Source organism: Diceros bicornis, chromosome 8 (assembly GCF_020826845.1).
Source record: "Diceros bicornis minor isolate mBicDic1 chromosome 8, mDicBic1.mat.cur, whole genome shotgun sequence".
Lineage (NCBI taxonomy): Eukaryota > Metazoa > Chordata > Mammalia > Perissodactyla > Rhinocerotidae > Diceros > Diceros bicornis.
Genome location: NC_080747.1, coordinates 59,043,511 through 59,331,868, shown reverse-complemented (window position 1 = coordinate 59,331,868; position 288,358 = coordinate 59,043,511). Strand labels below are relative to the sequence as shown.

Sequence of the window (288,358 nt, the reverse complement as noted above, 5' to 3'; positions counted from 1 at the left end):
CGCACTGCTTGTCAAGCCATGCTGTGGCGACATCCCATGTACAGTAGAGGAATATGGGCACGGATGTTAGCCCCGGGCCAATCTTCCTCAGCAAAAAAGAGGCAGATTGGTAACAGATGTTAGCTCAGGGCTAATCTTCCTCACAAAAGAAAAACAAATACTGTAATTGACAATCATGAGCTCCAATTGTTCAGGCTTATGTTTAATCAAAACAGTCTTATTGTTCTCATTGATTGATTTCATATTATTAAATATTTTAATTTGAATCTATAAAATACGTTTATACTAATAGTCAACTGCTTTTATCTGTGTATATAATGGGGTTTCCAATATGCAAAATGCTTTATAGTCACATATTAGCATTAAAAACATTTGAAAAATCCTGGCCTAGGTCAATAAACATGACAAAGAACAGGTTCAAAATAAATTTAAAATTCCCTTATTAAGTAAGACTACTTTCGCCTTAACAAAACTTGTAGAGTCATGTAGAAGTGTCAAAAAGCAAAATTTGAGAAATTTATGGGGCAAAGAGTAGTATTCCAAATATTAAATTACTTCTTCCTTGAAGTAAGGAGATAACCTAAAGAATTAAGAGAGTCCTGGTGAAATAGTTTGATTTTAAGAACTTGATTATAATAACCATGGATGGACAGAAAGAACTTGTCTTATTCATGAAGGGGTTAGCTGTGATAATCAAGTCACAAATAATAATTCTATTTATTTTTAATAGCCCTTAATGTTCCTCCAAATTTGGTAGAACATATTTAACCACCACTCAAATATATGGCATTTATCTACAAATGAGCAAGTGTTCTTAAGATGTGATCTTAATAAATGAGCTCTATAAATACAAATTCTCAACACTACGCAAAGGAAATAATTTTCTGAGGTTGTTTCACAATTTTAACACATTTATTCATTCATTAAACAAATATTATTGACTGCCTATTAATAAAAAAAAACACTACAAACATCATGGAGTTTACATTCTAGCACAGGTAGACAGACAATATTAGCATAATAGACAACCAAATTATATAATATTTTAGAGGGTTCATACTACTATGGATGAAATTAAAATTAGAGCAGGTTAAGGGAGATTGGGACTGCAGGCAATGTAGATTGGTTGCAATTTTAAATAAGACAGTCAGAGTGGACCTCACTGAGAATGTGATACTTGAGCAAAGACTTGAAAGAGATACGGCAGGTGCTGCATACACATATGGAGAAAGAGTGTTCAAGGCAAAGGGAACAACCAGTGCAAAGGCCCTGAGACAGGAGCGTATCTGATGTGTTGGAGGAACATTAAGAAAGTCAGTATGTCTGAAACACAGTAACCAAGAGGGAGAGAGTTTTGGAGTCAAAGAGGTAAGGACACCAGACCATAGAGCATCCTATAAGCCATTGAAAGGATTTTGACTTTTACTGTGTGTGAAATGGAAAGCCAATTTAGGGTTTTGAGCAGAAAATGTAGCAAACTTAGTATTACTCCTGCACCATAAATACTATATAATAGCAAATTATGGAGTTCTATGTGAATAGGATGTACAACAAAATTGTTCCTCCAAAATCTTACATTCTAGGAAGCTTATATTGTAAGACACTCATATGAAAACCATTTATTGAGTAATCACTATGTGCCAGGTGCTATTCATTAATTAATTCAACAAATATTTGTTAAGTGCCTACTGTGTGCCAGGTGCTAATCAGGGTACAGAGATAGGCACCACGGACACAAGATGAAAGAGTATATGCATTCAAAGGTGGGGAGGAGGGAAGGGTGCTCTAGAAAAGCGTCAAGGTTCAAATTTTAGTTTCATCGTTTATGAGCTACGTGAACTTGGACAAGTACCTGAACCATTTTCAGCTCATTTTCTCATCTGTATGAGAGAGTAATAAAAATATTACTTACACTCTAGGGTTCTGTGAACATTATTCTGGTTGTTACATGAAGAATAGATAGTAGGGAGACAACATAGGAGGAAGGGAGAGTAGTTAGGGGGCTATTGCAATTCTTGAGGGGAGAGTCCAGAGCCATGGTGGAAGGGCTGAGAAATCATCAAATTCAGGATATATCTTGGAATTAGAACCAATATGATTTAATGATTGATGAATCATTGAATCAATGATTGATGTGGCATGTTAGGGAAAGAGAAGAATTAAGAAAAATTGCCAGAATTTAGGCCAAAGCAACTGAGTGGGTGATGAGACCATTTTATTGGGTTGGTGAGATTGGAGATTTGGGAGAAGGAATTGAGTTCTATTTTGAATATGCTATATCTGAGTTACCTGTTAGGCATCCAAGTAGATTTCAGGTAGGAATTTGGATATATAAATTTAAGCTCAGGGAGGAAGCCAAGCCTGAAGATCTAAAGATGGAATACAATAGTGTATTGATGATAATTGTACCAGGAGATGAAATTAATTGCTTAGATAAAGAAAGTAGAGAAAAAGAAGAAGAAGACCAAAGACTGAGCTCTGGGTTACACCAATAGTCCAAGCTCAGACATAAGGGAGGAGTCAGCAAAGGAAAGTGAAGTGGTCAGGGAAGGAGGAGGAAAACTAGAAGAGTGTGATGTCCTGTAAAAGACATTAAGGACAAAGAAATGATCAACTATCTCAAATCCTCCTGAAAGTTGAGGAAAATTAGGCCTGAGATTTGACCACTGGTTTTGATAAGATGGGAGTCATTATTGACTTTGACAATAGTAGTTTCAGTGGGCCTTGTGGGTATCAGCCTGATTGAAGCACAGAAGAGAAAAGGGGGGAGTGGGGTGAGGGGCTAGAAGTGGAATAGTATGTAGAGACAATGCTTTTTTGTGAATTTTTCATAAAGGGAGCAGAGACAGGAGGCTGTAGCTGGAAGAGGTCTTAGGCCAAGTGAGTACCTTTCAAAGATGGTGGTGATATTTATGTTCTGATAAGAATGATCCAAAAGAAAAGCAAAAACTGATGATGCAAGAGAAAGGAGCAAAATGAAGGAGAAAATTCTTGAATATGTCAAATGATATGGGATCCAGCATACAAGTTGAAAAACGGGTTTTAGACGGGAGCCAGGATAATTCAGTCACTGAACAAGAGAAAGAAAAGTTTAAAAATACAGGAAGGCAGGCTGGTAGTTTTGGGGTTGGAAAGATGAGGTAGTTCTCTTCTGATTGCTTCTATATCCTGAGTGAAGTAAGAATTACAGTCATAGCTTACAACGATGGGGAGAGGAGAGGTGTTTGTCTGATTTCCTGAGATTTTTTTTCTTCCCAGGAGCCTGGGCTACTTCATAGGCATGTGACCTGTGCAATTGCACAGGACCCCACACCCAGAAGGGGTCCACACTTGGTTTAACGCTCTGCTGTCGCAGTCTTGAAATTCTCCTTTAACAAGGAGCCTCATATTTTGATTTCACACTGGGCTGCACAAATTATGTAGCTATCACTGTCGAACACTTTTGAATCTTTGTCACCATTGTTCTAGAATTTCATAAAGTTTCTTGGTATGGATCTTTTTCAACCATTGTACTGGATTACAATTGGGTCTTTCAAAACAGAAATTAATGTCCTTCAGGTCTGTGAAACTTCCTTGATTTGTTTCATTGATAATTAGCTCTTTTCCTTCTCTCTTTCTGCAAATTCTATATTTTGAATACTGAAGCTCTTGTACTAACTCTAATTTTCTTATTGTTTCCTTCCCGTTTTCTGTGTCATTGTAATTTTGTTCTCCTTTCTGGGCAATTTCCTCGACTTAATCTTCCAATCCAAATTATGTTGAGTCTTTTTTTTCTTTTATCATATTTTTGGCTTGTTTTTACTTCTCAAGGTCATGTATCTATAGCCTCCTGTTCTTGTTTCATAGATTCTGTGATATCTTCTCTTTTTTTAATTGAGGTATAATTGACAAATAAAACTGTAAGATATTTAAAGTGTACAACATGGTGATTTCTTATACATACAAATCGGGAAAGGATTCCACCCATAGAGTTAATTAACTCTTGCAGGTGATATATTCTCTTATCTTTCTAAGATTAACTACATATTTTGTTGTGTTTTGTTTTCTTCTGCTGCTAGTGTTTTCTGTATCCTCTGAATCGTGTTTGTTTGTTTGTTTGTTTTGTTCTCCATCTTCCAAATAAGAGACTCCTCTCAAATGTCTAGTGGTTCTTGGTTTTCCATACATATTTAAAAATAAGACAGTAAATACTATTTGAAAATTCTGTAGGCTTTGTGGAACTTACTGACTGTGGAACACTCGTTGCTGCTGGGTGATCATAGGATCCAGACATTTTGTTGTTCTTTACTCTTGGATCTAAATTTCCTAATTTCCTGCTTAGATATGTCTGCTTGGCAGCCAGTGTTTTGGAGATCAGTGGAGAAAAGGGGGTTAGAGTCTCACTCTTTAAAATAGGGACTTTCATTTATTTTCCCCATTTTCGGTATAATATCTCATCCTTGCTTCTCCTTGAGTCCAGAGATTTTCTGGTTCAACAACTTAATTGACTAAATCTTCAGTCTCCTGCTATATTAAGAAAAGGATGTTCATCTGGGTGCATGAAGAGGAAGGGAGATCTAAGGAGATAAGTGCTCTTTTAATTTCATTTAATCCTTCAATTATCCCTACCATCTTTCACATTCACCTTTAAAGTTACCAGTCTCTCCTTTTATAATGATAGCCCAAATTCTGTGGCATATATCAGCTTGATTTTTATTGGCCTCTGTATTATTTTGCTAGGGCTCCCATAACAAAGTACCAAAAGTTGGGTGGCTTAACTGAAATTTATAGTCTCACAGTTCTGGAGGCCAGAAGTCCAAAATCAATGTGTCGACAGGACTGTGCTTTCTCTGAAGGTGCTAGGAAGGATCTGTTCCAGGCTCCTGTCCTAGTTTCCAGTAGCCTCAGGCATTCCTTGGCTTGCAGATGCATCACTCCAATCCTCCATCTTCACATGACATTCTCCCTGTATGGCTGTACACCATCTTCCCTCTGTGTGTATCTTTCTCTGCGTCCAATTTTCTCTTTTTATAAAGACACATCAGTCATATTGGATTAGAGCCCATCCTAATGATCTCATCTTAATTTAGTTAAATTTACAAAGACCCTTATTCCAAATAGGATCATATTTGGAGGTCCTAGGAGTGAGAATTTCAATATATCTTCTTTTGGGGGACATAATTCAACCCATAACAGCCTCTTTCTCCATTTCCCTTAGGTTTTGACTTTCTCCAATCTGTTAAACGTTACATCTTTTCTATCCACTTTCCAGATCTCAAAATTTTGTTGCATATTTCTTATGTGTTGTTACTTACTTTCCAATTCTGTTTGTCCTTGTGAGTTTGTGGTTTTGTTATTGCTTTACTGTTTTGATAGGGAGTAGAGATAAAAGTGTGTGCTCAATGCTACACGTAACCAGAACCTCCAGATTAATCTTTTTAAAACTTAAATCATACTTCATCATTACCCATCTCAAACCATCCAAAGCCTTCCCATGACACTTAGAATAAAATCCTAAATCCTTATCATAGTCCACAAGGATCAGCCACAGCTTAACCCTCCAAAGGCATCTCCTACCACTCTGCCCTCATATGCCCCACTCCAGCCAGATGGTCTCTTTGCTGTTCTTCAAAATGGCTCAGCATGTTCCCACCTCAAGTGCTTTAGATTTGCTCTTTTCTCTTCCTTCAGATATTCGCAAGGCTTGCTCCCGAACAGCGTTTATGCTTCTATTCAAATTTTCCTCCAGCCAAATGAACCTTCCTGGACCACCGTCTTAGTTTGGTTTCTCCCAAAATAGACTCTGAGACCAGGACTGAATGCAGAGAGTTCCTTTGGATGGTGATCCCTAAAGGCACAGTTAGAGAATCAGAAAGTAAGATAAGGAAGAGAGGAAAGCTGGGAAGGAAGTGTTGACGGGTGGGTTCCTACTGTGGGCACCTGGGGCTCAGTCTTGCTGGAGACTCCCTGAGGGACTATATGGAACACACTTCAGAACTGTCACCAGCTCCACCCTTCATTGATTCTTTTGTTTTTTTGTTTGTTTGTTTGTTTGTTTTTGTGAGGAAGACTGGCTCTGAGCTAACATCCATTGCCAATCCTCCTCTTATTGCTAAGGAAGATTAGCCCTGAGCTAACATCTGTGCCCATCTTCCTCTACTTTGTATATGGGATGCCGCCACAGCATGGCTTGATGAGCGGTGCATAGGTCTGAGCCCGGGATCTGAACCTGTGAACCCCGGGGCCACCAAAGCAGAGCGACTGAACTTAACCACTACGCCACCAGGCTGGCCCTCCACCCTTCATTGATTGAAGATTGTTTCTGGGAACATTAATCCCCAGTTTGCCCCCATGTGCTATCAGAGCAGGTACTTGGGGTTGCAGCACATATCAGGCTTCCAATAAACATTCATTGAATGAATAAATGGAATGTGTAGAATTTTCCAGAGACACTGGATAGAATAAGAATAAGAAAGAAATCAGAAAAGAATTTTAAAGCATATTAATGATTAAAAAAAAAGCAAGATACAAAATACTAGTGTTAGTGGGTGCTTCTGTTTTTCTTTTTTTTTAAAAAAGATATATATGTACAGTATTACTTAGGGTACTCATCTTCTGTAACAAAAAGACCTCAAAATACAGTGGCTTAGATAAGATACAGATTTTATTTCTCTCTAAAATAACATCCATGTATAAGCAGTCTGGAACTGATAGGGCAGCCATCCTTGACATGATGCCACCCATCTCTGGACTCAAGGTAGTTGTGCCACTCTCTCCATGCCCCAGCTAGCAAGGAGAGGGCAAAAATCTAGGGGGAAATAGACTCATTCCTTTTAAAGACATACCCAGAAAAGGCACACATCATCTTTTACTCACATTCCATTGGCTAGAGCATAGTCACACAGCACAGCCAAACCTAATCCCACGGTAGGCTGGAAGTGCAGTCTATAGCTGGGTGTGCCCAGCTAAATTTGGGAGTCTATTATTAAAGGAAGGAGGGAGAATGTTTTGGTGAACAACTGGAAGTCTCTCCCACAGATAAATGTACTTTTACACATGAACAGAATGTTTCGGGAAGAATAATAAGAGGTTCTTTTGAGAGCTCTCTTTCTGGCTTGCAGATGGTCACCTTCTCACTGTGTTCTCTCACGGCAGAGACAGAGAACAAGCTCGTGTGTCTCTTCTTATAAGGACATTAATCCCATTATGAGGGTCTCATCTTCATGACCTCATTTAAATCCAATTACCTCCCAAGGTGCCATCTGCAAATACCATCACATTAAGGGTGAGGGCTTCACCACATGAATTTTGTTGGGGACACAGCTCAGTCCATAGCAGTATCCTTATCTCTCCTACCTTAGAGTCTGCTACATAACTCTGTTAGTTTCATTTTGTTCTATTTTGTTTAAAAGTCTACTCTTTCATGTTTTCCCCACCCCTGGCATTCTTCCCTAAGTGGCATCCAGCAGTATGAATGGAGAGGGTGCATGTGCTCTCGGGGCATTGGGGAGAATGGGAGGTCTGCACTTGTATTGCAGGTGTGCACTGCCCCTGTAGTGTGGTTGGTAAGGACACATCTCTGCACACTTTGCTGTGTGTGCCTGAGTCTACGGTTTGTGGAGAGGGGGGACACAGAGAGCAGAGTGAGAGGAATGATCGGGAGTGTGAAGCATGCTCTGTCTCTGTCCATCTACGCTGCTCCATCCCTTTACTCTGTTAGGGCTGCCCCACAGTGGAGCAGGGCCTCCCTGCAGAGTGGCGGACACCCAGCAGACCAAAGGAATGGGGAAAAAAACCCTCTGCGCTCAATGCCCACTCACCAGAATAAATGCACCCATGCCCTCAACTGATCTAACACTTCTCCGCTCCAGGATTTCAGCCTAGAGAGAGGAGGTTAGGACATGTGTATCTCACAGCTCTCTTACTCTCTCCTTCTCACAATCTCCTGGGGACGGGATAGGCAGATCCAGGCTTTCCTCTTTCTTCAAATCCCTCTTCTGCCCTAGAATAGCAAGGCTCATAGTCTAGCCATCATCGTTAGAGGTAGTACAATTTCAAAGCTAGGGAGAAACTCTGTGATCTAAGTCCCTCAGATCTGGCTCTTGATATTAACGGAAATTAAGCAAATCGGAAAACTCTTTTTTCTTTCTCTATGAAACCTAGATTTCAAAGCTATTCTAAGAATTTTTCTTGACAGATAAAAGTTGTGCCACTCTATTTTGTTATCACTTTTTATTTAAAATTTGCAAAATTACACAATAGTAGAGAGAATAATAAAATGCATGGATGACCCAGGTTCAGAAATTATCAACATTTTGTGGTGTTATTTTATCTAAAACTCAGCTTTGTCTTCTGGACTATTTTAAAACAAATTCCAGCTATATCATTTTTATTTCCCTTTACATTCCTTCCATAAGTCTAAATTCCACCAATTCCCCCAAAATAGCAATTAGGTGCCATAGGCTAACCAGGAAGAAAATTTTGAGCATAGAAATGCACAGGAAAAAACTTTCCTGGAAAAGTGGAGAATTACCAGACTACAAGACCCATGGTTTTCATTGTTAAGTGCTTTACATAAAAAATAGTTTTTGTTTCATTTTTAATAGTAGGCACCATTTTATAATTATCACTTTGGTTTAACAACTTTCATTTAAAAGTCTTTCATATTTAAAACTTTACCATCCTTTCAGTGACCAATTTATAATTGATTCGGAGTTAAACAAATGTTTCTGAAAATTACCTTTTCCTTTTGAATTTTCTCATTTGAAAGTATAATGATCATTATGTTATGATATTAAATAAAGGAAAGTCAGAATGGAAATCATTGTGTACTGTGAGTATAATTATGTTTTTTTTAAAAAAAAGATATATGGGGGAGAGAGTATAAACTAGAAAGCAAAATGGTGATGTGATTATATTTCCAGAATTTTTCTCCCATGGAAGTTTCCAGATATTCTATAATGTAGCTATTGCACTTCCATAAAGAAATATTATTTTTAAAATAGAAAAAAATATAGATTCTAAGGACTTTCATAAGGTAATTTCCTAATCTCTTTGTTTCTAATTTCGTCTCGTGTCTTGTCAAATTACAAATTGTTTCCAATGTTTACCCAGTTACACGATGTATACCAAGAGCTCCAGATGGCTTCTTATAACAAAGTTAAAGCAATCTTGTCTCTCTATTAAACACACTCCGTGAAAAATTTCAAAAGATAAATGATGCAAATATATTTTGACAAGGAGAGCAAACACTTTAGAACACTCAAATCTCTTATTTGTTCTCTGGGGTATGTGGGAAAGCTATGTAACACTATTCTAATGGTGAGAAAATTCTGTTGAGTATACAAAGGGGATTGAACAGGGAGTTAGGGAACCCAAGTTCTAATCTCTGCTCTGCTCCACATTGCTCTGCAATTTGATGAGTTTTCTAACCTATCTGAGCCTCTGTCGTCATCTGTAAAGCCTGAAGATTGTTAGCATCTCTCACCTCACAGTGCTGGTAGGCAGACAAAGTTAGGGTGTATAGTGTTATTTTAACATTAATGGTTGTGAATCACAATCCAAAGGCAATTGAAATGATAATTGTGGAAAATGTCTGATTAGCAGCAATATTAAAAAAGCCAAATTCAATTCTACAAGCTTAATGGAAATCAGAGTTTGAGAGAAAAACAGCAAGTTTATCGATGAAATGATAAGAAGAAGAAAATAAGTGGAAAATACCGCAGAGTACTCAAACAAGGGCATGGAATTTTTCAGAAACATTAGCTTTAATTAACCAAACACATGTACAGTAAAAATCTATTAATAAATTATGCTTGCCCAGAGAATGTCTCCCCCTTCTTAAGGATATGCAAATTAATTTTATAAAATCCATATATTCAAATAACTAATCTTTTGTAAAAATGATAATAATAATGCCTCAAAGTTTTTCTTGAGTTGCTTAGAGTATTATAAAAAATCAAAAGTTGTTGCTATTGTAACCAGATTGAGAATCAGTGTTTTAGAGCATAGACAGACATCTAGTACACTGTTGACATTCTTTAACTAAAATGATACCCCTAATGGTGGTTTAAATTGGTGTGCTCTGCTCTTTTTCCAGCAATACGTGTGCATGTAACCTTTTGGTTCAAGGATGCCAGTTCTGTTTGCAAAGCTCTTGGGCCTGTTGTAGGTGCTCAGATCACATTTGTGGAATGGAATTAAATTAATTATACAGGTCTTTGACTACCATTTAGTATACAGGCTTGTGCAAGGAAAGCTACCCAGTTCCAATGGGGGCCAAAGGGCCAGGAGAATTGCTGCTGCTTCTTGCAGACAATTATTTAAATGTCTAATACATTTCAAGTGGTACATAAATTAAAAGGCAAGAAATTTACAAGTAATGCAATTCACATAAAAGAAAAAGAAAACACCATAAAAAACTTTTTCTTTGACTTTTAGGAATCGAAAATTCCTCAAGGTAAGTATAACCCATACACTTATGTTATAAATATATCCTATGTCCCTAATTCTTAGGAACCTTAGAAATAACTTAAAAGTGAAGATACTGAACATCTAAAGCGAGTATTTTGCATTGCCTTTGTGCACCATTAAGCAACTCAAATTATTTTGTCAGCCAGCCAATATTTCAGCTGCCTCTGGCTTTCTTGGTATTTATCCAAATATTTTTTTCTCATGAAATTTTCACTCCATGGCCATGGTAGTTTTTAAACATTAAGTTCTTCTACCTTTGGACTTCGGGGCATTAAGGTATTTCTACAATGTTTTATATGAGAGGAAAAATATCCCATAGTGACTGGATATGTGTAATTATAATTAAAAGCTAGCATTTACTAATCACTTATTGTGTGCCAACGCTGACTTTTGCAGGTTTTATTTCATTTAACCCTCTCAGTAGATAAGGAAATTGAGGCTTGGAGAAGTCAGATAACTTACCCAAGGCCATAGTAGTAAATCAGCCAAGATTCAAATCCAGATCTGACTTAAGCATCTGGTCTTTAGCACTCACAGTGCCATGAGTGCAATGCCATTAGCGCAGTTCATTAAATCTTGCAGCAAATGCAGTGTGTCAGGAATGCAGTGTATACTGAGAAAGACTTGGATTGCAAAACCTTTCCAATTCTATATATAACCATTATTTTACCTATGCCTAGAGTTATAACAAAAGGAAGAGGAGGAGGAAGACGAGGAGAATAGGAGGAGAGAAAAGGGGGAAGAAAAATAAATTTTGTATTTTTCCCCCCTAGAAAATAAAAGTTAAATTCCAAAAATATATCATTTGGATCATATTAATTGGTTCTTAAATGATTGTCTCTCAGGTCCAAACCCATTTTTCTTTTCTGTATTTTGTAAAGCTGGGACTGGGACTCTAAAAATTGCATTTCTTCTTTGTTAGCTAATTCCTGCTAAAATCTGCCAAAGAGGGCTTCAGAAGGAAATCAGAAGGCAGGAGGAGGACTAATATGTATAAGAAAGAAACAGTGTGGATAAGAGCAGAATTTGATGGAATAGGAAAGATGCAGCAGAGAAATTCATTAAACACAAAACACGGTTCTTTAAAAGTATTAATAAAATTTTCAAACGTCAGGCACAATTGATCAAAAAAAAAAGAGATAGCACAAAAAATTTGAATTCAGAAAGGGGACATAACCAAAGTTACAAGAGAGATTGAAAAAAAAAGGGAGGGAGAGTTTCTGCCTCCAGGCATGACAGACCAGGTGACTTAGCTCTTACCAATCAACAAAAACTCTAACCACCAATGGAAGATGGACTAGAAACAAGGGGAAACTGTGAGTTTATGCAACATATGATAGGAAACTTCAAACATACACAAAATAGAAGAATAGTATAATAAATCTTGGAGAAGCTGGGACCCAGACATCTGAACAGGGGACAGCACTACAGGTGCTCATATTTCTGAGGTGGCACAATAAGGCTGGTTCTGGGAATATATTAAAAAGGTGGAAACTGGAACCAATTGCTGTTGCCAGTGTAAAAGGCCATTGCTAGAGTGAAGCAGACATGAACAGCCAGCTAACAGGAAGGAGTGAACAAAAATTAGGAAATATCAAAAATGTATCATTCACAATGATAGTGAAAGAATGTGACATTTGTGTATAATAGTGTGCAATCTTCTGAAGGCAATGTGGCAATATGTATCAAGAACCACAAAAGTGTTCATACAATTTGACAAGGTAATCCACACTTTGTAACTTATCTCAAGACAGGATTCAGAGATGTGCCCAAAAATTTATGTTCATAGTAGTTCATGACACTATTAAAATTTAAACACATGCACAAACATGTCCTATGCAGACAGGGTCCTCCTTTTTACCCTAGTCCCTTGAGTACTTACCTAAGTAAATTATACCTACATAGAATGTCTTTAGCTCCTAATTAAGCAATTCCAAAAACACAAAATTTTCCCCCAAAAATCAGTCAAATAAAATTAGATCACCATGGTCATTCCAAATACAGAATGATAAAAATATTTCCAGAGATTGATCCAGCAAATTTGTGATATACAAATTGCCCATACCCATTTTAAGCAACCTAATAAAGCATAATTAATAACTAAGAAGATGAACAAATTCAGTAAATTTGTAGGATACAAAATCAATAAACAATAATCTGTTGCATTTCTATACACTAATAACAAACTATCAGAAAGAGAAATTAAGAAAACAATCCCGTCTACAACTGTATCAAAAATAATAAAATACCTAGGAATAAATTTAACAGAGATGAAAGAACTGTACACTGAAAACTATAAGACATTGATGAAAGAAATTAAATATGACACAAATGAATGGAAAAATATTCTGTGCTCATGGATTGGAAGAACAAATATTGTTAAAATATTCATACAAAGCAATCTACAAATTGAATGCCTATCAAAATTCTAATGGCATTTTTCATAGAAATAGAACAAACAATCTGAAAATTTGTATGGAACCACAAAAGACTCTAAATAGCCAAAACAGTGTTGAGAAAAAAGAACAAAGCTAGAGGCATCATGCTCCCTGATTTCAAACTATACCATGAAGCTACAGTAATCAAACAGCATGTTATCGGCATAAAAATATAACACATAATCAATGGAACAGAATAGAGAGCCCAGAAATAAACCCACACATGGTTACATGGTTAATTAATTTACAATAAAGGAGCCAAGAATATACAATGGGGAAAGGACAGTCTCTTCAAAAAATGGTTTTGGGAAAACTGGACAGCCACATGCAAAAGAACAAAGTTGGACCACTATCTTACACCATACACAAAAATTAAATCAAAACGGATAAAGATTTGAATGTAAGTTCTGAAACCATAAAACTCCTAGAAGAAAACGTAGGTGATAAGCTCCTTGATATTGATCTTGGTGATAATTTTTTGGGTTTGACACCAAAAGCAAAACAACTAAAGCAAAAATAAACAAGTAGGATGACATCAAACTAAAAAGCTTCTGCACAGTAAAGAAAATCATCAACAAAATAAAAAGGCAACCTACCAAATGGAAAAAAATATTTTCAGATCACATATCTGATAAGCGATTAACATTCACAATATATAAAGAACGCATACAACTCAATAGCAAACACAAACAATCTGATTAAAAAATGGGCAGAGGATCTGAAGAGACATTTTTCCAAAGAAGACATACAGACAGCCAACAGGCACATGAAAAGAAGCTCAGCATCACTAATCATCAGGGAAGTGGAAATGAAAACCACAATGAGATATCACCTCACATACGTTAGAATGATTACTGGCAAAAAGATAAGAAATAAGTGCTGGCACAAATGTGGAGAAAAGGGAACCCTTGTGTACTGCTGGCGGGAACGTAAATTGGTGCAGCCACTATGGAAAACAGTGTGTAGGTTCCATAAAAAATTAAAAAGAGAACTACCATATGATCCAGCAATTCCCCTTCTGAGCATTTATCCAAAGAAAACAAAAACACTATTTTGAAAAGATATACACACTACCATGATCAATGCAGCATTATTTTCTTTTCTTTCTTTCTTTCTTTTTTTTTTTTTTTGGTGAGGAAGATTAGCCCTGAGCTAACATCCATGCCCATCTTCCTCTACTTTATATGGGATGTCGCCACAGCATGGCTTGATAAGCGGTGTATAAGTCCGTGCCCGGGATCCAAACCTGCGAACCCTGGGCCGCCAAGCAGAGCGTGCGAGCTTAACCACTATGCCACCGGGCTGGCCCCATTGCTGCGTTATTTATAACAGCCAAGATACGGAAACAACGTAAGTGTCTATCAATGGATGAATAGATAAAGAAGATGTCATATATATATACAATGGAATACTACTAGCCATAAAAAAGAGTGAAATCTTGCCATTTGTGACAACATGGATGGACCTTGAGGGCATTATGCTAAGTGAAATAAATCAGAGAAAGACAAATACTATATGATTTCACTTATATTAGAATCTACAAAACAAAACAGTAACAACAAAAAACCAAGTTCATAGATACAGAGAACAAATTGGTGGTTGCCAAAGGCGGGGGTGAGGGGTCACAAGTGAGGCAGGTCAAAATGTACAAACTCCCAGTTATAAAACAAATAAGCCATGGAGCTGTAATGTACAGCATGGTGACTATAGTTAATAATACTCTATGGCATATTTGAAAGTTGCTAAGAGAGTAAATTTTAAAAGGTCTCATCACAAGAAAAAAAATGTTTGTAACTATGTATGGTGATGGATGGTAACTAGATTTATTGTGGTGATCATTTCACAATATATACATGTATTGAATCATTATGTTATGACACCTGAAACTAATATAATGTTATATGTCAATTATATCACAATTTTAAAAATCCAACTTTAAAAAAAAAGAATAAATAAATATATGTCCAATTAAAAAAAAAATTAAGAAGGTCAAATTGGAAAAGAAGCAAGGAAAAGAAAACTCATAGCCACATAATTTACTATGGATATCTGAAGGATTAAATAAGAGGTAAATAAACATGAGAAAAAAGAGAGACTAAATAATTAAACTTGACCAAGAAGTCTGCCCAAATCACCTCCTCCAGGAAGCCTTCCCAGACAACCTGTAATCTGGGGTAGCCACCCTGTCTGTGAGCTCTCAGTGCCCTTGTACTTTCCCCTAATTCATCATGCTCACAGTACTCCATAATGTGATGCTTTGTTTATTTCTCCTATTCCCCACCTGATGGTGTAATCCTTGAGATTGTACACTGTTTCTTTATTTCTGTGCCCTCAGAAATTGCCCAAAGAAGATTTCAAGAAATGTTGATTGAATGAATTGGAGATGGAAAAAGTAACGAGCGAAGATATTCTTTTCTAAAGAGGAGACTGACTTGTAGACATGACCAAAAATTGTAGGGATAAATTCACATTCCTTTTAACAACAACAAAAAAATGAATCGCTATGTCTCTCAGGTTATAGACAGGTTAAGGCCTGTGCTGAGTTTCTTCCACTCACTTCTCCAGATCCATGCTACACCCTTCTCCACTCTGATCTGTATCACAGGAGGCTGACCTGCATGAACAATATCAACTGAATCCCTTGCCTTCTAGATTCCAGGGGGTTCTGTTAATGGGACACCCTGGTTGCAGGTAGGGGTTGGTAGGGGAATGAGGTGAGGACATTAATTTCCCAGGCTCCCTGTCTGCTGGTCGCCATGGATTGGCTGCATCTCTCTGTGGAAAGCGTCAGCTCTGGTCAGGCAGTCCTCTCCCTGTAGCCACCCTCTTTGGGTTCCGGAATCTTCTCCCTCTCCTTGCTTCCTGAGGCCTGGGAGGAGTACTCCCTTCCCATTTTGCTAGCCCTGGGATAGTTTGCTTTTCTAAACTCTGCCTACACTTTTGTAAGCAGTCCTCTTTTCAAATTGCCTACTTTGAGGTGCTTCTGATTCTTGCCAGGACCCTGACTATTCGAAGGCATTTATTCACAATTCTGTATAAGATCTTGAAAAAGGGACAAATTTTATGTTTGATGTTAGGGTCCTCTAGTGGTTTTTCAGTTTTTTTTTTTTTTTTACCCAAAGATATAATAATGAATATCAAGAGAATCTTTTGAGGCAGTGTTAATTAGCAGAGGAGTGCTAAAAGATTTCCTGTGGGCAAGGGTAAATGCACTTGGCAATTACTAACATAAACTATAGCTAGAAAACAACCTTTCAGTTATAACCCAGGAGAAATATTATTACCCATAACAATGATACAATTTAATCTTGAAATTTTAAAGAACAATAAAATATTAAGAATCACTATACAATAAGTTTCTCCATTATGCTATCCATATTTATGTCCTATACTCCCAGTGCTTAGAACAGCACCTTGCATAGAGGAACTGAGAAAGCATTTACTGAATGAATTAATCAGGAAGAACACTGAAAATAAAACAGAAAATGTCATCTCATGCTTGCATAAAGGGGAAGGTTCCACAATGGAAATATTAAGTAGCATTCTGGTCATTATCTAACCATAAAAACGTTAAGAGACCTGAAGATAGACCCAGAAAATAAAAAATGCTCATGAGTAAATAAATAAAAATGATGGGTATTTAATAGACTGATTGGACTTGTATAATAACAATAGATACCATTTGCTACCACTCTATTAGGTAGTTGACATGTCCTAGCTTCAATCCCCACATTCCTGCCTAGAGGAGGTGATCAAGGAAGGTTTCTAGAAGGAGGTAATATCTATGTTGAACTGGAGAGGAGGAGTGGGAATTATCCACGAAGATGAAAGGACAAAGAAAGCTCTAGGTAGAATGCTATCATACACAAAATTACAGATGCAAGAAGACAGTGAAGACTGGCTGGGGACGAGGCAGGATTTTGTCCTAAAGACTGCACAGGGAGCCATTATTTCTGCAGAGAAATATCGTTATCCAATATTTGTTTTAGGCGTGTGTAGGGAGCAGCAGTGTAAAGATGATTGTTACAAAGATTAAAATAAATAATAAAGGTAACTAATAAGTGTACTCCAAAGCACTGGTCAGATACTAGTTCTTATTTTTCTTAGGTTGTCGCAATACTACTTTTTGCCCCCCACCCAATTGTACCCATCTGCTTTCTCAAGCCCACCTACGGCTGTGTGCCCTGCTAACGGTTCTTGCTGTCAGGCAGACTCCCAATGGCGTTCAGACCAATCACATCTTTTGAAGTTGTGCATCCTTTGTCTAACGAGCTGCTTTACAGCGCTCACTGGGACAAGGGTGCCACCTCGTGTTGCATCGCTGACTGTTCACAATCCCCAACATGCTTTCTTTTCACTTGGCTGCTTGTGCATGTGGCCGTTGAAGCTTCTTCCAGGGAGTAATTTGGAAAAGAAAATTGTTAAAAAATGTTTTCCCAAATACGACAGAAAGGGAGCCCAGGACCTTTTCAATACAGTAGTAGTGCTAATGCCTGAGTTAGTAGATTGGTCACTACATGCTGAAAAATGCTTAGCCTATGTCCTCTGAATTCTTGCTATTATTGTTTTTAACGGGTTTATGGGTTTTTTTTAATTTATGTTTAAAAATACAACTGAAATTGTGATCTAGGAGCTGAAATAGGTTAAGTAGAAACCTACCCCACTCTCTCTCATAGAGGCCCATACTCAATAATAAGTTCTAAGAAGGGATTCCAAGAGGTTGTTTGAAAGTACATTCCTTGATGTCTGCAAAAGAGGCTGCAAGCCTTTGCAGGCAGACCAACTATTTAAACTATTTTAAAAGAATTATTGGAGAAAGACGTTTCCTCAAATTCCTGGAGAAGGACTATGGATTCTTTCTGCCTCCTCCTCCCCACACTTCGCCACAGGCAGTTTTGCTTTACTTTTCTCTTCTTCTGGCTTCTTTTTTTTTTTTCGTATTTGTTGAAAAATGAACTTCCAATACTTGGGAGTTTATTTCTATTTTCTTAATCAAAGTATAAGTCAATATACTATCACTGTACATACATAATGAACATGCAATGCAAATTGACATTCTTTCCAAGAAAATAAAACCTATCTTCACTGAGCACTTTCCATATATTAACTCACTTGATCTTCACAAAAATCCACTAATATAAATATCATAGTTCCCATTTTAAGATGGGAAACTGAAGCTTGGAGAGGATTATACGAGTTCACACATCTAGTAAGTCGTATAGTCACCTCAAATCCACCTGTGCCCATAACCATTACGCTTTATTGCTTCTAACCATAAAACTCCAAATCATAACGATGTGCTATTACTAACTACCTCTCAAGTACAACCCAAAGATAAACAAATTGTGTGTAAATGTCAAAATTGATATAAATTTGGAAATAAGATGATCATTCAAAACTTACTGCAAACCTTCCGTAATCAAGACAATGTGGTACTGGCATGAGGCTAGACATATAAATCACTGTAATAGAATGGAGGGTCCAGACACGAATCCATACATGTATGGTCAACAGATTTGAGGCAAGGGTGCCAAGACCACTCAGTGGGGAAAGAATAGTCTTGCCAACAGATGGTGCTGGGACAACTGAATAGCCACATGCAAAATAATGATGCTGGACCCTTACTGGGCTGGGGAAGATGAGGAGATTGAGGGGTGATGGCTCGGGAATGCAGGGCCCTTTTTCAGGATAATGAAAATGTTCTAAAATTGACTGTGGTGATGGATGCATTACTCTCTGAATATACTAAGAGCCCTTGAATTGTACACTTTAAATGGGTGAACTGTATAGCATGTGAATTATATCTCAATAAAACCATAAAAAACAAGTTAGTTGTATGTGATGGTCATTCAGGAATATTTTGCCTTGAACACAGAAGCAGAGAACCACGTGCTGATTCTGAGAGAATGTCGTAAGTCAGATGTGAATGTGAAAAACTGCAAGTCCCTAAGCCTCCTGTAGCTGCCCTTCAGAAATGTACTAAAGACATTATTGGTTTCAAAAAACAAGAGAGGTAATGAGCACACAAAGGAAAGTTACATAAAGTAGTGAAACTGCTGCAAAAGTTACCTTGATGGTATTGAAGATACAAGCCCATGTGGATAAGTCATTGCCATGGACATTTAGAGCATACTTTCAGATTCCTTTTACTATGGGGGCAAAGAGGAAACGAGTCAATATGCTTGTGCCACAAATGAAGTATTGGTAAGCTTAGAGACTTCTCAGCTTCTTTAATCAACTTTAAAATGACAGCAACAAATAGAGTCAAGAAATCATATTACCTCAGGAGAAGTCCTGCTCTTGAATTAAGATTTGGAAATCATGAAGTGCTAAGGAATATTGCCATTTAGGGCAGACATGTAATATCTTAATAATGAAGAATTGCTTTTGAAAAATATTCACTTTTACTTAGAGTTATTCAGGGATTCAAGGCAGAAATTGCAAGGAATATTCTGAGTAGATATATAGGTCAATGGCTTTAATATATATCTATGTGCGTATATAATCTATATATATATAATCTGGGTATCTATCTATCTATATATATACATGCCCTCCCTGGGGGAGATGAGGAAATTGAGGGGTGATGGCTAGCAGGTGCATATATATATTAAGATATATATATGCATATATATTACCTTTATGAGTTTTATATTAAATTTTAATTGGAGGTTATTGTTTTTTAAATTTTAAGTATGAACTGATATTCAATTATTGATGACTTTATATACTGATCATCTTTTGCTAGATTATGCTGCAATAACAAAGATCCCAGTCTCTCAGGGGCTTACAACAACAAAGATGTTGTTATTTCACCTGTCAGTTGGGGGTTAGCTGTGTGCTCCACCTTCTCTTCCCTTCGTGATCCAGGTGAAAAAGCAGCCTTTATGGAGCTTTGTTATTGTTGTGGCAGAGGGGAAAAAAGAGAGAGCAGAACCTAGGATGGCTCTTAGAACTCCTGATCAGAAATGGCACACATATCTTCTGCTTACATTCCATTGGCCAATGCACGTTGCCTGGTGATGCCTGATATCACTGAGCTGGGAAGCTCAGCTCCCCTATGGGAAGACTGTACTGCTGGTATAATGGCTAAGTCACTGCTGGTCATGTGGCTAAGCCTGACATCACAGCATGCGGAATTATCAAACTTTCACAAGAAGAGGTAGTAAATATGTAAGAACAATAATCTACCACCACCACGAATCATAGAATCTGAAGGAAACCTTAGAGATCATCTCTTTCGTCTCATTCAATCTCATCAGTGAATGAGATGTCAGTGGCCTAGAAAGAGAAAATAATTTACTTAGAGTTATATAATGAACTTAGGGTCAAATCTCTGATAAAGAGGTCCCCCCACCATAGTAGAATTTTCCTTTTTGTTTACATGAACAATCCATAAACGAAAAAGGAATAGTTGGGTAGGCCAACCTAACTATGAATCTGAACAAAAGAAAAACAGATGGCAACAGTAACTATTTTCAACCAGCAAATTCAAATTTATGCTACTGCTGATGAATATCATTTATATCCAACAGGGTACTTAAAATAGAAGAAGAGAAATTATTTCTATTTATTTTTGGAAACACTACAAATCAGGTCTTGATTTGTTGTTTTAATGATAGATTTAAGAAAATTATGGAGACAATGTTAATAACGCAGATTAAACTTAAAAGTGTATCGTGTCATACCACTTTGTGAGTAGCACAAAAAAATTGGAGAAATATTCTTTCAGTGTTTGAAAACTGTTAGCTGATTCAGTAAAAAAGTCACACACATAATTGACAAAGAAGTGAAGTTCCAACATAAGTCTTCAATATTCTTCCATCTTATTTGTTAAGGTAAACAAACATATCAGGCAACATCACGTTGGAACCACACATGTTCACCAATTGCAACCATAAGGTAGCTATGGATGTAATAGTTTGGTAAAAATCAGTGAAGGAATTCTTCGAGAATCAATTGGCCATAAGAAATTCACAATAAACAGTATTATATATTTTATTATTACTTGTTAATTGTGAGCTATACATCCTTTATGTCAATAAACTTTATAATAAAATTTTGTATATATATATATAAATGCACACATTTTTTCAAGAGCTGGTTGTTAAACATTTACCAGGAAGTACTAGGAATACAGAAAACTTCTGATATTCATCAAATGCTTTTATGTTCATACGTTTAAGTGCCTACAAATTGTAAGGATCTATTTCTAATTGTTATGTCAAATACAAAGATATAGTTTCCTTAAGGAGTTAAAAATCCAACAGAGGAAATAATTGGCATAAATATACTATAATGCAAAGCAATATGAGTGCCAAAAAGAATAGGAAAGGTAGTGATGAAGCAATATTCCAGTGCAATTTTGTCAGAAACTTCAAATCTAGAATTAGAAATGTTTACACACATTTCTAGACATTAGAAAAGTTGCACTACAAACTAAGAATTAGAATTAGTGCTTATCACTGTGTTTTGTGCATAGTAAACGATCAACATGTGTCTCTTGAATTGTACCAAAGATAAATTGCCACATAAAATAAAAATAAATATCTGTAGAGGAAGAGAGACTGGCAAGGATTGGGTTTAAGAAGAGGCCCACTGACGATTAGGCAGAAAAGCAGCAAGGGGCATGGAAGGGAGATGATATTCTAATAGGCATACCTGGAGTAAGACAGATGGTGGGGCCAACCAGTCCAGAAGGACATAGGTATTTGGCATCTTCAGAAGCTCTAGGAACTGGGCTCTAGCTTGAACAGTCTCCTCAAAGGAACAGGGTTTGTAACCATAAGACCCGGAACAGAATTTGCCACCCCAAAATATGCCTCTTTGGCATAAGGGCTATTTTGAGCTGATGATTATTAAAACAACAGCAGACATAGGGAAAGCTCTGAAAATGTATGTAAGGGAAATTAACAAACATAAGAGAAATGCGAGCCCTTGCTCGGCAACAGGTTGAGGGGGGATAAAGAGAGATAAATCAACTTCTCTGTCCCCCCATTTCGAGTTACCCTAGAAGAGAACTTCAGGCTTCTTTTCAGGGCTTTCAGTTTTACATGATTCATGAGATTTCAGGGGTCTCACTGACTCTCCCCTTAGTAGTGTCTCACCTCTTACAGATACTTTTAAAACCTACAAATAGAGAACAAGATTTAAATGCAGATGGCTGGTTGAAATTCAAATTAGCTTCAGATTAAACATAATCAGACAGCAAATAAGTGTCAATGATGGATTCTCATATTTTTCCTGGTTTTGATAGGATGACTAGATAAAGAGAAGAAAGCTTGAAGGATTTGAAGAGGGGAAAAGATTGCAAAAAGAGAAATCTAGGAATAAGACAACTCTAAGCCTTCACATCTTTGACCTCAAAAAAAAAAATGTGGACTAAGACATTTTGTAATATAACTGCAATGATAGCTTAGATTTCATACAGGTTTTCTGTTTTTTTATCATTTTTAAGCTGAGAAGGCTCCTGGGAATTTAACTGAGGTATCAAAATAAGTAGATTGATTTCATTTCCTTGTTTTCTACATCAGAATGGCATATGCTTTGTTTTATTTTATAATGTGGCATACATAAATGAGATGCCATAATATCTAGAGTACTGTATTTAAAATATTAACTTACATAAACAACAGAATTTTTTAACTCATGAAAATAAATTAGAAAAATGGTCTTGACAGTTTAAAAAACAAAAAAGTAAAGTACTATATTTTAAAACATGTAGGAGGCACACAGAGTGTATCTAGAAAGAAATTTAAAGATTTAACTGCACTTATTGGAGGTGTGGAAGGGGAAGAGGGGGAATTAAATTTGTTAAGTAAATATTTAAATTAGAGAGAGAGAAAAGAAAACCCAACAAAGTACCTCCAGGAAAGAAATAATAAAGGTACACCCAGAAACTGAAGAAATGTCAAAGAAACAATAAAAAAGAATAGAAAATCTGAAAGCTAGTTATTTGAAAAGGGTAATAAACAAGTTTTTAGCAATCAAGGGAGAAAAGATAAAAGAAAGAAGTCACAAAAACATATTAGAAATGAATAAAGAAGAATCCTTAACATCCTAAAGTCATAGTATGAGTTTTTGTCAATACTTTCTATATATTTTATATTTCAATAGATAGTACATTCACATGGTTCTAAATTCAAATACTCCAAGTGTATATGGTAAAAATTCTGCCTCCCACCATATCCTTCAACTACCTAGTATCTCTCCAAAGGCATCCTAACATTCATCATTTACTTGTGAATGCTTTACAGACATTTTACTCATTTACAAATTAATACTAATATGACTTCTCTTACCCCTTTTCTCATACATAAAATAAATTTAACTGGTAGATTTAAAAGATTCTCTCTGAGAAAATTTACAGATATATTTCATAAAACCTTCAAGAAACAGATCATTCTTATCTTACACAAGTTGTATCAGATTATAGAAAACTAGGGAGAGTTACGCATGAACACCAGCGTGGATTAGCTCATTCAATACCTATTCCACCTCCTTAGAGCAGGCAGAAACCATATAAAACATTGCATTTCCCAGAATCCTTCTTGCTCAGATTCCAGGTGTGATTTAGGCTCTGCTATGCAACTGAACTCGTGAAATTTCCCTTTGGAAGTGAATCATATGGGGAGGGAGGCAGGGTGCAGGGCATCTACTATGCTGCCGTGGATCGTAATAAACTCAGTGTGGTTCCTCAGCCCATAGCCAGCAGCACAGTCCTGACTACAGATGGCTTCCTGATTAGCAGAGGTGATGTGATTTGGAGCTGGCGATAGAGAAGCTTCTGTGCCCTGACGGGCAGGTAACTTCCTGATTCAGTGGTTTCCCAATCATGGCAGAGGTGGCAGCTTCTTAATTTTTAAATTCTTGATTGCAGCACTGGCAGTATTACCTTGATGACCCAATTCTGCAATATGGATTTGGGTGTAGTTCCTGGAAATTCAGATAAAAGTCTCTTTTTCAGTCCTGGCAATGTATCTCGAAGTTAGACATTTGACATCTTATACGATAAATCCCTTTTTATGTAGCTGGGAACCTGTTGTCTTAAACTGAACCTTGACCAATATACGACCCAATTTACCTTAAAACCAAAACTGAACAAGGAAGAAGTAAGAAGGGAAAAATTGCATGTGAATGTCATTTATAAATATAGGTGCAAAATCCTAAATAAGAAATTAACAAATTATATCCAGCACTGAGGAGATAGAGGTAGAGGTGACCAAGAAGGCTTTATTCCAGGAGCTCCAAAATGGCTCAACCCGAGCAAGCCAATTGATATGATTCACCGCATTAATAGATTAAAGGAATAACTTATTTCAATTGATGAAAAAATGCATTAGAAAAATCAATATACATTCAAGATTATAAAAAATTAGCAAACCAAGAATAGAAGAAAATGTGTTTAACTAAAGGTCATTTTTAAAAAAGCTTTCACGAACATCAGACTTAATGACAAAAAACTAGAAACAATATCTTTAGAGTCATAATACACAGATGCTAACTAAAGCCCCTGCTTTTCAACAATGTACTGGAGCTCTCAGACAATAAAATCAGAAAATAAAAATAAATAAGAATTATAAAAATTGTAAAGAAAGAAAGATTTTATCCATGTTCTTCTTTGCCCTCAGTGTGCAGAAACAAGCCTATTTACCCTTCATAAATAGAATCAATCACCCCTGCCAGCACCAGAATCTCCTTTTTTTCTTGTTTCTCCAGTGGCATGAATTGCCCAAATGGCCTGTTGGCTGTGTCCACTTTCAATTCAGTTAAACTTTACTCTTGTCCCCTGCTGGAACAATTTATTTTAGATATTCAAGAACTCTAAACCAGTAAAAACTAGTGTTCTGAAGACAGGATGCAAAAAATTAAAAGTAGGGCATTAGGTGTAATTTTGTCCACTACTTGTAGTCATTGCTTCCCAAACCCATGCATTCTGGCTGTGAGAAAAACCGCACCACGTGCTGGTTACTGGTTCCAAGCACATAATGCATTATACAAGACAACATCCTGATCTCTCAAGATATTGCATTCCTCTATCCAGCACTATAAGTTGGTCTTCAGTAGTACATTCTGACAACCTATTAGGCAGGAGGTAAGGGATAAATTGTAAACCATAAAATCCATTCCTTGGAGACAATGCCGTGTGGGATATAGTGACTGTAAATAATACAGTCAGAAACTCCATGCAATCATGATGTTAACAAAAGTAGGGCAAGCAGAGAAATCCAATCTGTATCCTTTCTAGCTAGCTTCTCTTTACCTACTCTACTCCAGTTTATGGCACTGTGGCAGAAAGACTCTAGGAGTGGACCCCATGATCTCCACCTCCTGGTATTCATGCCTTTTATAATCCCCTCTCCTTGAGTGTGGGCGGGACCTGTTACTTGATTCTAACCAATAGACTATGGCAAAGGTAATGGGATGGCACTTCTGTGATTACATTATATGGCAAAAGGTGATGGAGGTCAGTCTCGTGATAACATCATGTTATAAAAGGTTCTGTCTTAACGCACAGGAGCTAAATATTCTTCTTTCAGGTAGGATTGGTATATAATTTGTGGAGCCCAGTGCAAAAGCAAAATGTGGGACCCCATATTCAAAAATTATTAAGAATTTAAAAACAGCTACAGAAGAGCATTAAACCAAGTGTGGGAGGCCTTCTAAGCACAAGGCTCTGTGTGATAGCACAGAACATGTGCTCATAAAGCCAGCTCTGTTTGTGGTTTGGTGAAGTAAGTGGCCATGTTCAAGAAGACTACATGTCAAGGAAATGTGGACAATTTCCAGACAACAGCCAGCAAAAAGCCAGGGCCCTCAGTCATACAGCCAACAACCTGAATGACCTTAGAATTGTTGGAATTAGATTCCCCAATCGAGCCTCCAAATGAGAATGCAGTCTAGCCAACACCCTGATTGCAGCCTTGTGAGCACCTGAGCAAAGGACTCAAACTGAGCCACGTGCAGACTTATGACCACTGAAACTATGAAATAATAAATATGTATTGTTATAAGCTGCTAATTTTGTAATAATTTTTATGCAGCAATAGAAAACTAATGGATTTATCGCATAAAAGTTTGTCGTTAAGTTGGTGCTGTTGACAAGTTAGGCATTCAGCAATGGTAACCAAATCAGCCCTCAAGAGGACACACTGATGTTGCTAAATCCATACATAGTCTCTATTCTTGCAGGATGGCCATTTTATTCGTGAGCCTATTGAAAAAGCAATGACGTGGGCATGGAAAGAGGCTGACTGACAAAGGAACTGTCATTTTGTCCATCTGATTATTAAGAGCCTCTTCTATGGTAAAGCCCTTTTAATAAGCATTCATTTGGGACAATTTCTCATGTTTGGGGTCCATTAAAAGAGGTCTAGCCATGTGTTTTATTTCTCAAACCCCTTGTCTTTAAGATTATGTTCTTCTTCCTTCCAGTTCCATTAGCTAATGACCAAAAATGAATGTAGCTTCATGACTCAGGCCACACTTTCCATGAAAACTGGAAAATTACCTGAAATACTCAAAATTCCATCCATTAGGATGAATTTCTTCTTATGGTCCTTAAGGGCCAGCCCTTATTCCAGTCGTAAGGCAGTAGCAGTTCACTTCCACTTGGTACCAGCAAATCATGTAGACTAATCTGTTAACCAGAGTCAAATATTTAGGTAATAAAGAATTCCTCATGAGGCCCTAAGTGAGACTGAGGAAGAAAATGACAGTGTGGCAGAAGTAGCATACTCAGAATGTAAGTCATCTACAGGTGCAACTTACTTGTGCCTCCAGATATTCTCAGGCCTGGTTCCATATATATTACTCCCATTTGATGATGCAATAATACTGCTGGACATGACCAACTTTTTGGTTATTTTTGTTTGATAGCACGTTTTCCATCACGGGCAGCTCTAATCAAGTAGTTACTTGGTCTCATGGTCAAGAATTTACTATCTACCATTATGGTAATCATGCCAATTTGCCTCTATTGATTAAGTACTTCTAATTAGCTTCTGCCAGCCTAGAATCTTCTCATCCTCACTGAAATGAATGGAGTCCATACGATGCTGGCATTCTCCTCTCTGATGTATTTCTGAAGGACTTGGTGAAGGGGTTGTCTTCTGGACCAAACTGAGGAATATAGTTAGAAGTGAAGAGAGCAGAATGTACATAAATTAATCTAACATTTCTACCTCCCAAATCTTTTCATTCTTTTCTCTTTTCTTCTTGTTGGTATGTCCTTTTTTTTTTTTTTCAGTATGAGCTATTGTCTAGATTTAAGTCAACCAAAGAAGAAAACAATTAAAACCACTCCCAGATGTTTAAGCTAGTACATTAGAATTCAAATTTCTGATAAAAGTACCCATTTAGGTAAATTAAGTTAAATCTTAAATTATATTCTTTCTTTTTATTGGTCTAGTATGCTCAGATTCCATTATCATATATATGGGTCAGATTTCTTTTAGCTAATTTTCAATCTACACCCTAAGTTAAAAATATGAGAATGTCATATTTTTTTTTAACTTTTTTTTTTAACTGTTCAACATATTTAGAAAAAACACACCTAGCCTACTTCTGAAGTTTATCTACAATAGTCAACATTTTTAGTTGGAAACAAAAAATAATCGAATTCAACTGATTTAAGCAAAATAGGAAATTATTAAAAGGATTTTGAGCAGCTCATAGACTCATTAGGAAGCTTAGATAATTAGAGCTTTGCACCAAAAACAATGTCAAAAATCTCAATATAGAAGTGGTATAATGAGGACCCCATTGTAGTTTCCACTAAACATCAGTTGTTGCAGTGTGCACTGCAAACAGAGTTGGGTCTCTATACTAAACGCCATCAATAGTATGGGTGCCACTATTGCTACAAAATTTAATCTTGTTGCACTGACCTACACAGCAGTCCAGAGTTCCTCTCATTTGATGCATTGACTCCCAATTCCAAGTACAGAGCCAAGATAACATGTCTACATCCTAGGTGCAAGAGAAGCTGAGAAAGCAAGTATTTGACATTTTCAATGTTTGTACTGGAAAGTAGGCTCTGTCTCCCACCACATTCATAAAATGGGAAGTTCCCAAAGCACAGGAAGGCATATTAGTTGATAAGCAGCCAAAGTGAATGACAAATGTCAACTCTGATTGAAATTATATGTACTATGTGTACTCTATGATCCAAAAATTCTGCAACCATAATTTCTAAAGAAATTCTCATGTACATACAAGACAGGAATAAGGATGTTTTTTGGAAGCATTGCATGTAATAACAAAAATGTGAAAAGAATTCATATGCCATTGGTAGAGGATTAGATAAATAAGTTGTGATATATTAATATTATATCACATTTTTATATTCAAGTATTGAGAAACTACTTTGTCAGACACAATGCTGAGCACTGTGAACAGAGACTGAGATGGGATGGGGAGAGGGTTACAAATATGAATTTAAAAAAGACTTCCTTCGAGGGGCCGGTCTCGTGGCATAGCGGTTAAAGTTCCGCATGCTCTGCTTTGATGGCCCAGGTTCGCAGATTCAGATCCCAGGTGTGGACCTACGCCACGCATCAGCCAAGCTGTGGTGGCATCCCACATACAAAAATAGAGGAAGATTGGCACAGATGTTATCTCAGGGCTAATCTTCCTCAAGTAAGAAAAAGAGGAAGATTGGCAACAGATGTTAGCTCAAAGCAAATCTTTGTCAGCAAAAAAGAAAAAATAGACTGCCTTTGAGATGGTCCCAATGGAGTGGAAGTATGGACTCATAAGTGCATCACTAGGACATATGTAATGTATTAAAGGCTCAAATGGACCATGTGTATGGTGCCATGATGGTGCAGCTAGAAGAACCTAACTGCCTGCATTAGTGGAAGAGGCATCACAGAGGAAAAAGATACATATGTCAATTAGATCATAAAATATGTACAAGAGTATATGATGTAAAGGAGGAGAGGTGCATTCTAGGCAGTACAAATTTTACTTGTAAAGTCACTAAAGCTTGTTATAGCCCAGTGTTTTTCTGAAAGTTCTTTTAAAGTGTTTGCTATGCTTGATATTAAACAAACAAACAAACAAACAAACAGTACTTGGCGGCAGTATTGGGGCATGAGGAAAAACCTCCAGAAAGAAATTTTGCTTCACAAGAACTCATCTTCAACCTCAAACTAAAGTAAAAGGTAAACAAATAGAAACAGCTCATAATGCTCCAATTTTTGTCCACTTAAATCTCTACCATAGTTATATTACATCATTGAAAGACTTTCCCACCAATAAAGCAATTATAATTTTGCCAACCAAAGATAAATAATTCATTCATAGGAAACCAATAAATAATAAAATTGACACCAACAAAGTGGACAATCTAGAAGAAATGGATAAATTCCTAGAAACATACAAATTATCAAAACCGAATCATGAAGAAATTGATAATTTGAACAGACAAATTAACAGTAAGGAGATTGAATCAGGAGATTTAATCAAAAACCTCCCGAAAAAGAAAAGTCCAGGACCAGACGGCTTCACTGGTGAATTCTACCAAACATTTAAAGACCTAATACCAATTCTTTGCAAACTCTTCCAAAAAATAGAAGAGGAAGGAAAACTTCCAAACTGATTTTATGAGGTCAGCATTAGTCTTATACTAAAACTACTCAAGGACACTACAAGAAAAGAAAATTACAGGCTGGTATCCATGATGAACATGGATGCAAAAATCCTCAACAAAACATTAGAAAATTGAGTTCAACAGAACGTTAAAACAATCATACACCATGATGAAGTGGGAATTTTTTCCTGGAATGCAAAGATGGTTCAACATACACAAATCAATCAATATGATACACCACATTGAAAAAAAATGAAGGATAAAAACCATATGATCATCTCTTCAGATGCAGAAAAAGCACTTGACAAAATTCAATATATATTCATGATTTTAAAAACTCTAAACAAAGTAAATATAGAGGGAACATCCTCAACATAATAAAGGTCACACATGACAAGCCACAGCTAACATCATATTCAACATTGAAAAGCTGAAAGTTTTTCCTTTAAGACCAGGAACAAGGCAAGAATGCCCACTCTCACCACTGCTTTTCAACATAGTACTGGAAGTCCTAGACAGAACAGTTAGGCGCAAAAAAGAAATAAAATTCATCGTTTCAAACGGAAGAAGTAAATCTGTTTCTATTTGCAGATAACATGATATTATATATAGAAAACCCTAAAGACTCTACCAAAAAACTATTAGAACTAATAAATAAAATCAGTAGAGTTGCAGAATACATAATTAATATACAAAAATCAATTGCTTTTCTATACACTAACAATGAACTATCAGAAAGAGAAATTAAGAAAATAATCCCACCTACAATTGCATCCAGAAGAATAAAATACCTAGGAGTAAATTTAAACAAGGAGGTGAAACATCTGTACAATGAAAACTATAAGACATTGATCAGAGAAACTGAAGAAGACACAAATAAATGAAAAGATATTCTGTGCTCATAGATTGAAAGAATTAATATTGTTAAAATGTTCATACTACCCAAAGCAATCTGCAGATTCAATGCAATCCCTATCAAAATTCCAATGGCATTTTTCACAGAAATAGAAAAACACAATCTTGAAATTTGTATAGAACCACAAAAGACTTCAAATAACCAAAGCAATCTTGAGAAAGAAGACCAAAGCTGAAGCCATCACACTTCCTGATTTCAAACTATATTACAAGGCTATCGTAATTGAAATAGTACGGTATTGGCCTAAAAACAGACACATAGATTAATGGAACAGAATAGAGAGCCAGAAATAAACCCATATAGACCCAGAAATAGACTTACATTGATATATTTGGTCACTTAATTTATGGCAAAGGATCCAAGAACATACAATGAGGAAAGGATAGTCTCTTCAATAAACGGTGTTGAAAAAACTAAAAAGCCACATGCAAAAGAATGAAACTGTACCTACATAAATGAAACTGTACAAAAATTAACTCAAAATGGATTAAAGACTTGAACGTAAGACCTGAAACCATAAAACTCCTAGGTGAAAACATAGAGAGAAAGCTCCTTGACATTAGTCTTGGCAATGATTTTTTGGATTTGACACCAAAAGTAGGGGCAACAAGAGCAAAAATAGACAAGTAGGAATATATCAAACTAAAAAGCTTCTGTAAAGCAAATTAAATCACCAATAAGATGAAAGGACAACTTACAGAATGGGAGAAAATATTTGCAAATGATATGTCTGTTACAAGGTTAATCTCCACAATATATAAAGAACTCATACAACTCAATAGCAAAAAACAAACAATCCGATTAAAAACGCACAGAAGATCTGAATAGATGGTTTTCCAAAGAAGACATATAGATGGCCAACACATACATGAAAAGTTGCTCAACATCACTAATCATCAGGGAAATGCAGATCAAAACCACAAGCTATCACCTCACACCTGTTAGAAAGGCTATTATCAAAAAGATAAGAAATAATAAGTGTTGGCAAAGATGTATAGAAGAGGGGACCCTTGTGTACTGTTGGTAGGAATGTAAATGGATGCAGTTACTACAGAAAACAGTATGGAGATTCCTCAAAACACTAAAAATAGAACTACCACATGATCCACTAATTCCACTTCTGGGTATTTACCTGAAGAAAATGAAAACACTAACTCAAAAAGATATCTGCACCCCCATGTTCACTGCAGCATTATTTACAATAGCAAGATATGGAAACAACCTAAATGTCCATCAATGAATGAATGGATAAAGAGAATGTGGTATATATATGCAATGGAATATTATTCAGCCATAAAAAAGAGAGGAACCTTGCCATTTGTGACAACAAGGATGGGCCTTGAGGGCATTAGGCTAAGTGAAATAAACCAGACAGGGAAAGACAAATACTGCATGGAATCAAAAAAAAATCAAACTCTTAGAATCAGAGAGTAGAAAAGTGGTTGCCTGGGGCTAGGGGGTGGGGCAAATGGAGAGAGGTTGATAAAAGGATACACACTTTCAGCTATAAGATGAATAAGGTCTGAGAACTAACATAAAACATGGTGACTATAGTTGATAACGCTGTATTGTAGAATTGAAATTTGCTAAGAGAGTAGAACTGAAATGTTCTCTCAAAAAAATAAATAAATAAATAAATACGTGAGGTGATGGATGTGTTAATTAACTAGATGGGTGGAATTCTTTCACAGTGTATTCATATATCGAATTGCCATGATATACGCTTTATTTTATTTTTTTTTACTGTGTTTTTTTTTCCCCAGCATCAGAATTTTATTAAAACCTCAATATTTTGAATGGATTTTCAATTTAGCAAAATCAATTTAGTTCTTCCTAATTCAATTTTATTTTTTTTAATTTTTTGTTTATTGCAGTAACATTGGTTTATAACATTGTATAAATTTCAGGTGTACATCATTGTACTTCTATTTCTGCATAGACTACATAATGTTCGCCACTCAAATATTAATTACAACCCATCACCACACACATGTGCCAAATTATCCCTTTTGCCCTCCTCCCTCCCCCCTTCCCCTCTGGTAACCACGAATCCAATCTCTGTCTCTATGTGTTTGTTTATTGTTGTTGTTATCTACTACTTAATGAAGGAAATCATACGGTATTTGACTTTCTCTCTCTGACATTTCACTTTGCATAATACCCTCAACGTCCATCCATGTTGTCACAAATGGCTGGATTTCATCGTTTCTTATGGCTGAGTAGTATTCCATTGTGTATATATACCACATCTTCTTTATCCATTCATCCCTTGATGGGCACTTACGTTGCTTCCAAGTCTTGGCTATTGTGAATAACGCTGCAATGAACACAGGGGTGCATGTATCTTTATGCATTGGTGTTTTCAAGTTCTTTGGATAAATACCCAGCAGTGGAATAGCTGGATCATATGGTAGTTCTGTCCTTGATTTTTTGAGGAATCTCCATACTGTTTTCCATAGTGGCTGCACCAGTTTGCACTCCCACCAGCAGTGTATGAGAGTTCCCTTCTCTCCACATCCTCTCCAACACATGTTGTTTCCTGTCTTGCTAATTATAGCCATTCTGATGGGCATGAGGTGATATCTCATTGTAGTTTTGATTTGCATTTCCCTGATACTTAATGATTTTGAACATCTTTTCATGTGTCTGTTGGCCATCTGTATATCTTCTTTGGAGAAATGTCTGTTCAGGTCTTTTGACCATTTTTTAACTGGGTTGGTAGTTTTTTTTGTTGTTGAGATGCATGAGTTCTTTATTCTTTTGTTCTTTTTTGGAGATTTTGCCCTTTATATATTTTGGAGATTAAGCCCTTATCAGATGTATGGTTTGCAAATATCTTCTCCCAATTGTTAGGTTGTCTTTTCATTTTGTTGATGGTTTCCTTTGCTGTGCAGAAGCTTTTTAGTTTGATGTAGTCCCATTGGTTTATTTTTTCTATTGTTTCTCTTGCCCGGTCAGACATGGTGCTTGAAACTATGTTGCTAAGACTGATGTCGAAGAGCGTGCTGCCTATGTTTTCTTCTAGAAGTTTCACAGTTTCAGGTCTTACATTCAAGTCTTTAATCCATTTGGAGTTAATTTTTGTGTATGGTGTAAGGTAAGGGTCTACTTTCATTTTTTGCACGTGGCTATCCAGTTTTCCCAACACCATTTGTTGAAGAGACTTTCTGTTCTCCATTGTATGTTCTTGGCTCCTTTGTCAAAGATTAGCTGTCCATAGATGTGTGGGTTTATTTCTGGGCTTTTGATTCTATTCCATTGATCTGTGTGTCTGTTTTTGTGCCACTACCATGCTGTTTTGGTTACTATAGCTTTGTAGTATATTTTGAAATCAGGGAGTGTGATACCTCCAGCTTTGTTCTTTTTTCTCAGGATTCCTTTAGCTATTCGGGGTCTTTTGTTGTTCCATATAAATTTTAGGTTTCTTTGTTCTATTTCTGTGAAAAATGTTGTTGGAACTTTGATAGGGATTGCATTGAATCTGTAGATTGCTTTAGGAAGTATGGACATCTTAACTATGTTAATTCTTCCAATCCAAGAGCACAGAATATCTTTCCATTTCTTTGTGTCTTCTTCAATTTGTTTCAGCAGTGTTTTATAGTTTTCCGTGTACAGCTCTTTCACCTCTTTGGTTAAGTTTATTCCTAGGTATTTTATTCTTTTTGTTGCAATTGTAAATGGGATTATATTCTTAATTTCTCTTTCTGCTACTTCGTTGTTAGTATATAGAAAAGCAACTGATTTTTGTATGTTGATTTTGTATGCTGCAAATATACCGTATTCGTTCATTACTTCTAAAAGTTTTCTGGTGGATTCTTTAGGGATTTCTATATATAAAATCATGTCATCTGCAAATAGTGACAGTTTCACTTCTTCCTTTCCAATTTGGATCCCTTTTATTTCTTTCCCTTGCCTGATTGCTCTGGCTAGGACTTCCAGAACTATGTTAAATAGGAGTGGTGACAGTGGGCATCCTTGTCTGGTTCCTGTTCTTAGAGGGATAGCTTTCAGTTTTTCACCACTGAAGATGATATTAGCTGTGGGTTTCTCATATATAGTCTTTATTATGTTGAGGTACTTTCCTTCTATACCCATTTTATTCAGAGTTTTTATCATAAATGGATGCTGTATCTTGTCAAATGCTTTCTCTGCATCTATTGAGATGATCATGTGATTTTTATTCTTCATTTTATTAATGTGGTGTATCGTGTTGATTGATTTGCGAATGTTAAACCATCCCTGCATACCTGGAATAAATCCCACTTGATCATGGTGTATAATCTTTTTAATGTATTGTTGTATGCGATTTGCTAGTATTTTGTTGAGGGTTTTTGCATCGATGTTCATCAGTGATATTGGCCTGTAATTTTCTTTTTTTGCATTGTCCTTGTCTGGTTTTGGTATCAGGGTAATGTCGGCTTCGTAGAATGAGTTAGGGAGCTTCCTCCCCTCCTCAATTTTTTGGAAGAGTTTGAGAAGGATAGGTATTAAGTCTTCTTTGAATGTTTGGTAGAATTCACCAGGGAAGCCGTCTGGTCCTGGACTTTTATTTTGGGGGAGGTTTTTGATTACTGTTTTGATCTCCTTACTGGTGATTGGTCTATTCAAATTCTCTAATTCTTCTTGATCCAGTTTTCGAAGGTTGTATGATTCTAAGAATTTATCCGTTTCTTCCAGATTGTCGAATTGGTTGGCATAGAGCTTTTCATAGTATTCTCTTATAGTCTTTTGTATTTCTGAGGTGTCTGTTGTAATTTCTCCGCTTTCATTTCTGATTTTACTTATTTGTGCCTTCTCTCTTTTTTTCATGGTGAGTCTAGCTAAAGGTTTGTCAATTATGTTTACCTTTTCAAAGAACCAGCTCTTGGTTTTATTAATTTTTTCTATTGTTTTTTTGGCCTCTTTTTAATTTATTTCTGCTCTGATTTTTATGATTTCCCTTTTTCTACTGATTTTGGGCCTTGTTTGTTCTTCTTTTTTCCAGTTCCTTTAGGTGCATTGTTAGATTGTTTATTTGAGATTTTTCTTGTTCATTGAGATAGGCCTGTATTGCTATAAACTTCCCTCTTAGAACCGCTTTTGCTGTATCCCATAAATTCTGGCATGTCGTATTTTCATTTTCATTTGTCTCCAGGTATTTTTTTATTTCTTCTTTGATTTCTTCATTGACCCAGTCGTTGTTCAGTAGCATTTTGTTTAATCTCCACGTATTTGTGGATTTTCTGATTTTTTTCCTATAGTTGATTTCTAGTTTCATACTGTTGTGGTCAGAAAAGATGCTTGGTATTATTTCAATCTTCTTAAATTTATGGAGACTTGTTTTGTGGCCTAATATGTGATCAATCCTGGAGAATGTTCCATGTGCATTTGAAAAGAACGTGTATTCTTCGGTTTTTGGATGGAATGTTCTGTAGATATCTACTAGGTCCATCTGTTCTAGTGTATCATTTAAGGCCAAGGTTTCCTTATTGATCTTCTGTTTGGATGATCTATCCATTGGTGTAAGTGGAGTGTTAAAGTCCCCTACTATTATTTTGTTACTCTCTATTTCTGGTTTTATGTCTGTTAATAATTGCTTTATATATTTAGGTGCACCTACATTGGGTGCATAGATATTTACAAGTGTTATCTCGTCTTGTTGGCTTGTTCCCTTGATTATTATGTAATGCCCTTCTTTGTCTCTTTTTACAGTTTTTGTTTTAAAGTCTATTTTTTCTGATATGAGTACTGCTACCCCAGCTTTCTTTTCATTGCCATTTGCATGGAGTATCTTTTTCTATCCCTTCACTTTCAGTTTGTGAGTGTCTTTAGGTCTGAAATGTGTCTCTTGTATGCAGCATATATATGGGTCTTGTTTTTTTATCCAATCAGCCAACCTATGCCTTTTAATTGGAGCATTTAGTCCATTGACGTTTAAAGTAGCTATTGATAAGTATGTACTTACTGCCATTTTTTAACTTTTTTTTCTCAGTGTTTTAGTAGTCCTTCTCTGTTCCTTTCTCCTTCTATACAGAATTGATGGTCTCTTTAGTGTGACCTGTGTCTGAAAGCTCTCCTCTTTAACTCCCCTCCTCCCTCCTTTTATGTTTTTGATATCATATCTAACCTCTTTGTTGTGCATTTGTATCCATTACCCTCTTATCATGGAAATAGATAATTTTTCCTATTTCTGGTCTTCTCTTTTCCCCTTAAATCAGTCCCTTTAACATTTCTTGTAGCACTGGTTTCTTGGTGACAAACTCCTTTAATTTTTGCTTGTCTGGGAAATTTTTGATCTCTCCTTCCACGTTGAATGATAACCTTGCTAGGTAGAGTATTCTTGGCTGTAAGTTTTTTCCTTTTAGCACTTTAAATATATCATGCCACTCTCTTCTAGCCTGTAAGGTTTCTGCTGAGAAGTCAGCTGATAGCCTTATGGGGTTTCCTTTGTATTGAACTTGACTTTCTCTTGTGGCTTTTAGGATTCTCTTTTTATCTTTATTTCTGGGCATTTTGATTATGATGTGTCCTGGTGTGGGCCTCTTTGGGTTTATCTTATTTGGGGCTCTCTGTGTTTCCTGTACCTGGATGTCTGTTTCCTTCCTTAGGTTAGGGAAGTTTTCATCTATTATTTCTTGAAATAGATTCTCTGCCACTTTGTCTCGCTCTTCTCCTTCCGGGATACCTATAACACGGATGTTAGTGCGCTTGATGTTGTCCCAGAGGTCCCTTAGTCTATCCTCACTCTTTTTAATTCTTTTCTCTTTTACCTGTTCAGCTTAGGTAATTTCTTCTAGTCTTTCGTCTAGCTCACAGATCCATTCTTCTGTATCCTCTACTCTGCTTTTGAGTCCCTCTAATGAATTTTTCATTTCCAGTATTGTATTCTTCATTTCTGATTGGTTCTTTTTTATATCTTCCATTTCTTTGTTGACATTCTCATTGAGTTCATCTATTCTTCTCCCCAGATCAGTGAGCATACTTAACACTCTTTGTTTGAACTCTCTGTCAGGTAGGTTGCTCATTTCTGTTTCACTTAGTTCCTTTTCTGGGGTTTTGTCCTGTTCCCTTACTTGGAATGTATTCCTTTGCCTCCTCATTTTGCCTCTTTTCCTGTGCTTGTATCTACATATTAGGTAGGTCAGCTACGTCTCCTGCTCTTGGATAGGTGACATTATGTAAGTGATGGCTTAGGAGGCCTGCAGCGTGCTTCCCTCAGTTCTCAATGTTCCAGGGGTGACCCCTATGTGGGCTACGTGTGTCCTTTTGTTGTGGCCTGTTTGCTCTCCCTGTAGGCGCCCAGGGAGGCCAAGTTATGCTCCTGGCCAACTGTTGTAATGCTCAGCTGCTTGTAGTAGTTGTGGGCCCTTCGGTCTCTTTATCAGGTGTGGGGAGCCCCAGCACAGTTGGCTGCAAGTTCTAATACCACATTTGTGTTGCAGTATTTCTTTTAAGTGAGTGGGCCCCCAGCGTGGCAGGTTGTTAGGCTCAGGGCCTTACAATTGCTATAAGCCTCCAGCCTTTAGGTCTCTTGTTAGCTCTCTGAGGATTACAGCTGTGTGGGGCTGGCCTCAGGCACGGGAGCACCCAATTGTTTCAGGCTTTGGAAGGTGGGGCAAACCCCTATGTGGGTCTTTGAGAAGCACAAGACTTCTGCAGCTGACAAGCCCTGCCGCCCACAGGTCCACACACACAGTCAACACAGTCCTGCCCCGTGTGCACGCCCTGATCTCCTGAAGCGGACCCAGTCTCTCCATGGCGGGAGCCCCACACACTCCACCACCACCCCCACACTCTCCACCTGCTCCTTGTGCATGCCCTGCCCCACTGAAGTCAGCTCAGTTGCCAGGCTGCAGAGAATCCAGTAACCAATCTATGCAGGCCCACAAGTTGCCTGAGGGCTAGTTGCTGGGTGGGGCCAGTCTCTAGGGTGGGCTGCCTGCCCTGGCTGAGCTGGATTAAATCAGTGCTCTAGCGGGTGGGGGAGACCCTGGGCTAGCAGGCCTCAGGGAGAACTCCAATGGCGTCTGTGTCAGCACGCCCTCACCAGGCCACAACAATGGCCGCCGCCAATGTCCCAGTCCCTGAAGAGGTCTCACCTCTCACTGAGATGCACACAGGGCCTATTAGGTGAGTCTTTTCACCAAAGCACTGTGCACCTTTCTTTCTCGTGATTTTAGGTTGCTTTCTGAAACGGGTGAGTTTGTGCGTGGGCCCTTTAAGAGCTGGTTTTAATTTCTTTGTGAACCAGCCTTTCTGGGGGTACTCCCCAATGTTTTAGTAGCAGCAAAGTCAGATATTATGCCACTCGTCTCGATTGTGCTGGGTCCACAAAATGCCCACAGCGAGGGCGCTCCCCGGCTCAGGGCCCCGCTCCTCCAGGGAAGCTGCGTACCTGTGGGCTGCTCCTGGGCAGCTGTGAAGCTGGCGGCTTGTGAAGGTGGCATTTTTCCTCTCCAGAAGAGAGTTTCTGCCTCTTCTACCTCAGTTAGGATTGTCCGTTGTTGCAGGAGTTCCTCTTATCCAGTTTTGAGTTCTGTCTCAGGGGTAATTTTCCCAGGGGTAGTTGTAAATTGGCTGTGTCCGTGGGGGGAGGTGAGTTCGGAGTCTGCCTACGCCGCCATCTTGACTTCCTGATGTACAGTTTAAATATCATACAATTTTATTTATCAATTATACTTCAATAAAGCTGAAAAATTTTTAATAAAATAATAATAATAAAGTTGAGTTCCTTTTCAACCTTAAGCAATAAAAACTTTTGAAAATGTTGCCATCTAGTGGTGTCAAATTTTTAAAAAATTAATTAATAACTTGAGTAAATCATTTAACCATGTTTCCTAGGAAAACTTTCCTTAGCAGTTTTCAAATAAATGTCATATTTTTGCCTCTGCTTTAAGGGAAAGCACTCTGGATTTAGGCTATTGGGTTTTAAAATTTGGCTTCATCATTTACTAGCTGAATGATCACAGGCAAGTTGCTTAATCTCTCTATAAAATTCACATAATAATAGTACCTACCTCCCAGAGTTATTAAGAAGAATTAATGAGAAAATCCATATAAAGTTGTTTAGCACAGCAGTTGGCTCATAGTATACACCCAAGTAGTAATTATTATATTACTTGATGGGGAAAGAGTTGCAATCTTTGGGCTGTCAGCAGGATTGAAGTTTGAGTGATATAGCTCTTAAAACTATGGCACTTTATATTGTCAATTCTGGTTAGAGTATGAACACACAGCTATGTGCTGCATAACCACATTTCAGTCAATGAGAGACCCATATACGATGGTGGTCTCATAAGTACTATAGTACTATATAGTCCAGATAATTAGTAGGCTATATACCATCTTGGTTTGAGTAAGTACTGTAGGGGAGGAAGAAATTTTCCTCTACCCTTCTAGGTTCTTCTGGCTGGTCTAAGAATTAAATTGACATGAGATGGATTAACAGAAGAAAAGCAAACAAAAATTTAATAACAAGTATACATGGGAGAAATCCAGGAAAAACTAAGAAACTCACCAAAATGGCCAAAGCCTTCACCTTAAATACCAACCTCAGCTAAAAACAAAAGAAGATGGGGGTGGGGAGAGCCAGGGACTTCAGAAGGAAGGTAATTCATAGGTAGGTGAAGAGGAGCAAACATTTGAAAAATAAGTGTTTGGCTACACAGAAACAGAAGAACACAGAGGGGAGCCCAACAAACAGACTTTTCTAAGTTCCTCCCTGTCTACCATCTAATTCATGTTATGCTAAGGTGATAGCTCACTTCCTGAGACAGGGTTTTTTTGTGTGTGAGGAAGATTAGCCCTAAGCTAACATCCAATGCCAATCCTCCTCTTTTTGCTGAGGAAGATTCGCCCTGGGCTAACATCCATGCCCATCTTCCCTCTACTTTATAAGAGATGCCACCACAGCATGGTTTGACAAGCGGTGCATTTGTGCGTGCCCGGGATCCAAACCTGCAAATGCTGTGTGCACTTAACTGCTATGCCACTGGGCCAGCCCCCTGAGATAGGTGTTTTTTAATCTGTATTCTTTTAGGCAGTTAAGAGTGAGGTAAGAAGAAAAACTTTCTGAGTCTTTTGTTTCTTAAAAATAATCAGCCTTGGGGCCAGCCACATGGCCTAGTGGTTAAGTTTGGCGCACTCCGCTTTGGCAGCTCGGGTTCATGGGTTCAGATCCCGGGCACAGACCTACACCACTCATCAGCCATGCCGTGGTGGCAACCCACATACAAAAACAGAGGAAGATTGGCACAGATGTTAACTCAGAGTGAATGTTTCTCAAGCAACAAGAGGAAGATTGGCAACAGATGTTAGCTCAGGGTGAATTGTTCTCAGCAAAAAAATAATAAAATAAAATAATCAGCCTAAAATAATCCTCATGTTAAAGAAACATATTTTGCGTTTTTGCAAAAAACACATTTGCAAATTTTGTTCCCCTTCAGTACACTCTATGATGTTCACACAATGACAGTACATTTCTCAGAGCATATCCCCATCGTTAAGCAATGCATGACTGTAACACTAATGAATATAATACAGTAAAAGTGATGGGAGTCACTTCTGTAATTAGGTTACAAAGAGATTATAGCTTCCATTTTGCATGTTCTTTCTTTTTCTGTCTTGCTAACTCACTGTGATGGGATCCAGCTGCCCCTATGGAGGTCCATGTGGCAAGCAACAAAGGGAGACCTCTGGCCAACAGCCAGTGAGGAACTGAAGCCTTCAGTCCAACAGCCCATGAGGAACTAAATTCTGCCAGCAACCACATCAGTGAGCTTAGAAGCAGATCCTTTCTCAATTGAGGCTTCACGTGAGACTGTAGCCCCAGATACCACCTTCATTACAACCTGGCGAGGGACTTGGAGGCAGAGGCACCCATGGCCAGATAAACCATGCCTTGGATTCCTGATCCACAGAAACTGTGTGATAACAATGTTCGGTATTTTAAGCCACTAAATTGTGGGATAATTTGTTATACAGCAATAGATAACCAATACAGTTGCTCAGGGGTCTGTAAACTACAGCTCCTGGGCCAAATCTGGTCTGAGGCCTGCCACTGTATGGCCCTTGAGCTAAGAATGGTCTTTATATTTAAAAGAGTTTTCTTTTCAATGAAAGAAAAAGAGTAACATGTAACAAAGACCCATGGCCCACAAAGCCTAAAATATTCACTATCTAGCTTTTTGCAGAAAAAATTTGCCAACCCCTGCAGTAAATAATATGACCAATAATAGAATCAAGATTCAAAATGATTACCTTAACTGACTAGAATAAAGAAGTGAAATAAATGAGATAAAATTTGGCAGTCATTAACAAAAAGTTCTGCCCTTAAGTTCAAAAATTCAATCTAAGAAATATTGGATAATGATCATGAGAAAAGGATTAGAGGATTTTAGTGGTCTCAAGTTCACAAAGAGCTAAAATATAATGTGGGAGCTTAAAAAAAAGCTAACATAATCCAAGATTGCATTAACGTAAGTATAAATCCAGTTCATAGAGAAATATAACCTCAAGACTACTCTCAATTAGTCAGACCACATGTTGAGTATTTTAACATGGATTATTTAAAATCTGTTTAGAGACAATGGAAAAGGTCTTTGTATTTATTTCAATGAAAAAGGCTTTTAAGTTTATTTCCTTAACTAATTGCAAGATACATTTTTTAAAAAATGAACATGGTAGATGGAACCACTAGTATCCAAAGTTATACATTTTATCTGTATTAATCGCTCTCCACATTTTTTTACTTGATTCTTCCTCTGATGTCTATTTGTATTTTATAACATGTTTATATGTTTCTTTTTCTTTTTTTTTTTTTTCCACGTATGCCCAAAGAAGTAGAGGGGAAAGAAAAGACACCAAAGGACGTATGCGTGTTTGACTATGGAGATGGGAGATGGTTGGTGTATTTAAGAGCATTGTGTCCTACATATTTTCTATAACTTCCTGAAATTGGGTCTATCTCTGTCTATGTTTGCATATGCTGTACACGTCTGTGCCTACAAATGTATCTTGGAGCTTTGAGGTAAAAGTCACTGCCGAATAAAATGCATCTAGAAACAAACAAAAAGCAGATCATTTTAAACTCTAATTTCACCTTTACGCCTGTCGTGAATGAGAAGCACAGAGGCTAACCAAATATGTTTCAACTTATTTGAGTTCAAAGTATTTGGAAGACTTGATTGGAGGTACAATGTACCCAAAGAAGCACTTAGCTCCATTCGTTTCTTACTTATAAGAAAACCTACCCTCTGCTTGCTTTTCTAGAAAGCTACTACAGTTTAGCTGTATAGTCCATGATTCCTTGTTGTTTACAACAATCCCCGAGAAATTGTTCTGAATGTGATAAGCGGTGACTGTCTCAGATCCAATGGCTTCTTCAGCTTCCACACCAGCAGGAGGAGGACAATCGAGGAGGACTTGTGATAAAGATAGCCTGTGATGCCGAACCCTGAAAAGCAGGACTGTGCAGGCACTAACAAAGTTCCTCTTGGGAAGAGTATTTCTCCCTCAAAATGACTTGAAAAGTGACTGCTATTTTCATACTCTAGAAGGAGGTGAAGACTTTCACTAAACTGACTCAGTGCTCAAAAGACAGAAGAGAGATTAAAAGAAAAGAGGAAACACACAAAGGGAAGGAGACAATTGGAGTGATAACACTTCTGCTTATATTAAATCACTATTTGGGGTCGGCCCCGGGGCGTAGTGGTTAAGTGCGCGCGGCTCCGCTGCTGTCGGCCTGGGTTCGGATCCCGTGTAAACATACAAATAGAAAGGCTGGCCACATATACTTGTAATTTCCTTTTTTAACAAGCAGGTTAATTTACTGCACCGCTTGTCAGGCCATGCTGTGGCGGCGTCCCATATTAAGTAGAGGAAGATGGGCATGATATTAGCCCAGGGCCAGTCTTCCTCAGCAAAAAGAGGAGGATTGGCATGGATGTTAGCTCAGGGCTGATCTTCCTCACAAAATAAATAAATAAATAAATAAATAAATAAATAAATAAATAAATAAATAAATCACTATTTGCATGAAATTACTTAAATACTTAAGGTTAAAATTTAAATCTCAAACCTATATTTGGGTAATGCTCACATTTGACTTTATTTTGTTCTACAAGTCCAATGCCCTCAACAATAACCTTCACTTAATATTTAAGTCATAGGGTCCAGCCCCATGGCGTAGCAGTTAAGTGCACACACTCCGCTGCTGGCGGCCTGGGTCCGGATCCTGGGCGAGCACCGATGCACCGCTTGTCAGGCCATGCCATGGCAGTGTCCCATATAAAGTGGAGGAAGATGGGCACAGATGTTAGCCCAGGGCCAGTCTTCCTCAGCAAAAAGAGGAGGATTGGCATGGATGTTAGCTCAGGACCGATCTTCCTCACAAAAAAAAAATATGTATATACATTTAAGTCATAGATCATGATACTCTGTAAAAACCTTTAACTGCTAAAGGTGTAAATGGAAATCACCATTATGTCAAGCTTCTTAATTATGAGTGTCTCCATAGAAAAATTATTTCTTATAAATTTTAATTTGACTATGAGAAACTAGGAGATGCAAAAACAAAATTCTTTTAAGTTATTTTAATAACTTAGGAAAAAGAAAGAGAAAACCAGGAATGAAGTAAACCAGTAAATTAACCTGCTTGTTAAAAAAGGAAATTACAAGTATATGTGGCCAGCCTTTCTATTTGTATATTTATTACAAAGTAATTTATCAGAAATTATTCAAAGTCTTCAATATGTTTAGAAGATGACTCTTAATGCTCAATATGCTTTCACTTGACTGAAAATTGAAGAGCAACATGTCCAGAAAATATTCTTTTAGGCATGAGGTATATACTTATGTGGCTATTGCACCTTCATTTTGAATTTGAGTTTTCTCTGTTATCATGTATTGGCCATACCAGATTCGTAGGTCAATTAGAAATGAAAATGCCTCTAAAATTAGTATTGCTTAATATTTATTTTATCATTTTTTATTATTAAATATGCTATTATTTATATTATTAAGTATCATTATTATATTAAAATTTGGTATCCATGTAACGCAGAATGTTCTTTTATTTTTCTCATGATTTTAATGAAGTAAACAAAATGCTGGTAAAGAAAAAGAAATATTATTGACATGCCCCTCTAACATAGTCACTGCTTTTTTCCCTTGTTCCCTTATTATTGTGCCCATATTCATGTAAATTTTAAACTGTCACTTTCTTGACAGACAAAATGTTATGCTTTAACTTTTTCACTTAAAATATATCAAAACTGTTTTTCTACTCGCTGCATGGATTCATAATTATCATCTTAATGTGTAGATACTCACAAATTTTGTAAAATGAGATAGAGTATCACCCGTGGAAGGCTAGGTGACTAGTCATGTCCACAAGGTGCCACTTACCTTGGTAAATTCTTCACTGTCCCTTCATTTTACAGACTGGGACACCAAATTTGTTCCCTGTCCCAGAACTGAGTGACTAAGGGAATATCAATTCATTCTACCAAACCTCCAAAAGATTGACATATGATGAAACTAAAACAGCAATTTATTAATTTACAATGAGAAGTAAAGAAGTAAATGTACAAGCCTACCTCCCTGTGTTTGCTTTAACCTGACTATCACATTCTCTCCCTCTAGGCAAGCTACACAAAATGTCTAACGATAGGGAGGTTGCCTGATTAGAACGGACTACAAACAAAGAGAGTCCCTAATGTAATTTGACTGCCTGTCCCTGTAATAGCTTCAAGCACCCCTAAGCAAGATAATAAGGTCCTAATCAGTGTGCGACGGGCACACCTGTTTTGTCTTCAAGACTGCTCCTTTTTTTCTTGTTTCCATTGCTGAGCAACCCTGTCTTCAATTGACACATCCTTTCATTAAATGTGCCAATAAGTTCATTCTAGTTACAGACATACACTTTGGGCCTGGGAGCCATTCTCCTTCTTCTGCACTGATCCACTATGCTTTGATTTTACTGCCTCCCTTTTGGAAAAAAATTATTTTTCTTAAATCTTAGTTATTGAGAAACACCTCACTATTGTCCCCATGTACCCCAAATATTCCTTACAAATTGAAGCATAATATTCTATTGAGTTCTTGCATCATAATTTATTTAAACAATTCTCTATCGTTGGCCATTTGTATTTTTTTCTTCCCCACCCTATGAAACCATATTGCATGTCACTTTTTCTTCTTTGGGATTTTTCACAAGATTAATTGCTATGAGAATTACAGAATCAAAGGGAGAAGACGTTGTATAACTTTTTATATTTACTGCCTAATAACTTCACAAGATGGTTTGAGGAATTTATGCTGATACCAGCAAAATATAACAATTTGAAGATAATCTCACTATTGCATATTTTAATTTCTCTGAAATTTTTAGTATGTTAACAGGAATAAAATTATAATACTTTGCTATTTCAAATTGCATTTACTATTGAAACTTGTCATTTTTTCCATGTCTCATTATTAATTTTTTGTTGTTAAATGAATAAAATTATATTCTTTGTTTTTTTGAGAACTTGGTTTTTAGCTTATCATTTTCTATGAACTCATAGATATTGTTTCTGTCAGTATAGAGCCTAATATTTTCCCAATTAGTTGTTTTTATTTAAAATATCCAGATATGCTCTTCTATGTTTTATAAACTGTATTCAGGACATTTAATATATTTTAATCTTTACTTTTTTGATAAAATCTTCCTCCTTCACTTCTCCATTGCTTCAAAATACCTGATTTGTCACACATTAAAATAAATGACTACATATAGATAGTTTTCCTCTCCAGTATTGCTTAGGAGATTCATCAACCATCCTTAATAATGAATAAATCCTTGCTGCTCACAATCCACCATATACTACACAGAGTTGCCCCTGTGAGAAGAAGCTCAATTGCAAATCAATGCCAAAAATCAAAACGTGTTCCTTTGTGAATTTTGATTGACACTCATATTCAAACCTCCTGTCTGTTTTCTTTGTTCATTTTTTGTTTTGTTTAGTTTTGGGTTTTTTTGGTGAGAAAAATTAGCCCTGAGCTAACATCTGTTGCCGATTCCCCTCTTTTTGCTGAGGAAGATTGGCCCTGGGTTAACATCCATGCCCATCGTCCTCTACTTTATATTTGGGACACCGCCACAGCATGGGTTGATAAGCGGTGAGTAGGTCTGCGCCTGGGATCCAAACCTGCAAACCCCAGGCCGCCAATGCAGAGCACACGAACTTAACCACTACACCACCTGGCTGGCCCCTGTTCACTGTTTTTTAATATGTATCACCTGTCTCTCATAATTGAAGTAGCACAGACCGCAATTTCAGTTGTTGTAGAGATTTACTGTCTATCTTTTTGAAGTGCTTTCTACAAGACCCCCAAAAGTGATTTACTGAGACTGGGTCTTCCTGGGCTTCTTTTTTTGAATACATATCATATCATATCATAATATGTTTATTATATCATATTATATTATATAATACCTTATATTTTAAGTCACTTAAATTCTTTAGCATTTTGATTTGCATCTTAGTAGTCTAAGAGTATCCTAAAACTAATAATTACACTTATTGAAATATGCTAAAGATAATATTCTTAAAAGTATGGTGAATTCTCTCTATTACTTACATCAGCTATCAAACTCTACAGATAGGAAAACGGAGGGAGAGAGAGAAGAAGAGAGGAAGCAAGAGAGAATGAGAATAGAACTTACAGTTACAGTCATATAACTTTTTGTAGTTTATAAATAAAAACATAAACTGTATTACTTACATTATTTGTAAATGACTGCTGTTTTACTTCCCAATCCTTGTATTCCCAAATTCTAAAAACAGGAGTGTATAGATTTAGATAGATACTGCCCAGGGCAATGAAAAGAGACTTTCAACTATGCAAAGACAAGTTTTTTCCTGTTATTTTGGTCTCTTCTGTTTCACTAAAACTCTTATGTGCATCTCTACATTGTCACAATGTTCCTCGATGACATAGTACATGTATGGGGAAATGCAAAGTGAAAAAAATTTAGAAGAACAGAAGACCCTGGATTAATGGCTCTAAGATAATTAAGGCACTTTGGGGTGAGAACAACTAGAATTGTAAGAGGAAGATATTGTTACAATTTCTTAGTGTAATATGAGTAAAAACGGGGGGGTGGGGATGGGGTGGAGAAAGAAGTGGAATGTTATAACGCTTACACTACTCCTGGGTAAGCCCCATGACCATGTTTAAATGATCACTGGTATCCACCCAATGTAGTCAGATCACTTTGGAGGACAATGATTTTTAAGTCTTTACCACCCTCAACAAACATACTTGAAGGTGGAATTTCACACTTAGAGATTAACAACAAAGTTTTCCAGTTAAGACACTTGGGCCAATAGAGGCTTTGTTTGCAACTAAAAGTATTATTTGCCTTGTGAACATGGAACCAATAGAAAGTATTAAAGTAATAGATTACCACAGTTGGTTTTAATATTTTGGGTTTAACATGAACCCTAAAACCCTACTTGAAAAGAAAAGTTTTTAAAAGAGTAATCTGTCAATATATATATGAAGACGTGTCACTTAAATTCTTAAAAAGGTATAACTTGCCCCTAAATATTCTGTAGGAAGTGATTTCTCTAAAAAAATCTATTTGTGTTTTAAAAATATAAAGTCTTAATGGATATACCATGAAATTATCTGAAAAAGATACTCTCTACTTCTTTATATGTATATGACCTTCAGTTAGGGAAAACAAAATTCCAGCCTTTAGAATTTATGCACTATTGAATTCTCCCATTAATGTTTCATCATGCTTCTTTCTATATGTTCTAACTTGAAGTTGAAGGTTGAGATAGAAGGCACAGAGCAGAAGTTGCACAAACTGTTGCCAATCTAATCTCCTTAAAAAGTGTTTTCAACAAAGAGTCCCTCCTCCCAACCACCTCCGGTCTAAACTACTTCTCAGTGTCCTAGAGTTTCTGTAATCTGGACCTAACTTTTCTACTTTATTCCCAATAATCCTGAGTGTTCTTCTTCTCTTCTGGTTGAGCCTGTTAAAGTATTCATTCAATAAATATTTGTTGAGTGCTTACAAGGGGGCAGGCATCAAACAACAAAGTAATGGTGGTACAGGCTCCAGAATCAGACAGACCAAGTTAAAATACAGGTTCCATCACTTTCTGTGAGGTCCCTTAACCTCCATTTGCCTGTTTCCTTATCTTTCAAAAGGGGATAATATAGTATCACAAGTTTATTGCAAAGATTAAAGGAAATAATACATATCAATTGTGTAAAACAGTTCCTGGCACATAGTAAGTGCTCAACAAACATTAGGTGTTGTTATTAGGGAGCTTACAGTGTCTAAGAAAAACAAAATTGGGTAAGTGGTATTCCAGGAGAAGTACAGGGTGTTAGGGCAGGGCCAAACAAGGCAACTACATTGTCAGGAAAGGTTTCTCAGAGGAAGTGACATTGAAGTTGAGTCCTGAAATATAAGTTGAAGTCTGCTTGGTGATAAGAGAAAAGAGTGGTCTAGGCAAGGAAAGCTATATGTGAAAAGGCCCAGGAACGCACTAACATGGTACTTTGGAGAAACTAAATGAAATTCAGTAGACTTGAGGAATGAGAGATGAGGCCAGAGAAGTGGAACAGGATCCAGGTCAAAAGATTCTTTAAGACAGTTTCAACTTTATACCAAGAGTCATGAGCAGCAATTTGGAGATTTTAAGAAGAAAGGCAATCTGACCATATTTGGGTTTGAAAATGTGTGGCTACAGAGTGGAGAATAGATCGGAGGAGAAAAGTGAGAACAGGATCATCTCTTGTGTCCTACAGTCATGACATGCTCTACCATCTTTCAAAGACCAGATAAGTACTATAGTCTTTGGAAAGCTTTTCTTTATTGCTTGAGTTCTCATTGATCATGTTCTTCTTTCTAAACGTCAGTAGCAGTTTTTAAAAATCTGACAATGCATCTTTAATCCATAATCTCAATACAAAGCTAGTATCTGAGGGGAAGAAGGCTGAGGGGAGGATTAGTCATCTGTCTTTCCAAGCACAACTCCAAGAAAGATTCTCACAAGCTATACGGGTGTTGCAGGTTGGATTTCCAGACAGTAAACTCTAAAATTGAGTTTAGTGTACAGGGAGTACTCATGGGACTAAGGAGTACTCATGGGGTTGACATCTGTGGAAGGGAGGGAAAGGAAGCAGGAGTGGGGAAAGGGAGAAATCAAGCAATAGCCACAGCCAAACCCATTGGAAACTTTGGAGCTAGAATGGCCTTTGGAGCTAGATGGCAAGGCTTTTACAGCCCACATCAATCAGCTCTTGAGTATAGGATTTCCCCTGTGGCTCTTTGCAACTGAGGCAATCTCTGAAGGTGCTGAAAGCCTAAGGTTGTCTACAGACAGCTCCTTCAGCAGCTGAGGCCTCAGTCCGTCATTGAAAGGGATCCAGATGGTGTATCACAGTGTCACCACACTGTGTGTAAGATAGCTTGGACTCCTCATCCAAGAAACTCGACCAAGCTCATCAAAATCTTCATCAGACTTTATGCATAGTCATTTAATCATACCTCCTAGTAGCTATGACCTCCTTCTCAGAAGCATGAAGAATTTCCAGTGTAGATAGACAAGTGGAGAGGAGGACTGCAGAAGAGAAGAGAAAGAAGCAGCAGCAGCTGAGTTTGTACTAAGCTGGAACATTTTGAGGGAACATGTCCAGGCATACGTGTTATATAGGCACCTGCTATTAGAGGGCTAATATCATCAACTGACTAGAGACACACAATGCTGTGAACTCCTGGAGTTCTTAGGCAGTGAACTTCACCTGAGCCTAGAATTCCCATAAGCCATGGAACAACTACTTAACCTGATGCTCTCATTCTTAAGGATGTATATATAAAATCTGGCCTATTAAATCATGTATTGAAACAAGAAGCAGATAATAACTGTAAGTCAATAGTTAACTACATGATCTATTTTGCATCTGTAACTCAAATTCAACAAAAGGAATGTACTCCACTTTTAGAAGATTCCGATGCCCTTTGGAATTCCATAGATGAAATACCTGTGGCATTCTCTCAGCCTTCTTTGCCTCTTTGCAGGAGCCCTGCTACTCTTTAAGAGAAGAATGAGAAACCCCAGTTCTGCCAGGAACTATTGCAACTGCAAAGCTGTGCTGTTATGAGACTGTCCACACCTTAGGCCTTAGACCAACTCAGAGAGAGCATGAAATCTAATCCACATTCAAGAGAACTTTGTCAGGGAAATGATCTTCCAGACACACTGGAGCAATTTAAGTATTTGGTAATGCTCTTCAGGCACTGCAACACGCAGGTGGTCTTTTGATTCTCCATGATCTAGATATCTCAAAAAATTTAGCTTCATATGATTTCCTGGGTTTTGTGGCCCTAGGACTACTATGCCGTCTTCACCTTTGAGGAAACGTCAATAAATGTATTTTTGAGAGCTTTGGGTTCGAATGTCTGTGCTGGATTGTGTTATGTGAATTTAGCTAATGCTGAAAACTACATTTCCAAAAATTCCCTTCCCTCCGTGGTACGAGGTTAGAGTTGACCAAAAGAGGAACTGCACAAGATTTGGAAGGCAAAAGTGAAGCAAAAAGCATTATTCTCAGAAGGTCATTGTGGTCAGACATGGTGCAAACAGACACAGAATGTAAGCAGGTCCCAGCTTGTCCTCCCCTGCATTTGGTCATCTTCCCAGCGGCTGGTCCTGCTGGCCAACAGTGACCCCAGGCGCTCCACCAGGTGCTTGACTGTGGACCCACAGAGGCGGTAGCAACGTGAAGGCAATAACTTCCCAGAGGCGTCAGTTTCCATAGCCTTCACCACAAGTTCCCCCTTTGCTGTTGCTCTTTGGCAGCCTGAAGTACTTGGCTTCCTGCTTCTCCCCGCAAGCTTCGACTTGTCCACTAGGCAGGTATTTAGAAAGTACTGATTAGTGATGATTTCTCTGAATCTCTGATTCCCCTCTCCCAGACTTTCATTTCCACAGCTCCTTGCACATTTAATAAATTCCTTATTCCTATAAATTTTATAGTGACTCTATTATCCTGACAGAATCCTGAATGATACCCCTTCCAGCCAAGTAAGTTGGAGGAACCAGATAAGATATCGTTGGTCTACAAATGGTAACTACCTTTCAAGAGTGAAAGAGCTTTCTCACCTTAATCTCAATCATACCCTGCCATCCATCTCCTCCTCTCACCATAAAGAGAGCTCTCCATCATCTTCATGGAGGAACCCTTGCCGTAAGTGTACCTCAGGTCGAGGTGAACTCTGCCCGTGCACATATTTCTAGAGAAAGCTGTCTATGGCAATAATTAACTACACAATATATGAGACTGGACATGTTCATTGTAAATACAGTATTTAAGGCCTGGATACACCTACTTGAGAGGCCTTAAAATTCCCCTATGACCTGATGTTCTTAACAAGGAACAGCACAAATGACAAGAGAACTAAGAATATGTCAGGTGCAGTGTGTCATATCTTTCTGGGGAGTTGAATTCCACATTATGTATATACCACATACATATAGGGCAAGAGGAATCTATGAATTTATGATGGGAAAGGTTACTCATGTCTGAGAGTCCTTGCTCAAAGGCTGACATGGCCCTACAACCACAGCTAGAAGTGACAGACTTCATCAGGGGGTGACAAGAGGCAAACATTTGGGCCAAGCAGCAACTGAGGGAGCTCCAGAATTACTGGAAGCAGCCCTGAAGAATCAAGGTGTTCCTTTACCAAAGTGAAGCCCAGACAAATGGTGACCTGGCTGGATACTGAGGTTCATTCAAGATCCTAAACCTGACCCATGAGGATGTCTGGTAATCCTTTTTCTGACAAAACTTTCTGATGCATGCTGCTGCTTACAAGATTTGCATCTAGAACTAAAACAGGCTCAGAATGCCCTAGGGAAAATTATACCTTGATCCCACAGAGCTCATTAAGAAACATATGATGGTTTGTCATAGCCCTTCCACTTCACATAGGTTTACATAATTCTTGATGCTTCCACTAAGGTGAGGCACAAAGTATCCTTTACATTGATGCATATTCTGCTTCAGATCCTGGTGTCTTGCTGATTAAGGAGGTGTTCCAACTCCACGAACTACTGAGAATTTAGAGTGAGACCATGTATTGCAATTAGTCTTGTGTTTCTAGAGTGCATCCCTCAGATCCTTACATGACTGAATTCACCCCCTCCTATTCACTATCCACAAATAAGAGTTAAAAAGAATGATCAACCAGATACAAAAACTTCCATGGCTACATATCAAATAAAAAATATGACTAGGTCACCCATCTTACAACTGAGAAGTTGGTCTATAATAATTTTTGCATACCCCTTCTTCAGCAAATACGGATTTCATGTCTGCTTCTTTCCTTTATGCCTAGCATCACCATAACCTTCGTTACAAGTCAATTCCTGGAAAAAATCTGAAATAATCCAAAGGAACTATAGACATCTCCTGACACAAGGCTTCTGTGGTTTTCATATCTACCATCACTTAGGCCCTGCAGCAAGTGAGTCTTCAGTTTCTACAGCCAGCATTGTCCAGACCTTCCAATATGTGTGTTGCCAATTTCTATGTCTATGACCACCCTGGTCAAATTCTCTAGCCACCTCCCACTGTCTGTCTCCCTCAAAGAAATTCACCATACCTTTCACCCATGCTTCCATTATATGACAAATTGTACAATCATTCATCCATTACTTCACCATTATGATCATAACACTTTCCATTTCCTTTTTTCAGATCAGCCTTCACTCTTTCCTTGACTTCCAAACTTTAGTAAAGAGCCCAATAAGACAACCAGGGCTTATCCAGAAAACTCTCCTATGTCTTTAGAAATTTCTCTGAGTTGTCACTTTACTCTCTTGCTTTAATTGAAATCTGGCTGTCCCCTGAAGACGCCACTTCCCCTAAGCCGCTGTCTAGTACATGTTTGATGGCAGGTAAATGAGGGAGTTCTTGTCTAATGGCTTCTATTTTATTAGTAAATAGGAGATCAGATCATCTTCTAAAACTGATCAAGGAGGTGGGGGAAGGTCAGAGATCTGAGGAAAATGTCATCCTTCATTTCTAATTCATCAGTAACTCCTCTTAACTCTGATTTCAAAATATATCTTGGGGGCCGGCCCCGTGGCTTAGCGGTTAAGTGTGCGCGCTCCGCTGCTGGCGGCCCGGGTTCGGATCCCGAGTGCACACTGACACATCGCTTCTCCAGCCATGCTGAGGCCGTGTTCCACATACAGCAACTAGAAGGAAGTGCAGCTATGACATACAACTATCTACTGGGGCTTTGGGGGAAAAAAATAAATAAATAAAATTAAAAAAAAAATGTATCTTGAATCCAACCATTTCCAGCCACCTCTACCACTAACACAGTAATCTAAGCTAGCATTATGTCTTGCCTGAACCTACCAAATCAGTCTTTTTTTGTGTGTGTGAGGAAGACTGGCCCTGAGCTAATATCTGCCACCAATCCTCCTCCTTTTGCTGAGGAAGATTGGCCTTGAGCTAACATCCGTAACCATCTTCCTCTATTTTGTATGTGGGATGCTGCCACAGAATGGCCTGATGAGTGGTGCCTCAGTCCATGCCCAGGATTCGAACTTGAGAGCCCCGGGCTGCCAAAGCAGAGCGCGCAGACTTAACCACTATGCCACCAGGCCGACCCACAAATCAGTCTTCTGACAGGTCTCCCTACATCCTTTTGGCCTCCTCCACATAAATAACTAGGATGATCTTTTCAAAACACAAACCATAGCAATCTCTGGCTTAATATACTTCAATGGCATCCCATCTTCCTTTGCATAAAGACAGAAATCCTCACAATGACCTTCTATGGTTGGCCTTTACCTGCTTCTTAGACTTATCTGGCAGCATGTTTTTCATAACTTTCTGACTCAATGGCAACAATAGCCTTCTTTCAACTACTGGAATCCACCACGGTTCCTTTTACCACAAGGACTTAGGATGGATGTATTTCATCCCTTCTTTACCTAGTTAACTCCTATTTTCCCTTAAGATCTCAGATCAACCATAATTTCCCAGGAAAGCACTATTATACTTTTATAGCACCATGTACTTCTTCCTTATAGCACTTAACACAGTTATAGTTTTCCATTAATTATAGTTATTTTATTATATTTATATTTGTTTATATTGGATAGTTATATTACTATATTATATTTAGCAAAAATTTCCATTAAATAATTTTTGGATTAATATATAATATCTTTCCCCCCCTTAGCTCAGTAACAGTGGGGACCATGCCTGTTTTTGCTCCCCATTGTGTCCCCAAGTTCTAGTCCAGTGCTAAATACATACAGGGTGGCACTCAATAAGTATCTGTTAAATAAATGAAAGCTTAAGTTGACAGTCTTGAACACTAAAGGAAACAATACAGAGAGAGGACTCTGTGGCTCTTCTCATAGTAAATATGTACCACTCATCACTACTTTCTAGCCTATATAAGACAAGATTCCTGACCCATAAAGTGGGGGCCTTCCACTTCCAGGTTTACCATTCCCACATCCCAAATTCATTTTCACTAATCCCTGTGCACATAGTCCTAGAACTCCACTCTGAACCCAGTGCCTTTGCAACTTATCCCAACTGCCAGAGACAAGGAGCCAAAATACATAGTAGAGAATGATCTAGACTTCACTGTTATTATAGCTAGCCCTGGTACTTCATCTGGTAGAGACAGTACTTAGTAGAGGAAATTCATACGAATAACCACTGATGTGAATCTCTTGTGTAAGGTCCAGAGGTTTGGGTTGAGGCGCTGCTCCATGACTAGAAATGCGGGTAATAGTCCCTACAGAAATGGGGGTTGGAGCCCTACAGAATAATGAAAATGAGGTAATTTGAAGTGGGGATGATCATTAGAACACTCTTTTTAGAGCAAGCCAAGAATCAGAAAGAGGAAACCAAATACCCAACTCTAGATCAAAGGACAGGAGCAGAACCATAAATTGGGAATGGAGCCACAGTCAGAGGCCAGATGGACTATGAAATGAATGAGGGCAGATCAGGAACCATGGAGGTGTGTACACAATAATCATAGTGAACAGATCAGGACAGGCAAATGCTGGGGGACATGGCCATATATGACTCATTTAAGGCACAGAGGTGGAATAGAACCTCTTACCAAAGAGAACTGATACCTGCCAGGGCAAACCCTGGGAAAGTCTTCCCTTCCTTGTGAGGGCAAGCCTGGGTGTTTCTGTAAGGGTCAGAGGGAAAACCCTCCCTAACCAGTTTCCTTAAATCATCTCCCCTTATATACTCAACATGTAACTCACACTCAATAACAGTTAAGTTTCAGTAACAGGTAAGCTTCTCTGGTAAGTTACAGAAAGCTTCAGGTAGTTTAGCCCTCCTCACATCTAGAGTGCTAAATCTTCTAGCCTCATTGCCATCCTGCTCCTTTCTCCCACTGTATTCCTGTGTTGACACAATTCATGACCCCTGATTTGCCTTCTGGCTTTTGGCCCAACATTCATTCCTTGTATCTGATAACAGATTCAGTTTCATCAACTTGCTTTCCAGCTTTTTTCCTTGGGCAATGCTCTGATTTATCTTTCGCCTCCTTTTGCTCCTAGCTACTCCAGATAATTAACTAACCTACCTGATATTGCCTCTGGGGTCCCTTCTCTAGCTTAAACTTGAGCAGCTGATGTCTCTATCCAATTTGTCTTAATCCTTCTCACTCTCAGAGTAGCAACGGCAGGACTTATAGAATATACAACTTCATATGCGTTTAGTTATCATCTTGTAAATAATTGGTCAATTCAGCGCTGTTTCCTATATATAGGCCTTATCTCATTAAATCAATATCAGTTTTCTTGAGGAATGAAATTGATTTTATATTACCTCTCTAGTGCTTATAATACTGAGTATCTAGTCAATACATAGAGTTTGCAAATAATAAAAAATTATAGGTGAGGTACAGTGTGTATGGCATTGTTTAACTCCAAAGAAGCCTTCCTGAGAAGTTAAATGCTATCAGATCCCTTTTAACACTTCTACAATCAAATTTAATAAAATACTATAGTCTTAATAAGTAATATAGTTTTCAAAATAATATACTCATTTGTTTTTAAAGAATGTGCATTATATCAAATCATAGAAATTTATAATTGGAAAGACCCTCAGAAATTATTTAACATAACACCTTGATATATTACAGAGTCTCTCCTTAATCTAAATGTTGATCTCTAAGCCTATGGGGACAAACATAAAAACATAACTTATTGAGGGAGTCCAAGCACCGTTTCCCCCGAAAAATGACATCCAAGGCAAATTCTGAATTATAGGTTTGAGTTAGCTAGGTGAAAGGTGGGTGCACAAAGTATAGGGTAAAGGCTGGAGAAGAAGAGGCAGAAGTGTCTGCTGAGTCTAAGCAATTGAAAGAAGGCTTGTGTGGCTAAAACAGAAAGAGTAAGGGGAGAGTGGCATAAGGTTAGCTAGAAGCAGCCAGATTTTGAAGACCTTGCTAAGGATTATAGACTTTATCCTAAGAACAGTGAGAAGCGATTGATAGGTTTTATGAGGAGCATAATATGAAAAGATTTGTGCTCTTTTTAAAAATCACTCTGGGGGCCGGCCCCGTGGCATGGTGGCTAAGTTCAATGTGCTCTGCTTCGGCGCCAGGGTTTGCAGGTTTGGATCCCAGGCTCAGACCCACACTATTTGTCAGCTGTGCTGTGGTGGTAACCCACATACAAAATAGAGGAAGATTGGCACAGATGTTAGCTCAGGGTGAATCTTCCTCAAGCGAAAAAAAAAGAGAAAGATTGGTAATGGATGTTAGCTCAGGGCAAATCTTCCTCAGCTAAAAAAAAAAAAATCAAAATCACTCTGGACTTTTTCTTCTGGTGAAGATGAGTAACAGGGAATAGATCTACCCTTCCTGAAATAACTAGAAAAATAGATAAAATTTATAAAACGATGGTTTTGAAGACATTGGATATCAGGCAATGAAGGACATTTGTTCCCTGTCAGAGGGGAAAAATGAGGTAAGTTATGCCATAACCCCAGCTTACTGCCTGGAGAAAGTTTCCAGTCTGCAATGCAGGGAGGAATAACCTTGAGTTGAGGAGAAGGAGCTCAGAAGTCAGAGAGGCTAGAGAGTACTAGACTCTAGTTGGAAGGGCACAATACTAGAGAGGAGAGAACTGCACAGAGAAAGAACTCCAGAGATCTTCAGATAGTGTCTCTTGAATATTCAGTTGAGTACTGACCAGTGCATGCATGTGAGGAAACTACTCAAAGCTGGAAGAAGAACCACCCAAAAGGATTAGAGGAAAGAGTATTCATAGCTCACACATAGACTAGGACAGTGCCTATTCCCAACAGCCAGAGTGGAAAACTTCACATTTTAGAAACATCAGACAGGATACTAGGAAGGGTCTTGCCTTAGTGGTGAATAAGATTCAGTCCTAGACTAAATATTGTTCTGGCCCTGTCTAATACAGCATATCAGCAAAATTTCTTAGAACCAGTAATAATGAGCAAATCTTAAAAACAGCCAGAGGAAAAAGATATATGATGTAAAGGGGACCAAAGATAAAAATGAGGGTAAATTTCTCATCAGAAGCAATTCAAGCTAGAATATAGTGAAGCAACATCTAAAAAGTATTAAAAAGAAAAAAAATCAACCTAGAATTCTTTACCCCTTGTAAATATCCTTCAAAAACAAAGATTAAATAAGGACTTTTTCAGACATAAAAGAAAGCTGAAAGAATTAATCACCAACACTGCATTACAGGAAATGGTAAAGGAATTCCTTCAAGAAAAAGGAAAATAATACCAAATGAAAACCTAAATCTATATAAAGGAATGAAGAGCACCAGAAATGGTAACTACATGAGTAAATATAAAGACTCTTTCTTGGAGAGTGATGTTAGAAAGATGGTGGAGTAGGAGATACCAGCCTTCATCCCTCCACATAAAATAACAATTAGATAGCCGTCCAGGAACAAAAATAGCCCTGGGAGAGTTAAGAGTCAAATTAAAAACCTACAGCAAAATAGTGGAGCAAAAAATTGAAGAATAACTGCACAGAAAGGATCACTGGGGAGATTGGCATAGCTGAGACATCTGGGGACAGCTAGGAACAAAGAAGAAGGATGAAGGCTATCAGTATCAACCTCACAGCAGGTGACACTGCAGTCCTGAGTGGTCAGCTCTGTGGAGGACCCTGGGAGCCTTTGTTACTGCTAACCTCAACAGTTCCCACAATAGCTGTGGATTCTCTGCAGCATTCACAGCAAAAGACCCCTTGGCATTCATCAGCACAGATCCCAGTAGCCTGGTCCACATGGGACACCAACATTTTTTCCACTGAGGTAACCAATAGCCACAGCAGCCAGGGACTCCCAGAGAGGGAGATGCTGCTGCACCCCGCCTCCCAAAGGAACTACTATTGTACTGCCCCAGAACCAGGGCTGCCATCCTCCCCGCAACCCCACACATGCCCTGCACCCAACAGTGGAGCACCTAAATATATAAAGCAAATTTTAACAGATATGAAGAGAGAAATAGACAGCAATACAAAATAGTAGTAGACTTCAATCCCCCATTTTCAACAATGGATAGATTATCCTGACAGAAAATTAATACAGAAACATTAGACTTGACCTATACTTTAGAACAAATAGACCTAACAGATATATACAGAACATTCCATCTGACAGCAGCAGAATACACATTCTTCTCAAGCACACATGAAATATTCTCCAGAATAGATCATATGTTAGGCCACAAAACAAGTCTTAACAAATTTAAGAAGACTGAAATCATATCAAGCATCTTTTCTAACCACAATGGTATGAAACAAAATCAATAACAGGAGGAAAATTGGAAAATACACAAATGTGGAAATTAAACAACACACTCCTGAACAACTAATGGATCAAAAAAGAAATGAAAAGAGAAATCAAAAAATATTTTAAAACAAATTATAATGGAAACACAACATACCAAAACTTATGTGAAGCAGCCAAAGCAGTTCTAAGCGGGAAGTTTATAGTATAAATGTCTACATTAAGGAAAAAAAATAACTTCAGAAATAACCTAACTTAACTCAAGGGACTAGAAAAATAAGAACTAAGCCCGAAGTTAGCAGAAGAAAGTAAATAACAAAGATCAGAGGAGAAATAAATAAAATAGAGACCAGAAAAACAATAAAAAAGATCAACAAAACTAAGAGGAAGTGTTTGAAACATAAACAAAATTGACAAACCTCTAGCTAGACTAAGGAAAAAGAGAGATGACTCAAATAAATAAAATCACATATGAAAGAGGAGACATTACAACGGATAACACAGAAATGCTAAGAATTATAAGAAACTACTGTTTATAATTATGCATCAGTGAACTGAATAACTTGGAAAAAATGGATAAATTCCTAGAAACAAACAACCTACCAAAACAGAATCATGATGAAATGGAAAATCTGAAAAGACTGATAAAGAGTAAAAAGATTGAATCAGTAATCAAAAACCTCCCAGAAAAGAAAAGCCCAGGACCAGATGGTTTCGGTGGTTAATTTTACCAAACATTTAAAGAAGAATTACTTCTCAAACTCATCCAAAAACTTGAAGAGGAGGGAACACTTCCAAACTCATTTTACAAGGCCAGCATTACCCAATATCATAGCCAGATAAGGACACTACAAAAAAAGAAAACTAAAGGTCAATATCTTTGATGAATATAGATACAAAAATTCTCAACAAAATGCTAGCAAACAAATTTAACAAAATATTAAAAGGATCGTACACTATGATCAAGTGGGATCTATCCCTAGGATATAAGGATGGTTCAAGATTCACGTATCAATAAATATGATGGACCACACTAACAAAATGAAGGAGAAAAATCCTATGATCATCTTAATAGATGCAGAAAAAGCATTTGACAAAGTTCAACATCCTTTCATGGTAAAAAAAAAAAACTGTCAACAAATTAGGTATAGAATGAATATTCATCAACATAATAGTGGTCATATATGACAAGCCCACAGCTAACATCATACTCAAAGGTAAAAAGCTGAAATATTTTCCTCTAAGACCAGGAACCCAGAAATAAATCCATACATATATGGTCAACTAATCTACAAAGGCACCAAGAATATGCAACAGGAAAAGGATAGTCTCTTCAATACATGGTGCTGGGAAAACTGGATATCCACATGCAAAGAATGAAATTTGACCCTTATCTTACTCCATACAAAAAAAATCAAATCAAAGTGGATTAAAGACTTCAATGTAAGATCTAAAACTATAAAACTTTTAGGAAAAAAGAGGGGAAAAGCTCTTTGACATTGGCGTTCGCTATGATCTTTTGGATTTGACACCAAAAGTAAGGGCAACAAAGGCAAAAATAAACAAGTAGGACTACGTCAAACTAAAAAGTTTCTGCATAGCAAAGAAAACAATCAACAAAATGAAAAGACAACCTATGGATTGGAAAAAATATTTGCAAACCATATATCCGATAAAGGGTTAATATTCAAAATATGTAAGGAACTCATACAATTCAACAGCAGGATAACAAATGACCCAATTAAAAAATGGGCAAAGGACCCAAAAAGACATTTTCTCCAAAGAAAACATACAAATGGCCAACAGCTATATGAAAAGATGCTCACTATCACTAATCACCAAGGAAATGCAAATCAAAACCACAGTGGGGTATCACCTCACACCTGTTAGGATGGCTATTATCAAAAAAGTCAAAAGACATCTAATATTGGAGAGGATGAGGAGAAAAGGGAACCCTTGTACACTGTTGGTGAGAATGTAAATTGGTACGGCTATTATCAAAAACAGTGTGGAAGTTCCTCAAGAAATTAAAAATAGAACTACCATATAATCCTGCAATCCCACTTCTAAGTATATATTCAAAGGAAATAAAATCACTATCTTAGAGAGATATTTGTACTCCCATATTCTTTCCACCATTATTCACCGTAGCCAAGATGTGGAAATAAACTAAGTGACCGTCGACATATGAATGGATAAAGAAAACGTGGTTTATATATACAGTGGAATATTATTCAGCCTTAAAAGAGAGGGAAATCCTGCATTGCAACAACATGGGTGAACCTGGAGAACATTATGCTAAGTGAAATAAGCCAGACAGAAAGAAAAATGATCTCACTTATATATGGAATCTAAAAGAAAGTCAAACTCATAGGAACAGAGACTAGAATGTTGGTTATCAGGGCCTGGAGGGTTGGAGGTAAAGGGGAGATATTGGTCAAAGGGTACAAACTTTCAATTATAAGATGAATAAGTTCTGGAGAGCTAATGTTCAGCATGGTGACTAGAACTAATAACAATGTATTGTCTACTTGAAATTTGTTAATAGAGCAGTTCTTAAATGTTCTCACCACACACAAAAAAGATAACTATGTGAAGTCATGGATATGTTAATTAGCTTCATTGTGGTACTCATCTTCCAATGTAGATGTATAACAAAACATGTTGTACACCTTAAATATATAAAATTTTTGTCAATCATACCTCAATAAAGCTGTAAAAAGAAGAAAAAAAGACTTTTTCTTATTATTTAAATGTCTTTATAACTGACTCCTTAAAGGAACAAAAAATAATAAGGTATTATGTGATTTATAAAATATGTAGAAGAAAAAAATGTAAGGCAAAAATAGTAAAAAGGCCAAGAAGGGAAAATAGAAGTATACTATTATAAGGTTTTTACATTATACATTAAGTAATATAATATCACTTGAAGGTAGAATGTGTTAAAGATGTATAATACGAACCCTAAATCAGCAACTAAAACTCTATATCTCTTTATTCTAAATAATAAAGAGTATTAGTTAATAAGCCAATAAAAGAGACAAAATGGAATAAAAACTTCACAATTGCTCCAAAAGAAAGCAGAAAAACAGAAAAATGAGAACAAAGAACAGATGGCACAAACAGAAAACAAGTAGCAAGGCAATATGTTTAAACCCAAACATATCAATAATCACATTAAATGCAAATAGTCTAAACATTCTCATTTAAAAACCAGAGATTGTAAGATTGAATAAAAAGCAAGACTCAATTATGTCAAAAGTAAAAAGATGGGAAAAAACACATGATGCTAATACTAATAAAAAGAAAGCTGGGGTGATTATATAAATATTGGGCAAAATAGATTTCAGAGCAACTAACATTTACCAAGAACATAAAATGGACAAATTCCTTGAAATACACAAACTACCAAGCTTATTCAAGAAGAAATAGATAGCCGAAATAACTCAATAGCTATTAAAGAAACTGAATTTGTAGTTAAAAACCTTCCCACAAAAAAAATTAGACCCATATAGCTTCAGTGGCAAGTTCTACCAAATATTTAAACAAGACATAATACCAATTCTACACAAACTCTTCCAGAAAAATGACGAGGAAGGAATATTTTCCAAATCATTCTGTGAGAACCACATTATTTGATACCAAAACGGAAAATGACATTATAAGAAAACTACAGACCAATACATCTCATGAATATACACGCAAAACTTAACATAATGTTATCAAATCAAATACAATAATATACAAAACGGATAATACATCATGACAAGTGGGGTTTATCCCAGGAATGTAAAGTTGTTTTACTATTCAAAAACCAATCAACATAATTCATTATAATAACAGACTAAGAAAGAAAAACCACATGATCATCTCAATAAATACAGAAAAAGCATTTGAGAAATACAAAATCCACGCCTGATCAAAACTCATAAAACTAGGAACAAAAAAGGAACTTCCTCAACCTGATAAACAGCATATATGAAAAACCTACGGTTAATATTATACTTATAGTGAAAGACTAAATGCTTTCTTCCTAAAATCAGGAACAAAGAAAGGATGTCTATCTTACCACTTCTAATCAACATTGTACTGCTGGTTCTAACCAGTGAAATCAGACAACAAAAAGAAATAAAAAACATCCAGACTGGAAAAGAAGATTTATACCTCTCTTTATTCACGGACAACATGATTTCTGAGAAGAAAATCCTATGAAGTTTACAAATAAATTACTAGAACTAATAAAGGAGTTTGGCAAGTTGCAGGATATCAGATTCATACACAAAAATCAATTATATTTCTATATAGAGTAGAGCATCATTTCACGCACTTATTTGCCACTCATGTATCTTAGTAAATTGTCTATTCAAATATTTGGCCCATTTTTAGAAGGTAAACATATGCCTACCATATGACCCAGTCAACTTCTGGGTCATGTGAAAACATTACTGGTCATGTCTTAATCTCAGGAATTTGTGAATATGTAACCTTATATGATAAAGGAGACCTGGCAGATGTGATTAAGTTAAGCCTCTTGAGATGTGGACTAGCCTGCATTATCCAGGTGAGCCCAGTGTAATCCAAGGGTCCTTAAAAAATGGAAGAGGAAGACAGAAAAGTCAGAGACAATGTAATGATGAAAACAGAGATTGCCAGGATGCCCTTTAAGATGGCGGCAGAGGTCACAAGCCAAGGAATGCAAGCAACCTCTAGAAGATGGAAAAGCCAAGTAACAGAATCTCCCCTAGAGCATCTAGAAGGAATGCAATCCTGCCAAAACATTGGCATTTTAGCCCAGAGAAACCCATTTCAGATTTCTGATCTCCAAAGTTGTAAGATGATAAATTTGTGTTGGTTTAAGCCACCATGATTGTGGTAATTTATTAGAAAAGCAATAGGAAACAAATACCCTTGACTTCTGAGAAAATTCTTTTGTGGAGCTTCTATTTTCATTTGGATAAATTTATATTCTATACAAGAATGGAATGAAATTGAGAATTTACCTATTATTGTGCAACATCTATATTTGATATAACATTCAAAGAACCATAAAATACAGATAATTTGATGAGCTTTGTCTTATAAAAATATTGGTCAAAGAAAGATACCATGAGTGGAGGCAAAAAAGACGGTAACTGAAAACATTTGGGCTGAAATATTTACGTATTTAATAAAACAAAATCCAACTTAAGAATATACTCTGGCACAATTTGGTCTGAGTTTACCAGGTATATATATTAGCCTATAGAGAGAGTGTGTTCCTAAATAAAAATGCTGAGGTCAACACAGAAGAGTCAATCAAGAGCATCAAAAATTTTAAATTTATTGACTATAAAATGCAATGTTGAAAAAATTTAGAGATATTTTTCTCTTTTTTTCCTTTTTTTGGTGAGGAAGATTGGCCTGACCTGACATCTGTTGCGAATTTTCCTCTTTTCTGCTTGAGGAAGATGGTCCCCAAGCTAACGTCTGTGCCAATCCTCCTCTCCCTTGTATATGGGCCACCATCACAGCATGGCTTGATGTGTGGTGTGTAGGTCCGCACCTGGGATCCGAACCCACAAACCCCGGGCTGCTGAAGTGGAGTGCACAAACTTAACCACTATGCCACTGGGCCGGGCCCTACAGATATTTTTATTAAAAATTATAAACATAATGCCATGTTAAAAATACATTCTTCCCAGGGGCTAGTGGGTGGGGGAAATGGGGAGATATTGGTCAAAGAGTACCAACTTCCAGCTATAAGATGAATAAATTCTAGGGATCTAATGTACAGCATGGTGACTATAACTAACAATAATGTATTACATACTTGAAAGTTGCTAAGAGAGTAGGTCTTAAATGCTATCACCACACACACACACACAAAAGGTCATTATATGAGGTGATGGAGGTGTTAACTAACCCTACTGTGGTAATCATTTCACCTTATGTATATGTATCAAGTCATCACTTTGTAAACCTTAAACTTACACAGTGTTATATGTTGATTATATCTCAATGAAGCTGGAAAAAAATACATTCTTCCGAAGTAAAAAGATACATGGTATAAAAGACAGATACAGTTAAGAAACAGATTCAAGGGGCTAGCCCAGTGGCACAGGCAGTTAAGTGCATGTGCTCCGCTGAGGCGGCCTGGGGTTCGCTGGTTCGGATCCCAGGTGCACACTGATGCACCGCTTGGCAAGCCATGCTGTGGCGGCGTCCCATATAAAGTAGAGGAAGATGGGCATGGATGTTAGCCCAGGGCCAGTCTTCCTCAGCAAAAAAGAGGAGGATTGGCATCAGATGTTAGCTCAGGGCTGGTCTTCCTCACCAAAAAAAAAAAGAGAAACTGATTCAAGTGTATGAATATGTATAGAATAATTATTGATTGTTATTTTTAATGTACTGATAATCAGTATTAAATAGTGCGCTTTTAATTTTCTCTAGTTTATCCAGATTTATTTTTGAAAATAATTTTCAAATAGACTGTTTTATAGAACTACCAATATGATAAAACTAATTTGCCGGTTAATATGTTTTAAAATATTATGTAAGTTTAATTGTTTAATGCTCCATTTCATTCTTAAAAGTGTCTCAGTCTGGACAATAAATTATATAGTCCCTGTAGTCGTTAGGTCTAATAGGGACTAGTGTCATTCCACTGCCACTCCTTTGTTCTCAGTCCTATGTAACAGTTATTAGGAGAAACAATATCTGAATCCTGTAAGACGGTACATCCCAACTTGCTTCTTGCATCATAACTGAGTTCTTCAACAGAACATTCCACCATTCCATAAAGTCATTGCTCTATAGTTCAATAATCACATGGGTTTATAAACCATGTAAACCAGTGATCACATGGTGGTTATCCTTTTGCCTTAATTCATTTACAGTACAATAATTTCTTTGGTCAGATGCAATGTTGTGTGAGGTTCCCTAATGCTGAATAAGGGATTCCCTCATTTTATAAATAGCATTGTAGAGGAAGGATGACAGGCAAGAATGACAAATATAGCTGCACAATACTGATTCATTCTATGAGCACAAATTGATGCCACTTCCATGGATGGAAGAAGTCTACTATATCAACCTGCCACCAGATAACTGACTGGTCCCGCTGGTGTATGATGTTTTATCAAGTGTTCAGCATTGGCTTTCTACTGCTGGAATATTGGGCTCTCAACTATAGTAGTAGACAGATCAGCCTTGCAGAAGAGAAGTCCATGTTGTTCTGAGATTGTAAATAACTTTCATCTCTGCCATCATGATACTTTGTTCAGGGATCCATTGACCAAGCACTGGCTAGCTAGAGAAAGAGGCTAACTGGTAGCCACAGAAGAGGTCATACTGGCTACCTGATTAAGGTTAAGCCTCCTCTGCAGGGGAGGTGGCCTCTTTTGTTGTTAGCATTTACATGAGATGTAAATATTCTCACAATCTGTTATCATTTCAGGAGTTCCATCTACATATCACTTCCCCAAATTTACTTATCCCCCAATCCTTCAGTCTTGTTTTTCCCACGTCCCTGTTTGTCCAGCCAAACCATGAATCGTTGCCCACAAACACGCGTAGGACACCGCTTTTCCAAGCAAATTGGAAAATGAGATGAACTGATCAAAGTTCTTCCCCTTGGAAGGTCTTTCCCTTCTGCACGTATTTAAGAGTTACCTTTGAGTGAGATTGTAATGCTATATAGCAATCTGCTTCTGGCAGGAGCCAGCTCATTTTCCAGAAGCGTCTGCAAACCAGGTTGAATTTTTTTCTTCCTGAATCAACTGATCATAGAGATTTCCCCATGCAATCACAAGTTTAGCTTGATAGAATGGTGGCAATATAGAAAGAGTAAGCACCTGGTAATGTGAGTCACCTCCTTGGTTGTGTCATTAACTAGTGGCTTTAGGACCAACTTTACTCCAACCTTCTATGTATCACTTCCAGTTGATATTGGAGTGATTCTGGGTATATACAGCTTTATAGCTTGTTGGATTAGATAAAACTAATGATGTTTGTGATGTCATCCAAGAACCTCAAGGCCTTACATTCTCATGGTAAGGTGCTCAGTCTCTACCGGGGCTCCCAAGGCAAGCCAGGAACAGTTTCTCAAAAGGAGAGTAGTTAATTATATAGCATTGATCCAAAGTCTCAGGGGCCTACCTTTGATTCTCTTACTGGGACTTGCCACAAGCTCCAAACAGCATCTTGATCTGTCATAGACTCTTTTTTTAAAATTGATGTACAATATCCTATTAGTTTCAGGTATATATCAGTGATTTGATATTTATATACATTAAGAAGTGATCACCACAATAAGTCTAGTTACCATCTGTCACCATACAAAGTTATTACAATTATATTGACTATATTCCCTGTGCTGTACATTACATCCCCATGACTTACTTATTTTATAACTGGAAGCTTATACATTTTAATACCCTTCACCTATTTCACCCAACCCCCAACCCCTCCCCACTCTGGTAACCACCAGTTTGTTTCCTGAATCTATGAGTCTGCTTCTGTTTTATTTTTTCAGATTCCACATATAAGTGAAATCATAGAGTATTTTTCTTTCTCTGTCTGACTTATTTCACTTACCATAATATCCTCTAGGTCCAGCCATGTTGTCACAAATGGGAAGATTTCATTCCTTTTTATGGCTGAGTAATATTCCATATATATATCTCCCATATCTTCTTTATACATTCATCTATCAGTGGACACTTAGGTTGCTTCCATATCTTGGCTATTGTAAATAATGTTGCAATGAACATAGGGGTGCAAATATCTCTTTGAATTGGTGTTTTCATTTTCTTCGAATAAATACCCAGAAGTACAATTGCTGGATTGTATGGTAGTTCTATTTTTAATTTTTTGAGGATCTTCCATACTGTTTTCCATAGTGGCTGCACGAATTTACATTCCCACCAACAGTATACGAAGATTCCCTTTTCTCCACATCCTCGACAACACTTACTTCTTGATAATAGCCATTCTGACTGGTGTGAGGTAGTATCTCATTGTGGTTTTGATTGGTATTTCTCTGATGATTAATGATGTTGAGCATCTTTTCATGTGCCTGTTGGCCATCTGTATGTCTTCTTTGGAAAAATGTTGATTCAAATCCTCTGCCAATTTTTTAATTGTTGTTCGTTTTTTGATATTAAGTTGTGTAAGTTCTTTACATATTTTGGATATTAACCTTTTATCAGATGTATGATTTGCAAATATCTTCTCCCATTCAGTAGGTTGTCTTTTCGTTTTGTTGATGGTTTCCTTCACTGTGCAAAAGCTTTCCACTTTAATGCAATCCCATTTGCTTATTTTTGTTTTTATTGCCCTTGCCTGAGGAGACTGATGCAAAAAAAGTGTTGCTAAAACTGATATCAAAGAGCTGACTGTCTACGTTTTCTTCTAGGAGTTTTATGGTTTCAGGTCTTAAATTCAAGTCTTTAACCCATTTCGAATTTATTGTTGTATATGGTGTAAGATATGGGTCCAGTTTCATTTTTTTGCATGTAGCTGTCCAGTTTTCCAACGTGATTTATTGAAGGGACTGTCTTTTCCCCATTGTATATTCTCACCTCTTTTGTTGTAGATTAATTGAACATATATGTGTGGGTTTATTTATGGGCTGTCTATTCTATTCCATTGATCTATGTGTCTGTTTTTGTGCCAGTACCATACTGTTAGTTACTATAGCTTTGTAGTATAGTTTGAAATCAGGGCGCATAATACCTCCAGCTTTGTTCTTTCTCAAGATTCCTTTGGCCATGCATGGTCTTTTGTGGTTTCATACAAATTTCAGGATTCTTTGGTCTAGTTCTATGAAGAATGTCATTGGTATTTTGATGGGGATTGCATTGAGTCTGCAGATTGCTTTGGGTATTATGGACATTTTAAAAATATTAATTACTCCAATCTATGAGCATAGTCTATCTTTTCATTTAGTTGTGTCATCTTCAATTTCTTTCATCAGTGTCTTACAGTTTTCAGAGTATACGTCTTTCACCTCCTTTGTTAAATTTATTCCTAGGTATTTTATTCTTTTTGATGCAATTATAAATGGGATTGTTTTCTTAATTTCTCTTTCTGATAGCTTGTTATTAGTGTGTAGAAATGCAACCAATTTCTACATATTAATTTTGTATCCCGCAACTTCACTGAACTAATTTATTAGTTCTAATTTTTTTGTGTGTGTGAGAGGAAGACTAGTCCTGAGCTAACATCCAATGCCAATCCTCCTCTTTTTTGTCGAGGAAGATTGGCCCTGGGCTAACATCTGTGCCTATCTTCCTCTACTTTATATGGGATGCCGCCACAGCATGACTTGACAAGCAGTGCGTCAGTGTGCGCCCAGGATCCAAACCTGTGAACCCGGGACCACCGCAGTGGAGTGTGCGCACTTAACCACTCCACCACCGGGCCTGTCCCAGTTCTAATTTTTTTTTGGTGGAATCTTTAGGATTTTCTATATATAGTATCATGTCATCTGCAAATAGTGGCAGTTCTACTTCTTCCTTTCTAATTTGGATGCCTTTTAAAGGCATATCTCAGAGATATTGCAGTTTGGCTCCAGACCACTGCAATAAAGCAAATATTGCAATAAAATGAATTACACAAATATTGCAATATCTGCGAAGTACAAGAAAGTGAAGTGCAATAAAACGAGGTATGCCTGTATTTTTCTTGCCTAATTGCTGTGGATAGAACTTACGATACTATGTTGAATAAAAGTGGTGAGAGTGGGCATCCCTGTCTTGTTCTTCTCCTAGAGGAAAGGCTTTCAGTTTCTTACCATTGAGTATGATGTTAGCTGCAGGTTTGTCATATATTGCCTTTATTATGTTGAGGTATGTTCCTTCTATACCCACTTTGTTGAGAGCTTTTATCATAAATGGATGATGAATTTTGTCAAATGCTTTTTCTGCATCTATTTGAGATAATCGTATGATTTTTACCCTTCATTTTGGATGTGCTGTATCATGTTGATTGATTTGTGATGTTGAAACGTCCTTGCATCCCTGGCATAAATCTCATTTGAGCATAGTGTATGATACTTTTAATGTATTGTTAAATTTGGTTTGCTATTATTTTGCTGAGGATTTTTGCATCTATATTTATCAGGGATTGTTGTAGACTCTTAATCACTGGTCATGCAGGCTAAATGACAATCACTTATGCTACAGTGTAGACCAGCTAGAAAGTTCTCTTGCTTTGAGGACCTTTCAAACTTGGTAACTTTCATTAAATAGATTGGAGTAGCACATCCAAACGTAGTATATGCTACTTACAAAATCCAAAGAGGCTCATCGAGTGCTTTATCTCTTTCTTACTGATATGGGAAAAAGGTGTGGCACTTTTCCTATTGCATTGGAGGGAATATCCTGAGATGCTCAAGATCACCTGATCCCCAGAAATTTCAGTAAGGTCACAGTTACCTGGATTTTCATTGGAGTTTATTTTCCACTCTCTGAAATCTGTTCACCTAGTTCTATGAGTATATCATCAAAGCAGTTGGTGAGCGTGATGTTATATAGAATTATGAGATGGTGAGATGGTAAAGGTCTCTGCAGACTAGACTGTGACCCAGAGCTGGAGAGCTGAAATAGATCAATGGAAATATATTTGTGTTCCTATAAGGTAAAAGCAAACACCTTCTGGAGTTCTCACTGAGATAGAGAAAAAAAGCCATTATCAGATTAATAGCCATATTCTAACTGCTAGAGCCTGTATTGATTTCCTTTATTGAAAAGACCATATCTAGAGCAGCAGCTGTAACTAGGGTCACTACCTGATTATATTTACTGTAATCCACTGTTATTATCGAAGACTCATCTGTTTCTACCTGGGCAAAAGAGGATAGATAAACGTGAATAGAAAGGAATCGTTGCCATTGTATCTTTCAAGTGTTTTATGGTAGCACTAATTCTGCAATTTCCTGAGGAATGCAGCTTTACTAATTTTGTAGGGAAGAGTAGTTTCAGAGGCTTCCATCTGGCCCTTCCTGCCATAAATGCCCTCATTTCAAAGATCAGGAAGGCAACATAGGTATTCCTACAATGTCAAATATGTCCATAAAAGCACTGGACAAATAACAAGAGAATGGGTTTATGAGCCATCATGAGGCAGACTCAGGTCCAGACTCCATTTATCACCTGACTTCTATAAGCAACCATTCTGACTGGTGGATCATGGTGGCATTCCAAGTCCTGGAGATTCAAGTATGCTAAGAGTCAGTGTCCAGTAATTTCTGGGTATTTCCCTTTTCCCAGTGCACAGGTACCATAGTGATCAGCTATTGCTACATAACAAATTACCCCCAAATTCAGTGGTTTATGCAATTTTTTAATCCTTGTTCACATCCGTGGGTCAGCTGCTCTAGGCTGGATTAAAGAGGTTGGAGCAGCATATACAAATGCCATATGTTATTTTCAAAAATCTAAGGAGGTCCACTGGGTGTTGCCCTTATTTTTTAGTGGTAGAGGGTGAAAGAGCTTTCCTGGGTGGCTCCACTGATCTCAGCTGACCTTATACATATATCTGTAGTGTAGCTGAGGGTACCTCTGCTCCATGCTGCAAGTTTGCTGGTGTGGGTCTGCTGCATTCTCTTTTTCCTTAGATCAGTGTAATAGCTGGGATGTGTTCTCATGACAGTGATAGAGAGGCAAGAAGTCAAGCAGACATGTGCAAATACTTGCCTAGGCTCAGAACTGGCACAATGTTACTTTCATCTATATGATATTGGCCAAAGAAAGTCATATCACTGAACCCAAAGTGAGGGGGAAGGAAAATACACTCTGGCTATGGTAAGGACATGGCAAGGGTGTGGATGGAGATAGGGTGAAGAAGTGGGACCAAGCATTAGTAAATGTCCTTGGGTCCCTTATAGAAAGTAAGGAGAAAGATTTACAACATGTACCTGTGATGCACGTTATCTTCGTCATGTGACTCCTTCTTGGGGTTCTTAGGGACTGTGAAATAATTCAGGTCTAGAGATTAGGTAAGAAGCTGCGATTTTCAGTATGTTTTAAGTTATATCAAGGCCACCATTTTGAACAATTCAAAATGGCAGAATTCTCATCGTAGTGGGTCTAATGCTCCAGGAGACACCATCTATGTAGACTATAAAGTAAATGTTGCTAAGAGCTATGTGCAATGTGGCAACCCCGATTATTCTTGTGAGCTGCCTATCTATTTAAGTCCTATGGAAATTCATGGTCAATTTGCTATTACAAAATATCCTTTCATTCTGAATACCATTATAGTCTTACAGTTATGGCAATCACAGCTACCTAGCCTCTGTTGCTTAAATGCTATAACTCGGTCTGTGCTACTGTAAGATGAAATCATTTCTATTAAAACCAGAGAACCTCTTTCAATAGCATATTTTTGCATTTTATCCTTAGCGTTTAGATGATGGAAACTAGAGTACTGAGCTTTTTAAGACTGCTGATACTTCTGTCACTACTTTCTCAATATCTTGGTGAAGTGAGTATCCTCTTGGCCCTTCTGGGAGACAATGGAGAGTAGGAAAAAGAGTGAACATGATAAATCCACTGAAGTTTTCCTTTTTCCTTAAATATTTCTATTCCTTCTTCTACATTTTGCTAAGGAACTTCTGATATCTCAAATCCACTTAGCATTGCCCACCATTGAAAACACACTTCAGTCACTCAAGCAAACAAATGATTATAATCACTCCAAAATAATTTTAAACACAAACAATTGAATTGAGAATCCCATACCAATAAATTTGACTCTGTCTAAAATCGTGTTCCTTTCTTCTCCATCTTTACACACATTCCCAGTTTTCTGGAGGTGCAAATTAGCAAAATCTTGCCATACTTTTGTGCATAGACCTTCTCTTCATGGACTGACTCTAGTTTTGGATCTGGACTGGATACAAGAAGTGGTAGAGGGGTGGCATTTGGTAGCTTCCTCAAGTGAGGTCGCTACAGGGATTTCAGGCAGGGAAAGGACAGTCTCAACACAAAGGGAAGAGGGGCTGCTGGCAAGAGAGATTCAGTGAGGTTTAATGTTTTGTGGATCTCAAAGTTATCTGAATTTACCCAAATGCTTTCAGGGTCTCACTATATCCCAAATAGTCCCTGATTTTTATATATAAGCCCCAGAAATCCTGTCAATTCAACCTCCATTTTAATTCTGCAATTTGGAAGATCAGACTCTACATCTTATTTTCAGATATGATTGCTCTGGACCTAAAGATGCAAGAGTTCATTTTAGGGCAATTATAGAAGCTCCCTGAATCTCTAATCATGCCTGGAGCCTGGAATTTTAAATTCTGATTTGTCAGTCTTTATTTAAGATTTTTTTGTACAGTTAAAAGCAGACAGCCCACCCCACAAACCTTGTTTTACTCATGCTCCCTGTAGTAATATGGTTTTCAAGTTTTGCTTTCAGTAGACACTTCATTCCAGGCAATTATAAGTGATCACTTAAGTTACAGATGTCCTGGGTCCCCACTCACTGATGCTAGAAGGATTCTCGCTTCCTTAAAACCCACCTAGGTCAGATAACCCATCACAGGTTCCCATTTTCTTGAGAGAATGTTGTCTATAGCCATTTCTGGTACTACTCTATCGGTCAGGGTTAAGCTGAAGAGAGTAGAATATGCTATAGTCTAAGCAGTAAGGAGTATATTACTGGACATTAAATGACTTACAGAATTATTTTGGTGGACAGATGAAGTGAATTTTAGGTGAACTTCCAGAATTAATACCTAAAGCCGGACTTTAGAACAGGGCTATCGCTACTCCTCCTGCCAAGATCAGGAAGATGCCTGCCAAGTCTAAGTCATAACTAAAGCATCTGGTTCCAACACCATTCTACCTCTGTTACTAAAACTTTTGGGTGAAAAATCACACCATCTTGGTTACTATCAGAAAACTTTCTGCCAAATCTTGAAGTTTATGTTTCAGAAGTTTCTGCCAAAATTTGTACCAGCAAAATGTTATGTCCACACTCTGTCTTTCTCTCCACTTTCCCCAGTTTTGACTTCAAGTCTTTCATGATTTGTACATACGTGATTGAAGGAACCTATATCAGATCTGAACCCCTATTTGCAAGGCAGGCTGGGTAAAGTAGTTTTTAGTTTTCCAATATCCGCTGTACAGGAAGACACACTGGAAGGAAGTTAGGCCTTTCTATTCCTCTGCTTGGAATGCTTGTCCCCCAAGTACTTGCATGCTTCTCTCTTGTTCCTCCATTGGTTCTTTGTTCAGCTGTCACTTTTAGAGTGCAACTTCTCCTAACTTTATTTTGTGGTAGATTACAAATCTCTCTCACATTTAGCACTCTCTATCTCCCTTTTCTTTTTTATTTTTCTTTATGTTTTACACTCCCACTAGAATAGCTAAATGTGGGCAGGAGTTTGGTTTATTTTGTTAATAACTGGGTCCCCACTGACTAAGTAAATGTTCATTAAATGAATAAATGAGTGGTGAGCCAGCAAATTCACTAGATCCATTGCAGGTATCTTTGGTCATGTGGAACGTTTCCCTGTTTGGTGTAGTGAAATTTATCACATTTTTCCTTTATGGATTATGCTTTTAATATCTTGCTTAAGAAGTCCTATCCTCTGTAATTTTCTTTCTAAGAGTTTTAAACTTATACTTTTTAGAGTTAGGTTTTATGTATGGCTCTAATTTCATTATTTTCCCATATTTTTCCTATTGTCTTATGATTTATTAACTAGTCCATTTTTCCCCTGCTGAATTATAATTTCCTCTCTATCATGTACCAAGTTGTCATATATGTATGTTTCTGATTCTGGGCTGGCTATTGCATTGGTCTATTTCTCTATTCCTGTTCTATTATTTCACTGCCTGCTTTCTTTGCTCCACTCTGACAATCTCTGTGTTTTAATTAGTGTATTTAGACCATTAATACTTAAAGTTATTATTAATACAGTTGGATTAATATCTACCATATTTGTTACTGTTTTCTATTGGTTGCCCTTGTTCTTTGTTCCTATTTTTGTCTTCTACACTTTTTCTGTCTTTTGTGCTGTTAATTGAGCATTTCATTTGACTCCAATTTCTATCCTGTCTTAGCATATCAATTATGCTTTTTTTGTTTTTACTTTTTTTAGCAGTTTTCCTAAAGTTTGCAATATACATTTACAACTAATCCAAGCCCACTTTCAATTAACACTATACTGCTTCATGGGTAGTGTGAGTACCTTATAACAAAATATTCCTAATTCCTCCCTCCCATCCCTTGTATCGTTGCTGTCATTTATTTCACTTAAACATATGCTTATATACACACACTCACACACACACACACACACACACACACACACAAGTATACATAATCAAATACATTGTTGGTATTATTATTTTGAGCAAATTGTTATCTGTTAGATCAATTAAGAATAAGAAAAGATAAAAGTTTTTATTTTACTTTCACTTTTTCATTCTCCAATGAATTTCTTTATGTAGATCCAAATTTCTGACCTATATTATTTTCCTTTTCTCTAAAGAACTTCTTTTAACAATTCTTACAGGGCAGGTCTACTGGAAACAAATTCCCTTAATTATTGCTTATCTAATAAAGTATTTCTCCTTCACTTTTGAAGAATAATTTTGCAGGGTACAGAATTCTAGGTTGGTGTTTTTTTCTCTCAACGATTTAAATATTTCACTCCACTCTCTTTTTGCTTGCATGGTTTCTGAGGAGAAATGTATGTACAAAGGAATTTAATTCTTATCTTCACTCCTCTATAGATAAGGTACTTTTTTCCTCTGGTTTCTTTTAAGATTTTTTCTTTATCTTTGATTTTCTTAAGTTTGAATATGATATACCTAGGTATAGGTTTTTTTTGCATTGATCCTGCTTAGTGTTCTCTGAACTTCCTGGGATCTGTAGTTTGGCGTGTGACGTTAATTTGGGAGAAGTTCTCAGCCATTATTGCTTCAAATATTGCTTCTGTTGCTTTCTCTCTTCTTCTGGTATTCCCATTACATGCATGTTACACCTTTTGTAGTTGTCCCACAGTTCTTGAATATTCTGTTCTGTTTTTTTCAGTGCTTTTTCTCTTTGCTTTTAAGTTTTGGAAGTTTCTATTGTTATATCCTTAGGCTCAGAGATTCTTTCCTCAGCTGTGTCCAGTCTACAAATGAGTCCAACAAAGGCATTCTTCATTTCTGTTACAGTGTTTCTGATCTCTAGAATTTCTTTTTGATTCTTTTTTAGAATTTTAATCTCTCTGCTTACATTCTCCATCTGTTGTTGCACACTGTCTAGTTTTTCCATTAAAGCCTTACCATATTAATCATAGATTTTGTAAGTTCCTGGTCTGATAATTCCAACATTCCTGCCATATTTAACTCTAGTTCTGATGACTATTTAGTCTCTTCAGACTATGATTTTTGCCTTTCAGGATGCCTTGTAATTTTTCATTAAAAGATAGACATAATGTACTGGGTAAAAGGAACTGTAGTAAATAGGCCTCTAGTAATGTAGTGGTAAGGTACGGAGGGAGGGGAAGCATTCTATACTCCTACGATTAGGTCTCAATCTTTGGTGAGCCTATGCCCCTCAGTAGTGAAGAGTGCTTCTCAATTTCTCCCTTTCGCACCCTTCCTAAGGAGGGACAGGATTGCTAGAGGGAGTTAGAGTTGGGTACTTTCCTTCCCCCAGGTAGGTTAGGCTCTGATAAAACTCCAGCAGGTTAGGCTTTGGTAAAATAGTTTCTTCTGAGGGCAGGCCTTATTAAGAACATAATGCTCTGGTATACTTCAAAATTGTTACTTTTCCCCTTCCCCTGCCAGAAACAGGAACAGCAAATCTTCCTCCAATACTCACTGTGAGGACCTGGTAGGGCTCCAGAAGGAAAACTCACCAAAGCTTGGGGATCCCTTACGATTTTATCCCCGTGGAGTTTTTAACTCTCAAACTTGCCCACACTAAGCCTCCAGCAATTTGTCAATTACAGTTCACGTTTCCCTACCCCAGCACTGGTTCTCCTGGAGGTTTCTGCTCCAGTAGGTTTTGTTTCTCTGTGTCCATCTGTCTGTCTCTCCAATTTTAGGAGAAGTTGTTTGCCCTGTGAACGCACTCCTCTGACAGATCTAAGAAGAGTTGCTGATTTTTCAGTTTGTTCAGGTTTTTACTTGTTATTAGGACGGAGTGCCAACTTCTAAAGCTCCTTACATGCCAGACCAGAAACTTGCCTTTTTTTTTTTAATTTTATTTATTTATTTATTTTTCCCCCCAAAGCCCCAGTAGATAGTTGTATGTCATAGCTGCACAGCCTTCTAGTTGCTGTATATGGGACGCGGCCTTAGCATGGCCGGAGAAGCAGTGCATTGGTGTGCGCCTGGGATCCGAACCCCGGGCCGCCAGCAGCGGAGCTGCACACTTAACCACTAAGCCACAGGGCCGGCCCCGCCTTTTTTAAAAAACTCATTGTTATGTGTGAAAATATCAAAGGTTAATTATAATTTACTCTATTTTCTGGGTTAAGTTATATGATATAAAATATTTGCATATTTGAGGATTCAAGAAGGTGACTAGGAGAATCCCTTGTGTGTATATCAAGGGTCTATTATATGATTTCCTGCACAAAATGTATTCATAAACAGTGCACTTTTGTATGAGCTATACCCAGTGCCCAAAATAGCATATATCACACAGTAGGTATTTAATAAATATTTGTGGAATAATCAATAAATGAATGAAGGAAAGATTTCCTTGGTTATCCCTAGATTCTTTCTGGTATTATCAGACTACTCCCCAACTTTCTAATGGACTCAATTTGTCCTGAGAAAGATACAAGTCAGGAATTGTTCTAAGTTTTAATATTATTGTTAGTTGTTAATATACTTGCTTGCTCTGAATCTGAACTCTGGAAATGTTTTACTTGATGTTAAATTTGAAAGTAAAAAGTTCAGGAATTCACAAATCTTTATGTAGGAGTTGTTCTACGCAATAACCACTTTAAGTCTTCCAAACCAACAAGGACAAAAATTGTCAAACTAACAAACATACAATGGAACACAAAACTTAAACGTGGGTAGTTTCTTTGTTTAATAACCAAGAATTAATGAACATCATTTAGTTGTAGATTATCCTTGTTATATTTTTAATCTCAGAATGGCTTTTTCTTGCTATCTAGGAATCTCTGTTTTTCCATTCCTTTAGTCCCCTCTTTACCCAACCTAGGAGTACACACAGAAAAGCAACACTGATTTTAATTTTAATCTAAACTTTAAGAGATGAGACACATTTTTAAACAAAAGAAAATTTAACATAAAATATATATTCATTACCCAATAACATTTAATTGATTCTGAATTATGTAGCAACTGTGTTCTACTAAACTGGCCAGTAGTTAATTACTATTTGTGCTAGATCGTCATCCCCTAGGCCCTTAGCTTAACTGTTTCTTACTTAGCTCTGCTTCCAGAGCAGTAGACTAAGAAAATTATAAGTTCTAAAAAAGAATGATTAGAGGATGAAGGAGATCTCAAAATCATGTCATATGAGGAGTGACTGAAAAAAGAAAGAGAAGACTAGGGTCATTGGATGGATAGCAATTAGAGGGAGGCAGATTTCTTTTCAATATCTGTCTCAGAATCCTTAGCATGGTCCACACGGCCCTGAGTGATCTGGCTTCTGCTAACTTCTCCAGCCTCATCTTGCAAACATTGTTCCACTCACTTTCTGTGTTTCAGCTCTTTTGACACAATTTGATACTTCCTTTTCCAAGACTTTTGCATATATAATCCTTTGGCCAGGAATAGTCTCTATTTTTTCTTTTTTTCTTTTTTGCCTAAGTAGTTCCTACTATAGATCTCAGCTCAAATATTGAAAACCCCATCCCCCAAACAAAACAAAAGTCCCCAGGTCAGGTTTCCCTTATAGTAGTTACTTCATCTGCATGTCTCTCACACTAGACTACAGGTTCCAAGGTATAAGGGACCATGTTTGGGTTGCCACCATTTTCTTGCCTAACACAGTGCCTGGTGCATAGCATGTAGGCAACAAATTCTATGTGAATGAATGAAAATACATTCTTATGTGGATAAATTGTCCATTTCCAACTCAAATGCCAAAGTAAAAAAAAAACCCCACACACAAAACAGCAACAACAAAATAACAACAGGTAGGTGACAAAAATGAGGGAATAACACTGAGCATAATAGGAATTTGTGGAAACTGTGGGGAATTGAAGAGCGCATATCTTGTGTAAAGGCATTCAAAATTCAGACAACTTTGAAATGCTGTGATGACAAAATATAGCATGTCCACATACCAGTTTTAGTTATAGGCTGCTAGTTTGCAATGCTTGTCTTAAATAGATATACCCATTATATATTCAATACAAGTGACATTATCAAGGACATTTAATGCCATGAAAATATGCTCACATATCTTAATTTTTTCAAAAAAGTATACTATCAAGCAGCAGCAGCAGCCCTCTCATTTTATTTAAAAATACACACAGAAAACACTGAAATGGTTTGTACTAAAATGCCATCAGTGGCTATCTATAGCTGATAGAATTATATGTTCCTCTGTGTGTGCTTTTCTATATTTTCTTAATGTTCTATAATGAACATGTATTGTTTTTATATTCAGAAATAAACTGTTTTTATAAGACAGAGAAGTAACTCAGGTGGCAATGTGGAGGATAAAATGGAGTGGAGTAGGATCAGAGGCAGGTAGTAGACTATTGCAATGGTATGGGTGAAAGACAGTAGAAGCCAAATTAAGGCAGTGGCTGTGAGGACAAAGAAAGTAATTAGATATGAGGACATAGAACAAACAGGATTTGGTAATCTTGGATCTGTTTAGGTTGAACATCAAGGTTAAGGAAACATTAGCTTAAACATAGTAATTTCATTGGTAACCCTGGATCCATATGGGTTGGAGATAAGGGTTATGAATTCATTAGCCTTAAACATGGTAATTGAATTTGTGAACCTAAATGAGATTCCTTAGGGAGAGTATATAAAATAGAAATAGGGCAATGGTCTGAATCATGGGGAACTCAACATTTAAAAGCTAGATAGAGGAAGAAAGGCCTATAAAGAATATTGAGTAGGATTGATTAGATAGATAAAGCAACTAGGAGGTTATTATGGAAACTAAAAGCAGTGGGTTTCAGGCAGGAATTGATCCATGATGCTAGTTGAGAAAGCATCTTGCTTGATTCTGATGTTTGCTTTCTGTGAAGGACCTCAACTAGTTCCAGGTCTTTCTGTTTGGAGAGATTGCATGATTTATGTGATTAGTAAATTTGTGAGGAATGTCTGATTTAGCTTTGTCTGCCAACCTCCAAGAGAAGGTTGTACACAGAGGCCAAATTCTCATTTGAACCTCTATGCTGTCCTTGTCAAACATTGCTAGGAATTGGAGGTATAAATCCACCTAATTCTGGGGATCGATTGGTAGGCCTATTTGGTTTTCACACAAAGTAACATCAATCAACTTAGTTTTATCAGTAATAAAGTGATATTTTGGCTCCTATTTCTATCCTTTATTTAATGAATTGTTCAGAACCTAGGCAAGAAGAGAGGAATTGTTTTATTGGGACCCCCTTAGAAACTGCAAGAATTGATGTCAAATTCTATGAGGGTCAGGTAAGGTAGCGGCTGAAAAGAGGCTAACGACTTTGGTAATTAGGAAGTAATCTTAAATCACTATCTTCCTTAATAAAGTCAAACACAGGGGACTGGACAAGCGGCTTAGTGGTTAAGTTCACGTGCCGCTTCAGCAGCCTGGCGTTCGCATGTTTGGATCCTGGGTGTGGACCTACACACCGCTTATCAAGCCATGCTGTAGCAGGCGTCCCACATATAAAGCCGAGGAAGATAGGCACAGATGTTAGCTCAGGGCCAATCTTCCTCAGCAAAAAGAGGAGGATTGGCAACAGATGTTAGCTCAGGGCTAATCTTCCTCACACACATACAAAAAAAGTCAAAGTTTCTCCAAGGAAGGCAATGGAAGGAATATCTCCATGGTGGTGTTGGTGTGGCAACTATAACTACTGCCTCAGTACTTGTTCTGTAAGATTCTCTAAAAATGGGACTATGCGGCTCAGGGGCCTATATTTGTCAGGACTACTTTAATTGCAAATGAATAAAACCTCCCTTAAAATAGCTTAAATGAGGGTGGCAGGGGTGGGTGGCAGAAAAGGCAGAACTTAGTGGCCACTTAATTATGAAAGACAATGGGTGAGTCTATGATCCTGGATTTCAAATGATATCATCTGGACTCTGCTTTCTTTCTATTGCTCATATCTGTCCTCTGTTTTTGTTATATGGTAAGATAGGCTTGCTTCACACTGTGCCCAAGATGGTCAGCAGCAGCTCTAGTCTCAGTAAAATTTTCATAGATGACTCTGGAAAGATTGGCTTGGCTCATGTCTTTACGGCAGGGGAAAAAAGAGTCACATAATTGAGAGCATTATCAGGTAGAAGAAAGGCATCTCCTGAAAAGATGGACATACACTCCAACCCTTTGCTACCCAGCATCTATACTTGGTGCTTCTTTCACTACATACAATTTCAAAAACGCCCTAGGTTAAGACAACGTAATTAAGTTGCCCATGGACAACTGAAATACTCTCTTCCCCAATGGTAGACATTCCAAAATCTCACCCAATTATTGATTCTTGCAGGAAAACCAAGAGTTCTGGATGATGTGCATTTCTTTTGGTCAGGTCTGAATGTAGCTCTTCACGGTATAGCATGATAAAGATAATTTTATTAGATAATGGTATATACTTAACTAGGAGAGTAAGTAATTAAGGACACTCTAATTAGCTAGTAGATGAGCTTCTTGGTCAGTTAAGATAGTGGTTTTGAGTTTGCTCTCTGGAAGACACTCCCTTATGCCTTGCCACACATGAGAGCCTTGGAATTAAGCAATTGTAGGCCTTTGTTTGCAGGGTTTAGTGTTACCCTCAATACAATTCTCTTGCAGTCTTAGTTGGTTGCTGGTCACTGCGCTTTTTGGCAACTCTGTGGCTTAGGAACCAAAAACAGAGTTGGGATGTGAATCTGTTTTCTGCCCCTTACCAATGGGTTGCAAGGCTGGAATGCAATGTCTATCCTACAGTCAACTAAACTTAATTATGTATTTCTATAATACCTATCCTCCAGCCAACTAAACTAAGTACTTTGGCCTTTGCATCCAAAATTATAAGCTGAGGAATGAATTTAGGAATAATGCAGCTAGGTTTTATCTCTGTCCCCTTGACCCCATGTTGCAGTTCAGTGAACAGCTCCTTGCAATAGGACTAGTTTGTCAACCTTTGTCAAACAGGTTGTATACAGCAAAGGATGCATGAAGTGATTAAGGATAAGGCTTTTTGCAGGGTTCCAATGATATCTTACTGTGCTTTCAATTCCCTGCCTTTGTTTGCACTAACTTAAGCTCAGAACAGAAAATATGGGTTTTTAAACCTGCAAGATGCAGGTTTATTTGATTCTCAGCTACACGGATTACCGACTACATGCAGAAAGGGGGTATCTTAGAAATACATTCTTGGGCCAGCCCCACGGCTTAGCGGTTAAGTGTGCGCGCTCCGCTACTGGCGGCCCGGGTTTCAATCTCGGGCGCACACTGACGAACCGCTTCTCCAGCCATGCTGAGGCCGCGTCCCACACACAGCAACTAGAAGGTTGTGCAACTATGACATGCAACTATCTACTGAGGCTTTGGGGGAAAAAAAATAGGAGGATTGGCAATAGATGTTAGCTCAGAGCCACTCTTCCTCAGCAAAAAGAGGAGGATTAGCATGGATGTTAGCTCAGGGCTGATCTTCCTCACAAAAAATAAATAAATAAATAAATACATTCTGTCTTTTGCATTCAGAGTGCTAGCTTGAACTGAAGTGCACTCCTTACTGGTAGGACCTCAATAATGGACACACTCCAAAATCATGACATTTTTCTACCAATTTCTCTAAAACTTCAATCATGATATACACATTATCTAAGACCAAAAATTCAAAAGGTTACTTGCGGGGCCGGCCTGGTGGCGCAAGTGGTTAAGTGTGCGCGCTCCACTGCGGCGGCCCGGGATTCGTCGGTTCGGATCCCAGGCACGCACCAACGCACGTTTGTCAGGCCATGCTGTGGTGGCGTCCCATATAAAGTGGAGGAAGATGGGCACGGATGTTAGCCCAGGGCCAGTCTTCCTCAGCAAAAAAAAAAAAAAAAAAGAGGAGGATCGGCAGATGTTAGCACAGGGCTGATCTCCTCACAAAAAAAAAACAAAAAAAACCAAAAGGTTACTTGCTTGCTACAACATAGTATGTACTGCCAAACCTCCTAGCTAGAGCCAAGGAAGCCCTATTACTGTTCATCCCACCTAGATCCACCAGTTTTACATTTTGGGGTGTGTCATTTGTTGATACTAGTACTATTTTATGTATTAGTCAGGAATAAAAACCCAAATCGTGCCATATCAAGATTTCTCACTCTCTTCCAGTTTAACAGTCCATTTTCAATTTCACATCAATTTTTGATTCAAATTCAAGGAATTCAAAAGTTGAAGATATTAGGCTGTTATCTTCTAAGATTTTATCTGGTTGCAGGAGATAAGTTCTTCACCATCATAGCATCGGCAGAGGGGCATCTGGTCTGCCTGCTGTCTAAATCTGTTGCTGAAAGGTCCACTGTTGATACAACTTGCAATCCACTCTCTCAAAGTGTGATTGTTTTCCCTCTGCCTTTATCTCAGAACTCATGGATTTTAGTGTCTTCTCAATAGGATCCTCCACGGATTCACACCATAGCCTCTGTCATGAGTTCCCATCACCCTGTATTGTGGCAAGCCTGTGGAAAGCAATTGGGTTCTTACTGTGAACCAAATTTACATTCTGTATCTCCTTTTCAGTCCACTGTAGGCAAGGAAGATGCAGGAGTGGGAGTGGTTATCAACGCTGCCCGGTCCCTCTTTGCTTAAACATATTAGGCTGCCATTTCTACATTGTAATTGCCTGTGTTGGGCAAACTTCCAGATGTGAAGCAGGGCACAAGCCACAAGCTCCCGTTTTTGAATTCCCAAATCTTCCTTGCAGTCTCCCCTCACCCCTTCGGGTTTCAACCCTGAGGAGAGAGCCAGGAAATAGTGTCTCAACTCATGGGCTCTTTCCTAACTTGCAATACAATTGAGATTGCCTCTATTTTCTTGTAATGATTTAATTCTCAGGTAGGTTCATTCTACTTGGTGACCAAAGGCCATAGGTGGTTTAAGTCTTTGCTTAATTTCAGAGGTAGAGGCCTCTTTCTCAATAGTGCTAGCCAAAATGGTGAGACTGTCTCTGATTGGCCTCATATTGTTAACCTGCCCATTCCTGAATCAATTATTTTGACTGTGGAATAAGGGAACTTTGGCTGGCCTGACTCATGGGCCCACCCCTGTGGTATGAGAATTAGGACTAGGTAATGGATGGTTGTACCCGGGGAAAGAAGGCTAGGTCTATACTAGATAGGATAAACTCTCAAATCTCAGTGGCTTAACACAAAAGAATGCGTATGAACTCTAACACAAGTATTCCTTATAGGCAGGCAGCTATCCTCCAAGTGAAGATTCAGGAAAACAGAGTCCTTCCATCTTGTGGCTTTGCCATCATCAACACATGGCTCCCAATGCAAATGTGTCCATCTGTCTCAAATTGGCAGGTAATGGAGAGATCTTGGAGGACCATTCATATGATGTTTTTACAGAGCAGAGCTGCAATAAGAGCAAATCACTTCTACTTTATTCCACTGGTTAGAACCTAATTGGCACATCTAACTGGTAAACTTAATTGCAAGTGGCCGGGAAATATAATCTTACTGCATGCCCAGAAAAAGAATCTAGTGTCTGCAAGATCTTATCTGCAGACTTTATCCACTCCAAGATTTTATCCACTATTCTGATCACTAAATATCTATTTTACCTCTCCTTCCATACATAGAACACGTCCTATCCCAATGAAAAAAACCTAAAGTTCTATCCAGTCACTAGGTCAGGCTCAAAGTCTAGGTTTTTAGGAAATGTGCAGTCCTCTTCACTAGGTCCAGATGCAACCTATGAACTAAAAGGCAAGTTATTTCTAACATCACCCCATGTCCCAGCAACCCAATTTACAGTGGTAGATCAGGGACAGGTAACTACAATATACTCTCATTAGGAAAAGAAAAAAATATGAGACACTAGGCAATAAGGATGTCTAATGATGACATACTGCACAGGCATTTTTGATTCATCTCCCCTGTGAGTGGAGGAAGTTTTGATGAGACTCCAATTCTAGTCTTTGAGAGGAATCCCTTTGTCCTCTGTCTTCTGCATGGCCTAATACTAGCTTCTGAAATGTTCTTTGTCCATTATTCTCCATGGCCACATCCTATGTGGGTATCAGAGAGCTGTAAAGCGTTTATACCCTATTTCCTACTTATGCAAGTTGGGGTCGAACACTTGCCTGTTTTCACATTTGAACAATATTTTAACCAGATTCATGATTTGATTAGTAATAAAATTCCTTCAAAAATTTAGTCTTATGACCTATCTGCTTCCAGTAACTACACCCAAAGTTCTTTCTTACATAATTCTCAAACTTGATTTACTTCTTTGCTTCCTTGCGTCCATGTCAGTTTCTCTAGAACTTCATCCCAGCCACCTTGAGGCCATCTAAAATAACAGCTTTGGATGGGAGGGCCAAAGCCTTGATCTGATCTTTGCTCCAGGACTAAATCTTAAGGGAACTGTACTTAAGGCCTCTTCCAGTTTCATATTTTACCATTGGAGGGCTAGGAAGTCACCTTTCCCAATCCTTCCAAATATTCCCATGTACTTCCATTTCTGCAATTACTTCCTGAGCTTATCTCTTTGATAAAATCTTGCTAAAAGTAAAATGTAAAATTCAGCATACACTATTACTTTTATTCTTTTGAACTATTTCCTCTGGAGCTACCGTCTCAATAGGTAGCTTTTCAGTTTTCATGGGTGACAGTTTTACCAATTATTTTGCCACTGCAAAACATGGGTCTCCTTCCAGCCTCTGGTATCAGCTCCTCCAACATCTGCTGCATCATCGCTAAGCCAAAAACCTCCATATTTGAGGGTACTGTCTTAGCAGCACTCCACTTCCAGTACCAATTTCTGGATTAGTTATGGTCATTTTAGCTCCTATAACATATAAATTCTCAAATCTCAATTTTATCTCTTACAAAGAAGTCCAAAAAGGAGTTTTTCTAATCTGGAGGTGGTTGTCTTCCAACTAGTGATTTAGTCACTCATGTTCCTTCTCTCTTCCGGCTCTGGCATCACCAACATAGTTTTCAAGGTTACCATACTCACTAGCTTCAAGCTGATAGAGAAAGAGTAAGGGAAGATGGGAGGATTTCATTATGCTTGGAAATGAGCATATCACTTCCATTCACATTTCACTGGCTATAAGTCAATCACATGGCCACAACTAACTACAAGGGAAATTGGAAGATTTAGTTTACCTGTAGGTCCAGGAAGAAGAAATAAGTTTTATGAATGGCTAGTCAAGTCTCTGCCACAAAGTTTGGAAAGGAAAAAAATCCTAGATAAAAATAACAGAAAGTCACTCCAGGTGCTCTGTCCATTCTAATAGGTTTGACTTGATCCTACTAGTCCCAACAAGATAATCATTTCACTACTATATAAAAGAGCAAGAATTCGTTTTCTTCCAAATAATGGGATTACTTTAAAGAGAATATTTTTGATAGCATGATAAGTACAGAAGTTAGATTGCAGGGGGTTAATGAGTGAATTTCAGATAACAAAAAGACATTGAATGTAGAATACTCCTTAAAGCTTGATTGTGAAGGAAACAGAGAGCTACAGAAGGATAAGCTAAGGAACCAGAAATGTGGGGGATTGAAGGCAGAAAAGATAATAAATGGAAGGGAAAGAGGGGATTGGAACGAGAGTACAGATGAATTATTAACCTTATAAGAGCAGGGAGTGTCTTATTCTTCTGATACTGGAGAAAAGGAAAGATCCAGAAGTATCTAAGTTTCTAGCATTTGGAAAATTGAAGGAGTTCATGCCTAATAGCATCAATCTTCTTCTGAAGTTTGAAGTAAACTCATATAATGAAATGTGGCTGGGATTTAAAGATTGCAAAAAGTATTCTGGTGGGAAGGGAGAAAAAGGTGCTGAAGGATACACAAAGTAGGAGGGAGGAATCCAGCTAAGGTTATAGAATCTAAATCTATAGTGGTAAGATACACAATGTAGTGTACTATTCTGCATAGGAACCGAGCAACCGATGTAGGAGAGGAGCAGGTAGATGGTTGGCACTTTGTGTATATATTTACTATAGCACTTATTACACAGAATAGCCCCCGCAAACAGAGACTTTGATTTCATAAACAATGCACACAGTAGGCGCACATGAATTTTTGCTTGAGTGAATTGATTCAGTCATTGCCAATTCTGCCATAGTACTCTGTAGAGTACTGGCAACTGCCCACATTTCATATGGTATGCCAATACTAAAAAGAAGAAAATGCCTAAAAAAATCAGGCACACACAGCTAAACTTAGCAGTCTTAAAATGGCAACTATGTCAGCTGAGACATACTTTTTATCCTGTGCCAGTACATCTGCCTTTGATGTTTGCTTCATTTTTCTTATGCCACTGTGCTCTTATTGGACCAGAAAGAGATAATTCTGAGTCCAATAAGCTACGCTCTTATTTCAAAAGTCCTGGAAGTTCTTCAGACACCTTAACCACCCCCACCCATCACAATATTCCTTCCAAGAGAGACAAGGATGATTATTTATGATGCTCACTTCACAGACAAAAGCTGAGTCGGCGAGGGGTGGGAGAACTAAATCAGGGTCATTCAGTGAATCGTCTGCAAAGTCTGACACAGATCCTGCTTCCTTCTCCTGTCTTCTCCCCTTTGGAAACTTCAGAGGTACAGTGATCTCAGACATCACCTAATCGAACTTGTTCATATTACACAAGTATAAACTCAGGTTCAGGAAGTCTATGACCCAAGACTTACTTAGGCAAAGAGGGCTCTTTCCCCTCTGCGACGCCACCTCTCAAGATCCAAAGCCCTAACTCACGATTTGGCGGGGGAAAAATGGCCAGGAATAGAGCTACGTACAACAGTCCAGAGCGAGGCCCCACCTCCGGGCTCTGGCCGTCCGGGTCTCCCGCTAACAAAGCACGCGCATCGCGCTTCCGCACCGCTCCCCCACCCGGCCCGGGGCCGCTACTCTACGGCCTGCCCGCCCGCCCCACGCACCGCAGCACCGCCCGTCCGCGCGGGCCCGGGCCCGGCCCTCAAAATCTCACTTTCGTCTTTCGGCCACCCGCGCGCCACCGCTCAGGCGACGGCTGATGGCGTCACCTGCACTTCCGCCCGCGGCTGCGTTCTAGTCACAAGCAAGGAAGGAAGAAGGGAGGGCTGAAGGGCTGTGTGTGGGGGAAATAGCGAGGAAAGAGAAGAAACCCGGGCGCTCGCGGGCGCTCCGGCAGTAACCGCGGCCCTCCTCTGTCCCCGCCGTCCCCCGATCGGAAGTCGCGCTAGACACACTTCCCCCGCTTCTTCCTAGTCTCCGCTCCTCTGGGTATCCCCACACGCGGGTCTCCCTCTACGCCTCGCCACCCCCACCCCCTTGCTCCCTCACACTCCCTCCCTCTCCCTCCCTCCCATCGTCAGGCTCCCCGCCCTTAGTATCGCGAGACGAGGTGAGAGCTGGCGGAGCGGCGGCGGCGGCGGCGGCAGTAGAGGTGACCGAGGCGGTGGCGGTGGAGGCGGCACCGAGCGCTGTGTCGGCCCCGGTGCGGCCGAAGTCGCGGTAGAGCGTAGCCCCCACGCCCCTCCCCCGTCCGCACCCTCCCTCTTTCCCTGGGGATGGAGAAGGCGACGGTTCCGGTGGCGGCGGCGGCGGCGGCTGAGGGAGAAGGGAGCCCCCCGGCGGTGGCGGCTGTGGTGGGCCCCCCCGTGGCGGCGGCGGCGGCGGAGGTCGGCGGCGGCGGCGGCGGCGGCAGCGGGGCTCGCTCGGCCTCGTCTCCTCGTGGGATGGTGCGAGTCTGCGACCTGCTCCTGAAGAAGAAGCCGCCGCCGCAGCAGCAGCATAAGGCCAAGCGTAACCGGACTTGCCGACCCCCCAGCAGCAGCGAAAGCAGTAGCGACAGCGACAACAGCGGCGGCGGCGGAGGCGGCGGAGGTGGCGGCGGCGGCACCAGCAGCAACAACAGCGAGGAAGAAGAGGACGACGACGACGAGGAAGAGGAGGTTTCTGAGGCAAGGGCCTGGTTTCAAAGGAAGGAGGGAGGAAGGGATTGTAAAGGGTAGGGGCCGAAGGTGGGAGGGGACTTGTGGTGGGACAGATTCCTGTGGGTTGATCTATCTTAGGGGCCAGGCTTTCCACTGCCCTTTCTTTCCCCGGCTTGAATCGTGAGGTGTGGGCATGTGGGGGAGGGTAGCTGACACGTGGGGGTGGGAGGACCACAGAGTTGGTGAACAGCACGTTACCCGGGGATGGTTCACATGGTTAAGGATGGAGGGAATTGGTTAGATTTCCTATTTGCACAGCCGGCGGGGTCTGCCTGGGGCCAGTAGGGCCATCTTATTTCTGGGGCGGGGGCGGGACCAAAGCGGGAGGGGTAAGATAATAGGTAGATAAGTCTCTTGGGGAAAAACTAGGAGGTTGGTAAATGTCTCCCAATGGTGAGGTGGAGAGCAGTTTTGCGGGGAGGTAAGTTGTAATGGACTCAGAGCTAAGTATCTGTATGTGAGAGACACGTGAGAAGCTGTACTTTTCCATACTGTTGTGCTGCAGGTTTTTTTCTTAACTATTGTGGCTGCTGAAGTAACCTTCGCTTCCTCGATCTCTCAAGAATTTTGAATGAACTGATCTTATGTCCATGTATATTTATATGTAACTCAGTGGGTGAAAAAGTATGTTTGATCCTTTCGTGTACATTCATGTACATCTTCAAATGCTTCCTTAGCTAGGAAGAATTAAGCTAGGCCCTGTTGTTTTCCAGATAATATGGGGCAGCTAAAGAGCCTGCTTTGGAGCCAGGCTTGGTTGTGGTGAGTTGGAATAGGAAGGCCTCTTGGTTTGTCCTAGTGATCTGGTTTCATAACTGTTTATAATTTTTCCTGGGTCCACAGATAGGCGGCGATGCAGGACCTTATTCTTCAAAGAAGGCCATATAATGCCAAAGCTCAGTAAAACATACCATACTGACAGCAAAGTAGGAGTTAGCCTTCCTAGTTCTATCATCTCTTTTGTAACTCTCTTGTCCACTCCCTGAAACAGAAGCTAGGAAATCTTGATCTAGAGAAAGAAGTTGTAACTTAAGGCAGCAGAAGGAAAACAGCTTTCAAGTCTGATTATAAATTTAGTTATAAGAGAGAACAACTGAATTATCTGGAAGTTCCTCTTGCCATTTATTCTCTTCCACAAACACAGAGCTTATCTTGGTGCAAGGCTGATTTTTTGAAAATTGCATTATTGGATCTTGGGTTCTGTTCAACTAGAGAAATACCTTTTAAAGAATTTGAGACTTATCTATTAGTAAAAGACCAGATTCTCTTTTGCCTCAGATGGGATGAAGGGGATGAAGTTATTTAGGTAGAGAAGTAACAGCGCAAGTCTGTATACCAAAAAGACAGACATTCCTTGCTCTTGCATTTAGCCTATTGAATTCTATGCATAGGTTTGTATTGATAGATTTTGTATTGACCTAGTTGGACGTTTAAGGACAGTGTGTTGCTCAGGCTGCTTTTGAAGCAATGAAGAGAAAGATGTGACCGGATCCTTATTTCCAATAAAATCTATTGTGGTAGTTAGAATCATTCAATTGTATTATTCTTTTCAGAGAAGAGAAACATTTTAGAGATAATCTAGTCCAATCCTTTTATTTTAAAAATGAGAAAAACAAGGCTTACAGGAAACTGGTTGCAGTGGATAGTAGCAAAAGTAGAAGCAAAGACCAGGACACTTTTTATGACTGTTTCCTTGTATCCCCCTCCTGACTTCTTTCACAAAATAGGCAGTGAATTGCAAGGTAACACAGTCGTGCAACCATGGGCATCATACCAGTTCTCTGACAAAATATCAAGCTCTGGTTTGGAATTCAATAACAAGTTGAGTGCATACTTACTGGAATATTATGCTGTAAACTTCACATACCTAGGTAGTTTTGTCCATTGGAATTTGGCCTAATAAGCAAAACTTTTAGTAATTCCTTAAATCGTGTAGAATAGCCTTAAGTTTGTAGGTGTGTTAATTTTGTAAGTCAGATTTGTTTTCCTTGGAAAATAGGAATGGTATATGTTGATTTCGATCAACTAGGGAAGTGTTTCTTTGTTTTTAATATGCTTTATTCTGTCTTCTGCACAGTGGTGTAAACAATGGGTTTGTCATTTGTTATGAAGATGAGTCAGGAGAAATAAATATAAGAAAGTACAACCATTAAAAATAAATCTATACAAATACATGGTGAGGGATGAGCAGACAGAAAAGAAGTACAGTATATCTCTGCAACTGCCTCCATCTTTGACCAAAATAAAGAAGTAAATAAACCTCATGGTTACTGTACACTATAAGCTAAATAGATGAGTTGTGCAGTTTTTCATTTCGTTACCATTTTATTGATATGTCAGCAGAAGGTTAACTTTCTAGAGCTAGGAAATCTTGTGGCCAATACTCATTGTACATAAGTCCTTTTTCTCATTCATTCCGTTATTGGTTACACAATGAAAAATGTGGATAACGTGATCCTTGAGGTTATCCTTCCATTAAAAATCATCAAAAGGTTAAAAAAGAATATGAAAGTTTACAGTTTTGGAGTATTTAATCTGAAAAAGTTGAGGATAATTTAACAAAAATATATACATTTACTATGAAGAAATGCTGGCTGGATATTTTCTATATCTGCTAAAAGAGGAAAAGTTGAAAGGAAAGGAGATTCAGTTTATGTAAGAGCTTTATTTGAATGTTGAAGAACAAGAATCTAATTCTTACTAAACATTAGAGCAGGTTATTGAGAATTGGATTTTCTCTTCAGTATTTCAGAATGGAATAATCATGTTTTAGCTAATTTGTGTAACTTCAGATATACCTGGAAACAAAGGTATAAGACCAAGAGCTCTCCCCTTCCCTCTTCCACTCCTCCCCAATTTGACACAAAACCTTAGATCAAAAATTGAAAACTGCATAATTTTCTTGGCTTTCAGTGGGCGATTAACCAACATGGAAAACAGACAGAAATGTATTTCCAACATAAAAGCTGTGATGCACTTCTTTTCAGATTAGCAGACTAAATTAAATAAATTGTTTACTTGAATATTACAAGAAAAAAATGTTGAAATTGCAAGAGTTGATACTCCATTTCATAAATAACATTGTGTTCTGTTGAATGCATTTTTAAATGTAATTGAATGGCATCAGTGTTTGCTAAAGCAGAATTCAAAGGGGCAAAAACTTGCTATTAAACGTAGGACTCGTGTTCAAAAGTAACATTTTTGTTGAAGATGCATAAAATGCAAATGCAGTAGGAGTTGATAAGAATTCCATCTATTTTTATAGTTAGCTTGAGGCTTTAAATTTAAGAGAAAAACCTAGTGAAGAAATTTTAAACAAGGGAAGCCAGTAAATAGATTAGTACTGACTTATTCATTCACTTTTGAAAGGATTTGCAAGGTCAAGGAGAATCTGTTTACATGCAAGAGGTTGGGTTGAGAATGAGGACAAAGAAAAATTATTTCAGAAGTAGATTGTGTTTCGTCAAGTTCACTTCCAAATATTTGTTTGTTTGTTTGTTTTGAGGAAGATTAGCCCGGAGCTAACATCTGTTGCCAGTCCTCCTCTGTTTTGCTGAGGAGGATTGGCCCTGGGCTAACATCCGTGCCCATCTTCCTCTAATCTATATGGGAAGCCGCCACAGCATGGCTTGACAAGTGGTGCGTAGGTCTGCCCCCGGGATCTGAACCTTTGAATCCTGGGCTACCAAAGTGGAGCACCCGCAAACTTAACCACTATGCCTCCAGGCCAGGCCCTTCTTTGTTTTTTAATGGAAAATGCCATCTAAGTTCCTTTGTTATAATAGTAGAATCCCAGATTAGCCCAGAGAAGCTTACTTGTTCCCCAGTTTCATCTCTTAATTGATGAAGCAGTATTTATAAACTAGATAAGATCTTCGAAGCAATAGTCCTGTCATAATTATCTTGTCTCCTATTCTGCTTAGGCACAATACTTGATAAAAAACATTTTCAGTGAATAACTAGTACCTAGGGAGAGTCCAGAATTCATTTAGGAAACCAACCAAGAGAAGCAATAGTTTTTTCCTCCATTCTTGGACACAGGGCTGCTGAATAGCTGAAGTTTGGATTTCAACATCTTTCAGTTACTGAATTACTTCTCTTAGTGGTGGTGATCTTCCATAGGTATTAGGGGAAAAGCCAGTTAAACCAATAGACGTTGATTGTTGAGTGCCAGATAACACCTTAAGCCTCCTGGATATATTTACATTTTAAGAACATAGTAAAAACTATTACTTGTTCAGTGCCTACTGTGTGTCAAGTCTAACATAACGGTTAAGAGCATTGATTGGAGCTTGGATTTAAATCCTTGATCCATCGCTGACTAGCTTTGTGGTCTTGGGCAGGTTACTTAACCTCTCTCCACCTCAGTTTCCTCATATGTAAAGGATGATAATAGTAGATCCTACCTTATAGCATTGTTACGAGAATTAAATGAGTTAATACAGTTTTCATGTATTCTCATTTTATTTTCACCACAACCCTATGAAGTCATCATATTTGTTTCCTTATTTAGTAAATGTTTGGAGTTCCTATATATGCTAGGCATTTTGCTGTACTGGATAAGTAATGATGAGCAAAACTATTTTAAGATACATTGATTTAAAAATGCACCGATGATTAAATAAAGGTTTGGGGCAGTATGAGAGTAAGATTAAATGGTAAATGTATATCCTGAATAAAGTGTGTGAGTGTCAGAAGTTTACAAATGTGTGTGGTGGGGATATTCGTATTCATTTTAGAGGCAAAGATAATGGCTTAGAAGGGTTTTAGGTAACTTCATCGGAGTCACATAGCTAATAAGTGGCCGAGCGAGACTTAACCTGTGTCTGCTTGATTCAGAGCCTGCTCATTCATTCACTTACTCATTCACATGGTCTGTTATGCTGTATGATATTGAGTGTAACAACTCTGGTTTTGGCATTTCAGATAATGTTAAAACCAATTCAGATGGTATAGGGGAAGATACTTTTTGGCAGTAGGGCAACCATTGAAGACAAGTTGGCTATTGCAAGCTTTTCTTTCCTTTTCTTGTTCTGAAAAAGTCACTGGAAAAAAAAATACAGAAAAGTACAGATGAATATATGCATAGTCCCACCATCCAGAATTAACAATTGTTAACAAAATGAAACTTTATAGTGAAAACTATAAACTAGAGGCAATCTATTGCTTCTCCCTGCCTCTCAAGATTTTTACTTTTCAAGGTTATCTTCCTTTATTAAGCTAAAAAAATATTTTCCTTTTAAATAGGAGTTGTTAACTTGGGGTCTGGATAGGCTGTGAAAACCCTGAAATTAAACACAAGATTTTGTTGAAGGTGTTTATAGGTTTTTTTTTTCTTTCTCTCCTACCCCCACAGTATGTGTGTAGACTTTCCTTAAGATACTCAGAGAGGTCTGTGACTGCCTCCTTCCTCCCACCTTGTTATTTTGAAACATTGTCACTGCAGTGGCAGTGGGGAATCTGGAAGGCATTTATGTGGATTGTTTAAAAACTGCTTCTGACCAAGGTAATTTGGTAACAACTGTGGTGTTTGTTGTGAAGTAGAGGGTCCAAGATTTATCTGTTGCCTCTGGTAAACTAGAATTGTGCCTACTCTCTCTTCTCTTAAATCCTCATATTTTGCCTTTTAATTGATGAAGCAGTTTTCATCTAGTCTGCTATGGACTGTCAGATCTGAAGACAGAAACATTGTCTTATACATCTTTGTATCTCCTGCCCTGTATCATGTGTGTCTATAAGTCAGTGTCTTACCTTTACTAGGTTTCATGAAGTCAGATCTCTGAAATAAAAATAGTTCATAAATATTTCTTCTTTAACCAGTTAACTCTGAAAATATTAGGGACCTCAAGTCTTAAGGTAACAGAACTTGGTTGCAGCTATTTATAGTGGACCCCTGTCAGATGTTTTAATTGCACTCTAATTACTCAATCTAGTCTAGCCATCATTAACCTCACCAACCTAATTGGAGTTAGTATTGTGAACATTTTGCGTGTTGAATAATCATTAAAGCAGGACATTTTGACTCCTAGAAATTCACAAGGCAATTCACTACGCTGCTGCTGCTGGCATTCTATTATAGCATCCAGTTGACTAGGAGGTAGATTTTCAGGCAGTGTATTTGCATTTATGACAGTAGTTTATTCTGCATTTTTATAAAGATAATTTAGTGGGTTAGGAAATGTGGATGTAATGAGCTTCCTTATAATTTTTCCATACTTGACCATAGATGAAAACGAATTTTCACTTCATAATGGTATGTGAAGTAGTGCCTGCTGATGCCCCTTATGTTTTTGTTAGGACCAATAGGGGGCACCAACATCCATGGTAACCTATGCCAAATCTGACTAACTTCTTTCAACTTGCACCTTTTGCAGAAAACAAATTAAATTATTAGAGAATTGAAGGTGATGGGTAAATATGAATACCCTTCTAGTACCTGGAACCTTACCTGTCTGGTGGAGTTATGCATATCCACTTGCTACCCCGATCAAAATACCCTTGCTTACTTAATGGTGCTTGATCTCTTAACTTTTTTTTTTTTTTTGTCTTTAGAAACTATTCTTATCCAGTCATGAGGGGAAGTGGAATTGTGGAGCAATATAGGTATTATTTTATCATGATTTATAATATGGGGTTTTAATTATTAAAAAGGGACATGTTAGATTTTATTTTCCCCAAGAATGCTATGAAACTCAAAATTAATATAGACCTAATTATTGAAAGTGTTAACTTAGGTTACCTTATGTCATCCTACAAAACTCATAAACATTACCTGATCTTTAAAAAGAATTGACTTTTTAAGTTTACTTTTGTGTGAGACTGGAAATAAAAGACAGTGAGATAGAAAAAAAATGTAAAGATCACAATACTTTAGGAATTCCTTTTGGAGTCAATATTATTTAGTCTTTATAAACAATTTTGATATATGATAAAATCTCTCTCAAAGCGTGCAGATAGATCATAGTGAATTGTGCTGATGGGAATGGACAACAAGATTGTTGAGAATAGACTGAAAATATTAAAACAGGTTTTTAGGAGTCATGGGTAGAAAATGTGCTTTTTTGGGTAAATGGTCTTAAACAAAGCGTGCTTTTTCAGTAAAAGTTCAGCATAATGTTGAACAAGATTAAATAAGATATTGGAGATAACCAAAATCATAATTCTTATTTTAAATAATGCTAAAATACATCTGCACAAATAGATCATATATATGTCTGCCTGCTGTACCATGAAAATGATGACTAAAACTAGGGAAGTTCTAGAGAGGGATAGTTTAAAAATGATTGGAGGGTTAGAGATGGAATCCATGATGAAGGAGAACTGCAGATTATACTTAATTATATTCTTATTGCTTGTTACTTAATGTTCAAATTAACCAGTTACTCAAACTGAGTCATAACATGGAGAAAAATGAGGTGTATTAAATAGTGTTATTTCAATTTTGAAAATAAGTAAACTCCTCATTTCCTGAGATTATTTGAAAGTATGGACCAGACGTGACAAATACATGAAACTAGTCTACAGCTATGCATCTTTAGTAAGGTATATCCCGCTTCTGAGCTATCATTTGGTCTCATTTAATCTTTCATTTTTTTATCCCCCTTCCCCTCCAAAAAAGAAAGGAAAGAAAAGAAAAAAAAAGTGAAGAAATAAAAACCTATCGTAACGTTAATTCTTGGTCTGGGTTTTTCCTCATGGATTATCTTTTAGTTAAAGAACTTTTGATTGAAAAATATTTCAGAGGGATCTGTGGAAAAATTGGTTTTGTCAGTTTTGAATTTGGAATAAACATTAACCTGAGTTTTATTTTCCTTTCCCTCTTTCCCATCACCTTAAATCTGAAACCTGAGAAGAAAAGAAAGTCTTCCTGTTTGTGTTACACCAGGTCTATGTTGAGTTCAGTCTTTGACTCCGTTATTGTCTCTTTCCTTCTCTATGCCATATTTCCCTCTTTTTTTATCTGAAGTTAATAACAAAAATAGTCGTGTCGCAAAGCCTCTATTGTAACTCTTACTAGTGTGAGATGCAGTATAGGAGTTAATTCTTTTATTTGACAAACATTTATTGAGTATTTCTTATGTGTGGCTATTTTTGGTATATAAAAATCTCAACTATTTCTCTCAGTGAATATGAAAAAGTTAGCTATATTTAAAATCATAGCTGTATGTTTTGAGTTAAATGATTTTATATATGTTGTAGTTAGTAAAACTTTTAGACTTACGTGCATGAAAACTTAGCACAGTGATGGAATTCTGTTACGATTTTTAGAAGTATCACTATTAGTATGCTTTTCTAACTAAATTTATTTAAGAAGCTTATTGAGACCTAGCAGAATCACTTAAAGATTAAGAGAGATTGGAAGAAACAGAAACATTATCCTAGCTTCATAAAATTTAAATCTTGTTGAGATAAAATTAATAATTTAAGGCTATGAAGATTTTAATTCTGTAAAATTACTTTATTTGGGAGTCTATGTTTTCATTGTAACTGTGTGCCTTTGGTCTCATAGGGATCATTTTATTTCTGTTTTTGAATATGAGTATGGTAGACTTTACATCTTTTATGAGTGTCTCTTGGAATACTCACTGATTTTTGATAGTATTTTTTTTTTTTTTTAAGATGAGATCTGTCTGTGATATTTTTCTGGAGTGTCCTTGACAACTAAATTACACCAAAGAATCATCTATTCTAATTTTACCCTGAATATTTTGTAGTAAGAAAGATGTAGCCATATATGTATACTCTTGGTTGCTACAGGTAGAGATATGTTAAAATATGAGAAATTGAATTGCAGGACATTGTAGGGTGCAGTGTTAAAACATCTTTTAAATTAGATTTTAAATATAGTATTTCTATAACTAAACGTTATGTGTATTTGTGGAAACAGATATGTATTTGTAGAAAATTGGACAAAATCAAAAATCTAAAGAAGAATACAAGAATCACTATAATCTTACTCTCCAGAATTAATCATTACTATTTGAAATGGTCTTTTCATTCTTTTTACTTGGTGCATATTAAATTGTCTATCACGGAGAGCAGAGCTGTCACTTAGAAATTTTGTCTGCTAAAAGTTTCATTGATGAACATTCTTAAAATATATCAATTGAAGATATATGTCTTCAGATAATTATATATTTAACTATAAAAACTGATGAATGCATTCCTACTTGTAAAAACAGGAGTCTTCTAATACATAAACATTTTTATTCCACTTTTTCTCAGAGTAGATGCTGCTCACAGCTTGGTGTAGATCAAATGTTCTAGTTTCTTGGTGAGAATGAATGAGAGTGAGTGAGTGAGAAAGAGAGAGAGAAAGTGTGTGTGTGGGGGGGTGCGTGGTGCCTGAGAGAGTACATTAGGATTTGCCTCATTGTTCTCATTTACTTGTGCCTGTTCCATAGTATGAATGTATGTAATTTGTGATTTTTATGTGGGTAGACGTTTAGATTGTTTTCAGTACATTGCCATTACACATATAATGCTGAAGTGAACATCCTTTTACAGTTATTTTTGAGTACAAAATTATTTCTTTGGGATGACATCCTGGAAATGGAATTGCTGGACCAGAGGTTAAGCACATGTTAAATTTGGTAGATATTCCCAAGTTTTACTTCATCAAAAATGTATAAGAATGCTACTGGATATGATCAATCTTCTTAGTTTTAAAAATCTGTTAAACAAAAAATAGTTTTGTTTTCGTTTTCATTTTGTTGGTTACTGTTGACATGGAGTAAATTTTCCTGTTTATTTTTCATTTGGATTTCTTTTGAAAATTTCCCGTTTTATTCTTTACTTATTATTCTATTAGAGTTGTTTTTTTCTTAGTGCTTTGTCAGTGCTATTTATATTTATGGGTATACATCTTTCACTGTGTTATTTGTTACACTTACTCTGTTGACAATATTTTCACAATGTAGAAAAACTTTTATTTTTGTGCAGTAAAATGAATTATTCTTTTATGACTTCTGGAGACCTTCACCCCAGTACTTAAAAAAAGTTTCTTAGAAATTTTCTTTTGATGGTTCTATGCATTGTTTTCCAAAGATACGTGGATATCTTTTTGGAAATAGTACTTAATTGTCGTGTCCATTTCTTGTTTACTCTTTTCAGTAGTATTTGACCTTGTTGACAAATCCTTGCCTCTTAAAGAGTGCTACTCTCTTTGCTTATGTAATACTACCCTCTCCTATTTCTGCATTACTAGCTGCTTTTTCTTGGTCTTCTTGCTTCCTCTTACCCCCTTTACTGTACATCCTTTGATTATTTAGTACCTCATTGCTCAGTCCTGGGCCCTTTTGGATCTTGTATCTGGTCTCACTTCTTAGGTGATTTAGGTAGTCATATATGCATGTGCTAGTGACTCTCAACTTTATATCTCCAATTTAAACCTTTCTTCTTGATTACTAGGCTGAACCTTCTGGCCACCCAACATTTGTACGGTCTAGGAGGTAGACTAGGAGAGGTCATTCCCACCTGAGCCTCATGGAATGGTTTCCCAAAGAAAGTGTTTCTATTGCTAAAAGTATGAGGTGGGAGAGTGGGAAGGGAAAGGATATTGGACATAAGACATCCAAAGTATACCTTGAAACTTCCCACCTCTCTCCATCTTTGCTACCATCACCCTAGCCCATGCTGTTATCTTACTTGAACTTCATAGTAGTCTCCTGATTTGATCTCCTAGCTCTCTCCTCTTATCTCCCCATACTTCATTCATTCTTCACGCAGTAGCAAGCCTAATCTCTCCGAAATGTGAATCATTATTTGACTTCTCATTGCTTATATGGCTGTTTGTTCTTAATGTTATAACCTCATTTTATATCCCTTTCAGTTCATTCACTATTTTCTAGTCACACTGACCTTTCTGTTCTTAGAACATGCAGACTTTCTCACTTGGAGTCTTTTTATTTTCTTTCTTGGATGTTCTTCCCCTGGTTCTTTGTTTGTTCTCATCTTTTAGGTTTCGACTTAGATATCATTCCCTGTCCAGGATCGTTGGAAGAAATATTTACCCCCTACACCTCTCCTCTTCTCCACCCTCTCTTTTAGTTTTCTGCCTGTAACTGGGTAAGTTTAGCTAGGGTGAGAAATAGGAGGCCCTGTTGGTCTTTGACCAAACTTTATTGGTATTAAATAATTTAGTGGATTCTTATCTGTTTGTTACCACTCAGAAAGGGATTTGTGGGGGGTGGGAGTGGGGGAATTTGAATGTTTAACATTTCCAGATTCCTAACAGCTATTTGTTTATTCCTCTTCCACATCAATTCTAGTTATTTGGTTGAACCTTTTGAACTTGTTCTCTTTGTACATCAAAAGTCATCCAATATCTGTGATTTCTTATGGTTCAACGTAATACGTTAGCATGCTTTGATATTTTAGAAGACCAGTTCTTCCTTACTGGTCTTCTTCATTATGAATTTTGGATATTGTGTGTTTAACTTGTCCGATGGCTTTTGTAAACTGCCATAAAATATGCCCATTCAAATTTTGATTGGAATTACATTGAAATTTGGATTAGTTTGGGGAGAAATAGATGTATATTACTGAGAATTCCCATTCAGAAACACAGCATGCCTCTATGTTTTCAGGCCTTTCATCTGTCTTTAATAAAATTTTATAGTTTTCATATAGGTTTTCATATTTCTTGTGGAGTTTATTCCTAATTATTTTATAATTCTTATTGTTATTGGGAATGGTGTTTTTTCTTCCATTACACTTTCTAATTAGTTATTGTTGGAGTATAGGAACCTATTGATTTTGACATTTTGATCTTGTGCATATGGCCACTAAGCTGAATTCTCATATTGTCAGTTTATTCTCTTTAGTTTTTTTTCTCTCTCTCTTTTTTGTGTGAGGAGGATCAGCCCTGAGCTAACATCCGTGCTAATCCTCCTCTTGTTGCTGAGGAAGATCAGCTCTGAGCTAACATCTATTGCCAATCCTCCTCCTTTTCTTTTTTTCCCCCAAAGCCCCAGTAGATAGTTGTATGTCATAGTTGCACATCCCTCTAGTTGCTCTATGTGGGACTCGGCCTCAGCATGGCCGGAGAAGCAGTGCATGGGTGCGCGCCCGGGATCCGAACCCAGGCCGCCAGTAGGGGAGTGCACGCACTTAACCGCTAAGCCACGGGGCCGTCCCCCTCTTTAGTTTTTTGACTAAGCTGTTATATTGACTCCAATAAATGTGTCTTTTGTCTCTTCTCTTTTATTATTTATACCTCTTGTTTTTCTTCTCTTATTGCATCAGTTTTGAACACTCTCAAAATGTTGAATAAAAGTAGTAATAGAAGCTATCTTTGTCTTTCCCTTGTTTTAATTGGAATGCTGTTGTGTCACTATTAAGTATAATGTCAATATCCTTTATCAATTTAGTGTATCTCTTTCTCTTAGCTAAGTAAGTTTTATCAAAAATATATACCGAATTTTATCAAATGCATTTTTGGCATCTATTGAAATGATCATTTTCTCCTCCTTCCCCCTCATCCGTTCATATAATGAATTGCAGTAGTACGTTTCCTACTATTAAACTGTGTTTGGAATACAGAATATGATGTAGTATTCTTTTAATACACTGTTGGATTTAATTATTATTAACATTTTAATTTATATTTTCTGTGAAGATTATCCATTTCATATTAGATTTTCAAATTTGTTGGGAGAAACTAAATAATTTCCTTCCTTACATCAATCTTGTAAAGATTTGTGCTTTACAGATTCAATTTATATGCATCCTTTTTCCTTTTAATCTTATATGTTGTATTTTTAACCATATTTGCCACTAAGATGTTAGAAAAGAGTTTCATCAAGTGCTTTATTTGATCTCTTTATAGTTTAGTAATTTTTCTAAGTGGCTTAAGTAATTTAGTGTGTACCTCTTATATGTTAAAAAAAATTTAATTGTGGTAAACAACAGAACAAAAAATTTACCATTTTAAGCTTTTAAGTGTACAATTCAGTAGTGATAAGTATGTTCGCATTGTTTTGCCACAGATCTCCAGAACTTTCTCACCTTGAAAAACTGAAACTCTATACCCATTAAACAACAAAAATTGCCTTTTCCCCTTCCCCCAACTCCTGGCAACCATCATTCTACTTTCTGTTTCTATGAATTTGACTACTTTAGATACCACATACTATTTCCGTACAGTATTTCCCTTTTTGTGACTGGCTCATTTCACTTAGCATTATGTCCTTAAGATTCATCTATGTTGTAGCATGTGACAGAATTTTCTTCCTTTTTAAGACTAAATAATCCACTTTATGTATATATCATATTTGGTTTATGCATTCATCCATCAATGGTCATTTGGGTTGTCTCTACCTCTTGGCTATTTTGCCTCTTATTTTTTATACTTAATTCATGTATTTCAAATTTCTATTGGTTTATGGAAGGAGATAGGAACTTAATCTTATATTTCCAAATAGGTAATAAGTTGATTTAGCTATTTCATAATCCATCCTTTCCCACTATTTGAAATGCTACCTTTATTTCATATATTTAGGTAATAGAACAGTAGATTGGATTATATCTGCTCAGTATGTGTAATGAATTTGTATAACCTGACAGCCCTCATACTAAAATTAGTTGTTTGTAGTAAGCAGTTTCCTGTGCTGTTTGGTAAGTAGCTAACATCTGCAGGGTTTTATGGTTGACAAAGAATTTTTCCATATTTTTCATTTAATGTAGTAAGTGGTCTTTTGAAACAATTTTTTTTTCCTCCTATCTCTAAGCATCTAAGCAGGCTTGAATTCTTGTTTCCTTTCTTCCCTCCTCCCCTTACAAATTTCTACTAGAGAAGTAAAGGTGCTTTTGTGAAGAAGACAAGAGGAGCAGCAGCAGCTTTATAATGTTCTTTGTGATTTGTGTGATGTCATTAGTCTTAACTAGACTGTCTTTGAACTTGATCATCTCCATAGACTATTAGGGCAGGACCTACAAACTCTATGAATGTGCTCTAATTCTCTTGCATTATCATTCCAGTTTTCTTTAGTTTTGTTTTGGTGTTTTAAAAATATATTTCAAATGAACTAGGAAACGCAGTTGATTTTCAGGAAACGCCAAAATAGAAAAGCTGCTATAAGACCTAAGGTAGATAAGTTTTAATTCTATTGGGGGGATGACACATCTTTTAAATCAAACCTATGCTAACGGGTTCAGCAATGATATTAAACTGTGACCTGTGTTTTATTTTTATTTATTTATTTATTTGATTTTTTTATGTTGGAAGAATTTTAAAGGGAGATTGCATTGTCTTTTTTCTGTTAGTAAATGTAAACTGTAAAAATTTAAATAGTAGAGGAAGATAAGAAATAAGAGTTGAAAATTTCCCTTCTTTTATATCCCAAGGTGTACATTTTAAATGTATATAATTTCCTTCCTTTTTCTGTGTGTTTTCACACGTGTCCACATTTATGTAAACAAATTTTTGTTTTGCATAAATGAGGTCATTATAAAAATATTTGGAAACTTTCTTTTTTAATTAATAGTCCATCATAGACTCTTGCATATAAATACACATATGGTTTATCTTATTCCTTTTAACAGCTGTGGAGTATTCCCTTGTTAGATATCATGACTTCCCTGGTTTTATCCAGTGTTTGTAGCCAGTGTTTTAGTTGTTCCCAGTGTTCCGCCGTTGCAAACAATACTGCAGTGGACTGTTTTTGATGTATATCTTTGTGTATGTGTTTCTGTTTTTTAGTGGGCTATATTCCAGTGGTAAAAGGGCTAGACCAAAGGTACATGGGTCTGTTTCTGTAATTCCCATTTTATTATGTGTGTCAATGCCATAGTTTTTAAACTGCAGTGGTTTTGTAGTGGTTTAGTATGTTTTAGCATGTGCTAGGTGAAATGTCAACTTTTAAGCCCTATTAATATCTCTTCTCTCTGGATGTCACTCTCTGTTAACTGCTTTAGCCGTAAAGAACCGGATAAAATATCACCTCTTCACTGAAGGTGTTCATAACACTTAGCACATTGGGTAATTATAACCGCTGTAACTAGTATTTTAATGAGTGCTTACAATCTGCCAGGCGCAATTCTAATTGGTTTATGTATAGTATCTCATTTAATACTCAAAACAACTCTAAGATAATATTATCCACATTTTACAGTTGAAAGATATCAAGGCAAAGAATAACTTGCTCAAGGTCACAGTCAATGATGGAAATGAAATATAAATATGGTCAGTCTCACATCAAAGTCTGCTTTCTTAACTCCTATGGTTCACTGCCTCCTTACTCTTTTATGGCTTCCCTAGTAATTGCTCAAGAAATATATTTTGTATAAATGATAGAGCTCACTAGCTCATTTCATCTTACTTCTAGGTCCTCTTTACAGATCACTGTGTATGACATCTTATTCTAATTTATGACCTACCCCTACGTCATTATACGTAAGTAGTAATAGTACTAGAAAATTTAAGAGTCGCTTAGAACATCAGATTATAAGACACCCCGTCCCCCAAAAAAAGACTGTCGGAGTGTAGCTAGTTAATATTGCTGCGTTCTATCTTGTTTTTCTAACCTTTCTTGGGAAAAATTCATGTGATTGATCTTGAGATAGATTTCATAGATTGTGAGTGAATAGTATACTATTCTTCACCATTTCTGGAACATCAAATCAAAATACATACCTTGTAGATGACCTCTTTTATAGTAGGTTCTTAAAATGTGAAGTGAGAAGAATGCTGTTTTAGACCCTACCACATCTTAATTCATCCTGTCAAGTAAGTATGTTATGTAAGCTGAATCTCCCAGAGCCTCACATAAAAGGGACATAGTAATAACCTTGTTTTGGTGGAGATCAGGTGAGATAATGTGTGTAGAAACATTTGTGAACTATAAGGGTTTTAACTGAAGTATGAGAAAGAATGGAGAGTTTTGTGAAAATGGGGTTACTGACGAGTAAGACTGGCTATTTTTTTAAAAGTACAATTTAAAATCTGTAATTTAGAAAAATCTTTGTTTAATTTTCCTTCCTAATTCCATTTAATTTGATTATTTTATTGAATTCATAGATTGCCAATAAAACTCTTCAACTGTAAGTGTGCATGTGGGTTAATTTATTTTAGGTGGAGCCACTGTTAGCATAGAGAGACTCGGTAATGTAGGTTCCATAAATGATAATTGTATGGCTTAGATGCCCTTTTAGGGGTATGTTCTGGATTCATTAGACGTTTGGTATTTAAATAGAACATGTTCTTAAATTCCCCAGAATTTAAAAATTTATAGTACTTTATCATACTGTTAATAAAGAGGGAAAGATAAGAGTAATGGGAAATGTGACATTCTTTTCTTACTCTTTTATCTCCTTTTCTGGGAATGGTGAAGCAAACCGTATGTCTATGACTTCTCTGCTGTAGCCTTAGCAGATGATTCTGTGATTCTAGATAAAATGGCAAAGTATCAAAACAAAGATTTGACCATGCTGTTTTCTAAATCTCAGAACCTTTAAAACATATCCCTAACTTGCTTTGTGGATTGTTCTTTCACTTGTACGTTTTCTTTCTTTTTTTTCTTACTTTCTTTTCATATCACCAGATTCTCTTGTTTTTTATGCTAAAACATAAAAAACACGGGCTTGATATTGCAATTTTTTGTCTTCCATCCGTGAGCAACTTCGTTTTGTACCCCTCAGAGCCCAGAAGAACAGCTTTGCTTGGCAAGAGGACCCATTCATTGGCTTAGGCAGCCTTGAACGTTACAGTTCATTCATCTTAATCAAATACTAAGGTCCTCCTGACCACTACCAGAAGCAGAAGTTTCCCTGAGAATCTTAATCAAAGGGCAGTTAGGGAGAAGAGTCAGATTCCAGTTTCATTAAACCTCAGGCATGTGAGTACTTGGCACTTTCTATGCCTGAATTACATTCCATTATGAAATAACCCATTGCCTTTATATTTCCTCTGGAAAAAGCATTATATGGAAAGAGTTCGAAATCGCGTTGGGATACTTGCTTTTGAATCCTGCTTTAATACTATGTGACTTTGGGAAGTTACTACTTAACCTCATTTTCTTCATTCATGTTGGGGCTAATGATTATTTTCTAACAGTTTTTCTAAAGAATGGAGATATCTATATATCTAGTGCACTGTCTTATATGTTGGAGGTATTTGCTACCTAGATATTTTTCTGGATTTAATTGTTTCGTCTAATTCTTGAATGAAGTTGTCATTGTTCTTTTTCAGTCAGGAACAGTTTTCTTCACCTTTTTGAGGTTATAGATTTTAGTTAGATTCTGATGGAAACTGTGGACCTGTTCTCCCCCAAAATGTACTTAAATACATACATTTAACGTTTTGCAAACTGTTTTAGGAGAGTTATAGAGTTCTTGAGACAGAGGTCCATGAACCATGGATTATAAATCTTAGGTGAAGAGTACTGGGTTTCGTCTTCTATCCATTGAGGAGTTTAGTGACTTGTGCTTTTTATCATCTCTAAAATTAAAAAGTAAACAACCTTTTCCCTACCTCTGTCCCAGTAATCACATGGATAGCTACAGAATTTTTCTTCCAGGGGTTGCCACTATATAACCATTCAGAGTTTTCTTTGGATAATAATAGATTAGAAAATTTTAAATCACTACCAACCTTCCCTCATTCGTTCTTTTTCTTTTTGAAACCATTGGAATCTTGACTCAGAGAAAAAACTAGTTAAGAAATAATTAGTTTTTATATCTGCTTTTTTTCCTCTAGAGGTATGAAGGATGTTTTGTGGAACAATAAGATGTACTTAATAAACTTCACAGCTATTTTCTCATTATGTGGTTAACAGCAAACTATAAAGCTTTAATTTCATTTGTTCAGGCTTATTTTACAGTTATTGTCCTAACTTTTCTTTTAAATATGGTGGATTGAGCACATTCCTGTAACTTCCTTTCTTACCAGCATCCCACTGATATTGTTTAAAGACTGCTTTAAACCACAGTTCTGAAAAGCAGGAACAGATGTTATTATATTAGTCAAACTACCTTAATGAGGAGCCAGAGGACCTCATTAGTTCTGTAACTTTAATGTGTGCTTGCATGTGTGTGGGGAAGGAGGGGAGAAGATCCAACTCAGGCATGGATAAATCCAGATTTGAATAATGTCATCAAGTACTGTTTCTCTCTAAACAATTTTAGTCTCTCTTTTCTTCAGTATTAGCTTTATTTTAAGCCAGGCAAAGATGACTGCCAAAGGAGAGTGGGATGGGGTATTCTAGCCAGACCTGGGTCATGTGGCCACTCCTGTGGTGGCTGGGAAGAATCACCCCCACCCAGATCACATGGAATATTTTCCCCACAGACAAGAGGGGTTATGTTACTAGAAAAAGGGGGTGGGGAGAAAGCATGTTGAGCAGTAAAATTACAGTTCACAGTCCACTACAGGTACCATCAGAGGACCAGAAATTTTGAAGAAGATAGAAAGTTCACGGGATCGGATTGACAGCAAAATCTCAGAGGAAACTGGAACCCAAGATACCAGAGGTAAGCTCAGGTTTTCCTAGGGGAACCTTGGAAAGGCTCCAAGCTTGGAGTTAACAAATACAAAGAACAGTAGTGGGCAATTGGGTAATAATCAAGAATTTTTTAAAGAATTATTTTCCAAAGTGCTGGGTTAGTTGGGCCTCCTTTTTGTGGTTTCTCCAGGCTAAACAGCTCTGGTGGCGATGGTGCCTGCCCTCAGGCCTGAAGTCTAAGAACTGTTCTCTTAAGAAAGTAAACCAACAGTTCAGTAGGACATCTACTGAGATGTTGAAACCTGAGAGAGAAGCAAGAGGCACTAAAGCATGCTACTCCGGAGAAAAGCAGTTTTGGTGGTTCCCAGTGACCTTGACTTCCTATCTAGGTACCTTTCTGGGATGCCCGCTTATACATATGCCCTGCCTGCTTAAATAGTACAACTCTCCCATTTAAGAGAGAAACCACTTGGGAAAACAAACCCGAGCAACCTCAGAGCCCATATTGGCTTCCTGTACTTTCTAAAGTAATCTTTTATTCGCCAGTATAAACAGACAGGGATAATCAGACGATTGAGGAGAATCAAGATGGAAGAGGATTAAGACGAATAAAAGAACAGCTAACCTCAGATATGATTCAGAAGAAAACTTCAAAGAAAAAAAATGTAATTGGTATTTCATTTAAGGTTTAAGAACATGTTGTGATGATTAATCATAGTTTCACTGAAAAGGAGGCAGGGAACCAAAAAAGATTTTGAAAATTATAAAGAAAGATTTTAATGGATGGGCTAAATAACTGAGTAGTGTCAATCAAGACTGAGTTGTTGATTTGGAGCTAAAGAGGAGGAACTCTCTTTATATGAAGCAAAAAAAAAAAAGATCTGGAAAAATTGAGAGAAAATTAAAGAGGTATGTGGAAAATACATCACCAAATTTTCATGTCTGTAAATATGAGTTCTAGAAGCAGAGAACAGGAACAGTGGGAAGGAGAAAAATATTGAAAGAAATAATTGAAGAAAATTTCATGAGCTGGAGAAAGATAATGAATTTCAGATTGAAAGAGCCCATCTAGTACCAAGCAGGATGAATGGACAAAGATCGACATCTAGACACATCTGGTAAAATTTCAGAACTCTAAAGATAATAAGTTCTTAGCATCCTTGCTGAGTGCTTGAAGACAGTGGAGTAATGTCTTCACAATTTGGGGCAGAATAGATTTGGACCTAAATTTTCTATACTCAGCCACACTGTTTATATATGAGAACAAGTAAATTTTTTACTCTTGGAAAAACTATGTACCTTAATATGAAAATATTTGAGATACTATAGTACAATGCAAAATATAATCCAAGATAGAGGATACAGTGGTAAGCTAGTGTTGGGAGGGGGAAACCGTGGTAGCTACAGTGGCAATCTTGGGCCTTCAAAAAGAACTGAAGAAAGCTAGAAGAAAATTCAAGAGTGTTTTCAGTCTAGAAGGCATGGACAATTCTCTTTCAACCAGTAATGTCTATATGACATAAAATTACATTGCTTCAGTGATTAGTATTTACCTAGTCATATTATAAATGCACTTAATTGATTTTAAGTTTTTAAAATCAACCTAGAAAATATGTAAAATAGGCTTAATTATAGTTATGGAGTAGAATGTGTTATAAACATTTATAATAAAAAATGATATGACCTATAAAATTAGGAGATAGAAGGCAGCAAAGGGAGGGTAAGTGCTCATTTCTTCACTGGCCAGTCAATAGATAGTATTTAAAATTGGTGAATCAAGAAACAGAAGTAAAATGGTATTCAAGTTAAGCTGGTAACTACAGAAGTCTGTTAACAGTGTAACAATGTATTGCCATTTTGATGCAGGCAGGTAACAAAAAAGACTTACTGTTCATCTTGTGCCTTTGTAGCCTTTGAATTTTTTTAAAAATCCCCCTGGCATGCATCACATTTATAATATTAAAAAGATTGCAGATGTGTTGCATCTGCCTAGTTAGATAATAATACTTTTATTTATAGTGACATTCCAGGGCCACATGGTTTTTAGAAACTATCTGAGATAGAAAGAGAGGACACATAGGGATTAATTCCAGGAAATTGGAAAGTTGCATAGAATACAAATATGACTGTTTTTATGTAGGATGCATAATTATTTCTTGACTGGTTTACACTTTTCAATTTTTATGTCAATTCTTGAATCCTTTCCATGACTCTTTTTTAAAAAAATGTTGATTGTTGAAAATTTGGATAATACTCCATTATAAATTTTTTCCATTCATAAATACCTAAGTGAACCAAAAAAAAAATTGGATATACTGAAAAATTCTGAGTCGTTTTTCTCACCAGTGCCTCTAAATAAGATGACATTCTCTCTGATTTACTGAAGACTGGGATTAGAAGCCTTGTTGGTCCATAAGGAGGAAGTCATGTGATCAAGGAGAGCTACAGCTACTGGAGACAGGGTGTGTCTTCTGGAAGAACTGCAAGAAGGAAGTTGGATATAGAAAAGGCCTTTTTTATCCTTCTAAAGATGGGGCCGATATTATGTCCGTAGCCAGATAATATTTGTTGAATGAAAGAATTAATTTTATTTTGATGCCATTTCAACTTAAAGACAGGTTGGCATCCTGTTTGTGCTCTACATAGGTATAATGTTTTTTGAAAGCCTAGTGTTAGGAGTGTCGCATCAGATCTTTTGGGAAGGAGAGTTCTAATTTTATGTTTTTCAGATTTGATTTTTAAAAATATAAAATCTTATGGTATTATACGCCTTTAAGTATTGAAAGTATAAACTGCAGAAGACCCTAAGACCTAGGTACACAATCCGTAATGATTCTACTTAAATGGTACGTAGTTCTCTAAATAAGCTGGAGTGCTAAAAAATCAAGTTATGCAAATGTATACCTTAAAATAACTTAATTATAAGAAATACTTTGAAAACTAAGCATTTTACTGGAAATTGTGGAATTTGTGTAAGAGGGAGATGGTTTCCTCAAGCATACAAAAACAAATATTAAGTATAACATTATGTTTGGCAATTCAGTTATGCTTTTAAGCATTTTGTAAGCTATTAATTATTCACTGTCTATCCTTTAAACAATATTGTCTTTGTTCACTGAGAGGCATTAGCATATATGTTCTTGAAGAGGTTGGGAGTTGATAGGCTTTCTAAAAATACTTGACTCTGATAAGAAATTGGTGATGGAGAAGTTGAAAGATACGAATGTGGATTAAATTTGATTTCATAAAGCGTACTAGTGAGATATCTATTACACACACAAAAGTTTGTAATTATTGCCTTCTGTTTTCTTATATTGTATTAGTTTTTGTTGGAGACTTGGTAGTAAAACTGGATATCCAAAATTTGTGGGGGATGTTGCAAGTTAATGGTAACATTGCTTCTAACACAGCTGTGTTGTGAGATATCCTCATGATGACCAAAGAGATAGTTCACAGTTATATTGAATGAAATCAGTATTTCTTTATATATGTATGAGTGTTGTGTTAGAATCCTGTCTATATATCTACCTTGGGAGCTTCAGAATATCACTGTTACACTCTGAGATTCTCTTTATGTGAAGACCCCTAAAGATCTTCTATGGTCAGGACCAGGTTAGTGGAAAAGGGAATGGTGCCCCATTTTGTGACTTTTGGACTAGCTCTTGGTAGATAGAGACAATTCAGTATAATACATTTCTTAGAAGATGGAATTATGAGTCTGAAAGAGTAGTCTTGTGATTCTTGCAATAATTGCTTGCATGCAAACCATTCAAAATTTGTTATGAATAGATTATGCTAGAAATAGCAGAGTGTTAACAGGCATCATGAGAGACTAGACTGACTGGTGCTTGTTGCTAGCGACCCCAGGCCATCAAGGAACCAGAGGAGGAGAGCCAGTGACAGCGTTGGGATTCTGAGGTTACTTTGATAGTTTTTACACCCCGATTATTTTCCATGCGTTTGATACTATCTTTTGTTTTTTTTTTTTTGTGAGGAAGATCAGCCCTGAGCTAACATCCATGCTAATCCTGCTCTTTTTGCTAAGGAAGACTGGCTCTGAGCTAACATCTATTGCCAATCCTCCTCCTTTTTTTCCCCAAAGCCCCACTAGATAGTTGTATGTCATCCTTCTAGTTGCTGTATGTGGGACGCGGCCTCAGCATGGCCGGAGAAGTGGTGCATCGGTGCGCGCCCGGGATCCCAACCCGGGCCGCCGGTAGCGGAGCGACGTGCTTAACCACTAAGCCACGGGGCTGGCCTGTTTGATACTATCTTAAGTGAGTTATACTGGAGCTATTTCTTCAGTCCCCTAGAATAGGACAGTTGTCCTTCAGGAGGGTAGTAGAAATTGTTGACTCTAAAGAATTGGCTTCGGACTTAAATCTTTTCTTGTAATTTGTATTTTTATCCCCAGCCCCTCTACTCTCCCTACCACTTTGTGTGTGTGGGGTGTTTGTTTGCAGCAGGGTATATGTGTGGTGTATTTCTTTTTGTTTGTAGATACTTGTTGCTTTGGAGCAGAAGACAGTTAATCTGTTGCTAATGAAATTGAGAGTGCTGTACTATCAGTAGATTTAGCCTATTTAAAGCAAGGACAAAAAACCAAAACATTGAAATAAGTAATTTCTATTATATATGTACTTGTTTTTATTTTTATTTGACAATGTTGTACAGTATAAATAAATTTGGAGGGTGAATGTGATCTAAAAACAAGAAATATTTTATTAATTTTGTATACATAGAACCTATTGTGAAGTACTGGAAAAAGAATGAATTCATGGTGTGACCCATCATGGTCAGAGACAACAAATGAGTGTCCACCAGGCGCAACTATTATTGGAGATGTGAGAAGAGGGACAAGCTGCTTTGTTTCTTTGCTTAGTATGTTACTTATATTTGGACACAATTGTGCTTGTATTCCATTCTAATAGGACACATCGGGATGAAATATTTTGTTTAAATATGGTAATATTTTGTTCACTGTTCTAAGTGGCATTTTGGATTTTATTTATTTGGATTAAAGAAAAATGGATTAAACAAAAACTGAAAGGGACTGTAAATCAGAGAAGAGGAAAAAAAATCATTGAAGATTTTGATGTTAAACTTTATTGAGAATCAGGATCAAGTTTTATTATAGACTCTTGAAGGTGGACTAACTTTATTTGCCATTCTATATCCCTTGTGTAGTATAAAGCCTGTCACGTAGTAAGCCACTCAGTGAATATTTGTATAAACGAATGATGAAAATGTTAATGATGATCTTTCACAAAAAAGTTTACTAGGGTTTTTTATAGTATTAGCCTTGAAAATTTTCATTTAAGCAATAAAATAAATTATTATAAAATAGTTCATACGCATCCTCACATTTAGAATGTACTATTAGTTGGCCTTTGCATTATTTTATTTACAAAGTTACAGTTTTATATATCCTTACTTCATCCTTTGTTACCTTAGCCTTTTAGGTGTTCCTACACATATCTAGAAGCGTGTCCAACTGTTAACATTTATTTTAGAGGTTCTGGTGAAGGTTTAATCATTCATATTTTTAAATATCATCATCAAAATTGGACCTGGGATGTTATGTCAGTAAACTGAGTTAGAAACTGTTTTGTGCTCTTTGTGTTAATAAAAACTGCTTATGTGTGGCCCTATCTTCTTCTTAGTATACATTAGATTTTTTTTATAATGATGAAAAGATTATTTTAGAATTTTATGCTTTAAAAATGAGTAGTTTGAAATAATGTGGAAGGTAAACAAATAAATATATCCCAGTAGTATTTTAGCGATTTACTTTAATGAGAACATACTCAAAGAATTCTGGATCTTTAGAAAAGTAAATTCTGGCAGAAACTTCACAATTGACTCCTAAATTAAAGAACCCAGTAGATCTGGATGGAATTTGTATTTTAGCAGAAATAGGTTTTTTAAAAGGGTATATCATTTGACGCTCATTCTCTTTTCTCCAACTATATACACATAGATAGAATCTGCATTGTGGCTTTTTTGTTGCTGCAAATAATCAATTGAAGTTCTTCATCTGTCAGGGAATGAAATTACGTGATTTTTTTGGTAAGGGGCAGACATTAGATGAGAGGAGGTGTAATTTTCACTTGAGATTTCTTGAAAAGTGGAAATGGTGGGAAACTAAGGATAAATCTAGAAAGATGTTTCAAAACTGATGCTGATTTCTGACCTGGATTTTTTAATATTGTATCATTAATGCTTAATATTTGTAGGGAAGCAGGTAATCTCATTCACTGTCAGAGTATAAATTAGTTCAACTTGTTTAGGTGGCAATTTGGTAACATAAAATTTTAAGTACATATACCTATCAAGAAATTTACTGTACAGTTATATTCAGATTTGCGCAGAGTTTCCATTGGGCATATTCATTGCAGCATTATGAAACGGATGAAACAACACAAATGCCCATCACTAGGGAACTGATTAAATAAATTGTCATACAGTTCTCCAGTGAAACTTTGAGCAGTTATCAAAATCAAAGAGATCTACATGGCTAAACTGAAACAATTTTCATAGAGTATTAAATTTTAAAAATAGAGATGTAGAAAAGTATGCCTAAAATGCTTCCATTTGTATAAAAATAATCTTACACTCAGATATGCTTCATATATGTAGGTTGTTTTTGGAAGAATACACTCACTAGTTGTGTCTTTTAGGAGTTGGTGAGGGGTAGGTTTACTTTTCTGTGTATTCTCTTTCATATGTGAATGTTTTCTAGGTACATGTATTACTTTAAAGATAAAAACCATAGTTAATAAAAAAGAAGGTCAATGATGGAGGAAATGAAAATAATATTACTGCGCTACAGTAGACATACATCTAGAACCCTCAGTCATATTATGGCATGATTGGTTTAGGGGAAATATAAGGTAAAATCATGAGGATAGTGTTGTTTTAACATGTATGGGCTTTCATAAATTTGACTAGATTTTATTAGCTTTTTAGTTTAAATTCTATTTAATGCTTTAATATATGTATCTGTTTATGCTTGGTCCATGCTGTGTCACACTTGGGTTTCATAGTTCTGCTAAAATGAAACTTACAGAGTAGAAAAGAGAAAAATCAAGGTTATTATAAAGTAATGACTTCATTTCATATATTTTGCGGGGTGAAGTTCCTTGACGTTTCGTTTTTCTAGTAGTTTGTTTTTATGTAGGTAGGTGAAATCATTAACATTTGTCCTGCCACTGATTATCTGTCTTTTTTTGTTTGAAAATGTGGATTTTGAAAAGTCTTGCCCTTCTCTAAATAGAAAAAAATATTTGAATGGGAATAAAACTCTCTTTATTTTCTTTTTTTCTGTTTTTTTTGTGAGGAAGATCAGCCCAGAGCTAACATCTGCCAATCCTCCTCTGTTTGCTGAGGAATACCAGCCCTGGGCTAACATCCATGCCCATATTCCTCGACTTTATATGGGGTGCCTGCCACAGCATGGCCTGACAAGTGGTGTGTCGGTGCGCGCCTGGGATCCGAACCAGCGAACCCCGGGCCACTGCAGTGGAGCACGTGCACCTAACCGCTTGCGCCACCGGGCCACCCCCGCAAAACTCCTTTACAAGGAATTTTTCATTAAAAAATGTTTTATGGTGGCTGGCCCCATGACGTAGTGGTTAAGTTCGGTGCACTCTTCTTCGGCAACCCGGGTTCACTTCCCTGGCTCAGACCTACACCACTCATCAGTGGCCATGCTGTGGTGGCGGCCCACGTACAAAGTAGAGGAAGGTTGGCACAGATGTTAGGTCAGGGCGAATCTTCCTCAAGCAGAAAAAAAGGAAGATTGGCAACAGATGTTAGCTCAGGGCAAATCTTCCTGGGGAGAAAAAAGAAGTTTTGTGTAGGGGAACAAGCATGTTAAATCATGCAAAATAGGGTTGCTTGCTTGTCAGTACATTTCATTTCTGTGTGTGTGTGTGTGTGTGTGTGTGTGTGTATTTAGTGTTCTTATTTCTTATTCAAAGAAACCAGTGCTGGTCCTAAAAAAAATTGTAAATTTAAAAAAATTCCTTCATCCAATGTTGTTATTGAGCTTCTTCTGTCTTTTTCCCCCCTTTTTATAAGAGACTTTTCTCTTCACTTTGGACATTTGAATCTTCTTATTTTAGTAAATATTTTCTTTTTTGATTTAAATTATTTATATGTATTGGTTTACATTTGTTTGCATAACTGTTAGTATGTTAACTACTGCTTATACTTTAATGCTTTTGCCACTGGCAAAAATGAAAGAACTTATGTCATTGAAATCCATTTTAGGGGCCAGCCTGGTGGTGCAAGCGGTTAAGCGTGCACGCGCTCTGCTGCAGCAGCCCGGGATTCGCAGGTTCGGCTCCTGGGTGCGCACCGTCGCACTGCTTGTCAAACCATGCTGTGGCAGCGTCCCATATAAAGTAGAGGAAGATGGGCGCAGATGTTAGCCCAGGGCCAGTCTTCCTCATCAAAAAAGAGGAGGATTGGCAGATGTTAGCTCAGGGCTGGTCCTCCTCACAAAAAAAAAAAAAAAAAATACATTTTAGGCAAATAGGAAAATTTTTTTTGCTTACAAAATAAGGTGAACTAGAAGAAAAGTGGTTCATTTTTAGGACATAGGGTCTTAAGGCACATGCATATGAATCTCCTTTCACGTCCTTTTGCCCAGAGTATCCTATGCTGTGGTGTAGGTCGTCATATTAATAAAAAGGAACAGAAGATAAAACTGAGAGGAAATACTTATTTTGCTGTATAACAAAGAATTACAGAAATTCTGAAATACAGATTTTGTTTATATTGACTATTTCTAGTATCTTATTTCAGTGACCTAAAGATTATTGTCACAGAACAAATGTTTTTGTCATCAGAAATTATTCCTAGTGGTAGCAGTAATTTAAAAGGGGTTAGGATGCATTACTGCATATCAAATGATTCCTTTATTCATGCATTTGTTATTTAATCAGCAAATACTTAAGTGCCTGCTCTATGGCAAAGACTGTACTGGCCCTGGGTATACATTGGCTAACAAAGTGTTGCCTGCTTTCATGAAGCTTCTGATCTGTAAAGGAGAGAGATAATAAATGGTACGCAAACATCCATAATTCTGTAGGAAAGCCATAATCACATATTTATTAGTAAAAACTTAACAGTAAATATCAAAAAACCTAAGAGAAGCAAATAATCCTAGAAGAGAAGAGGAGAGAGTGAGTGGTTTGATTGACTTGAGCCTTAGGGGGCCTGATTTTTTGTCAGATAAAGTTGGAAGGTTATTGTTGGCTTATGGGAAATGAGTGTTCCAACATTTTGAGTTCTTTGAACACAAACCTGTCTTCACTTGTTTATGTTGAAGGAAGATTTGAGAAAGAGAAACCTTGTTGATGACTTCTCTTAGTCTACGGATGAAGCATTTATTTGAAGCATGGAAAGAATTGACCTGGAAGGCAGGAAATAGTAAAAGCCAGTTTTCTAGTTCCTCTTAAGCTAGGTCTTAACAATGGAAATTATTTTGTTTGAGAAGCCTCCAAATGCCAGGCATATCCATGCTTAAATGTAAGCACTATATATATGGTCTGAGGTAAAACATTATTTTTAATATCATTTGTTTTCCTTTAATTTCACACAGCCATTGGAGCCAGACTGTTCTGGTTTTGAATCCTAACTCTGCTATATAACTGTGTGCACTGTCTGAGACTTGATTTCTTCATCTGTAAAATGAGGATAATATCACCTGGAGAAAGTCTAGTAGATGGTTCGGGGGATGGACTCAAGCCAACTACCTGGGTTCAAATCTTAGCTTCTCAACTTAATTAGCTTAGTTGGGAGTAAGTTGGGCAAGTTGCTTGGCCTCTCTGTGCCTCAGTTTCCACCTATGTATAATGGAAATAAAAATAGTACCTACCTTTCTTTTATAATTATTGTGAGAATTAAATGAGTTAATATATAAAAAGCACTTAAAATGGCATATTGCATATAGTAAGCGCAATGTAATTATTAATGTTACTATTTTAAATTATTATCACTTAGCAGGGTTATTGTCAGGGTTGTGTAACGTGTTTATTTAAAGAAAATAACTCATATATTGCCTGACTTAGTAAGGGTGCCTCCTAAATATCAGAAATTGGTAAATACTTTATTTCATTTAATCTTCCCACAGACTTAAGAAGGAGTTTTATGTCTTGTTGACTGTGCCTAGAACAGTTTCTGATACAGAGTAGATATTTCATGTTGAATGAATGTTATCCCGTTTAACAGATTAATAAACTGAGGCCCAAGGGACTACAAAGTCTCTTCCCACTATAACATAGCATCACTTTGAGGAGATATTACTGGCAATGTCATTCATATCATCACTTTTCTCAGCTTAGATTTGGCCATATGTGTTAATAACTCCCTCTAATTTTTTTTCTTTTTCCTTTTCTCTTAAAAGTTCATTTTCTTTAGCTAGGTTAGGAAAATTTAGACTGGAAGATCTGTTCGTCTTAGAATTATAATTAGATTGGTTAATCTGCACGTTGAAGGATCACTTCAAGTTTAGTTTGTATGGTACCCTTGCAAGTGCATGATTATTTTCTTGATGCCACAGAGCATAAAACATTGTTCCTTCTTATTGTATTTGTCATATTCCATATTACATAAGGAAGAAATTTGACAAAGTAACAAATTTTACTAAACTGAGGATCAATTACAGTATTGAATATAAAATAAATTGCCTCTACTGTCAGTCATCCACTTTATTTGCTGTTTAATGATCCAGATATAGTGTTTCTGAATTTCATTTATCTGAAAAATTTAGTTTCTTGTAGTATTTATAATAAGGGCAGGGGGAGGGCCATTTCTTTGGTTAGTAAATGAAGTTAAAGGCATTCCTAGAAAATGAATATAACCATGATGTGTTATGTCTTGCTTCAGTAATTGTAAATCGGTTGAATGTTAATCTCATTCTCTTAGATATTTCCCAACAGATTAGTGTATAGAAAACCAGTTTACTATTTTAAAAAAATCTAGATTAAGATCATTATTTTTGACACCAAGTCAACACCTGTAATATGTATGTTATAAAATGCATTTGCCTGAGGTAGCAGCTTCTTAGTTTGATGTTACCTTGCCTCCTCCTCTGCGTATTTAATACAGCCATTAATCTCACTACGAGGCTTTACTAAGGATAAATTGCTACGTAACCCACTTCAGCTTCTTTTGTTCAACCAGGAAGCCAGACGTGTTAAATAGCTTTAAAAAATATATAATTATTATCTTTTTAAGTTTTAGGATTTTAAAATCTGAAATGGTAAAATAAGAGACTTTGTCTATTTTGTCTGTTGAAATTACTTGACAGAAGTTTGCTTGGGAATAGAGCTTCTGTATCTTTAAAAAATACACAGTGAGTCACCCCTGCTCTTTTGGTAGATGCCTGGCTAGTGAACAGCTAAGCTGCTTTAGGCATGTAATAGAACATTCCATTTCCTGTTCCCTTGCTGACACAGAGGAGTGTTCCTGCTGGCAATGATCTAATCATAGTGCAGTAAGAAACATGGCAGTTTGATAAAACATGGTGGAGACAGCGGCTGAAATGGAAGCATATGTTCTAGAAGACATTCTTGAGGTAGGGCTAGGTTTGTAAATGAAATGAAAGTTGAAATCTGAACAAAGAAATCTTATCTGACGGAATTATTTTACAGATGAATAGATTAGAGGAGAGAGCAAAGAGAGGCAGAGCATAAAAGCAAGATACGATCAGACCTTATTCCGTGTGAGAATGTGCCAGTCTGGTTCAATGATTACTAAACAAATCTAGAATTATTTTGTTTAAAGTTCATGTTTCGTAGATTGTAGATATATGTTTGATAGGAAATAAAAAAAAAAGAAAGGGCCTCGGACTTAATAAAAAGCCTTGTGCTGATGGTGACCTTTAGATTAACTCATTAGAAGGTGGGGTCTGCAAAGCAGCTTTGAGTAGGTTTAGTATCATATGTCTTAGAATTCATTTACATATCTAAGCCTAAAGCTCTGCTTGCAGTTAACTATTAAAAACAGCTGGTTATTTTAGTTTCTAGGGTAAAATTAAGCATATATATCAATCTAATTGCTTAATTTAGCTGGTACATTCTGGTTGTAGAATTTTAATATGACTTTGATTATTATAAAATAAATTATTAAATTAAAAATAAGACTAAAATTTAAGGCACTAATGCTTGAGAGCTCACAATAAAAATCTGCATTTTGAGTCATGAGAATTTTGAATTTTCTTTTTTTTCCTGGTTGTATTAATTTTATAAGAACCTATTTGAGTATAAATCACTTCAAGGAAATACATGTCAAAGTGAAACTATAATTGGTTTTGGCCTTGGATGTAGTATACTATCAAACATTTGTATTTATGGGCATAGATATTTGAATCTCATTTTCTTATCTATGGGGTTGTAGGGTTTTTTCCCCCTCATTAAGGAAAACTGGCTAATTCAGATAAATAGGCTTCATGATGGTGAGAGGTATTCCTAATACTTAGACTGTTAAGATAATTTATTAAATAGTTCACTATCTTCAGGAAGAGGTTTTATTAGAGGGAGAGGGCTTGGGAGAATGAGCTGCAAAGGGAAGCTAGGCTGGGTTAGCAGGAGAAAAAAGCCTGTGCGCATTATAAAGTGCTGCATGATCAATGAGCATTTTCTGGAGTCCCTCAGTGTGTGCTTGGAACTGACATTGCAGCAAGTCTCATGGTGGTTCTGCAGAATGAAAACTGATTCCATTGTATTATCTAGGTCCTTGTAGACACCTGCCAACATACTCTTTTCCCCTTCTCCCTAAGAGCTTGTTGTTTGAGTCGAATATCTGGTTAATATCTGTTCTTTTTCTCGTTTTTGTTTGCTTTTTACTTTGATACTGTTGGTGAGTTTCCTTAGAAATGGTATAGTGAATTATCTACTTAAAAATAGTAGTATACACTTTGGTCAAGGAACTTCAGTAATTAGGAGTGGTCACATGACTTTTTAGTGGTTCAGTTTAAGCAAGTCAAATTAGATTATAAAGTTCTGATTAGATTATAAAGCTAATTTGCTTTTTTAACATTTTGATTTGGATTTTAAAGAAATGTACTTTATAGGTTTAAAAAAATCTATGTGACATTATCTTTGGCCATTTAAAATTTCAGCATATAACACATTTTAGAAGTCTTATTTATTTTCTGGGGAAAACCCACTTGAGCATAGTTTTGTGCCTTATGTATAGATTTTTCTAATGCTTTCTTAAAAATTGGCTTTTCATTATTTCTGCTAAAATTGCTTAATGTCATGTTAAGATTTAACATTACCTAATTTGTTCATTGTTACTAGTTATTAAAATAAGCTCTGCAGTTTTAATTGTTTATCCTAATTTTCAGTCTCTCATATTTGTTTCCTGTATACCTGTTGCATTAAAACATACTGAGTAGTTTTCTCTTTATTTAATATTCTTTGATTTAAGTGAGTATTTGTCAATAATTGACAACTAGATACCTGAATTTTCCAAGTAGTGTAACAAAATATGCTTCTTTTCCAAAATTATAAGTTCTCATAATGACCAGAATAAACTTGCTAACTCTCTGAAGCTAAATACACCATTTTGCAAAGTACCTCATATTGCAAGTGAATAGATACAGTTTATACAGCAAGTATTATAGAAAATTATTTTTGTTTTTTTTAAAAGGGTTAACTCCTTGTATAATTGTCCAATAAAGAATGATGGTTTGTCTATATACTACAGTGACAATTTTATTATTGTACCTAACATTGACTTATTTGAAATTTGTCACCCTAAGTTTCATCTTTGTGACTTTAGTTATTGAGCGTCTGGAATTTTACATAGATTTTTGCTTGTTTATGTTAAACATTGGACCCCTTCTATTTTTTTCTGTCTTTGAGTGTAACTTGGTCCTTTGCATCATAAATTTTTTAAAGGCACTCTTACTCTTATTAAATCTCAGTAAAAAGAAAACTTAAAATCAGTATCATCAGTGAATATAGTACAGATTAATTCTCGTAATGCTGTGGTTTACCTTTTAAGTTGTGATTGTTTATTTTATATAACCATGTGTATTTAACTTGAATTTTTAGATGATTTTCAAAATCTTAAGTAAAATATTGTAAATTTCTAGAACTTATAATAAAACTAGAAAAGGTTGATTTCAACTTATATCATTGCTTCTCAGTTATCCAAGATAATTATCCGAATAATCCAGTCAGTAGTTTTCTTCTCCAAACTAAAGTAGTCAAAGTGTTTCTGTTGCATTTGCCCACTTTAACTAATATCCAGGAAATAGCTAAAAACAGATGATAGAAAAGGACTGGGAGCCTATGTAAATAACTCTTGTCTTGTATTGCTTATGTTATTTTTGCTGAGACGTGATTATAATTTTAGAATTTTAATGCTTTTCCTGTAAGTCATATGTAATAATGGATCTTAGAAAGATCAGTAAGTCCTCCAAACTTTTTTTTTTTGTGTATTCCAAATTTGTGTGACCAAGTAGTGTGTATATAAACCTAATGTTTATATATAACCTTTTTTATATGAAAATATGAAACATGAGAGATCATTTCAGAAACTTGATTACTATATATATCTAGTTATATTATTTATAATTGAACCAGTTTTAGTATTCTATAAGAATTGTTTTAGCAATGAGAAATTTTCACAAATAATTTCATCTTCTAATTAAAGTCAAAATACTTCCTTCAGGATATAGCATTTGATATATTTTTCCTTTAAAAAAGTAGCAATTTTTATAAAAATAAAAATATTTACAGTGTTAAATATAATAACTCTCATGCCCTATCTTGTTCCTTTGTCAGCTAAAGCTAGGGTTTTTAGCTTCATCTGTACTTGGTTTTACAGGTTGTATTATATAAGCTAAAAGCCTCAAATCTCTATGTTTGTTTGTTGGAGATAACAGTGGGTTGAGGATTTGGTTGAACCCTTTACGGTGTAACTAAATTGTCACATTTAAACATAGTAAGTAGGTTTATTATGGAACCATTTCTTGCTTTGTATTTATCTTGACATCAGAGGGTTTTTTTTTTTTTTTTTTAAATAATATTGAAAGAGTTGCAGAGAAGTTAGTGTTTCGTTTTGATCTCTCAACATTATGGGCTAGTGGTAAATAGTGCATTCTGGTTGAAACAGGGGAAATCACTTGCTATTTGCCATAAAAATTATTTTTAGTAACGATATAAAATCTCCATGAAGTAGTAGACTCTTTCGACAGGTACTTGCTATATTTCTTTTTATTCTACAAAATATATTGGCTTATGTAATACACGTATTTATATATTATTAGTAAGTCTTCTGTGGATTTCTGAAGTTCTATATTTAGTATAACCATGGTGACATTTTTCAGTAGGAAGAGTTGGAGTAACTCTTAGGACATAAGTATAAGTTGATCTAGAGACAGAAAAGTTTAGCTGAATATATAAATTAGTTGAGTTGATAGAAGTAACATTTTTCATTCATTAAGAGATTTTGGAAAGATTTAGACATGTTGGGCAAATTGAATCTTATAATTTCACTCCAGTATTTATCAAGCACCTTCAGTGTGCTAGGCACTTGAAATTAAATGAGACTAGTCCAACTAATTTTGCTTTACAAAGGTAAAAAGTTCAGAAGACAAAATGCCTGCCATTGGTATTTTAACATTCTTGAATTCAGGATGCGTACAGATGTGTATTTGAAAACTCATATTTTACTTCATTTGTTCATTCGAATAGTTTGAAACCCGTATTTTAAGCATTCTGAGTTTTTCAGTAAGCAGTATTTTCCTTTATCTAAGCATCTTTAGGTTATCTTTCTGTATGCTTACCTATTTAATTGTTATGCTTATTTATGAGTGTTGGGCTTTCTAGAAAGTCCCCTGGATCCCATTTTCATCTTTTATCCTTAAAGATTTTTCTATTACTATTTAAGTCAGTATACTGTGTATATGTGTGTGTATACATAAATACAACACACTCACATATATGCTTACATATATACTCTACATACACACATTCATGTTCCTGCTATATTATGCATTCTGAATACTCCTAATTGAAATTTGAGTTTATCTTGGAGGGAGGGGCAGAAAGAAGTTGCAGGAATACTTTCACACACCAACTTTGGAAGAATGCATGGGGGAGTAGTAGAAGATGGCTAAAAGACATACTTAGGTTAGTTAATAATCTCTATAATGGAGATTAATATTTTATTGGAGTATGAAGGCTCCAGACAGCTTGCGAAAAGGTAGTATAACTAGAAGTATGTGAATTAATCTGTTACCCTTAAGTGAGAGTAACAGCAGGCTTGTCCAAAGGCCACTAGTCCCACGTTAATGCATCATAGTCCAGTGGTTAATGCATGCGGTGGAATGAATCAGGAAAGGTCTACATCATGTATTATCTGCATATACATGCAACAACATTGACAATTTCCTGGTTCTGAATTGTTAGGGGCCCGTGTTCTAACACTTTGAATGAAGAACTTGTTCTGATATGAAGTGACTTGATCACTACAAAGTTGGTGAGCATCAAAGTCCTACTTAACCACTGTTTTGGTTAGTATATAGCTTCCAGATTTGCCAAGACAAAGGCCTTTCAGGGGGTGTTCATAAATGTTAAATGTCTATGAGGTAACTTGTGGTTTAATGGTTGGTTAGATTAATATTGGCCATTAATAATGTGGTCTTGGATGGAATCAAGCTTCTAACCTGCTGGCTATCTGTATAGATATGTGTTGTACATAAGATGTCCACATAGTTTTATGGTGGCAATAGTAATCGAACACATTATAAATTGCACAAATACATTGGATACAAATAAATTGAGCACCAATGAACCGAAAATTTATTATACAGAGGGACTGTGCCAAGTGCTTCACAAGCATTATTTTATTTAATCCTCTAAATGACTCTGAAGAGGTAGATATCAATTTCCTAGAATGATTGTAAGGAATAAATGAGATAATCTGGGTAAATGTTTAGCACAGCACTTAGCACAGAGTTAACACTTAACTGTTAGCTACTTTTTAAAGTGGTGATAACCCTCATATACTATTTTATGCTAATAGATATCATCCCCCATTTGACAGGCCAAGAAAATTTTATCCTCAGAGATTATTAGAGCAGTAGTTCTCAAATTTTTTGGCCTCAGGACTCTTACACTCTTAAAAATTATTGAGGACTCAAAAGAGTTTTTGTTTATGAGAGTTATATCTATCAATTATATTGAAATTAAAATTCAGAAAATTTAAAAATTTACATATTTATTCATTGAAAATAATTAATATTCAACCTATTACTTGTTAACATACTTTTATAAAAAAATAACTTATTTTCCAAAAGAAAAAAAAACACTGGGAATACTGGCATTATTTTACATTTTTAGAAATATCTTTGAAGTCTGGCTTAATAGAAGATAACTAGACTCACATATCTGCTTTTATATTCAGTCTGTTGCAATATATTATTTTGGAGGAAGTCTAAGAAGAAATCTTGTCTCACACTTATATGAGGATAAAAAAGGGAAGAATATTTTAATAACCTTTTCAGATAATTTCTTTGATACCACTCCTAAAACTACACAAATGGTGGTTTCTTAGAGGTTAATTGTAGTGTAGGATCTGAAATATTAGTGAATTTTCTGAACTTTGTTACAGATTAAAATCCACTGGTTTATTGTGCATTTTGAATGGATCTTTTACTCATATATGATGTCTAACATCATACATTGGTCATTTGGAAAATACTGGTTTACTGACTTCTGAATATTGCTACATTTTATTCTGCAATATCAAAAAATTCACATTTGCTAATATCACCACTGATCTCCTTAGAAAAGTCAAAAACTAGGAAGCTGTCACATTGACAGTGTCAGATATGTTTTCCAAAATTCTGATTTTTTCTTTTTTTAAAGATTTTATTTATTTATTTTTCCCCCCAAAGCCCCAGTAGATAGTTGCATGTCATAGCTGCACATCCTTCTAGTTGCTGTATGTGGGACGTGGTCTCAGCATGGCCAGAGAAGCGATGCGTTGGTGCGTGCCCGGGATCCGAACCCGGGCCGCCAGCAGCGGAGCGTGCGCACTCAACTGCCAAGCCACGGGGCCAGCCCTGATTTTTTCTTGAAAGCTGGGCTTTTATCACTGATGACAAAGAAAGTGAGTCGTTTTCCTTGAAATAACAGGCTCACTTCATTCATTTTTAAGAAAACTGTCTGCCAAATAAGTCTGAATAACCATAGTCTGTCTTAAGTAAAAATGGCGATCTGTGAAAAAAAGCTAGTGGTTTAGCTCACATTTACACAAGGATTTTTCTTCAGACAACTGCTGTACTTAGGTATGCAGCAGAAATGTTTTCCATTTTGTCACACACAATATTAAAAAGTCATATACTCAAGGTTGCAAATTTAAAAATTAATAGTTTTTACTGCTTCATAATGGAAACTGGCTTTTTTCCTCTCCTTTTTTTGTTTTAATTGTGAGTGTATAGCAGAGAAAAATATGGTGATTGGTACCGTGGCCTGATTTCGTGTTAAGAGACCATCAATTTTACCCACCATTACTTTTGTATCTTCAGTGTTAATGTCAACACAGTGAAACAGGCAAATAACATCTTAGTACTATAAAAATGGTTTTGACCTCACAGACCATCTGAAAGAGTCTTGGTGATCCTCATGGATCCTGTGGACAACACTTGAATAACCGCTCGTTTATAGTATGTTACCCAAGTGTACAGGTCGGTAAGGGCGTAAAACTAAAATTTAGACTTAAGTCTATTAATTCAAATGTTTTCTTTTACCATTCTCTTTAAACACTCCCTCTAGGTTTCCCTGTCCTTCAGCTACAATATAACAGGTTTAAGAAATGGGAAAAACTGTGTGTGGGAATTTGAATGTTGCTTTAAAATTATAAGTCCTAGATTAGTCATTCAGAATTGATGAAAAAGGAGTTTGAAGACTCCTGAGTAAAGTAGTGAGTGAAAGGAGAAGCTAGAAAGAAGTAGAAAATGGTTTTGCTTGTAGAATAACATTAAGTAGTAACACTGTTTTGATTTTATAAAGAGAATAATTAAAAACTGAATTGGGTTTATAAATTCTATCAAATATCTTATGTTACAATTCTACTGAATGATGAGGAAAGGAATTTGTAAATTATAACTGTTTGATACTCATATTTTAGCAAGTGTAACAAATAGGTGAAGTATTTGTCAAATTTGAATAATTTTCATTTTAAAGGCTATAGGTTTCTTTTCTATATCCTATCACAGGTGCCAGCTCGTTTTCATCCAGTCAAGAGAAATTCTCTCTCTGAGACTAGTTCTATTTTATATGATCTATGAAAATGAAAAATAAGATTTAGATAATATATATCTTAGTTAACCAAAGACGAACCTGTTTCTTTGAAATTCCTTTGCATACTAGCAAAATTAAGTCATTTAAAATCTACTTTATACTTTCCTCTTGTATTTATATTTGTATAAACATGTATATTTATATGTACTATATTGTTGCCACAATTTAATTTTGAAATTGGCATTGAAATCATGTGTTCCTGTAGGAAAAGAGAAATATCAGTAACATCTGCACATCTGTCTTTCCCCTTCTCACATGCTAATTAACTCTTCCCTGCACCTCCAAATTCCAAGGAACTGTTGAGAAGAGTCATGGGGTTGAGCCAGTGTTAAACTGCTTGTTGGTGTTCTCTGCTGGCTGAATTCCTTGTTTGGTCTCTGACCTTTCATCATTTAGCCTCTTTCTCTGAGTTTTGACACCTCCTGCCACTTCTTGATTTTTTTCCTGTTACAAATTGTCTCGATTCTGATTTTCTACTGGATGTTTGGATATTGTGGCCAGCGTAACTCCTTGATTTCACAGAGACCTTCTCATTTGTTGACCTTCTCATTCATCTAACTAGTGTTTATCCTTAGCTGATTCTAACCTTGAATTTGTCCTGTTGCCACTTCCTCAGTCCTTGTCAAATGTTCTGCATTTATAATTTATGCACTGTCATCATAACAAAGACCAGTATATATTTGTGTGAACTATTTAACCAAGTTTGAGAAATGCAGTTTCTAAATTCTTGTATTTCATACGAAAACACTAGTTAAGATTTTCAGAAACCTTGTGCTGGTATTTGTGTTCACACACACTAGAAAGTTTTACTTTTTAATACTTTGTCTCATCTTTACAATATTTTGTTATCTTCTCAAAATATCTTTCTCAGTTTCTCTTTCCTATTCTTAGTTTTCTCCATGAAATAAAGTAAATGGAGATAACAGTGGATAGAAAGGTGCTCTCTTCTATAAACTGTATCCATTTAAAGAACCAAAATATTAAGATTAAGCCCTATGTACATCATTTTAAAAAATCTTGGCAGGTGGATCATCATAAATATTTTATGAATTACAAAGAGTATATCTTATAAAGTGATAGGTAAGTGAGAATGCTACATTATGTTGACATTGATTTTTTTAAGTATTTCTAGATTATATTTGATAGGCTTCCTTTTTCATTGTTTTGAGCTTATAGTGTTATATAACGATATTCATATGATAGGAAATATGAAAACTATCTGTGAATAGTTTTATTCTTCTTGGTGTCTTCAGTGACTTAGCATTGCGTCTTGAACACAGTAAATGCTTGTTTTTCATTTTAATTTGAGGTATTCTAGTGCAGTGAAGGAGTCACCTTCCTATCTCTTTTCCTTGGGAAGTTCTTTGAACTCTTAGCTTTGGTTAGGTGTATACATGGAATGAGGAAGAAGAACTGAAATCGTTCCTATTACTCAGATCAACCCAGGTAATCAATAGGTTGGAGTTTTAAGGCTTATAATCTTTATATATTATTTGAAATAAGAATTTTTTGTTCTTGCTTTTCAGTCTCTAAAGTTTAGTTGTATCATAGTTTCTCTAAGATCCCTTCTAGATGTAAAAGTCTATAACTAGATCTCTTAAGATAGTGGCTTCAATAACTTCTAAACAAAAGTTCAAGATGATGGTGTTTCTCATATATTTCAAAAGCTTTGTAACCCATTTTACTATATTATTTCACATTTAAGAATCAAATCCAAGCTCAGTTTTGCACCTGAACTATTATTTGACTTCCTTTTACCTACGCAGCTTTATCTTTACCATATTTAATCTGAACTGTTTGCTTTTATATTGTATTCTAATATTGTTACTGCTCACGTTGTCTACCTGCTACCCTCCTCACTTTCTATTCATTATTCAAAGTCCTACCCCTTCCCTAGGGTTTTTTCTCCCTGGTCTTCTTTTCAGTTCGTTATCTCTCACCCTTTTCTGCTCTTAGAAAGTAATGCGAGACTGCATAGATTTAAAATATTTGATGATCTCTATTATGTCCTTAATGGTAAATTCTTTAATATGGGTACCTTGGCTGTCTTTAAATTTTAAAAAATTATGTATGTATTTATATAAAAGATATTTCATCCTGCAAAAGAATTTGAAGTAGCTTATAAGAATATGTACTCTGAAAAATAAAAATAAAAATACAAAAGGCCAAATTAGTAAATTAAGACCAGAGGTAAAAGTAGTGTACAGAAATGCTTTTACAGTATGTAGTTGCTAAACTTAGATCAAATCAAGTAGCAACCATAGCCAAATGGGAAACTTGATGAGTTTTGAGATTTGTGTTGTCTGTAACCTCCATAGCATATTAGATGATGTGGAGAGCTGATATATTTTGTGCAATTTAGCTCTCAGAAAAAATTTCTCTTTGGTCCTCTATTATGGAGGTACTGCATGTTGTAGTAAATAACTTCTTTAGCATTGCAAAAATAAGCAAGCTTTGTATTGTTTCTACAGAATGTAAGCCAAGGATTTACTGATAAAGTACAGTTGGGTTAAAAAAATAATCTAGTCTGAGTACTCAGTTTTCTGATGGTCTGGTTTGTTCTAAGGATAAAATTTAGAATACCCAGAGCAGAGGTTGCAAACTGGTAGCTTCTTGGTGGTATCCGACTTAGAAATGTGTTTTGTGTAGCCAACATAATGTTGGCCCACATGATGATCATTTATTTATATTTTCTTTAATTTCTATCAACAATGTTGTGTAGTTTTCACTGTTCGGGTCTTACAATATTTTGTTAAATTTGTCCCTGTAGGGGAGAAAAAACTTCTCCTCTGCCATTTTAGTTTCAGTGGCTGGGGCCTGTGAATTAAACTAAGAGGCAGAGTAGTAGGAGAGAAGATTTATTACGCGTGCACATGAGGATCTCACAGAAAAGAAGTGAAAATCCAAAGAAGCATTTAGGCTTGGGAGCTTATATACCATTTTAACAAACGGCGATAAATTGTGAAGTGACTAGTCAAAGAAAAGGGATTTGGGCTTCTGGGGTAGGAAGGTAAAGGTATGGTAGATATATTTGGTAAATATATGGTAGAAAACTAATGGTAGATAAGGGTTGTTTATTAAGGTTTCTTATGCAGACTTAAGTTGAGGCCGTCACCAATGATAAGAGTCATCTCCAGTGATTAAGAGTCTTGCTCCTCTTCCTGGGATGGGAGAGGGCAGGAGGGAAGACTTCACAAAGGCAAATTTATGCCCTGCTTTTAGGCAGAAAGGGGGAGGGAATAGAGTTCTTTCTATATCTGCTGTTTCTCAATTGACTTCAGTCAAAATAATCTTTATGCTAATGTGGCATGTTTTGGGGTGGGCCATATTCTGATCCTCTTCATCCACTAAGTGTTTTATGGATTTTTATATTATTGTAAGTGATAATTCTTTTTATTTAATTTTGCAGTTGTTTGTTGCTTATGTGTAGGAATGCAATGGATATTTGTGTATTGACCTTGTATCCTACAGGCTTGCTAAATTCACTTAGTTCTACCAGGGTTTTGGTTTTTTGTTTTTTGGGGGTTTTTTGGGTAGATTTTAGGATTTTCTACATACATAGTCATCTATGCAAATAAAATTAGGTTTTCTCCCCTTTTCCCCCTATCTTTATGCCTTTTATTCTTTATTTCTTGCCTTATTGCCCTAGGTAGGACCTCCAGTAAAATGTTGAATAGAAGTGGTGACCTGTGGACAACTTTGCCTTGTTTCTGATCTTAGGGGGAAAAGGGTTCAGTATTTCACCATTAAGTGTGATGTTATCTGTAGTTTTTTTCTTGATTCCTTTATCTGGTGGAGATGTTCCCTTCCATTCATAGTTTGCTAAGAATTTTTATCATCAAAGGGTATTGAGGGCCGGCCCCATGGCTTAGTGGTTAAGTGTGCATGCTCCGCTACTGGCGGCCCGGGTTCGGATCCCAGGCGTGCACCGATGCACCACTTCTCCGGCCATGCTGTGGCGGCGTCCCACATACAGCAACTAGAAGGATGTGCAACTATGACATACAACTATCTACTGGGGCTTTGGGGGGAAAAAAAAAAAGGAGGAGGACTGGCAATAGATGTTAGCTCAGAGCCGGTCTTCCTCAGCAAAAAGAGGAGGATTGGCATGGATGTTAGCTCAGGGCTGATCTTCCTCGAGGAAAAAAATAAAAAAATAAAAAATAAAAGGGTATTGAATTGTCAGGTGCTTTTATCTGTATCTTTCGAGATGATCTTATAATTTTCCTCCATTCTTCTGTTATTATGTGAATTATATTAATTGACTTTTTGATTTTTAACCAACTCTGTATTCTTGGGATAAACTCCATTTGGTCATGATGTATGACCCCTTTTGGATATGGCAGGATTTGGTTTACTGATATCTTTTAAGGATTATTGTTCTTCACAAGGCGTATTGACCTTTAGTTTTCTTTACTTGTAAAACTTACGTGACCATTTTTTGTATCAGAGAAATGTTAACCTCATAAAAGTGATTGGGAGTGTATTTCTTTTCTATTTTCAGAAAGGTTATGTATAATTGAATGTTTGATTGAATTGGCCAGTAAAGCCATCTGTATCTAGTGTTTTGTTGGTGGGAAAGTTTTTCATTAAAATTCAATTTCTTTTATAGATGTAGAGCTATTTAGCTTTTCTCTGTCAGTTTTGATCATTTGTAAGTGTTGGAAGGAATTTATTTCAATCCAAGTTTTTGAATTAATTGACAGTGAGGTATTCATAATAGACCTGTACTCTTTAAATGGTGGTAGGATCTGTAATAATGTTCCGTCTTTCAATCCTGATACTGGTAATTTGAATATTCTCTTTTTTTTTGGACAGTCTAATGTGAAATTTATTTTTGATAAACTTTATCAATTTTATTTTTGATAAACTTTGATTTTCATTTTATGTCATCAGTTTTTCTGTTTCATTGTGTTTCTTTTCTCTTCTTCTTTTTTTTTTTTTTTCTGAGGGAGATCAGCCCTGAGCTAACATGCGTGCTAATCCTCCTCTTTTTGCTGAGGAAGACCGGCTCTGAGCTAACATCTATTGCCAGTCCATCTCCTTTTTTTCTTCCCCGAAGCCCCAGTAGATAGTTGTATGTCGTAGTTGCACATCCTTCTAGTTGCTGTATGTGGGATGTGGCCTCAGCATGGCCGGAGAAGCGGTGGGTCAGTGCGCGCCCGGGATCTGAACCCTGGGCCGCCAGTAGCGGAGCGCACGCACTTAACCACTAAGCCACCGGGCCGGCGCTCATTGTGTTTATTATCTATTTCATTGATTTCTGCTCTTATATTTCTTCTCTTCCACTTACTTTGGATTTAATTTATTCTTATTCTAGTCCCTTTAAGTAGAAACTTGGGTTATTGTTTTTAACATTTCTTCTTTTCTACTATGAATATTAAAAGCTATAAATTTCCTTCTATACACCACAAATTTTGATGTATTTTCATTATCATTTAGTTCTGAGTGTTTTATAGTTTCTCTTGTGATTTCCTCTTTGACTCATTCTGCACTTCTCAACTGGATTTTCATGGGAGAATTAAGCTCATTGCTTAAGACATCTCTTTTCTCCTGTGCATATAGAATGGTACTGTTTGTATATCATCCTTGGTGTATAAGAATTGAGAAAATAATCACTCAAATCATTTTTGGTCATCTGTGGTTCAGATGAGGAACTCTTTTTGAGAAAGGTTCTGTGGGTTATTTAAAAGTGGCTTATTTCATTTCTCACATGAGACATGCTACAGGTTTCTAATTTAATTATGTGTGTTCAGAGAATATAGTATACTCTGATTTGTAGTCTTTTAAATGTATTAAAACTTGTTTTGTGGTCCAAAATAAAGTCCATTTTAGTAAATGTTCCATGCACACTTAAAAGAAATACGTTGTCCACAGTTGTTGGTATGAGTATTCCATAAATGTCAATTAGATTACTTTAGTTAATAATGTTCAGTTCTTTTATGTCCTTACTGATTTTCTGTCTATTTATTCTATCAATTACTGAGAGATGAGTTTGGAAATCTTCTACCATAATTAAAGAGAGGCTCCTTTTTTTTTTTCCTGGTCTGCCAGTTTTTACGTCATGTATTTTGAAGTTCTATCATGAACTTCAAATAGTATGTAAATACTTAGGATTATTATACCTTCTTGCTAAATTGATCCTTTTATGTATTTAAATGTCCTTTTTCAAATCTTTGTTAGTATTCTTTGTGTTGTCTGGATTCTAATTTGTCTTAATATTAAGAATAGCTCTACCAGCTTTGCTACAAGTAATGTTTTCATGGTATAGCTTTCTCTGTTCTTTTCACCTATCTCTTTCTTTATATTTAAAGTATGTTTCTTATAGACAGTATATATTTAGCTCTTGCCTTTTTATCCAGACTGTCAGTCGCTGCCTTTTAATCAACATATTTAGTCTATTTTCACTTAATGTAATTATCAGTATTTTGTGTTTGAGTCTACCGTCTTGCTAATTGTTTTCTGGTTGTCTTATTTGTTATTGCTCCTTTTTTGTTGTTGTTCATGCCTTTTATTTGATTATTTTTACTCAAATTTTTTGATTATTTCATTTTATTACCTCTATTGCCTTATTACCTCTTTTTATTATTTTTTGGGTAGTTATTTTGGGGCTTGCAGTATACATGTTTTAATTTGTAGCTATCTTTACATAATAATACACCACATATAATGTTAGGAACCTTACACTGGTATGTTGTATTTCTTCCCTTATGTCTCTTGTGGGATTATTGTCGTATATTTTATTTCCGTGTGTATTGTGAATCTCCAGAATAGATTGTTATTAGTTAAAGGTATTTTCTTAAATGTGGAACAAGAAGATGCCCATTTTTATATCATTTCTGGTGTTCTTCATTATTTTGCATGAATCCAGTTTCATCAAGTATCTACTTGAATAATTTTCATCCACTTGAATGATTTCCCTTAATATTTTTTATAGTGCAGGTCTGCTTGCAACAAATTCTCTCAGATTTTGTCTGCAAATGTCTGTTTCCTCTTCTGTTTGAAGTATGTTTTCAATGCATATAGTATTCTTGGTTGAAAGACTTTTTTTTTTGCCCCGCACTTTAAAAATGTCTTTCTTTTGTCTTCTGACATCTATTCTTTCTGATAAGTCAGCAATCATTCTTATCTTTCTTCCTTTGTACATAATGTATTTTTTGCTCTGGCTTTTTTAAGCTTTTTTTCTTTATTATTGATTTTCTCTACTTTTATTGTGATATGCCTTGGTGCAGTTTTCTTTGTGTTTATCCTGCTTGAAGTTTGTTGAGCTTATTGGATTTGCAAGTTTATATTTTTCTGTCTTTTGAAAATTTCTAGGTATTATTTCTTCAAATATTTTTTCTATCCTCCTCCTCCTATCTTCCCAGGATTCCAATTACACACTGAGTTATATCCTCCTAAAGGTAATGTTGCCTCTGTACATTTTTTTCAGCCTTTTTATTCTTTGTGCTTTAGTTTGTATAATTTTTATTGCTCTTTCTCAGGTTCACTGGTCTTTTCTTCTGCAGTGTTATCCAGTGACTTTTTTATAACAAACAATGTATTTTTCAGCTATGGAAATTCCATTTGATCCTTTATTCTTGTAGATTTTATTTCTCTCTTCATTATATTCACATTTTTCTTTGAATCCTTGAGTACATTTAAAAGAGCTTAAAAGTCCTTATCTGCTAATTACACACCTGTCATTTCAACGTCTGTTTCTATTTACCTATTTTTCCCCCTAGTTAATAGAACATATTTTCTTGCTTCTTTGCAAGTCTAGTAATTTTTATTTTATGTTAGACGTTGTGGCATTACATTGTTGGAAGTCTGAATGTTATTGTTCTTATTTAAAAAGTGTTGAGTTTGTGTTTGCCTAGCACTTGGGTTACTTGCAAATCAGCTCCAATCTTTTGAGGCTTGTTTTGAAGCATTGTTACAGCATCATTCTAGTAGCCTGTGCTCTCAAGTTAGAGTAACTCTACTCTTATGTGTGGCCTTTCTGGTTTCTGTACCAGTTACGTCAGGTGTTTGGTGAAATCTCTCCCCTCTGGCTAGTTGGATCTTGATGTATCCCAACCCTATGGGAGCTCCTATAGTTGTTTAGCTTACAGTTCCGTAGTAATTTCTTTTCCCAGTTATTCTCTCCAGTTTTCTGTCCCACAAATTTTACCTTTCTCAGCCTTCTCCAATCTCTAATCTTTGGCTCCTGAACTAAGTAAGACTTCAGTTCTCTGCTTTATTTTCCTCAAATACTGCTGGATATGACAGAAAGATGGGGAGGTAGTAGGGTTCACTTCTTTGTTTCTTTTGAGTTATCATACCTCTGTTTTGCCCGTTGTCCATTGTCTGAAAAGAGATGGGAAGCCAAGTCAAGTACAAATTACTTTGTCGTGACTGTAAACCATATAATCATTGTATTTAAACTTCTGGGTTGTGGGGAGAATTATACTAAAATAAACTGAGGAAGCTATGGCAAATTTGCAATGAGATATTTTTCATGGCTAATTGAATGTCACATCTTACAGTGTTTCCAGCCCTCATCTATTTAGTTGTAAAACCATTTCCTATGATCTATGTACGGTGTGTGCTCAACAGATATAGTGTCAGTGGAGTTTCATTGCAGCTGCTTCTGCCACAGATGACTGCCAGTGTTAACTGTTGATAGCGTAGTGTGTTTGTATAGCAGCATCTATATGCTTATGTTTCAAAGTACATTTTAAGGAGGCCTAAACATGTTTAGTGAAAAATTCCCAAAATTGCTCTCAGCTGCCTATGTTTAGAAAAGTGAATATATTTTGAAGCAATTTAAAATAAACTGTTGCAGGTTATTACTAATGGCGAACACACTATTGTCAGCTCTTTAGGAATGGGGTGGGAAGCTTTATTAATTTTAAAATCTCATAGAAAACTTGAAAAATATAGAATGGTTCAAAGGAAGTTATAATAAATAATGAAAGTCAAAATGAACAATATTATATTTTGATGTATTTCCTTTCAGTCCATTCTCTATGCAAATACAGATACATGCACATTTTTTAAAAATTGGGACCATATTATATAAAAATATTATGTATCTTGATTTTTTTCCCTCATACATTATTTATATTTTCCTGTGTCCTTAAATATTTGCTGGAAGTATCAATTTACATAAATTTGTCAAATTTATTTTTATTTTTTCCTTTTGCTATTGTAAATAATACTGCATTGAATATTTTTCTATTTTTTCCTTTGGATTGCACAAAATTTCTTGTAGAAATCCATAGGGTTTCCAAGAATCCTTAGGATTCTTGTAGAAATCCATTTCAAAGGTTATGGATTTTGAAACTTTTTCTGTTAATTACATTAATACATATTCATTGTAAAGATTTTGAAGCATAAAAGCAAAACAAATATTTTAATATTTGTGTCTCAGTCTTTATGCTGACATCTGAATTATTATTATTATTTTTTGTGTGTGTGAAGAAGATCGGCCCTGAGCTAACATCTGCCAGTCCTCCTCTTTGAATTATTTTCACTAGACTTGAGTGTTTTATGTCTTAACTTTTCTTGAGCTTTTTCCTATTTTATTAATTTTTTTTGAAAATAATTCTTTTAGTGATGGCATCATATTCTAATTTGAGAGTATAATTTACTATACTTTTATATTGTTGGATATCTGGGTCATTTCCAGTTTTTCTATTGGAAAAAAGTTTTTTTAAGTGTTCTTTGGCCATTTTGCTCATGGAAGTATGGCTTTATTTTTTTATTTATTTTTTTGTGCGGAAGATCAGCCCTGAGCTAACATCCAATGCCAATCTTCCTCTTTCTCTTGCTGAGGAAGATTGGCCCTGGGATAACATCCATGCCCGTCTTCCTCCCCTTTGCATGGGACGCCGCCACAGCATGGCTTGACAAGCGGTGTGTCGGCGAGCGCCTGAGATCCAAACCGGCGAACCTCGGGCCGCCGCAGCGGAGCTCGCACACCTAACCGCTGCACCACCAGCCTGACCCCTGGCTTTATTTTTTAAGAGAATCTTTATGTGTGGGTGTGAATCTTTGTCAAATGTGATAAGAAAATTTTTTTCTGAGTTTGTTATTTACATTTCTTTGTTAAGGGCATTTTGCAAAACTTTTATATAAGCATGTCTTTTCTTTTTCTTTGTGATTAATTTCTCTTATTTTATACTTAGTAGAATCTATCCCCTTCTGGCGATCAGATAATATTCACCTATATGTTTTTTAATCCAGTCTTGCTAGAATTTATTTTGTATTGTAATACATGATGTGATGAGGCAAGAATCTTAACTTTTTTTCCCCATCACTGTTTAAGCAGATTAATTAGGTTATACCTTTTGTATTCTGGGTTATCTGTTCTTTACAGAATGAATTTCTTTTTTTACTAAGATTGACTAAATTCTATGAATAATCCTGAAGTAAAAAGAGAGCTTGACATCTAACAAATCTGTAGTTAAACCTGAACACTAGTCCCCAAAAGGTATACATTTGGCATAACAATTGTACACTTGATACAGTCCAACCCCTGATGGAAAGGAGAGAGTGATTGTAGTGGTGGTTGAGGTGGGGACATCTGAAAGGCAGAAGTGGATGCCTAATTACAAGAGTACAGGGATCCAGTTTTATTTGTCAGTGCCCAGCATAGTGCTGAGTACATTTGTAGGTAGTTTGTTTGAGAAAGCATGAGAAAGAAACATTCTGGTGTCTTTTATGTGACCTAAAAAATGTTTGGCTATTTCTGAATATAGGCAAAAGCTAATGGCAGTTAGAATGACTAAATGCCTTTCAATTAAGAGAAGTTATTTTTATCTTCAAATAATAACTTTCATGATGGAACTATTAATTTTTATCTTTTAAGTGGTGGTTTAGCCTTGGTCTTGCATTAGTATTACCTAGGGAGCTTTTAAAAATCCAATGCCCAAGCCATACCCCAGAATGAGTGCATCAGAATATCTCAGGATATGATTCAGGTATCAGTACTTTGTCTGTTAATTCTAGTGTACACCCAAAGTTGAGAACCACTGCTCTAAGACTATGTATAAGGAGAATTTAAAGCCATTTGCTCCCAAACTTTCCAAGTGTCCTAGTCAATTTGGGCTGCTATAACAAGTTACCATAGACTGGGTGGCTTATAAACAACATAAATTTATATCTAATTGTTATGGAGGCTGGAAGTCTGAGATTTCAGGATACCAGCATTGTGTTGGGTTCTGGTGAAGTCCTTCTTCCAAGCTGCAGAATGCGGCTTCTTCTTGTACCCTCATGTGATGGAGAGCAAAGAGAAGAAGCAAGCCCTCTCATGACTCTTTTATAAGGGCACTAATCCAATTCATGAGAGCTCTACCTTCTGTGACATCTAATCCTAATTACTTCTCAAAGTCCCCACCTCCTAATACCATCACATTGTGGGGTAGAATTTCAACATATGAATTTTAGGGGAATGTAAACATTTAGTCCGTTAACACTAAAGGAGTAAAGTTTCTTCTTTATTCAGTGCTGAATGGAAGCACACCTTTGAATTGGCTGGTGCTTTCTGAAAAATTTCAGATGGAGAAATTCCGTAGTCTGTCATGGTAGACTTTTTTAATATTTAAATAATCTGGACAAAAATGTTCCTCCTGTCTTTATTTTCTCTTGTAATCTAAACCTTTTGTATTGTATATTTTGTTTCAGAATCAGTGCAGAGACAAAAACTCTTCTGTGTTTCTGTTTTTGGATTGTAAAATTCATGATGGATTCAAAATATAAGTACATCTCTGTTAGCACAAGAACAGTTTTGGTGTTTAGTGTCTTTCTAGCTTCAAAAAGGATATATTAAACTGATATAAATTTTAATTGCAATAGTACTCCTCTAGATTAAAAAAATACACTTCTTGGATATACTCTGTTGTCAGAAACTTTTAAGAAGATGAAAAAATATGGGAGGCATAGAGATGTATTTCAGGGTCTCCAAATAAAGGACTTGTCAAAGTTAAATATCTTTAGCGATATAACAGTCATTCAACAAATATTTATTGACTGCCTCCTAGGTGTCCTGTGCTGCTCTTGGCTTAAGATTACAACAGTGAAAAAGACAGATGAAGTTCCTACTTTCATGGAACTTACATTTTAGTTGGAAAGACTGACAGTATACAATTGGACTAGAAAATAAATAATACAATTTAATATAGTCATTAATATTATTAAAAAATAAAGCTAAGGTGATGGGATAGAGACTGTGACAGAGGGGAGGAGCTATTGTTCATAGGGTCAGAAAATACCACTCTGAGGAATGACAAATTAAAGTAGAAACCTGAATGTCGAGGAGAAACTAGCCAGTTGAAAATCTTAGTGAATTCCAGGCAGAGGGAACTGTAATTGTAAATTCCTGGGGTATACCTCTACAGTTAATGTTTTGAAGGGAATTAGAAGAGGTAGAATTAATGAGGATATTTTATATAAGATAATGGGAAATTGAGATGATGTTTTCCTCAGTTAAATAGAGGACTTCTTGTTCGAAGGTGCCTGGTAGCCTTATTTTCTCTTTGTCCTTCTGGGTTTGTTTTTTTTTCCTATTTTCTTCTTTTACTTTCCTTGCATCCCCCCACCCCCAGAAAAAAAAACACAAGCACGCACATAGAGCCAGACGACATTTTTTAGCAGCTTACAGAGATGGGCCCAGGGCAAGCATGGGGATAACTTCTGTAGCTGTGGCATGATTGCTGATGTCATGTTGTCATAATCTTGAGGCGTAACTTGAGGCAAATGGAGCAGTGACTAGAATGAGATCTGTTGGGAAGAGAATGGGGAATATTTAGAATGTATCACAGCCACTTTCTCTTGAATTTGCTCTCAGGGAGCAGGAGTTTGTTAAGTTTTTTGATACTGAACTCTTCAAATTCCTGTATATCTTTTTTTTTTTTTTCCTGAGGAAGATTCACCCTAAGCCAACATCTGCTGCCAATCTTCCTTTTTTTTGGCTTGTGGAAGATTAACCCTGAGCTAACATCTGTGCCAGTCTTCCTCTATTTTTTTATGTATGGGTCATTGCCACAGCATGGCTGACGAGTGGTGTAGGTCCATGCCGGGAACCAAACCTATGAACCCAAGCTGCCAAAGCGGAGTGCACTGAACTTAAGCACTACACCACAGGGCTGGCCCTTTATGATTTTGTTTGTTGTGTTTTTTTGGCGAGGGAGCTTGGGCCTGAGCTAACATCTGTTGCCAGTCTTCCTCTTTTTGTTTGAGGAAGATTGTCCCTGTACTAACATCTATGGCAGTTTTCCTCTATTTTGTATGTGGGATGCTGCCAGAGCACAGCTTGATGAGTGGTGTATGTCCACGCCTGGGATCCAAACCTGCCAACCCTGGGCTGCCGAAGCAGAGTGCGCGAGCTTAACCACCACACCACTGGGCTGGCCCCTTCTATATCGTTTTTATGTTGCAAGTGTTAGGTCACCTTCCTTAACCAGAATGTTTAACCTTCACATTCCTAAAATTTGCGATTTGTTTTGTTCATGACACATCTAATTTATTATGTAATTCATGGGGAACATATTTGGGTATCATTTTGCAGGAAAAGGATGGCTTTGGTTTTGTTGGGGGATGTGTGGTGGGGGCCAGATGTTCAGTGAAACGAGTTTTATAATTTTGGTTTAATCTCCTTTGTGATTTGGGGCAAAGCTATAGTATGGTAAAGTAAATTATCTTTTAATTTTTTCTTCCTTTGTCTGTTATTAGACAGCTTATACTAGAGAATTACTTCTTGAGGTATTAATGTTGTATCATGTGACTGTGAATGTTTAAGTTGTCTTTTTTCTTTTGTAAAAATAATGATTTTCAATGAAATTTTGCATATGGATGTATTCCAGAGCCATTTTGCCAGCATGCTATATAGACAGCTTAGCCACATTTCTTAGGAATTCTTGAGCTTTTCAGTGTCAGGTAGACCTATCCTTAAATCATCTCTTTTCTGGGGCCGGCCTGGTGGCGCAAGCAGTTAAGTGTGTGTGCTCTGCTGCGGCGGCCCGGGGTTCACTGGTTCGGATCCCGGGCGCATACTGACGCACTGCTTGAAGAGCCATGCTGTGGTGGCGTCCCATATAAAGTAGAGGAAGATGGGCATGGATGTTAGCTCAGGGGCAATCTTCCTCAGCAAAAAGAGGGGGATTGGCATCAGATGTTAGCTCAGTGCTGATCTTCCTCTCACACACACACACAAAAATCATCTCTTTATCAAATGGAACATATTGCTGATGGCTGTTCAGTTCATTTGTTTGGTGAACATTTGCAGTGTACCAAAGGTGATTTTTATTTGCCATGAGAAACTAAAGTAAATGATATGTTTAGATAATTTAAGGGTTTCAGTGTATAGACTTAAATATTTTTATTGCTAATTAAATGATAATTCATATTATTTTATCATGACTCTAGGTAATGGATCGAAGTCAATGATATTTTAGTAAAATTGTTCTGCTCCATTGAAAGTTTCTATAAAACAAATGCTCGTATACAATTAGGTAGATGGAGTGACCATATGTTTCAATTTGCTTGGGATAATTCTAGTTTATACTTGTTTTTCTGGAGTAATTTCAAAAATGTTTCAATTTAGATTACATATATAGATACCCTAAAGTTAGAATAATGATGGCATTATACATTGCCGTTATTTGAGGTTCCATTGGTTCATAGACAGTTTTTCCAATATTTTTAGGTTTTGTACCACCAGATAATAGGAGCTGAATGCAAAGTATACTAACACAGTAGAATATATACCAAGTCAAAGAGTAAATAATATGTTTAATGTAATGCTCACTTACCTGAATTTCTTTGCCTTGACTTAGTTTGGCTAAGTGTTCTCTCTTGAAATTGCTTGTTACGGGGTTCCCTTTTCTTTTAAAAGTTGACATTTACTGTAATATTTCTTCATTTGTAGGAATTTAATATGTCTTTTCAAGTATGCTAGTATTTTTATTACAATTGCTGTTTTTCTTAGTATTCTGATTAGAGTTGTGTAAGTTTTGTGTGGAATGTCCCCTGTGCTATTTTTTCCCTAAGCCATGTTATTTTTAATGTGCTATTTTACAGAATGTGAGGTTTGTCAAGATGCATTTATTGCATTATAGCACAATTTTCTATATTGTTATAAACATTGCATAAATCTTGATTTCCATAATGTAAACAGTATTCACTGTATGACTATAGGAATGCAAGACTTCAGTGTTGTTTGCATAGTAACTGCTTTTCCACCTTCTACCACAGGAACCCTTCTTATTGTAAACGGGATTTATTAACAACACAAGGTCTAACAGCTATTTCAGAGCTGCTCAGTTTAGAGTGACTGGTGGGGAGTTGGTGGCTCAAAGGGTGCTAATCAGAATACATCCTAAGTAACCAGCAGACAAATAGGACATTTGAGTTAGAGAAATATTTATAGATCTTCTGAAATTGAATTGAATTAATTTCTTTCAAACATTTTAAATGCAGGAAATAAAATATGCTATTTATGTTAAATTTAACCAGCGTTTCTCTATGACCTTTGATGTGTGAAGTGCTGTGGCAGAAGCAGAGAAAAGTAAAGACATAGACCCTACCAACAAGGAGTTACTGGTCTCGTCGAGACTCATGTCCAAATTAATTAGCTAAACAATATCTATTGAATCGAATCAGCCATGAAGATTCTTTTAATAATGCAAATGGTAATTAATTTTTAATCTTGGTAATTTAAGATATTTTAATTTCATATTTGCTTAAAGTAGCTGCAAGACAGTCCTATTCCTAGGATGAAGACAAGAAGAGTTTTATGAAAACACTATGTGACTCAAACTGCATGCCTTCTGCTTCTTGTCTGCCAGCAGACAACAGAGTCAGTGAATTAAAAAGTAAGATTTCATTGGGGAAATCAAGACAGGGCAAGTTATGATTAATTCTATAGTTTGAGTTTTTTTTCCTGGGCATGTATTTTCATGATTGTGATTTCATATATGTCTAGTAAAATTTTTCCAAAATAAGAGTTACTAAATGATAGTTTGCAAAGAGCAATATGATTTCCAGGGGCCATCTGAGTAATTTTGTCAACGTTTTATCAGGCCGTGTCAAAAAAATCTCTGTGAACTTAGTTATGGAAAGCTCTTAATATGTTTCAGTCCTTTGGAATGGTTCTTGAGGTCAATACTAAGCAAGCAATCCAATAAGCTACTTAAATATAAACTTTAGGAGGTAGAGGAACTCCTTAAATGTCTACTTATTTTATAAAGTAATTTTGAGAAATACTGATTCTTGTCCACTCTAACATTTTATTAAATAATTTTATTCTGATTCTTCACACTTATCTTTGACATTAATGTCTTGAACACTAAATCCACATTTTAGGTCATTAACACGGTTTTCCAGAGCACATCTTCCCTTCAATTTAAGATTCATGAGATAAAGTACCTTCACAGCTGTGTATAATGATTGTATCTCAAACCAAAAGCACCTCTTCTTAAAACTTTAAGACACTTGGGGTTTTCATTTTTCCTCTATGTAGCTGTCTATTCTTGATCTTCACAATGAAAACATTTATTGGATAGTTTTTAAAAGTGATCTTTAAAAGACTTGTTTATAATGACATCCAACGTTTAGAATTGAAGACCAGGAAAAATTTTAATCTTGTTACACTTCTTTGCCTTAAAAAAATTGTCATATGGATTTTATGTATACTTATATCCATCCTAGACTTGCATTGTTTTGGGCTAATGTGTCAAGGTAACTTTCCCCTTTCTGAAGCATTTTTTGAGGAGGAAGTAAGCATTGCTTTACATTTGGTTGTGTATTATATTTGACATCTATATGCAAATTCAGATTTTTAGGAGTAATTTCTGTGCAAAATGCAATTAATTTTAAAATTAAAAGTCATCCTTCTCTGATTTCATCTAGATTGATAATACAAATGTCCTAAAGCATCACGTAAGAAAAGGTTACCATATTTTCCAGTTTTTGGATTTTGAAATGTAGTGAAAATCAAAAACAAGTGTAAGTGGATTCTTGATTCTTGTTGCGTGGCATAAAAATGTACCTTTTTTTAGACACTACCTTTAGACTCAGATAAAGGAAATTAATGGGTAGAGAAAAGTATTAGTTATAATACACAGCAATAATCTGGGTAATTACTGAAATTTATCAAATATGGTACATATATATTTATATCAATTCAAGTGAGCAAGTATTTGGTGTTCTACTGTTACTTGAGCTCACCATTGTTTGATATGCCAAGAATATTTTCTGTTTGATCTTACCCAAATATTGGAAAATCTTCATTCAGCAACTATTTTATTTAGCACCCTTTGTGTTCTTGGAGCTTGGGTTACATAAGTGACTGAAACATAATAATCCTTAACCATCTTGGGATGTTGTAAAAACTTTGGCATTGATCTAAGTGAAATGGGAGCCATTGGACAGTTTTAAACAAAAGAGTGATAAGATCTGATTTACCATTTTAAAGGAAATTGGAATACTTAGAAATCTGACTCAATTATTATTTGAGCTTAAGTTTTAGGTATTTTATGTATCTATGTATATAAAATTAACATAGGGTTCCATCACTTATTTGGGTAATGATAGTCTATTAGAAATACCCTGCTGTTGCTGCCACCTTTAGAGTATTAGATCACTGGAGCCAATGAGAAGATGAATGTAGTAAAGGCAAGGCTCTATACTTTCCTCTGAGAAAAAATACGGGAGAAAGAAGAGCTTTCTTTTCTTGAGATGGGGAAGAGAATACAGAAAGATATCAGTTTAAGGCATGTTTAATTGAGATGTCTATAGCACATCTAGTGATAATGAGCAATGAAAAAAGGGACATCACTACAAATCCCACCCGTATACATTAAAAGGTTAATAAGGGACTATAATGAATAACTTTGCCAACAAATTTAACTTAGATGAAATGATGGGCAAATTTCTTGAAAAACACAAACTGTCAAATCTCACTCAAGAATAAATAAATAACCTGAGTAATATAATAGAGAAATAGTATTTCTAATTAAAAACCCTCCAGCAAAGAAAACTCCATGTCTGAATGGCTTCATCTGTGAATTATATGAAACATTAAAGGAGGAAATAATTCTAATTATACACAAATTTTTCCAGAAAATAGATGATGAGAGATTACTTCCCAACTTATATTATGAGACCACCATTACCCTGATATCAAAACCAAGCAAAGACATTATAAGAAAATTAAAGACCAATATACATTATGAGCCTAGATACAAAAAGTCTAACAAAATATTAGCAGACAGAATCTAGCAGTGTATAAATAAGATTATACATCATGAACAAATGGTATGTATACTAGGAATGCAAAGTTGATTTAACATTTGCTAATCAATGTAAGTCACTATATTAATACACAAGAAGAAAAATCATTTTATGATCGCAATAGATAGAGAAAAAAAGATATGACAAAATTCACTATGCACTCAAGAAAATTCTTGGCAAACTAGTAATGTAACAGAACTTTCTTGACGATAAAGGGCATTTATGAAAAACCTAAAGCTCACGTTGTGCTTAATGGTAAGAATGAACACTTTTTCCCTAAGATTGAGAACAAGGCAGAGTTGTCCATTCTTGCCATTCCTACTCAGCATAGTACTGGAGATCTAGTCAGGTAAGTTAAAAAAGAAAAAAAGCACAAAGATTGGAAAGAAACAAATAAAGCATCTTTATTCACAGGTGACAATATTGTTTATGTACAAAATCTAATAGAACCTACAAAAAAGATACTAGAACTAATCAGTTCTCATATTTCTATATTTTACAAATGAATATTTGGAAAATGAAAATTTTAGAAAATATTAATTACAGTAACACCAAAAACCATGGAACACTTAAGGGTAAAGTTTATGTATAATTCATATGCTGAAAACTACAAAACATTTATGAGAGAAACCAAAGATGATCTAAATAAATAAAAATATGTATACTATAGTCATGGTTTGGAAGACTCAGTACTGTTAAGATGTCAGTCCCCTCCCTCTCATCCTCCCAAAATGGCCTATAGAAGTCAACATGATTGCAATCAAAATCCTATCAGACCTTTTTATTTTTTTTGGTAGAAATCGGCAAATGGTTTCTAATACCTATATGGAAAGGAAAAGACCCTAGAATAGCCAAAACAATTTTGAAAAACAAGAACAAAGTTGAAGGACTTCAAGACTTACTATAAAGCTATATTAAGCAAGACGGTGTGGTATTGATGAAAGGATAGATGTGTGGATTAATAGAACAGAATAAAGTCTAGAGAAGATCCATGTCTGATCAATTGATTTTTGACAAAGGTGCCAAGGCACCTTTTCTCAAGAAAAGAGAAAATAGAGTCTTCTTAACAAATTGTGCTGGAACATTTGAATAATCTTTTACAAAGGGAACTTCAGCTCATGCCTTGCACTTTTTACAAAAATTAACTTGAGTTGGATCATAAACCTAGATATAAAAACTAAAACACTAAAGCTTTTAGAAGAGAACATAGAAAATCTTTGTGACCTGGGGTTAGGCAAAGATATTTTTGATAGGGTACAAAAAATGCAAACATAGAGAAAAAAATGATAATTTGGACTTCACCAAATTTAAAAATTTGTTCTTCAGAAGATACTGAAAAGAAAATGAAAAGACAAGCCATCAGCTTGGAGAAAATATTTGAAAACCGCATGTCTGATAAAGGACTTGTATCCAGGATATATTAAGAATTCTCACAACTCAATAATGAAGAAACAACTGAACAAAAAATGGGGGAAAGGTTTTTCCTTTATTGGAGAAATACTTTATTGGAGAAAATACGCTGATGGCAAATAAGCAGAGACAAGGATGCTCAGTATCATTCACTAGCCATTAAGGAATTGCAGAGTAAAATCACAATGTGATTATATCCTAGTAGAGTAGAGAGGAGGAATAAAAAAAAGGAAAAAACTGAATACCAAATGCTAGTGAGACTCCAAAGCCACCAGAACTCTCATTCATTGCAAGTAGGAAGGCAAAAAGGTGCTATCATTTGGAAAAGTCTGGCAGTTTCTTATAAATTTAAATATACGCTTGTGTGGCCTATCTTTCTCATCTATTTACCCAAGGGAAATGCAAACATGCCCATGTAAAGCCTTGTACTCAAATGTTCATTAACTGGGGAATAGCTAAACAAATTGTGGTATGTCCATATGATGGAATACTATTCAGTAGTAAAAAGGAGTGAACTACTGATGCATGTTGTAGCATGGATGAATCTCAAAGACACTATGCATTTGTGAAAGAAGCTGCACTCAAAAGTCTGGATGATTCCGTTTCATTCTGGAAAAGAAAAAATGAAAGTAACAGAAAACATCATGGTTTCTAGGGGCAGAGCGTATGGTAGAAGGTTGCCTACAAAGGAACAAGAGCAATTTTTGAGTGTCAGAAATATTGTTTATCTTGATTGCGGTGGTGATTACATAACTATATATTTATCAAAATTCATAGATTTGTATAACTAAAAAAGGGTGAATTTTATTCTAAATTATACTTCAACAAATCTGACTTGCAAAAAGTTTATTGGATACAGAGGGAAGAAGAATGAAGAAGAGAATATATTTTCCTTCTCTTAAAAAAAAAAAAGCAGTTGCTTTAACTGAATCTTATAATGACTTGATTTTGTTGCCAAGACATTTTTCATTCATTTAAAAATAATTAGGCTGCATATGCATACTTCAAACTGAATTGCATATACCAGCAAGTTAATCCTAGATATCTCAATACAAATTGTTGTGATAACTCTTTTGGAATTTTTGTTAGAAATATGGAAATGAATAGGTTATCCATGATAGTTTTCTTTGAAAGTCTTAAGTAGTTTTTTTTTCTTCTTAATTATTTGCTAAAATCACACAATAGGAAACTACAGTGGTCTTTTTTTTTTTGAAGGTAAGTAATATAGAAGGGTACAGACAAGTAAAAAAGTAAAATTCTCTCACTGATTTCATTCTGTGATTACCACTTGGGTTTATACATCTTGAAGTTTTTGTATTCTTGCACATGCATATGTTTTGTTTTTAAAATCAACTTAAATAGATACATACCACATTTGCGTTTCTGCAGCTTGCGTTTTCACCTAATGTAAAGTGGATGTCTCTGCATCAATATTCGTGTATTTGTTCAGTAAATATTTTTCAGTACTTAATATTTAAGGCTGTATTCTAGATGCAAAGGACAGAACAAGGAACAAAATAGGGTCCCTGCCCAAGTGAACATATGTTTAAGTAAGAGGAAGATAATAAAAAAATTGGGGGAAAATGTCACTATTTCTAAGTTTCATAAAGGTAAATAATAAAGGCTCAAGAGATGAAAAGTGATGGGACAGAATGAGCAAAACAGGTACATTAGATAGTCGTGTGGTATAGGCCTTTGGTTATAGATCTATTTACTTTATTCTTCAGATAGCTATTTATTATTTCATACTATAATGTACTTAACCATTATTCTGTTGATGGGGATATGGCTTATTTATAGTTTTTTTCTGTTCAGTGTTGTAATGAACATCACTGTATGTATTTTTTTTGCTTAGATATACAAGTATTTCTGTAGAATAAATTCCTAGAAGGAAAATTGCATTTTTAAGTGTTGATTTTAGATTCTGCCAAATTATCTTCCAAAACGTGACACATTATCTGTCAATGAATGAAAAATAATACCTCATTTTAAGTTGTATTTACCTGATTCCCAATGAAGTTCCGCATATTTATTGGTCATTTGTTATTTCTCATATAAGTTGCCTACTCATATCATTTTGCCCATTGTGGGGTTTGTCTTTTTCTTACTGAGATTTTAGGATTTCTTTATAATTCTGTTTGTAATATATACATCATATTTTGTAATATTTTCTCCTGGCTTGTCAGTTGTCTTACTTTATGGAATCTTTGGATTTTTCATTTTCATACTGTCAAAATTGATCAGTCTTTTCCTTCCTACCTTCTAGCATTTATGTCTTTCCAGAAAAGCCTTTTGATATTAATCTCTTATATTTTCTTCTACTACTTCTTTAGTATTATTTATGTTTCTAGTAGATTTTAATTCATCTGGAATTTTTTTTTATATATTCTGTGGTAGGAACCTAACCATTTTTTCCATTTTTTAACCATTCTCCCAAAATAATTTATTGAACAATGCCCTTTTTTCCCACTGACTTGAAATACCACCTTTATCATATTTTAGAAGTCTAAAATATGTGTGTTCTGGATTTAATACTCCATTGTTTTGATTATTGTCATTTTATATTTGACATCTGATAGGGCACCCCACCCCCCCATTGTCTTTTTCAAAAAAATTTTGGCAATTTCTGTGTATTTTCTCTTCCAGATGAACTTTAGAATCAACATGTCAAGTTCCATTAAAAATCCCTTTGGGATTTTGATTGGAAGTGCATTGAATTTACAGATTAATTTGGGGAGAATTGACATCTTTACACTGTTGAATCTTCCCATCCAAGAACATGGTATGCCTCTCCATTTCTTCAGGTGTTTTTTTATGTCCTTTAGTAAAGTTTTATAGTTTTTTTCATGTAGGTCTTACACTTTTCTTGTTAGGTTTATTCCTGGATATTTTCTAGTTTTTGTTGTTATTGTGAATTACATCTTTTCTTCCATTTTCCATTTTATTTTTTAATTGGTTGTTGCTGGTATATAGGAAATCTATTGATTTTTGTATGTTGATCTTATCATTTACTTAGTTTTCAATTGATTTTCTGAAAATTTCTAGAAGGATGTTATGTTTTCTACAAATGATGGCATTTTGTTGTTTCCTTTTCTCAGTATTTATATTTCTCTAGGGTTTTTTTGTTTGTTTTGCTTTGTTTTTTCTGGTCGTATTGCATTGGTTAAGTTTCCAGATCTGTTCACTACTGGTTCTGATTTGGGCATCTTTCCTGATTTTAGTGAAATACTTCTAATTTTTAAACTTTTACATTTGTATATGGCGTAGATTTCTGGTAGAATACATTGTCAGGACAAAAAGTTTCCCTCTTGGCTTAACAAATATTTTTGGTAATGAATATTGTGTTTTATCATGTGTTTTTGATGAGATAATACATATTCTTCTCACCTCTAATATTTTAATGGAGTGAATTACGTTAGTACATTTACCTAATACTGGTCATGATGTTTTTCATTTTTAATATTTATTCAGCAAGTATTTATTTGGATATTGCATTGTGCCAGGAGTGTTGCTACACACTGGTGATAGTGCTAAGTCTGAATGATTCCTCCCTTTTTTTATATGGAGAAGAGAGAGAATAAGCAGGTACTCAAGAACAAGATAATTTTAGGCTGTGTTTTTAGTACTGTGGAGGAAATAAAGAGAGTGGTGTGTAGAGAGATGAGAAGAATACCTCTTTTGATAGTATTATTTGAGAAGGTAAAATATAAACTAAGACTTGAGGAATGAAAGTATTGGGAAAAGCATTCCAGGCAGGGGAAGATCGCTATTTCTGTATGTATAGTTAATTATATTTCTTAGTTTTTTCTTTGTCCCCTTTCTTGTATGTATTGTATGATATTCTTTTACACAGCTGCTGAATTTAATTTTCTAATAGTGTGTTTTATTTAAGTTTTTGTTTCGTTTAGTGTTTTTGCTACTCCTGTTCAGGTGTGCTAATAGGGTTATTTGTGCTTATGAGCTAGAGAGTTTTCCTATCTGTTTTCTGGGCTTTGTAAATAATATAATAATGTTCTGTTTCTTCTGAAGGGTAGATCTATGACTACCCTTAAGATTTTTTCTATGGATATATTCTATTTTGTTTCTACTTTTTCTTGAGTTAATTTTGATACTTCCTTTTCCTGGAGAAACATCCATTTGTTTAGACTTTCACATTTATTGATATAGTTGTGCTCAGTTTTCTAATGTTAATGACTCCTTATGTTTTTTTCTTTCTCTCATTTTCCATAATCAGACTTGCCAAAGGCTTGTCTCTTTCTTGCTAGACTTACCCAAGAAGCAGTTTTTGGTTTTAATTGTTACTTCTGTATCTCTTCTCAATTTCTTCACTTCTGTTTTTATTATAAATTATATTGATATATTTTGATTTGTATTTTATTTTTGAAGCTTTTTATTGTGTGCATTTTAAATCTTTCTTGTGTTCTAATGAATACATTTAAGCCTCTTAAATTTTTCTTTAAGGACAGCTATAGCCAAATCCCATGGGAAATAATATGCTCACAATTTTAGTTTTCATTTCCTCTGTGTTCTGAGTTAATTAGTAGGCTTTTTTTTTTCTTTTTAAATTTTCAAGTAGAGTGTCATCTTTTATTGTTAATTTTTGGTTTCTTTTAGGTTTATGGACCGAGAATGTAACCTGTTTTCTTTTTTTTTTTTGAAATCTGTTGAGATTCTTCTTTGCTTAAGATTCTTCTTTGCTGAAAACAAACAGGTGTTTGTTTTCAGACTGTGTTCTCTGTTCATGATATACTAAGTCCTATTTCACTAAGAAATGTAAGTATAGTTCATTAATTCTTTTTCTGAATCCTTCATATCCTTGTATAAGCTACTTGCTCTTTTCATTTTCTGAGACAGGTATGTGGAAAGTTTCCCACTAAGTTGTGTGAATTTTCCAGTTGCTTATATTTCTAGCATTTTTACTTTATATATTTCTGTATTATATTGTTAGGTGCATGAAAGTTGAGCTGTTACACCTTTTTGATGTATATTATCATCATTATAAAATATCCTTCTTTCTATTTAATATTTTTGCCTTGAATTTTTTTGACTGATATTAGTAATATCCTTGACTGAGATTGCTTTCTCACATGTCTATTTTCAACCTTTATGATGAAAAATTTTAGATATCTCCCTTATAATAGCATATAGTTGAGTTTTTCCTTCTTTTTTTAATTTTTCATCCTAATCTGCGTGTCATTTTTTAGAATAAGAGAAATATTCCCAGTCACTTTTATATTAACTAGGTCTTTTGGGCTTTGGTATTTTTCCTAACATTGAAGTTTATGGCAAAGATGTATTTTCTTATTACCCCTTACTCCTTGTCTTTTATTGACTTTTCTCTATTCTGTTTCCTTCCCGGTTTGAAAACTATGTATTTTATTCCTGTTCTTCTGCAGGCATTGAACTGAATTAAACAGTATTTGTAACTAGTTGCTCCCTTTCCCTGAACATAGGCTTTTGGCATTATTTCATTCAGTCTTGGCTTTCCTATTTTTTAAATAATCTGAAATCTTAGTCCTATGTTTATGTTATAATATGCTTTTACTTTTCTAACCTTAAGGAATCATTAATTAACAGCTGCCTGAGGTGCTGAAGATAGGTTAGGTTGTATTATGCTAGTTTCTTTTCTAACTGCTTAGTATTGTGATTCCAAGGCTGTCTTTCTTGGATTCATTTTTGTTGTTGAAAGCGTACATTCTCTAAATTCAGAAATGTTTGCAGTTTTTAAATTTTCAAAGTGCTTACATATCTATAAAACTATTATTTTATTCTGCAGTTTGGAATTTTACTTTCAAAAGAATTGTACTTCAGAACTTTTAATTGCACAGTTGTCTTCTAGCATCTAGTGTTGTATTTATTTGGGAAGTCTGATATCAGTCTGATTTTTAATTCTCTTAACAGTCATTCCTCCCACCCATAATCTTTCTAGACTTTATATCCTTGGAATTCTCAAATTTCTCCAAGTTATAACTGTGTGTGTGCATATCTGTATATATGTGCGTATCTGTGTGTGCATTTTAAAGCCGTCTCATAAGAATCATTTTATTCTGAGGCTAATTTTTATGATAATTGATGAATAATGATAAATACCAGAAACAGGCTAAATTGATATTTAAATTGCATTGTACTATTGATACAGAGTTTGGGGGAAATTTTTGAAATAATCTGTAACTTTAATTCTGTTACGGAAAAACCCACTTAGATAAACTCTAGATTTGCGAATTCCATACCACATTCGTAATTTGCTACTTTATAAAGTTTACAATTAATGTTAAAAATTTAATATTGAATTGTAATTTCATGTTACAGGTAGATCAGTACTTTGAAATATAAGAAAAGAAGTCATGTATTAGCTGTATGAGACTAATGCTGTCTTAACTATTATATTACTGATTCTTAGCACATTCCTAGATCTTAACTAAAATTTATTAGGTGGATAGATGAGTATGAATAAAAGAATGTAGGAATAAATCAGTGTTTTCTTGGTGAATAGACTTTCTGAAAGCTAAATTTATTTTTACTCAGGTTGACTCTAGTTTTACTTCAATCTCAGGATACTGATACTGTAATGAGTTATACTATAATTGACACTCTTTTTTACAAGAAGGACTTTAAGTGGGTTTTTATTTTATTTTATTAAAATGTATCCATAGATCAGTATTCAGTGACTCTACTGAAGATTTTATCTTAATAGTACAGAAAAAATATATCCAAATATATTAATTTTGGAATAATTTACTCTGTTAGGAATTGTAGTATTTTAGCTGAAGTTTACCCTATTTAAAACTACAAAAAATACAGAGCAAAGAAATTTTTATTACGTTTCAGGGCCACATGTGAAAGAGAATAAATTGTGATGACTATAATTGTGACTATTTCTTATTTTACGTATAATACATCTGTGTTTGTATTCAAAGAACTAGGAGGAGCAAATACCATATTTTTCTGGGGATGTTTGAGAGACATATGTAAACTATTAAGAATTTATTCAATCAGTGTTATGAAATTATCATAGATTCAAATTAGTTTCTTAACTTTTTATATCCTTTTTAGATGCAGCTTTTTAATATCTTTTTATATGCAACAGATATTTTCATAATGATAAATCATACCAATATTCAGAAACTATTGTTGCTTTGAATTATGTTTACGTAGCCTGTTCTCTGAATATCACTACGTGACGACACTTGAGTTATTATGTAATTCAGTCCATGATGATGGCCTCAAGTCAAGTTGTTCTAATGAACGTTTATTTTTTTGTAGGTGAAATGGTATCAGTTATGATCTGTGTCTGTAAACCCACTTTATGTCACTGAAATGACAAAATTGGTCGTAAAAGTCAAACACTGACATTTACTAAAAGTAAAAATCATTAAAAATATAAAAACTTCATCATAAACATTCTTTTGGAGAGATTTTTCTGCATTGACTGATTAAGAGATCTTAAAATTTTAAGCGTGGTGAACTTTGGATTGAAGGTACCTTGTTTTCCTGGAGCAAGTGTGGGAATTCTTTGTTATTTTAAAAACCTTTGTAATATAGTCAAGATCTAGATTACCTTCTTGAAATATAGATTATCATCTTGAAATTCGGATTACTAGCTTGAAATTCAATGATAAATGGACAGAGTGGTTTCCTGAATAACAAAAGCAGTAATAAATTGGTAGATAGGGGTGGGATGGGAGGATAGGGAGTATTAAAGGTCAAGAAGTCCAAATTCTGGAGTTGCTAGCATTTGCATTTTTTAAAGTATGTTTATCCTTAGGGACTAACCCTTTTCCCCATCCCCACTTTTTTCATTTGATGTATTAAAGTAAGTTCCTAATTGGTTTTTTGTCTCTGTTGTCACATCTATTCAAAACTATCTTTCACATGGGCTCTAATTATCTCTTTAAAACACTGATTATTTATTTTAATACTTAAATTCTTCAGTAACCTACCATATAAATTCTGAACTTCTCAACACAGTATTGAAAGGCCCCGTCTTTCTTACTTCCTTAAGCATTAATCTTTTTACCATTCTCATTGAAAATTGTTTTTTCCTTCTTCTATACAGTCACTGTATTAGTATACATTTACTACTATTTTCAATCTTGTTTGATATAGTTAGTTGTTTGCACAGTTGCCTTTCCATATTGTATATTTGTGGAAAGCATTGATTATAACAAAATTATTTTTATATTTCCATTCTTCTTTGGCTATCCTACCGCTTTGCACATAGTGTGTAATTGGCAGTTAATATTTGTTAAATGGAGTGGAGTTTGCGTATGTGATGTCCAGTTAATCAGAATTATCCTATATCATTATACTTTGAAACAAATACCAGTTTATTACGCTACAAAATGGACTACTATTCTCTGATATGGCAGTGATAATATATCTATTTTGAAGAGAAATTAGTTTGAAATGTAATGCTAATGTTCACAGTTGGTGCAGATAGCCCTACATTTCCTAATTTTCATGTGACTTTGTGTTTTGAGAATGGAAGGATTGGGAGTACCATTAATGGCATAAGCAACTCCATTTAGCCCTGACCATTGTTAAAAGACTTTGGTTTTCATTGTTAAGCGTTGTGTTGAGTTTATTTGGGGAAGAAAGTAAAAAAGAATTTTAATTACTTTGTTAATCTAAATGGTGTTACTGTTAAATAATATTTTTTTAAACAAAAGCAACTTCTGCAGTGAAACATGACCTTTAATCTTTCAAAACCAAAACGATTTAGCACCCACAAAAACATAGAGACTAATATAATAAAGCCTCTATAAATCTCTTTCTCAGATTCAACATTATCAAGAATTTGCCGCACAAGTTTGTTTTCCTAAAGTATTTTATGGCATATTACTGACACTACTCCTATATATTGCAGTATGCATCTCTAAAAGATAAGGGGGGCATTTTCATATCCAACCCAAGTAACTCATTTATGCTATTTAATATCCATTTAATATTCGGATTTCTTCACTTATCTTGAAAATTTCAAATAAAGTATATATTTAGTTGGTTATGTGTCTGGAGTCTCTTTAATTTAGAACAGTTTTTTACTTTCTTTGTCTCTTTTTTTCTTTTTTTTTTTTTTAAACAGGTTCCACACTTTAGATTTTTCTGTTTCCTTCTATTTAACTCAGTGGTTCTCAACTTCCTACTCCCCAAGATTTTTTTGTTCATTTGTTTGTTTTTCCTCAAGGGGACTTTTGGCAGTGAGTGGAGATATTTTTGGTGTCACAACCTGTAGTAGGATAGCTACTGGCATCTAGTGGGTAGAGGCCGGGGATGCTGCTAAACGTCCTGAAGTGTATAGGATAGCCCTTAACAGCAAAGAATTAGGCAGCCCAAAATGTTAAAGCCCAAAATGTCAATAGTGCCAAGATTTAAGAAACATTGTTCCTAATATTTACCTTATTAATTTTTGTAAACTGAAAGTTATTTCTGAGGACACTATTACATTATTGTTTATTTTGAGAAGAGGCAAGAATACTCCATAGGAGGTGCTTTGTATTTTATGTTGCATAAATCAGGGGCATATAATGCGTAGTTGTTACACTTTTAGTAATTAAACAATGGGTTCAAGTGGTGACAGTTTTATCCCTAAATATAGAATTTAAAGTCACCTTGTCTAGAGCAGAGTGAAACAACCTCTTTTTACTCCAGCAGGGAATTTGCTAGTGGAAAGAATATTGAAATAGTTAATTGGATAACTGGTCTCTTGGTGCTAGATATTTAGAAACCTGCTGTTTAAATAAGGGTCCTGTGCTTCTGTTTTCTCATCTGTAACGATAAATTGAACCAGGCCTTTGCATTTTGATGGTTCTTTATATTAGACAAGAATTTGATGCGCAAGCACCATTTCATAGAATATCCAGCTGGTCAAGACAACACATCCAAAAATAGTTTAAATGTAACTTAAATTGTCATGCTTTGAATATTGATAACTTTGATAGGTTCTTTCCCTTAGGGAATAAATTTACTAAGGACATCCCTTTCCTTCTGTCTCTCCTCTGTTTGTGGAAATTATTTATACATTTCATTTAAAGATAACATTTCAAATATTTTTGTGGATTTTTTATTCAGACCATTTTTAATGTTCCAGAACTTGACTGTGATTCAAAATGAATATTTTTTCTGTAGAAAGAATATAATAAAAAGGGAAAATGCATTTTAGTTTTTAATCTGAATTACCTCAACTGAGGATATGGTAGAGAGGTATATGCCCATAACTTAGTTAGTTATAGTTTACATTTGAATAAAGGATTACTATTTTTGTATTTTTATAAGACTGCATCTTTGGGGTTTTTTTTTTTTTTTTTTTTTTGGTGAGGAAGATTGGCCTGGAGCTAACATCTGTGCCAGTCTTCCTCTATTTTTTGTATGTGGAATGCTGCCACAGCATGGCTTAATGAGCGGTGTGTAGGTCCGCGCCCAGGATCCAAACCCGTGAACCCTGGGCCGCTGAAGCAGAGCACGTGCCCTTAAGCACTACACCACTGGGCTAGCCCCTGCATCTCCTTATGTCAGTCTCTCTCCACTTACTCTGTACTGTAGCACAAGAATCTTTCCAGTTGGAGAAAGAGGAATTGGTGTTAAAGGAGGAGGTTCTCTTCTGCTTCCTCTTCTGAACTCCCATTGCCCTTTTTTTTTCTCTTATTACCCTATGCACTTTCTACCCTGTATTATTGTTCATTTGTGCACATACTTTGGTTCTCTCATTAAAGAAATAAGTTCATTGATAGTAGAGTTGATTTTACACATATCTGTATCCCCCATAGTAGTAAACAGTAGTATCTCTTGCACAAAGACTATTTGCAATAAAAATGTATTTAATAAACCAATGAAGATAACATTTTGCCCTGCTTGCTACCTAATGTACAGTTTTTCTATATCTATAAAATATACCTCTAAGTTTATTTTGTGTAACTAACTCTCTCTTCTCCAAATACACTACAGCCTTTTAGAATCTGAAAAGGAAGGATCCTCAAACCATCTTTTATTATTCAAGAATTGAGTCCTGACAATGTGATGGACGTAATTCTAGTTGCCAGATATATGTCAGTGTGCCAAACAGCATCCCTGTTTCCATGGAGTTTAGAAAGGCAATAAGTATATATAAAAAGTCATGTGTGGGGGCCGGCCCAGTGGCGCAAGTGGTTAAGTGCGTGTGCTCCGCTGCAGCGGCCCAGGGTTCACCGGTTCGGATCCTGGGCATGCACTGACGCACCACTTGTTAAGCCACGCTGTGGCGGCGTCCCATATAGCGTGGAGGAAGATGGGCACAGATGTTAGCCCAGGGCCAGTCTTCCTTAGCAAAAAAAAAGAGGAGGATTGGCATCAGATGTTAGCTCAGGGCTGGTCTTCCTCACCAAAAAAATAAAAATAAAAAAGTCATGTGTGATAAATTTATGAAAAAATTATGCAGAATAAGGGTCTAGAGATGCCTGAGACACTTGCTTAGGTCTCACAGGTAGCACCTGAAGCAGTAATGGTACCTAGGTCTTTAGATTCTAACAGTGTCCTTGAAATTAGTTTCTTCATTAATCTTACACTGGGGGTGGGGGAGGATATAATAGATATCCATTTGTATTCTTTTCTTACATCCTTATACATTTTTTTTTTTAAATCTACGTGTAGAATTTCGAAAGTCATTTGAATTTACGGTTTTTTGAAAAAGTTTTCAAGTTTTTCACATAGTAAGAATAGTGGACTTAAAAATCAACATAAGAACTTATGTGGAGAAGTTTGAAGTCAATAGGAAAACATATTTCTCCACTTTGTATCCCTCATGAAGAGATTGAGATCCATTTTTCTTCGTAAATTTTCACCAAGTTAAGATACAACATGGCATAGGGGACTTTGTGTCAGAAAATCACTTTTTATTGAAATTTAATACCTTCTGTGTCTAACTTCTAACTTTCTGACTTTCCCTATAGTAAAACCTTTGTTCTCGCATATAGAAATTTTATACTTTTCTACCAGTGCCACATTCCTTTTCTTCTTTTATACAAATTAGTTATTTTGGTCAAAATCCTTTCATATTCTTTCTGCATGCAGTGTCTCCTTCAAACAGTTTTAGTACTTCTGATCTGTACTTTTGATTTGGCACTTAAGTATGCACTGTTCTTTGAGATCTTTTGTTTTCTAAAACTTTAATCTAAAATATTATTTAATTATTAGTATGTTCATTTTTTCATGTTTATTTTCTTTGTTTTCCTTCTTACATCTTCTCCCATTGGGTTGAAAAATTGTAGATATTTTAAGAGAAAATTTCATTGGGAAGCACCTTTTTCTTTAGAAAGACTCATTTTCTGTATGGTTGAAGATAGGAAGACATAGTTTTTACCATGCTGTAATTTTGAATCACAGCTTGCTGTGGCAAAACCATGCCCAAAAGTCTACTTCCTAAAGTATAGTACTTATGCTTTCGCTACTGCCTTTAAAAATAAAATTTAAAAAAATATTCTTGTTTTTTTTCCTTAACTCCCTGCCATCTTCACAGTTGTTATTGATGGGTTATAGTTAACATACTGCCAAATTTTCTGAAATTTTTCAACAATTTACATAGATTATCTTCAAAGTATTCCGTGTCTATTTGCATTTGAAGTATTAGAAATCTGAAATGTTATTTCACGTTAAACTGTGTTAGTTTATTGGAAATTTGGAGAGAAACATATTATTTCCCCCCCAAAATTTGACATTGGGTATTAAATATGTGTTGATTAAGTATAGCACTTTTGCCTAGTTACTAGATAGGTGACTTTCGAAAATGTAAAAATACAGAGTTTCTGGTGTTATAATGGTTAAGAATTTATTCCTTAAGGTTGTTTTCGTATTTCTGACATCCAGATACTATGCATGAGTGTAGTTGTGTTCTAGGTTATAATTACTTTTATATCTATTTTAGTTATTACAGTGTTAGAAATACTTTAGATTTGTGAAATAAATTTCTCCTGATCAAGTTAAATAGTGATATTTTATATAATAATTATCAACTTTTTATCAGCAAACAGAAAAGACTATATCTTAGTACCTATTTGTAAGTAGCACTATGATAAGGGATGTTAAAACAAAACTTTTCCCTATGTCTTAGGAGTTTTCTATTTTCTAATTCTTTAAATAACTTTTAATTGAATCTGATATATGTTACTATATTAGTTGTTATTAGTGTATGGTCTTCAGACACCTCAGGGTTCCAGAGACCATTTCAGGACGTCCACGAGGTCAAAACTGTTTTCATCACAATATTAAGATGTCATTTTCCTCGTTTATTGTGTTGACATCTGGTAATGCAAAAGCAATGGTAGGTTAAACTGCTGTCCCCTTAATCAAAGCCATGGTATCAAATTGTACTAGTATTGTATTCTTCACTGCCATGTACTGAGAGTTAAAAAAAATAAAAAGCGGTTTCACCTTAAGAATAATCTTAATGAAACAGTAAATATTAATTTCTTGAAATCTCCACTTTTGAATACATCCTTTTAATGTACTGTGTGTGACAGAACAGGGAGTCCACATAAAGCATTGCTGCATACGAAAGTATGGCGTTTGAAGGAAAAGCACTTTTTTTTTGAGATGCGAGGTGAATTAGCCATTTCTTTTTCCGTGAAATGCCATTTTTGCTGGAAAATATAACTGATGGACACACTATACTTATCAAACTTGGGTCTTTGGCAAACGTTCTCAGAAAAGATCGAAGTGAGCCTATCACATTTTAAGGAAAACAATTGGCAGTATTTGTTGCCAGTGATAAAATTAAGCTTTCAAGCACAAAGTAGAATTTTGGAAATTGTAATTGCCTGGGCTTGACAGCTTTCCAATACTTAAAAGCTTTTTTGATGAAACCGGTGGTGATATTAATGAATGTGATTTTTTTGATACTGTAGTTTAATTTCTAATATGGTAAATATTAATAAATATAACCCTTACATGAAGTCCTTGGGAACACAGTACTTTATAAGTGTATAAAGGAGTCCTGAGAGCAAAATGTTTAAGAACAGCTGATTTAGGTCCTCTACCAAAGTTAAAGTTTTCACAGTCTACGCATTAACCTCATAACTTGCCCTTACCCCCCCACCAAATTAAAATGGAAAAGAATACATATGATTTCAGAAAAAAATATTAGGCTGCATATGAATAATACATTCTTAAATTCTTCTACAAATGTTATTTTCTCCTTTAGTTAAACAATGGCCTTATATATCACAATGAATTTATTTAAAATTGCATTGTATTTATCATTGATATTTATGTTAAAATATTTTTTTCTCTCCTCTTCCTTTTTCTTCTGTTTCTCTTCCCACTTTCCCTTTCTCCTTTCATTCCTCCCTTCCTTCCTATTTTGTATTTGTTTTCTAGGTGGAGTCCTTCATTTTGGATCAGGATGATTTGGAAAATCCAATGCTGGAAACGGCTTCCAAGTTGCTCTTGTCAGGTACTGCTGATGGTGCAGACCTCAGGACAGTAGATCCAGAAACACAAGCTAGACTGGAAGCTTTACTAGAAGCTGCAGGTAAGTCTGCAAGCTCTACATATGTAATACGTCTACCTAATTTTTCAAAGTTACACATAAATCTAATAAAAACTCCTGTTTTTATAAATGTACAATTTTGGATATTTAGTATAATACTATGCGTAAAGGTTAATGGATTACTTTCTAGAGAATTATGTGGAACATTTCATTAAAGTATATTTTCATTACCAGAGTAATAAAATGTACATGTTGCTGTCAACCTTATAAAGAGGGACTTCTTATATAGTCAATTTTCATTAGTCCCAAATTCCATATTTGTGAATTTGCCTAATTGATAAAATGTATTTGTACCCCCAAATGAGTACTCCCAGCACTTTTACAGTCTTTCATAGAAATTCACAGAATCGTAAAAAATTTGAGTTGTCCCACACGCATGTTCCCTGCTAAGATGAAATAAGGTGATACTCTGCCTTCTTGTTTCAGCTTTCATACTGTAAACAAGTGTTCTTTTCACAATCTACTTAGTGCCACATTTTTCACATTTTTGTGCCTTTTGTTGGCGATTTCACTGTCTAAAATGGCCCCAAAGTGTTATGCTGAAGTACTATCTAGTGTTCTTAAATGTGAGAACACTGCGATGTGCCTCATGCAGAAAATACGTGTTAGATAAGCTTTCTTTCAGGCTTGAGTTATAGTGCTATTGGCCATGAGTTCAACGTTAGTGAATCAACTATGTGTTAAATAAGGTTGTCTTGAAACAAAAACACACATAAAACAAGCTTGTGTATTGATTAGTTAATGCAGATGCTGTGACCAGAGTCTTGTGGGAACCTAACCCTATATTTCCTGTAGAAGCAATGACTCAGTATTCATTAATTCAGTGTTTACAGTGACTTTACAGAACATAACTACCATGAATAATGAGAATCAACTGTATGTAGTTACCCCACTTTTTTGTCGTAGAATGTCTCTTGAAACCTTACAAAGTGAATCATCATTATATTTTTATAAAGTGGATCATCATTATATTATCCCCCTAAGAACAGTATTTTAATTAGAGATTATCTCCATAATCAAAGATTTAGCACCATCTATATATAATGTGCCCTAAATGTAAGGAAATAGTAACTAAATTTCTATGATCATTTTTAATAACCATATATTTTAACTTTTCTAAAGTAGAAATAAATATGCTGTGAACATTAATTGTTCATGGTTTGAGCACGCCAATGTACTATATATTGTACATGCAATGCATGTAAACTGCTACTTTGTTATAGCATAAAACTGACCTGCTGTTTGGTAATCCTTTCAATAAATATCATTTAACACAGCATCTAAATATTTGAAGGACTCGTGGTTAAGTTTGATTTCTATCCTGGTTAAAATTCTAGAATGGATCATTAAAGAGATTTTGACGAAATACAGATGAAAACATGGTAGAGGCACATACAAGGTCCTAACTTGAGGGGACAAAACTATTTGTACAGAATAGTTGAGATATAATTTAGCATTTCCCAGAAATTTGATGTTTCTCTAGAAGTTTATGTGAGTGAAATGAAGATTGTGAAATGATATGAAAACGGGTCGTAAGAGGAACAGGGAATGTTTCTCCTGAAGATGAGAAGACTCAGATTGAATACAAGAGGGGTATTTGTTTTCTCTGGCCCCAAGAGGCAGAACCAGGTTCAAAGATGCTACATGAAAGTAGATTTCAGCTAAAAGGAGCTACTTTTGGAGGTAGAGTTCCTTTTCATAGATTACTAATAGTTGCTTCATTTTTCTTATTTCTGGATTTATTCCCATTTTTTCTATTTTCTTTACAGTAGCTAACAAGCTACCCTCCCCTCTCCCTCCCTTCCTTCTTCTTTCTCTTTCTCACTTCTCCTCTCCCTCTCTCCTTTATTTCCTTCCTTTTTTCAGTTGAAAAATTGCACATTCAAACCCCAAGAGAATAGCATAATGAACCCTCGGCATATCCATTATTCAGTTTCAACAGCCATCAATGTATGGACATTCTTGTTTCATCTTTACTCATTACCACCCTGCTGACTCCCCACTCCCATGTTAATTTAAAGCAAATCTAAGCCTCATATCATTTCATATTTAAATACTTCAGTATGTATCTCTAATTAAGAACTTTTATAAAAGAAATATAACGGAAATACCATTGTGTATCTAAAGAAAAAAAAAATAGTAATTCTTTAATATCGCCAAACCCAATTGTTTTATAATGGTCTTTTTTACAGTTTATTTGTTTGGATTAGGATTCAAACAAGTTTTACATATTTTTGATGTTAATTACTTTTCTTAAGTGTCCTTTAATCATAATAGTTCCTCCCTTTTTTTTCCTACTTATTTATTGAAGAAATTGAGTTATTTGTCCCACTTTATGGATTTTGCCAGTTGTACCTCTGTGTGTTGTATTTCCTGTAAATCAGAAATCAGATCTAGATATTTGACTGGATTCAGGTTCATTTTGTTTTTGGCAAGAATAGTCATTCATAGTGTATATATTTCCTTATGTATCACATAGGTACTCTGGTTGTTTCTCTTTTTGCGATACTGAGATTGATTATGGTTTAGGCGTCTTAAGAAAGGATGCTTGAGGGGTAAAAGTTTTTGAGACCTTAGCTGAAAATGCCTTTCATACTGTCCTCATACTTGATAGTTTGACTAGGTATAGAATTCTAGTTTATTTATTTGTTTTTTTTATAATTTTATTTATTTATTTATTTTCCCCCCAAAGCCCCAGTAGATAGTTGTATGTCATAGCTGCACATCCTTCTAGTTGCTGTATATGGGACACAGCCTCAGCATGTGTCAGTGCGTGCCCGGGATCCGAACCCGGGCCACCAGCAGCGGAGCGTGCACACTTAACCGCTAAGCCACTGGGCCGGCCCATAGAATTCTAGTTTAAAAATCACTTTCAAAAAAAAATAAAACAAAATAAAAATCACTTTCTTTCAAACTTTTGAAGTTAGTGCTCCATTGTCTCCTAATTTGCAGTTCAAAAATTTAACACCACACTTATTTATGATGGTCTTCTATCTCTGCTACTTTTCCCTACTCCTACTTCTCCAAAGCATTAGAATTTTTGGCATTTTAAAATTTTTGCTGTCATTTTGAATATTTTTGGCTGTCTTTCACATTTAAGATTTTCTTCAAATGTCTGGTCAACCCTGGGTTTTGTTTGTAGTCAATAGCAAAGGCTTAAAAAGCTAAATTGGAAGGTATGCATGCATGTTTTGTCAACTGGTGGGTTTTCCTATCAAGTATTATATATATATTACATATATAATATAATTAGTTTCCTATTGCAACATAACAGTTCACCATAAACATAGCAGGGTAACACAACACCCATTTACTCTCTCTTAATTGCTATAGACAAGACGTCTGGGCACACAGTGTGGCTAGATTCTTTTGCTCAGAGTCTCATGGGCTGAAATCAAGGTGTCAGCTGACCTGAGTTCTCATCTGTAAGCTATAGAAGAAAATCCACTTCCAAGTTTATTGTTGTTGGTAGAATTCAATTCCTAGGAGTTGTAGGACTGAGATACTGATTTCCTTATGGACTGTCAGCTGGGGCTGCTCTCACCTCTTTGAGGTTGCCCACATTCTTTGACATATGGCTCCCTCCATCTTCACACCAGCACAGCACATGGAACCCTACTCGTGCTTTGAATCTCTGCCTTCCTTTTCTCCAGTCAGCCAAAGAAATCTCTTTGCTCTTCCTGGGCTCATGTGATATGGTTAGGCCCACTCGATAATCTCCCTATCGTTTGGTCAACTGTGTCATATAATATAACCTAATCATGAGTATAAAATATCAAATTTGGAGTTGCAAGGATTGTGTAAGAGTGTGTACACCAGAGGTGGGTAATTAATCTTGGGAACATTTTAGAATTCCTAATACGTAGTGATCGTTCTTTGAGAACCCCCCCAAATGTCAATATCTTTAAGTCTTTTTTCTGTATCTGTTCAATTTCTTGAGAGATTCATCTGCCAGTTTTTGACTGATGAATAATAAACCTGGCTCCCCGCATTTTGGGAGCTGAGAATGGGAAGGGGGCTGAGGATCTCATTGTTTATCATGCATATGTTCATTTAATCCTCATTTTTGATTTAGTATCTCATCTCCTCCTGTATATCTGATGTCTCCTACTCCAGGACCTTTCTGGTTTGGTTTCTTTAGAGAATAAACACCTGGCTGTACAGTTTGGGGATAGAGTCTTAAGTGTCCGACTGCTCTTCACAGGAGTTCAGTCCGTCTCTCTGTTTTCCGACCCAAGCCTCACCCTGTAGCTGGTACCTATAATATCTCTGTCCTTTTGGGCCGATCACCTTGTTTCTTTTTTTTTTTTTTGTAAGGAGGACTAGCCCTGAGCTAACATCCGATGCCAATCCTCCCCTTTTTTCTTGAGGAAGATTGGCCCTGGGCTAACATCTGTGCCCATCTTCCTCTACTTTATATGAGACACCGCCACAGCATGGCTTGACAAGTGGTGCGTTGCTGCATGCCTGGGGTCCAAACCTGGGAACCCTGGGCCGCCGCAGCGGAGTGCGCACACTTAACCACTGCGCCACCAGGCCGGCCCCACCTTCTTTCTTTTTGATATCTGCATTTCTATTTATTCTGTTTTCCCAGGTCAGTTACATCTCCTATTTACTTTGTCTTCATAAATATTAGTTTAGATTTAGAAATTTCTCCTAGTTTTATCAAAGATAAATTTCCTGTTGTATTTTAGTTCTCCCTTGAGTAAGCTCTTAGAGGAAAAAGGAGAAAAATTATCTTAAAAACATCTATCTCGTTAATCTTTTAATGCATCTTCTTTCTGAAGTTATGGGGTTCTGTTGTTCAGTTGATTAAATGTTGGAATTTCGAGAGAATAATCTGATCATCACATATCTTTTCTGTTTTTTGATCTTCACTGATTAATATCTAGCAACTGGATAAGACCAGTAAAAAAGGATCACCATTGGGGCCAGCCCTGTGGCACAAGTGGTTAAGTGTGTGCACTCCGCTGCTGCGGCCCTGGGGTTCGCTGGCCCGGATCCCGGGCGCGCACCGACGCACCTCTTGGCAAGCCATGCTGTGGTGGCGTCCCATATAAAGTGGAGGAAGATGGGCATGAATGTTAGCACAGGGCCAGTCTTCCTCAGCAAAAAGAGGAGAAATGGCAGATGTTAGCTCAGGGCCGATATTCCTCACCAAAAAAAAAAAAAAAAAAAAAGGATCATCATAATCCAGAGTAGCTAGAATAAATTAATTTTCAGTCACTATTTATTCATTTGGAAGGTTACCATTGTATCTTAGGTTACTTCCTAGTTATCTTTACTTAAATAGTTATCTTTAGTATGAAGATATGAGTTCATAAAAATTTTATATAGAATATTTTGTTTTTGGTGTTCTTTCTTTTCAAAGCAGTGATTACTTTCTAATGATCCAGATGTATCCTCTTGTCTAGTACTGTTGCTGTCACTGACAAATAGTTGTTATATAGCCAATCTGGGTTGGCTAAAAACTTGGAGTTAATTCTCTCATGTGAAAATATATCTGTGATCTTGGTCTCCATAGAGCCTTAGGATACTTAACTAACCATGAATATCTTATTGAATAAGTACTACTATAGCAGATTCAGACTACGGTTTGCTGTTATTAGTGACACAATTTATATAATAGGTATCAGTCTTATTAGACCAAGACTGATATTCTTTTATCCTTTGCACATCTTGATTATAGCAGGTACTAGATTTGACTGCTCTGAACATTTGTTAATAGCTAAAATCATAAAGGCTTCTTGCAGATTTATTTTTGGTTCCATAGGATATAATATTTGATATCTTGGATTTTTGAGAAAGAAAAGCAAACAGGTATAAACTTTTCTTTTATAAACTTTAAACACAAACTTACATGATATTGTTGAGTCCTTCCACCATTATAAGAAATCTGCCCAGATATGTTTATTATTACCATTTAAGTGGTCTTTTTGGTCTATGTCTTAGTTAAATAGTTTGTTTTAAAACCTATAGTAGTATTTCTTAAACTTTAACGTGCATCTGAATCACTTGGGGATCTTTTTTTTTTGGTGAGGAAGATTGGCCCTGAGCTAGCATTTGTTGCCAATCTTTGTCTTTTTGCTTGAGGAGGATTGTCATTGAGCTAACATCTGTGCCAGTCTTCCTCTATTTTGTATGTGGGACGCCGCCACAGCATGGCTTGACAAGCAGTGTGTAGGTCCACGCCTGGAATCCAAACCCGCAAACCGTGGGCCGCTGAAGCAGAGTACACAAACTTACCCACTGCGCCACCGGGCCAGCCCCTTGGGGATCTTTTTTAAAAATTCAGGTTTTGGATCAGTATATCTTGGAGCCTGAGATTCTGCATTTCTCCCAAATGATAGCAATGCTTCTAGTCCATGGACCGCATTTTGAGTAGAAGAGTTCTGTAATATCCATCATAACGTTAGATGTTTATCTTCAAGTTGGAGCAAAGGTTCTTAATCCTGGCTGTGCATTAGAATCTCCTTAGACCTATTAAAATATGTAGTAGATGCCTAGGCCCCACTTTCTACTTACTGGAATTACATCTTTAGATATAGGAGAGCTCAGCAGTTATAGATATATATTTGAAAAGCTACACTGATGAGCAGCCTGGATTAAGCACCACTAGGTTAGAATAATAAAGGTTAGAGATAAGCTTGCTTATAGTGATATCTGGAAAAGCAACAGTTAACGTTTGTTGTGGATGGTTACTAACCATTTCTGCTGTTGAAAATTTTTTTTCTCTTGCTGTTCTGAATGTTTTTTAGATATGGTGCTTTTAGGTATGATTTTTGAGTATGTGTAATAAGTTTAGTTATAATTTGAAATAAATAGATAGTCATATATAGATTATCTTTTATATAGCATATAATGTTTTATTACGTCATTTTTGGTCACAAGTGACAGTAGCCCAATTTAACGTTCTTAGACAAAAGTCGTTTACCACAAGTGTAGGAATGGTGCTGGCTTCTGGCACTACTGGTGTCAATGAGTCAAAAATAACTTTATCAGAACTGTGTCTCCTTTGTGTTTCTCTGTTCTGCTCTCCTCTATGTTGACTTATTTTGGAAAGTTTTTTTCTCTTGGTGGTGATAAAAGTGGCCGAATAGCTCATGACTCACATCTTAGCAATTTAGCAACCTTTGAACATAGATTCTTCTTCCAAACCAATGGCAAAAGTCTGAGTAAGGACTCCTAATTGTCCCAGCATAGGCCAAAGACCCATTTCTGGCACCAGAGAGGCACAGGGTCAGGTACTTATGGACCACATGGAAGGAATAAGATTATTAGAGAATTGGAGAAGAGTGATTTCCCAAAAGATTTGGGGCAGACAATCTATATGTCCATTGTACCATTTGGAGGTTGTTTGTTAACATATGTAGAATTAAGTAACTTGAATTTTGCTTTTGTTTCTCCTTTTGGGTGTATCCATATTGGTGTGAAAATAATTTAATAGGAATAGGCAAATTATCCACGGCTGATGGTAAAGCCTTTGCAGATCCTGAAGTGCTCCGGAGGTTGACATCGTCTGTTAGTTGTGCGTTGGATGAAGCTGCTGCTGCACTTACCCGTATGAGAGCTGAAAGCACAGCAAATGCAGGGCAGTCGGACAAGTAAGTACATTTTCACTGTGATCAATATAAAAACATTTTCTTAAAAATAATAAAGCTAGCTGACATTTACTGAGCGTTTATTTTGTGCTTGGCACTATACTGACCACTTTACATGTGCTAACTCCTTTATACTCACAAAAAGCCTTAGGCGTGGGTTTTGTTTTTACTCCCATTTTACTCATGAAAAGCTCAAGAGAAGGGAGTAACTTAAAGTCAAATAGGTGACAAGTGGCAAAGCTGGGACACCAGTGTCTGACTGCAAGGCTGACTTCTTACCCAATAGGTTATACAAGACCTTTTGCTTACTTAGATTTTGTTTTCTTTTAATGTTTTAGTGTCAAAGAAGTAAATGCTTTCTAATTAGTTATGCCATTTTCCAGTTCATGTGCAAAGTTCTGACCATTTTAAAGGGCAAGGTTTTTGTTTATTAGTTTAATGAATATTCAAAAAATGTCATAGATCTAGTTCCCATAACTTGAATGTGAGTCCCAGGGACTTTATTTTTTATGTCCTACAATTCCTTTTGTGTAATACTTTACAGTTAGTGAGGGCTCAGTAAATATTTTGTGACTTTTGCCTTTTAAGTTTTTCTGATGATGCTATGCAATAAAAATCACACTACCTAATATATAAAAACAATCATGGATAGTATAGTGAAAAATTGATCTAAACTCCAAGGAAGCAGCTGGGAAAGAATCATTAATACGTGTTACTTTTTTCACTCTTCAGAGGCTTCTTTCTTTCCTCTAAAAAGAAGTCATTTGATTTATTTTAGCAGTTGCCTTTAAACAGTTAAGAAAATAGGAATATTCTTTTATATATGGATGGGTTTAGAGAATAAAATAATAGCATTTAAGAATGGTCTTTATTTATTTTTTTTTTTTTGTGAGGGAGATCGGCCCTGAGCTAACATCTGCCAATCCTCCTCTTTTTTCTTGCTGAGGAAGACTGGCCCTGGGCTAACATCCATGTCCCATTTTCCTCCACTTTCTATGGGACGCCACCACAGCATGGCTTGACAAGTGGTGCGTCGGTGCGTGCCCGGGATCTGAACCTGCAAACGCCCGGCTGCCACAGCGGAGCATGCACACTTAACCGCTTGCGCCACCAGGCCAGCCCCAAGAATGGTCTTTAAATAATAGTGTTTTAATGCAACATCTTTTAAAAGTGTGAAAGAGAGGTTATATTATATAGTATTAATAAGAGTATCAGTTTGCTGTTTCCCTTGGCTCTGTATTGTATCTTCATTTGTCTAGGTTTTTGTGTTTTTATTAATTTATTTTACCATTCTTCTCATAGATTGACTCTCCTTCTTTAGTTACTCTCAGGTTCTATTCCTTAGTTAACATTCAGTTTTACTAGCCTACAATATTATTGATATTCTCCAGATATTTCTTTTTTTTGCTGAAGAAGATTCGCCATGAGCTAACATCCGTTGCCACTCTTCCTCTTTTTGCTTGAGGTACATTTGCTCTGAGCTGATATCTGTACCAGTCTTCCTCTGTTTTGTATGTGTGTTGCCACCACAGCATGGCTGCTAAAGAGTGGTGTAGGTCCACGCCTGAGAATCGTACCCAGGCCGCCAAAGCAGAGCACGCTGACCGTAACTAACAGACCATGGGGCTGGCCCCCAGATAGTTCTTAATGTGATGCCTGCAGAGGTTGGCAAGAGAGAAAATTAAAAACACCTTGAAGAGTGTATTAAAGCTAGTTTAAGCAGGAAATAGAATAGAAAAATAAAATGTCATAGATTCTTTGGCATTGAAAATTATAGGCAAAACAGTAGAGCATGTTTGTGACAGTCATATTTATTCAGCAAAGCTTGAGATATATAGTGGAGTGCAGTGAGTGCTGTGTGCCAGATTTTACATTAGTTCAGTGTGGTGCCGTGTGCCAGATTTAACATACTCTTTGCTCACAAGTTCTCAAGTTCAGCTGTTGCTAGAGCAGTTCTTGTAAGATTATTTTAAAGCTAGCATATACATATGGTAATTCAATGAAAGTCCAAATGGGAAAGTAAAGTGGGGTGTGTGCCTGAGGGGGAAAGAGAGAATGAGAGACCACTTGAAAGAGAGAAAAGGTATGTTGTTAAATAGGAAATGCCTTGTGGGAAGGATTTGTCCTAAACTTTCTTAAAGGTGATAGAGAACCCTGGGTCTAGGGACTGTCAGTGTCCTATAAAATGGGAAATTAAGAGACAAGCTTATTAAGTGCTGCTCAAGACTTTGACTTCCGTAAGGGGACAGTGCAGTTAATAAGTAGGTAAAATACATAGTAAGGCACACAATGATAAGAACTATGGGGAAAAAACTGAATGGGGAAGTGCTAGGGCACTGTTTGGGGTTGGAGGTCACGTTGCATTTTTAGTAGAGTGGTCAGGGAAATCCTCACTTAAAAGGTGGCTTTTTAATAATAAGACCTGAAATAGGTAAGGGAGTAAGCCGTGTATGAGAGAGGAGCTGTCTTGGCAGAGGGACAGCAAATGCATATGTCTTGGAGTTGGAGCTTAATTAGCATTTTTGATGAAAAGCATGAAAGCCAATGGGAAGAGTAAGTGTGAGAAGAGTAGGTGATGAAACCAGAGGTAAAAAGGAGAAGTGTGAGATCCTACCACTAGACAGATAAGGATTTTAGCTTTTACTGTGAGTGAGATTAGAGGTCAGCAGAGGATTCTTAGCAAAGGAGTGACATGATCTACTTTCCTTTAAACAAGATCTCTCTGGCTGCCTCATTGAAAAAAGCCTGAAGTGGAGAGCAAGGGTAAAAGCAGAGAGACTGCTCAGGAGACTTTGCCATAATCTGGGCTTGAGATGATGTTCTTGAGTTTGGGTAGTAGTAGTAATAGACGTATAGGAAAGAGGTTATCCATGGTACCGTTAGTACCTAAAGTGACAGGGCCATGTTTCGAGAGGATAATAAAAGAATTGAGTTATTTTTGAAATATGGAGACTACTAATTAATAGCCCTGAGTTTAGTGGGTTTTTTTAGAATGAATTGTCTCCAGAAGTGAGAGAATCTTGAGAAATGTCCATAGTTGGAATTTTTGGGGAGGTTTATAGGGAAAACACTTTACTCTCAGTCTAATTTACTGTTGCTCCACTTTTTCCATTCCTTTTGCTAGAATCCAGCCTTTGCCTTGCTTGGATATTTTTCAGACTTCCAAAACATGATGGCATAAATAAATACTTCGAAAAAACACTCTTTCTTATCAGTTATTCATGTAGTCAAAATTACATGCTCACAACTTTCCTTTGTGATTTCCCTTTACTTGATGGAAGGACTCAGGCCTTTATAATTAGTACAGGTTTTACCTGTTTTATTAAATACTTTTTTATTAAATTTTGTAAAAATTTTCTAGTGACCGAAGAAAAAGAAGCACAATTATAACCTGTATTTTGTTCATGTGATTTTCTGTAAAATTTTATTTTAAAATGTTCTTTTTTTCCACTTACAGTAAATTGGACTGTATCTTTCAATTGCATAACTGAAAACATTTTGTGATGTTAATAATTTTGTTAGTGACTTTTATATGTAGGTTAAAAAGCACAGTGAACTGAGTCATTTTCAGTTTTCTTTTTGTTATGGATCATGTTGAAATAATCATTCTTATTTAGCACGACTTTCAGATTGAACTCAAAAACCAATACTTATGCTGTACAATTTTTTGTATTCTTGTATTCTGATATTATAATATTCTTCACCTGATAGCCGCAGTTTGGCAGAAGCCTGTTCAGAAGGAGATGTAAATGCTGTGCGAAAGTTACTCATTGAAGGGCGAAGTGTAAATGAACACACCGAGGAAGGGGAGAGCCTCCTTTGTTTAGCTTGTTCTGCTGGATACTATGAGCTTGCACAGGTTTGTATTATAAGAATAAAGCTTATGGATTTTTTATTTTGTTTCTTTAATCAGGCCTTCTTAGTCAGGAAATAAACTCAACCATTAAGCTCATTTCAACAAATAGTTTTGTTAGATACATTTTGTGTTTATTGGCTCTTTTACTATAGTATGAATAGGTAGATGTTAACATAAATGTATGTTCAAAATTTTTTGATGAAAATGTCATTTTCTAATATCCTTTAAACATTTTTTTCATAAGGTTTTGTTGGCAATGCATGCAAATGTGGAAGATAGGGGAATCAAAGGTGACATTACACCTTTAATGGCTGCTGCTAATGGAGGACATGTCAAAATTGTGAAGTTGCTGCTAGCTCATAAAGCCGATGTCAATGCACAGTCTTCAACAGGTTATGCATATTTCTTTTTCAGTTTTGTTAAATATTAACACCCTTTGGTAATAATTATTTCCCATGAAAGGGATCATTAGTCACGCTTTTGCAATTCTCTTATTTTAAGTGCTGCACGTTTGCATGAGTCTGTACATTAGGTTTAAAATATATAGTAGATATTTTGAATGAAATTTCTCCTGTTTGTGTGTATGAGGGCCTTTGATTACTTGGCCTTTTATGGTTCTTTTAGATTAAACACTGGCCCAGGTAGAAGGACCACCCTCTTGGAAATGAAGAGATGTGGGCTACAGTTCTCAAACCCAGGTTTCATGTTTTAGGGGGCAGAAAGGAAGGGAAGATAGGGAGAACAAGAAGGATATGGAACAAAAGGCAAGTCTATCATTGCCTACTGTTGCTGAATTTTGGTGTGACACAAAAAGAAAGTATATGAACTACTTAGAAAAAGAAAGTATTATATGAAAACACTCTGTCCACAAGAGACATAACTTTAGTGTAAACTGATTTTTTTTTCTTTCAAACTTGGGCATAGATGGATTTGTATAAAAGCTCTACAGTTATATGAAAATATATTTTATGCATTTCCTTCATCTAATATTTTAAAATTTATTAAATATTTTAAATGATCTTTAAGGTCTACAGGTTCTGGTTTGAAGGGATTTTAGAAATCCTTGTTTCACCCAGAATATTTTTTTTTTTTTCCTGTAACATGAGAGATTTTTATCATTAAGAAGGAATGTTTTTGAAATTACTTGAACTTGGATCAGTTAACTGATGTTTGAAGTTGTAGTGGAAACAAAATATGTATGATTAAAAGGAATGGTATGAGATGTATCTATATATGATGAATAATTACAATCCAAAAAAAATAAGCTTGTGTGACACATTTCTCTGATTAAAGTTAGCATGAACATAACTTTTTTCTCATCTGAAAAGTTAGTTTCAGAATTGCTCAGTTCTTGAGTAAGTCTACAGTTGTGGTACGTGTATCTGAGTTTTCCTGTGTATTTGACCCTGATTTTAAATGGAAAGAATACAGAGTTGATTTCAGTAAGATGAAATCCAATGAGGAAAGGAATTATATAGATATATGTGTGTGTATAAATAGATTATCTAAATTGATTAAAATTATAGTCTCCCATTTCAGTTTTCTTCTTAATGTTAAATTAGACTTTTATTTTGGTATTTTATGTTAATGTCTTTTTTTGTTTTTTTATTAAAATAGGCAATACAGCACTTACATATGCTTGTGCTGGAGGCTATGTAGATGTTGTAAAGGTGCTCTTGGAATCCGGTGCTAGTATTGAGGACCATAATGAGAATGGTCATACCCCTCTTATGGAAGCTGGAAGTGCTGGACATGTGGAAGTAGCCAGATTGCTGCTAGAAAATGGGGCTGGCATTAATACGCATTCCAATGAATTTAAAGAGAGTGCCCTTACATTAGCTTGTTACAAAGGTACAGTATAAAATGTTTTTTTAAAACAAAGCTTTTAAACACATGAAATGACAATTACTTTATATAATATGTTTTTTAATTAAAATAAAATGTAAAATTAAAACGTAGTAATAGTATATAGTATGTAATTAACTGTTAAATAAAAGTGTTTAAAGTATCAAAAGTTTAAAATTTTAATACTAAACTTTAAAAATATAGACTTAATGTTATAAATATTGTCAGTGAAAAACGACTCTTAATTGATCCATTTGTTTTATCAGAAACAGTAATTTTTATATGCACGATACTTTCAAATGGTTTTGCATGTCAGAATTTTTGCCTGGTTCACACTAAAGAATACTATTGAATCCAGAAGAATTCAGGCTCTAAGTTTAAAAATAAGCACAATAAAAGTAGCCAGAATGATACTATTAACAAGAAGGTACTTAATGCTATTTCTTGTGATGCCATGAAGAAAAGAGAAAAATTGAAGACAAAGCAGGAGATGTGAGAAGGAAAATAAAAAGTGGTGTGGAGGGAGTTTGAATTCAAAAGAACAATTTTAGAGTGTCATCAACACTTTTAATAAAGTTAGAAGGAAGAGCTGATTGAAGTTGAGAACACCTACCCGTATTTGTACAAAAGGGGCATATGATATTTTAAATGATGTCAACTAACCTGAAAATATTGATAATACAGAAAAATACCCCTTTTTGGAAGGGCAAGACAGTTGTCTGGAGAGACGCTTGGTCTTCAACTAGTTAATGGTCTAGATTCTAGATTCTAAAAAGACAGCCACAGGGTCAGACATTTTTCAAACTCCTCCTTTATGACAGACAAATGGCTATAAATAAACTGAGGAAGCTTTTTAAAAAGGAAATTTCATATAATTTTATGTCTGCATAGCCATTCAGTTCAATGTTTATACCATCTGCAGCTGTGCCATGTTTGTGTATCATAAAATAAGTGATAAATTCTTGACCCTGAGGCATCAAGAAAAAGCTCTTGCAAGGCTGGGTACAAAATTTAAGGAGGCACTCTTATCTCAATGGCTGAATCTTCACTTACACAACTTCGTGAGTGAATACTTCCTTAAATTTTGCACCCAGGGCTTTGATTGCCTTACCCTAGTCTTGGCCCTGGTGTTGTTTCCTTTGCTTCTCTTTCAGAGTGGCCAAGGTTATGTGAGATCTTTTGGAATAATTTCCTTTAAAAACATGGTTAAAATAATGCTTAGATACATAAGTAACTAAAAATTAAGTTAAATGTGAAAATACACTCCATGATTATCTGGTGTTAACAGATTTTCAGAGTAAGGGTGGTTAGGAAGCACAGCTGAGGCCCCTTACTTCTCTAGTTGTTTGGTAATTAGGCAGAGGCTGATCTGCATTGGGAGGAGAGGAATTAATAAGCCTTGGGGCAGCCGCTTTAGGGCCAGCTGATTGGGTGGCTCTCTCCTCTTCTCACAAATACTTTTGAACCTGGAACTGGCTGTGTTTTACTACTGAGTCCCAGCTGGCCAGAGGAGCTTTGAGATGGGGCTACATTTAACTACTCTTCCCTCTCTTCTTTGCTTGTAGCCCCACCTGCTTTCCAAATGGGGCATCTGAGGTTGGGGCTTGCAGGCTTTAATTAGAAGCTGGATATAGAACTGAGCTGGTGGATAACATCTCTACTACTTCCAAGGATCCATGGACCCTCTCTCTTTCCTCTATTTCTGGTGAGGTCTCCTAGGACATAAGATTGACAAGGAGGAGATAGGGAAGGGATACAACTCAGTCTGAGACTGAGCGTTGTTGTGGATCTTTGGGAAAGGAGAATGACAGAGAGGAGAGGGAGGGAGGTAGCAAAAACAAAATATGGCAGGTGCTACACTTACTCACCAAGGTTAGTTTTGTTTTACCTGTTTATGGTTCCACCATCCACTTCTTCCCCTCAGTCCCAGTTGACTGAGAATTGTCTGCAGCTCATTCCAAATAAAGTTGGAAAAAAAATTAGTCATTTTTCTGTTGTTTCTTGCATAGTATCTGAAGTTCTTTTTAAAATATAGTTTTTCTCTGTAACTGCTTGTAAGATGTCTTTATCTGAACTGAAGCATATGGTTTATTTGAAACTACTTAAATATAAGAGTATGTGTGTGTGTATGTATGTTTATATCTAATAAATGAATGAATATAAACTAAATGGTGTTGTTTCCAGGATATTTTTATATATGCAGTTCCCAACTTACAAACTGGTTGTTCCTAAAAAGTTTATGAGTTAGTTGTTGAAACTTAAAACACATTTCCTCATAGAAATAACTTTAATTATTATCACTCCAGGCTACTAGTTCATGAAAGCTAATTTATTCCGTAGAATAAATAAAATAACTGTAGCATTCCTGGGCTCTTAAAATGTTGTAGAGGGGATATACTAGGTGTTGGCTTTTAATGGCATCTTTGCTCACTTGCAGCAAGGATTCTAGTAGCAGCAGTTTCTAGGGCAACAGGGTAAGGAGTAAAACAGCAGAGATCACTTGTATCCTTGGTGTTGGACAGTTGAGGGTGGCTTGTAGCTGACTTTAGTATTATGCTTATAAATTTATTGCTATAAGTTAAATATAACTTTTCAAAATATTGTAATTTCTTCTTATATTTGTTGGAATAATAAAATATGTTTAAGTAACCTGAAACACTTTTGTTTTAGGACACCTAGAGATGGTGCGATTTCTTTTGGAAGCAGGCGCAGATCAAGAGCATAAAACAGATGAAATGCACACTGCTCTAATGGAGGCTTGCATGGTAAGACTGGTGAAATACATACATGAAATATATTTATATATTAGGTAGAGTGAGCAGAGTTAGTGTACAGTGAGTGCCTTTTCCTTGAGTTCAAAGATTCTGTTTATTATAGACTTACTGTGGAGCAGAACCTCAGCTAACTGAATTATCAATAGTTTTCAGAGCCAGTTGTACAAGATTAACTTCTATTAGAGGTGCTTTCTGAAACTTTACAGCACTACCTTCATTTTATTAGTCTCATATAATTATACTGGTTTTATGTAGTTGGCACAGAAAATGACTTTTTAAAAGGTTGATCAGGGGCTGGCCTGGGTGGTGCAGCCGTTAAGTTCGCATGCTCCACTTAGGTGGCCCAGGGTTCGCTGGTTCGGATCCTGGGTGTGGAGATACGCACCGCTCATCAAGCCGTGCTGAGGCTGTGTCCCACATAGCAACAAGAAGGATGTACAACTATGACATACAACTACCTACTGGGGCTTTGGGGAAAAACAAAGGGGGAAAAAGGAGGAAGAGTGGCAACAGATGTTAGATCAGGGCCAATCTTCAAAAAAAAAGAAGAATGAGAGGGCACTTCACCCTCAGCTGGATGGCTGGGATCAAAAAAAAAGCCAGAGAAGAGCAAGTGCTGACGAGGGCATGGGGAAATCCACCATTGGCACACGGGGCTGGGGCTGCACACCACGCTGCAGAGGACACCCAGGTCTAAGGAAAAAAAAAAAAAAAAATGTTGATCAAGGATATTAAAGAGGAGAATATAATCCACAGAGTATGCACGTAATACGAAGGATAACATATTCATCAAACCAATAATTTAATTTATGAAAACTTTGAAATTAGAGTATTATTTGTGTTACATAATTCCCCCTCTTTTATGGTCTTTTCTGAGCCCTGAATTCCTTTTTTAAAAACTCTTTTGAGGGCCAGCCCGGTGGCGCAAGCAGTTAAGTGCGCACGTTCCGCTGCTGCGGCCCGGGGTTCGCCGGTTCGGATCCCGGGTGCGCACCGACGCACCGCTTGTTAAGCCATGCTGTGGCAGCGTCCCATATAAAGTGGAGGAAGATGGGCATGGATGTTAGCCCAGGGCCAGTCTTCCTCAGCAAAAAAGAGGAGGATTGGCATTGGATGTTAGCTCAGGGCTGGTCCTCCTCACAAAAAAAAAAAAAAAAAAAAACTCTTTTGAGAGTTTATACTTGGGAATGGGTCTGTATCTCAGTCTGTGATTTGTGGCACAGAAATGGATCAGAGTAACATTATAGACAGATTTATAAGAAAAACATGCCAAAGATAGAAAAAGCCCCAAATGATTTTGAAGTTCCTTGTCTCAACTTCCTTTCAGAGAATGACAATTGAAAGGATGTTAAACTGTAATTACTAATTTAAAAAAATATTAGGTAGCTATTTAAGACTTGAGTTATCTTTGTTTTCCGTATTACCATGCCAGTGTTTGCTTTACTAAGTTCTTGTTTTGAACAAACAAGTTTTCTTCAAAGATTTTGAGTTCCTCATCTGTTAAAATAAGGATAATATCCTTCTCTGGGGTTGTTGTGAGAATTAAATGAGGTAATGTGTGTAAAACACATCAGTAATATCCCTGTGATAAGGAAATTAAAACATCCTTGCCACCCCCATTGGGGAAACAACCTATATGTAGATTAAGAAATTAAAATGAAATATTGTGTAGACCTAACCAGCATGCACTGGAAGTGTTATAAGTAGATGAAAGATATTAGTAGGGGCCATACATTTGGAGGCTTGCTAAGAGATTGAAGTTTTAAACTGGTCTTTAAAGGAGATGTAGGAGTTGACTATGGAGGAAGAAAATTCTGAGTTGAAGGAACAGCAAAGTAACCATGATAATAAGACATTATAATATGGCACGCATGGAGGCAAACATGGGCATGGCATGTTCAAAAGAAGATGAAATGTCTGTGAGGTAATATATAGAAGGAAGAAGTATATCAAAGGAAAAATAGAGGGGAAAAGAGAGCCTTGGAGTTGCCAATAGTTAGGAAAGCTGTGGGAAAGGGAGACCGGTAAAGGAGACAGAAAATAATGAGAGAACTTCTTTTTCTTTTCTTAATTTTCACTGGCATTTAAATGTTGAACAGCAAAAGAAGTACCATGTACATATTGTGTTCCCCTTCCCCTAACACATCACGCACAATTCCCCTACTGCTCCAAAAGTATTTTGTTTTTGTTTTTCCACCTAATCCAAAGTTTGCTTGTCCTTAAGGTTTCTGCAGAAATCCTACTTTCACTTTCTAAACTTTATCGTTTTAGCATTTAAGTTTATACCACGTAGTGTTGATGTTATCTCACAGTAGTCTCTTGGTTCATGTGCTTACGGGTTTTTTTTCCTGATGGTTAATAAGGTTCTTGATTGAAGGTATCATTTTATTACATGTTTTATGTCCTCAATCTCTATTTCCTATTCTATACTAAACAAGTATAGATATGTCGTAATAAATATTTGCTTTCTCAACTGTTAAATGTAGATTTATTAATTCTTCTTTGAATGGAGATCAGTAAACTTCATTGTATAATAATTGAGACGTCTTCATATTTGTAAAGATTTTTTTAATGGTGCTGATTTAATTTTTTTAATTGCATTGTAATTAGGATGGCCATGTTGAAGTAGCTAGGTTACTTCTTGACAGTGGTGCCCAAGTGAACATGCCTGCTGATTCATTTGAGTCACCATTGACTTTGGCTGCATGTGGTGGGCATGTGGAACTTGCGGCTTTACTTATTGAAAGAGGAGCTAGCCTGGAAGAGGTCAATGATGAAGGTTATACACCATTGATGGAAGCAGCTCGTGAAGGACATGAAGAAATGGTGGCATTACTTCTAGGCCAAGGTAACCATACCGATCAAGACACTAGCACATAAATGTGTGAAATGTAAGATTATAATTTTGTAAAATTGAATTTCAGTGTTTCATCTTTCTAGTAGATTTGTAATGAGATGTTGTCACAAAAACTAATGATTAAGTGTTTGCTTTGAAAATGGCTCCCATACTGTGCTAAACAAAATCAAATAGACTTCTTTAATAGAGAGCTTTCAGAGCCATCATGTACTATGTACTGTGTGAATTAAAAAAGAGAACTGAAGTTGGGGTAGGTTGTAGGTTATGTAGGGGTATATATGAGATTCAACATGTCTCAAGCTAATATATTGAGAGAATTCTTTTGGGGCAGAATACCAGAATAAATATTTGATATGTCTGTTTTTCCTGAAACACAGTATGGAAAGTTCTACCATAAGGACTAACTTGATATGAATGCAAGAAGCTGTCAAGGAGCTCAGTATCCAGTGGAGTTCTCTTTTGGGAAAAGTGAAACAGTTATTTTACTATATTAAGATACCTTAAGTTTAGAAGTAATCTCCCATCTCTATTCATATTTGTAGCCTAATTTTGTATCTCTTTTAGAGTAAAGTTTTTGTTTGGACAAATTTAAGAGGAATGGCACATTTTGAAAACCTTTTTATTGAGAGGTAATATTAACTAGAATTTTAAAAGCATAGGTTTTGGAGCAGACTTCTTAGGTTTGAATCATAACTCCACTGCTTGCCAATTTTGTAACTTTAGGCAAGTTTCTAATCTTCTGTGCCTCAATTTTTTCATTTGTAGGGTTGTTGTGAGAGCTAATATATATGTATAAGGCTTTTAGAACACTGTTTGTCATATAGTGCCTGTTAAGTGTTTGCTATGGTGATGGTGGTAGTAGTGATGATGATAATGTGACCTTGGACAAGTTAGTTAATCTCAATTTCCTTAGCTGTAAAATGAGCTAATAACAACATGTAAAATGCTTTCAATGTTGCCTGTCAAATAGTAATAGTGTATTAAATATTACCTATTATCATCATCATCAACATCTTTATCATCATTATTTTTGAATCTTTATAATGAGGTAATATAGTTTATTTTTCTAAGTCCTTTATCACTTGACTTGTACCTTCTGGCTGAGGAAATCTTACTCCAGCTCTATACATCAAATGTGGACTGGTGGATGTGGTTTTGATAGTTTTCTTTATTTTTAGCTGCCTACCAGAGTGGGGGAGAGGCACTTCATTGTTAAAGTAATATAAATGTTCATTTTTGAAGTGTAGTTTATTAGGAAACAAACAATCATGTTTTGCTTATCTCTGGAATAAGTTAATGACTTTCTTTAAATAATTAGAATCTTTATTTTAGGAGCAAATATCAATGCACAGACAGAAGAAACTCAAGAAACTGCCTTGACTCTGGCTTGCTGTGGAGGCTTTCTGGAAGTGGCAGACTTTCTAATTAAGGCAGGAGCTGATATAGAACTAGGGTGTTCTACCCCTTTAATGGAAGCTGCTCAAGAGGGTCATTTGGAGTTAGTTAAATACTTATTAGCTGCAGGTAGGCATTTTTGCATTTGGGAGAAGTTTTTTACATGATTTATTTAAGTAAAAATGTTATAATAGAAACAATTTTTTTCTGATGTGATACACTGAATGTGTGTAAAAAGAGTAATAACATGATAAAATTTCATGTGTATTCTGAATAAATAATTGACCTTATTGCTGTTTGAAGTATCGACAGCTTTAATTTCAAGGAGTAATCTGTTTGTAATTTTTTTTTTTTTTTGCTTTTAACAATGCTGACAATATTCCCTATTTCTAGAAATGGATAAGGCTATTTTGTCTAATTTGAGGAAATATGGCTTATCTAGAAGAAATTTCTATGTCCATCAGTTATGTCGTATAATTCTTTTATTAAGTCTGTGTACTGTTTAATACTACTACAGGAGCTAATGTTCATGCAACAACAGCAACAGGGGATACAGCACTAACATATGCCTGTGAAAATGGTCATACTGATGTAGCAGATGTCTTACTTCAGGCAGGAGCAGATCTGGTAAGCTATATCACTTTTTAAATCCTGGTATTTAAAACTAAGACAAGAAATTATTTTAAAATTCTATGGATATTATAGACTGAAGGTATTTCTTTACTTCTAATTTTATGTTGGCCTTTTTGCCATTCTTTATCTCATTTAGTCACATTTTTTTCCTACATTGTTTGATGTCCATATTATTGTCCTTGTTAGCAGGACTATCCAGTCTAGTACCCCTTGTCCCCACAAAAAATGGAAAACTTTATATTAGACATGTTAGTACAAATTAATTTTCTCTTAGGTACTTAGCTATTTTTAGAAGCTTTTCTGATTTTGTATAAAAAGGCAAACATGGCTCAGAGGCATTTCGCTGTAGCTTAGGAAATAAACTACACTGTAAAGAACATTATTAAATAATAAAGGAGTTAAAAAGATAAATATTTAATACAAAATCTTTTCCCTTAAATAACTTTTATTTTAGTATAAAGAATGCAATACAGAGGTCGTTTTAAGGTAGATTATAAAGAGATGTCATAGGGAAAGTACAGAATATAAAGAAGCTCAAAAGAGGTAAAGACGTCATCTGAGATATTATATTTTGGGCTGGGTAAGGTTTAGGAAGGTAGATATGGCGATGTTGTGACAAAAGAGATATTCCAGTGGGAAGAACTAGTATGAGTACAGCCTGAGAGGTAGGGAAGCATGAAAGCAAGTGTCTGTCGGGAAAATAGTCTTCCAGTTTAGCCTGTAAGGGAGTAGAAGTGAGACATGAAAAGGTAGGTTTTAGTTAAAGTGTAAGTACCTATATGTTCATGGGGCCGAGATTAACAAGTAAATGTATTTCCTGTAGAAGTTCATGGTTTATGATGGAAATTCACATGCAGGCAGAAACAGGCTCCTCCATTAATTAGTTTTGTAAACTTAATAATTTATTTAACTTCTCTTTTCTCATTTATGAAAGGAGATAGTTGAATTAGATTACTATTGTGGTTTCCTTCAGCTCTGCATGTGTTGGTACAACTCCTGAAGCACTTTTTACACACATTATATTGTAGTTAGTTTTGTGCGTATTTTTCCCCTAATTAGGTTTTGAGTTTGATGCTTTGGAACTATATTTCCACTGTTTATCACAGTGGCTTTGAACCATACGGAAATGTAATCTTGCTTAGTTAATTGCAGTTAGAACAACCTAGTGCATAACTTAAGAGAAAAATCAAAAGTTATTCATCAGATGTGAATATTAAAATGTATATATATAATGCTTTATAAAAGGTATTTTTTCCTCAAACCTTTATATTCTTAAGATCTGAAAATTTCTCCAATAGTGTTCTCAATTACCCAGCAATCACAAGAATGCAATAGATTCTCCATCATTTTGAGACCCAGAAATTTCTAGTAATATCTTATAACTGATGGTTTTAGCGATATTTAAATTATCACTAGCCTTGTTGTTTTTATATAAGGTAAAATAGAGATAATGAGAAATCTATAAAGAAAGAGAGTGATGTATTTACAGAAATTCTTACAGATAGGATACAAAATTACAAAAGGAAAATCACTTGGAGTAGATAAGGATAATGCTATCAGTGTTGATTATTTGGAGAGGACTGTGCTAGAGTGCCATTCACTGTTCAAGTTCCACAATCCTTTTAGTAGAGAGAGAAGGAAAAATTACCCAGATGGATTTAGATGAGGGCGTCACAATCATGTGAATGTAACTTCAGTTCTTAAGTTATTTCTGTAGAACATGTTTCTAATTTGAGATTGTTTTAATTTAAAAATGTATGAATTTATTTCAAAGCATGATATTTAATATATTTAGTTTCAGAAATTAGTCCAATTCTTTTCCTTTTGATTTTCATGAAAAAAGTAATTGTTCGCTAGCAGTTAAATATCAAGTCTGTTTTTTAAACAGGAGCATGAATCTGAAGGTGGAAGAACTCCTTTAATGAAAGCTGCAAGAGCTGGTCATGTTTGTACTGTTCAGTTCTTAATCAGTAAAGGTAGGTTTGTGCAAAGCAGTAGTTTTTCCCCAAAGGTGTCTATCCCCTGCCCTTGGATATTTAGAGGTTGAGGGGTAAAGGACAGTTTTTGGATATCCACATGGTAGAGGGATGCTGCTGAGATTTTGTGAGTGGGTAATTGATAAACATCCTGCATTGCATAGAACAGTTCCAGACTTTGAAGAATTGTCATACTGAGTACCACCGTTGTTGAGAAACACGTCTATAAAGAAAAATTTCCCTATGTAAGACTTTCGAGGGTTAATTTAAATAACTTAAAGTCTGTTCTGTTCATGTAATAATATATCTTAAAACTTGGATTTTTATGATGTTGATGCCACTGAGTAACTTGAGGGCAAGTCAGTTTTCTACTTCATATTTCCTTGGGCCTAAATTTCCTTCTTTGTAAAATATAGAGAGGTGGTCATAAATATAGCACAAAAAGTGTTCAAAATTGAAATGTGACAAATATGCCAAAATGCATGGAGGATTTGCATTCATGATCAGTAATTCTGCTTTGAATACCAAAAACCTTAATGACGAAAGGAGCATATTATTACTTTAAATTATTCCTTTAAGTTATTTCGTAAGTGTTTACTATATAAGTTCAAGTTGAAACAATTTTTCATGCAGATTTCATCATATTCTTAAGTATAGGAGATTAAAGATTTTACTTTTGATTCAACATTGATCAAAGAAAGACTATATAGGGCCGGCCCCGTGGCTTAGTGGTTAAGTGCCTGCGCTCTGCTGCTGGCAGCCCGGGTTCGGATCCCGGGTGCGCCCCGACGCACCGCTTCTCCGGCCATGCTGAGGCCGTGTCCCACGTGCAGCAACTAGAAGGATGTGCAGCTATGACATACAACTATCTGCTGGGGCTTTGGGGGAAAAAATAAATAAATAAAATTATTTAAAAAAAAAAAAAAAGACTGTATAAGCCAAATACAATTAAAAAGGCAATATATGCCATTTCTCTCTTACCAAAAATACTAAAGATTTCTCAAGTTTGTAATTTTATAGGTAATGAAAATAAATCAGAAATAACTTACTGGTCAAATTATTTTAGGCAATTTGAATACATGCTTACTTGTGATGTATGTTTATACCATAGTATTCTCGAGAATGGGATTATTTACATAATTTTAATGAATCTGAGCCAGTTTCTTCCTGCTATTTTATTTCTATTTCCCACATTGTCTAGCGCAATGCTCCAAATGGGGGATGAATTCATATTGAGGGGGAAATATACCTGTTTTTCATTCTCAGATATTTCCCAATGAAAAAAGCTGACACTACTATTACTTTCTATTCCTTGTTAATTCTCTACATACTTAGCCCACAGAGGGCAGTGTGGTTTATTTTTTTTTAGTTTTTAGTTATCTTTTCTACTGAAGAACTTAAAATATAGATAAAATTTCATATTCTACTTTTTATAACAATGATTGCATTAGGAGTAAGATATACTTTTAGCCTTTTCTTTTAACGGTACATACTGAAATATTTATGGACAAAATTACATCATGTTTGTCCGGGATTTGCTTTAGAATAATTCAAGTGGGACAGGAGAGTTGATGTGGGTATATATGAAAGGAAATTGACCATGTGTTTATAATCTTTGAAGCTGGGTAGTGGGTGTGTGGGGCTTCATTATCTATTCTTTCTAGTCTTTATGATTTTAAAATTTACCATAATTTAAGAAACAAAAATCTCTTAACATGATTTTCCATGCCTTGTCTGTTTTAGGAGCGAATGTGAATAGAACCACAGCTAATAATGACCATACTGTACTGTCCCTGGCTTGTGCAGGGGGTCATCTGGCAGTGGTGGAACTACTTTTGGCTCATGGAGCAGATCCTACTCATCGTTTAAAAGTATGTAACTGAAACTCAAATGTTTCGGGTAGCATTGTGAATTAATTCTTCACGCTTGAACGTTAGAAAATATCATCTACAAGTTCTGTTTATAATGGCATTCCAAATGTGTTCATTTTCATCTCTTTTATTAGACAAAAGGATTCTTTATTAAAACTAAGATTTTAATGTGTCTGGGGCCTGTGGCTTAATTTCCTTAATTGTTCTGTTAATTAACTTATTTAAAATTTTTTCCCCTTCCATATCCACTCTTTTAGGATGGCTCAACTATGTTGATAGAAGCAGCAAAAGGTGGCCATACAAGTGTTGTTTGCTATCTTTTGGACTATCCTAATAACTTGCTTTCAGCCCCTCCACCAGATGTCACTCAGTTAACCCCCCCATCCCACGATTTAAATAGGGTAAGATTCAAAACTAAAGCATTTTTATATCACATCTTCTTTATCCCCCTTTTGCTCATAGTTTCAATTTAAATTAGATTATTTTTTTGTTGTAATATGTAGTTCTTATAGATGTGTACTTGATACGGTTAATGAACATAGGGTATAGTATTCAAATTCTGGATTGATATTATTTTGCTTTGCTTTCTTCTTATGGCCAGAATAACAATTTGAATTCAAAGTCCATTAAAAAAAAAGTTATGGAAAATAATTAGGTACCAACATATCTTAAGTAAATATATCATTGTCTGAGATTAATGCCGGATTAACAATATTTTCAATAAGTCTTTGTAACTTATTCTTCATTTAAAGCATATTATTTAATGGAGTGTGTAGGAAAAGCAGAAATATAATCAGTTTCCTTTGTCTTAGGCTCCTCGTGTACCAGTTCAAGCACTGCCCATGGTTGTTCCACCTCAGGAGCCTGACAAACCACCTGCTAATGTTGCCACTACTCTTCCCATCAGGAATAAAGGTCAGTTGAACTTCTAAAGACTGTTTCTTACATGTTGTCCAGTAAAAATGATAAGATTATGAAAAAACTAGCCATTTAAAATTTCTTTACAAAAAGTGGATTTTACTAAGTTGGCATAATTAAAGACTTTTTTACAAATGAAAAAAGCATGTTATTGGGATAGAAGATAGTTAATAGCACTAATTTGTGCTAGAATTAGAAGTATTAGCAGGAGAAATTCAGATGCTCATCTTTGATGCAATTCTGATTATCCGTGATTTCCTCTAATAACTAGTCATTTCTATTCATGTTAAAATGTTAGGCTGGGTATAGTTGGGTGACATTTTTGTAAATTACTTAAAGTTAAAATTTATTTTAGAATAAGAGGTTTTATATAGATTTTATATCTGGAATACCTTTTCTCAAGCAGTAATTCAAAGTTACTTTAGATATGCTTGTTTGTTTCTCTAGAATTCTGAGGTCCATAGTTGACTTGTGGATGTTACACCATGCATGTTCATAAGTTATATCCCAAAATATTACAGCTACCAGTTTGAATCAGTTTTTCTTTTTAAAAAGTTTTACCTGAAGAACCAATGCAGTTTTAATTTTTTGGTTTTTGGCTACCTATATTATTTTACCAACAAGAATACTAAGTATTTCCACCAGCTCTTTTCAATCACTACTACCAATCTAGAACCGCTCTTTTCAATCACTACTACCAATCTAGAGCCTTGGCGCCTTTTTCAGTTGGTATAGCAAACAACTGATTGCTGTACCTGTAGCCAGAACTGTTTATTCACCTGGCTGTCAGAAGATACAGTGGATGGCGTAGTCCAGCATCTTTTCTTCCAGGGAAACTGCATCCCAGTTCTCTACTGGCCAGGTAGCTGTGTGAATATGTGAATTTATATCTTGCCTTTATCAGTCTTGAAGATGCCAGGCCCTGACAAAGACGTATATTTTAGTTGGATTTTAATTTCCTGGTATTTCTCAGTGGTTTGGGCACTCTTTGTGTGTATGTGTGTGTGTTTAAAAGGCACAGACTATTAAATGTGGAAAAACCTTGACTTAGAGGTCTAAGTTTTCCCTACATCTTAATAATTGAGCATTATTTTTCTGTTCTTATAAGTTTTTACATCTTTATGACCCGATGAAGTATCTACACATAGTCTTAGATTTTACTTTAATTGCACCTCTTAGGTATCACAAACCTGCATCCATCTATTGTCTAATTTTAGCCATGTGATATTTAAAAATTTTGAAATTAATTTCCCAGAGATTACTCTATGCACATAAAATACATACATTTTATATTTATGATAACGAAGGTGAATTTGTTTTTAACTGCTTAACAATACATTTTCACCTTCTATGGATATGATAACTTGGTGCATAACTGTTGGCACTAAACCTCCCAACAGTAACTCTGTAATGAGGATGCCATTCATGTGCACTTCTGAGGGGGTTTCTTTTTCACACAGCTGCTTCTAAACAAAAGTCCAGCAGCCATTTGCCAGCAAACAGCCAGGATGTACAGGGTTACATCACCAATCAGTCTCCAGAGAGCATTGTAGAAGAGGCTCAGGGAAAGTTAACAGAACTGGAACAGAGGATAAAAGAAGCCATAGAAAAGAATGCACAGCTGCAGTCCTTGGAACTGGCTCACGCTGACCAACTTACCAAGGAGAAGATCGAGGAGCTGAACAAAACAAGGGAGGAACAAATTCAGAAGAAACAAAAGATTTTGGAGGAACTACAGAAAGTAGAACGAGAGTTACAACTGAAAACTCAGCAGCAGCTAAAAAAGCAGTATCTAGAGGTTAAAGCTCAAAGAATTCAACTTCAGCAGCAGCAGCAACAGTCTTGCCAGCATCTGGGACTACTAACTCCTGTTGGGGTTGGAGAACAGCTTTCCGAGGGAGACTATGCACGGTTACAGCAAGTGGATCCCGTTTTGCTTAAAGATGAACCCCAGCAGACTGCTGCTCAGATGGGTTTTGCACCAATCCAGCCTCTGGCCATGCCTCAAGCTTTGCCTCTGGCGGCAGGTCCCTTGCCTCCAGGGTCCATCGCAAATCTTACAGAACTGCAAGGAGTGATAGTTGGACAGCCAGTACTGGGCCAAGCACAGTTGGCAGGGCTGGGGCAAGGAATTCTGACAGAAACACAACAAGGGTTAATGGTAGCCAGCCCTGCTCAGACCCTCAATGACACGCTGGATGACATCATGGCAGGTGGGTTTATATTGTTATGAGCAGGTATCAAATATGATTTGCTTAAGGCGAGTAAGAGTGTGCCAGAATTTTTTTGCCGTTACCCAACTTGAGAACTATTTTTGGACTCTTGACCCATGTATATCTTTAGAAATATTAGTTCAATCTCAGAAGTTCTCAGATGGATACAGGTCGAATTAAAGATTAGCTCATTCAATACAAGTGACTGAAACTTTCTGGCTTAGGTGGGTAAGCTGGGAATCTAGGTTTTTCAGTAGTGGGGTTGATGTTTGATTTTTTTGTTTTGGTTTTGATTTTTCTCTTTAAGTTCAGAATGCTAAGATTGAATTTTGGCTTTTTTGCTTCTGTATTCACACCAATAAACTGGGAAACTGATAGAAGTTGAAGTGCAAAACTAGTAGGACACTTCAGGAAGCTTATTTGTGAACAGAAATACTTTATGTCCTAATGGATCAGACTTCAAACCTGATGGATATTTTTAAAAAAACCCAAAAAACGTAAACACTTTTACAACAATAATAAAGTACCAAGCCAAATAGGATTTGATTATACTGTATGTCAGTAATTTTATCCCCTGTGAATGTTAATGTGTAGTCTCTTTCTAATTGTATCATGGGAAAGTGTGGTCCCCTGAGTGTCATAAGTGATATATCTTTCAATGTGTAGCCAGAGAAATTTTATTCCATTATGATTAGTTTCATTGGCGAGAAGAAATATTTTAGAAGGTTATTTAATGGTTCTAGTTTGGGGTACTTATTTTTCTTGAGTTCTGTAACAAAGTAATAGAATGAGATTTTACAGGATTATAAGCCATTAAGAATGTTATACTGAGAAAGATAATTTTCTTCATTAAAAACAAAGTTAAAGAAAAAAATTTGAAAAGGAAGGAAAAGGGAAAAACAAAGGGAGTAAATAGTTGAATTTTGATCATTTTCATCTGATCTTTTCCCATTTTTTTACTCTTTGGTCTGTACTTAAAACATGTTGACTTTTCCTAATTTGGAAACTATGTTTTACATACATATTATGATGAGATTATACATAACTTAACTTTCATCTTTTAAAAGAATAAAAGAAAACTAAATTTTATAGTGTTGAGATGTTTAGCTAACATTCAGAAACTAAGAAACCAGCTAATGAGACAGATTTTATACTTAAATTGCTCTCTCAAGTTTCCCAGTCCTCTTTTAGTATCGCCTCAACAGTAATATGTGGAATGAAGTCTTTGCTAATCCTAGAGAGTGCAATAACTACCTTGGAAGAAATGCTATTAATCATTAGTAAGAACTGTAAAGATTCTTATATTGATTAGTATAAAATTTTTCTAGACATTTGAAAATTACTACTAATCACCATTAGCTGGTTATTATAATTGGGAATACAATTTAAAAAATATTAGACATCTTATCAAAATTGGAATACAGTAGCCAAAAATTCCAACTTTTATATTACTTCCATGGCCATTAATCTGGATCATAATGGTGTTCTTTCTATGTCAGTTGAACTACCAAAGAATGTATAGAGTTAAGTGTTTTTTATCCAACTCAATGGAGAATGGGCATTCCATACCAATGAATATTTAAAAATCTTTTGACATGCTATCGGAATTTACCTGATGTTCTTGGGCGTAGGTATCAATGATTTGCCAGTGGTACAGTTTTTATGCTGATCAGAATGATCAGAGGTTTGTAAAGTAGTTTTTCTGTTGATTCGTTTACTAAACAAAGACAATTAAATTATACCTGTGTATTCCAGGTGTTTTCATATAAAAAAATTTTTAAAAGCATATAACTTTTCAGGAAGTATGACAAATACTGGTCATTATAAAAATACTTTACCTCTTTATTATGCTCACTTATGTGGGGAGATGAGAGATGACCAGAAGGAAGAAAAGGAGTAAAACCATCCAACTACCTACCTGCAACTCATCCCTGTCATCATGCATGTGCACATGCATAAACATACACGTGTACTCATGTATTCACTTCTGCAGCCTTTTTTTAAACTTCTTTTATGGTAGTACTTGTCTTTCAATTGACTAATGACCATTTCCATTTCTTTCTTTGGGTTTTTTAATATCTTATAACCTCATTAGGCTCAGTCTTCCTTCCTTCCTTTAACATAACCTCTGCTCTTTAATTCTTAGTTCCCGTATTAGACTGCTTTTATAAGGTTCAGGCTCTTTTTCTCTGGTACTTGGCTGGCCAAAATCTTCTGTCTTCCCTCTTCTCCATACTTGCTGAAGAAAATCAGTTCCCTGTTTAACCAGTCTTGATACCTTGCCTCTGCTGTATTTTCAAGTTCCCTCTTTCCTTACCTGATGTTAAAACTTTTCTGAGCATCTGGTACTCCCTCTCTAAAATCTAACCCTAAAATGAAGTCCCATATGTAATCTGTACCAGAGTTCCTTCAGGTACCTACATATTTACAATTGTTACTCTTAACTGTAGAGAATGAATGAGTGACAGGCAGTTGTTTGGTTTTAGTAAACCAATTTCATAGGTATCCCAAAGGAAATGAAATGAGGGAATTGATTTTTCCTATCACCTTTTAAATGAGGTGATAAGAACAACTAATTTGAACAAAAGTAAGAAAAACAATTTTAATATGTTCTTGAAAAGAACTTATTCCAGTTGAAATGTAAGTTAAAATTTAGTCATTTAACAATAAAACTTTGTTTTGTTTAGTATATCATGAAATAAAAATCAGTACTTTGGACAGATGGGTGTTCATTCTGTTTAAGCTAATTTTTATATTTAGCATTTTCATTTGTGAAAATCAATCCAATCAAAGGAGAATATGGCCTCTATTTTAAGAGCCATAGATTTTATATGGTTTTGAAATTTATGTTTAGAACATGTACATTTAAATTATCTTGATTTTTTTTTTTTTTTTTCTTAACATACAAAACTATCAATATGGAGTAACAATAATACAAAACTATCAATATGGAGTAACAATATCAAGGTCATTTAGATGATCAATTTAATATATTAGTACATACCCTTTTCTATCAATCTGGATCCGTAAGGATTCAAACAGTGTTTTGTTTTGTTTTTTGTTTTGTTTCCTCCTTTGTTTTTCCTTTGGCTTTTAAGTGGACTTAAAAATGTGTAATTACAGAATGTGTGTTGCTATAACGTATAGTGTATGTTTGTGCCTGAACTAAGGATTTTATGTAACATAGATTTCTTAATTGACAATCATGTTTATAATTGTTATAATAAGATCAGTTTCAGTTTTGTTCTTGGCAGGATCATAATCTCTTTTGCCTGGTTTCAGATCCAGTTGTGAATCATGACTGTTTTCTGTCTGATGTAGTTGATAACTACGTTGGTAACACATATCCACACTACTGTTGAACATTCAAAGATTAATGCCCCGACCTTAGAGCTATAGTGTTTTTAATAGGGGGGAAAAAAAGCATTGATGTTCACATATCAGCTCCAGGAGTGAGTTAATGAGGGAATTAGTAATAAAGTACCCTCAATTGCCACCACCTTTGGAGTTCTCCCCACCTCGAGTACTGACCTAATTATAGCCCTTTCTTAGATTTGCATATTTTGGTGAAAATAATATCATGGCAAAATTATACTTAGAAGAACTAACAATAATCTATATTTGAAGGATGATTGTGTGCATACATTTATTTCTACCCTAATCTTTTACTTTGTCCTTATAAGTCAGTGTGATTGCTCTATTGATTGGTGGGCATTTTACCCTCCTCAGAATAATTCTACAAATGAGAAATTATATTTCCGTGTGAGGATCAAATCTTTATATTTGACTATGCTATTGTACTGAGGACTACAATTCAGAATATTATTGCCCGCCTGTCTGCAGTTAGTAAAACAGTAAGAGATGTTTTACACAATTGGATAGCGAGGTTCTCCCCAAACAGCGATATTACTTTTATTAGTTCTAGACTATAAAGTTTGAAATTGGCAAGTAAAAAATCACATTTTTCTCCTTCTGAACTAGACTATTTTGCCTTTTATTCCTTTTCTGATTAAGAAGATATAATGGACAAGTCTCCATTTAATTTGTAAAAATATTTTTGTTTTCAGGGTTATTTTGAATTAAGGTTTTATGATTACATACCATAAGAAGGGAATTTGTTTTCCAGATGGATTATTTTTCAGAAAATGGATTACTCTCAATATACCTTATAATTTTGGACTGTTGTCCAAAGTCAGAAATAACCAGGAAAATGGGTTGTTAGTGCTATGGCTGCCTACCTGTAGACATTTTGCTTTAAACAGTCTTTAAATATTTTTTAATAATTATTTCTCACTGTTACCTAACAACGTTTCATCCTTATTAAGTGCAGTTATTTTGTTCAACAGCAGTCAGTGGAAGAGCATCTGCAATGTCCAACACTCCTACCCACAGTATCGCTGCTTCCACTTCCCAACCTCAGACTCCAGCTCCAAGCCCTATCATCTCTCCTTCAGCCATGCTTCCTATCTACCCTGCCATTGATATTGATGCACAGGTAAGCTCCAAATTCAGGAGTGATGGTTCTAACTGGAATTATATTATCGATAAAAACGTTAATCAGTGATTTAAATTATCTCAGACTGCTTTGTCTCCAGGCAAAGTCGTGAGCCAGTTATAAACAAATTAGAATCCACATTTTTGCCTTGCCTTACCTGCTGCTGGAGGAGAGCCTTGCAACAGAATCCACATTTTTAAAACTGAAATACCAAATACAGATTATTACTGATAATTATGTGATGGTCTGGTTTCCAAGGTCATCAAATAATCTTTTTTAAAAACTTTAGTTTAGAAGAGAATGTAAAAAGAAATAACTTATTTAAGATTAGTGTGTATTTTCTTCTAATCTTAGATTAGAAAATATGCTTTAAAATTCATAATGGATTGCATGTAAAAGATTCTTCCATTTATATATCATATATACTCAATTGCATTTATAGCAAAAATTCTGATCTTGCTGACTGAAATATGTAGTTAGTCTATGTCTGTGTCTGTAATGCTGTTAAGCCAAAAAAAAAAACCCAAAACAAAAAAACACAACAGGTTTTTTGAAAAATTAGTTTACCATGAAATCTCAGGGCAAAGTGAGGTTGGAGAGAAGAAGATAGCTTGTGTTTTGCCCTGAAGAAATGCCAAGAGGCCTAGCTTAGAAGACTGCTGAATGAGGTTAAGCGTATATGGCCTTCTTCAGGACTGAGAAATGTTTGTAGTTTGGTTTTGTATTTTGATTAATACTGGGGGGTGGTGGGGACAAGGGTGAGGGTGGTGGTGTATATTATAAAACTTTTAGTTTTGCAAATGATCGGTTCTTTATAAACCTGAATTTCAGGAAGTGTGTGTATGTGTATTGTTGGACCATTAAGGGCATGAACTCTTAACCTATTGGAATGTAAAGCCTCTTTTTCATTAAAATGTTTCTTGGCAATACTGTGAAAAGGGAATTTCATTTCTATTCTTACTTGCTTCCCACATGTTTATTGTTTTATATGTGCTAACTTTTTTTTGAGCACTTAAAATTGTCAGGGACTATTTTGAAAGAATTATCTAATCTACAGACCACATGTGAAGTAGCTTCCCTTAAATACTCATTTCCCTGATGAAGAAACCAAGGCTAAGACAGAGATTAAGCATTTTGCTTAGGATCACTTCGTTAACTAAGAAGTGGTGGGGCTGGGAGTTAAACTTAGGTCAGTTTGACTTCAAAAGCACCCTTTTTAACTACCGTACAGTCTTTTTGAAAAAGGTGAGGCATCCATTTGATGAATCACAATGGTTTACCATTAATATTGATAGCATTGTAGAATTGGATTGAACTTGATATTGAATTTGCATTAATTTCCTCCAACCTTTTTTGCTCTGAGGCTATGTTTTAACCAGAAGCATATTTTCTAGTTTTTCTGGGATCAAGAATTGATCCATAAAGCAAAAGGAAAAACTTCACCAAAATGTAAAAGGACTGCTTTTTAAAACTGCTTTTTAATAAAAAAGCCACAGAAAAACTTTCTCTAAGTAGGATCATGATTTTATTGAATATGAAATTATTTTAGTGGTGGTGAAATTTTACCCGACTATACCACTCAATCAACCATCACTCTATTATAAATTAATTTCTGAGAAGTTATGTATAAATGCTTTTAAAAAGTTTTTTTAATTAAAAAACTTACATTTTAAATATAATAGACATGCTTGTGTAGAAAGATTTGACTGTGGCTCCTTAAAAATCTGCTCCTTCTTTTTCTGGTCTCTACATCGAGGTTTTTCAGTTGGGTTAGCCTAACATGTGTTACATTACTTTTCATGGAGTTTACCGTAATTGCTTAGACATTAGAAAATTTCTGCTTTGGAAAACAATACAAAATAAATATTTAGAAATAATTGTTCACCATTTTTTTCTTTAATTTTTGATATTTTTTAAATGTACTGGTTTTTATGATACCAAGCAGGTACTTTAAAAGGTAAAAATAAAGATCCTTTTTTACTCAATCCATCTGAAGTTTTTCCTAGATTCTAAAATAAAAATTCCATGAGGTTTTACATAGTGGATATTTTTGTTTATGTGCGACACAGCTGTGCCATAACAGACAAGTGATATGATAAAAAATTAATACCAGGATTCTTCCTCTGTTTTAAAAGATTAAACATTCTCTAATAATTGGATCTTTCATTTGTTTATTTAACAAATTTTAACGTATACATTCTTAACACTTTACAGATACTAAGTTCTTTAACTTAATTTTTATAACAACCCCATGAAGTAGGTACTATTATTATTCCCATTTTACAGGTGAGGAAAGTAGAACTTAGAAATATTAACTACCTTGCCCAACCACTAATTTATGGTGGAGCCAGCTTTCAAGCAACCCTGGCACTCTGGCTCTAGAATCTGTGCTCTTAACTACTGCACTATGCTACCTGTTTTTCAAATTTTATCGTAGGTGTGAACATTTGAATTATAGTCATGTGCCGAGTAATGTTTTGGTCAGCTGTGGGCTGCATATACAACAGTAGTCCCATAAGATTAGTACCATATGGCCTAGGTGTGTAGTAGGTTATACCAGGTAGGTTTTGTATAAGTACACTCTGTGATGTTCACACAATGACGAAATCCACTAACAATGCATTCTTCACAACATATCACCGTCATTTTAAGTGACACATGACTGTATATTAACCTGGTAAATTAGATTATAGAAAATGGGTCCACCACCTAGGTCGTAAAGGATCATGTGTTTTTCTTTTTTTTTTTTTTATTAAATTTTTTTATTTATTTATTTTTCCCCCAAAGCCCCAGTAGATAGTTGTATGTCATAGTTGCACATCCTTCTAGTTGCTATATGTGGGACACAGCCTCAGCATGGCCAGAGAAGCGGTTGCGTCGGTGCATGCCCGGGATCCAAACCTGGGCCGCCAGCAGCGGAGCACGTGCACTTAACCGCTAAGCCACGTGGCCGGCCCTGATCATGTGTTTTTCATCTTTGCATCTTTTCAGCATGTTTCCTTGGCCATGTCGGATGTTTACATCAAATCTTAATTTAAGGAAGAACAAAAGAAATGTTAGTATTTTTATAGCTTCAGTGTATAAGTCTCCTTTTAAAAATGCTAATGATTCTTAAAATGGTGATACTTTAAACTCCTTTAATTGATCATTATAGTCAGGAACTAATATTTTTAACAAGGAGTAGCAAAAATCATGTTTAATTTCTGGACCTTGAAGAATGCTGAAGATAAAAGTTTGCATTGTTTATAAGGTTCCTCAAATCTAATGTTATATAACTAGAAGTCACTTTTGGTTTGCAAGTGTGTGCCACGGGCTCTCCATCTCTCTTGTGACAATTTTATTGAATCAAGTTTGGTTTGTCTGGATATTTTCAAAAAAAATTTTCTTTAAACTTTTCAGAGATGTCTGTTTTTTTTGAGGAATATTGGCCCTGAGCTAACATCTGTTGCCAATCTTCCTCCTTTTTTCCCTTTTTTTTTAAAATCCCCAAAGCCCGAATAGGTAGTTGTATGTCATAGTTGTACGTCTTTGCAGTTGCTATATGTGGGACACCACCTCAGCATGGCTTGATGAGCGGTGCGTAGGTCCTCGCCCAGGATCTGCACCTGCGAACGTCGGCCACTGAAGTGGAGCACGTGAACTCAACCACTACACCACCGGGCCGGCCCCTAATCTTTATTTTTATTTTGCTTGAACGGTATAACAAAACTTATAGCTGCATACTCTAGATACAGAAATTAGGAATCATGTCGAGATTTTTAAGAACCACTGGTTTTATATGAAACAGTAAATCTGGTTGAATGTTAGAGTTGAATACTACTGAATTAATTAAATATTTTCTGTATTTTATTATGTGAAATTTTGATTAACTCTAATAGCCCCTAAAAGTGAGAAAGAACCACTTGTGTTCTGTTCATGAGTTGTAAAAACTTGTGTTCCAGCCCCCCATCTTTTTTCTTATCGCATGTTTTTCATGTATTTCTGAACTGCTTGTCGTTTTTATTCTCAAACTTCTAAAGGCTTTCCTTGAACTTGGAGTAACTTATTCTAGTACACCTCAAAAATGAGAAAAGTAAATACTTCCTTCTGAAATTTTGCTTTTGTTTTCAGTTTTTAGTGCTTAACATATATCCATTAGTATCTTTTAAAGAGGGTAAACATTAAATTTAACTTATATATCAAGACTGAAATTGTAAAGTTTGTAAAATTATGTTTTACCGTTAATGGTATAAACATCATTTGCATATTTTTCTCTTTTCTTGTTGGTTTTGCTATTGCAAAAAAGAGAGAACAGTTTCATCGCAGTGTTTTAACAAGAGAAATTAAGGATACCAGGAAAAATTAGTTAATAGTGATACATAATATGCTGCCATTAAAGCATTCTACTTTAAAATTCATGTGTTCTGCTTGTTTATATGAACTGTTTTAAGCAGGTTATTTACTATTTTACTGACTATTCTCATTTATTGAGTACCCTAAAGTATTATCCTTTTTAATCTTACATATGACCCCTGACATGGTTAGAGAATGAGATGTTTGGTATTATTGAAGATTATGGAAGTCTTAAAAAGTTTAGCCCTTTAAGTCCTAATAGTTTTCAAAGTAATTTAATTACTTTAGATAACAACATCTGTTATAGTATGGAATGGTGTATTTTATGGTATCTTGAGCTAAGTGGAAATTTTCTTTAGAAGTTAAACCTGGATGAGCTCTTAACAAGAGCTCGGAGCATCTTTCTCCTTTTCTGATTTCTCTTAGATATATGACAAAGAATGTGACATGTTAACCAGTATAATATAACATGATTTTAGTGGTACTTTGCCTTCCAGTAAGTCATCACCTATATTGTTATCATTATTTCCTTGATTAACAATATTCAAAACACGTAGTTTTTTTATGTACCTTGTCAATCATTGTTAATTTTAACCCAAACTTCCACTTCAGTTAATTTGTTTTTTGATGTAAAAATGCAAATGAAGTTAGTATTTCTTACCATTTGGGGATTGTATAGATGAGTATTTGAAGGGGTAGAAGCCTCACTTCAGAATCTTTAAATTCTTTTATTATTGTTTGAAAAAGATTGTCATAAAATTTTAGTTGCTTTAATTTCTCCTTAATGCAGAAATACAATGAAATTACCCACTGTTAAATTCCCCAAGGAATTTGACCAGTACGCCTTTCTCAGTTTTAAATATTTTTTCCTTCAACTCGGATAATACATTGTTTGTATTTCTCTCATAGTTTGAACCTAAATTTGCCCTGTATAGTAATCAGTAAGCTTCTAGTGAGCAGGGACTGTATTTACTTATCTTTGTCAACCCTAGAGTACCTAGCAGAATACTTTGAATATAAAAGGTGCTTAATAAATGTCAGTTGAATTCATGTTTTATAATGTTGAAAAAACCCAGTATTTTACTGATCCACTAAAATTTTCCATGCTTATCTTTTTCAAATTTTGTTGTCTCTTTATTCTCTAAGATTGGCACCACTTTCCTAAATTACTCTTTATCCCCCAGAAGACTTTTAGAAACCTCATAAACTGCATCGTAAAGTTGACTCTTCTACTGATTGTCTATACGATAACGTATAAAGCACATAAGACACTTAACATTATATTCCTCTCGGTTGTCTGTGCCCTAGGGCCACTCCATGAGGTAAATGAAAAGCAGGATTTTGTTATCCAAGATCTTCTTGGTTTTTAAGCCAGTCCTTACTACTTATTAGCTTGTGTTACCATCAGAAGGTTATTTCTCTGAGCCTTTTCTCTGGAATTAAACATAAATCCTTCCTTATAAACCTGAAATGAAGATCAAATACTATAACACAATCAGAGCTGTCACTCATTTAAGTATTCATGTCCTTCTCCGTTGTTGTAGTTGGTGCGTCTCTCCCTTGTGGCCATCCCTGATCTCTGCAGTCAGTAGCTCTGCTCTCTGCCAGCTTCTTTTTGCGGTCTCCCTCTTCATCACTGACTAGTAGGCTTTTTCTTATTTCTTGACTCTTTATCGATTTTGCCTTTTGTCTCTTGTTATTCATTTTTTTATAACAGAGTTTGGTTTTTAGAGTTATTGACCTTCTGGGAGAATATGCCTTTCCTTTTGTATTTATTACATAAATATAAGTATTATATAAATGTATAAACACAATAACATATATTTCACATATATATAGTCCTTTGGTTTATTAGTAATAATCTTTGAATCTGTGACCCTTTACAGCTATTGTTGTTCATTCAACTTAACTATCATTTATTGTTTCCTAGGCAAAGCATCACTTATGGGTGGAGAATGCAAACATGAATAGGACATGTTCATTACCTTCCAGAAATGTATAGTCCTCTGAGAGTGATAGACATATAACTAATATTAGCATAAGGAAGATTGGTGATAAATGCTGTAATAGAGGTACATGTGTAGAAATGAGGGAGGAGGACTTAGAACAGCGATGTGCAATTAGAAAAATAATGCAAGACGCATATGTAATCTTAAATTTTCTAGTTGCCGCGTTGAAAAAGACGATTAGGTGGAATGAATTCTAAGAATATATTTTATTTAACTTAATATATTCATATTATTGCTTAAACATGTAATCAATAAAAAAATTACTGAGATATTTTACATTTTTATTTCATACTAAAAGTAATCAAAATTCAGTGTATATGTTGCACTTACAGCTTAGAGTGACCAAATCATCCTGGTTTTCCCGGGACTTTCCTGATTTTAATGCCCAAAGTCCCTCATCCCAGAAACCTCCTCAGTCCTGTGCAAATCGGGATGGTTTGTCACCCTTTTTATTTTTATTTTTATTTATTTATTTATTTATTTTGTGAGGGAGATCAGCCCTGAGCTAACATCCATGCTAATCCTCCTCTTTTTGCTGAGGAAGACTGGCTCTGAGCTAACATCTATTGCCAATCCTCCTCCTTTTTTTCCTCCCCCAAAGCCCCAGTAGATAGTTGTATGTCATAGTTGCACATCCTTCTAGTTTCTGTATGTGGGATGCAGCCTCAGCATGGCCGGAGAAGTGGTGCGTCGGTGCGCACCCAGGGTAGGATCTGAACCCCGGGCCGCCAGTAGCAGAGCTCACGCACTTAACCGCTAAGCCACCAGGCTGGCCCTGTCACCCTTTTTAGAATGTATCTCAAGTTGGACTTCATTGGAAATACTTGATTTGCATTTAGATTTGACTAAATGTACAGTTGAAAAAGTAGATTCCTTTTCTCAAGTTGCGCCAGACGTATTAAAAAGTTTCCTAATAACCAAATTGAGTATCAATTTTTAAATATAAATTAAAATTTAAAATTCAGTCCCTCAGTCACACTAGCCATATTTCAAGTACTGGTAGCCACATGTTGCTTGTAGTTACCTTTTTTGGACAGCACAAGTTTAGAGTACTAAAGATATGAGGGCTTAGTTCACTAGACAAGCTCTTAAACTATGACAGAGTATGAACACTGGTAAATCTAATATTGGTCACTATCATTAGAAGTCAGAAGTAAATTGTATATAAACCGTGTCATGTCTCAATTACAATAGTCTTTGTCTTTCAAAATACTCGGTGTTTTACTGTATTTTTTTTGTTCCTTTAAGTATTTTGGGGCTTTGTTTCCGAATGCAGTTAAGTCACTTGGAAACAATTTTTTCATTTCAAGACTTGCTTTTCGGCTTTGTTAAATGGGTCCAGACCAGCTAATTTGGCCCCACTGCTGAGGATTTTACTTGTTACCTTTGTGTGTTTTAAGATCTTTCTACTCTAGCTGGTGGGAACCAAACTAAGCTATTCCTGGCCCTGTGTAAGCTCTGGGTGTTGTTCAGCCTGATCCGTTCTGGTGGTCCTTCCCTGGCCTCCAATAATTTTCCTCATGCACATTTGCTGATCAGAACTCAGCTTGAGGAGTCTGCAGATCTCTGGAGTACTCTCTGGAATACTCTCTCTCTGTAGCACTTTCCTCTCCAGCAGTCTGCCCCTTGAATTCTAGCAACCTTGACCTCTCCAAAGTCAGTCTTCTCAACTGAGGGAGACTGCCAGGCTGTTTGGGTACCCTCCCTGCACTGCAGCCTGGAAATTCTCCTAGCAGTAAGTTGAGTTAAGCATTTCTGTCCTCAGAGATCACTGTCATGCACAGCCTGTCTAAAATACCATCATTTCAAATAGTTTGTCCTTTTTTTTAATTGTTTGAGATAAGAAGATAAATCTTGTTTGTGCTACTTCCTTAATGGCTGAAGATGCAAGTGAGTCGACAGTATTTCTTTTAATCATGTAGTTGAAAACAGCATATGGTTGAAAATCATACTTTTTCTCTTCATGCTTCCTTTAAGAATTGCCCATAAAGTTCAAATATTACTTGTAGCCTTTAAAATCACAAGTTGGCCACTAATGTGGAAAAAAACAAATTACTATCCAAATGTTTGATACAGTAGAGTGGTACATATGTATCTTTGTGTATTTGGTATGTGTACATATTGCAATTGATGTTAACATTTTTAGATTATCTAATAAGCTAATCAAAAAATTAATTTTTTGCAGACCGAGAGTAATCATGACACAGCGCTAACGCTTGCCTGTGCTGGTGGTCATGAGGAACTGGTACAAACACTGCTAGAGAGAGGAGCTAGTATTGAGCACCGAGACAAGAAAGGTAGGGCCTACTTTTGTTAATTTTTTTTTTTTCCCCGGAATATTTGTGTTCTATGAAGAAATACTACTTCTAGCCCTATTTTGATGGTTAGGTATAATGGAAAATAGTATTGTTCCTTTGCATAGCATGTAGTGGTAAGATCATTATTTTTCTCCAGGTTTTACTCCACTCATCTTGGCTGCTACAGCTGGTCATGTTGGTGTTGTAGAAATATTGCTGGACAATGGTGCAGACATTGAAGCCCAGTCGGAAAGAACCAAGGACACACCGCTATCTTTGGCTTGTTCTGGGGGAAGACAAGAGGTAACATTTTCCCCATGTAATTTTTTTCCTCCATCTGTTTAGCAAATGTATACTTTAACTTATATGAGTTTATGGAAACAGTGGATTGACATTTAGATTTCTCACAGTAACTGAAACTTATTTATTAGTAAAAGGACAAATATTAGTGTTAGCATAAGCTGTCTTGCCAGAAAAATCATACGTTGTTTATTATCCTGCTTATCTAAAAGTAATACCTGCCGTAGGAATCTCTGTGTGTTGCATTCAGGTCAAGAGAATGATTAGGACATCCCAAATCAAATCAGTAAGCTCCTGATAAGCAGGGCCTAAATTCACTCAGCTTTTCCTGTCCTACTGTCCTAGAGTACCTAGCACGAAAGGTACTTAAAAGATTAGTGGAGAATAGCGTATTCAATTTTTAGTTATTCTGAGGACCTTTTCTTCATTTATCCCCATCCTTTCTCAACTCTGGAGGAAAGGTTTTCAGATAAGATTATATAACCTTTTAGTTTTTTAAGGAAGGTAGAACAGCTGTTGCGATGAGTTGTAGGCTCAAGAAATTATAATTTACATTCTCTTGTGTGTCTTCTTCTGGCATTTAGTAATCAACTAGATGACCTAATTTTTTAAGTCCATTTTGTAAATCCAATACTGTATACAAAGGATATAGGGCTTTTGATTAGCCAGTCATGCTTTCTCTATAGATTGACAGCTTCTCAATCTGGGAGTTGTTGAGTCTTAGATTTAGGAAGCACCCGAGGTCATCCATGTCAGTTTCCTACTCAGCTTAAAAATTGCTTTCTTTCTTTTTTCTCAACATCCTAATTATTATAAAGTTCGCCATCTCTACCAAGCCTAAAGTATGCCTTCCCTAAGTTTCCCCACTATTCCTAATTCTGTTCTTTGGACTAATGGAAAGAACTTTATACCCTCTTAAATCTTCAGATATTTGAGTCTTGATTCACCAGTCACCTATTCTCCATGTGAAACATGTCCTATTCTTTTGATTGTTAGCTTGAGAATACCTTTTCCAAACCCTTCACCTGGCTATTCCATCTGTTGTGTCAGTATCCCTCCTGAAATATTATATGTAAAAGTACTCTGATCAATGAACTGGTGTTACCATTTGTGCATCTTAAAACTCTCCCCCCTCCACCCTGCCCTGTTGCCTGTCATAGCACATCAGGTTACATTGAACTCTAATCAGTTAAACCCACTAAGATTTTTAATAAACTTGTAAGTAAAAAATTTTAAGAGATGGAATAATTCCTACACAGAAAGAAGGGGAAATCTAATAAAATCTAATAAAACATATATAGAAAGATAGGAGTAGGTGATCCTTTAACTTGTGAATTACAAAGAATTGGAGCCTAATGATAATACAAGGATATTTTATTTTTCATACAGTTTTTACTTTGGCTATTTCAATAATTTTTGCTCTTTTATATTTGGAATAGATATTATGTGAGAGGACAGTTAGATTGCACTTGCTATTAGAGATGTTCTGCACAAGAGACAACAAAGGACCTATTTCTACTGTGCTGTTCCTTCTGGTTGATAATGTGAATAAAATTGTGTCATTTTTTTTTTCCTGTATCCCACCATGGAGGTGATTTGATGTGTTAAAAGGATTTTAAACCAAATAATATTAAGATAGTAAAAAATAAGCCAACTTAATCTGATAAATTATTTCTACTACATCAGAAAAAATAGAGATCCCCATCAATCTCAAATTGAAATTTGATGGCAGAAAGTTTTGCAATTAAATAACAACATTAAATGGAAAAACTTGCATTGATCAGAATGTAAATGCTTCTGTTTTGAAACATAATGAAAGTTAAACTTTGACTTAACTGAAATTTTCAATCATTATGTAGCTTGAAATAATACTTGCTTCATATGTAATAACAAATTTTTCAATATTGAATCAAAAAGAAATCAGTTTGCGGGGACCAGCCCAGTGGTATAGTGGTTAAGTTTGCACATTCTGTTTCGGCAGCCTGGGGTTCACAGTTTCGGATCCCGGGCACAGACCTGTGCACCACTTATCAAACCATACTGTGGCAGGCGTCCCACATATAAAATAGAGGAAGATCGGCACAGATGTTAGCCCAGGGCCAATCTTCCTCAACGAAAAGGAGGATTGGCAAGGGGTGTTAGCTTACGGCTAATCTTCCTCACCAGAAAGAAAAAGGAAAAAAAGAAATCAGTTAATTTTCTTCTTTCAAAGCAATATTAAAGCCTATAGCATGCTATAATCTTTATGTATTCTTGTTAAAATGTAACAGATGAAGTTATAACAGTTATAGAAGTCTTCTAAAGGTATAGAAGTCTTCTAAGGTAGTAATTTTTCTTTTAACACTCTGTTGCTTTGATTTGGTATCAGAACATTGAAAAGTCATTTTACTATAAAATCACAAACTAATTTCTTTTATATTGAATGTCTATTATATTTTGGGAGTAGATCATTTCCTCTAAGAGATGACTAAAGTCAGTTATCTTTACATAATGGAATTTTAAAAACTTTAGAAATTTGATTAGGGATTTTTATTTTATTGCTTAGGGGACTCTTTGTAGAATAAAATAGCCTAATGCCATTTTTTGGTCTTGTTTTTATAACCTTGTACATAAGCCAGCTAGTCTTAGTGGCTCTAAAAGCAAAAAAGTGATGGACAGAAAGTCATATCTAAAATTGGTCATAGCTTTTTCAAACAAGTAAAGTTTTAACTGGAGTATAAGACAAAGCACTGTTCATTAACATTTATTTATTTCCCAGTTAGAATTTTAGGATATATTAGTAGTAAGAGCAAGGGTAAGAGCTATGATCTTGAACAATCTTTAACTGCCCTATGTCTCATTTGGAAAATGAAGATGAAAATACTAGTTGCTGTGTCAAAATCAAAATTAAAGATTTAATTTTGATTTCAGTAGAATAAACTATAGCATACTCATATAGTGGAATCCTACACAATACACACAAATGGCTCTCAAACAGTATGTAATTTCATTTATATGAAGATCTAAGTTAGATGAAACTAATCTGTGGGTGGGATTGACTCAGAAGGGTTATGAGTAAATAATGGATTTAAGTTACATTAAGTTTATGTATTTGTCAGTACTCACTGAGTGTATACTTAAGTTTTGAGCATTTATTGTAAGTTACAAATTTTACCTAAAAAAACTGAAAATAAATTTTTTCAACTTTTCTGTATGTTTGAAAATTTTCATAATAAAATGTTGGGAAAAAATAAGTATTAGCTTTATTCCAGGGTTGTTTTTTTAACAGTTATTGATTTCAAAATATTATTTTAAAGACATTTACATGTATAAATGAAAAAATCTTATTGTATTACCACTGTCTGGTGGAATAACACAGAAATACTAATTTCCAAAATAGCATTGCACGGCAACACGTGAGGTCCAGATCTTTCGTGATCATACTGTGCCATTTCAGCAGATTCCAAAATGGATTTTACCTGAGAGGCTATCTCTTTCTTGGCCTCTAAGACCTCTTGCTATCATTTGAGACTGATTTCGTGCAAAGGATGAAAGAAGGACTTTTCCCTTCTTTTGTTATATAATATACCAGAATAAAAGAGAAATCAGAAATATGTATCTTGCAAATTGTCTCACCTTAAGAACAAAACACATTTTTTTCCTTTTTTCTTTCCAGGTGGTGGAGCTATTGTTAGCTCGAGGGGCAAATAAAGAGCACAGGAATGTTTCTGATTACACACCTCTAAGCCTGGCTGCTTCTGGTGGCTATGTGAACATTATCAAAATATTACTAAATGCAGGAGCCGAGATTAATTCTAGGCAAGTTTTATTCTCTCTCTACATACCCCTTAAGAATATTATGTTAAAGATATTTTAGAATATGGGCCGGCCCCCTGGCTTAGCGGTTAAGTGCTCGCGCTCCGCTGCTGGCGGCCTGGGTTCGGAACCCCGGGCGTGCACCAATGCACCGCTTCTCCGGCCATGGTGAGACGGCGTCCCACATACAGCAACTAGAAGGATGTGCAGCTACAGCAACTAGAAGGATGTGCAGCTATGACATACAACAATCTACTGGGGCTTTGGGGGGGAAATAAATAAATAAATAAAATCTTAAAAAAAAAAGATATTTTAGAACACTTATTTTTTTTAATGCCATATTTAGGAAATGCCTTCATTACAAATTTAAAATTCAAATTGTTGATTTTTAAGATTAATTTTATTTAAGTATTTAAAACTGTTTACAGAGACCTTGAAAAAATATCAATTACTCTATTTCTTGTGGTACTAAAAGTAAACACATCTTTTTTATAAGTTTTGTTAAGTAAGCGTGTGCTTTAGGATGGAAAATGCATCTTAATAATAACTTAATAATTCAGTAATCACTTTTCAGCCCAAGTCATTATGTTGAATGAGAGAAAGAAAGTATTCTAGTTCTGGGTGGTAAAAGATTTCTATTGGAGTCTTGGTAGTATCTTAAAGACTTACGCGGGCTGAGAAAAATGATATTTTAAATAATCCTGCAAAATAAGGAATCTTAAATAAATCTGAAATAGGATGAAATAGAATCATCCAATTTTTATGGGACATTTAAAATGTATATTTTTCCTTTTGTTCTCTCCATATCTCCACCCCCAGAACTGGTAGCAAATTGGGCATTTCTCCTTTGATGTTAGCAGCTATGAATGGGCACACAGCTGCCGTTAAGCTCCTGTTAGACATGGGCTCTGACATAAATGCTCAAATAGAAACCAATCGGAACACTGCCCTTACCTTAGCCTGCTTCCAAGGAAGAACTGAAGTGGTTAGTCTTCTGCTTGATAGAAAAGCAAATGTGGAACACAGAGCTAAGGTAAGAAGAAGTCTGATATTTACACATGAAATTTAGTGCTTTGATATTTAAGGTGTAGAGTAGCAATATGCTAATTATAATTTTAGTAGTTTCTAGTAACATTTATTTCTTACATATATATTTAATCAAAAATCATTATCTATGACTCACTCAAGTATTAACTCTTGAAAATACCTCAACAATAAATTTTCATAGGTAATGATGACATTAGGGATATGAGCTGAAAAATATGTACTATTATGAGAGAAGAGAGGGAACATTTATTTAAAGTGTCAGTTACATGCCAAGTGCTTGCATCTTGCACAGATTTTTTTAACAACGAATTGGCATTAGGTAGAATTATCTTCTTTCAGAAGATACCACTGTAACTCAGAGGCTGATAGTGTCAGTGCTGAAATTTAGTTGTGCGTCTTTATAACTATACCATATTGCTCCCCCAGGTTGTTGTTCTTTAACATTTTAGCTCTTTCCAGTCTCTTATATGTTGTTTTTTATTTTTCACTAAACCTAGACTGGCCTCACACCACTAATGGAGGCTGCCTCTGGTGGATATGCAGAGGTGGGCCGAGTTCTTTTGGATAAAGGTGCTGATGTTAATGCCCCTCCAGTGCCCTCCTCGAGAGATACAGCTTTGACCATAGCAGCAGATAAAGGGCATTATAAATTCTGTGAGCTTCTCATTGGCAGGTATGATTTTACCACACCCTTCACAGATGAACAACGGTGTGACTAGTGATTACTATTCTCTCTGGGAAAATTGTACTATTAAAAAATCAAATGTGATTACTTCTTCCATAAAATACATGTTTTGTTTTATTTTTAAACCTACCTCTTTTATTTTTACCCACCCAGAGCTATGCTACATTGTCTGATTTATTTCAATGCAACCTAGAAAGATTTCTTTTCTTCCTTTCTGGTGTGTATGTACACTTTAAAAGTACTATAATAAGCTATTTGAACATCCAGCTGTTGTCATCCATATTGACATCTCCCACATATTTTGAGTTTTGCAAAAAGTATCACTAATGCATCTTAAAAGTCTGGCAATAATCTAAGACTTCAGTGTTGATTTTCTTGTTCTTTATAGTGTTTAGGGCTTTTAAGTGACAGTTATGGAAGGTATCAGACGGGATCCAGGATAGTTTCTACTTTCAGTCACTTAAAAGTTGCCTGCCAGCCTTCCAAAGATGCTTGTCTGCTTAACTGGATTTCATACTTTAACAGTCTGAAAGACCTTTGCATGGTGTCCTGAGCAGTAGTATTTAATAGTAGCTACTATTAACTACTGTTATTCACCCTGAGTCTTATCTACCTTGATGCCCTGAGTGCTAAGCCTGCAGGTTATTTTTATTCATTTCTTTTTTGAAGCCACATAATATAAATACATGAATACAAATAATCTGAAACAGATACAGTTGCTTTTTAGAATACTGTTCATGTCTCTAGGATACTCTTTATTTAGTATATTGATTATGATATTAACAGGATGTACTTTTATTTTTCACTAGATAAAATTTCACATTTTCTCAAGGTTTGAAACTCAGAATAATGCAGTCATTATTTTAAAAAAGCAGTTATTGATATATGATTAATTTAGTGGCTTTTAATTGGATGACTGGAAATTCTCTGTAATGTAATTTTGAGAGGAATGTATTTTAGTTATTGAATATTATAAACAATTTTCATCTTTACAAAATATTTTCACAAGTTAATAGTTGGTTTTTATTGTTATCTGTGTTGTTGCATTTCATTTTAAACAGTGATATCTGTCATTTATTTAGGGGAGCTCACATTGATGTACGTAACAAGAAGGGGAACACTCCACTGTGGCTAGCAGCAAATGGTGGACACCTCGATGTGGTTCAGTTACTGGTGCAGGCAGGTGCAGATGTGGATGCAGCAGATAACCGCAAGATAACTCCTCTTATGGCAGCGTTTAGAAAGGTATTAGTCTTTCCTCCTCATTCACTTTGGTGTTTTTCACTTAGGCTGGGAAGTACATAGTTTAGTGATCACCAAAGACTGTCATTTTAGGATTTAATAGCAGTGACGAAAGCAGTAAAATAATCACTGCTGTAAAGCAGTAAAAAAAATCACTCCCATAGCAACATTGAAAGATAGATACAGGTATCCCAGAAAAGCCATTAATATTACCCACGTTGGACGTCAAAGCTAAGTAAACTTTTAAAAAGTTGTTGTAAGTAGTATTTTCAAAATCTTGTTGCAATCTTACTCTTTTACAAAATGTAAATCCACTTAAGAGTAATTACTTATTTATGAATGAGTGTTTTCTTATATTAGCACAGCAGAGAAAAATTTAACTTAAATTGATTTTATTTTTAGTCATTGACTTTAATTACAGGGAAAAAAGGAATTAAATAATGAAAACCCAGCTGCCAATATTTGAAACTACTGAAAATAGTTTACTACATTCTGAAGTAGAAATACATTTTGTGAAAGCGAGAGAAACTTTCTCTTTCTATAGTGCATAGCACAAATCTGTGTATAAGTAATTTGATTTAAGGATTTGGTTGATCTCTTAGATACAGTTTTGTTATTGGTAAAAGCAGATTACTATTTCATGGATTATAATTTTGAGTTTTATTCTGAGATATGTAGGTAAAATCCTTTGTAGATTCCAAATTGTTGTGTTGTATTAAAAATTTTTAACATATAAATTATAAGAAATCATCTGTTCCTTTTTTCTCTTACTATTCTTTCTGACTCCTTTATTCTACCTCTTCCCTGGACATTCTAGATTACCTAGCCACTGACTCTGTATTTTTTCTTCTCACCAATCAAACTTATTCTTTCTCACTGGCTACCTACTCTTTCTCCAAGCAAGCTAGCATATCATTATCAAGTTAATCTTCCTAGCCACTCCACTATGTTAGTATCCTCTTCAAGAACCTTTTTCTGTCTCTCCAGTCTCTGTAATCCTTTGAAATGCAATCTTAATTTGTTATTCAAAACCACCACAATCTAGTGCCCTTAGAGCTTGTCTCCCATTGAATCCCTAATGTGCCGAGTCTTCTCCTTGCTTGTTCTTTTCTGTGTCACTGTCTCACATCACCTTTGTTCTCATCTCAGGAATGCCCATGTCCTTCCTCATTTTTCCAAAATTACTCATTCTTTGGGCAAAGTTTAAATCTCCCCTTCTACAGAAACTCTTCCCATCCTATTTGAGCTCTCATTGAGATATTTAATTTCCTAAATGTTGTAGAAGTTCTAGAATCCATTATTATCTTTATCATTCATTTTTGACAGATATATATCTTGTTACTACTCTGTCTGACTTGCATATATATCTTACCTTTCCAAATAGACTTAGCTCCTTAAGAACGGTGCTTATCCTCTATACTCTTTGTATTCATTCCGTTATTTTTTAGTACCTACCATGTGCAACTCTAATGGTTGGGATGTTACATTGTACAGAGTGCAGGAGTTGCACTTTTTTTTAAATGTAATTTAATCGGGGGTAAGATCCCACACACAAAATCAGGTAACTGTGTGAGTTGTCCCATATAAATAGATACTATAGAGATGTTGGTGAGATATCAAGGAACGATGCAAATGCCGTTTGAGCTATTCATTAAAAGATAGAGATAGTTTAAAAAGATGCAGATGAAAGGAAGAGACAGAGGCAAATGGAGGAAATATACTAAATATAAACAGCTGTTTATTCAAACTGGGTAACTTATATATATGTGTTGTGTAACAGAGCAATGGTGTGTGTTGGAGAAAGTGGAGAGCTTCTTGAATATTGGTCTAAAGATTTTGAACTTAGTGAACTGTGTTATAGTGAATAATGTAATCATAGCTCATGCTTTAGGGACAGTGTATTTTATTTCTTTCATACTACCCAATACAGAGCTGTGCATTCAATTTTTATCTGAAAGAAAGAAACAAAATTATTTCTCCTCTCTTAATGCTTAGAACTGAAACAGGATGCTCATTTCTAATGAATTAGCTAGGAAAAAAAATACTCAGACATATCCCCTGTTTCTTCATACTTATTTTTTTATTTATAGTGGTTTAGAATTTTAGGTCAAATTATTCTGTACTTTTTTGGAGAGTGGGATGAGAATGAACAATGTAGATTTAACTTAGAACCAAAGCCTGTCTCTTTTTCATTTACAGTGCAAATAATACCCAGTTAAGTCTTCATTTTGTGGCATTAATGTCAAAGGAATCTTAGTTAAGACAGACTGTAGATGTACTGAATCCTGTGAGAGTCTGTTTTTAATCTGACACTGATATCTGCTTTTTAGGGTCATGTGAAGGTGGTGCGCTACTTAGTCAAAGAAGTCAATCAGTTTCCATCAGATTCTGAATGTATGAGATACATAGCAACCATCACTGATAAGGTAAAACACTGATCATATTCATCCCACTATATGAGCTGGGGATCCCATTTGGTTTTGCACATATATATGCCACACCAAGAAAAAAGTCTTAATTTGATCAATAATATGTAGTATATAGCAATTTTCATTTCTCTAGTATTTGGGAATGAAGTATGCTATTTAAGAGACTACTTATAGATTATTTACTTACCAGATGAAGTAATAAAATATTCTGTGTGATAGAATTACTGTATCTTTTTAAATAGTACTTGAGCTAATGTAATTTTTATGTAAACACTAAACAATATAAAGCGAAAATTGTTATTGTTCATTAGTACTATAATCTGTATATATGTTTATCCAGACTGATATCTATTCTGAGAGGAATAAGTCCAGTGGATTTTTTTTTTTTTTATAGTTAAACAAAAATGAACATAGTACTTTTAATCATGGGCAAGAAAACTTTAACTATGCTACTGTCAGCTGAAGAATGAATTGGCTAGGATTTTTGCAAGAAAAGTAGAGAAGATAAAAAGGATCCTATTAGAGATCTAATTGAGATCTTTCCTTGGTGATATTTTGATTTGAGTTTTATACTAGTATTTGAATAAAATCCTAAGACATGCCTCTGAAAATCCAGAGGTCAACAAATCTAAAAATGTCTGTTATATTTTCTCAGCAGTTATTACATGATAGTGAGCAGCTTTTCCCCATAGGTTTTATTTAACATGGCTAATTTACTGTCTTGCCTGCCTATAGATTCCTCTATGACAATTAACATTCCTGGATACCACTGGGTTTTTTTGGAGGCAAGAGGGAGATTAAAAATAAAGCTTTTTCCTGTCAAAAAGTGTGTTGTGAGAATGAAATCACTGAGAAAAGTGTATAAGTACCTATGTCTATGATTTCTTTATGACTGATTCTTGCACATGAAGTTGTAGCAACAAAGCTTAAATATTTGAGAACAGTTCTTGCCAGTTAAGTATTTAAAAAATTTTTAAACCCATTTCTTTGTTGACATTGACCTTTTCCTTTAGCCAATTAACCAGCCGACAAATTATTTCAGCTGTTTGCTGTACGATTTCTTATATTCAAATTACAGGAGTAAATAATTTTAGTTTCCACAGTACCAGTCAAATGGATACTATTTTGAAGAACAGTAGAGGCTCTTTGCTTGTATATTTTTAAAAATATGCCATTTAAATTGTTTTTACTTCATCTTTTTTTGCCCTACCACTGATTTTTATTGCTTATGTTCTTTCAAGTGCCTTAATATCTTCATGTTTTCAAAAATCTCTCTAAATGTGAATTGTTTTTTTGTGCTGGAAAAGTCTTAATTTTCCCTTTTAGGAGATGCTGAAGAAGTGTCATCTTTGTATGGAATCAATAGTACAAGCCAAAGATAGACAGGCTGCTGAAGCAAATAAAAATGCCAGCATTTTATTGGAGGAGTTAGACTTGGAAAAGGTAATGATACCTTTACATATGAAAAATACCTACTTTTTTCCCTTCTGCTTTTCTTCCCCCTAATTTGTAATCTATTGTTTTTTGTTTTTGTTTTGGTTTAGCTTTTGCTTTAAATTATCAAGGTTTTCTCTCCAGCTTTGGCTCAAATAGTGGAGAGAATTGAGTATTTTAAATATCAGTAAAAGAATTTTCTTTGTAATCAAGTTAACAAAATTTTATTATAGGATGTGCATTGATCTGGAAGTGAGAAAACCTAGCCTCTAATGCTCAGTTTTAGTCTTATCTCAGCTATTGATCTCTTAATCCCCATCCAAATCTATACTTCATTGATCCTAGACCTTGTAATTTGTTGCCAACGGATTTATCAGAAGTACCAAATGCACTACCAAGGCAGAACCAAATAGTGAAATACAACCACTTGGTGGAATGTTTAATGAGTACATTTTTTAAATGGATGATTTCTCTTGTACTTTTCTCTTTCAGGCAGACTACAGCATCATTCCCATCTATTCCTATGAGGAATAAAGTACTCCAAACAACTTATAGTTTGGACAGTCTCATAGCTCCTTCTTTTACTCCTCCTTCCTGTCAATAACTCTGCACTCTAGAATGTAATAGAAATAATAATCATAGCAGGGAAAGAATTGGTTGGCATTCAATATTATGGAATACATATTCTACCGTATTTCATCTTTTATAAAAAGCTTAAAATGTTATAAAATTTAACATGTACTATTTATATTTATAAAGAATATACAGTGATAATTACAATATTTTTGATTTGAGTCAGGTCCATTCTTTTTTATTATACTTGCTGGCTTTGTTAGGCTATATATTTCGTCTTGCGTAAAGAAAATATGAATTATTCTAAGCATTTTATTCTAATTTAAATGTGAAAATACACCATTATTTTCTGGAAAGTATATTTATTATTGGAGGTTCTTCATTTAAAAAAAATTTCTGGTTTAGATTCTGGTCAAATGAAAATTAGCTTTTTTGGCCATTTTGAAGTTTCAAAAGAATATGAGCACATTGAGAGTAGATATTCTTATAATCACTATAACTATTACTTAATAACCTATTTTCCTATTCAGTTTCATCTAGTATTTAATGCCTACTAAATACCAGGCAATATAATAGGGCCAAGTTGTATGATAGAATGTGTACTATTTTACTCTTCTCAGTAAAAATATTATTACGCTCCTATTACAAATGAAAAACTGAATCTATGGGAAGTTAAGCAACTTGCCTAGCTAGGCTAGGATTTGAACCCAGTTTTTTTAATGCTAAATTCCCTGGTTCCCTCTCCTCCCTTAATTGAACATAACCTACCTCTTAGTTCTTCTAAAGTATTATAATATCCTGTTTTTGTATCACTTTCCTAGTTTTAAATGTTAGAATCTCTAAGTAATAGTTAGTTCATATTGTTTTTTTTTGCATTTTTATAAATGTAGAAAGCATCCTTTTTATAACTGAGATGAAGATATCTGTTTTTAAATAAAATCTTTAATTCTTTCATACCTTTGATGTTTGTACATTACGTTTAGAGATTTACTGCATACCTCTGGATTATAAAGTCATGAAGCAGCTTTTAGGAAATATCCTATTAAGGATGTCTATTCTCAGTCAACTTCAATGTTTTTTCTTTATTACAATAATGTGTTCAGTTAAACTGTGAAATATGCAGCGATAACTAAAGAAAAACATTTCATCATTGTAAGATAACTAAAGTTAAAAACCTGATATGATGACTAAAGTCCTCACCTCTACACGTAGCTATAAAGCCTTTTAAGACCTTGCATGATCTGCCCACCCACACTATTCCTTACACCTCTCTGATTTTATTTTTATTGCTTGGTCACTTTGTTCCATTCATATTGACCATCTTCTTTTTGTTCTTGCTGTGCCTTCTGCCTTGAATGTTCCTTCAGATGCCTCATATTTTAGTCTCCCCTCCACAAACACTCTTCCTATTCTTTTTCCTTTATTTTCACTTTCTAACATTCTAAATACTGTATTTTACTTAGTAATCTTGTTTATTTCTCTCTACCACTAGAATGTGTACACCACAAAATGGTGCCTGGCATGTTATAGGCCATCGACAAATATTTGTTGAACAAATGAATATTCACATATATGGAGATGGTGTATTTTTTTAAAAAACAGAATCATGTAGGGCCTGGCCCCGTGGCGTAGTGGTTGTGGTTAAGTTCAGTGCACTCCGCTTCAGCGGCCCAGGTTTGTGGGTTGGGATCCCAGTGCAGACCTACACCACTCGCCAGCCATGCTGTGGCAGTGACCCACATACAAAATAGGGGAAGACTGGCACGGATGTTAGCTCAAGGCGAATCTTCCTCAGCAGAAAAACAAAAACAAAAAAAGAAAAAACAGAATCATGTGAACATACTATTCTGATACTTGCTTTTCCCCTTTCAAAAACTGATGGATATTGTCACTTGATAGTAATTTAAATAACTGCAGAATATACTGCATAGTAAGTATGTTTCCAGTTTTTTGTCACTACAAATAATGTTGCAATAAACATTGTTATACATATTTCTTTATATTTTGGTGCTTTTATTTTTACGGAGTAAGTGTCTTCACTCAGGTCCATATATTTTAAATTTAATACTTCCAGAATATTTTCCTGCTACCATCAGCAAATACATGAGTGTCATTTCTTTGAATTCTTGCCAGCATTTCTTAACTTTGATGTTCATGCTTTCAAGAGTCAGATTTAAAGCAAATCAAAAGGAACTTCTTTCAAATGTCATTGCATATTTTTCCATAATATTAAAACTCAAAGATGATAAATAACTATAGTTAGATGTAAATTGATTCTTCTGCGTGGGCTGATACTTTATAAACAGCTTGAATGGGGGTGGTACATAGATGGAATTCTAGATTATAGAGGAGGCTCTTTTTTCCTGACCTCCAGCCTAGTATTTCTATTTGCAAAATTATCAGGTTGGGATCTGATAAGGTTTGGTTGACTATTTTTCACTTATGATTTACATCTGGGAAAATACTTTTTTGTCTTTTGAGACATAGTACAGTCTGGCTTCACCATTTCTGATTTAAGATCATCATTAGAATTGGTCTTGTCTGGTCTAAGTTGATGTTCTGCATGGGTAACTTATTGCTTGTATAAAAATGCTTCTTTGATCAGCCTTTCTAATTTGAAAATTTTGGTTAATAGGTTAATAAATTTTGGTTAATTGTAAAAACTGCTGCTGAGAATACTGCCCATTATATTGATCGGATTCCCTTATTGTTATTCAGCAAACATTTATTTACTCAGCATTTGCTGTGTGGAAGAGTCCTCACTCTGGAACAATTCATCTGATCAAACTATGGAATCCTCTTGCAGTTAACTGCTTGGTCTGTTAGGACATTAACTGTGTTCTTGGCTGTTAGAATCCTTAGTGGATATTGTTCCTCTGCATTTTTGGATATATTTGTTTTACCCCTCCACTTGACTACTTATTGTTTCTCCTCCTACCTTTTTCTTTGTAGACTTTCATAACATCAGCTTTTAGGTAGCTTTGTAGGGTATATTTTTAAAATATTCATAATGGATATTTTCACTTGGGTTTTTTGCCATTACCTGAAGCTTTTAATATGCCCATCCCACAGTCTCAATTTTATACATTTTATTCTCTGATTATTACTTCCTATCTTTTCAGCCTTACTCCCTTTATAATTCTACCTCCAACAATCCTGACAACACTCTGCCTACCAATAAATTGTAGGATCCATTTATCCTACCACCCTTCATTGTTTCTTACTCAAAATTTCTTTCTCCTTATTCTCACCTGTACCCTGGTAACTAAATGTGTCTAGAAAAAAAACATTCAACCTTGGTGACAAATTTTTACTTTAAATGTGTACCAGTGAACCCTTTAATACTGCCCAGCAGTCAGACTATATTTCCCTAGTTTAATTCATTCTCCCACTCATCTAGACCGCTATTTATTACTTTCTCCTTTATCCTCTGACTTCCAGTACACGCTCTCCTCACCCTCAATTGATGACCTTGCATCCTACATCAGTGAGAAAACTGAAGCATCAGAAGAAAGCTGTCAAAGACTTTCTCCACCCCATCTACCCACCCACCAATCCCTGTACCCATATACTTCCTTCCATTTACTAAATAAACTCTTTGTAACCAGTCCCTCCATTTGTAAACCAAATCCTATCTGGTCTCCCTGACTCAAAAACGTTGTAGCAATTCTCTTTTCTTTTGCTCCTGTATCATTTCCCCTCTCTCCTGGATCATTCTTATCATCATACAAGCTTATTTCTCCAATCTTAAAAAAATCTTTCGATTCCTCCAACCCTTTGTCCCCAGTTTTCAGCTACAAGCCCATTTCTTTGCTCCCCTTTGCAGCAAAACTCCTTGTCTATTTTGGCTATCTCCAATTCTTCTTCCTTTTTCTTGAATCTACTCCTGCCAGGCTCTCATGCCCACAACTCCACCAAAATCCTGCTTTTATGGTCTCCAGTGACTTTCATGTAGCTAAATCCAATGATTATTTCTCTATCCTTATCTAAGTCTAATAACACCTGACATCCCTCTCTTCACTTGGCCTTCATTATACTGCTCTCTTGGTTTTTCTTCTACCTCCCTGGATATTCCTTCTCTTCTCCCCTCTTAGTTGGAAGTTCTTTAGCTCATTACATGATCTTCTTCTTTATCCACTGGTCATCTCATCCTGCTTCTCAACTTTAAATATATACCAACTGATCCCAAATTTATATCTTTAGCCCAGACCTCCTCCCTAAAGTCCAATCTCATATATCCAGGTCGCTACTCAACATCTCCATTTGGAAACCTAATTAGACATCTCCTACTTGTGTCCAAAGGCGAACTCTTTATCTTTGCCCACCCCAACCCCACAACTCTATCTTGCAATTGCTCAGGCTAAAAACCTTAAAATCATCCTTGATTTGTTTCTATCCTCCATTGTGTTGGAATATCTTGTTACCTTTGCCTTAGAACTGTATCTGGAATCTTAATCACTTTTCATCATTTCTTACCCTGGTTCAAGTCATTAATGTCATCTCTTACTTGTATTACCACAGTAGTCATTTAACTGTTCTTTCTGATTCCGTCATTGCTCTGCAATCTGTTCTCCATTTAGCACTTAGAGTGATCCTCTTAAATCATTTAAATTTCCCTCAGAGTAACAGATAAAGTCTTTAAAATGCCTTGCCAGACCTTAGGTAGTCAAGCCCCCTGATACTCTCTCTGAAAGTAATTTTCTACTGTTCTCAGCCACACTAACTTGGAACACTCCAGGCCTACTTGAACATACTACAGCTTATGTACTGGCTGTCATACTTCTTTGCCTGAAATAACTTCAGATCTTTTATATGTTTGCTTAAACTTCACCTTCATGAAACTTACAGTGATCACCCTATTTAAGATCAAACCCCACTCCTGTCCACATATACACACTTCTCTCTGCTCTGGTATTCCTATTTTACAGTGTACTTAACACCTTTTTAAAAACTATATAGTGTATTTATTATGTTTATCATCTGTGTGCCTCCCCTCTAACTAAATGTAAGCTTTGTGAGGGCCAGGGATATTTTGTCTAGTTTACCGATGAGTCCTAAGAGACTAGAACCATGCTTAGTACATAGCAAGTTATCATTAAATTTTCATTGGATTCTGCCCCTCTCTTCCCCTGGTACTCTTTGATCTCTTTTTCTGTTATTGATATCACTATTGATTATTCAGAAATGAAATCTTGATGTCAGTTTCTGCTTCTCACTTTTCCTTACTTACCATTCCCTACGTCCATCAAATGAGTTAGTGTAGTAAATTAATTTAATCCAGTGCCTGGCACACATTAAACCCTCTACATGTTGACTGTATCAGGATCATCATCATCACCTTTAATTGAGCTTTGTATGAGCCATCTGTTGCATCCTTTCTTCTCTGAGTTACAACTTCTCCGCTGAAGTACTGCGGTGGGCTTCTTAACAGTTTCCCTATATAAATAAATACCTTTGCCTCTATCACCTTTTGCCTTCAAGTCTAATCCTTCTTCTTTCCAGTGTAACTCTTCCACAGTTCCCATAGTTTTCTAATACACAGGTAGGGTTGCCTTACTCCCTCCTCAAAAACCTTGTCTCTCTTCATTGTCTGCATGAGAAATTCCAAACATTCAAGTTCGCCTATCTTACATTGTCAGGCTCATCACTCACTATGGTTTTCTACTCCTCACATATCTCATTTACTTTCATATATCCAAATTTGCAGATGGTATTTCTTTCTTTCTTTTTTTTTGTGTGTGTGTGAGGAAGATTGGCCCTGAGCTAACATCTGCCAGTCCTCCTGTTTTTGCTGAGGAATACTGGCCATGGGCTAACGTCCATGCCCATCTTCCTCCACTTTATATGGCATGCCACCACAGCATGACTTGCCAAGCAGTGCGTCGGTGCGCACGAGGATCCGAACCGGCGAACCCCGGGCCACCGCAGTGGAGTGCGCGCACTTAACCGCTAGCGCCACCGGGCCGGCCCCGCAGGTGCTATTTCTTTAGTCTGGACCACCTCTCCCTAAATCCTTAAATTCTCATCTTAAAAAGGTTAACTCTCAAATGTTGCTTTGCTTCTTGAACCCTCAATTAGAAATAACCAGTTGGGTTAGTGCCCTTTCTTGTTCCACAGTCACGTTATTCTACAACTTAACTGTTTTCTTCAGAGCCTCTACCCTCCCCCACATATATCAGAAACACATAGCAGTTCCCCAGTAAGTGAGATGAGGTCTAGGCATGTACCTTGTGAGAAAATATAGGATGTAGACTGAATTTCTAACTCTGTTTTCCTGTATCTCCAGACTTACTTGAAACTTCATGGTTTAGTTATTCTGTTTTCATCTGTTCTCTTTGGGATCTTGTATTAGTTGTTAACACCTCCCCCATACTCCTTTATCTTCCATGTCTGCTCTTTCATTTACTCCTACCCTCTGCCTACAACTTAATCAGGGTAACTATCCTTGTGAAACTTTATCTCAAACTTAGTATTTTGTTTCCTCCTCCAAATATTTTAAGAGAATAATCTATGTTTTATTAACTCTACCTTTTAAATTTTTAATCCTCAGCCCAGGGCCATTTGCCTCCTCCCCTACTACGCCAGTGATCTATGGCAGAGATCATCAGTGGCATCTTAACTGCCAAATCCTGTTACCTCTTTTCCATTCTTACTGATACTTACCAATGTTGATTTGCCTTTCTTCATGAAACTTTTCTCCCAGTGAAGCTGCTTTCTCCTAATTGTCTTCCTCTGCCTGATTATGCCTTCCTAAAGTCTTGTTTGCTCTTCCTTTTAAATGTCTGATATTCCCTCCCCCCTCCCCCTCTCTCAATATATATATACACACACATAAATACACACACATATAGTTACAACTTTTTCCCTTTGGTGGTCTCATTTAATTCATTGGTTTCAACTGCCTCTTAAATCTGTATCCATCTTGTCTAAGTCTGCTTAGTTTTAGAGAGCTTCATGCATTATAGGTCCTTTGCAGCCAGTCTTCGGAGCTCTTTCCTCTAGACAGAAGTAGTTTCCCTAGGACCTCTGGATTTGTGCCCTACTTTTTAGTGAGTCCAAAGGGTTAATAAAACCTGTGAGATTTTCAAAACACCAGCCTTAGAACTTCAAAATTTAGAAATAAGAGTAAATACCTAGCCCTTGGGGCTGAACTCTATAAAGTTTGATAATCCAGGCTCTTATAGTTGCCAAAGGGCCAGCCTCCACTGACTGAACTCTGTAAGGCCTGAGGCATTGCATACCTAAGACCCAGCCACACCCACGTGTCCACCAAATGGGCTTAGATGAAAGCCTGCTTTCTGATTTAAACTTTTGTATTTTTTAAAAAGCTTTTCCCCCCTTGAATACCAATTGCAATTACCTCCTACCACTGGACAAATTTAAAAATCTAGCAAAATTAGAATCCCATCCTGGCTGATCCAGAAGTCTTAAACTTCATTTGTTATTTTGATCCCCCCAAAAGCTCTTTCCTGTGACTTTCTCAAGGCTTTTCTGTCCATACAGACATGATATAGATAAAATATGTTTTATTATTCCTAATTCTGAATTAGAGAGGCTTAATATGTATCTATAGCCACAGTTGCTTTGAAATGTTTTTCTGGCACACCCTTCACCCCCACTTCCACCCCTTCTCTCCCCCTTATACTTACCCATTCGGTCCATCAAAGTCAGTGCTAGACTGGACAACACAGGCCTCCCTCACTGGAGTTTAGGCGGAGAAAGCATGTTTCCTGAGGACAGGCAGCTGGTTCCATTAAAGCAAGGCTCTAATGAGCTGAGTCATACACATACTCAGTTCCTTCTTTCAAATTCACCAATCAGATAACTACTCTTCCTCCCTTTCAGTGAACTAGGGAGTGAAGGTCACCAATTACTGTTTTCTTCCCAGTCCTTCTGAAAGGTCAAAAGTTCCTCTACTGGTCTACAGAGTGGAGCTTGTGCACTTCTGGAGGACCACCAAAAGTTTCTACTAGGTACTACGCAGGCAATTTCTAGATCTTCAACTGCCATTTGTATCTTTTTCTGAAATTCATCTGTCTGAGAAGAGAAAGTATCAGCATTCTACAGATTCTTCTTGACTATTTTCCTTTTCAACAACAAAAGACTTATCTCTTACCCAAGAGAAGGTAATTATGGTGCATTACCCCAGGGTGTAGAAACTTTCAAGGTGGACAGAAACTTTCAGACGCGTAAAAAGGATAGTTTGAAAAGGCAGAAGGAGTGTCTTGCAAAAGACTCAGAAAAAGTCTGATTTAGCTTATGAGCTTGTCTCTAGAGGACATGCAGACAAAAGCATTTGAAGATCATTTTCTCACTTTTCTATGAACCAAATAGGAAAATTTAATAGTTAAAATAGCTTTAAGAGATGTTACTGAACTTTTAAACTTATTCTTAATTTTTTTGACTATGAAAGTAATAGGTATTCATTTTAACAAATAGAAACAATGTACAGTTATATAAAGTAAAATTGAAAATCACCATCTTTCTGTTACCTCTCCTCCAGTCTCACTCTCTAGAGGTAGTCACAAGTCTACCAAAGTCACAAGTCTATCCAAGTCACACTTTGATTTATATCTTCTTAGCTTTTTTTTTGTACTTTTACAAATAAACCCACATAAGGGGTTCCCTCCCCCTATAAATGGGATCATTGGTCTACATTGTGCCTTTTTTTCTTCTAACAAATGTAAATTGTGAACATTTTCCCAAGTATATATTTATAACACTTTTAATGGCTGCCTAGTATTCTGTGAATGTATACTGTCATTAATTTATCCGCTCTCCCTGTTGATGGATTTACCTTGTTTCCATTCATTCCCATTGTAATCAATTTTGCAATGGAAGTAATTGAACCTATATTTTTTTCTCTAGAGATAGTCAGTTGTTTTTAGAATAAATTCTTAGGGTAAACCGTTTGTAATTTTCATAGGAGGCTTTCAAACTACCTTTCCTGAAATGTAAATATTTATACTCACAGCAGTATAGGAAAGAACTCATTTTCCCAAACTTTTGGTGATATGTGATATCTTTTTTAATTTTGCCAAATTAATGAATGAAACAAAAATGATAAAATGACATTATGTGACAACTTTTTTCCACGATAAAGTCCAGTGTTATAATTCTGTTTCGTTGATCTTTTAACAGTTAAGGGAAGAAAGCCGGAGGCTAGCTTTGGCTGCTAAAAGAGAAAAGAGAAAGGAGAAGAGAAGAAAGAAAAAGGAAGAACAAAGAAGAAAACTAGAAGAAATTGAAGCCAAAAATAAAGAGAACTTTGAACTCCAAGCTGCTCAAGAAAAAGAAAAGCATAAAGTTGAAGGTATTTTCTCTGAACAACCGTCTAGTTTGTTTCATCTAATACATTCTATTTAAAATTATATTTCCTTAAATATCAGTAACTTAAGGTAAAAATAGATTACTAAGTTATTAAGCCCTTAAAGTATTTATGTGCCATTTTCTTTTATTGATTTCTCCCTAGTTTTTTTTCCTCTTTTTTTTTTTTAATTGGGGTAACATTGGTTTATAACATTATATAAATTTCAGGTGTGCACCCTTATATTTCAGTTTCTGTGCAGACTATATCATGTTCACCAACCAAAATCTAGTTACCATCCATCACCTTACACATGTGCCCTATCATCCCTTTCTCCTTCCTGCCTCCCAACTTCCCCTCTGGTAACCACCAGTCTAATCTCTGTATTAATGTGTTTGTTTGTTTGTTTCTGGTTGTTGTTTTTATCTTCCATTTATGAGAGAAATCATACAGTATTTGACTTTCTCCCTCTGACTTATTTTGCTTACCATCATACCCTCATGGTTCATCTATGTTGTCAGAAATGGCAAGATTTCATCTTTTTTTTATGGCTGAGTAGTATTGCACTGTGTATATAAACCATATCTTTATCCATTCACCCACTGATGGCACTTAGGTTGTTTCCAAGTCTTCGCTGTTGTGAATAATGCTGCAGTGAACATAGGGTTGCAAATATATTTTTGACTTAGTGTCATTGAGTTCTTTGGATAAATACCCAGAAGTGTAATAGCTGGATCATATGGTATTTCTATTCTTAATTTTTTGAGGAAATCTCCATACTGTTTTCCATAGTGGCTGTACCAGTTTACATTCCCACCAGCAGTGTATGAGGGTTCCCTTTTCTCCACATCCTCTCCAACTCTTGTAATTTCTTGTCTTGTTAATTATAGCCCTTCTGATAGGTGTGAGGTGATATCTCATTGTGGTTTTGATTTGCATTTCCCTAATAATTAGTGATGTTGAACATCTGTGTATCTTCTTTGGAAAAATATCTGTTCAAATCCTTTGTCTGTTTTTTAATTGGGTGGTTTTGTTTTTTTTGTTGTTGAGTTATATGAGTTCTTTATATATTTTGCTCTTTTACTTCTTTGGTTAAATTTATTCCTAGGTATTTTATTTTTTGTGTGTGATTATAAATGGGATTGTATTCTTAATTTCTCTTTCTGCTATTTCTGCTATTTCATTGTTAGTGTATAGAAACGCAACTGATTTTTGTATGTTGATTTTGTACCCTGCAACTTTACTATATTCGTTCATTATTTCTAATAGGTTTTTGGTGGTTTCTTTAGGGTTTTCTGTATATAAAATCATGTTATCTTTGGGTTCATCTTGTTTGGTGCTCTCTGTGCCTCCTTTACCTGGATGTCTGTTTCCTTCCTTAGGTTAGGGAAGTTCTCAGCTATTATTTCTTCAAATAGGTTCTTTGCCCCTTTGTCTCTCTCTTCTCCTTCTGGGGCACCTATAATACAGATATTAGTACACTTGATGTTGTCCCAGAGGTCCCTTAGACTGTCCTTGTTCTTTTTAATTCTTTTTTCTGTTCAGTGCTGTTGATTCCCTCTAGTGAATTTTTCATTTCCCTTATTGTATTCTTCAATTCTAATTGGTTCTTTATTTTCCAATTCTTTGTTAAAGTTCTATGTATATCTATTCTCCCAAGATCAGTGAGCATCCTTATGACTATTAGTTTGTACTCTTTATCAGGTAGATTATTTATCTCTGTTGCATTTAGTTCTTTTTCTGAGGATTTGTCCTGTTCTCTTATTTGGAACATATTCCTTTGTGTCTTCATTTTGCCCATTTCTTTGTGCTTACATCTACGTATTAGGTAGATCAGCTACATCTCCCGATCTTGGAAATGTGGCCTTATGTAAGAGATGCCTTATGGGGCCCAGCAGTGTGCTTTCCTCTCATCACCTGTTCCAGATGTTGCAGGAGTGTCCCCTGTGTGGGTGTGGGTGACCTGTGCCCTTCTGTGGCTGTCTGAAATGGCCAGCAGCACAATCTGCTGTGGCTGACATAACCCACACAGCCTGCTTACACGGACCCACGAGTTCACTCTGGGTGCTAGCTGTAGGCGGGGCCAGTCCCTGGGGTGGGCTACCCACCCTGGCTGCGCTGGATTGAATTGGTGCTCTAGTGGACAGGGCAAACCCCTGTGCTAACAGGTTAGAGGAAGGAATCCTTTGGTGTCTGCCAGCATCCGTGTCAGCACAGCAGAACTAGATCATAATAATGGCTGCCTCCAGTGTCTCAGTTGCTGGGGATGTGGACCCAGCTGCCTCCTGCCTCTCTGAGATACGCTCAGAGCTTAGTAAGTGAGCCTGTTTTTCTAATGGACTATGCACTTTTCTTGTGTTTTCGTGTTGGTTTCTGAAATGGGGGAATCTGTGTGTGGGCCTTTTAAGAGCAGGTTTTTCCTTCTCTGAAGTTTGATATTTTTCTGAGGCTATTCCCCATTGGTTTTCAAAGCCAGCAGAGCCGGGTATTATGGGATCTCATCTTGGTTGTGCTGAATCTAAAGGCTGGGATGCTTATTGTGACATAGATCTCCTGCTCAGATCCCTCTGCTCCTCTGGGAAAAGCTTCATACCTTTAAGAATGCTCCTGGCCTTGAAGTGCAACGGCTAGGATGTGGGTTTTTCCTCAGTGTAGGTGTATTTCTGCCTCTTCCACCCCTATCAGTGTTGTCTCTTGTCATGGGGGTTCTTTTTATCCTTTTTCCAGGTATCTCTCAGATGAAATTGTTTCACAAGTAGTTGTAGATTTATTGTGTCCATGAGAGGAGTTTAGAGTCCTCCTATGCCACCATCTCCCCAGAATCCCTTCCCCAGCTTTTTATTATGAAGAATTTAAAACCTATAGACATTGAAAGAATGAGAAAATGAACCGCTGAATACCCTCCACCTAGATGTTTAAAATAAGCATTTTCTCATATTTGCTTATTTTTTTCCTTCTAAATATGTATACATATTTTTTCTAAGCTGTCTGAAAGTAGATTGCAGACATCCTGACATTGCTCCTATAAAACTTCAACACACATCCTAAGAATGACATTTGCTTACATAATCGCAATAGTGTTTATAATACCTAAAAAAGTTAACAGTAATTCCATGATATCATCTATAATCCAGACCGTATTCAGATTTTTCTCAAATGAGGAAATTATTTTTAACTAGATTCTAACTAAAAGATTATTTGAGATGAGGATATTGTAAGGAGGAACCATTCCACTAAACCACCGAATATGTATGCAATGTGTATATGTTAATTTCCCCCTCCTCCAGCCTTTTATTTTGAAAAATTTTGAATTACAGAAAAGTTTAAGGATTAGTATGATGAACACCTGTATGTCACCTAGATTCTTATAACGTTTTGGCACATCTGTATTGTTTATCTTTTTTCCTCTTTCTTTTTTTGAACAGTTTGCATGTAAGCTGTGTGCATCACACAAAAGCACCCCTAAATACTTGAGCATGTATTTCCCAGAAAAAGAACATTATTTTACATAACCACAATAACACTATTGCACCCAAGAAATTTAATAATTATGTAATAATATGTAATATACAGTACATATTCATATTTCCCAAGTTGTCCCAAAAGTATTTCTTAAAACTGCATACTATGCATTGTTTAGGATTTAGGTACATAGAGGAGAATAGATCAATCATATCCATCTCATTGCTAATGAACGCTGGAATGACTGATTACTTTATGTCTAATAGTAGCAAGTAACTCTTGCATTTATCTTTCTTTAAGTGCTTAAAGCTAGGGCCCAGCCCCATGGCGTAGCGGTTAAGTGCACGTGCTCCGCTGCTGGAGGCCCAGGTTCGGATCCCAGGCATGCACCAACCCACCGCTTGTCAGGCCATGCTGTGGCGGCGTCCCACATAAAGTAGAGGAAGATGGGCACGGATGTTAGATCAGGGCCAGTCTTCCTCGGCAAAAAGAGGAAGATTGGCATGGATGTTAGCTCAGGGCTGATCTTCCTCACAAAAAAAAAACAATAAATAAGTGCTTAAAGCTAAATATATTCTAAGAACTCTTAGAACTTGCTAATTCAGTATTGCTACTTTTACAGATGAGCCTGAAGTCTTGACAGAGCCTCCAAGTGCCACAACCACTACTACCATAGGTATATCTGCAACCTGGACAACTTTGGCAGGTTCCCATGGTAAAAGAAATAATACCATAACTACAACCAGTTCAAAGAGGAAAAACAGGAAAAATAAAATTACTCCAGAAAACGTTCAAATTATATTTGATGATCCACTACCAATCTCATACAGTCAGCCAGAGAAGGTGAACGGAGAGTCCAAGAGCAGCAGTACCAGCGAGAGTGGGGACAGTGATAACATGAGGATTTCCAGCTGTAGTGATGAAAGTAGTAATAGCAACAGCAGCCGAAAGAGTGACAATCATTCACCTGCTGTGGTCACTACCACTGTGACCAGCAAGAAGCAGCCGTCAGTTCTGGTTACATTTCCAAAGGAGGAGAGAAAATCTGTTTCTGGCAAGGCTTCAATAAAGTTAGTTCCAATTTTTATTTTTACTATTTATAGTATCATTATGAAATGCTTTGTTGCTGAATTTTTTGGTAAAGCAGACAAATTAACTGATGAAATAAGGATTTATCTTTGTACTAGAGAAGACACAATTCCATTTGAATTGGAGAAATCTGGCAATGAAATCTGAATTTCATTTTCAGATTTTCCATTAATGAGAGAAAAAATTATTTTTACTATGTAATTTCTTCATTTTGGTTGTTAAACTTAGCCCGTGAAAGTACTGATTATGGTTTCTTAAGGGTTGTTATTGTCATTCAGCTCTGCTAAATTTGACTGATAGGTAGTATCTTCTTAAAAATTAACTCTTCATATTATGCTAAGTATTGAAAAGTGAAAAATAAGTTCCTCATTTGTTCACCATATTTATTCTAAAAATAAATAAAAGAATAAAATTATGTAATAGATTGCCTTTATTGTTTAAAAATTCTACATCTGTTCTATATTTAATGTATCCTCCCTCTGTTAAAGATTGTCAGAGACTATCAGTGAAGTGACCAGTAATTCTCTGTCCACTTGCACAAAATCTGGTCCATCTCCCCTTTCCTCTCCAAATGGGAAGTTAACAGTAGCAAGTCCTAAGCGTGGACAAAAGAGGGAAGAAGGATGGAAAGAAGTTGTAAGAAGGTGAGTGTTTCTTTGATTGTTTTTCTGATTCTTTTTACATGCTGTATTTCACAGTGAAGTGTGGTTTACCTTATAGTTAAATTCCTCTAACTGTTCTAAAAGTTGCAAACAAACTGGTGTCCCAAGGCTGAATTTGGCCAATAGGACAACCTGCACCATATTTTAGGTGAAAAAAATGTTACATGTTAATGCTTTTTAAATTGGGAGATTTTACATAAAAAATTAGATGATTGTGGTTATCTGCTTGACCCCCATAGGTACTGGTATTTTGTACAGAACCAATTTAAATTTTTTAAGGTGATAGATTATGTCTTGTCAACTTTGTGATCTCAGAGCCTAGTATGTAATGTCTACTACGTTACTTGTAAATATTTGAAGAATGAATAAGTATTGGTTTTAAACTATTCTTGTCTTTAAATCATAAGATAACTTTATTTCAAGGATTTTAGGACTAAAATATTTTATTATGTTTTGCTTGGGATTTTTTAAATAATGTGTGTCAAAAAGTAAACCAATATTCCAGAAACTAAAAGGTGGTAAGATACCACAAACCCAGACAGAATGTGATCTGTGACAAATCTTTGATAACTGATTTTAAAGAACTTGCCAGAAATTCTATCAAAAAAATAAACTTTTGATTGTTTGAAACAAAAGCTGTAATGAACCAAAGTTATTACTGTTAATTTCAAAATGTACTGTACATTTTTCTTTCTTATTTTGGACCAAAGCCACCTCCATACCCCCATCTCTATCTTTATCTTTATTTTTGTCTCTCTCTCTCACACACACACACACACACACACACACACACACACACACACACACACACTGTTAACTCATTCACATACACACACTCTATTGGACTAATTGAAAGCAAACATCAGAGTACTCTCTATGAAAGAGTAAGGTAATTCAGTTTTTCTGCACGCATTTTATATTGTGGTATACAAAGAAATTAACTAATTTGAAAATAATGATTACTGACTGATTATTGTACACTTTAGGGAAAAAAGAATTATCAAGTAACTTAGTTATGTATATAAAAGGGCATGGATCATACCTTACCTTAAAAAATACACTTTATTTTATTGTTTAACCCACCATTCTAAATAAATAGCTTACTTGTTCATTAAAGCAGAGACTCATTCTCGTTATTGAGAGTTATACTGCATTTCTCTTAGAAGTATTCTTCTTTTTTTTTTTTTTGTGAGGAAGATCAGCCCTGAGCTAACATTCGATGATGATCCTCCTCTTTTTTTGCTGAGGAAGACTAGCCCTGAGCTAACATCTGTCCCATCTTCCTCTACTTTATATGGGACGCCGCCACAGCATGGTGTGACAAGCGGTGCTTCAGCGTGTGGCCAGGATCCAAACCCATGAACCCTGGGCCACGGAAGCAGAACACATGCACTTAACTACTTGCGCCACCGGGCTGGCCGCAAAAGTATTCTTTAATTTAGACTTGTCAGAAATCTATATCTACCTTTCCTGAATCTAGATGTTTAAAATTGTAGTGTAATTTTGCAAGTGTTAGATGAGTTTTGCTTTTTTGAAATTCCAGTGGGTATTTTCTCTTTCCTCATGCTACTGTACATCCTTTAGCAAGTTTCCATATTTGTGGATAATCATTTAATGCCTCTAGAAGAATGCAGGGAAACAGTGAATTTTTAATATCATCCTTTCAGTTATATATTAGAGAATAAAAAGAAAAATGTGAGTCAAACACCCAGAGGTACCCACAAGAAGCCTTTCTTGACTCCTTGGGCTAGATTAGATGTCCCAACCAATGTGTCTTTATGATACCCTATTAGAGAACTCATGGCATGATGTTGTAGTTTTCTTACTTGGTGTCTTTGTAGTCAATATATGTGGGTAGGAACCCGTGTCTATCTTATTTGTCATTAGAGTGCATTAACGCAGTGCCTGTCTACATGCAGTATGTGCTTTATAGATATTAATGAAGAATGAAAGTCAAAAAGGCAAACCATCTTTGGTAATGAGATGAGAACCTATGGTAAAGCTCTATCTTTTTTCCTCTCTCTTTCTCTCTCTTTGTTTTTCTTTTCTGTCATTCCTAGTTGCGTTTTATCACCTGAAGTGAGCATAAATAGAAGAGGCTTATGCAACAATAATCTATTCTGTATTTACAGAAACGTTTTAGTAATATTCTCTCCTGTTATTTTAATCACAACCATTGATACTAATAATTTATCTTAACTTATCTTTGCAACTTTTAAACAGGTCAAAGAAAGTATCTGTTCCATCAACCGTGATATCTAGAGTGATTGGAAGAGGAGGCTGTAATATTAATGCTATTCGGGAGTTCACTGGTGCACACATAGATATTGATAAGCAGAAAGACAAGACAGGAGACCGGATAATAACTATAAGGCAAAATTTTGTCTCTTATGTCTTCTTCCTTTGTGTTTTATTGCGTTATAGCTTAATGAAGTATAAACATTTGAGTTCTCAATGGAACTTTGTGTTTATTTATGTATTTATTTATTTATTTTTTGTGAGGAAGATCAGCCCTGAGCTAACATCCGATGCCAGTCCTCCTCTTTTTGCTGAGGAAGAGTGGCCCTGGGCTAACATCTGTGCCCATCTTCCTCTGTTTTCTATGGGACTCCGCCACAGCATGGCTTGACAAGCAGTGCATCGACGCACGCCCAGGATCCGAACGCGTGAACCCCGGGCCGGCGAAGCGGAGCACGTGCACTTAACTGCTATGCCACTGGGTTGGCCCCGGATCTTTGTATTTATTAACATACTTTTTTAAAATAGGAATTTGGTTAGTATTTGAGAAGATAACCTTTACAATTTTTTCTCTCATTCATATGCTCTTATCAAGTATTTCGAAGAGTTTTAAAGGAATTTTTCTTTTGTATGTGTGTGACAAAGATTTAGATAATCTTTTCCTTATATAAACTGTTCATATGACATTCTTAAAAATTTATTCTGAGATTTTTTTAAAAGGAATGCGTTTCTAACACATTTTAAGCAGTATTTTTCCATCTTTCTCTTAAATTAGTATGTGAGATTTGTTATTCCTGAGATTGTGTCCTTAGAGTATGAGCTTAGTAGTAGATTTAAATCTGAAGTGGATATTTGTCTTGAAGTTAATATATCTGCTCCTGAATACTCTTAAAATAAAGATGATATTCTAAGAAATCATAAGTTTGGTTGTGAGAGGCAGCTGCCCCTTGGCGTAATAGGAGGGCTGACAGTTATATAGCCTACCTAAAAAGGAAGGAGGCAAATAGCCATCTCTATTTTGTACTTATCCTCCTGTCTTATTTTTCCCTCTCTTGTGATAGAGTCGTAACCTGCCTTATCTAGAGAAGAGGGAAGCAGATACCCTTTATGTGTAATTTCCCCCATAGGGTTTCTGTAAGCTTTTCCTTGCAATCAAATATTTTCCTGAAGATTTGACACTAGGGTTTGACCTTATGGCCATCGTTGGCATTGTCAGGATACCTCTCTCTTTGTGGGACATCTTTCCAGAGGAATTATAATAATCATTCTTTTAATGGAAAAACTACTAATAAATATGTCATAGATGGAGTTATCTTAGGTCCCAGGATTTAAAATAAAATACTATTTTCTTACTCAGTTGTATCATTTTCCTTGTTTACTTGTATTGCTTTTAGTATTGATCAACTGTTTAGCTTTACAGTAACATTATGGATTACATAGGCTTTTAAGTACAATGGTTTTCCTAACTGTAATATATTTTACAGTATGAAAATGATTTCTTAGTTTAAGGAAACAGTAGTAGAATGAATTTTTGGAAAATAAATTATTTACTATTCATTTGAAAAATATAGTGGCATGTCAGGACAGTTTATTGCTTTGTTTGCGGAATACCTCAAGAATAGTCCGAAAATTGCCGCTTGACTTTTGTTATCTGTTCTCTGTATGTACGTACACACATGAATGAATTTAGGCTTTACGTATTAAAAAGTAGGGGAAATTGGACCTAATTCTTTTCTTCCCACCTTTAGGGGTGGCACTGAATCAACAAGACAAGCAACTCAGTTGATCAATGCTCTGATCAAGGATCCAGACAAAGAAATTGATGAACTTATTCCAAAGAATCGTTTGAAAAGCTCCTCAGCAAATTCCAAAATAGGGTCATCAGCACCTACCACCACTGCTGCTAACAGTTCCTTAATGGGAATTAAAATGACAACTGTAGCTCTGTCGTCAACATCTCAAACTGCCACAGCACTCACTGTGCCTGCAATTTCTTCTGCATCTACTCACAAAACCATTAAGAACCCGGTGAATAATGTGAGGCCTGGTTTTCCAGTTTCTCTTCCATTAGCGTATCCTCCTCCACAGTTTGCACATGCTTTGCTTGCTGCTCAGACTTTCCAGCAGATCCGTCCACCACGGTTGCCCATGACCCACTTTGGAGGTACTTTTCCACCAGCTCAGTCCACTTGGGGTCCTTTTCCTGTCAGGCCTTTGAGCCCTGCCAGAGCTACTAACTCGCCTAAGCCTCACATGGTGCCTCGCCATAGCAATCAGAATAGCAGTGGTTCTCAGGTGAATTCAGCAGGTTCTTTAACTTCAAGTCCAACAACTACAACCAGTTCATCAGCTTCAACGGTGCCTGGTACATCTACAAATGGCAGTCCAAGTTCACCTTCCGTCAGAAGGCAGCTTTTTGTCACAGTTGTGAAGACATCCAATGCCACCACAACAACAGTCACAACCACAGCAAGCAACAACAGCACTGCACCCACAAATGCCACATATCCTATGCCTACTGCCAAAGAACACTACCCAGTATCATCCCCATCTTCCCCATCACCACCAGCCCAGCCAGGAGGGGTTTCTAGAAACAGCCCTTTGGATTGTGGAACAGCATCTCCAAATAAAGGGGCATCTTCCTCTGAACAGGAAGCAGGTAGTCCACCAGTAGTAGAAACAGCAAACAGTAGACCTCCAAACAGCAGCAGTTCTTCTGGGAGTTCATCAGTTCATTCTACTCAGCAACAACCTCCGGGATCTGTTTCTCAGGAACCAAGACCACCTCTTCAGCAGTCTCAGGTTCCTCCCCCGGAAGTTAGAATGACTGTTCCTCCTTTAGCAACAACAAGTTCTGCTCCAGTGGCGGTGCCTGCTACTGCCCCAGTGACTTACCCTATGCCTCAGACACAAATGGGATGCTCCCAGCCTGCCCCTAAAATGGAAACCCCTGCTATTAGACCCCCCTCTCATGGCACAACTGCCCCTCACAAGAATCCAGCTCCAGTGCAAAATTCATCTGTTGCAGTCCTCAGTGTCAATCACATTAAAAGACCTCACAGTGTTCCCTCTTCTGTCCAGCTACCTTCGACCTTAAGTACACAAAGTGCTTGTCAAAATTCAGTACATCCAGCAAGTAAGCCTATTGCTCCCAATTTCAGTGCTCCCTTACCATTTGGGCCCTTTAGCACATTGTTTGAAAACAGCCCTACTTCTGCTCATGCCTTCTGGGGAGGATCTGTTGTTTCATCTCAGTCAACACCAGAATCTATGCTATCAGGAAAATCCTCATATTTGCCAAATTCTGATCCTTTACATCAGTCTGACACTTCCAAAGCTCCAGGTTTTAGACCACCATTACAGAGACCTGCTCCAAGTCCCTCAGGTGAGTTTGTATTTTCTGACATTTTGGCAGCTGCTCATTTACACAAGTGATATGAAAACTCTTGGACATTTTCTAATATTTTTACTCTATGACTAGGTCAAATGGACAGAGATTGTTATATTCAATTAACTCACACGCTGTTGTGAGTATTAAGTGTGTTTAGTATGGCATTTATTTATTTATTTTTACTCTTTTTAGAAGCTATAGTGGATTTTATCTTGAATTTCCCATAAATTTCTTTATCAGGAATATTTTTCTCTCTCAAAATAAACAAGTCTCTTATGATTTAATTTAATAAGGTAACACCATCAAAAGTTTGCTTTTATTTCAAATAAAGAATTAACAAAGATTGTTTAAATTTGGTTTTATTTCTGATTATCTTTTTTGTTTCTAAAGTATTGAGAAAAATATAGAGCTACATAGTTTAATAAGGTAGCCACTAACCATATGTGCTATTTAAATTAAAACTAAATTAAAATTAAATTTAAAAATTCATCTCATTGAAGCTGGCCATTTTTCTTTCTTTTTAAACTTTTTTCCAGTTTCATTGAGATATATTGACACACATCATTATATAAGTTTAACATGTACAGCATAATGGTTTGACTTACGTATATTGTGAAATGATTACCACAATTAGTTAGCATTCATCATCTCATATAGATACAATAAAAAGAAAAAACAAAAAAATTAAAAATATTATTTTTCTTTGTAATGAATACTCTTAAGATTTACTCTTGCTTAACAACTTTCATGTATATCATACAGCAATGTTAACTCTAGTCATCATGTTGTATATTATATCCCTAGTACCTATTTATCCTGTAACTGGAAGTTTGTACCTTTTGACCACCTTACTCTAATTCCTCCTCCCCGCACCTGCTACCTCTGGTACCCACAATTTGATCTCTTTTTCTATGAGTTTGCTTGCTTGTTTGTTTTAGATCCAGCGTGTGAGATCATACAGTATTTGTCTTTCTCTGTCTGATTTATTTTTACTTAACATAATGCCCTCAGGGTTCATCCATGTTGTCGCAAATGGCAGAATTTCCTTCTTTTTTATGGCTGAATAATATTATAGTGTGTGTGTACCACATCTTTTATTCCATTCATCCATCAATGGATGCTTAGTTGTTTCCATGTCTTGGTTATTGTAAATAATGCTGCTATGAACATAGGAGTGCAGATATCTTTTTAAGTTAGTGGGTTTTTTTGTTTCCTTTGGGTATATTCCCTGAAGTGGAATTGCTGGATCATATGGTAGTTCTATTTTTAATTTTTTGAGGATCCTCCATACTGTTTTCCATAGTGGCTGTAAGCTGGCCGTATTTCAAGTGCTTAATAAGCACATATGGCTAGTGGCTATCATCTTGGACAGCACAGATATCAGACACATCCGTTATAGCAAGTTCTCTTGGACAATGCTGATATTTGTAGAAGATCTAAAGATCTCCTGGTTATGAGTGATTGCTTTCCTTTTTTTTTTTTTTTAACTTTTTACTTTGCAATGTTTTCAGATTTATAGAAGAATTCTTCTATAATTGTCCCAGCTTCCCCTAATGTAAACATCTTACATAATCATGGTACATTTATTAAAACTAAGAAATTAATATTGGTACAGTATAATTAACTAGACTACATACTTAATTCAGATTTCACTAGTTTTTCCAATAATGTCCTTTTTCTGTTGCACTGTCTGATCCAGGATACCAAGTTGCATTTAGAGCTATATGTTTTTGTTTTTTTTTTTTTTTTTTTGTGAGGAGATCAGCCCTGAGCTAACATCCGCCAATCCTCCTCTTTTTTTTTTGCTGAGGAAGACGGCCCTGGGCTAACATCTGTGCCCATCTTCCTCCACTTTATATGGGACGCCGCCACAGCATGGCTTACCAAGCAGTGCGTCGGTGCGCGCCCGGGATCCGAACCAGCGAACCCCGGGCCGCCGCAGCGGAGCGCGCGCACTTAACCGCTTGCGCCACCGGGCCGGCCCCGAGCTATATGTTTTAATATGAACATGTTAAGTAATTAAAGATAATCCATGCCAGAGACAGACAAACTGTTGCCTGTGGGCCAATTATGGCCTGCTACTTGTTTTCATATTTCTAATTTTTTTTATTGAAGTATAACATGGTCTAAGATTTTTTTAAATGGTTTTTTAAAAAAATTTTTTTAAATAAAATATGTGACACAAAAGAATAGGAAATTCAAAATTTGGTGTTCATAAATAAAGTGTTGTTGAAGCACAGCCATGCCCATTCATTTACATGTTCTGTTATGGCTGCTTTCAAGCTTGGATGACAGCCTAAAAATGTTTACTGTTTAGTCCTTTACAGAATGGTTGCCAACCTGATCTCTGTTATTGAAGAGAGGATATTCTGGGACTAAAAATTTCTAAATTTAATGGGAACTGGATGTTATTTTTACCCGTTTCTATAACATGTAAATACAATGTAATGAACTTAGTAAATATGTCTTTTCCTGGGGAGTGATTGAAATATTTATGTGTACTTTCAAAAACAATTCTCTTGAGTACTAAAATAATAGAACCAATATAATTTGATTTTAAAAGATCATCATATGCTAATACATTGGAAATGCTTTTGTATTTCATTTTTATAATTGAAATTTAGAGAAAATACGTCACTTTTCAAAAAATGTGAAATCTAGGTAATGTGTTCAGAAAGACTAAAATTAAGATTTAGAGAAAAAGGAAATAAATTCTTACTTCGTGGAAATGTATAGGAAAAGGACCAGCTTTATAAGGGAGGTGGGAGTGAACAGTTGATTAGAGCCAAAATTATCATTGAAGTGTAACTTGAGAGTTTATCAGAGGGGACTGTTACTAGATTCAGGTGAAAACAGGCATGTTTGCCTTGACAGCTACACCACTATTACTGCACCCAAGAAAATTAACATTAATTCAGTAATAGCACCCAATATACAGTACTATCATCCAAATATATTCTTTTTTTTTTTTTTTTTTTTGTGAGGAAGATCAGCCCTGAGCTAACATCATGCCAAATCCTCTTATTTTGGCTGAGGAAGACTGGCTCTGAGCTAACATCCATGCCCATCTTCCTCCACTTTATGTGGGATGCTGCCACAGCATGGCCTGACAAGCCATGTGTCGGTGCACGCCCGGGATCCGAACCCGGGCCACCAGCAGCGGAGCACACACACTTAACCGCTATGCCTCAGGGCTGGCCCCCCAAATATATTCTTTATGCTGTGTTTCTTTCTTTCTTTTTTTTTTTTCCACTTTTGATCCAAGATCCAGTCAAGGTTCACACTTGCTTTTGGCTGTTATGTTTCTTTGGTCTCCCTCAGTCTAAAACATCTCACCACCTTCCTTTGTTGTTCTTTTTTTTTTGTTTTTTCTTATTTATTTCTTATTTATTTTATTTTATTTTTTTGATGAAGATTGGCCCTTAGCTAACATCTGTTGCCAATGTTCCTCCTCTTCTTTTTTTCTCCCCAAAGACCCAGTACATAGTTGTATATCCTAGTTGTAGGTCCTTCTAGTTCTTCTGTGTGGGACGCCGCCTCAGCATGGCTTGATGAGCGGTGAGTAGGTCCGCACCTGGTGAGTAGGATCCAAACTGGTGAACCGTGGGCCACCAAAGGGGAACGAGATAACTTAACTGCTACGCCACCTGGCCGGCCCTTGTTATTCTTGACATTGAATCCTTTGAAGAGTCCAGTTGTCCTGAAGAATGTCCCACATTTCAGATTCATCTGTTTCCTTAATCCGTGATTACATTCAGGTCAGACATTTTTGGCAGGAACATTAGATAGGTGATATTTTGAACCTCACTCTGGATTATATCAGGAGGCACGCAATGACAGATTGTCCCACTATTGGCTGTGGAAAGCGTGGCCGCTAAGTTAAGGTGCTGATCGTCAGATCCCTCCATTGTAGAAGTATAGCTGTAGCCTTTTTTTCTCCCCCCGTTAGTTCTTTTTTTTAAACACTTTCTTTATCGAACTTTTAGGTTACAGCAAAATGGAGAGAAAAGTACAGAGATTTCCCATATACCCCCTTGCCCCCACACAGGCACAGCCCTCCCCCATTATCAACAACCCCCACCAGAGTGGTACATTTGTTATAATTGATGAACCTACATTAACATGTCCTTATCAAAGTCCATAGTTTACAATAGGGTTCACTCTTGGTGTTGTACATTCTCTGGGTTTGAACAAATGTCTAATGACGTGTATCCACCGTTACAGTATCATGCAGAGTATGTTCAGTGTCTTAAAAATTCTGTGTGCTTTGCCTATTCATCCCTCCCTCCCTCCTAAGTTTTTCAAAGATAAATTTTTATACTACTCCTTGGCCATTAAACCTATTTAAATTCCAATGTTGCTATTAAATCTAAGTGTATTCTGTAATAACTAATAAAATATCAAATATTAAAACTAAATGTAGAAATATTTTCCTTGGTAGTTATTCCTCTTTTATAGTTATCTTTATAAAATAAACTGGGAAATGATGAGTCTGTAGACTGGAAGAAGTAAGCAAGAAGTTTTTTTAATCTAAAATATTTTTTGATATATTAGGGACCTCTTAGAAATTTAGGTTTTTCTAATTATTTTTCCTAGGGGGTAACTGTTATAAGTTATGATTATCTTCTACATTATAGGTATTGTCACTATGGACTCGCCATATGGTTCTGTAACACCTTCTTCTACACATTTGGGAAACTTTGCCTCAAACCTTTCAGGAGGTCAAATGTATGGACCTGGGGCACCCCTTGGAGGAGCACCCGCAGCTGCTAACTTTAATAGACAACATTTTTCCCCACTTAGTTTGTTGACTCCGTGTTCCTCAGCATCAAATGGTAAGTATTATATACTGTAATTCCATAAGAAGAGTTTGCATATATGTTTTTTTAAAGACAAAAGGTTATAAGTTTTTCAAAGTTTGGAATTTTTAACTTTTAAACCTCATCAGAAATTTAATACGGGCCGGCCCCGTGGCTTAGCGGTTAAGTGTGTGCGCTCCGCTACTGGCGGCCCGGGATCGGGTCCCGGTGCGCACCGACGCACTGCTTCTCCGGCCATGCTGAGGCTGCGTCCCACATACAGCAACTAGAAGGATGTGCAACTATGACATACAACTATCTACTGGGGCTTTGGGGGAAAAATAAATAAATAAAATTATTTAAAAAATAAATAAATTTAATACTATAAAAATTTAATTTGTATTGATGACAATCTTTGAAATCAGGGAGACTTGCAATAGAATTTCTAGATTTTTAAATTATTGGAATCAACCTCAGTTATATCAATCCTAGAATATTATATTGAAATTTATTTTTCAGAGGGATCATTTTTTCAAAAAAAAATAATCTTGTACCACCCATTGATTTACATTTAGTTTTATTTGAGAATATAGCTACCAAGGAGAAAGATTTCTAGCCTTAAAAGTATATATATCACATGCTTTTTGTCCACCTTTGATCTCTACTACATAAACAGCACAACTAATTTCACATTATCAGATGTGTGTTTTTAGCTGTAGTCAGACTTTTGAAGCAGTGATTAGATTTTCAAACTAAGGAAGGGCAGTCATAAATAGAGAGTTCAACGCGCATTAAGAGAATTCCATAGTAAGCTTATTGGGTTTTGTGTTTGTAGTTTTTAATTTTTTTTTTTTTTTTTTTTTTTGTGCGGGGATAAAGACATCAAATTGCTTTCTCCTTGAGGAAATTATAATAAGAATCCATTTTTTTTAACTACCAAATTTCTTCTAACTAACAGCACTGGAACCTAGATAATAGAGCCTGGTTAACTGAATGAAAGAGTAAAAAAAAATTTAAATATTTGAGAGATGATATCAAAGTACATTGCCAGTTAAAGCATGAAGTAAGTTGTAGCCTATAGTGAATTTACATGTTGTATAGTGTTTCTTGTGTTTGGCAAACAACAAGAACATAGAAAGAATATTTACTTATCCTGCTCAGGTGTCCCTAAGTGAGAATAAATGGTTTAAGAAAGAATTCAAAGTGATGTGATAGAAACATGCCAGAAATAATATAAGAAGTATGAAAATAATGTACCAATATAAGAAGAAAAAAAAGTCTGTAGCAGTTTTCATTGAAGATACTTTGCCTATCTTTGAAAACGTTTAAGAAAATTTCTTAGAAATCATAATTGAGATAAAGTGAATATAGTACAACAATGTTACTTAGCCTGGTTTATTTAAACATAAGGCATTAAATAGAATACTTAAACTAAATATAACTCTAAGGAATAACTGGTTATTACCTTTTAGTCCTAACTCTCTGGCTTATAATAAAAGGTTATAGCCTCAGTTATTTAAAGCTGTATTCAAACAACATAAATTTCTGTATCCTAGAGTAATATGGATATTTACTTTACTTAGTTTATTATAGGAAAGATTGACAGGTATATGTTGAATAGAAGGTAATTCACTCTATATTAAAGATTGGCACTTTATCCTAATTTAGGGTACCGCCCTTTAGGGACATGAATTTGAAGAGATTTTAGAGCAAGTTACAACGATTAAAGAAAGAAAAAAAACTAAGAGAAAAATAAAATAGTAAAGATTACCAATACACTCGTTTTGTAATATAGCTCATAACCATATGTTAAACTAATAATAATAACAGTAACAACAAGAAGTTAACTTATTGAGTTTAGGCACTTTTCAGGTTAATTTTCCCCCAAATCTGCCTTTGTCAGCAAAACCCTAACATAAACAGTTTTCTAATCTGTTAATATCTACCACACTGGATTAGTCTAAGAAGTCAGTGGGCTAATGTATCTGTTATTTACTATTACTGTTGGTCTTTTTTCTTTTTGATGTAATAAGATTGAGGACGATGATAATGACAGTAAACGTTAGTCCTGTTTTCTAATAGTTTTAGAAATGTACCACTATATAGAGAAACCTGGCAGAAGACAAAGTAAAAGATGATTTAAGAGCTGTGGGCAAGTCTTGAATATATTCAAGATTAATGGAATGGGAACAGAGGAGCAAACATTTTTATAAATAGCCAATGGTTAAAAAGTCTGAAATACATTATAATTTTTGAATGACTTCACTTGCTTAGTTTTTCTTAGACTTCTCTTAAAATTAATTTTTATCCCTAAATATAAACAGATCTGGATCAGTGTCTTCTGAGTATTTTGAGGTGAAACTAAACTATCATAGGAATAAACACCTTCCTTAAAATATCTACATATTGGTGATTTATAGTCACCTATTTATATGTAAAAACAAGGATAGTTTTTGATTTTCATGTTCATAAAAAAATAGGAATTGGGAGAAAAAGAGTTAAAATTGCAACATGACTGCTCACTGAAATGTATTACCTGAAACTTTTTGGTAATCATTAAGATAGAAGGGATTCTCAAAAGCAAAGAATGTTTTTTAGGGGTCGTCCCCGTGGCATAGCAGTTAAGTGCGTGTGCTCCACTGCGGCAGCCAGGGTTCGAAGGTTCAGATCCCGGGTGCGCACCAATGCGCCACTTGTCAAGCCATGCTGTGGCAGCTTCCCATATAAAGTGGAGGAAGATGGGCACGGATGTTAGCCCGGGGCCAATCTTCCTCAGCAAAAAAGAGGACGATTGGCATCAGATGTTAGCTCAGGGCTGGTCTTCCTCACACACAAAAAAAGAAAAGAATTTTTTTAAAGTATAATAAAAACATACTTATTGATATTAATGTTTATTACTTTAGGAAATACATTTAAGAAATTCTTGGATGAAATTCACAAAGTATAATAGATTCTTTTGCCCACAGGTTTGGTGCGTGGATTTTTTGTTTTGTTTTTGTTTTTTGGGGTTTTGTTATATGTTTATTTGATTTTTTTGTTGAAAAAGCATTGTACTTTTTGTAACAATGCAGCCAATATAGGTTAGGTTTTTTAATACATTGCTAATTAATACAGAATGTCATTGAGGCTATTAAAATTGCTTTTATTGGTACATTCCAATAACTTTTTTGTTTCAAAAAGTTTAAAACTTACAGGAAAGTTGAAAGAATACTTCAAGAAACAGCCATATTTCTTTGATTTAAAGTTACCAATTTTTTTAACATTTTTGCTTCATTGAATTGTATATCTCTGCTTTTTTGTTGTTGAACCATTTGAAAGTAAGATTCATATATGACACTTGAGACCTAAAAACTTTAGTGTGTGCATCACTTAAAAATAAGGACATTTTCTTACACAGACACAATACTGTTACCAATCTCTAATATATTAACATTAATTCAGTAGTATGATCTGATATGCAGTCCCTATTCAAATATCCCCAATTGTCCTAAAACATTTTTTATAGATATTTTTTCCCCTTTGAACCGTGAATCACTCAAGGTAAACACGCTGCATTTGATTATCTCTCTTTGGGTCTAACTTTTAAAAAAAAATCATAATTTTGAACTTGTAAGAATAGCACACAGAACCCTTGTATATATTTTGTGTGTGTGTGTGGAAGATCAGCCCTGAGCTAACATCCATGCCAATCCTCCTCTTTTTTTTTTTTTTGCTGAAGAAGACTGTCTCTGGGCTAACATGTGTGCCTGTCTTCCTCCACTTTATATGGGACGCCGCCACGGCATGGCCTGACAAGCAGTGCATCAGTACATGCCTGGGATCCAAACCCTGGGCCGCCAGCAGTGGAGCGTGCGCACTTAACTGCTACGCCACGGGGACGGCCCCAACCCTTGTATATTTTTCCCAGATGCACTAATTGTTAACGTGTTGCCACATTCCTCCCTCCCCTCACCATGTATCGGAGTATGCGTGTGTGTGTGCATGTGTGTAGAATTTTTTTCCCGGAACCATTTTAGAGTTAGTTGCAGATATATTTCTTAATGATTAAATTTAGATTCTGTATTTTTGACAGGAATATTAGTATAGTCAATGTTGTATCCTTCTCAGTGCTTACATTAGAACGTATAAAATGTCAGTTTGTGCTATTATTGATGTTATTAGCTTTGATCACATTGTTAAGATCGTGTGTGCCAGATTTCTACACTGCCAAATTATCATTTTTCCCTTTGTAATTAATAAGTAATGTATGGGTAGTTACTTTGAGACTGTGTTCTTATCCCTCATCAGATTTTCAGGCAGAGTGTAAAGGAACAGGGGAAGTAGCATGTGTCTGAGTATAAATAATAGTTTTACTTTTGTAACCATATTAATAAAGTCCAAAAAAAATCAACTTTGATGAAGGAAAAAGAACACTAAAATTGAAAATAAATAGAAACAAACTTGTCTGTGTTTGAAATTATTAATATAAACCTATTAAAAGAAAAAGAAACAATCCAAAAGTCTTAAACACAATACTTTGTATGCCCTTCTGTCTGCAGACAAATAGACTTCAGACAAATCTTCAATTCCACTTAGGACATTTGTTTTTTATAATGTTATGGATAAGCAATTCTAAAACTATATGGAGTATATTTAGGATTGAGCAAATGAATAAATAAGTATATTGATGTTGTGATCCAGGGTTCTCACCGTGAGAAGAGAGAAATGTGGAATGGGGTAAGCCAAGGAAGAATGCTATGGAATTGGATTGGAATTAGAGGATCAATGTGAACTCATGATTTTTCAATTACATATGTATTGGATTGAATTATATAAAATTGCCATTTTCCCCACAGCTCTATCTACTGAAGGAAGCAATGAATCTTCAGTAGCATTGAGCACATCCAGTGTCTAGATCCATCTATTAAATATTTTTGTCCTCTAAAAGAAACTAGGGCTTCTTGCGGAAATAGCTGATTTGAGAGTTGGGGCAGGGAAAGTATAAGGGGAGCCTGCGAAGTCTTATAGTGTTGGAGAGTAATCAGGTGCGCAAAATGATGGGGACTTGTCAGAAGGACACAAGAGGCAGCTTGAAGGGGGTCCCACTCAGGGCATTTTGACCACCAAAATGAATAATGGTAGCTCCTTGGTTAAAAAAAGAATCCTTGGGGCCGGCCCCGTGGTGTAGTGGTTAAGTTGGCACGCTCCGCTTCGGCAGCCTGGGTTTTTCAGTTTCGGATCCCAGGCGCAGACCGACACATTACTTATCAAGCCATGCTGTGGTGGTGTCCCATATAAAGTAGAGGAAGGTGGACATGGATGTTAGCCCAGGGCCAGTCTTCCTCAGTAGAAAGAGGAGGATTGGTGACGATGTTAACTCAGGGCTAATCTTCCTCACAAAAAACAAAACTGAAGTGGATTTGCCATGAAGCCAGTGAAGCTTAAGCTTCAGGGTACCTCATTTGCAAGGGGCCCTGCCAAGGTACTATACCTAATTTTGTATTTGTAATTTTGTATTCTTTCTCTAAAAAAGGTTCCCCAAATCGTGTAAGGCCCCACAGAACTTCTAAAATGTGGTTTTGTCCAATATATATTGGACAAATATTGGCATATTTTAAAATAACATGGGTCTGAATTAGATTTTGGGTTTTTTTCTAATTAAAGAAATTATAATAATTAGAGATGAGAAAAATTATAATAATTAGGCTCTTTTTGTGGCGAGGAACATAGACCCACCAAGGAATCTCAAGGAAAATGGTGTTTACTTTAAGGCTATTCAGGGCCATCTCCAGAACCTTCTAGAATTTGTGACAGCTGTTCTCTCCATCTGTCTCTAGAGGATTTATGGTCTCTCACTCATGGTCTGTTTCTTGTGAGTCTCTTCTGGTTACTCTCTTTATGCCTAGGCTTCTTCATAAGCTCATCTTGTATATGGTTCTCAAAGATTCAATTCATAGTTAATTAAACCAGTTTTTCTCTGTTTATCAATTGCACCTTCCTGAATGAAGAATATGATTGGCTCAACTCATATATCCAAGTCAGGCCATGTCAGTCATAGATTATGGGCTAGCCTGAAATGGATCATTCTTCAGTCGGATGCCTGTCCTCAGTCCAGTAAGCCTGCAGGAAGGAAGCAGAAAACAGTCGTCTGATAAAAACCATGGCTAGTGAGAAGGCAGAATCTGTGAAGGGTGTAAATCTCTTAAATGGGGGTGGTTAGCAGGCAAGCCTAGTTATTCTGTTCATTTAAACATAATGTGAAGGGTTGCTGTTATCTTGCTTTGCTTTCATTTTTGGAAGGATACAGGAAAGGAAAGAGAAACTAGATCTAATACAGAAGTTAGGGCAGGCTCCCAGGGATGAGTCTGAGAGAAGGTAGGATTCATTCCTCCGTCTGTCCATTCGTCCTTCCTGCCTGTCCTTTGTCTTTGCTTGCCTCCTACCTTTGACTGTGTCTTGGTGTTAGTTGTTCTGGGTTGATTTTTCTTCAGGTGGGTAATTGTGCCCTTTCAAATGTAGTTTAAAAAACAAAACTTTGTTTATCCCTTGTGTACACCATCTTGTGTTCTTTTAGTTCAATTTAGTCTTTTTTTTGGAATATTCTTTCATTTCTAATATTTTCCTGAGTTTTCTCATCTTATTTCCAGTTTTACTAATTCTGAATTATGTTGTTCTTTCATATCTGTTTCTTTCATTTCTTTTAGCTCACTTAGGAATTTTAGGGTATAGTTTCTTTCTGATATGCCTTTGGAATATTAAGATATAGCTTTCTTTCTGGCATGCTTTTATTATGTACAATATGTTATGGGTCGATATGTCTTTTAGTTCATATGATAGCTTTGTATGGAATTCAACTGCAGTTCTATTCTGTTTTGTATTTTTAAAAGAAATGAGTTTGCCTGAACTTTAAGAAGGGATAAGTGGATCAAGCCTTTTCTCACATAAAAGTTCTAGAATTTCCTCTTTTAGGGAAATGTGCAAAAATATGGCCTTGTAATTTATTAAATCTCCTGGGTTTGTTGTCCATACCCACCCACTCACCCCCACTTTTGCCCTACTCCTGACTAGATCTTCTCTTTGCCTTTCTTCTGTTGTCTGTTTCCTGCTCAGTTTGCAATCCTAGAAGTTTCTTGTCAGTGTGGAGCTTTATCCTGGAAGGAGTCTTCAGCAGGTACTTTTGAGAGTTCATAGGGCCCACATTGCTGCAGCTTCTTCAGACCTTACTGTGAATCCCTTCCAATTACCCAGGCATTGGCAGAACTCTCCCAGTTTCATCTACTGTTCTCACATTGGCCTGCCCTGCTTTCCTTTGAGTACCTTTGGCTGTTTTGTGGTTCTCCTATTCTCCTGTTCTTACGTCTGAAGAATTGCTTCCTTCCACACAGTTGCTGATAGCACATGAGTCTTATAGCTATTGGTGATTTTTCCCATTCAGTTGTATCTTTGGATTCATTTGGATACCTTGTTTGTTAGTTTTGTTATAGATGTTATCCGTGGGTTTTTGGCTTTGCTAACTTAGTGGCTTTGTTTTTATGGGAGGGTTTGGGAAGAATCAAAACCTGTGCTGCTGCCACCTCCATCTTCCTAGAATTCCCTCTTATACCAGTGTAATTTTCAGGTGAATTTAAAAATATTCATAATTGCTTTAAAGACACGTGTGTGGCTTTTCCATTTTCGTGTGATTTGTTAAAAGTAAATGCTATCAAATAATGCTAATGGATCCATGATCACACGAGATATATTTTAACTTTTCATTAGAGGGTAATAGTTTGCTTGGTTTACTTTTACAGATAAGCCCATATATTTCATGTTTTTGTTCCCCAATAATGTTAATAACCATATAATAAATTATAATTTATAAAGTACTTTCATGTTTGTTCTCTTTTGTTAATAGTCACTACAACTGATAAGAAATGGTACTGTCAATTTAACCAAAATAGACATCTGCAAGTACTTTAGTAAGATGAAATTGATCTCCATGGTACTTTCCAATTCTATATGATTCTAAAATATATGAGAAGTGTGGTTTTTTGTTTTTTTGGTGAGGAAGATTGGCCCTAAGCTAACATCTGTTGCCACTCTTCCTCTTTTTGCTTGAGGAAGATGGTCCCTGAGCTAACACCGTGCCAGTCGTCCTCTACTTTGTATGTGGGATGCCGCCGCAGCATGGCTTGATGAGCAGTGTGTAGGTCCCTGCCCAGGATCCGAACGCACAAACCCTGGGCTGCCGAAGCGGAGCTCGTGAACCCAGCCACCATGCCACTGGGCCAACCCCGAGAATTGTTTTTTTAAACATATTCAGGCTAAGAATATTACTGATTTTTACTTTGTCTTCCAAACTCCCTGAAAAGTGTCTTGAGAAATAGAATCACTGTGCTTTCATGTGTATGTGCATGTGCAGACTGATTGATTGATTGATTTTTGCAAGTTTATTAAGTACCTGAATCCCTTTGGATGGTTACAGACACACACTCAGAAAACTTAAATGTAAAGATGGTTAAATGGAAACATATTATTAAATGACTATTTCCAGGGCATATTTTTAGGCAGTTATGAATAAATTGTAGATATGCAAGTAACTTTTCAGTTCAAATTCCTCCACCATTTACACTCTATTTAAATTTAAATGTGCTTGATATTTAAACTATTCACAAGAAATACAATTTTGGTTGTTTTTATGTTTTCTTCTGTGTAGTGTGTGAAGAGATTGAATCACTAATGAATACTCTCATATTGACTATATTAAGAACTCACCTTGTTTTGATAAGTAAAGCTTAAGTTGTCATTTCCTAAAGTGTATTCTGTGGAATACCCCGAAGATACAATAAAACAACGTTGGGTGATGAGGCATAGTCTTCTCTTGGTATTTTATCAGCGTATTACGGTTCTGTAAAGTCCTGATTTAAAGAAACTTTTTTTTTTCTTAAGCTAGATTTTCCAAATTTGTTAAATACCTGAATTCCTTTGTTTTTCATTATAACATAACAAGGGACCAGTGTTCCCAAGAAATACAGTTTGGGTATTGCCAATACAGGCATGATTTTTCCCACCTCCATTTTGTTGTTGTTGTTGTTTATTTTTTTAATTTACTCAATGTCGAGGATTAATCATTTAAATATTACTTTAATGTAGTTTAGTGTAGTTGTAGCATTCACATCTTCACATTCTACTGTCATGTAACTAAATGGAAAAATTGTGAACCAAATTAAAAGATGACTATGAAGTCATAGAACTTCAACCAGATTTTAATGTGCATAATTTATTATTTAAGCATTATTCTTATATTTCATTTTCCTCAGAGAATGCGTATTTAAGGTGTCTTCTGAATTTAAGATTTGATTTTACAAAATTACATGCTCTATAGATGACATGTATACTATTTAAAAATATCTCTTCTCTAGATTCTCCTGCACAGTCAGTATCCTCTGGAGTTCGTGCACCTTCTCCTGCCCCATCATCAGTACCTTTAGGGTCAGAAAAGCCCAGCAACGTCTCTCAGGACAGAAAAGTTCCAGTCCCTATTGGGACTGAACGTTCTGCACGTATCAGGCAAACTGGAACTTCAGCTCCATCTGTTATTGGGAGTAATTTATCCACATCAGTAGGGCATAGTGGCATTTGGTCCTTTGAAGGCATTGGTGGCAATCAAGGTATGATATGCTATCCTGCTTACTGGAAATTAAGTTTATGCATTTAACTAAAATATTGTTACCAGTATTTAACTTTCGTAGTCATTCTTAAAAGATCTGCACTCATATCTCTGTTTTGACTAAGCACTTTTATTTAAGAGTTCAGAACACTTTTTATTCCCATGTGATCTCCCATTGAATTTATCATTGCTTTCTGAAAATAGTCTAATGCAAGCATATTCTTTTCTTCATTTCATCATATTAAGGAGATGTTAATATTTCCTTTGGGGCTCTTTAGCTTTTATCTTAGCTTTTATTCTTTTGTTTTGTAACACAAAGCGTTCAGGTTATTTTATTAGGCTATTATATCACTACCTACAAACATGGAAATACTGCAGTAAATATGTAAAAGTAGGTCATTATTCTGAAGGAATTCACAATTCAATGTGGAAAATATTAGATAGATGTATATAAAATTTTTTGCTGTCTTCTGATTTTAAACTGTTGTTGTCTGCCTCTGTTTTCTCTCAGACAAAGTAGACTGGTGTAACCCTGGGATGGGAAATCCTATGATTCATAGGCCAATGTCTGATCCAGGAGTGTTTTCACAGCATCAAGCAATGGAGCGAGAGAGTACAGGAATTGTAACTCCTTCTGGTACATTCCATCAGCATGTTCCTGCAGGATACATGGACTTTCCTAAAGTTGGGGTAATAGTGATTTAAATAAGCATTTTCATTATTTCTAAATAGTTTTCTTATTATTAGCATTATTTCATTTCCAAGTGGATAAGCATTTGTGAAATGATGCTGGGGCTTTGGCCTGCAATTATAGGTCAAAATCTGGCTAAAACATAGATATTTATAAGTCTTGATTTTGTCCCACTTGTTTAGAGAAATGTTTTTTGACAGAATATTTTGGATATAGTAGGCTTATGTATAATCTAATGCTAGAAGAAATCATAGAATGGAAAATAACTTTTAGATTACATAGATAACTTAGACTTTTCCAAAATGAGGTATAAGTTTCAAATATCAATTTTTAAGGCTAGTGATTATATTAGGAAAAGTAAGCAGTGACTTGAATGTACATAATCTTTGTTTTCTCCTTTTTTAAGGGTATGCCTTTTTCTGTGTATGGGAATGCAATGATTCCTCCAGTAGCACCTATTCCTGATGGTGCTGGAGGACCCATATTTAATGGCCCTCATGCTGCGGACCCCTCTTGGAACTCCCTGATAAAGATGGTTTCAAGTTCCACAGAAAATAATGGCCCTCAAACGGTAAGGCTGATCATTTAGTGAACATTTATTTAGTGTTTATGATATGCCAAGACAAATAGGATATGGGTAAATCATGCTAGTGAGAGAGTATGGTAAATATAGGAAGTTTAGGAAATTGAGGGAAATTTAAGATAGCTGAAATATAACAGAGAGTTGTGGAAGAAGATTTGGAGTTGTGGTACCAAATGTAGTGGTTTCGGGGCCGGCCTGGTGGCGTAGTGGTTAAGTCGCGCGTTCCACTTCTGCAGCCCGGGGTTTGCCGGTTCAGATCCTGGGCGCCGACCTACTCACTGCTCATCAAGCCATGCTGAGCCGGCATCTCACATAGAAGAACTAGAAGGACCTGCAACTAGGATATACAACTATGTACTAGGGCTTTGGGGAGGGGAAAAAAAGTAAGGTAGTAGTTTGGGGCTAAAATTATGAAAGGCATAATATATTCCATTGGGTAGCAGATGGTAAATAAAAGATTTTAAGTTGCAAAATTGTTGTAGTGTAATTTTATACATCCAAATTTACTAGTGATGTGAGAAGGGCCATCTAGAGGTTATTTATTAAAAGTATTATAAATGTCAAAACAATGTATAGTTATAAATCTGAAAATTCACAGAAATGGTTGTATATTTTAGCTTGTTTTGGTGTATGTTTAATATCTTTGACTCATTTGCATTCCACAGTCATCAGTCTGTATGTGCTCAGGTAATGGTTTAAAAAAGATGATGATATCAGATCCTGTTTGAGGGATAAGAAGAGAGGCAGGAAAATGACAGATAAAAAAGTGGTTTATCAGTCATTGCTTTTCTTCATTGTTTCCGAGTATATTATAAATTGAATGAGATTTAGCTATTTTAGTCCATAGCTATTAAGAGCACTTAGTTTTAAGAGTTTTGTTTTAATCAAATATGTGTTAAATACATGATTAATAAAATGCACGCTCTGTATTCACAGGTGTGGACTGGACCCTGGGCACCTCACATGAACAGTGTGCATATGAACCAGCTTGGCTGATGAGGATCAGCTTGTTAGCCTGAAGATTCCTTTTCATTCAGAGGAAATCACAAGTGGCCGAAAAAAAATTTATGCTCCCCAATCATTCTACTGATGTGCTTGACTGAAGTGTGTAGGCTTTTTGCAGAAGAACTTACTAACTGACCTATTTTCTGTGAACATTTGTGACTGCCCATTCCCCATCATCATCTGTTTTACCTTAGTTAGCATTTTTCTTATCATTTTTCTTTTTTTCTTTCCCTCTTCCCCTTTGGACATAACTTTCTGTTGAAGCTGTTCTTTGGCTGGTTGGTTTTAGTACTGTAAACTGCTTCTGAGCAAACACGGAAATTTAGCAAATTATGTAAACTTGATCCTGAAGTTTTAGAATGGCAAATAAATGTACAATTGTTTACATAACAGAAAAGGCTAAGCAGAAAGTAAATTTCAATATGTCAGTATAGATGCTCTACTTTATGTAGACTTAAATTAATGTGAGATATGTACCTTCATATTCAGAAATCTGGATGTTTCCTTCATACATTAAACTATTAATAAGCATAAATTTTCTGCTTGTGTAATTTAAGTATAAAGTAAAACAATGGGCATTATCAGTGGATGTTTCCCGGCGTTGGCTTTTAAATTACCCATATTACTCACTTTTGAGTTTGTTTGCATCAAGGCACATATGGAAGAAGAAATTTATCACTTTTCCATGTCTTTTTATTACCTTTTCACACTTTTAAAACTAATATACACTTCTCTCTTCACTCTTTTTTCTCTCCTCACCTTTACCACTAATACCAGTAAAATTCTCTTGCTGATCATGAAATAATTTTGTCAAGTTTTTTACTGTAATGGCTGCTACAGACAGAGGGAGCCTTCATCATCACCTGTGGTTTCTTCTAACCATAAAATGTTTAGTCTTTCTGAGAACATAAAAAGCCAACACTGGTTCCCAGTCAGCATATACAAACTCTTAATATACTGTTTATTATTAAACAATTCAGTGTACTATTTTATATTGGATAATATTGATTCTTAACATTGGCTTTCCAGTCATCAAGAGTCAACATAAAAATTCCAATTTTCAGTAATTTAGTGGAAAGTATCTTTTTTTCCTCCAATTTTAAAGGCTTCTTGTTCTCTACTCTTGTATATTATCAGCGAAAGGGATCAACAGCTAACTTGGGGCAAGTAGTAAAAGAAATTTTGCATTTTTCGTTAAGACAATTTATGGTAAACATGAATACACAGATTATAAAATAAAGTCTCCATTTAACCTGTTTATATAAGATACAGGGCCACACTAAACTACTCAGTGGGATTTATCTATTTCATTCACTTGAAACAATAAACAGTAATGTATACAAGAATATGTGTCCTACCCTCTCTCATATGGAAGAATAAATTATACGGTCAAAATGTAAAAGAAAGTAAGCATAAAAGTGAAGTAATGTATGTATCACTCTGTCTTTTTTTTTGAATTAGACATAAATTCCACAGTGATGAAACATAAACATCAACTAAAATTCAGATAAATCACCCAGAATTGACAATATTAATATGGTTTCTTGGCTGTTCAAGTAAATGAAATGATTTTTTTAGTAGCCTGAGTAAAGAGTAAAAGAAGATTTCTCCCACAGAGCCAGAAGTGTGTAAAAAACACACCTATATCTTTTGATTTAGGAGGTGGTCTTAAAATATATAAATTTGTTTTCCTACCTGTCTATGATTGATATGACCAAATTTAAAGGAAAAGCTAAGTGATATCCTATAAATAAATATAGCTATAAAATAAAATTATAGCACTTTACTAAGAAAGGTGTGTAATGCTATTTAACAGAGTATTTTATATGACTTTTGCCACTATTCTATAATTTTTTGCTTAATTTCCTTCCTGTGTTAACTAGGGTTATTATTTTTTTTTTTTTAATTTTTATTTATTTATTTTTTTCCCCCAAAGCCCCAGTAGATAGTTGTATGTCATAGTTGCACAGCCTTCTAGTTGCTGTATGTGGGACGCGGCCTCAGCATGGCCAGAGAAGCAGTTCGTCGGTGCGCGCCCGGGATCCGAACCCGGGCTGCCAGCAGCGGAGCGTGCACACTTAACCACTAAGCCACGGGGCTGGCCCAACTAGGGTTATTTTCTAATTAAAATAATCCTGCGAGATAACAGAGACTCCCCAATATTTATGACAACACATGAGTCCTGTTGATTCACAAAACTGAATTTCTTAAGATGGGGTGTCTTACTAAAAAACAAGAGAAAAAAAACCCTATATTTTCTTAACGTTAAAACTATGGGACGTGGAGATAGATTGGAATGCTCCATATTTAGTTTTGGGGATCAGGCTTGTTAAGTACAACACCATGGTTTTGGAAGTCTGTACTAGGAACATTTTTCAAATAGATTTTTTATATTTCAGATGTAATGCAGTGCATTTTTATTTGAACAATAAAAAAAGAACATGATCTTTTGAGACCATGCAGGTCTTTTTCTTTCCCCCTTTTTGAAAGGTATGTGGTATGTGTAATTGCAGACTACATAATGTATTTCTTTTCTCTCATTCTTTTTAAGAAGTGACTTAACTCTTGGAAATAACACTTGGGTTAGTTCACACCTTAAGTCCACAAATAGTTAATATTCCATTTATTGTGTAATCTGTTCATACCAACCATTCCATTTTAGAGATGATTTTGTTTACCAGTGCCAATAGAATCCCCATTTCATGCGTTTTCAACATATGTTTCAACATATTCACAAAAACTGATTTTAGTATTCATGGGAAAGATATTTTTTCCCTTCTGTTTCCCATTACTATAAAGTTAAATCATTTTATTTTGTTAGTAATTGAAAATTAATTTTTTGATAAACTACTTACAGTCATTTTTCTTCTGAGCAAAAAAAAGGAGGGTAAGTAGTTTACTAACGGATCCTGTCTTGTTCTTCCTGAAAATATTATTCTGTCTTTCTTTTGACTCAAATGACCTAAACACACATTTCATAAAAATTATTTTGCACACTGTATTATTCACTCTATTTTTAATACAATACAAGGTGTTAGACTAAACGAGGAAATTCAAGATCAAAATCTTTTCAGACCTGATTTATTCAGTCTATCTGCACTTTGATGTTTTTCAGAAACACTCTTATTCCCACAGATCTGGCATTACAGAACAGAACATTTAAAGCATGCCAAAACTTTCTTTTAAATAACAAATTTTAAATCATTATTTGAAAGTGATTAAAATTTCAAAGGAAAGCTAATTCACTGTTTTAATCACTGTAATACAGAGATTTAGTATTCCAGTCACTCAGTGTATTTTTACTTTAGATAGGTGAAGCTATCTAGATGTCTTTTATACTTATGTTATACTTTGTAAATTCTGGATGCTCCTGAATATCTCTGGAAACATACATCCCATTGATAAATCCTTACCTAAACAAGTCACAACATTCAATTAATTGTTATTAATTGTGAATTAACTGGTGTTATTAATTGCAAATTAACTAGTGTTAATTCCAGGTGACTAGAATTTAGGATAAGAGCATTACTGGTGCTTTTAATACAACCTACTACGTTACACACCTTAATTGCAAAAATACTATCACTTGTATTTTGAGTAAGTGAATACGGAGAAAAGTGTGCCACTGTGGCTTTAACCTAAATAAGAATTCCTTTGTAATGTGATAGTTGGAATACAGGACTAATAGATGTGTTGTAAGAAGTTTCACCTTAGACTTCTACCTTTAAATGAATTCACACTTTTGAAAGGTAAAAGCCAATTTTGCATGCTCAATACTTAAGAACCAATTATAAGAAAGATGATATGAGAGGATGTTTTTCAGTAGAGAAAAAAAGCTAATTCTACATAAAGTAGCTGTGGTTTTGAAAAGTAATGCCTTAAAGAAATAAGAAAGAAAAGTGAAGTTAAACCTAAATCTGATTCCAAGGGATCACTTTAACAATTGCTCACGAAAATCATTTATCTTTTGAGTGTTCTTTTGTCAAACATTTCAGAAGGCATATTTGGGAAATGAGAAATTTAAATGACTGTATATACATACAGTTTATATGTATAATAGCCTATATGCAAATTTTGAGCTTCATTCCTGTGTTCAGCACTGTGATGAATAAGAATTTCAGAAACTGCAGAAAGAAAATGAAATATATAGTCTATTTTTAAAGAGCTTAAAGTTAAAAAAGATTAGTGTATGACAACAGTAATATTCAAGACAGAAATAGGCTAACTATAAATGTTGAACTTTTGAAAAATGTTTTAACATGTTACACAAATTCATTTGCAAAATGTTAGAGTTGACGATTCAGTTGGTTTGCTCAATATTTGTATAGTCCTTGTACTCTGTGTATCATCTTTCTTATAATTGGTTCTTAAGTATTGTACTCTGCAACTCAAAAGGTACAAGGTATCACAATGTTGGATGACCAGTACATGTATACACATTAGTGCTGACACTTTACTTTTGTATTGGGCTTTATAATTGACAAATACTTCCCCTAATATTCTCTACCAAGTAGAAAGCAAGTTCTGATCATCCCCATTATATGAATTAAAAAATTCATGTTTATATAAATATGAAATTAGCAAAAGTTAAATGTTAAAATTCATAAATTTTATTTAGATCACAATATTCAAACTTAAAATAATGGAACCCTTAACATGAGAATTTATGTGACCCCAATGTGTAGCGGAAAAGGTAGACCTACATTAGTTGAAGAGGTCCCAGTCCTGACCCCCCCTATACAGCTCCACAGAAAGAAGTCTTAGAGATCTGAGGAACAGCTTGAAAACACTTGATTTAGACTACATGAATAGTGAATGCATAAACATGGATTTTTCATTTTAGGATTTTTTTTAATCAACTTCCTTTTTTCTGGATATTAAAAAGTCCCTAGGTTTAAGTGCCACTGTGGAAGGGCCAACTCCCGTTGTCATCAGTTCTCTGGAAGGAAAGGAGTGCAGCAGCACAGAAGGTGGATCTTTACTCCCACAGTCTTCAGGGGAAGATATTTCCACTTAAAATTAGTTTCCACTCTTAATCAGTGGTCAGTAGCAAATGGTTGCTTCTTTTTTAAACGTAAAGGGATAGGGAGATTGGTAGGCTTTTTCTTTTAAAAATGAGTCTCTATATAGCATATATTGGGATGTATTTAAACACGTTTAAAAATTCATGTATGGATTTATCAACTTGGGTAGGTGCACAATGAAGCAAGAACAGTAGCTGCACTTTGACATTGCCCCAACATTTGTCAGAGGCTTATTTGTTTTAATCAATATTTTATTCCGCTCAACACAATTGGGCCTCTAGATCTAAGAGTGACCCTTCTGTGAGGGAACTCCTTCATGTCATTCCAGTTGGTTTGCTTTTGTCAAGAATATAAAGCTAAAATCTAGTCCTTGTAGAATTGGCGTATTCCTTTTAACCAGAAGACACCTAATGTTACTGTTCAGGCTCTTTCAAGTTTACGGGATGCATGTGAGCTGTAGTCAAGAATTCACCGCGTTGCCAGTGAATACTCCCCTTAAGTCAGGAGATAGTACTTTACCCTTCATGTAAGTTTTCCTGCTATTTCTAATGAAAGATAAAACATTGAAGGAAACTCAGTTTGCAGGTGGGATTGAAAATGCTAACTGGAACCAATGAGCCAATTAAATCCTTATACCACAGACTGAATTATGCCTGGTGCATAAAAGATGCTGGTTAAAACTCAGGTTGGCCAGAAATACATGCCTCTTACAAGCTGGCATTTCAGCAACGTGATCACTCTTTGGCAGTATAATCTATCTCAATCTCTAGCGGAATCAATCAGAGTGCAAGTAAAGGGGTGGGGGACTACCCTCTAGTCACAACAGCCACCCACCAAGCTTAACTCACTACAAATGACACCACGAGGTTAAGTGAAAAAGAATGGAAAGGCACACGCTGAACACACTTTACAAGGCGAGCTCTCCCTAGAGAACGCCCCGCCCCTGGACGTGCAATTCCGGTCCGGCCTCGGAGGAGCTCCACACCAACAGCGGGAAAGTTTCGTGTGTGCGCAGTAGGTTTGCCCATTGCCGCGTGGGAAAGGCGCAACGTCCCTATTTCTTGCGTCATCTCCAGTGCGACGCACCGGCTTGACTGGAAAGGTCAATAGTGGCTGCGGACAGGCGCGTGCCTGCCTTACGCCGGGGTCGCCGGCGCATGCGCGGGGCGGCCTCAGCGGAGCGGTGGAAGCCGACAGTCTGTTAGCTTCGCGCTTTGAAGTCAGCGCGGGTGCAGATATGCTGTGCCGGCTAGGCGGCAGGTGGCTGCGGCCGCTGCCTGCCCTGCAGCTCGGGGCCTGGGGCCCGCCGCTTGCGCTGGCCCCAACAAGCGGCCCCAAGCGCTCCGCTCTGCCTCTGTGGGCGGTGGCGTCAGTCTCTGCAGTGGGCCCGGGCGGCCCGAGCGGCTGGTATGAGGCCCTGGCCACGTCGGCGCCCGTGCAGGGCGCAGAGGAGGTGCTGCTCGCCGCGCACACCGCCACGGGCCTGCCCTGGTGGGGCAGCATCCTCCTCACCACCGTGGCCTTGCGCGGCGCCGTCACGCTGCCACTGGCAGCCTACCAGCATTACATCCTAGCCAAGGTGAGGGGCGCCGAGCCGCGCGTGGACCCTGCGCATCCCTCCGCGGGGAGGGGTAGTCGACGTCTACGCGGAGCTTAAGATCCCTGGATACTTCCGGAGTGCTTAATCATCGTGACCACTTTATTGCTAAGAAATTTAGCATTGGATGTATGAAAGATGTTTGGTGACACGTGTACCTGTCATTTCGTTTACCCTACTGGGTATGTGCTCAAAGCATACGTAGTTGCTAAGCTTGCTGTTAGAGAACGAGAGCAATAAGGAATCAGTAGCAGAAGAAATTGTATGGAGAAACCTATAAAATTACCTTCTTAAAGGTTATAACGGCCTGTAATGTCTGTAGCATCTTTCCTCCCCAGGTATTCCAACTTATCTTTCTTAGAAAAAATCTAAGCTAGCAGTTTGCAAACTTGATTCTTATTCAGGCTGTACCATCTACACGCCTGCGTCTGGTTAGTCACAGCCACTTGACTTCCAGTGCTTTGTTATCTTTTCTGTGGAATGATAATACCTTCCTGGCCTACTTCACAATGTTATGAGATGAAATCAGATAATATGGATTAAAGTGTTTTGAAAGGAAAGTATTATTCAAATATGAAACTTCAAAAATAATGGCTTTCATGTTTTTAGATTATTATCACTGGGGAAAAAAACCCGGAAACAAAACAAGAAGGGTATCATCAGCACCGTTAAGTGAGGTACTTTACAGAAAAATTAACACACGGTAGAAATAAGTGCAAATTTTTTGTGACTCTCTGGCTATCAGAGAGGATATTAAACACTCTTCATTAATAGACTTCTGTTTTCTCAGTTTACATTACTGGGAAATCCAGGGATGAAACATTAAAATGCCGGGTGCAGTTTTCATCCTTATAATGACCCTGTGAAGTAGGCGCTGTTGTGTGTTTTATGTATGAGGGAACAGGATTTTAGAGGTTAAGTAACTTGTCCAAGATCACACAGCTAAGTGTAGAAGCTGAATTTGAATTTGGTTGTAACTGAGGATATTTTAAGCAAATTAACATCTTATGCTTTGACTTAAGGTTTCTTGACATGATCGGTGAACCACATTTTTAAAAGAGTTGAGTAAAGTAGAGAGTAAAGTTATGAGTGGTTATAAATAAAAATCCTTTATGTGCTCATAATAAATTCTACTTTTTCTTTAGCTAGGTGGAAAATTTGCAGCCAGAAATAAAAAACATTGCGAGGTGTCTTACCCGAGAAGTTGCAGTTCGTGCAAATCAGTTGGGGTGGTCCAAAAGAGTTGCCAGGTAAGCTAATTCTATGCATATAAGACCATGAATATATATAATGTGTAAGTGATGATGTTAATTATAGGTTTGGGTGTTCTCTACCTTTAGCAGCAAAGTAGTTCTTTTTACTCTTTAGTATTTTAATAATTTTATGTGGCATGATAGTTGTATATACTGGACTGAAAGCAAAGAAATGGAGAAACATAGATAAGAAGAGCAAGTTCCTTCTTCTTAAGGGACTCCAGCCTACTGAAAAAGACCTGTAATCAAGTAATGACTGATTTAAGTACTGTAAAAAAGTTATGTGCAAGGAATTGGGTCATCATGGAAAGCCAAGGGAGGCTTCACAGGATGCAGATACTATGCCAGTCTGTTGAGATTTCAACAAATGGTACAGGTAATTTATAAACTTGATCTTTTTGAAAAGATACAGCAGGCAATAGCCCACAGGAATGGGGAGGTAGAAAGTGTGAATGCCGTGGTAGAAGCAAGTGGATAGCCAAGGTGCTGTCTGTCTGCTGTGGTTACCCTGTGTTGTTGTCTACCTAGGCTGTTAGAGAGCCATTGCCCAAGGGTGCTTGACCACATTGCAGTTCTGTGCCTGCCATCGTTCACTGGGAACTTCGAAGTCCTCCTGCTTCAGTCACCCTAAGCTACTACTTAGTTTCCCAAATTCTAATCCTTACCAGGCTCTGACAAAGTGTTCACCAGTTCACAGCAATGAGAAAAATGAGGGCTTTGTAAAATGAGTAATATATATGTGATTATCTATATGTTTTTATTTATATAGGTGTAAATTTGCCAACTATCTTCAATATGATATTGCCTCCCTTTTTATTTAGTGTTAAAAAGATCTGACATTTAAAAAAAATCATTGTGATAGCTTAATGCCTTTACGTGATAAAATAAAGTTGGCAAACCTATGGTTTTGAAGTTTTACTGATCAGAGAAATCTGAGAACTACAGCTCTAGGCCAAAAGAACAGATTAGTAGCTGCTCACCTGGGTTATAAATGCAGCCTAGACAAGACTGTGGCACTTTGCTTTTGCAGCACTGGCAGGATGATTGTCCAGACGCATTCTTACACAGATGGGAGAAGACACATCTGAGGGTTTCCTGCATTTTCAATGGAACTGAGTCATGAAGGGTGAAAGGGTGTCAGGTGGACAACCAGGAAAGTGGGCTATCCACACAGATGATACAATAACTTCCAAAGGCATGCTGCTGTAGAAGTCTGATTGTTGGATAACCTAAGTCATTCAGGTACTACAATATACAGATGTCTGTAGAGGAGTAACAGGAGATAAAGTTGGAAGAGTAGGCACAGGCTAAATTACAAAGAGCCTGGAATGTCTGTGTGTACTGTCTTAATTCAATACACTATGATTCGATTAAATTCAGCAAACCTATTGAATGCCTACCTTTCTACAAAACATGCTACGAGAGATTTAGAGATAAATAAGACCTAACACTTGACCTTCAAGGAGACTGTAGTCTGGAAAGTAGGACTTAAGACAAGAACAGAAATAACTAATATGGTTAACAGAGAAACAAATTAAGAAAATATTCATGAAAGAGTTGATTGAAGAGTAGAGACTATTTTGACAGGCCAAGAGCATACGCAGTACAAAATCCCATTGCTTGAAAAGATATATGCAGGGATCAAGTAATTGAGCTTGACTAGAGTGGAGGAATTTGAGGAAAATGTGCTTTCACCTTTAGTATTTCTGGTATAAATTGTGGTCATACTGTTTGAGTAGTGAAATTTCCCTTGTTAAAGTCTAATTGGCCAAAGACCACCAGAGACAAAGCCTGTAGTCTGACAATGTCAGGTTTATCGAACTATGTAATTTGTGTACATTGCTAGAGAATTTCCACTAAAAGGCTTTATTTACCTTTTGTTTAGGCAGCCCCTTAATATAGACTATGACAACTAAAAATTCTACACGAATCCTTTAGCTAATAACCACAACATGGGAATGTTTGTGCTATGAGTATAAAGCAATTAATATTAGTACAGTCATGTGCTGCATAATAATGTTTTGGTCAACAACAGACCAAATGGGACACGATGGTGGTCCCATAAGATTAGTACCATATAGCCTAGGTGTGTAGTAGGCTATACCATCTAGGTTTGTGTAAGTACACTCTATGATGTTCACACAACACTGAAATTGCCTAACGATGCATTTCTCAGAATGTATCCCTGTTGTTAAGCAACACATGACTGTACATGGGGGAAACTGGGGAAAACCAAGTCACTCACCGAAATGGCTGAAGCCCTCACCTTAAATACCATCCTCAGCAAAAGACGAAAGATGATGTTGGGAGTGGGAAGAGTCAGGGACCTCAAAGGCAAGAAAGGCAATTCACAGGTAGGTGAAAAGGAGCTAACAATTGGAAAACAAGTGTTTGGCCACACAGAAACAGAACAACACAGAGGGGAGCCAAACAAACAGGCTTTTCTAGGTTCCTCCCTGTCTGCCACCTCCTTCATGTTATGCTAAGGTGGTAGCTCGCTTCCTGAGACAAGGAGTTTTTTATCTGAATTCTTTTAGGCAGTTAAGGGGGAGGTAAGAGGAAAAACTTTCTGAGTCTTTTCTTTCTTAAAAATAGTCAGCCTAAGATAATCCTCATGTTAAAGAGACACATTTGGGGGTTGCAAATTTTGTTCCCCTTCAGTACACACTGTGGTCTTTGCACAACCAGGAAATCGCCTAACTGCACGTTTCTCAGAATGTGTCCCCGTCGTTAAGTGACACATGATTGTAGTAATGACATTTTCTCCTTTCCTTTTTTCCCTCTTCCCTCAAACTAGGCTCACTTACCTAAAGAATATGCGGAGGCTTGTTTCAGAGCTGTATGTTCGGGATAACTGCCATCCTCTTAAGGCCACTCTGTTGGTCTGGATTCAGCTTCCCATGTGGATCTTCATGTCTGTTGCTCTCCGGAATTTTAGCACAGGGGCAACACATTCAGAAGGTAGTTGTTATAGAAGTCTGTTTCCCCCAAAAAAGTTGTCTAACGTTGTCTTTGTACTCTAAAGAAATAAAAGTCCCATACTCTTTATAATTAGAATACTTTTACCATCTTCCTTACAAGGGGATAAAATTTAAACTAGTAAGTGTAAGCAAACTAGCTGTGATGAGACAACAAATGAATCTGGGAAGGACATCAGTAATACTGCTTCTTGGAGGTCACAATAAAATTAGTGTTATAATTCCATAATTCAGTTTCCTGGCCAAGAATTTTTCCATTTATAAAGTTAAGAGACCAGAAAAGCTTTCATGGTTGTAAATGTGAACCTTAATTAGGAAACGATATAAACTAAAGCATTTGTTTTTTATTTTCATTTGAAGGCATGTCTAACCAAAAAGTAATCTGAATAGACTTGAAAGAAAGCAGCCTATGGACAAATAATTATTTAAATTTAAGTCTGAAAAGATTACTGCCACATATCTTTAGGCTCTGTACATCTGTTTGCTACAGAAAGCTTCTTGCCTTTTTCTCAGTACAGGAAGGACTTATTTATGTTGTGAAATGAAAATAACCTGAATAAAACCAATTTGAGTCTTTAGTTTGAGGGACGCCATATTGGAATTATCAGACTACTTATGACTTTTGTATTTTCCTCTGCTATTTTTATAAATTCTTTTGCTTTATTTATACAACTGTTTCAACAGGTTTTCCTATTCAGGAGCAGCTAGCTTCTGGTGGGGTCCTGTGGTTTCCTGACCTCACTGCACTGGATTCCACTTGGATTCTGCCTGTCTCCGTTGGTGTCATCAATTTATTAATAGTGGAGGTCGGTGGTTTTAAATGAAATTTGTTTGCCATTTAAATCATTGGGATTTTGTTGTTGCTGTTCTGACGTCAATATAAATGTATTTGAGTTGGTGGTGATAGCTGCTAGAATTGAGACTCCTTGGTTTCTGGTTGCAGATTAGCCATTGACAAACTGTTTTAGGCCAGTTCATTAACCCTTCTGGGGGTCAGAATGCTCATAATTAAAATAAGAAAGCTGAATTAGAACACTTCCAAAGTCTCTGTCAGCTTTAAAATTATATGGTTCTAATACATACAGTTTTGTGATTCGCCTCTGGTAAAGACACTAATTAAGATGCGTAATCAATCTAGTTTTAGTCCCACAATAGATTGGTGTTTTGTGTATATGCTTAATATGTAAGTTTGTAGGTAGTCGATACCTGACTGCCATTTTTTTTAGCTATGTGCCTTAGAAAAGTCATAGAATTTCTTTATACATATAAAATATGACCTCTCAGCCATGTCTTAGCCTTATCCCATGCTGCTTTACTCAACAGTTTAGGGGAATCATGCCTTTAATTTCATAAAGAGCTGTTCTCAGACTCTGAGTAGAATATAGACTCTGAACTGGAAGAAACCTTAGAAATGATGTACCTCAGTTGAGATCTCACAGACCTTATGTCTATTGGTCTCTGTTTGGGAAATCTGATACACCCCTTATTTTTCCAGACGGGAAAAATGAAGATGATACTCTAAGGTCTTGGGTGAAAATTTCTTGAGAAAAGATTATGTGTGTAGTCTAAGTGTGTTTCCCTGAGAGCACCTAGCACAGTTCTGTGAATGTGGTTGATACTTAGTGAATATTTGTTAGAAAGAAGGAGGTGATAAACACAAGGTCACAATGAATTAATATCAGTCTTCTCGTCTTTCCTTTATACCGTCTAACGACCCGGCATGTGTAAGTTTAATAAAAGCTTATTCCTACTTAGCATACAGTGTGTGCCAGGCACTATTGTAATCAATTTACATGAATTAACTCATTTAATTCTTACAGTAATCGTTTGATGTAGGTACTTTTATTACCTTCATTTAAAGGTGGAGGAAGTGAGGCACAGAAAGGTTAAGTAACTTACGCAAGTCACATAACCACTAAATGCAGGGCTGTGTGGCCATATCACAAACCTGAGATATCTATTAAGTTCTTCTTTATGCCAGGCACTATTTTTAGGTGCCAAAAAACAAGGGTAATGACTCATACGTAATATACCTGTCTTGAAGGGACTTTGAGTCTGACAGACAATCTTTAAAAAACATTGACTTGTAAAAATTATGCTGTGATTCTATTTAATATAGCTGAATCTCTTCTTTATTGCTATTAATTAAAGCTCTATTTAAGAACTCTGCATAATTAAATTTTTTAAAAGATAGATGATCAACTATATAAACTTATCAGTGTTTAATTTTAATTTTTTTTACTTTTATTAAAATATAGGTGGAGGCCAGTCAAAAATCAATTCGTATTTTAAAGCTTGTCTAATTTAATATGCATATTAATAATCGTTGTGTATATATTCTACCCCTTCAGATTTTTGCCCTGCAAAAAATTGGAATGTCTCGTTTTCAGACATATATTACGCACTTTGTCCGTGCAGTATCTGTGTTGATGATTCCAATTGCTGCAACAGTACCTTCAGTGAGTAACCACCAGCGTTGTATATAGCATGTGCTAAATCCTCTCTGTTCTTAGCTTAGACTGGCTGGGATTCTGCCTCTTCTATTGAGCTTCCTCTAACTACTCAACCCCTTACTGGTTTCCGAGTTTCTGTAGTAACTAATCTGTCTCTATCACCAAGTGACACTTGAATATTTCTTGGGATTGGTTAATGTTCCTTTATGTGAATGTGTCTTAACTCTCCTTCTAAATCAAACTCCTTTTTCCTTATGTTTTTAATTTAAGAAAATTTATTTTATTTTATTTTTTTAATTTAAAAAAAATTTCACCCTTTTCAAAAAGAAAAACCTTGCAAAGTACCTTGCACAGTACTATGAACATAGTATTTTCTTTGATAAGTTGGTATATTGAATTCCTTCTCTCTACATAGTCTGGGCCAAGAAATTTAGCACTTAAAAAAGAAACAAAACTTTGTGTCAAGTCCATATGGGTTCATATGTAATATTATTTAACCTCATAACAACTTTGTGAGATAGGTACACTTGTCCCCATTTATATGTAATTAAACTTTGATAGAAATAGAAAAAGAAGTAGTTATGTTTGCAGTTACTTCATATTTTTAGGCTTTTGCTTATTTCCCATGGATACTTTAGTGCTAAGAGGGCAAAAGCTGTGTCAGGTATATCTCTGTCTTTGCTCAGAGCCGACACTTAGACCATAAAGTAGGATTCATTTGTTGCCGGCAGTTAGGGTTATATCAGCATATAGAAAAGTACTTTATAGTACTTGTCTTAGGAATCTGAAACAGTGTGTTTTTAGCATCAAAATTTTTTTTTTTTTTTGTGAGGAAGATCAGCCCTGAGCTAACATCCATGCTAATCCTCCTCTTCTTGCCAAGGAAGACTGGCTCCGAGCCAACATCCACGGCCTAATCCTCCTGCCTTTCTTTCCCGCAAAGCCCCCCAGTAGACACTTGAACGTCATAGTTGCACACCCCTCCAGTCGCTGTATGTGGGACGCTGCCCCAGCATGGCCGGAGAAGCGGCGTGTCAGTGCGCGCCTGGGATCCGAACCCGGGCTGCCAGTAGCAGAGCACGAGCACCCAACCGCCAAGCCACGGGGCCGGCCCCTCAAAAATGTGTTTTTAAAGCTGTCCCTTGGACATAATACTGTCATTAATCCTGTGTAAAACAAGTTTCCCCGTTTCTAAAATAGACATCATGATGTCTGTGAGAATTAATGAAGTAACATCAAGTGCTTATTATAGTACTTTTCATGTAGTAGTAATGTTGTAAAATACCTTGTAAAAATAGAACAGTACAGATTCACTACATTTCTGGGGAGAAATAATACCACTTATAACTGAGGAAGTCCCCAGATCATATAAAATAGCAGTGAAGTTTCATGAGTGATTGGGTTCAAAGTGAGTAACAGAGATGTGAAAAACAGTGCCTTACATAACTGAAAGTTTATTCCCTCAAATATAGGCAATTCAGAGTTAGGCAGTTCAGTGTAGAGCTGACATGACGGCTCTAGGAAGATGTGAGAGACCCAGCCTGCTTCTCTCTGACTGCTCCAGCATCCCCAGCCTGGAGTTTCTGTCCTTCTGGCCACAGCATGGTCGTGCTGGCCGCTGGAGCTTGCCGTCTTGCAGGAGTGGTAAAGGGTGCTTCAGGTGCAGTCAGCTCCTTTTAAGGAGGCTTGCCAGATATCCTGCCAAACCTTGTGCTGCCATCGGAGTTATGTGCCTACACCTAACTGCAGAAGAGGCTGGGAAATAGTCTTTTTTTTTAAGATGGCAGTATACCCAGCTAAAAATTAGGATTTTATTACTAAGGAAAAAGAATGACTCTTAGTAGGCAGTTTGTAGTCTGCCGTAGTTGGGCTCAGTGTACTTTTTGCTTAGTGGGTAAGTCAGATGATGATGACAACAGCTATTTAAATTTTTTTAAATATTTAATATTTTTAATATTAATTAAAAATTGTTTTAATATTAAAAATTTTAATATTTAGTATTAAAACTTTGTGCCAGGCACTGTTTTAAATGGTTTACATATATTAACTCATATAATTCTCCCAACAGTGTACCAAAGTAGGTGCTATCATAATCACCACTTCAGTGATGAGGAAACTGAGGCACAGAGAGGTTAAGTAACACTTCCAAGGTCACTCATCTCTTAAGTGGCAGAGTTTTAACACATCTAGGCAGTTTGGCTCCTGCTCTTAACTACTCTGCTAGTCTGCCTTGGAGAATGCAGTACTTTCTGTCTCTAAAAGCATGCTGTGAAACAAATGCAAGTGCTTGCTCTGGGCCCCATGCTGTGCTGACCACTGGACGTGAATTGTCTGTTATTCCTCACAGCAGCCTCCTGAGGTAGGTACAGTTTTGTCCCCGGTTCATAGATGAGAAAATTGAAACAGAAGAAAAATAACTTACCCAAAGTCAAGTGAATGGAATTCAAATTCAGGCAGTTTGACTCCAGGACCTAGACTCAAGCACCACGTGGTCCTGCCCCTGGGTCTGATTGCCCTCTGAGGCCAAAGGAAAGTCGGGAGCAGATGCATGTATGGGAATGTTTTGAGAGGCTACAGAACTTAGTCACTGACCTAAATAAATCAATCTGGGTGGTAATACAAAAGAAAGTTGAAGATAATGCTGACACTATTTGTCTCAGAAAAAGGCCAAGATAATGCATTCCTGACTACAGTTAGAAACTGGTTACTGGGGAAAATTTGGAAGATAGATGACTATATGGAGGGAAATGAGGTCAAGGGAGGGTAAGTTTGTCATCATAAATGGCCATGCCCCCAGTACGTACCTCCAGTATAGCAGCTTGTCAGGGCTCTTGGTGAGGTAAATGTGTACTTAATTGCCAAAGAAGGGAAGTGAGATCCCTTGGGCCTCTGCCTGGGAGCTGCTCTCTATCGTCCACTTTCTATCACCAGTACCTCCCCTTTTGCTTCTTTTCACTTTTTGGTTTTCCTTTCAGCCTTCTTACCTATCTCTTAGATCCATCACAGATATTTGATAGCCGCTGCAGGTCTTGTTCAGTCGTGGTGTACTCCTGTTTATAGAGATTGTAATTTTCTTTTTTATTGCCTGCCTGTCTCTGGACCTTGGTGTCTTTGGAAAATGGAAAGGTGCTAACATTCGTGTCCTTTCTTCTTTCTATAGTCGATTGTTCTCTACTGGTTATGCTCCAGCTTCATGGGCCTCTCACAGAACTTGCTGCTGCGTTCTCCTAGGTTTCGCCAACTTTGCCGAATACCGATGACCAAGTCAGATTCGGACACTCCTTATAAGGACCTCTTTGCCGCCTTTTATGCCAAGTTCATTTCAAGAAAATGACATGCTTGACATGCTTTCCAGTAATTTTGAAACAGTTACAAGTGTACTACTACCACCTTAATATACTTAGAAGATTTAGAAATTCAAATATGATTTAATTTGCCTTTATTTAAAATCATGAATTTTGTGAAGTACTGTGGGTTAACATATAATTCAGACATTGACAATGCCTAAAATCTCTTGTGTTAGAAATATAGTATGTTTAATTGTATACTAAGTGTATAAAAGTGGAATGAAAGTGTCTGGCTCCGTTTATAAAATTACAACTTGCTAGAAGTGCCAGAACTTTGGAAAACTGGACTAGATGCTGAATGATGTCAAATTATACTGAACGGTTCCATGCATTAAAGTTTTATAAAGTAAAAGGAACCAATGAGTTGATTCTTAAAATTTTGGAGGTGTAGAGGATCATAGATCTGTTTAAGCATCTGATAAAGCCATGGTTTTCTCTTCAGAACAATCCTGGGACTCACAACATGGGGTCCTTCATTGACCACCACCCCCCTACCCCTGAAGGCCTTTTTGGGAACTGGTTAAGAACTCTATTCTAAAGGAACATACATTGATCATGAGTTGATGTGTGATTTGAAAAAAATGGATTTATGAGTAGTCCATGCATGCAAGAAAGTACCAAATATGGTAGGTAATGTTGCCTCTCAACCCTGCTCTGAAAGAATACAAAAAGTGTACATTCCTTTTTCTATAATTTAAGAAATCTAGAATATGGAGTACAGCATGTAAGTACTACTAGAGCCCAAAGTGGAGAATCTTAAACATTAAGTTTGTTTGGTCAGAGGAAGAAAACCAGAAGGGCAGCTACCTATTATGGAGGTGATTTTATAAACTCTTCTTTATTTGGAAGGATTAAGTACTGTAATGGGTTTAAACTACGGTAGGTGTTTAATAAAGGAAAAATTGACAAATATAAATTGTGGACCCAATTGTTTGTTTAATTTGAAAAGATGATAAAATTAATTCTGGTTGAGATGTTTAGGAATAAATTTGACAGGCATTTGAGATGATTATACAAATTTTCATTGAGTTGGAATATGAACCTGCTGCTGAGATACCCTATTTATTATCCCATCTCATGTTTTACAATAAAAACTAAAGTGAAATTAGTCATTTCTTGAGTGATGTCTGTTAAATCTTAGCCATTATGGTTGCCGTGTTACCACAGCTCACTGAGAATTTGGAGGTAGCAGTTGAGACTGGTTGTCCTTTCCTGACTTCCCAGTCCTGGTGTTGGGCCACCCTGTTGAGGGAGCTGTGCTTTTCAGTCACAGTGAAGGAATGGAAACCTATGTACAGTCCATCCTCATTATTAACAGATTTCATGTTTGCCAGTTTGCCTACTCGTAAAATTTATTTGTAACCCCCTAATCAATACAATACTTTTGATGTCATTCTTGGACATACACAAAGTAGCAAAAATTTGAGTCACCTGAGGCACATGTTGCCAGCAGAGTCGAACAAGGCAACACTGTGCCTTGTTTCAGCTCTCAGACTGGAAACTAGTGTCTTTGTTGTGATCTATTTAGTGCCATGTTTTTTTTCATTTTTGTGCTTTTTCTTGGTGATTTTGCTATTTAAAATGGCCTGTGGGGCCAGCCCCGTAGCGTAGCAGTTAAGTGCGCATGCTCTGCTACTGGTGGCCCGGGTTCAGATCCCGGGTGTGGACCAATGCACCGCTTGTCAGGCCATGCTGTGGCGGCGTCCCATATAAAGTGGAGGAAGATGGGCACGGATGTTAGCCCAGGGCCAGTCTTCCTCAGCAAAAAGAGGAGGATTGGCATGGATGTTAGCTCAGGGCTGATCTTCCTCACACACAAAAAAATTAATAAATAAAAAATAAAATGACCTCCAAGTGTCATGCTGAAATGCTAGCTAGAGTTCATAAGCACAAGAAGGCTCTGATGTTTCTTAAGGAGAAAATACTTGCATTAGATAAGCTTTATTCAGGCATGAGTTATGATATTGTTGGCCGTGAGTTCACTGTTAATGAAACAACAATATGGTGCATTGACGGGTTGATAAAAATGTGACCAGAGGCTTGCAGGAACCTAACCCTATATATTCTCTAAGAGAATACACAATTAGTGGTTCATTATTCAGTTGTTCAATGTTCATGATGACTTCATAGAACATAACTACCTTGAATGACAAGAATTGACTATTTATGACATGTACCATCAAGGAAGCAGAGGCAAAAATGTGTGTTGGTTTTATTATAGCAAAAAGAGGAAAGGGAATTTGAGAAAAATTTTGCCTATCTGTGGAACAAGTTGGCCCTTGCTATCTGTATCATTGTGTTCTGATGCAGATATTTTTCTCATAATGGGATGAGGGAAGTCAGCCCGCTTCAGCCGTCATACTCGAAGTTTGTCACTTTCTGAAAAGTAAAAAATAAAGGAATTCCTTTTCAAATAGGTGAATCCTCTTTCATGTGCATACTTTGCCTTGTTTATTGTGATTCTCCTTGATTTCAAAATGTACATTTATATCTTTTTTCAAATGTATATATTTTTCTCTCTCTTTTTTTTTTGATGAGGAGGATTGGCCCTGAGCTAACATCTGTTGCCAATCCTCTTTTTTTTTTTTTTTTTTTTTTTTGCTTGAAGAAGATTGTTAGTGAGCTAACATCTGTGCCAGTCTTCTCCTACTTTACAAATGGGATGCCCCCATAGCATGGCTTGACGAGCGGTGTGTATCTCTGAACCTGGGATCCCAACCTGCGAACCCCGGGCCGCCAAAGCAGAGCGCCCAAACTTAACCACTACGCCACCTGGCCAGCCCCTCAAATGTATATTTTACCTGGTTTCTTGTTGCTCTTCCATTTTCAAACTTGTTGAATTGCTTTTCAAATATATGCAGTAGGTGTATTTGAGAATACAGGGCCCTTCTTTCCAGATCTCAGAATGTTTCCTGGTAGGGTTGGAGGTGGCTGAGATCTTGGGATGTACTCATATGTAAAGAAAACTGGCATGTTATGAACTGAGGTGAATCACTCACCCAACTTCAGGCTGGTAAATATTCGCCCTCATTTCTTTCTCCAGGCAGATTTTTTAGTAAACAGCAATTCATAATTCAGAAAATTCCAGGTCTGTGGTCTTTGATCTTATTTCCCCAACAATAGTCTGGAGCACTTCCAGAGCCTGAGGCGAGGGGAGGTAGGTACTGAATGGGGACAGAGCACACATGCCGTTAAGATCCCTTGACAACTTCCTGTTGGACCCTTCTGTCTCCTCGGCTGCTGAGGGACTCCTGGCAGAGCTCCATCCTGTGCCTGTAGAGTTAAGGAAGTCTTTTGTCTTTTCAGGCAAGGGCCATAGTCTAGTTGTGTGTTACCCTTCCTCCTCCCTGAAAAAGGATCTTTTTCTTCTTCCCATGGGCCTTATTTTGGTCTCTAGGCCAAGTTCACTTTTTTATGGTTGCGTCTCAGCCCAAGAGTCAGGAAGGGATACTCAATCCTGGATCAATTTATGTTATACCATTATGATAACCAAGCTCAAAAGTATATGAAGAGATGGAAGTGGCCTACCCATAATGACCCAAAATTAGTTTTCCGTGGAACCATTGTGAGAGAAAACCTGAGCCACGTATCCTGGCCAGATGTCATAGGTGGGAAAATGAGGCTTAAAAAAAAATCAAAATTGTTGATCACCACCCTTACAGATAACCCAGGAGAGGTTGCAAAACCACATGAAGGACCTTGGGAAAACCAAACAGGGAGAAGCCTTTGCAGTTACCTTTAAAAGCACTCAAAAGCTCAAGACCAAACCCTGACATCTCAGAAGAGGCACAGCCAGTCCTCAACCACATTGGGGAAATTGTATTTGCTGGGAAAAAATTAGCACCCAAATAAACCTCTGTAACTTCTCTATTTTACACCTATACTTAAATCACCTATCTGTTTTCATAGTTTCCTCCCCTGAGGATCCCAGGAATCACCTTTTCTTTTTAAGAATCACTTTTTAAGAAATTGAAGAAGACACAAAGAAATGGAAAGGTATTCTGTGCTCTTGGATTGGAAAAATTAACATAGCTAAAATATCCATATTCCCTAAAGCAATCTATAGATTCAATGCAATCCCTACCAAAGTCCCAACAACATTTTTCACAGAAATAGAACAAAGAATCCTAAAATTTATATGGAACAACAAAAGACCCCAAATAGCCAAAGGAATCCTGAGAAAAAAGAGCAAAGCTGGAGGTATCATACCCTCTGATTTCAAAATATACTACAAAGCTGTAGTAACCAAAACAGCATGGTAGTGGCACAAAAACAGACACACAGATCAATGGAACAGAATCGAGAGCCCAGAAATAAACCCACAAATCTACGGACGGCTAATTTTCAACAAGGGAGCCAAGAACGTACAATGGAGAAAGGAAAGTCTCTTCAATAAATGGTGTTGGGAAAACTGGACAGCCACATGCAGAAGAAGGAAAGTAGACCATTATCTTACACCATACAAAAAAATTAATTCAAAATGGATTAAAGACTTGAATGTAAGACCTGAAACCATGAAATTTCTAGAAGAAAACATAGGCAGTATGCTCTTCGACTTCGGTCTTAGCAACATATTTTCAAGTACCATGTCTGACCGGGTAAGAGGAACAATAGAAAAAACAAACAAATGAGACTACATCAAACTAAAAAGCTGCACAGGAAAGGAAACCATCAACAAAACGAAAAGACAACCTAACAATTAGGAAAAGATATTTGCAAATCATACATCTGATAAGGCGTTAATCTCCAAAATGTATAAAGAACTCATATATATCAACAACAAAAAGACTAACAACCCAATTTAAAAATGAGCAAAAGATCTGAACAGACATTTCTCCAAAGAAGATATGCAGAAGGCCAACAGGCACATGAAAAGATGTTCAACATCATTAACTATCAGGGAAATGCAAATCAAAACTACAATGAGATATCACCTCACGCCTGTCAGAATGGCTATAATTAACAAGACAGGAAACATGTGTTGGAGAGGATGTGGAGAGAAGGGAACTCTCATACACTGCTGGTGGGAGTGCAAACTGGTGCAGCCACTATGGAAAACAGTGTGGAGATTCCTCAAAAAATTAAGGATAGAACTACCATAGGATCCAGCTATTCCACTGCTGGGTGTTTATCCAAAGAACATGAAAACACGAATGCATAAAGATACATGCACCCCTGTGTTCATTGCGACATTATTCACAATAGCCAAGACTTGGAAGCATCCTACGTGCCCATCAAGGGACAAATGGGTAAAGAAGATGTGGTATATATACACAGTGGAATACTACTCCGCCATAAGAAAAGATGAAGTCCAGCCATTTGTGACAACATGGATGGACCTTGAGGGTATAATGCTAAGTAAAATAAGTTAGAGGGAGACAGTCACATACCGTATGATCTCACTCATAAGTAGAAGATAAAAACAACAAACACATAGAGACAGAGATTGGATTGGTTACCGGAGGGGAAGAAGGGAGGGAAGATGGCGAAAGGGATGATTAGGCACATGTGTGTGGTGATGGATTGTAATTAGTCTGTGGGTGGTGAACATGATGTAATCTACACAGAAATCAAAATATAATAATGTATACCTGAAATTCATATAATGTTATAAACCAATGTTACCTCAATAAAAAAAATTCACTTTTTAAATTGCTTCAATATCAGATTAAGCCCTGGAAGCGCTAGGGCCTCTGACCCTAGAAAAAAATTAAAGAATGTAGTTTGTTTGTTCCTCTACGGTGATAAGTGAAGTTACCACAGAATGCAAAATTTAGAATTTCAGGCATGACATTTGAATCCAGGTAAGAGTTTAGATTTCTGTATTAAATCTACATATTTAAAGCTTTATGCAAATATGATGTAAAACATGAGATTGCAGTTACAATGGGTTATGATTAGACACTTGTGTCCCCTATGAGCTCATTCTACCAGAACATAGATAATTTGGAAATTATATAAATCTATAGAAAATTTTCCATCTGAACCTTATGGGTATGGTTTAAAGTTGTAATAATTGATATTTTCTAGTTATTGTCTTTTTATTAAATATTTTTATATATACTCTGTATTTTATGAAATCATTATTTGGCTTTGGAAAGTTTGAATTTGTGTAGCATTAAAATCATAGATATATTTATCCAAAAGTTTCTGAAATTTTGGACTTCTGTACTGTGTTTAAACAAAATAATTTATATATTTACATATAAATACACGTATATACATATATATAAGTATATATCTGAATTTTCATCCATGAGCATTTCAGGAAAAACCTAAATACCTTGAATTTACATGTATTCCTTGCTAATCATATGACATGTGAAGGTACCAGATATCTCCTTGACAACCCTTTAAGAAAGTGAAAAACTAGTCCTAGGGCCAAGCTAATGCTAATTGGGAGAATCCTTTAGACCTGTAAACCTCGGTATGACAATATACAACATTAAGTTGGTATGGGGATCTTCTATATTACAAAATTTAAAGTTGCATAGCTTGGAAAAAGGAGCAAAATAAATTTCAAAAGCTTGAAAGATCAAAATAGCATTTAGAAAACTTTAAAAGTAATTACTGAATATATGAAAGTACATTCGTTTTAATATTACTAAAAATTAAATAATAGGTAAAGAATTAGTTTATTCAGCCAGAAAGCATGCATATGAATCTTGCACTTATAACTGTGTATTTAGTCACTAGAGAATGTAGGTAGATCACATCATTGTAAAATAAGATTGTTGTGCAGAATTCTGGAGACAGAACTATTTGAGTATTTTCCATCATCTCAAAGTACGGTAGACCCTTCTCTCTTCTCAGTACAAAGTGCAGTAGACCGCATCTCTCCACAGCCTTCTAAGAGCTTTGAACTCTCAGCTGCTGGAATGCCGGCAAGCACAGCAGATGGAAACAACTGCACCAAATTTCATCAGATAAGGACTAACAGCCACAGAGAGAGAGCAATTCCGTGACTCTTGTACAAACTAACTTGACTGCAAATCATTAGCGGAATATAGTCTAAAAGCAAAAGGAATGATTAGAAAATTTTGAGCTTTATTCAGTAATTGTATTGATCTTGTTAATGTTGCATTGGTATTTTGGAACTCTTGTTGCCAGGTAAAATATATAATGATGTTTACTGGGTATATTAGTTTTCTGTGGATGCTGTAACACATTCCTTTATGCTGCTTATGCCACCAAGAGGAAGATATTATTGAACGTATTTGTTGGAGATATTATAAGATATACCTTTTTCAAATTTTTCTTTTAGGGATTGCCCCTGAGAAAGAAATTGTCTGACAAAAGAGTGTCCTGCCTACCCACAATTCTCCACTCAAACACTAAGAAAGCTTAGCCTTCATATCTGTTTCACAATAAGACCTTCCATAGTCTCAATTAAGAACTATATATAAAAGCATTATGATCCTGGTTGCTTTCTATCCATAGGAACCACAAGATCTGGCCCATATTACAAGGAAAGAAAAAGGAATTACCAGCTGAGACATGGCAACAAAATTCCCAAGAATCAACTAGATTAAACCAAGACAGCTCTTTCGTACAGATGCCTTGCCTGATTTGTAGAACAGTAACTTTTTGCTTTGCTGTTACTTGAACATGAGGGAGATATTGACACAACTGTCTCAAAGGGACAGGTAACAGAACCATGTTCCCTTATGTTCTACCACTGACTGCCTTCTTTTTTTTTTTTGTGAGGAAGATCAGCCCTGAGCTAACATCCATGCCAATCCTCATTTTTTGCTGAGGAAGACCGGCCCTGAGCTAATATCGATTGCCAATCCTCCTCCTTTTTTTCTCTTTTTCTCCCCAAAGCCCTAGCAGACAGTTGTATGTCATAGTTGCACATCCTTCTAGTTGCTGTATGTGGGACGCGGCCTCAGCATGGCGGGAGAAGCGGTGCGTCGGTGCGCGCCCGGGATCCAAACCCGGGCTGCCAGTAACAGAGTGTGCGCAGTTAACAGCTAAGCCATCGGGCTGGCACCTGACTGCCTTCTTGACTGCCCAGTTTTTAGGTAAGTTTTGCAAGGTAGCCTTACCTTTAATTGCCTGGTCCTGTGCTACTGATTCTGTTTAATAAAATGAGGACTTCCGGATGTTTGGGAACAAAAGCATTGATGGAAAGACCTGAAATGAAAATAAAAGTAAATGCTCCAAGAAAGCAGCCACTCCTATTGAGTTATTTTATCTAAGTCAACAAAAAAGAGATTTCTATCCTTGAAGGTCCCTGCTAGACCCCAAAGGGCCAAGAATTTCATGAAAAAGAGGCCTCTAGCGAAAGTGCCCAATTTCTATCTTTTCCATTTTGAGAAGATTCCACAGGCGTACTTCTCTCTCTTTGTATCCCTGACACAAAGGCAAATTGCCCCGATAAGGCAATTACATTTGTTTTGCCTTAGTTGGGAAGACAGCAGTGTATTTCATTTAGCTTTGATTTTTGTCTTCTGTTTGAATTGTAGCTCTCCAGGGAAACTTAAAAATGGAATATGAAATATACCTAACTATATTTCTTTCATTGGAGCTGCAGTTTGCATGTTCCAACTGCAGTACAATTAATAATTTGAGGAATTTCTTCTAATTATAACTTGAAGCTTCCTGGATCTTCTGAGTGATAGATGCTTCTGAGGGTAAGGAGTATTAAAAATATAAATTATGTATCTATGAGAGAATTCAACAGCTTCTTATTCCATGCTATCTGAAATTTGTCCCATGTGTTGCTACAGGTAAGAAGCTTCTCTTGTAAAGCTTTGTTATAGGGCTGGCCTCATGGCTTAGTGGTTAAGTGCGTGCGCTCCGCTACTGGCGGCCCTGGTTTGAAACCCCGGGCGAGCACCAATGCACCGCTTCTCCGGCCATGCTGAGGCCGCGTCCCACATACAGCAACTAGAAGGATGTGCAGCTATGATATACAACTATCTACTGGGGCTTTGGGGAAAAAAAGAAAAAAAAACGAGGAGGATTGGCAATAGATGTTAGCTCAGAGCGGGTCTTCCTCAGCAAAAAGAGGAAGATTAGCATGGATGTTAGCTCAGGGCTGATCTCCCTCACAAAAAAAAAAGCTTTGTTATAGAAGCTTCAATTGTGCTAATTTGAATTTTCAAATACAAATGTTCTATTTTGGAGTCAAAATAAAAACTGAAGTTTCCATTTAAAATTACACTCATAACCAAGTACAGATTTTGAAATGAAGTATTTTCTCTGTCATCTTTAACTCTCACCTATCTATGTGATAATGTGTTATTTTACTTAAAAATACAGCCAACTGATCCTCATTATTCATAGATTCATATTTGTGAATTCACCTGCTTACTAAAATTTATTTGTAAAATGCTCACGATGCTTTTGCTGTTATCAGCAGACATGCGTGCATGCTCTGAGCAGCAAAAAATATGAATCACCCAACATGCACATTCCCAGCTGAGATCAAACAAGGTACACTCTGCTGTTCCAGCCTTCATGCTGGAAACAAGTGAACTTCTTGCTATTTAATGCCATGTTTTTCTCATTTTTAGACTTTTTGTTGACATTTCTCTGCTTAAAATGGCCCCTGAGCACTAAGTGCAAGAAGCTTGTAATGTCCTTATAGAGAAAATATGTGTTAGATAAGCTTTGTTCAGGCATGAGTTATAGCGCTATTGGTTGTGAGTTCAATGTTCATGAATCTACAATACATATTAAGATGTCTTTAAACAAAAACACACATAGGACAAGGTTATGTCTTGATCGGTTGACGAAAATGTGAACACGGGTTCACAGGAACCTAACCCTGTATTTCCCTGGGAGGAATGGTTCAGTAGTCACCAATTCAGTGTTCCCAGCAGCTTTATAGAACAAAACTACCACAAGTTATGAGAATCGACTCTATTTCAACCTATGCCGTGTGTTATTATACACGTGGAATAGTTTAAATCAGGGGTCCTCAAATCATGACCCATGGGCCAGGTCTGGCTCACTGCCTTTTTTAGGACATCCTGAAAGCTAAGAATAGTTTTTACATTTTCAAATGATTGAAAAAATCAAAAGAATAATAATATTTTGTGACACAAAAATTATATGAAATTCACATTTCAGTGTCCAAAAATAAAGTTTTATTGGAACACGGCCATGTTTATTTGTTTGTCTATTGTCTATGGCTTTCGTGCTTTAACTGCAGAGCTGACTAGCTGTGACAGAGACCTATGTCACAGTGCTTCACTCTGCTCAGCACACTACGTATCTCGGCGATGCAGTCATAACTCCACAGCATTTTGAGTGACATGTGTACTGCCCTGCTGTGACATTTTGTTTATTTCTTATTACCAGTTTGTATCCAGTCAAAATAAGAAAACTGGACTTCAAATTTCATCCATTTAAGGCACAGTAGAGTGTGGATTATTTTGTTATTGAATTAGGTGGCAAAGCGTTGTTTATTATGCAATGACACTATCACTGTGCTAAAAGAATACAATATATGTCAACATTACCAGACATCATGATATTCCCAACTCACTGGAAAGCGATGGTCAGAACAATTGGAAATTTAAGATGGAATATCTCATCACAGCAGAATGGGTTTGAAAGAAAAACTCCAATGGAAGGAAAATTCTGTTTCCTCTATACACTACCCACAGAACACTTCTGACCACCAAATGTGTGTGTTTTTTCCCCACACCAAGCAATTCTCCAATTCTCTATGGACATCAATGAGTGTCATGCAATTCAATCAGTTCTGACACTACCTGGAGTTAGTATCAGATCCCACAGGCTAAGGGCTCAGTCTCCCAAAACTGCTCCCCCACCTCAGACATGAATCTCAAGTACTGGGGTCCTTAGGTTACCCACAACTTCTGTCTGACTTGGTCGCAAATCAAGTGTTCCCATAACCCGCTTCTTGGGTTCAATAATATACTAAAATGGCTCACAGAACTCAGGAAAGCACTTACTATTATCCATTTATTATAAAGGTTACAACTCAGGAACAGCCAAATGGAAGAGATGGATACGACAATGTATGGGGTGGGGTGCACAGAGCTTCCATGCCCTGTATGGAGGCTTGATTATGTAGGCATGATTGATTAAATCATTGGCCATTGGTGATTGGATTCCATCTCCAGCCCCTCTCCCCTCCTGAGAGGTGGAGGGGTGGGGCTGAAATTTCCAACCTTCTAATCACATGGTTGGTTCCCCTGGCAACTAGTCCCCATCCTGCAGTTATCTAGGAGTGGCTTTCCTAGATATTTCCTAGACCAAATATTATAACAAAGGTGCCCCTATTACCCTTTCACTTAGGAAATTACAAGGGTTTTAGAAGCTGTGTACCAGGAACTATGGATGCAGACCAAATATATATTTCTTATTATATCACAATATCACAGGATTTTAACTGATGAAATTAGTGGCTTTTTAATCAGTACAATGGATATTTGAAATGGGTTCTCATTGGTCAAATTAGTTGTATGAAGGCATTTGGATTGGTTGAGACAGTTCAGAGACATGCCTACATTTGAATGAGTAGGGGACAAGAATCTTGTGAGGAGTGTAGCCTGCATCCTCAGGGATGGTCCTGAGCTTAACCTGTATGAGCAGTTCTGATTCCTTCCAAGGATAACAGAACCCTGCCTGTACTAAGTCTTCATGCAAGATGTGACGATCACCTAAAGGATAGGGGCTGGGATTCCGTTGAGCTCAGAGCACAGAATTATGAACTGTTTGTGTCTATTTGCTAATACATTTTTTGTTTAATAAATGTATACATGGCAGAATTTAGTCTGAGACTTGCTTTCATTTTAACTTGCTAGTGAAATTGGAGGGTAGTATGGAGGAATAACTAACATTTACCCATCTCAGACTCTCGAAAGACTACCGTTATCTGTCAAAAAGAACCTAAAATTTGGTATATAACCAAATTGACTCATTTATTTATTACCTTTATAAACCACTGTCCCCAAACTAGCTGCTATGGCAAGAATAAAAGATACAGAACCAGTCCTGATGGCCTAGTGGTTAAAATTTGGCACACTCCACTTCGGTGGCCTGGGTTCGGTTCCCAGGCTTGGAAGCACACCACTCATCTGTCAGCAGCCACGCTGCGGCGGCAGCTCACAGAAGAACAAGAAGGACTCACAGCTAAATATACAACTATGCAGTGGGGCTTTGGGCAGGAAAAAAAAAGAAGATTGGCAACAGATGTTAGCTCAGGGCAACTCTTTCCCAGCAAAAAGGAATAAAAGATATAAGCCTTCGAAAAGGCTTTTAAAAGACATGTCATCAAGATGTTCTGAAGCGATATTTTTAAGAAACATTTTAAGAATCTCTCTAATGGCGATAAAAGACAACTAGAGTGGCTGCCCCACCTGGATTGGCCCCCTAAACCGGATTTCTTCACTGGCCTGCTTTGAGGGAGCTAGCACACCCTCAGAAACACAAGTCTTTTAGGCCTCTGAGAGGACCCCAACCCCTCCACAAGGGTGCAGCTAGAGCTAATAATCTGTGAAAGCATCCGGTTGGTTAAATTCGCTACACCTGATCACTGGCCCTTTCTGCCATCTATTCTCTCTGATCTAGGCTTCCTTTTTCTTAACTAAGCCTCCCATTGTACCCTACTCTCCCAGACTTCTCCACTCTGCTCTTCTTATGTCCATCGTACAGTAAACAAAACTCCCCTCAAGCTTCCTCATCCCTTTCAGCTCTCTCTTTCCTCATTCCCCTTGTAACTCAGGATGGTGGCAGGTGAGGGACCTCTAATTATTACTCATAGGTCATTATTCCCCTACTCTTATATAAAAATAACCTTCTCCTGAAACACATGCCAAGTTGATCTACCACTACCTACCTACCTTTTTTTGACGTCTATTGGTCTCCTGGTCAGTCCTCTCATTTACTGGCTTCCTCTCTATCTTCAGGCCTGCCATCACACTGGGAGATGTCAGTAGTTAAGTGGATGTCCCATCTGACAGCTTGGCCACTCGGTTGTTTCACCTGCTACGTTAGATATGTTAGTAATTTCCTTACCACCCTTCAAGAGTAAGTTTTTCACCAGGTGACAACATATTCGTTGCAGGCTGTAGATGACTGGATCAGGGTTGTTCGTGTAGCCCAAGCTGGACCAATCAAATCTCTCCTGGAAATTTGATCCAAGAGTACAAAGAGACCAAGTCAATTGGGGAACTGATTCGTGTGCAGTGAATACTAGACCAGCCGTCACACCAGCCCAAAACCACATGCATGATAAAGCTAGGATGTTGCAAAGAAGACGAGGGTAGCAGAGAAAGCTTACATAATAAGAGAGGAGGCAAAATGACACCATTTTGCAAAAAGAACCTGAGACTAAGAGATCTCACAGCCTCCACCCCCTTAAGAGATAGGGTGAGTAGACACAATTCCAAAATTTGAAATTTCAGCCACATGTTACTTTCCTACTGCTGCTGCAGCAAGTTACCACAAACTTAGTGACTTAAAACAACACAGATTTATTATCTTCAAGTTCTGGAGGTCAGATGTCTGAAGGTGGTCCACAAGGATGTGTTCCTTCTGGAGACTCTAGGAGAGAATCTGGTTTTTTGTCTTTTCCAGCTCCTAGAGGCTGCTCGAGTTCCTTGGCTCATGATCCTCCTCACTCTGTCCTATCATTTTGTGGTCACAGGTCCTTTCACTCTGACCCTCTTGCCTCACTCTTTTAAGGACCCTTCTGATTACATTTGGCCACTCTGATAATGCAGGATAATCTCCCCCTTAATTTAATCACACTTATTGACCTTATTTCTCAGGTCTAAGTGCTACCCTTTGTAGATTAAGATCTGTGGAGATGAATGTGCTCCTCTTATCTTCCTTGTTGCAGTGGTAGATATTCTGCACTATCTAGATCCAAGGAGTCACTCCATCCCCCATCATCTCTTCCCTTTTTCTTTCTATCTGCATCCCTGTTTCTTTTCAGTGGTGGTAGTAGGGAGAGCAGAGCCACTATCTGACTCTATTTAGAGTAATCCCTCCAATTTTTGTCTTGGATGTTAAGGTCAGTGCCTTGGGCAGGGTGTGCTCTCTCCCTACCATCTTCCTGTGGGCAGGAGGTTATTAAAATGCTTTACCAAGATGATCCTGACCCTGGTCTTTGAGGTCATTCATCTCAGGGAGACTACCCTTTCCACCACTACATACAGTGAGCTTCCAGCAGTCAGTTGTTTTGTATGTCTGGAATGCACAAATGCCATTTTTGGAACTGATACCTGGCTTCCCATTCCTGGTGCTGCACCTGCGTGACAGGTGTCTTTTCTACATCTCAGTGATATGCTGAGCTGTCCAGTGCCCAAGGGATAAGATGTTCATTCCCACTACTCAGCCCAGCTTAATATCTCTGACACTTTGTCACTTACCCTAAAATTGTTTAATGGAAACAGGGCACACACTCAAAGATCAAAATAATGAGAGAGTCATGCAGCTGGTAATTCCTGGTGGCTGTGTAGGTGTGGCAACCCAAACATTGGCTCCTTGTTATTTTTATTCTATGTGCAGAGTTGCTGATGCGGTCAATGAGGTTCTATTAAAATTCTCAGGATTTGGGTTCCCCAGAGGATAAAAGGGAATAGACTTAAAAAAAAAAAAGAAGCCCTGCTAAATGGGACATTTCTTGCGGTAATCACCTCACAGTCTTTCCCTTGATCACATAGAGTAAAGCAAAGATATTCTTTCCCCATAATTCCCCATAACACCTATGCTAGAATGTTGGCCTTCTTGAGTGTGGGGAGTAAAGTGATCCATGAACAAAAGTGTGTATGTAGACTTTACTCTCTGATTTTATGAAAAAGGTCTATGGATACGAATTCTATGGGTTTACTAGTTAAAATCAGCCTGGATTACCACTGTGATGGGTAATATGTTTAAATGAATGTATTGACCACAGGAGTCAGATTTTAGTCAAAATTGTTGGCTCTCTTTGGCTTGAATAGGCATTCACCTAAAGTAGGAGTAACTCTTTTTTTTCTGAGCTAGGTGTTAAATTTTATTTTGGTGTTCTTTTCTTGCCCTAAGACTGCTATTGATAAGTCTACAGGGGTTTTCTTCTCTTTTATTCCCAGGTATATTCAGATATTATGTGTCTGGAGCAGGGGTCTTCAGGTAGGTCTAAAATGGTATCAGTTCAATTGGTCTGAGGGGTTGGATCGTGGGCCTGCTACCATCAGTCAAGCCTTTGCCTGCTCCTGGAAGGAAGTATTTTTTCTTTCTTTCTTTCAGGAAAAAATTGTGGACCTGGGGTGATATTAAATCAAAACTTTTTTGCTTCATTTAGTATACTAAAGGATTTTCTCCTCCGGTCTTTTTATTGTAAAAAGTAACCACCCAGAGCACAATTAGCCTAAATCTTTATTTGAAATGCTGGGCCTGAGAAGGTTCCAACGGAACATTCTAACTGGGGAGGAGGGTAACATTTTTATCGAGGTTTAGCAGGAAGGCTCACTTGACATTTAGGTAGTCTGGAGAATTAGGAAATGATGTTCCCCTAAGAGGGAGGGATAGTTGGCAGATTAGTAGCCATGGTTTGGGCAATTTGGATTTTATCAAGAGGAGTGGAGAACAGTGAGGGGCTAAGGTCATTGTGTAGGAGAAAGTAGACAGGAATAGTTGCAGGGACCCATTGGAAGGTTCTCAATCCTTCAGGGTCTCTTACACTGTTTTTAATATATATAAAAAGACAAGCAGGCATATTTTGTAGACCAAAAAAAAAGCCTATTCATAATGATTTTGCAAGCATTATACATTCACTTTCCTTGTAGCATTATGTACTCTTGGAAGGGACATACAGATCCTTGCAGTATGTTGTCAAAGAGCAAGAAATAGTATTCACAATCTACCAACTCATCTGATTCCCATGAAAAGGAAGAATTATTATGTGGCCCAGGGACTCCCATAACAACAGGGCTAGTCCTCTGGGAAAATACCTATTTCTTAAATTTAGAAAAGCCACCTACACCAACCACCACCACTGCCACTACTACCATCATCACCACCACCACCTCTTGTACCACCACCACCACCACCACCACCACCACCACCACTACCATCACCACCAAGCACTGGCTCAGCAGTTGGAGTATTTTGAATTCCCAACATGAGATATTGATCTGTTTTAGCCAATGTGTCCCATGCCATATTCCACATATATCTTAATTTTGCTGGACTCCAAAATCCAGATACTCTGACATTAATACTTCATTAATATGCTCCTTTAAGTCAGTAATTTTCTCTAACTCTAATAAAACAATTTTTTCTAGCTTACTCCCTTAAAAGTAGAGGTTTTTGTGTTGTTAATGTTATTCCTCTTTAACATATTTTACATCTCATTCAATGATGGATAACACCCCAATTCCAATTTATAGTTTGCTTTTCCATTACTTAGTTTGATTACAAGACCTCTTTTGATTGTAATGTATAGCAGCCTAATTCAATCTAACTTCAGCAAAAAGGGAATCTATTTATTCATATAACTACAAAGTCTGTAGGTAATGTTGGTTTTAGGCATGGGTGGTCCTAGGAGCTTAAACAATATTCTCAGGACCATGTTCCTTTGTCTTTCAACTTTGCTTTCCTTTGGGTTAGTCTGATTCTTGAGTCTCAAGCGGTAAATATGGCCACTAGTAGCTCTAGACTCACACTATCTCTTTGGTTAGTGCTTCCTATACTTCTAGAAAATGTTCCAGGGAAGACCTTGACTGGCTTGTGTGGGAAGTGGAATAATGGCCCCACAAAGGTATCCATATCCCAATCTCCAGAACCTGTGATTATGTTACCTTACATGGCAAAAGGAACTTTGAAGATGTGATTAAGTTAAGGCTCTTAAAATGGGGAGATCATCCTGGATTATCCAGGTGAGCCTGAAGTAATCACAAGAGGGAGGCAGGAGGACAGAGAAGAGTCTTTGAAGATGGAGGAAGGGGGCAATCAGCCGAGGAAGGCAGGTGGCCTCTAGAAGCTGGAAAAGGCAAAGAAACACACTCCAGACCCTCCAGAAGGAACACAGCCCTGAGAACCATTATAGACAATGCTCTCCAGAACCGTAAAATAACACATTTATTTTGTTTTAAGTCACGAGGTTTGTGGTAATTTCTTACCACAGCAATAAGAAACTAAACAGCTTGTGATGATTGCCCAACCCTGAACCAACTGGTCTAACCTTGGTATAGGGTGTGGGTGTCAGATATGGTTATGTGCACCACTCCCACAACTAGGGTTGGGGTAAGTCCACCCTAAACCACATGAATGGAGTTTGGGGAAGGAATGAATCTTCAAAGGCTACATGACTTCTCCATCCTGCTCCTGCTCCTTAGCTGCTCAGCAGCATCTATATGTATGTATGTGTATGTGTGTGTGTGTGTGTGTGTGTGTGTGTGTAATTTTAAACATAATGTAACTATTCCTCCTTAACAGGAGACAGCCCGAATTCCAAATTTTCCACTATTAGTGTCAATACAGCCTGGCTGACTCAGGCCCCTTTTCCTGGACTAGAGGAATTAAAGGCAAGTAAAAATCAAATAAGAGGTTTGCCAGGTAGAGTTGGACAGTCTCTATTATTTTCCTGTCACTATATGAGAATTGTGGCCCACTGTCACCCATAGGACCCAACAGGAATATCTTTCCCTCCCATTTGTAGCGTTTAACCTGTGTATCACCTTGAAGGCAGAGGCTGCAAGTGTTTCATAACACTCTTCAGTTTATAGTTTCTGACACATGTTATTCCTGTTCCTTATTCTTACTCTCCACAATCTACAATTCAAACTCATCCCATCTGGAACCATTTTGTGCTCCTGACAAACACCTTTAGCTTTCTCTAATAGCATCTGACATAAGCAATCTTGCGTTTTTTGCTGACCATCACAGGCCGTCACATTGGTTCTGAAGCAGTCACTGGGTATCCATCCTCTGGTCAAGTTCTATGGCTAGATCTCCCCTTTCTAGAAGTGATTCAGATTTAAAAAGCAAATTATTTGTCTGATAATGAGGATCTATATGCCACTCTCCATATATTGCAAGAAAGCTCAATAAAGGAACTGACCTGGTGGGTTTGCAGAAGGCATGGTTCCAGTCTTCTCAATTTATACACCCCCACAGGGTCTAGATCACAAAATGATATACTATTTTTCTCTCTCTCTGTCTGGAGATTCTAAATCCCAAAACCATTTTATTCTGGAGCCACTTCTCTTGGCATCATTTTGCTAATAGTTTGGCTGCCATAGCGGACTGTTTCTTAGCTCAGTTCTTTGTTATGATTTGATTCAGGTGCGACTGGACACTGTTAAGTGGCCCTGGGAACACCCCAGTGGGAAGCCCTGAAGTATAACTTGGTCACTCTTCATCGTATCTTGTAGGTGGAAGGCTGTGACAGTAAGAAGAAATTATTAAAAGAAAGTTGGGCATTTGTTCCAACACATGGTTTTTTCACTGCAGAACTGGGGCATCTGCTGTTAATTGACAGGGGAAAGCATGCTCTACCCTCTTTCTCAGGTGGAAAAACACACAACAGAGTTGCAAAGGAAGTCCTTACATACAAAGGAAGTCTTTACTTCAGGTTTGCACTATAATTTAACTCATATAATATGTACAGGCGGTGAGAATTTAAGAATGTCTTCCTTTATTTCACCTGTTTCCTTCTCCATTCAGGTAAATGGGTTTCTCTTAGAACCCTAGTGGGGCCCACGTGGCCATCCCCTTCATCACAGAGTCTCTCTTCTGGACTCTCCTCCTTGAGCCCTTCCCCTACTTCCTCAACCCTCTTAACTACTTTTCTTTCTCTCATCCTAATCCCAGCCTACTCTTCTGCGAGAGCTCCTAAAATAGTTGTCCCTTTCTGTTCCTTAAAGTTTCTGTGCTAGACAGGTCCAGAAGATAGGACAGGAGGGTAAAAGTCCTAGTCTGGCCTGAGAGTAGGATCTAAGTTTAAAAAAGATCTTATACTTTATATTATAATGATTTATTGCCTGTCAACACATTCTTCTCCTCTTATATCGTATTATGTTAAAAAACTATCTTCTACCCATCAAATTAGCCCCCATGCGATCACCTTAGATGTGGAAGCTTTCAGCTTTCAGGAAGTGGGGATGGGGGTGGAAGAAAAACTCATCTCACCACATTAAAAAAAATAGAATGGCAAATGTTAGCTTCTTCAACTTCCTGATGCCAATTTACAAACATCATATCCACTATCTTTCCCCGTCTTTCTCTCCTGGTTCTATGGAACATGTGTCTTTTCTATTGCCCACCATTAATTATTTCCTCCTTCAGTGATCCCCCCCAGCAGGGACCTCACTGCATTGCTTAACTTGATGGTTCTCCTCTTTCATTCAGCATTCCTGAAATCTATATGTTCTGGTGTCCATGTTGTTCTCTCTCCTTCCATCTCTCTTCTCCCATTCATAGTCTTCTTCCATTGTCCATACAAGCTATCTCCACTCTCTCATTCTTCACTCCCTCCCACTTTCCATCACCTTGACCTTTTGCAGTGTGCTCTAGTTCACTAATTTGCTCTTCAGCTGTGTCTGTTCTTCAGGTGTGTCTACTCAGTTCATCTACTGAGTTTTATTTCAGTTATACTATTTCTAATTTTAATTGTTCTAATCAATTCTTTTTTCACAACAGCTTATGTTTGCTACATGGATACGATATCTTTCTTTTTAATGCTTCTGAAGATATTAATTACACTTCTTTTAAAATTGCTTTCAGTTTGTTGTATTTATTTTACTTCCTCAGGAGTTGGTTCTTCTGCATATTTAGATTTATGCTTATATTTCATGGTGTGATTTTGCTTAACTATTGGTGATTCTTAGTTGTGTTTTTGTCTTTGGTTTAACTTTCTTTGCTAGCATCTGTTATTTTAGAAGCCTCTAGTAATTGTGAGAAAAGGATATGCAGTAAGGTGGAGGGTGTCAATAACAAGTTTTCTTATATGGGGAGTGCTTCTTGTCCCTCTAGGGTGTAGCTGGCCACACAGGGCACTGCTTCGCCCTCCTAACCCAATGACTTACAATTTTCTTTTTCTTTTTTTCATGTTTATATATCTTTATTTCCACATGCAAAATATAGAAAGGATTGGTATGTGTATTTATTTTGTATAAAAATTTAGAAGGTCATCATTTAATCTTCAACTAGTTTTTCAATTTTACAGGCAAGTTAATATTTTTTTCTTCTAACTGATATAGAATTCCACTCTGCTTAACTGTATTTAGAGATGAACTTCACTTCTAAAATATATTATTTTTTATTTTTATTTTATTTTTTTTTCAATTATTTTCCTGAAGTCATAATGGTTTATAACGTTGTGTAATGTCAGGTATACATTATTATTTGTCAGTTTCTGTATAGACTGCATCGTGCTCACCACCAATGGTCTAATTTTATCTGTCGCCATATATATGTGCCCCTTTACCCCTTTCACCCTCCCCCCAACTCCCTTCCCCTCTGGTAACTACTACTTTGTTCTCTTTATCCATGTGTTACAATCAATTTTCTTACAGGTGATAGATGACTCTGCTGGCTATTATTTGGCATGAGCAGGATCAAGTGGTTGAATGACTCTAAAAACAGCTGGGCAGTTGCCCTTGCCCCTGCCTATCTCCAACTCCTCCAAATCCCCAAGCTTAGAGTACCCTCAGACCTGCTCCCACCTTTCACATGACTCCTTCCATGAGTACGTTTTCCTCCTCATTTCTATTCCATTGATGATTCCCCTCCTTGTCTTTCATTGCTGTTATAGATATCTGTCTTTTAAAAAGATATCTTTTTTTGTAATTTCTAGAGATTTGGGAGGAGCAGTCAGACAGGTATCCCCAGTCTGCTGTCTGGATT

At 36.3% G+C, this 288,358-nt stretch overlaps 2 protein-coding genes across 9 annotated transcripts; both read left to right on the top strand.

Annotated features, from left to right (window-relative positions):
- The first annotated feature begins 88,655 nt into the window (after positions 1–88,655).
- ANKRD17 (ankyrin repeat domain 17) lies at positions 88,656–251,476 on the top strand. Of its 8 annotated transcripts, none has more exons than XM_058547250.1 (34): positions 88,656–89,470; positions 161,286–161,439; positions 168,905–169,061; positions 172,770–172,917; positions 173,159–173,306; positions 174,532–174,765; positions 177,430–177,524; positions 180,144–180,381; positions 181,723–181,914; positions 182,303–182,412; positions 184,307–184,394; positions 186,138–186,265; positions 186,523–186,666; positions 187,078–187,180; positions 188,644–189,396; positions 193,746–193,891; positions 202,418–202,529; positions 202,687–202,832; positions 206,485–206,627; positions 207,444–207,657; positions 208,169–208,344; positions 209,439–209,601; positions 211,929–212,024; positions 213,354–213,470; positions 223,176–223,347; positions 227,426–227,873; positions 228,381–228,536; positions 230,778–230,927; positions 232,541–234,177; positions 238,821–239,018; positions 248,363–248,611; positions 249,122–249,300; positions 249,708–249,872; positions 250,821–251,476. In XM_058547250.1, the coding sequence occupies exons 1-34, from the start codon at positions 89,078–89,080 to the stop codon at positions 250,878–250,880; spliced, it is 7,812 nt and encodes a 2,603-aa protein (XP_058403233.1). In that variant the 5' UTR covers positions 88,656–89,077; the 3' UTR covers positions 250,881–251,476. The 8 variants fall into 8 exon arrangements, with proteins under 8 accessions (XP_058403233.1, XP_058403232.1, XP_058403235.1 ...); XM_058547249.1 differs by having other exon boundaries at positions 193,743–193,891; XM_058547255.1 differs by lacking the exon at positions 88,656–89,470 and adding an exon at positions 106,706–107,971 and having other exon boundaries at positions 193,743–193,891.
- Positions 251,477–257,091: 5,615 nt separating this feature from the next.
- LOC131409689 (cytochrome c oxidase assembly protein COX18, mitochondrial) lies at positions 257,092–267,687 on the top strand. Its single transcript, XM_058547248.1, has 6 exons — positions 257,092–257,492; positions 258,660–258,760; positions 261,561–261,724; positions 262,426–262,547; positions 264,093–264,200; positions 267,355–267,687. The coding sequence occupies exons 1-6, from the start codon at positions 257,151–257,153 to the stop codon at positions 267,526–267,528; spliced, it is 1,011 nt and encodes a 336-aa protein (XP_058403231.1). The 5' UTR covers positions 257,092–257,150; the 3' UTR covers positions 267,529–267,687.
- Positions 267,688–288,358: the final 20,671 nt, after the last annotated feature.

Coding starts and splice junctions, on each gene's coding strand:
- ANKRD17 (XM_058547249.1), top strand. CDS start 89,078: ATGGAGAAGGCGACGGTTCCGGTGGCGGCGGCGGCGGCGGCTGAGGGA. Junction 169,062..172,769: donor AATGCAGGGCAGTCGGACAA/GTAAGTACATTT, acceptor TTCACCTGATAG/CCGCAGTTTGGCAGAAGCCT. Junction 207,658..208,168: donor ATGTGGAACACAGAGCTAAG/GTAAGAAGAAGT, acceptor CACTAAACCTAG/ACTGGCCTCACACCACTAAT.
- LOC131409689 (XM_058547248.1), top strand. CDS start 257,151: ATGCTGTGCCGGCTAGGCGGCAGGTGGCTGCGGCCGCTGCCTGCCCTG. Junction 257,493..258,659: donor AGCATTACATCCTAGCCAAG/GTGAGGGGCGCC, acceptor TTCTTTAGCTAG/GTGGAAAATTTGCAGCCAGA. Junction 264,201..267,354: donor TTGCTGCAACAGTACCTTCA/GTGAGTAACCAC, acceptor TTCTTTCTATAG/TCGATTGTTCTCTACTGGTT.